This window comes from Orcinus orca, chromosome 15 (assembly GCF_937001465.1).
Source record: "Orcinus orca chromosome 15, mOrcOrc1.1, whole genome shotgun sequence".
NCBI classification, from domain to species: Eukaryota; Metazoa; Chordata; class Mammalia; order Artiodactyla; family Delphinidae; genus Orcinus; species Orcinus orca.
This window is the reverse complement of record NC_064573.1, coordinates 65,843,962-66,125,205: the sequence shown is the minus strand read 5'-3', so window position 1 is coordinate 66,125,205 and position 281,244 is coordinate 65,843,962. Positions and strand designations below refer to the sequence as shown.

The 281,244-nt window shown below is 49.9% G+C and overlaps 8 protein-coding genes and 1 long non-coding RNA gene across 41 annotated transcripts; 5 read left to right on the top strand and 4 right to left on the bottom strand.

The window, feature by feature from the left end:
* The first annotated feature begins 69,683 nt into the window (after positions 1-69,683).
* On the top strand, positions 69,684-91,772 carry SMTN (smoothelin). Of its 11 annotated transcripts, none has more exons than XR_004479064.2 (21): positions 69,684-69,821; positions 71,530-71,660; positions 76,294-76,442; positions 76,816-76,909; positions 76,996-77,074; positions 77,182-77,279; positions 78,190-78,510; positions 78,599-78,671; positions 79,283-79,354; positions 79,435-79,956; positions 80,142-80,314; positions 83,419-83,571; positions 83,658-83,733; positions 84,810-84,974; positions 85,074-85,407; positions 86,308-86,481; positions 86,677-86,794; positions 87,473-87,624; positions 88,584-88,747; positions 89,795-89,953; positions 91,467-91,772. XR_004479064.2 is itself a non-coding variant. In XM_033412911.2 (21 exons), exons 2-20 carry the CDS (start codon positions 71,610-71,612, stop codon positions 88,726-88,728), a joined length of 2,742 nt encoding a protein of 913 aa, XP_033268802.1. In that variant the 5' UTR covers positions 69,684-69,821; positions 71,530-71,609; the 3' UTR covers positions 88,729-88,747; positions 91,467-91,772. The 11 variants fall into 11 exon arrangements, 10 of the variants coding, with proteins under 10 accessions (XP_033268802.1, XP_004283758.1, XP_033268800.1 ...); XM_033412911.2 differs by lacking the exon at positions 89,795-89,953 and having other exon boundaries at positions 85,074-85,136; positions 85,341-85,407; positions 86,680-86,794; XM_004283710.3 differs by lacking the exon at positions 89,795-89,953 and having other exon boundaries at positions 85,074-85,136; positions 85,341-85,407.
* Positions 91,773-91,942: 170 nt separating this feature from the next.
* On the bottom strand, positions 91,943-94,658 carry SELENOM (selenoprotein M). The gene is made up of 5 exons (XM_012538230.3): positions 94,278-94,658; positions 93,050-93,085; positions 92,810-92,844; positions 92,370-92,448; positions 91,943-92,286 (listed from the first exon to the last, which is right to left on the bottom strand). Exons 1-5 carry the CDS (start codon positions 94,395-94,397, stop codon positions 92,128-92,130), a joined length of 429 nt encoding a protein of 142 aa, XP_012393684.1. The 5' UTR covers positions 94,398-94,658; the 3' UTR covers positions 91,943-92,127.
* Positions 94,659-101,042: 6,384 nt separating this feature from the next.
* Positions 101,043-111,135, top strand: INPP5J (inositol polyphosphate-5-phosphatase J). Of its 3 annotated transcripts, none has more exons than XM_033412753.2 (14): positions 101,043-101,240; positions 101,484-101,679; positions 103,341-104,410; positions 104,748-104,861; positions 104,983-105,091; positions 105,303-105,419; positions 105,753-105,928; positions 106,326-106,437; positions 106,578-106,687; positions 106,824-107,007; positions 109,573-109,710; positions 109,859-109,936; positions 110,063-110,167; positions 110,366-111,135. In XM_033412753.2, the coding sequence occupies exons 2-14, from the start codon at positions 101,575-101,577 to the stop codon at positions 110,870-110,872; spliced, it is 2,925 nt and encodes a 974-aa protein (XP_033268644.2). In that variant the 5' UTR covers positions 101,043-101,240; positions 101,484-101,574; the 3' UTR covers positions 110,873-111,135. The 3 variants fall into 3 exon arrangements, with proteins under 3 accessions (XP_033268644.2, XP_033268642.2, XP_049553862.1); XM_033412751.2 differs by having other exon boundaries at positions 101,044-101,240; positions 103,323-104,410; XM_049697905.1 differs by lacking the exons at positions 101,043-101,240; positions 101,484-101,679 and having other exon boundaries at positions 103,547-103,643.
* On the bottom strand, positions 107,500-117,032 carry PLA2G3 (phospholipase A2 group III). 2 transcript variants are annotated; one of them, XM_004283704.3, is made up of 7 exons: positions 116,375-117,031; positions 115,220-115,352; positions 114,831-114,965; positions 114,229-114,536; positions 113,475-113,604; positions 113,250-113,366; positions 107,500-112,617 (listed from the first exon to the last, which is right to left on the bottom strand). In XM_004283704.3, the coding sequence occupies exons 1-7, from the start codon at positions 116,886-116,888 to the stop codon at positions 112,404-112,406; spliced, it is 1,551 nt and encodes a 516-aa protein (XP_004283752.2). In that variant the 5' UTR covers positions 116,889-117,031; the 3' UTR covers positions 107,500-112,403. The 2 variants fall into 2 exon arrangements, with proteins under 2 accessions (XP_004283752.2, XP_033268645.2); XM_033412754.2 differs by lacking the exon at positions 114,831-114,965 and having other exon boundaries at positions 116,375-117,032.
* Positions 117,033-133,066: 16,034 nt separating this feature from the next.
* Positions 133,067-221,082, top strand: LOC101273335 (E3 ubiquitin-protein ligase RNF185). Of its 10 annotated transcripts, none has more exons than XM_033412884.2 (22): positions 133,068-133,225; positions 148,133-148,355; positions 151,133-151,151; positions 152,858-152,970; positions 154,401-154,455; positions 155,315-155,446; positions 156,978-157,095; positions 177,950-178,049; positions 205,305-205,440; positions 205,981-206,090; positions 206,653-206,841; positions 208,027-208,132; positions 208,437-208,633; positions 209,633-209,819; positions 210,650-210,736; positions 211,381-211,512; positions 211,757-211,813; positions 213,925-213,990; positions 214,926-215,100; positions 215,837-215,892; positions 216,958-217,115; positions 219,288-221,082. In XM_033412884.2, exons 2-22 carry the CDS (start codon positions 148,180-148,182, stop codon positions 219,430-219,432), a joined length of 2,514 nt encoding a protein of 837 aa, XP_033268775.1. In that variant the 5' UTR covers positions 133,068-133,225; positions 148,133-148,179; the 3' UTR covers positions 219,433-221,082. The 10 variants fall into 10 exon arrangements, with proteins under 10 accessions (XP_033268780.1, XP_012393669.1, XP_033268775.1 ...); XM_033412885.2 differs by having other exon boundaries at positions 133,208-133,221; XM_033412886.2 differs by lacking the exon at positions 155,315-155,446.
* Positions 221,083-222,234: 1,152 nt separating this feature from the next.
* On the bottom strand, positions 222,235-233,056 carry PIK3IP1 (phosphoinositide-3-kinase interacting protein 1). 4 transcript variants are annotated; one of them, XR_004479057.2, is made up of 7 exons: positions 232,843-233,056; positions 231,784-231,900; positions 231,574-231,693; positions 230,491-230,691; positions 230,312-230,390; positions 225,296-225,412; positions 223,748-223,888 (listed from the first exon to the last, which is right to left on the bottom strand). XR_004479057.2 is itself a non-coding variant. In XM_004283698.4 (6 exons), the coding sequence occupies exons 1-6, from the start codon at positions 232,913-232,915 to the stop codon at positions 223,684-223,686; spliced, it is 795 nt and encodes a 264-aa protein (XP_004283746.1). In that variant the 5' UTR covers positions 232,916-233,056; the 3' UTR covers positions 222,235-223,683. The 4 variants fall into 4 exon arrangements, 3 of the variants coding, with proteins under 3 accessions (XP_004283746.1, XP_033268785.1, XP_033268786.1); XM_004283698.4 differs by lacking the exon at positions 225,296-225,412 and having other exon boundaries at positions 222,235-223,888; XM_033412895.2 differs by having other exon boundaries at positions 223,745-225,412.
* Positions 233,057-233,104: 48 nt separating this feature from the next.
* LOC117198118 (uncharacterized) lies at positions 233,105-270,481 on the top strand. 5 transcript variants are annotated; one of them, XR_007471916.1, is made up of 5 exons: positions 233,105-233,306; positions 249,193-249,500; positions 253,277-253,492; positions 267,190-267,332; positions 270,366-270,481. It is a non-coding gene; the product is annotated as an uncharacterized LOC117198118 (long non-coding RNA). The 5 variants fall into 5 exon arrangements; XR_004479060.2 differs by lacking the exon at positions 270,366-270,481 and adding an exon at positions 267,625-268,489; XR_007471915.1 differs by lacking the exon at positions 270,366-270,481 and adding an exon at positions 255,067-255,189 and having other exon boundaries at positions 267,190-268,489.
* Positions 257,053-276,042, bottom strand: PATZ1 (POZ/BTB and AT hook containing zinc finger 1). 4 transcript variants are annotated; one of them, XM_004283693.4, is made up of 5 exons: positions 273,981-276,012; positions 272,536-272,599; positions 265,967-266,138; positions 259,971-260,108; positions 257,053-258,542 (listed from the first exon to the last, which is right to left on the bottom strand). In XM_004283693.4, the coding sequence occupies exons 1-5, from the start codon at positions 275,249-275,251 to the stop codon at positions 258,124-258,126; spliced, it is 2,064 nt and encodes a 687-aa protein (XP_004283741.1). In that variant the 5' UTR covers positions 275,252-276,012; the 3' UTR covers positions 257,053-258,123. The 4 variants fall into 4 exon arrangements, with proteins under 4 accessions (XP_004283741.1, XP_004283745.1, XP_004283742.1 ...); XM_004283697.4 differs by having other exon boundaries at positions 259,971-260,043; XM_004283694.4 differs by lacking the exon at positions 259,971-260,108.
* A 254-nt stretch (positions 276,043-276,296) lies between these two features.
* Positions 276,297-280,506, top strand: LOC117198117 (uncharacterized). Its single transcript, XM_033412892.2, has one exon. The coding sequence runs from the start codon at positions 276,517-276,519 to the stop codon at positions 277,423-277,425; it is 909 nt and encodes a 302-aa protein (XP_033268783.1). The 5' UTR covers positions 276,297-276,516; the 3' UTR covers positions 277,426-280,506.
* Positions 280,507-281,244: the final 738 nt, after the last annotated feature.

The following is a 281,244-nucleotide window of genomic DNA, read 5'->3' as shown; positions in this document are numbered from 1 at the left end:
GAGAAGGAGCTATGTGTGAATGGTGATAGAGCTACAAGTGAGAAGGAGCCTGGGTACGTGATAAACATGGAGCCACCATACCAGGCCTGACCTGTTTACCGCTGGGCTTGATTTACAGGATAAATAAACTTCTATCCTCTTTATATAATTGGAATTTAAGGTTTTCTGTTCCTTGCAATTGAACCTGTTTGCCCACAAATAGTTTGATGGAAGTATTTCTTAGAAACATGTAATTCCATTTGTTCTAATTTTATACTACTGAAGCAACCTGCCCCTAGCTGGACTTACTGACAAGAGGGCAGTTCCCTAGGTGGGTGTCCAGTTGGGTCATGAACCAGGCATATATTTCCCATCATAAATTAATAAGTTAGCCCCTTGCTTTATTAGCTAAGTGCCCCTTCTTTATGTTCCCAGAACCCCCCACTGCTGCTTTTGTCTCCCCAGTATCCATCCCCACTTTTTTGATAACTGCACATCAATTGCCCTCTGGGTTTTCAGCCCTCCTCCACTTCCTGTCCATATGCTAACTACCCGTGGCTCCAGGGTGAGCACATAACCCAGATTGACCTACCAGAGCCCTGTAGCCCCTTGGCCAAGGTATTTGGAAAGGAATGAGTATATGATCCAAGCCAAACCAATCTTATACAAACAGCTATTTTTGAGAGGTTGGTGGGCGAAGGGTGTTTAAACAACAGAGAAAGGCATTTCCTTCTGTTTTTAATCCTCTGAATTTAGATCTGTAAGGTTGCAAGCCTGGCACTGTTGGTAACCGTCTTGTCACCACAGGATTGCCCATCTGAGAATGGAACCTACACAGGGAACTAAGAAAGAGAATCTCAAAGACATTTTTGTCTGCTGGATCCAGCCGTGCCTGAAGCAAAACTAACCCTGAACATTTTTTGCAAGCCAATAAATCCACTTTCTGCCTCTTCAGTTTGAGTTGTCATCTCTTCACGAAGTGGACAGAGTCCTGACTAAACCATTCCAATTCAACTTATTACCACCACCTGACACATAGTAAGTGTTTAGGAAACATGAGATTATTTTGTAGGAGGCAGGCTAGAACCTGTTAACTCCAATAGACTGAGCTACAGAAGTTTCTGCATTGGCAAAGCTGAGGACTCTGGCAAGTTACTTAACCTCTCTGAGCCTGCTTCTTTATTCATAAAAAGAGGAGTAGCAACAGTCCCTAACTCAAAGATGGTGAGGATTAGGAGAGATGATGCACACATAGTGCCGAGCACGGTGCCTGGTACCTAGTAAGTTCTCAGTAAATGTTAATAATAATGTTATTAAGGCAACAATTCCCTGGAAGCCTTCTCGGCTCAGCCAGACAGCCATTCTCTTGCCATCCTTTTAATCTCAACTTGCCAGTGTCCATGAAACACACACACGCTATTATTCAGTCTCTTTTATAAGGAAAATCAATTCCTTATTTGTCCCATCACCCTTGGGAGTGCTGGTGGCAGCAAAACATGTCACATTCCATTCCTCTCGTGGACTGAGGTCCTTGGACACCACCTGTGCCAGTTGGCCTGTTAGCAAATGCGGTAGGAAGCCTGGATTAAAGAGGTCCAATTCCCGTTAATAGAAATATGTCCTTCATCTGTATCAGGGAAGACAGCCAGTCTGGAGCCTGAGCACGTTCCAGAGGGTTGATCAGATCAAGGCCCAGGACTCCCCACTGTTCCTTGTGTTAAAATATATATATATATATATATATATATATATATATATATAGGTTTAATATACAGAGTTAAGAACCCTGGTCATTCACATAAACAAAAATAAAAGATATTTTTCTGCTCAAGTCTAATTCTGAATATCCCAGAAGACCTTATGGCTTTATCCCAGGTTGCCATCCTGAACTGCCTTCAAGTCTTAGGGAAAGTAGCTGACCTCAGACCTAGTTGTTAGGTCTGAGAAATGGGCCAAAGCCAACTGCATCAAGTGGCAAGTGCTGAGGGCCTTGGGGAGCCCTGGGCTCATCCTTGTCATTTGCTGAGGCAACAGCAGCGGAACAGAAACACACCAGTCATGTGTGCTTGACTCAATGCCTGGCCTCTTTGGACAGGAGCTCTGACTTCTCAAGTTTGGAAAATGCCTGGGAGACTGTTTAGAGTTGGGGAGAAGACAGCCCAGAGAAAGTATTCAAGTCCAGATGCTGTTTTAGGTGGTCTAGGTCTTCAGAGACATACACAGATCAGGGCTTCAAAGGCTTCAGAGTTGAGGTGGGGATAGGATGGGGGGGAGGGAAGGAGGAACATGATGACCAGTGAGCCCAGACTTTGCTCCAATCACAAAGATTTGCTGACATGCTCAAAAGACGGTGACAACAGTCCTCAAAACCGCGTTCAACTTGCGTCCTGTCTTCAGGACACATCATTTGTAGTGCACTATGAATTAACATTTTAAGATAAACACTCTGCTTCTCTCATGACCAGCACAATTATACTGCAGTATATTCTGTGAATTTTACAATTTACGCTGCAAATGTACAGTGTGATCATTTGCGTTATACCACAAGTTTTGAAGAGTACATGACAAAGCAAGCATGAAATCAGAGTAGTCCAGGGCCACATACACACACACACCACTGCTGAGATGAGACAGCCCAGAGAGCCAGCCTCAGAGTGGGGGGCCTAGCTGGGGTCTCCAAGGAAGACAGGAGAGGATCAGACCTCCTCAAGGATCCTACAGAGGAACTGCGTAGTTACAGTTTCTTTCCATCACTTCCTGGCCCAAAACAAGCCCTTCAACCACTTTGGGTTGTTTCATTATCTCTAACGATGGGAAAACTTGCAATAATCAAAAGTGACTGTGGAAAAGTTTCAAGAAACCTCAAGTCTATAATAACAGGCATCCTTGGCTTTAGCCGAAAAGCAAATCGATACCAAGTTGTTCTTAGCACTTTGCCAAATAGAATGCACTTTCCTTGTTCCTGGGGCACCCAAAACAGGAACAAGGGCTCAGGCTATGTTTATGACTCTTTGCCTGGATACCTCTCCCAGTTCCCTCTTTTTAGGCAAAGAGCCCTGCTCTAATAGCATTCTGTCCCCCAGAGCCTGGCCTCGCCTGCGTGGACCTGTTTTATAACTAGATACCCTTGGCTTCGCTTTCTGTACTTGTCCTTGGGCCTAACAGCCTAAGAAGGAGAAGCAGAACTTGCTCATTCCCCTCCTTCCTTGCTTCTCCCCCAGTATCTTGCTTCTCTTATTCCATGCTGTCTTCTACTTAGAAAATTCGAGTCAAGCCTCCCTGTGCCTTACACATGGGCCTTACAGAAAAGCACATGCTATTACACAGCTGCAGGTGCCAGGTCTATACAAAGGGGATCCTCAACACTCTCCCCAGCTCTGGCGCCTTCCCCTTTTTCTAATCCTCAAGTGTCCACCTTCTCCTACCCCTGCCTTCTGAAATTTCGTATAGAGGAAGGCACTCAAGATACATCAAGACTCGTACAAGATAAAGAGCTATAAGAAATTTAGAAACTTCACATGCAGATGGCTCCTAAGAACTTAAGTCAAGATGTAGTATGATGGGACCAGCTACATAATTGTGAGGCCCAGTGCAAAATGAAAATGCAGGGGCCTTTTTCAAAAAGTATGAAGAATTTCAAAATGGTGACACCAGAGCATTAAACCAAATGCGAGGCCCTCCTGAGCATGGGGCTCTTCAAAGTATGGGGCCCTTGTGACTGCACAGGCCATATACCCAGGAATCTGGCCCTGGTAGTATATTTCGCTCAAATACCCTTTGGTGCACAGACTAAAACACGTCCCTGCCACCTAGTCTGCCAGCATTTGGTATCATCATTACAATAGAAGGTAATAACTAACATTTACTAGGGCTAGGAATGGAGCTAAGCCCTCTGCCTTTATTATATCAGTTAATATTCAGAGTACTCCAGTCACCACAGAGGAGGAAAGCCAGGGTCCCTCCGTTTGTAGAGAGCAAAGCCTCATCATCCAAACCACAGATCTCTCAGCCTAGAAAATAATAGGACCCATGATGGTGGATAAGTAAGAACAAAGGCATTATAGGCATTCAAACTAGGAGATTTTGACATAATAGAAAAATAACTTTTGGTTAGTAAACGCTTAGTATGTACCAGGCATGGGGCTCTGCAATTTACATGCATCCTCTCATTTGACACATTTCTGGTGTGAATTTTATTTCATAGACCTAGTGCAAGAAGTTTCCCATACTTTATTTCTAAAGGTCACTTAATACTGTCCTGAGTCAACTTGCCCACACACAGCCCTACTCCCTAGCCAAGCACTCTTTGTGATGCCAGAAAACCGCGGCCCCTGCATGGCAGTCACCACATAGAGGCTGCTCTACCTGCGCGTGCACAGCATGGCCGAAGACTGCTTTTCCTTCTGGTGTCCAGTAACACTGGCCCTTATCTGCATCCCCCAGCTGACCTCAGATCTACACCTGGAGCCTCACCTTCTTCAGGCCCCCATGGTATATTTCAGCATCCTCCAGAAGGAGCCATAAGGAGAAGCAAGACCCAGGTCACCTCCATGTTTGAACAGCCCCCAAACCCTGTACCCCTACTGATTTCAAACTTTTCCATGGCCTAGGGGAATGGGGAGAGGGACATGAGGCAATTCCAGGCCTCTTTTGCTGGGGCTGGACTGGAAAGAGGAGCTGCTAATACCAGAGGGTGTTTTTGTTTGTTGGTTTGGTTTCTGGTTTTGGGGTTTTGGGGTTTTGTTTTTGTTTTTAATTTATTTTTTATAAGCAGGTTCTTACTAGTTATCTATTTTATACATATTAGTGTATGTATGTCAATCCCACTCTCCCAATTCATCCCACCTTTGTTTTTGTTTTTGCTGTGCTATGCGGCTTACAGGATCTTAGTTCCCCAACCAGGCATCGAACCCAGGCCCACAGCAGTGAAAGTGCCGGATCCTAACCACTGGACCACAATGGAATTCCCCAGAAGGTGTTTTTTATTTTCTTTTAATAACTTGTCAGGTTTCAGCAGATGAAGAAACGTTAGCTGGAAGGAGAAGTGCCTGATCTAAGGTCCTATAGCTAGGAAGTGGCAGGGCTGGAATTTGAAGCTGTTGGACTCTACCCCTCAAACACAGAAGACCTGCTCCAACACTGGAATCACCTTGGGAGGACTATTGGAACTTCTCAGGCCCCACACTGGCCTACAGATTGATGATCTCGGGGGAAAATCTGCATTAAAAAAAAATATCCCACATGTTACCTGGAAGCTTCTGGAATTTCTGTGTGGAATTTCTGTTTGGAATTCCAGCCATCCTCACAATGTTAAGTGTGGCAGACAGACTCTAAGGTGCCCCCACCACGATCAGTGCCCCCCGCATTCACACTTGTCCAAGTCAGCTCAGGCTGCCATAACAGAATGCCACAGACTGGATGGCTCAAACAACAAAAATGTATTCTCTCAAAATTTTGGAGGCTAGGACTTCCCTGGTGGTGCAGTGGTTGAGAATCTGCCTGCCAATGCAGGGGACAAAGGTTCAATCCCCGGTCCAGGAAGATCCCACATGCCACAGAGCAGCTAAGCCCATGTGCCACAACTACTGAGCCTGTGCTCTAGAGCCTGCGAGCCACAACTACTGAGCCCGCGTGCCACAACTACTGAAGCCTGCGCGCCTAGAGCCCATGCTCCGCAACAAGAGAAGCCACCACAATGAGAAGCCTGCGCAACGCAACGAAGAGTAGCCCTCGCTCGCCGCAACTGGAGAAAGTCCGCGCACAGCAACGAAGACCCAATGCAGCCAAAAATAAATAAATAACTTAAAAAACAAAAAAGAAAAGTAATAGATGTTCATTGTAAAAATTTTGGAGGCACACCAAAAAGAAAATAAAAATTACCAGGAATAATCTCCTCACACCCCCTCAGATAACCACAGATAACACATTGGCACATTGGCAAACAGCCTTCCCCAACATGATTTTATGCAGAGAAGCTGAATAAAGTTACAAACAGAGAAAGCTCTGTACGCTCTGGACAGACTGTTTTGTAACTTGCCCTTTCCACAGTGTCAGACCATATTTGAAGCATCAGAGGGCTGAATTTGTTCCTGGCATTTTGGGATGTTGCCAGATACCAATTTTAATGACCTCAGGCTTTTCCCAGGCTGAGTTTTGGCAAAGGAGACTCATAAAGGAAACTGAGGCCAGGCAGGGAATGACACCCTCGAGGCCAGAGAGCCTGTTGTCACCCAGAAATTTCTGCCCCTCCAAACTCCTCATAACGTTGTAGTTGAGCTGCTGTATCCCCAAAGCTGTTACTTTTGGGATTATTGTCAGAGTTCAGTTCATGTAAGCCACAGCCTCACCCCTAATGAGAGGGGCTTAGAATAGGGTGAACCCAGTACCCCTCTGCCTGAGACCTGGCCAGCCCACAACCCATGGAGCCTGATTCTCCCCGGGCCCCCACAGCAGCTGAAACTCGATTCCTGGAGCACCATTCTAGAACTTTTAGGGTTTGACCTTCTTTTAAATGTGAGTGGGAAGGTAGTAAGTGAGGAGATGGGAAAAGGAAGGCAGGAATCATTCATTCATTCACTCATTCAGCAAACTTTATCAAGCCTCTAGAAGTCCAGGCCCCGTTGGAGGGTACTGGAGCTATGGAGATAAGTACAACAGGGTCTCAACCCTAAACAATACTTCTGTATTTGAATGTGATACAATGAACAGGTGTTACTTTTGCAATGAAAAAAATAATGTTCAGTGAAGATTTTTTTTAAAGAATGTCTGAGTTATTTTAACATTTATAAACCGTGTGCCTGTTCCATTCGTCAACAATAAATGTGGAGAAAAGGGAACCCTCCTACACTGTTGATTGGAATGTAAATCGGTACAGCCACTATGGAAAACAGTATGGAGGTTCCTTAAAAAACTAAAATTAGAGCTACCATATGATCCAGCAATCTCACTCCTGGGCTTATATCCCGAGAAAACCATAATTCGAAAAGATACATACACCCCAATGTTCATTGCAGGACTATTTACAATAGCCAAGACATGGAAGCAACCTAAATATCCATCCACAGAGGAATGGATAAAGAAGATGTGGTACATATATACAATGGAATATTACTCAGCCATAAAAAAGAATGGAACAATGCCATTTGCAGCAACATGGATGGACCTAGAGATTATAAGTCAAACAGAGAAAGACAAATATCATACAATATCACTTATATGTGGAATCTAAAAAAAATCCAATGCAAATGAACTTATTTCCAAAACAGAAACAGACTCACAGACATAGAAAACAAACTTACGGTTACCAAAAGGGAAAGGGTGGGTGGGAGGGATAAATTAGGAGTACAGCATTAACAGATACAAACTACTATACATTAAACAGATAAGCAACAAGGATTTTCTGTATAGCACAGGGAACTATTTTCAATATTTTGTAATAACCTATAGCGGAAAATAATCTGAATATATATATATATATATATATATATATATAAAAGAATCATTTTGCTCCATATTTAAAACTAACACAATATTGTAAATCATCTATATTTCAATTTTTAAAAAAAAGATGGAAGCCACAGCGCCTTTTATGACCTAGTTCAAAGTCATACACTATTACTTCTGCTTTATTCTATTCATTACAAGCAGGTCACTGAGTCCAGCCCACACTCAGGGGAAGGGGAATTAAACTCTATCTCTTGAAGAGAGGAGGATCAAAGAATTTGTGGACACATTTTTTTTCAAAAGCACCATCACAGCAACATATTCCAGTTCACATTGGGCATCAGACCCCCTTTCCAGTGCTCTGCTCTCTTGGAACCAGTACAAGCTCCCCATCTTGTCTCATAACGAGAAGTGTAGCTGATTTCCTTTTTCTCCTGGTCTGTCCCACACACTCTTATCCCTTTTTTCTACCTATGAGAGCTTATCATTATATTTTTCCCATCCCTCACAGTCCCCTTCCTTAAATGAATTCTAGTGTCAGTTGTTAAAATAATGAAATTTCTGTTTTTTACATGAAGCTTTTAAAAATTTATTTATTTATTTATTTATGGTTGTGTTGGGTCTTCGTTGCTGCACACGGGCTTTCTCTAGTTGTGGCAAGTGGGGTTGTTGTGGTATGAGGGCTTCTCATTGCAGTGACTTCTCTTGTTTCAGAGCACAGGCTCTAGGTGCGTGGGCTTCAGTAGTTGTGGCACGCGACCTCAGTAGTTGTGGTTCCCAGGCTCTAGAGCATAGGCTCAGTAGTTGTGGCTCACGGGCTTATTTGCCCTGTGGCATGTGGGATCTTCCCGGACCAGAGCTCGAACCTGTGTCGCCTGCATTGGCGGGTGGATTCTGAACCACTGCACCACTAGGGAAGTCCCTACATGAAGCTTTGTATGGAGAAAATTATTTCGAATGAAAAGTCCATATCCAGCTATATGAAGAAAAGCAGGGACTCAAACTTTCTCTTGTGCACCCTCTCTGCAAAAAATGACTTGAGGATGTACTCCAACAAACTGATAAGGGAGTCCAGGAAAAAGACTTGGGAAACAAGAAACAGTGGAGGGCTTCCCTGGTGGTGCAGTGGTGAAGAATCCGCCTACCAATGCAGGGGACACGGGTTCAAGCCCTGGTCCTGGAAGATCCCACGTGCCGCAGAGTGACTAGGCCGTGCACCACAACTACTGATCCTGCACTCTGGAGCCCACGGGCCACAACTACTGAGGCCCACACGCCCAGAGCCCGTGCTCCACAACAAGAGAAGCCATCGCAATGAGAAGCCCACGCACAGCAACGAAGAGTAGCCCCCGCTCGCCAGAACTAGAGAAAGCCCATGTGCAGCAATGAAGACCCAACTCAAGGAAGGGAGGAAGGGAGGAAGAGAGGGAGGGAGGAAGGGAGGAAGAGAGGGAGGGAGGAAGGGAGGAAAGAAAGAGTGGAAATAAAAGAGAGAGAAGTTTTGAAAGAATCCCAATCTGACAGCTATGAAGACGACCTAAAATACAATGTGTCAAAACTAGAATTGGAAGTTAGAGGTCTCTGGGACAAAAACTTCAAGAATAAAAATAGATGTCATTGTGCAAATTGAATATGTGAAAATCTAGACATTCTTAAAGATGAAGTGAAGACAAGGGACTCTGACTACCAAAAGGGAATTAGAAACTTGGTGGGGGGATGGGTATAAGCCTTGCTAGAAATTCACAATCAAACTAAAATGAACATGATTTGGGACAACTGATAGTGAGTTATCAGTAACCAGCGAAACAAAGACGACCAAATAACAGTCATAAACAAAGCTGAATTTATTGCCTTCCTGGCAAGAGAGTCATGTCACTCAAACGCAAGTTCCACAGGGCTCTCTGAGCAAAAATTAAAGTAAATTAATAAGGGGGGGCGGGGCAGGAGAGGAAGTGTACCAAATAAGGCAAGATTCTGAATATGGTCTCTAGATGGCTCACAGAGCAGACTGTAAAGTCATTTTTGCAAGTGCTCACCTCTAAGTTCTATATCACTGACACTAGGAACCCAGTTTGGAAAAAAAATTGAGGGAAGAGTACGATTAATATTCTGAATTCATGATTAATTTTGTTGGGCTTAGAATAGATAGCAGGTGTAACTGTTTTCCTAAGATGTCTTTTTTTCTTTTTCCTACAAGCAATTTGTCACTTTTATTGAATATTTTCTTGGCAATCAGACTTTCTCAATTACTGTCTTCTAGAGGGTTCAGGTTCTAAATTTTGTTCCTTTCAATAAAAATTTTTAATTGTATTGTGTGTTTATTATCTATTTAGCCATCATAGTTGTTTTCTGATTTTTATTCCGCAAGTGACAAAGTTTTATTACATGGAAATTTAAAGTTATACCTACCAAGATAAAGTTTAACCCAATACACAATGTTCCCATTCTCTTACTATTTCACAGTCTCTTGTTAAATATAGAGGAACTGGGGGCAGGGAGTGAAGGAAGACTTTGGTGTACTTCAATTCTTTTTATTTTATTTAATTCTAGTAAAATAAAATAAAATATTTTGAAAAACTGAGACTCAGTATCTCATGGTGATGAATTAAGGATGATTTTTAAATTTTCACCTTTATGCATATGCTTTTCTGTAAGTTTCTTTAAAAATTTAACCATGCATATGCATTTTTTAAATAAATAAATGTATTTATATATTTATCTTTGGCTGCATTAGGTCTTCCTTGCTGTGTGCAGGCTTTCTCTAGTTGCTACGAGTGGGGGCTACTGTTCATTGCAGTGCACAGGCTTCTCCTTGCGGTGGCTTCTCTTGTTGTGGAGCACAGGCTCTAGGCACATGGGCTTCAGTAGCTGTGGCACATAGGCTCAGTAGTTGTGGCTCGTGGGCTCAGTAGGTGTGGCTTATGGGCTCTAGAGCGCAGGCTCAGTAGTTGTGGCGCACGGGATTAGTTGCTCCGTGGCATGCAGGATCTTCCCGGACCAGAGCTCAAACCCGTGTCCCCTGCATTGACAGGCGGATTCTTAACCACTGCACCACCGGGGAAACCCCTGCATTATTTTTAAACCATAAAAAGTTATTTTATAAAAGAAAGCCAAATATATATGTAAAAGGATATTTATGACATTGTTCATTATAAGAAACAATGACAAACAACTAAAATGTCTGTCAACAAGGGAATGGAGTAAATGATACCCCCATAAACAATGATGTAGCTATTAAAAAGATTAAGGTAGAGTTATGTGAAGGGACTAGGAAAAATATTAAGGAAAGCAAGTGGCAGAAAAATATGTTCTCGGGGACTTCCCTGGTGGTCCAGTGGTAAAGAATACACCTTACAGTGCAGGGGGCGCAGGTTCGGTCCATGGTCAGGGAACTAAGATGCCACGTACCACAACTACGGAGCTCGTCCACCTCAACTAGAGCCCACGTGCGCTGGAGCGTGTGTGCCACAACTAGAGAGAGAAAACCCACACGCCGCAACTAGAGAGAAGCCCGCGTGCGGCAACAAAAGATCCCGCATGCCTCAGTGAAAGTCCTGCATGCCACAACTAAGACCCAACACAGCCAAAAATAAATAAATAATAAATCTTTAAAAAAGAAAAAGAGAAAAATATGGTCTCATTTTTGTGTGTGGGGGTGGGGGGGAAGAGTTTAAATTACCCAAATATAATTCGAAGGGTTTGGAGATAAAAAGAGAGAGAAAGAGTGACATAGAGATAGAGATACATGTGTATGTGTGTATACGAATATGTATATATTTCAACTTGACCCCTAAATGCAAACTGATTCTCAACTGAAAAACAGGGATCTGTTACCTGATGTGAGAAAACTAGGTGGACTTACTAAAGGAAGTACTGAATATGTGAAGACCACATATACTGATGATAATAAAATTGTACATTATGAGCTGACTTTAGAAACCATCACCTCACACCCCTTAAGACATTACTTCACTATTTGTGGACCAGAGATTCTAAGAGGATGAAAGTGTCACCAGCAAAGCCCAGGGGAAAATTCCCAGGGAAATAAAAACAGAATCTGGGTAATAAAATAAAGTCTAACCTTTTTTTCCTTTTTTTTTCCTTTGTGCTTAGTCTAGTTTCACTCGCTCCTAGAGGGCGCGTGCAGAGGACCCGCACCGGGTGCTTCAGAACAGAGCTCCCGGTGCGAAATGGCTGCGCCAACACCTCAGCTCAGCAGAAGCGCTGCAAACACCATACAATTCAAGATGGCGGCAGCGGGCCATGGGCAGAGATGCTGCCCCCGGCCCTGCGGTCTGGAGCCCCGAGCAGCACAGCTGTGCGCGACCCATAAGAACTCCGCCCTCCCCCCCCACACACACCCAGGAACCCTATAAAGCAGCCCCACCCACAGCCTGAGAAGGAAGGGGAGTGTGTACTCTAGAGCCCCAGCTCACAACTCTCCATTCTCTGATTAAAGAATAAAGCTTTTCTTTGCTTCCGAACAGAATTCCGTCTCATTCTATTGGATCCAACCACAAGGGCAGAAGGACCTTGCTGGGGACTGACTCAGGAGGGTCAGTAATAAAAGCCCATCAGTTAACAGATGGTGGGGGACAGACTATTACTTTTAATGCTTTCCCACATAGTTTTATATTGTTTGAATTTGTTAAGTTTATAAATAATTTATAATTTTTTTAATTATAAAGATTTATGTCTTTATATGATGCATATTATCTTTCTATATATATTCACATAACACTTTTTTTTATTTTTTATTTTTTTGTTTGTGCCACGCAGCTTGCAAGATCTTACTTCCCTGACCAGGGATTGAAACTGGGACCACTGCGGTGAAAGCACAGACGCCTAACCACTGGACTGCCAGGGAACTCCCACATAATAATATATATATATTTTTTTTCTACTTTTAAAATTGGTTTATTTAGTCCATATGCATTTAATGTAATTTTTAAAACATCTTTATTGGAGTATAATTGCTTTACAATGGTGTGTTAGTTTCTGCTATATAACAAATTGAATGAGCTATACATATACATACATCCCCATATCTCCTCACTTTTGTGTCTCCCTCCCACCCTCCCTATCCCACCCCTCTAGGTGGACACAAAGCACCGAGCTGATCTCCCTGTGCTATGTGGCTGCTTCCCACTAGCTATCTATTTTACATTTGGTAGTGTATATATATCCATGCCACTCTCTCACTTCATCTCAGCTTACCCTTCCCCCTCCCCATGTCAAGTCCATTCTCTATGTCTGCATCTTTATTCCTGTCCTGCTCCTAGGTTCTTTAGAACCATTTTTTGTTTAGATTCCATATATATGTGTTAGAATACGGTATTTGTTTTTCTCTTTCTAACTTACTTCACTCTGTATGACAGCCTCTAGGTCCATCCACCTCACTACAAATAACTCAATTTCGTTTCTTTTATGGCTGAGTAATATTCCATTGTATATATGTGCCACATCTTCTTTATCCATTCATCTGTTGATGGACACTTAGGTTGCTTCCATGTCCTGGCTATTGTAAATAGAGCTGCAATGAACATTGTGGTACATGACTCTTTCTGAATTATGGTTTTCTCAGGGTATATGCCCAGTAGTGGGATTGCTGGGTCATATGGGAGTTCTATTTTTAGTTTTTTAAGGAAACTCCATACTGTTCTCCATAGTGGCTGTATCAATTTACATTCCCACCAACAGAGCAAGAGGGTTCCTTTTTCTCCACACCCTCTCCAGCATTAATTGTTTGTAGATTTTTTTAAATAAATTTATTTATTTATTTTTGGCTGCATTGGGTCCTCGTTGCTGCGGGCGGACTTATCATTGCAGTGGCTTCTCTTGTTGCGGAGCACGGGCTCCAGGCACGTGGGCCTCAGCAGTTGTGGCATGCAGGCTCAGTAGTTGTGGCGCATGGGCTTAGTTGCTCCATGGCATGTGGGATCCTCCTGGAGCAGGGATCAAACCTATGTCCCCTGCATTGGCAGGTGGACCCCTAACCACTGCACCACCAGGGAAACCCTGTTTGTAGATTTTTTGATGATGGCCATTCTGGCCTGTGTGAGGTGATACTTCATTGTAGTTTTGATTTGCATTTCTCTAATGATTAGTGATGTTGAGCATTCTTTCATGTGTTTGTTGGCAATCGTGTATCTCCTCTGGAGAAATGCCTATTTAGGTCCTCTACCTATTTTTGGATTGGGTTTTTTGTTTTTTTGATATTGAGCTGCATGAGCTGCTTGTATATTTTGGAGGTTAATCCTCTGTCATTGCTTTGTTTGCAAATATTTTCTCCCATTCTGAGGGTTGTCTTTTCATCTTGTTTGTGGTTTCCTTTGCTGTGCAAAAGCTTTTAAGTTTCATTAGGTCCCATTTGTTTATTTTTGTTTTTATTTCCATTTCTCTAGGAGGTGGGTCAAAAAGGATCTTGCTGTGATTTATGTCATGGAGTGTTCTGCCTATGTTTTCCTCTAAGAGTTTGATAGTGTCTGGCCTTACATTTAGGGCTTTAATCTATTTTGAGTTTATTTTTGTGTATGGTATTAGGGAGTGTTCTAATTTCATTCTTTTACATGTAGCTGTCCAGTTTTCCCAGCACCACCTATTGAAGAGGCTGTCTTTTCTCCATTGTATATTCTTGCCTCCTTTATCAAAGATAAGGTGACCATATGTGTGTGGGTTTATCTTTGGGCTTTCTATCCTGTTCCACTGATCTATATTTCTATTTTTCTGCCAGTGTCATACTGTCTTGTTACTGTAGCTTTGTAGTATAGTCTGAAGTCAGGGAGTCTGAATCCTCCAACTCCGTTTTTCTTTCTCAAGATTTCTTTGGCTATTTGGGGTCTTTTGTGTTTCCATACAAATTGTGAAATTTTTTGTTCTAGTTCTGTGAAAAATGCCATTGATAGTTTGATAGGGATTGCATTGAATCTGTAGATTGCTTTGGGTAATATAGTCGTTTTCACAATGTTGATTCTTCCAATCCAAGAACATGGTATATCTCTCCATGTGTTTGAATCATCTTTAATTTCTTTCATCAGTGTGTTATAGTTTTCTGCATACAGGTCTTTTGTCTCCTTAGGTAGGTTTATTCCTGGTTTTTTATTCTTTTTGTTGCAATGGTAAATGGGAGTGTTTCCTTAATTTCTCTTTCAGATTTTTCATCATTAGTGTATAGGAATACAAGAGATTTCCGTGCATTAATTTTGTATCCTGCTGCTTTACCAAATTCATTGATTAGCTCTAGTAATTTTCTGGTAGCATCCTTAGGATTCTCTATGTATAGTATCATGTCACCTGCAAACAGTGACAGTTTTACTTCTTCTTTTCCAATTTGGATTCCTTTTATTTCTCTTTCTTCTCTGATTGCTGTTGCTAAAACTTCCAAAACTCTGTTGAATATCAGCAATTGATATGATTTCAATTTTCTTAAATTTACCAAGGCTTGATTTGTGACTCAAGATATGATCTATCCTGGAGAATATTCCATTAGCACTTGAGAAGAAAGTGTAATCTGCTGTTTTTGGATGGAATATCCTATAAATATCAGTTAAGTCCATCTTAATTGATGAACATATCATCAACATATGATGATGAACATATCATCAACATATGATGAACATATCATCATGTTCAACATGATTGTTGAACATATCATTTAAAGTTTGTGTTTCCTTACTTATTTTCATTTTGGATAATCGGTCCACTGGTGAAAGTAGGGGTGTTAAAGTCCCCTACTATTATTGTGTTATTGTCGATTTCCCCTTTTATGGCTGTTAGCATTTGCCTTATGTATTGAGGTGCTCCTGAGTTGGGTGCATAAATATTTACAATTGTTATATCTTCTTCTTGGATTGATCCCTTGATCATTATGTAGTGTCCTTCTTTGTCTCTTGTAATAGTCTTTATTTTAAAATCTATTTTGTTTGATATGAGAATTGCTACTCCAGGTTTCTTTTGATTTCCATTTGCATGGAATATCTTTTTCCATCCCCTCATGTACAGTCTGTATGTGCCCCTAGGTCTGAAGTGGGTCTCTTGTAGATAGCATATGTACAGGTCTTGTTTTTGTATCCATTCAGCCAGTCTATGTCTTTGGGTTGGAGCATTTAATCCATTTACATTTAAGGTAGCTATTGATATGTATGTTTCTATTACCATTTTCTTAATTGTTTTGGGTTTGTTATTGTGTTTCCTGCCTAGAGAAGTTCCTACAGCATTTGTTGTAGAGCTGGTTTGGTGGTGCTGAATTCTCTTAGCTTTTGCTTGTCTGTAAAGGTTTTAATTTCTCTGTCGAATCTGAATGAGATCCTTGCTGGGTAGAGTAATCTTGGTTGCAGGTTTTTCCCTTTCATCACCTTAAATACGTCTTGCTACTCCCTTCTGGCTTGCAGAGTTTCTGCTGAAAGATCAACTGTTAACCTTATGGGGATTCCCTTGTATGTTAACTGTGCTTCTCCCTTGCTTCTTTTAATATTTTTTCTTTGTATTTAATTTTTGATAGTTTGATTAATATGTGTCTTGGCATGTTTCTCCTTGGATTTATCCTGGATGGCACTCTCTGCGCTTCCTGAACTCGATTCACTATTTCCTTACCCATGGAAGTTTTCAACTATAATCTCTTCACATATTTTCTCAGTCCCTTTTTTTTTCCTCTTCTTCTTCTGGGGCCCCTATAATTCGAATGTTGGTGCGTTTAATGTTGTCCCAAATGTCTCTGAGATTGTCCTCAATTTCTTTCATTCTTTTTTCTTTATTCTGCTCTGCAGTAGTTATTTCCACTGTTTTATCTTCCAGGTCACTTATCCGTTCTTCTGCCTCAGGTATTCTGCTATTGATTCCTTCTAGAGAATTTTTAATTTCATTTATTGTGTTGTTCATCATTGTTTGTCTACTCTTTAGTTCTTCTAGGTCCTTGTTAAACGTTTCTTGTATTTTCTCCATTCTATTTCCAAGATTTTGGATCATCTTTACTATCATTACTCTGAATTCTTTTTCAGGTAGACTGCCTATTTCCTCTTCATTTGTTTGGTCTGGTGGGTTTTTACCTTGCTCCTTCATCTGCTGCGTATTTCTCTGTCTTCTCATTTTGCTTAACTTACTGTGTTTGGGGTCTCCCTTTCGCAGGCTGCATGTTCATAGTTCCCGTTGTTTTTGGTGTCTGATCCCAGTGAGTAAGGTTGGTTCAGTGGGTTGTTTAGGCTTCCTGGTGGAGGGGACTGGTGCCTGTGTTCTGGTGGGTGAGTCTGGATCTTGTCTTTCTGGCAGGCAGGACCACGTCCGGTGGTGTGTTTTGGGGTGTATGTGAACTTATTATGATTTTAGGCAGCCTCTCTGCTAATGGGTGGGATTGTGTTCCTGTCTTGCTAGTTGTTTGGCATAGGGTGTCCAGCACTGTAGCTTGCTGGTCGTTGAGTGGAGTTGGGTCTTAGCATTGAGATGGAGATCTCTGGGAGTGCTTTCGCCATTTGATACTACGTGGGGCCAGGAGGTCTCTGGTGGACCAATGTCCTGAACTCAGCTCTCCCACCTCAGAGGCTCAGGCCAGACACCTGGCCAGAGCACCAAGACCCTCCCTGTCAGCCACAAGACTCAGAAGAAAAGGGAGAAAGAAAAAGAAAGAAAGAAAAAAAACATAAATAAAATAAAATAAAGTTATTAAAATAGAAAAAAATATTAAAAATTAAAAAGTAATAAAAAAAGAAAGAGAAAGAAAGAAGAGAGCAACCAAACCAAAAAAAAAATCCACCAATGACAACAAGCGCTAAAAACTATACTAAAAAAAACCCAGGGCTTCCCTGGTGGCGCAGTGGTTGAGCGTCTGCCTACCAATGCAGGGGACACGGGTTCGTGCCCCAGTCCGGGAAGATCCCACGTGCCGTGGAGTGGGTGGGCCCATGAGCCATGGCCGCTGAGCCTGTGCGTCCGGAGCCTGTGCTCCGCAACGGGAGAGGCCACAGCAGTGAGAGACCAGCATACCGCAAAAAAAACAAAAAAACAAAAAAACCCCCAAAAAACGGACAGTCAGAACCCTAGGACAAATGGCAAAAATAAAGCTATACAGACAAAATCACACAAAGAAGCATACACATACACACTCACAAAAAGAGAAAAAGGAAAAAATATATATATTTTAAAAAAAGGAAGAGAGAAACCAAATCAATAAACAAGTCTACCAATGATAGTAAGCTCTAAATTCTGAACTAAGATGAACATAAAACCAGAAACAAATTAGATGCAGAAAGCAAACCCCAAGTCTAAAGTTGCTCCTAAAGTCCAGTGCCTCAATTTTGGGATGATTTGTTGTCTATTCAGGTATTCCACAGATGCAGGGTACATCAAGTTGATTGTGGAGATTTAATCCACTGCTCCTGAGTCTGCTGGGAGAGATTTCCTTTTCTCTTCTTTGTTCACACAGCTCCTGGGGTTCAGCTTTGGATTTGGCCCCGCCTCTGAGTGTAGGTCACCTGAGGGCATCTTTTGGGAAGTCTGAGGTCTTCTGCCAGCTTTCAGTAGGTGTTCTGTAGGAGTTGTTCCACATGTAGATGTAGTTTTGTTGTATTTGTGGGGAGGAAATTGATCTCCACGTCTTACTTCACCATCTTGAAGGCGCCCCATGTATTCAAACAAAACAGGCTGTACAGTGCTGCATGCAGAGATTCACAATAGATTGTATAAAATGGTGCCAGCTCAGGATGACTCAGCAGTGGGAAAGGGCTGCCAGACTCACAGGGGTAGGAGATAAGAAATAGTTAAGTGGCTGACTGCTGCATCTTCTCCTCTGCAGAAAGCCCTCATTTTTCAACACTTTAAAGGATTTGCCTCAACTAAAGAGACCTGCATTGCCCAAGGTACAGTCGCCCCTCCGTATCCACAGGGGATTGGTTGCAGGACTCCCACCCCAGCCCATACTAGAATCCACGGATACCAAGTCCAGGGACGTTCCATAACCCTTTTTTTTTTTTTTGCGGTACGCGGGCCTCTCACTGTTGTGGCCTCTCCCGTTGCGGAGCACAGGCTCCGGACGCGCAGGCTCAGCGGCCATGGCTCACGGGCCCAGCCGCTCCGCGGCATGTGGGATCTTCCCGGACCGGGGCACAAACCCATGTCCGCTGCATCGGCAGGCAGACTCTCAACCACTGCGCCACCAGGGAAGCCCCATAACACTATTTTTAATGGCTGCATAAAGTTGGACAATTAAGTCTTTTCTATTTTTTTATAATTATAAACATTCTTGTACATTAACCCTTGTTCATTTTTCCATTTGATTCTTCTATGAATTCATCCTAAGGGAAAGAAAGAGGGGAGAGAGGTATGCATTGTTTAATAATATATTTTTTAATTAATTAATTTACTTATTTATTTGGTTGCACTGTGTCTTTTTTTGTGGCAGGCAGTCTCCTTAGTTGTGGCATGCGAACTCTTAGTTTCGGCATGCATGTGGGATCTTGTTCCCAGACCAGGGATCAAACCCCAGCCCCCTGCACTGGGAGCACAGAGTCTTATCCACTGAGCCACCAGGGAAGTCCCTGTTTGATAATATTTTTGTGAGGATAAAGTAAAATAATATTCGAAAAGAACCTCACTTCTGTAATTCTTCTTTTTGCCACTGGGCTCACAGCCAGGTCTGAAGAACGCTGAGGGTTCAAAAGACATATCAGTTGCCGCAGCCTGGACTGGCTCCTGAATGGGGCATGAACCCTGACCCTAAGCCTGACCTCAGGGCACTCACAGTCTTGAGGGGAAAACAGACACAAATAATTACAAAAAAATACAACTCACAAGAGAAGCACAGTGTCAGAGGTGGTATGTAACACTTCTCAAACTTCAACTTGCACATGAATCACCTGTGCGTCTTTTAAAATGCAGATCTGGATTCAGAAGGTCTGAAATAGAACTCGATACTGCATTCCTACCAGTTCCCAGGTGATGTCCAAAGAGTGGTCCTTCACAGACCACATTTTTAGTAGCAAGAGCATAAAGAGAAGATAAGCAAAGCCTTCCAGATTTCTGAGCAGAGTTTTGAAAGATAATTATGAATTTCCCAGGCAGTTAATGAGAGGAAGGGTATACCTTGGCAGAGAGAACAGTTTATGTAAAGGTGCAGAGGCATGAAATAGCATGGTCTGTCTGAAGCACCAAGTTCAAAGTGTGGGGGGCAGATGAGGAAGATCCCCCCACTAAGGAGCAGCAATGGTGATGGAACCAAGGAGGAAGAGATTCCGCAGGGTGAATCCACAGGCTGGATAACTGACCAGAAAAGGGGGGAAGCAGAGGAGGGTATGCATGGCAAGGGGAAGGGTGCCCCCTCCAAAGGAGTGAATAAAGATCCTAGTGTAGGTTTGAGGGAGAAAGTAATGTGTTCAGTTTGAGGTTCAAGGAATTGGAGGTGGAGGAGTACGGAGTATTGGAACATTAGTGGAGCCCTCTGGGGAAAGATTAGAGCAGGAACGGGCAAGTGGTCAATGTGTTGGGCAGTCAAGACCATGGTCTGGGAATGGAGAAGGAGTCTCCAAGCCAGAAGCATAGTCTCTCTTCAAACCTCAGAACCACCACTATAAAGCTGCAAACCTGTGAATGATGTTTCTCATCTACATTTGAGAATGTTGATCATTAGAGGCAAAAACAGGATCCCAAGGCCCTCCTAAATTATCAATAACATCATACAAAAAAACCTATATGGAAATGTTTATAGCAGCTTTATTCATAATTACCCCAAACTGAAAGCAACCAAGATGTCCTTCAATAGATGAATGGGGCTTCTCTGGTGGCGCAGTGGTTGAGAGTCCGCCTGCCGATGCAGCGGACACGGGTTTGTGCCCCGGTCCGGGAAGATCCCACATGCCGCGGAGCGGCTGGGCCCGTGAGCCATGGCCGCAGAGCCTGTGCGTCCGGAGCCTGTGCTCTGCAACGGGAGAGGCCACAACAGTGAGAGGCCCGCGTACCGCAAAAAAAAAAAAAAAAAATAGATGAATGGTAAGCAAACCTCGATACACCCATCCAATCAACGGACTATTATACAGCAATATAAAGAAATGAACTATCAAGCTATGAAAAGACTTGAAAGAACTTTAAATGCATAATGCAAAGTGAAAGAAGCCTGTATGAAAAGCCTATGCATTATATGGTTCCAAATGGAAAAGACATAACTATAGAGACAGTAAAATAATCAGTGGATGCCAGGTGTGATATCATGATTTATAATAAGAATTTTATATTTGGTCTTCATCTCTGTTCTGGCACAAAGCTCCTAAAACCCTTGGAATTTCCTGTGATAAGAGCAATAAAGGTGTGTTTTGTTATGTTAATGAGGTGATTTCGAGGCCGCTGGATAACCTTAGGATGGGGGCTGGTTGCCAAGCGAATGAGCCAGCCATGTGATTAGAGGGTTGGAACTTTTAGTCCCTCCCACCCCCACCTCCTCTGGGAGGGAAGAGGAGCTGGAGATTTGTGTTCAAACGCCAATGGCCACTGATTTAATCTATCACACCTGTGTAATGAAGCCTCCATAAAACCCCAAAAGGACAGGAGAGCTTCCTTACTGATGAACACACAGAAATGTGGAGAGAGCGGCACACCCAGGGGGCATGGACGCTCTGGGCCTCTTCCCACATACTTTGCTCTATGAATCTCTCCCATCTGGCTGTTCCTGAGTTATATCCTTTTATAATAAACCAGTAGTCTAGTAAGTAAAACATTTCTCTGAGTTCTGTGAGCTGCTCTAGCAAATTAATTGAAATCAAGGATGGGGTCATGGGAACCTCTGATCTATAGCCAGTTCATCAGAAACACAGGAGAAAACCTAGATTTGAAATTGGTGTATAAGGGTATGGGGGGCAGTCTTGTAGGACTGAGCCCTTAACCTATGGGCTCTGACGCTATCTCCAGGTAGTTAGTGTCAGAATTGAGTTAATTGCTTGGCAGTGTTGGAAAAAGCACACACACATCAGACCAGGGGTTCAGGGAGAGGGATGAATAATGAAGCAGAGAGGATTTTAAGGCAATAAAATTCTGTATGATACTGTAATGCTAGACACACTTCATTATTGCATTTCTCAAAACTCATAGAACTGTACAGGGGAGGGTGGGAAAAAAATACTGTACAGCACAGAGGGAAACCTAACATATGCAAATGAGAAAAATAATAATTTAGGAGGTTGGGACATCCTAGGAAGGAATAAGGCTGTGATAAGAGAATTTAACTATATGAATGTATGAATATATGAAACAACTTCACTGAAGGGGATGGAGGTGCTAATCTAAGCAAATCTTTGGACTAAGTGGGGTCTATAAGATTAAAGGCAAAAGGAACTGCACACAAACACTGTACTCTAGTTGATAATGTTGTTTCCTACGTGGTTACAAGTTAACAACTCTGATACTGCTATATGTGGATTAACCAAAACTTCAGAAATGGAGGCCTGATTGAAATTAAAAGGTTTGTTAGGACTGCAGCCTGAGAGACACAGGTTGAAGAAGCACTTGAACTGTGTTGCACTGAACTACAAAATGTTATATAAAGGCAGAAACCTCAAGGTTACATTTAGTTGCACGAGTTGTTTATCAAGAATTATAATTGAAGCTGGCAAGAAGTAAAGGTGCTTCTTAAGTAAGGATTGGTTGGGGTCCAAACTGGTTGCACAGTTACAAGGGGAGACCTTGAGGCCATAAGGTTGCAGCTGGCAGGCGTTCTGAATAAGCCTGGTGGTATCCTTGGGTCTGGTACAATTCAAAGAAAGTTTTTCTCAGTGATACAGAGAAGTGTCTGAGACCAGATCCTTAGTGACTGCCTGACTCCATTTTTGTACACCTGAACTGTGATCACTCCATTATAATTTCAATTTGTCATCACATGTATACTGGAATGGAACAATTAAGTAAATGGATGTCAGCAGGAGTCAGTTTTCTCACTGTTGGAACAGAAGTTTACAGATAAGCAAGAGAAAGAAGCTAGAATGATCCACAAGGTAATGGATTAGAATTGGATACATCAGCATGAGTTCATGTTCAGCTTAATATAGATATAGATGGTTACATATACACAAATTTATATATATATACAAATTTTAATATGTATGTGTTATATAAAATATGTATGTGTATGTTTAATATATATATATATAGTTATATATATGGAAAACACATTTTTTTTTGCTCTGTCTGCTGAGAGAGCCTAAAAGAAATGACACCCCAGAAGCCATAAGAATGCCTAATGCCCAGATTTTGGTTTCTGACGCTATTCCCCAAGAAAAGGAACCAAAGCTCCCTAGAGAAATGGCTGGTTCTAGGACTGCAGCAGGAAATATACAAGATGAGCCTGGAGCATCTTGTAGGGCCAGAGAGTAAGGAAGTGCTCAAAAAATAATAACAACAACAATAATAATAAGACTGTCATAGGAACCAACTGAAATAGCTTCTAATAGCCAAAGCTGAAACAATTTAAGCAAAAAGTTAAAGTAGCATTGGATAATGACTCAAAGTAAAAAAATAAATATCCGTTAGTTCATAATAATAAAAATCATTGAATAAATTAATGAAGGGCAGAGAGGAGACAAATGTCTCATGCTGGATGGAGTGGACTGAAGAGCGTGCCCCCAAAACTCGGGTCCACCGGAAACTCTGAATGTGACTTTATTCAAAAATAGGGTCTTTGCGGGCTTCCCTGGTGGCGCAGTGGTTGAGAGTCTGCCTGCCGATGCTAGGGGACGTGGGTTCGTGCCCTGATCCGGGAACATCCCACATGCCACGGAGCGGCTGGACCCGTGAGCCATGGCCGCTGAGCCTGCGCGTCCGGAGCCTGTGCTCTGCAACGGGACAGGCCACAACAGTGAGAGGACCGCGTACCACAAAACAACAACAACAACAAAATAGGGTCTTTGCAAATGTAACTAGTTAAGGACCTCAAGATATCATACTGGGGTGGGGGTGGTGGGGGTGGGATGAATTGGGAGATTGGGATTGACATATATACACTAATATGTATAAAATAGATAACTAACAAGAACCTGCTGCATAAAATAAATAAATAAATAAAATTAAAAGAAAAAGAAGATATCATACTGGATTCAGACTGAGCCCTTAATCCAATGATTGGTGTCCTTATAAGAAGGACATACAGATACACAGAGAAGAAGGCCAGGTGAAGGTGGAGGCAGAGATTAGAGTCATCCTGCCCCAAGCCAAGTAATGCTTGTGGCCACAAGAAGCATGAAGAGGCAAGGAACACTTCTTCCCCAGACCCCTCAGAGGGAATATGGCCCTGCTGACACCTTGACTTCAGGCTTCTAGCCTCCAGAGCTCTGAGAGAATAAATGTCTGTTGTTTTAAGCCATCTAGTCCATGGTAATTTATTACGGCATCTTTAGGAATCTAATACACAAAAGAATTCCAAATAATTCATGTATAGATACTCTACCCTCAAGGAGGGGGAGCATAACTCTCTCCTTATTAGGCATAGGCTGTACATAGCGACTTCCTTCCAAAACGTACATTATGGAAAGGAGAACAAAGAGTAACTTGACAGGGGAAAAACCTAGAAAACACTACGTCAGCCGGGTGATCAAGGCCAACATCAACAGTCATCAATCACGTTGATAGCATGTCTGCTTGATATGATGTAATGGAAATGGAGAGCTCTGTGGTCTCCTTCCCCATAACCTGGCCTTATGAGAAAAACATTGGACAAATCCAATAGTGGAGCAGCCTACAAAGTATTTGACCACTTCTTCTCAAAATTATCAAGGTTGGGGATTCCCTGGCGGTCCAGTGGTTAGGACTCCGCGTTCTCACTGCCGACGGCCTGGGTTCAATCCCTGGTCAGGGAAGTAAGATCTCACAAGCTGCACAGAGCAACAAAAAAATAATAATAAAAAAGAGAGAGAGAGAAAGGGAGGGAGGGAGGAAGGAAGGAAGGAAGGAAGGAAGGAGAAAGAAAGGAAGGAAGAAAGAAAGAAATTCTTGCACCTAGCAACAGTATTTTAAAATAACAATAATGATAGCTTGCATCTACTAGTTCCTAGTTCTATTACAGTAACCAGGCTTAGCATTTGACATACTCTGTCCCATTTAATCCTTTAATAGCCCCATGAATTAAGAACTGATACCCATGAAGAAACCAAGGCTCTCAGAGAGTTTGAGTATCCAGCCCAAAGTTAAATACTGTTTAATTTGAGAGCTGAGTTTTGAATCCAGGTCTTTCTAATTCCAGGGTCCACTCTTTTGAGCAGTTGATAGAGACCTTTCAAAACAACTCATGGTTTATGGAGGAAGAGAGAGAGAACACATGCAAACTCTTTGCTTCAGTTTCCTCATGTGTAAAAAAAAAAACAATTCCTCGTAAACAATAGCTACCTCATGATGACTAAGTGAAATACAGCCTATAAAATGCCTTCATAGTGTTTGACATATACTAGGCACTTAAGAAACCCATATTCTCAGTGTTATTTGAGGATCAGATCCAAACAGCACACACACACACACACACACACACACACGTACACTGTTGCCATGTTCTTGCTTCAAAAAGTCACACAAGTATTTAAGATTTTTGAATTAGTTACAAAAATATCAAATTCATAAGATGGCACAGAAAAATGTGGATTCCCAGTTTCTTTTGACAAATCAGAAGCCCTGGCATCCCCGGGTGCATATTCCACAGTGCCACAATCACAGGAGCTTTAGACAGAGCGTGTGCCTTCTGTAGGCATGTGCCACAATCTCCACCACTCCCCAGTGTCCCCTAACCTGGAGGCCACTGAGTTGACCTGCAATATTTTTTTTAACATTTTATTATGAAAAATTTCAACCATACAGAAAAGTAGAAGTGATAATGTAATGAACCCTGTATTCATTTCTTAGGGCTACCATAACAAATTACCACAGATTGGATGGTTTAAAACAGAAATTTATTCTCTCAGTGTTTTCCCCAGCTTTACTGAGGTATTTGTACCATAAAATTCATCAATGATAAACATATAGTAATTCAATGATTCTTAGTAACTTTATAGAGTTATGCAACCATCACCACAATTATTTCAGAATATTGCCATTGGGACTTCCCTGGTGGCGCAGTAGTTAAGAATCCGCCTGCCAATGCAGGGGACTCAAGTCTGATGCCTGGTCAGGGAAGATCCCACATACCGCGGAGCAACTAAGCCCACGTGCCACAACTACTGAGCCCGCGCGCCACAACGAAGAGTAGCCCCCACTCGCCGCAACTAGAGAAAGCCCACACGCAGCAACTCAGACCCAACACAGCCAAAAGTAAATAAATAAATTTATTAAAAAAAAAAAAAAAGAATATTGCCATTACCCTACCAAGTTCACCTGTGATCATCCACAGTCATCTCAACTCCCAACCTCAGCTGTGGGCAAACATTGACCTGCTTTCTGTTTCTATAAATATACCTTTTCAGGGCATTCTGTATAAGTGGAATCATACAATATGTGACCATTTATGTCTGACTACTTTCACTTAGCATGGTGTTTTTGAGGTTTATCCATGTTGTATCAGTACTTCATTACTTTTTTTTTTGCGGTACACGGGCCTCTCACTGTTGTGGCCTCTCCCGTTGCAGAGCACAGGCTCTGGATGTGCAGGCTCAGTGGCCATGGCTCACGGGCCCAGCCGCTCCGCCGCATGTGGGATCCTCCCGGACCGGGGCATGAACCCGTGTCCCCTGCATCGGCAGGCGGACTCCCAACCACTGCGCCACCAGGGAAGCCCCTTCATTACTTTTTAAATTGCTGAATAATATTCTATTATTACCATAGTCTGTTTATGCATTCACCAATTGATGGACATTTGGATTGTTCACAGTTTGGGGCTATTAGGTATAATGCTGTTATGAACATTCATGTACAAGTTTTTATGTGGACATATGTTTTCATTTCTGTTGGGTAGATATCTAGAAGTGTAATTGCTGGGTATGTGGTAATTCTGTGTTTAGTGTCTACTGTTTTCCAAAGGGGCACATTCTTTTACATTCCCATCAGCAGTGTATAAGGGTTCTGATTTCTTCACATCCTCACCAACACTTGTTTTTATTTGACTTTTTTTTTTTTTTTTTGCCACGCCACACAACTTGAAGGATCTTAGTTCCCTGACCAGGGAATGAACCCAGGACTACGGCAGTGAAAGCGCTGAGTCTTAACCACTGGACCGCCAGGGAATTCCCATATAGTTGTAGTTCTTAAATTTATATCTGTGATCCATTTTCAGTTTATTTTTCTGTATTGTGTGAGGTAGGACATAAATTCATCCTTTTGTATATTGATATCCAATTGTCCCAGAACTATCTGTTGAAAAAGCTACCTTTTCCTTATCAAATTGCCTTGATACTTTGTTGAAAATCAATTGACCGTAAATGTAAGGGTCTATTTCTGGACTCTGGATTCTGTTCCATTGATCTATGTTCAGCCTTTTGCCAGTTAAGTTTGAACTTAGGAAGTACAAGTCCTCCAACTGTTCTTCATTTTACAAATTCTTTTGACTATTTTATGTCCTTGCATTTCCAAATGAACTTTAGGATCATGTTAAATGATCCTGTTAGCATGCTAAATCCTGTTAGTATTTTGTAGAGATTATATGGCATCTAGAGACCAATTTGGGAACAATTGTCATCTTTTTTTTTTTTTTTTTCCCGGTACGCAGGCCTCTCACTGTTGTGCCTCTCCCCTTGTGTAGCACAGGCTCTGGACACACAGGCTTAGCGGCCATGGCTCATGGGCCCAGCTGCTCCATGGCATGTGGGATCCTCCCGGACCGGGGCACGAACCCGTGTCCCCTGCATCGGCAGGCGGACTCTCAACCACTGTGCCACCAGGGAAGCCCAACTGTCATCTTAATATTGAGTCCATGAACATGAATCTCTCTCCATATATTTAGATATTCTTAAATTCCTCTCATCAATGTTTTATAGTTTTCTGTGTACAAGTCTTGCACTCCTTTTGATGGATTTACTCCTGAGTGTTTTTTTTTAATGCTACAGTGAATGGAGTTAGTTTCCTGGTTTCTTTTTGCTGTTGTTGTTTGTTGCTAGTGTGGAGAAGTACAATGGATTTTTTTCATTATATTGACCTTGTATCCTGTGACTTTACTGAACTTATTTATTAGTTCTAGCAGTTTTTGTTCATGGTAGGAGGGGAGGTCTTTAGGATTTTCTACATACATGATCATGTTATCTGTAAATAAAGACAGTTTTACCTCTTTTCTTCCCAAATAGGTGCCTTTATTTTCATTTTTATCTTGTTGTCTGTCCAGAACCTATAGTACAATGTTGAATACAAGTGGCAAAAGTGGACAGCTTTGGCTTGTTTTTGATCTTAGTTCCCCGACCAGGGATCGAACACGCCCCTCAGCAGTGAAAGCTCAGAGTCCTAACCGCTGGACCACCAGGGAATTCCCTAAATAGTATACAGTTGGATCATAATTTTTTAACCATTCTGCCAATCTTCTGTCTTTTATTTGGTATATTTACGCCATTTACATTTAAAGTAACTGTTGATATGTTAAGACTTAAGTCTGCCATTTGACTATGTATTTCTATCTTTTCCTTCTATTTCTCATCCTCTGTTGCTTTTTATTGCCTTCATGTGGATTACCTAAGCATTTAGGTAATATTTTTAGAATTCCAATTTGATTTATTTGTAATATTTTTGAGTATATTGCTTTGTATAGTAAATGTACGTGTAAATATATATATTTACATTTATATACACATGTATGTATAAATATATAGGGTTTTTTTCTAGTACTTTTTCTAGGTATTACTGTGTAATCATGTAATTCATCACAGCCCACTGATGTCGACATTTACCACATTGAGTGAAATGTAGAAACCATACTTTCCATTTAGAGCCCTTTACCCTCCCACTTTTTCAATCTAATTGTCTTAAGTGTTTCTTCTACATACATTGTCCACCTGTGTGGCAGAACCACACTGACTCCATTTTGTCAGCTCCATCTTAGACCCACATTTTGTCAGCTCACCTTTCCGTGTGACTGAGATTTAGCCTAACTCACCAAGGAATGTGCCCAAACCAGAAGAGTTCCCCATCAACTTTTACCCTTGCTTTCATCTGACATGAAACTTGGAAGAATGCCTTTCATTGACACAGATGGTTAATGGTCATGAGCCCCTCGAGGGTAGGAAAAACCCCTCGGTTCCCATTGGTGTGGAGGTGCTTCTCCCTAGTAGTCATATTCTATTTTTAGCTTTAGCCCCTTCAAATTCCCCTGTACCCCTTCAGTGGCATGCAATACAGCTTCAAATGCCTCTGGATCATCCACTTGCCCAATCCTTCCTGCCTCTATGCAAGTTACCCACAATAAACTTCATAACTGCACTTTATGCAGTTGTCCACTCTATTTTTTTTTTTTGTCCGCTCTATTTTTCGGTCTCAAAGTTCCTTCTCAGTTTGGAGGATATTATTCAATATCTCTGCCTCCCAATACCACCACATCAGATGGTATTATAAATTTTTTTCAATCATAAAATATGATTTAAAATCATGAGGTGAAGGATAGGTTACGTCTATTTTTACCCATTCCACTTTTCTTTCATTTCTAAAGGCTTCAGCCTTCTTCTGTGATTATTTTCTTTCTGATGAGAGAACATTCTTTAGCCATTCTTTAGTAGCAAGTCTACTAGCAAGAAATTCTCTTAGTTTCTATTCATCTGAGAATGTCTTTATTTTTCCCTTCACTCCTGAAAGATAGTTTCACCGGGTACCATTCATTTTCTTGCAGCACTAGAAAAATGTTGCGCCACTTCCTGCCTGCCTCCATGGTTTCAGATGAGACATCTGCTGTGATCCAAGGTAGTATTCCTTTATAAGTATGTGTCATTTCTCTCTGCTGCTTTTATTTACTTTTTTTACAAGTTTTCTTTTTTGAATTAATTTAATTTTGGCTGCATTGGGTCTTCGTTGCTGCGCACAGGCTTTCTCTAGTTGTGGTGAGCAGGGGCTACTCTTCGTTTTGGTGCATGGGCTTCTCATTGCGGTGGCTTCGCTTGTTGCAGAGCACGGGCTCTAGGGCGCATGGGCTCAGTAGTTGTGGGGCGCGGGCTCTAGAGCGCAGGCTTGGTAGTTGTGGCGCAGGGGTTTAGTTGCTCCGTGGCATGTGAGATCCTTCCGGACCAGGGCTCGAACCCATGTCCCTTGCATTGGCAGGCAGATTCTTAACCACTGTGCCAACAGTGAAATCCCTCTGCTGCCTTTAATATATTTTTTCTTTGTCTTTGGTTTTTACAAATTTAAATATGATGTATCTTGCTGTGGCTCTCTTCAAATTTATCCTATTTGGGATTAACTTGGCTTCTTGTATCCATATTTTTATGTCTTTCACCAAATTTGGGACATCTCCAAATTTTATTTCTTTGAACACTTTTTTAGTCCCACACTCTTCCTCCTCTACTTCTGGAACTCCAGTGATACGAAGGTGAGATCCTTTGTTATTGTCCCACAGATCTGTGAGGTTCTATTCATTTTTTTTCAGTCTTTTTTTTTTTTAAGAGCAGTTTTAGCTTCAAAGCCAAACCGAGATGAAGGAACAGAGATTTCCCATATACTCCATGCCCCTACACGTGCATAGCCTCCCCCATTATCAACATTCCCCACAGAATGGTACATTTGTTACAACAAATGAATCTACATTGACACATCACAATCACCCAAAGTACATAGTCACTCTTTGTTTTGTACATTCCATGGGTTTGGACAAGTGTATAATGACATATATCCAAACTATAGTAACATACGGAGTATTTTCACTGCTCTAAAAATCCTTTGTGCTCTGCCTATTCATCCCTCCCATCCTCTAACTCCTCATAACCACTGATATTTTTACTGTCTCCATAGTTTTGCCTTTTCCAGAATGTCATATAGTTGGAATCATACAGTATATAGCTTTTTCAGATTGGCCTCTTTCACTTAATGTTATGCATTTAAGTTCCCTCCATGTCTTTTCCTGGCTTGATAGCTCATTTCTTTTTAGCAGTGCATAATATTCCATTGTCTGGATGTACCATATTTATTTATCCATTCTCTATAAAAGGACATCTTGGTCATTTCCAAGTTTTGGCAATTATGTATAAATCGCTATAAAAATCTTTGTATAGGTTTTTGTGTGGACATAACTTATCTCCTTTAGGTAAATACCTAGTAGTGTGAATGCTGGATTGTATAGTAAGAGTATGTTTAGTTTTGTAAGAAACTGCCAAACTGTCTTCCAAAGGGGCTGCACCATTTTGCATTCCCACCAGCAATGAATGAGGGTTCCTGTTGCTTCACATCCAGCATTTGGTGTTGTCCATGTTCTGGATTTTGGACGTTCTAATAGGTGTGTAGTGGTATCTAACTGTTGTTTTAATATGCATTATATGTAGACATATGTTGTAGAGCATCATTTCATATGCTTATTTGCCATCTTTATATCTTCTTTGGTGAGGTGTCTGTTAAAATCTTTGGCCCATTTTTTTAACCAGGTTTTTTTTGGTTGTTGTTGTTTTTTTTTTTTTTTTTTTTTGGCTGCAGCATGTGTCATCTTAGTTCCCTGACCAGGGATCGAACCTGGGCCCCCTGCAGTGGAAGAGCAGAGTCCTAACTACTGGACCACCAGAGAATTCCCAATCAGATTGTTTTCTTATTTTTGAGCTTTAAGTGTTCTGTGTATGTATTGGATAAGAGTCATTTATCAGATATGTCTTTTGCATATATTTTCAGTCTTGTTTCTCTCTGTTGTGCAGATTGAGGAAATTCTATAGACACGTCTTTAATTCACTAATTCTATTCTCTGTCATCTCCACTCCACTGAGTCCATCGAGCAAGGTTTTTATTTTGATTACTGTATTTTTCAGTTCTATAAATGCTATTTGGTTCTTTTTATAATTTCTATTTCTCTGTTAAGATTTTCTATTTTTAAATTTGTCTCCAGAATATTTGTTATTATTGTTGAAGCATTTTTATGATGGCTGCTTCAAAGTCCTTGTCAAATAATTCCAGCATCTACTCCATCTTGATATTAGCATCTGTTGATTTTCTTTCCTTATTCAAATTGTAATTTTCCTAGTTCTTGGTATAATTGATAACTTTTTTATTACATCCTAGACATTTTGGTTATTATGTTAGGAGATTCTTGAGCCTATTCAAATCCTGTATTTTAGAAATTACCCTTTTTCACTGTAGGTTCTGGACTATTTCTGTAGTCCTGTGTTCCAATGACAGCTTAATTTTTCTGAGCCCTTGCAATGTTATTATTATCTGCTTCATTCTTCTTGTGATGCTGAGCCTCCTGCTCAATTCCTTTTGGTGCCATATGTGGGGGAAGAAGTGCTATTCTGGGTCACCTGCTGTCACTGAGGACCTTCTGGCAGAGGTGGGGGTGGGCAGAAGCTGCTGGGCCTAGGTATCCCTATGCCACAGGGATAGAGAGTAGGGAAACACAAAATTCTGCTTCTGTTGCTGCTGCTGCTGTCACTATGATGGATGGGACCACCCATTAGTGCCCTGGTTGTGGAATGAAAGCTATGGTAGCCTGGGGCTTTGCTGCTGCTACTGCTGCTGGCAAATCAGGCTGCCCATAGACCCCAGTTGTGGAGTGGATTTAACTCACTTTTTCAAAACTCAAACACATCTACTATCAATTTAAATTCATCCTAGGAACTCCCTGGCAGTCCAGTGGTTAGGACTCTGCACTTTCACTGCCAAGGGCTCGGGTTCAATCCCTGGTCAGGAGCTAAGATCCTGCAAGCCGCGTGGTGCGGCCAAAAAATAATAATAATAAACTCATCTTAAGAACCAATGGCCATGATGAAATCATGAGTTTCGAGGGCCAGTTTTAAATTTTCCTCTAGGACACATGTAATGATTGACAGGAAAAAAACGTTGTGCCACCTGAAATCATTTCATGGACACCTGAGGCCACTTTGGGGAATCATCCCTTCAGCACACTGACACACTTAGCCTCTGTTTGCCCTGCCTAAATGCGGTGAGTAGAATTACTCTCCCAAATAGCCTGAGGCTATTTTGTGCTCAGAATACCCTAGAATGGGTCTTCGATGTTGTCACCTCACCCTATCACAGGCCAAAACCATGATCAGGTTGAAATTCTGAAAACAGCCTTGGTACATGTCAGGGCAGTGTGTGGAAGCTGCACGCCTCACGTGGAGCGCAGGCAAATGCGGCTATGCTCACACGTGTACCCGCTTACGTGCTGAACGCCTGCATGATTGCCTGCTTGCATGCTTGCTTATTTACAGACTTTCTGCCCATACAATTACATGCTTACTCCCTGACCTAGTTACTCAATTACAGACTTATACACTTACCTGCTTACGTGTTTACCTCCTTACATGCTGCATGCGTACCTCCTTGCACACGTATATTTTACATGCTTACACTCTCAGGTGCTAACACAGTTACACGCTTACTTGCTCATCTGCTTACGCGCCCTTTTACCCGCTTAACCCCTTTACACAATTACACACTTACCATTTACACACTCTGACACAATTACATGCTTATGAACCACTTACACAGCTCCAGCTCCAGACCTGGTGGGGTCCCAGCTGCAAAGACACCCTGCTAACAAGGAAAGGGAGTTGGATTTCAGGGAAGGAAGGCTCTTAGTCATGCTCGCAGCAGTCAGGCCTGCTCTCGTCCCTGGCGCCTGCCTCATACCAGCCTGCTCTTGCAAAGCTCCTGTCCACACCTCCAACAGCTGCCAACATATTTCCTGCGGCCTGAACATTTTTGCGTGTGTCAAGTTGGAAGGAAAACAAGCAGCATTCAGGGCACTTGTGCGTTCCCAGCCTTACACGTAGTGCCTCGTGTATAATCTCCTCCTCAGCCTTTTGGCTCCTGGCCTGCTCGGCTTCATGCAGCTCCGTCTGGTGTGAGTCAGAGCTGATTTTCAAATCAGTAGACGCTAGCTTCACAGATGGCATGTAAGGTATCTCCTCCAGGGAAGAACAGCCTGAGTGTGGCTGGTGGAAGGGATAGAGCACTGGACTAGGAGGGCTGGATAGGCCTGAATTCAGCGTCCAGATGGGCCTCTTCTGAGCTGTGTGACCTTGGGGGAGTCACTTATCCGCTCTAAGTTTCTGTTTCCTCATACGAGAGAAGCGGGTAACTGGGGGCGTTAGAAAAGCAGAAACTGGATCCTTCTGCCTTTCTCTTCTCTTCCCTTGGTCCTAGTACACAATAGACCAGTGAATACTTTCCACCTGGAATAAGACTTCTCAAGACATTCATACTCCACTGAGCACTAGAAAAGTGGCACAAAAGCCACGGAGCACCGTTCTCAAAGTGGGGTTCCCCCCACCTGCATCAGAATCATTACAGTGCTGGTTGAATACAGATTCCTGGGCCCCAGCACCTCTGGGCATAGGACCCAGGAGTCAGCAATTTGACAACTTGCATAGAAAGAATCACTTGCATAAGGTGCAGAAAACAACTTCCGCCATTCCTTTTCTACACATAATAGGTTCTTATTAATCCTTCAAGTGAGCTCCGAAGTCACCTCCACCAAGAAGCCTTCCTAGACTCACCCCAGTTAAAATTAATTGCCTCATCCTCTGTGGGCGCACAAGTAAACTACCTTATTCACATTTGTGTCCCCAGCACCAGCCCAGGAGCACATAGCAGATGCTCATATTTAAAAATAAAATCTAACATCCCTCCCTGGCCTGAGAGGCTCTCAGTGCTCTGATCTTCCCCATTTCTACCTGCCTTCCGCATCCCACTCAGCTCACCTCTCCCTCCTCTGCCCCTCAACCTCGATGCTCCTGCCACACTGGCCTTCGTTCTGTTCCGTAAGCCAAGTTCCATCCATCCTCTCATCCTTTGCTCTTGCTGTTCCTCTGACCGAACCACTATTCCTTCAGATCTTTGCGTGACTGGCTCCTTCCCACTGGACGTCAGATTCCAGATCAAATATCACCTTCTCAGAGACACTGTCTCTGCTCACCCAACCTGAAGAAGTGCCCCAGTAACACCTGTCTCATCACCTCATTTTAGTTTTATCATACATTGATAATTCTATGATAGTTTTTTTTTTCTTTTCTTTTCTTTTTCTTGGCCGCACCACGCGGCTTGTGGAATTTTAGTTCCCCAACCAGGGATTGAACCCAGGCCACGACAGTGAAAGCACCAAGTCCTAACCACCGGACCGCCTGGGAATTCCCGATAATTTCTTTTTTAAAAAAATACGTTTGGGGACTTCCCCAGCGGTCCAGTGGTTAAGACTCCACGCTTCCAATGCAGGGGGCTTGGGTTCAATTCCTGGTCGGGGAACTAAGATCCCACATGCCAATGTCTGGAGACATCTTGGGCTGTCACAGCTGGGCAGGTAGGTGCTCCTGGCATCTAGTGAGTAGGTGCCAGGAATGCTGCTAAACATTCGACAATGCACAGGAAAAAACAAAGAATGATGCAGCCCCTAATGTCAGTAGATCCTTGGAGGAGAAGTCCTCTCTAACTCATCTCTGATGTCCCAGTGCCTGGACCAGTGCCTGGCAGATCTTACGCAGCTCAAACATTTTTGCAGTGTGAACGAATAAAATGTTGGATTTAATTTTAAAGCCTAAAATTTCCCTAGAGAGCCATTAAACCACAGGTTTTCACACTGCTTCTGGAAGCCTCAGGCTACGGGGCAGAGTTTCGGGAATTCTGTATGCAATGAAGAGTTTTCAGCTCAACCCTGAAGATGTAAATTTCCTGGTCTGTTTTATATATTGGGGTCCCAATTGTCTGACAAGTTCTACCACTTTAAAAAATGGGGAAACCACTGCTCCAAACCAGCCCCTTCATTTCACCCAGCTGCAAGCCAGGACCCAGAGAAGCTGGGGGCCCCTCAATATTATTCCACAGAAAGCCAGGTCTGAGTCTCCTGAGTTCCCCGGCTGGCCTTGGTCACAGAACTGGTCACAGTGCTGTGATTTGCGAAAGACACAATTTAGGAGCAAGACAATGTTATGTAACAGTTAGGAGCACCAGAGCTGTATCAGGTGGGTTTTCATCCTGCCTCAGCCTCCAGTCAGCTGTGTAGTCTTGGAAAAGCCACTTAACCTCTCTGAGCTTTCGTTTCCCCTGAGGATCTGTAAAAATGGAGACATTAATATTACCTACTTTATAGGGTTGTGATGCAGATTAAAAGAGTTAAAATGTGAAAAACGTTTAGAACAGTGTCTGGCACAGAGTAACTGCTGTTACTATGCTGTGGAGTAGGTGACCAACTCATCCCGGTTTGCCTGGGACAATCTTGGTTTTAGTACCGAAAGTCCTGTGTCTCAAGAAACCTCTCGAGACTTCCCTGGCGGTCCAGTGGTTAAGACTCCGCACTTCCACCACAACGGGGGCAGGTTCGATCCCTGGTCAGGGGAATAAGATCCCACATGCTGCGTGGCGCAGCCAAAAAAATAAAAAAGAAATTAAAAAAGAAACCCCTCAGTCTGAGCAAAGCAGAACACTTGGTTCTCCCAATTGTATGTGTATGTTTGATTTTTAAAAAACCATCTGCAGTACTGTTCAGTAACTGTATTAATGTTCAGTTTGACTTCATTACTAAGTACTTTTTTACTTAGCATGTTACATATACTGAGCATTAGGGAAGGGTTACTGATGAATTGATTACACAGATGGGATAGCACGGGACATCTTTAGTCTACTTTTTTTTTTCTAGCGTGTTCCTCTCACTGGATACAGTAGTACATTAGTGGCTTTTTTGGCATTGATTTATGGGAGTGATATTTCTTGAGTAGTATTTTTTTTTACATTTTAATATTATTCCCCTTTTCCCCCAAGTTTTATTGAGATATGTTGACATACAGCACTGTATAATTTTACAGCATAATGATTCGACTTTATCTGCTTTCTAATAATGAAGTAAATGAAGCTATTGTTCATTTTCTATCAATTCATGAAACGAGGCCCACAGCACCTCTACTTGGAAAACACTTTTGTAGCAGTTGGTTTGTTACTGGATCTCCTCAAACAAGAGAACTCTGTTTCTTTTTTCAAAAAGCCTATATTCCAACAGTTCACCACTTCAGACTAAATATTCCCCAGTCACACAGAATCTTTGAACTGGAAAGTTTGAAAGGAAATCTTTAGTACAACTGTGCCATTTCCCAGATGGGAAAACTGAATCCAGAGAAGCCCACTCCCTCCCATGAAATCACATGCTAGTAAAGGATGACCCTGGGGCTCGGGCCCAAGATTCTAACTCCTGGGTCAGGGCACTCCCAGAGGTTCTCAAACTGGGTTCCACACACAGAGGCAAGTTTCAGAGAGAAGTGGGAGGCTAGGGAGTAAGAGGGAAGCCATGTCACCGTGCAAACTCCACCCCTCCTTCTATCCCAGCAGATCTACTTTAACCATTTGGACATTGAACTTCAGTTTAAGTACCCTCTGCAAAAGAGTTCACACTGAAAAATTCTTTTTTGAAAGCCGCTCTGTTATATCATAAGATTGACATATTTCCTTCCCTGGAAAATTTGCTCCCATGGAGACAAGTTAACTATTTATTTGACATTTTTTCCCCTTTCTAATACATTTTCTGTGGTTGGAAAAACAGATGCATGGGTCCTTTAAAAGGCAGCAGTTAAAATGAAAGGCACATTCGCTCGCAGGAATGGGCTGGGTGAGTCAGGACACTGGTAACAACCAACCCAAATGTATAATCTCATGCCCATCACTTAGAAAAATGTCACTTAGGAAAATGCTGCCATTTGGGGCCACTTGACAGTGAGAGCTCAGGAGGGCCCCAAGGTGGACGGTCTCCAGGAAGCAAGAAGGAGGGGGCAAATGGCAGTGAGACCATCTAGAACCCAGGGCCAGGGTGTTGGACACAGGCAGAGGGAGATGCTGGCAAGTTATGCCTCTTCCTACCCCTTCAATATGATTTTAAGCTGAAACAGACAAACCTGGCTTTGGAGCCAGGAAAACATCCTGGATTGACCCCCAAACGGGAGAAAGACAAGAAATGGCAAAGCAAAGTGTGCGGCCTTTGTCCATGACGACCCTGGGCTCTCCCTTGAGTGGGTCAAGGCTAAAAGGAAGGTGAGGAGATTTAGGTGATTGCCCATAACAGAGAAGTGAAAGTTCAGGCTTGATACTCAACAGGCCTGGGTTTGAATCCCAGCTCAGACACTCACCAGCTGTGCAACCTCGGGAGAGTTGCGTCACCTCTCCGAGCATCCTTTCCTCGTTGGTAAAATGTAACGGTACCTACCTTACAAGGCCAGTAAAGGATGAGAAAAGAGGAGGGCTCTGCTCCTTACAAGGCTCTCGTGCCAGTACCAAGGAAGTAGTTGCAGCTACTGTTTATTAAGTACCTATTAAGTGCCCATCTGTGGGTACCAGAGCCCGAGCTCCTCACCACTGGACTATGTGGCCTCTGTCTACTGGGGATTCTCCCCAATGCTGGAGGAGTTCAGAGTAGGGTTGTCACCATTGTAATTTGGCGCCAAAATAGTCTTGAGTGAGAGAACATCCTGGGAGACTCAGAGTTCATCAGTCTTTGCCATGAATGATTGTGTTTGGCCAGCCCTCCCTATATAGTAGGGGGTCAAAAAATATTTGTTGAATGAGTGACTCATTGATGGAAGAAATTAATGAAATACCAAATGTTGATAAATGTCTCCTTCTGGATGGAGGGAGATAAAAAACAAAACAAAACTCAGGAGGTCATAACATAATGTTGAATGAAATAAGCCAGATACAAGAGAATGTTCTGTGTGATGACATGTGTATAAAGTTCTAGAACAGGCAAGATAAATCTATGGTGACAGGAGCTGGAATAATGGTTCCCTGGGGGCTGGAGGAAACAAAGCTGTTCCCTGTCTCCTCTATATCTGTTCCCCTCTCCCTTGCAGCTAGTGTAGCTACTTGATAAAGTTCTGGCCAATGAGACATAAGTGGAACTGTCAGGTGACAGCTGGGGAAACCTTTAAGGACTGGTTCATACTCTTTGCCCTCTTGCCCCCTCTTCCTCCATGCTCCTTTCTGAATACAGATGTAATGGCTGGATCTCTGGCTGTCCTGTTGTATTATGAGGATTACAGCCACATACTAAGATTGGAAGAGCTGAGAACTAGATCCCTAACTACTCCATGGAGCTGTCATACCAGTCCTAGACTGCTCACCTGCTAACCTCTAGACGTGAGAGAAATGATTCTTGGGTAAGCCACTCTTATTTTGGGGTTTTCTGTCACATGAAGTTTAACCTATTCTCCCTGCCCAACAGCCCTATGAGGTTAGTACTGTTACTGTTGTGCAGATGAGGACACTGAGTTACAGATCACATCCTTGCCCAAGGTCACATGGCTGGAAGAGGGACAGCCAACCTTTGAGGGCTGTTGAGGGCATTCCTTCTCTGGAGGCTACTGGGCACACATCACAGTCTTCCAATGCCCAGTTCGTGGGGTCCCAGGGAGAACAGCCCATGACCACAGGATCAAGAGAGTCATAATCATAAACCCAAAACTTGAGCCCCACCCACTTGATGTCTCTGACACCCCACTGACTATGGGACACGGAGTTACATCCCCATTTTACAGCTGAGAGAACTGAGGCTGTGGGCACTGAATTTACTCTCTCAGCATCATGGAGCTAGGAAATGGCAGAGCTGGAGTTTGAACCAAGGGTCCCTACCAGCAAAAGCCACATTCTTAACCCCTCAGCCACACTGATGTCTCAGAAGCCATACAGCCCAGTCCCCCATCAGATTTTGAGAGCTCCTTTATAGCCCCTGCCACATGGCTGGCCAGCCTCCATTTGCATACCTCCAGCAACTGAGAGCTCTTTACCTACAGCCCTGCAAAAGAGAAGCTTGGGAGGAAGGGTTCTAGTCCCTATATGAGCCTCTACTTCCTCCTGTCTGGACTTGGCCATCCTGTGACTGCCCTGTCCTGGGGACTTTTCTCCAGAAGCCACCTTTTTCCTCCTTGTCTAGTCCCTCAAGCTCAATGGGTGGGGTGCAGGTGGGCGTGATATCTTCACTGTGGATTCTCTCTCTCTTTCATCATTTCCTGTTCATTTGAAGAGAAGACAACAGTTCAACAAATGTAAACTGTACATACTCTGTGACCCAGCTCTCTCTCTCCCTGCACATGTGCCCAAAGATGGATGTGTGAAACAGCTCAGAGCAACGAGGTTTGTGAGAGTGAAACCTTGGAAACAACCTAAGTGTCCACGGATGGGGGACTGGTTATGACATCAGAGTGTTTCCAGCCAATGGAGGATGCCACAGCAGTTTAAAAGGTCCATCCAAGAGAGTCCATCCAAGAGAAATGAGAACACACGCCCACACAAAGACTTAGGTGCGAACATTTATAGCAATATTATTCCTAATAGCTCCAAACTGAAAACATTCCAAGTGTCCATCAACTGGTAAGCAATTAGCAAAATGTAGTATATCTATAAAATGGAAGAGTAGCAAAAAAAAAAAAAAAAAAAAAAGATGATACACTCTACAGCATGGATAAACCTCTAAATAGTTATGCTAATAAAAGTAGTCAGAGGCAAAAGACAATGTATTGTTTGATTCTATTTACATGAAATGTCCGGAAAAGGCAAACCTACAGAAAGATCAGTGGGCATCTGTGCCCAGGGGTGAGAGCAGGGGTTGACTCAAAATGAGCATAAGGGCACTTGTTGGGGGACTGGAAATGCTCTAAAACTGGATTGTGATGATGGATGCACAGCTCCATAAATTTACTAAAAATCTTTGAGCTCTACATTCACAACAGGTGAATTTTATAGTATGTAAGTCATACCTCATTCAAACTTTTTTAAGGAAGAGGCTGATATGGAAAAAGGGATAAGACATTAAGTGAAAAAAGAAAGATGTTGAACAAAAAATACAACTCCCATTTATGTAAAAAATAAATTGAATAAAACCCCTCCCATATGAACATGAATGCATGTATAAATAAATGCAGAGAATCATGTCTTGAAAGCTCCACTTCACACTTTTGGCAATCATTATTTCTGAGAAGGGGAGTAGGAATGGGGGCTGGGGAGGGCTACTTTTATTTTTCCATGAAAGTATATTCCTTGGGTAATTTTTTTAATTAAAAAAAGTCAAACAGAAAAAAGAAAGAAAAGAAGCAATGCAGGGAATTTTCTGGTGGTCCAGTCGTTAGGGCTCTGCACTTTCACTGCAGGGGGCATGGGTTCAATCCCTGGTCAGGAAACTAAGATCCTGCATGACACATGGCATGGCCAAAAAAAAAAAAAAAAAAAGAAAAAGAAAAGCAATGCAAAGGAGAGAGGCTAGAGGCTGCATGCAGTCCATCCTCTAGCACCTCCTTTTACGATTATTGGGGTCATGGGTATAGGGAATTGGCACTTGTAAGCAGTAAGTTGGATGTGTCTAGACTTAGTAAGGGTTTAAGGAATGATCTAGTCCAGTTCCTTTGCTCTGTAGGTAGAGAAACTGAGGCCCAGGGAGGGTCTGGGACCTATCCAACGCCAGAGCTCACTGGACCTGGGCCCGGGCTGAAGTCCAGGCCTCGGACGAAGTTCCCAGCTCTGCCCCCGCACTGCACTCTGCACAAATTGTTTCGTGTCTCCGGGAAGGGGGAGTTTATAAATTTGGCCACATTTTGGAACAACAGAGCCATAAATGGACATGCCCGCAGGAGGCTGGGAGGTACCTGACCTTTGAGGCTTGGAGCGGGGAGGGGAAGGGAGCACAGGGCGGGTAGACCAAGCCACGGCCCAGATTCTCCCATTCAGGGTAAAGTAAAACTGGAGAAAAGAGCTTGTCCAGAGGAGGCTGCAGATAAAGTGAGTAAATGTGGAGGGCCAAACGGACCTGGTTCAAAATGCCCCCTTTGCCACTGTCTGGCTGGGTGACCTTGGGCAAATGCCTTTACCTCTCTGAGCCTCACTAGTCACCAAACCCCGTGAATGATGAGAACATGTGAAAAGGTTGGGAAAATGTGAATGACCAGGCCCCAACTCTGACTTACAGAGAATCAGACACTTCCAGGATGGAGCCCTGGCAACTGTATTTTCTAGAAGCATCCTGTGGGGGAGGGGGGGTCTGCATTGCTAGAAAACTAGAGTTCAGGAGCCAAGGACATCCAGGCTCTCGAAACAGCCTTCTCAAAATGATTATTTTTATTAGACTCTGTTGCCTATGGCTGAAAAGCCAGACCACTCAACACGGCATTCAAGGCCTCCAGGGCCACAGAACAGCTTCGTCTCTCATGTCAGCCAGGCACATCCATCTCTTTATTGCTTAAACAAGGTGGAGTGTCCCCCCACCCTGCTGCCCCAGACAAAAATCAGGTCCCTGCCTTCCCTGAACATCCAAAGTGGGAATAAATTAAACTCCACACTTCACGGTTCTCTTCCTTTTCCAAACACATTCACTTTCAACTTCCAAACTTCTGCACTTCCTTTCAGTTGGACAACCTCCCCCACCCCACCTGGCTTCCCTTTTGATGGAAAGCCCACCTCAAATCCCCTCTTCTGTGAAGCTTTCTTAGGTCTCTGCACACCCCAGACTGAATCACTATTCACTCAGGGCTGTCCCCTCCAAATGAACGAATGAATGAATGAGCGGAATTCCTGATTGATTTGCCTCCCGCCCTGGCACACAATTTGTAGCCAATAATGTTGGTTGAAATACAATAAAATCTGGATTCTCTCAGCCAACTCTGATCTGAATGCAACAACAACTGAAAAACATTCAGTCTGTCAATAAACATTTGTTGAGTGCCTACTATGCGCCTGGCACATGTAAAGAAACCAGAGCATTCCAGATGGGGTTCAGTGCTATGAGAGATTACTGTTGAGAGGTGCTATTTCACAGTGTCCAGGAAGGCCCTTGGAGGAGGTGGCATTAGAGGTGACACCTGAAGAATGAGACAGGGCCAGCCTGCAGAGCGCCAGAATTGCTGAGCTGATTTGAGTTTGAGAAGAGCTCTCTGGATTCTAGGTGGTGAGTGGAGATGGGGTGGGGGACCTTGGCCAGAGCCACGTGACGTGATTAACAGCGGTGTGGAGAGGTGGGTCGCAGCCACATGAAGACAGATGCCACAGGGGTCCTGCTGCTTGGGTGGGATGGCTGACCTTCCAAGCCTTAGATTCTTTGATTCTGAGTCTTGTTTATGTTTTAAACACACACGCACACTCACATACAGAAATAAAGAAAACAAAACCCCTCAGAGCCTCAGAAGTTGGCTAAAGCCCATAGGATTGTTTGTTCGTTTTCTTAAAAATATATTTTCCCACTGAATCTTCAGTTTTGTGTTTCCAGCAGCTGGCATGTCCCCAAAGGGACAAGTTAGCTGGGACAAGCGGGCTTCCGTCCCTCTGTCATTGTCCTCTGGATCACAGCTTATGGCTGCTAAGAGGGTCATTTCCTGCGGCCTCAGCAGGGCCGGGAGGGCGAGGTGTGGGGGCCAGGCCTTCCCACGGATGCAGCTGGGTCGGCTGCATTTCCCGAGAGGACACTGCTCTAGGGGAGAGGGTGGGGCAGGCAAAAGGCAGCCCCTGAGGTCAAGCAAGCAGCTCTGGCCCCACAGTTCATTATTAAGTCAGTTACTCAAGGTTTAACAAGACAATGCGGTGAGGTTCCCAGGCTAGCCCATAAGAGCCTGAAGCATTGATATTGGAGTCATCTTGGAATGATGAGGAATCCAGCTCAGGTGAGGGCCTGGGCCACCTGATTTCAAGACTCACCATGGGACTTCCCTGGTGGTCCAGAGGTTAAGACTCCACAGGGGTCTTAATGCAGGGGGCCTGGATCCCGCATGCCACAACTAAGACCTGACGCAGCCAAATAAATAAATATTAAAAAAAAAAAAGACTCACCAAAGGCAGGCCATGTGACCCAGAAACGATTCTCTGAGGTGACAGAAAAGCCCTTCTACCACTGCAGACCCAGCAGGGGGCCCTGACTCTGGGACAGGGAACTCCAGACACGGGGCTCTCTGAACCCCATGACTATCCAAGCTACACATACACCCAGATTCTGAGGTTCTAGATTCAGCCCCTCCTGGACAACCTGTTTTTTTAAACTGATGCTCTACCCCCAGGGAGAGTGGGGAGGCTGCCAATGCTGTGTCCAGGCCATACCCACCAAATTCCTCCCACAAACCCGTGAATCTTGTATCAGGATCATGCACCTTCCTCTCATGCCACTCTCCCTTGCTCATTACCTCCAGTCACCCTAGTCACTTTGGGTTCCTTCTTCCTGCCTCAGGGCCTTTGCCCATGCTGTGTCCTCTGCCTGGATCAGGCAAAGTGCTCAAGGAACCTTAACTGTTTCCTTCTTAAAGCTAACTAACAATAGTGATTTGTGTAGTAATTTGTGAGATGTCATCTTCCTTCCAAGACCATTGAAGACAGCCCACCACCTCTGTCACGCGGTCTCCAAGGTCACCATGAAAAGGAAAGCGAAAAGAGAACCTAGGTTTCTGCGGCCTAAGCCTATAAGAGATGCACGTCCCTTCTACTCACATTTCATTGGCTGGAATCAGTCACATGACCCCTTCTAACTGCAAGGGAGGCTGGGAGATGTGGTCTAGCTGAGTGTCCAAGAGGAAGACATGGATGTTTGTGCAGGCCATATGACTGTATCACAGTGGGCAACATGGTTCCCCAACATGAGAAGACAGTGGTGATGGGGGCCTGGAGAGGCAAAAGCCCCCACTATTGCACTGTATAAACCCTCCACATCCTCACACAGGGAGGAGGAGGCAGGTCTCCTGGGCCTGTGACTGCCTTTTCCTGTAAATGTAAAACCAATTCGTGGTCAGCCCCTGGAGCAGACACTGCCCATATCCCCCTGACAACTGCCACGACTCCCCAAAGGCTGCTTACATTGTTCTGGCCTCAGGAGCACTCTTGGGTCTGCACGCAGGCAAGCCGGAAGTGCCGAGAGTTGGCGCCCGGCCCCCACCTCCACACCATCCCCTGCCCCAGCCCCTGCCCCACCCCAGCCCTCAACCAACAAAGGATGACTATCCCAGATCCCTTGCCCCTTGGTTGGGATGAGTGAGGCCTACTCTACCCTGTCTCTGAGAGTTCCTTAGCAGGGTTGAGCTCTGGTTTCCCACCACGGTAACTGCCTTGATAATGCTTCCTTTACTGGAGGCCTTCCCTTCCCTCCCCTACAGGAATGCCCTGGGATCACCTCCAAATTAGATTATTTGCACTTAAATACTTGTCTTAGAGTCTGCTTCTGGGAGGACTCAAACCAAGGTTGCTCCCAAGGGCAGGGACAATGACCCATGCTCTTCTCCCTACCATGTCCAGCCTTGTGCTTCACGGGTGCAGGGTCATCCTTTTTTTCTTTGATTACTTTTAGAAACATTCAAAACACATGTCAATGTGTTGGTCCTCTTGGCCAGGGCTGCTGCAGGCTCGCGAAAGTGTAGCCTTCACGCACTTGAAAATAAGCCTCGGAGGATTTATCTCCTCATCCTGTTTCTTTCCCACACACAGGAAATCCTGAGCGGGCAGAACTTCCTGACCCTGGGGGAGCTCGCGGCACTGGGTCAAGGCTCTGCTCCCCATGGGAGGAAATGTTTGAGTGGTTTGATGGAATCGGCGTTGCCTTCCTCACTGCCTGGAGAAAGGGAAAGTACAGAGTCCTGGGTTCTAGTCCTCACTCTGCCACTAGCTGGGTCACTCTGAGCTGTTCCTTCCCCTCCCCTGGGCCTTAGATTCTATGAAGTCTGGAGGTAGAATAATCATGCTTCAGGATATCTTAGAGCTGCTGCATTCTGCGTCTCCTCAGAACTCAGATCCAGGCCTGGCACATTATTTCACTTCTGAAAACTTTTAAGGGGTTCAGGAGGTCAAAGCAGACAAGTATTTTGGAAACCAGTATTAGCAACAATGAAGAAGAGTTAGAGTGACTTGTCCTGTAGATGGAATTTTCCATGGGAAATAATTTTAAATATATATTTTCTTAATAAATTGACACTCCACTAGACAATTTTCTCTTTTCCTTTTTCCAGGCTTGCTCCAATCCCTACATTGTAGCCCAAGTTACCTGGCCAGTTGGATCATGTTGCTCTTCCGCTTGAAACACATCTGTGCATACCTGGTGCCTAGCAGGGCCTCCCACGGTGCTTTGCATGTAGCAGATGACTGATTATGGAATTGAATTTGATTTCCAAGCTATGGCCTGGGAAGATGCCCAGAAAAGCTTGTTAGGAGGAATTCCCTGGTGGTCCAGTGGTTAAGACTCTGTGTTTTTCCACTGCAGGGGGTGCAGATTTGATCCCTGGTCAGGGAACTAAGATAACATCCCACATGCCGCGTGGTGCGGCCAAAAAAAAAAAAAGAAAAAAGAGAAGTTTGTTATAATTGTACGTAAAGTAAGAGTAAAAAGGCTATGAGTTAAGGCCAGGAAAGCTTACCTAAGAGTAAGGTGCTTGGTATGGATGTTGTGGTGCTGCTTTTGTCCTTTTAGCTCAGTTGTCCTTTTAGCTTCATTTCAGATTCTAGGTAAGTGAAGTCATTGCATAGAGTTACTCCAGTTAAGTGAGACACTATTGTGTATGCTGATTCTATCAGTTAGGGATGCATTAAGCTGCAAGTTGCATGGCACAGTGGCTCAAACCACAAAGATATTTATTGTTTGCTTGTCTACAAATCTGGATGCAGGAGACCACAGAGTTGTTCCACCAGCTTAATGATGTCATAAAAGACCCAGGTTCCTCCTATTTTTTCATTCCTTCATCCTTATATTTCAGCACCTCATGGTCCCAGGATGGCTTTCCCTTCTGTAACTTACATCATCCTTGTAACAATTCCCATGAGCTCTTCTCTCCTTTCTGATCCTTTTATCAGGAAAGCTTCATTAGCCAGAACTAGGTCACATGACCATCTCTATCAGTTATCCATTGCTGTAAAACAAATTACCCAAAACCTAGCTGCTGCAATAAACATCTACTATCTCTAGAATTTTCTGTGAGTCAAGTACCCAGGAATGGCTTAGTTAGGTGGTTCTAGATCAGGATCTCTCAGGATTGATCTGTGCCTGACTCAATTTATAAAGGTGACTGTGTGACAACATGGGGAAGTCAATGCCATTGAAAGAAAAGTTTAATGTTACTTACAGTTCCCCTAGAAACAGGAGGCATACTGTGCCATGCAGGGCCACAGGGGAAAGCACCAGTGTCAGTCAGGAGGCAGAAAGGAAAGACAGAAGTCCAAGAGCACAGCCTTTATTGGGGTTTCTGCAGAAGGGGCAAGGCAGGGCAGGGTAAACAGCTTATAGCTGGCTAGTTTGAATAATTCCAGTGAGCTTTGGGGCATAGAGCCTGTCCCTAGTTGTCCAGTGCCTGGCCCTGGGTTGATTTATGGCAGAGGAAATATTGGCTTGATGTGTGAGAGTTAGATAAGGAGGTGGTTCGGGGTATAGACACAGGGTTGGTTGGTTTGTACATGAAAGGCGGGCTCACTGACAAGTTGTTTACTGTCTCTAGGGACTAGCTAGCCCTGGGAGGGGCAGTGTCTTCCCAGACACCAAGGCTCCCAAAGACGTTGAAACATAAAATATAGAAAATAAAAAATATGATTTGGGGCTTCCCTGGTGGCGCGGTGGTTGAGAGTCCGCCTGCCGATGCAGGGGACACGGGTTCGTGCCCTAGTCCGGGAAGATCCCACATGCCGTGGAGTGGCTGGGCCCGTGAGCCATGGCCGCTGAGCCTGCATGTCCAGAGCCTGTGCTCCACAACGGGAGAGGCCACAGCAGTGAGAGGCCCACGTACCGCAAAAAAAAAAAAAAAAGATTAATACGAGTATGTCCCTGGCTCATGCTACAGTCAAAATGTTGGACCACACTGTAGTCATCCATAGGCTTGACTGGGAGTGGAGCCAAGGGGGCTCACCTACAAGCCTGGCATGTTGGTGTTGGCTGTTAGTTCCTCCCATGTGGGCCTCTCCACAGGGCTGTTGCATGTTCTCACAACATGGCAGCTAACTTCCCCCAGAGTGAGTAATCTAAGAGAGCAGGGCAGAAGCAACAATGTTTTTTATGACCTAGCCTTGGAAGTCACTCTTTGAAATGAATCAGTAAGTCCAGCCTATATTCAAGGGGAGGAGGTGAGTTTCTACTTTTTGAAAAAGGGGGTGTCAAAAAATTTGCAGCCACCAGATCATCCCTGACTGCAGGGGAGTTTGGGAAAGCAAAGGAGAACAGAGTTGTCAGGACTGGCTTATACTAATCATGATTCATTGCCTGGGATACAATGCCACCCCAGACAAAATCAGAGTTCAATTCTTGAGGAAGGAGAAGGAAGGCTGATGGGAAGACAGACGAGAGTGTCTGCCACAGTAACGATGACACACATGAAGGGGAATAGGGCTGCCAGATAACTCTATGTCTCAATATTGCATGGGACAGGGAATTCCGTGGCGGTCCAGTGGTTAGGACTCCACGCTTTCACTGCTGAGGGTATAGGTTCAATCCCTGGTCAGGAACTAAGATCCCACCAGCCATGCAGTGTGGCAAAAAAAAAAAAAAAAAAAATTGCATAGGACATATTTATATGAAGACACTATTTGTTTTTTATCTGAAATTCAGACTTAACTGGGTGCCTTCTATTTTCGTTTGCTAAAAATCTAGCACCCCTCGGTGGGAAGTAAGTCTTCAATAGTCATGGAAGGAGGCCAGTGAGGGGGTAGTATTTCTTGAGAAGAGGCAGCAAAAGGAGGCTGGGGTTGTCTGGGGGAGGAACAGATGTTTCAAAGCCTAGGGGAGGTTTTGTTGGGAAGGTAGGTGGGTGAGGTTGAGATCTCCTGTGGGCTCAATCACTCTTCTCTGTTCCCATCACCACCATCACCACCCCACCATCACCTCCACTCTGATCTCAAACACAGCCAGGAAGCTCTAGCCAGAAGCATCTCTCTTTTCAATACCCTGAGAAACTAACTCACAAAACCAAAGTGGGGGCTGAGGGCAGTGCTGTAAAATGCATGTTAAGGGGTGTGGGAACATGGAGCCTTGCTGTGTGACCTCAGGGAAGGCCCTGTCCTCTCTGGGCCTCCCTTTCCTTGGCTATATAATGAACGGTTAGTCTAAATGGTTTCCAAGTGCCCTTTCACTTGGCCTACATATCTCCCTCCCAAAGGAAAATCTAGAGGGAACAAAAAGACATGGGTTGTTTCTCTGGTCCCATCTTCAAGCCAAATTCAGATGAAAATGTCCAGTGTGACAGAGATTTAATATAAACAGTGGTGCATTAATACTCACAAATACCCCAAAAGGAGTCCCAGATGGGCTATTTTTATCCCTTAAAACACACACACACACACACTCCAACCCCCATCACCTCCACCCATGAGAGTTTCTCCAGTTGGTTTTTATAAGAAGACAAGAGTTCCAGTTAAGAGTGCTAATTAAACAGCTTTGACTGTGGGCAGGAGGAGGCTGGCAAAAACCTCCTCTCTGGGCATGATGTCACCACAACTGTGCATTTCTCATGACCCAAGAATGTGAGTGTGTTTGCACAGCACGTCAAAGCTGGTGATGCAAGCGCAGCCTGGTAAACAGGCCCCAGACAGACAGGCCCTGCAAGGAGACTCGGTGCAGAGGCCTGGCGGAGGCCCAGGTGGTGCTTAACTCCTTCCTGGCAGAACTGGCTGCTGGGCCGCTGAGGCTTGACCAAGGAGCCTTCTCTACTCAGCTTCTCTCACAGGCAGAGTTCCTGGTGGTGGCAAGCCCTAAATTAGAGTCACTGAGACCTTCATTCTCACCCACCATTTTTTTGCTCCAGGGACTTGGGTACGTGATTCCTCTAGCCGGAGTCTCAGTTTTCTCATCTGTATAACGGGGAGAGGAATCGGGTCCCTAATACCTACCTTCAACACCATAGTCCAGAACACCTAGACAACCAAGGGCTTTTCTCTATACTCAAAGAAAACTCTTTTGGAGGCAAAATCTGACCCAAATGGACTGAAGCTCTGCCGAACTTTTATTCATCCCACTTAGAGTCAACACACACTTCTCACTATAGCAATATCTATATGTTTGATTGGAGACGGGTGGGCTCAGACTCCACCCAATCACTTTTTAAGATCTCCCAAAATTCTGAATTCTGAAAACCATCCAGCCCCAAGAGTATTGATCTAGGGTTGTAAGCCTGGGCGACCGGCCTCTGGCTCTTTGGGAGACTTACTGAAAGACTGCTTTCTGCTGGAAAGTCAACCCCGGAGGACAGGGCTTAGCTCTGTCCCTGCTATGCCCTAAGCAGACAGTGCCTGGCACACAGCAGGCACCCAACCAATATTTGTTGAATCAATAGCTGAAGTTATTCATATCACATAAATGCCGTGGTGGTGATTATGGGGAAACTGAGGCCAAAGCCTCTGAGCTGGCCTGCCCTGGATCCTTTCCCACAGAGGGAGTTATGTCTTTCCCCAAAAAAGGTAGCTGCCCTTATTTCTCTGCTGGCCTGATCATAAACAGCTTGGTGACCCCCTCCAACATTCCAGGGCAGCCTTCTCCCTGGCTGGCTGGTTGTGGGCATCAACGAGTTTTCTTTGGCCAAAGGTTTCAGCTGATTTTTTTTAAAAGGGGGGGCCCATGCAGAAAGCTGGGGGTGGGGAAGGGGTGGTCATGGGGTGTCTGGGGAAGACAGGATCTGGGGTCAGCCTGAGACTGTGGACTAGATCCCCAGACCCTTCTGAAGACTGTGAATGTATCACTCTTAATCCTAGGGCTGGAGAATTATCCAGACCCGTGTGGAGCTGCCAGGATGCAAAAGTCCTCCCCAGTGTGGTCTGACCCATCCCCAACTGCTGTGAGGCCCCGAGTAACTCCTTTTCCCTCTCTGGGCCTTAGCATGATGGAGATGGAGAACCCAGCACAGTGGATCAGAGCTGAATTACAGACATAGACTTGAGTCCAAGCCCGGGCTCTTCCCCTTGCTGGGCAGGGAGTTAGGGCAAGTCATTTTCCCTCTCTGAGCCTCAGTTACCCCAGCTGTAAAATGGCACAGTTATAGAGACGTTGTTCTGATGAACGAGCCTGGTACACAGCAGTGATAAAGGAATGTTAGGGGCTATTACCCTTGGTCTGGATGAGCCTCCTGATCTGATGTTCTGTGTTAGGCACTTAGAACAATAATAACCTCATCGTCTGAGCACCCACTATGTTCCAGGCTAAGTGCTTCACAAGCATTAGTTCATTTCATCCTCCCAACATCACTCAGGTGGGTACTATCATGTCCCCATATTTCAGAGGAGGAGACTGAGGTTCAGAGAGGTGAAGTGACCCCCACAAGGCTGCACAGCTGGTGGGTAGCAGAGCTGGAATCTGTCAGACTCGTAAGTACCTCATACCATGGCTCTGTTCCTTGAAACAAGAGATTCCAGGCCCAGCTGGGCCGCACCCTGATGTGGCATATGACCAGTGCTGGGGCTGTAGGTCCTCCATCAGAACTATGAGGAAAAGCCTCCCTGCCCTGCCTCCCCTGCTGGGCTGAGGTGAGGAAGCTGGTGACCTTGAAAGGGACTTTGTGGGCTCTGAGACGGGACAGGCATTCTCAAAGTCTCAGTCGCGGGGAGGCAAGGGAAAAAATTAATGCTTTCCCAGCCACCCTGGCAAGTGTCAGACCAGCTCTGGTCACAGAGGTATGGAATAGGAAGGTAGGTGAGGTACAGCTGCCTCAGGCTGTGTTAAGGGGACTACTCAGGGAGCCAAGAACTGAAGGAGAAGTGGTGTCCCAGGACCTGACTCTCACCACCAACTCCCTCCATTAGGAGTTGGGCAGTACTGCCTAGTGGTTAGGAACTTGGCCTCCAGAGTCCAACAGACAGGGTTCAAGTCTCAGCTCCACTCATCTCTGCTGAGTCCCTTGGACTTCCCCTGTCTGAGTACAGTCTTCCCAACTGTGAAAAGGGGGTGATAATGATAAGAGCCTCGCCAGGACTGTAGTAAGGACAGGACTTGGCCCATGGATATTAGTTGAACAATTATCTTCTACACTTGGTCTGCAATCCTCAAGGAGCTTCTAGTCTGAAAGGAGAGACTATATGTAAAATGCCTGGCACAGGTAGGTGCCCACTGGGTGGAAGGATGGGTGGATGGACGGACCGACAGACAGACGGATAGGATGAGAGATTTACTCCAGGTCATACAGTCAGGAGGTAACCCTCCCTGATAGCTCACATTGGGCCCCAAAGAATGCCTAAGAGCGGGTTAGAGAGGGAGAGGAAGTCCAGGTGGAGGAGACTGCACGAGCAAAGGCTTGGAGTTGGGAATTACTGCAGAACGGAAGAGATACTGGTCTCACGTGTTCTCCTTCAAGTAACTTGCTCAACAAGATCCTATGAGGAGGGCCCTCTGGATGGAGGTTCTCCCAGAGTCCCCTGGGGCAGAGCCAGGAGGTTGCACAGGGAGTAGGGCCCCACAGTACAGAGGAGCAGGCAAGAGGAAGACCAGCCTTGGAGTCGGGCCTGCGAGGGCCTGGTCTGGCCATATTTGGTTTTCAAGGAACTGGGAGGCTTCTCACTGGCTCTGCTGCCCATGCACCGGAGCAAGGCCACCCACAGTTGCTGAGTCAGGATGGCAGCTGGGATCGAGAGCAGAGGCCCCAGAATGGGGTGACTGTAACACAATGGTTCAGAGCCCGGCCTCTAGAGTCAAGAAGATGTGGGTTCAAATCCTGCTCAACTACTGATGGCTGTGTGACTGGGCCGGCTGCATCACCTCTTGGAGGCTCTGTTTTCTTTATCTGTAAAATAAAACAAGAGCAGTGAGGACAAGCACCATTATTGAGTTTGCTATGTGCCAGTCTGTGCTAAGTGCTCTACCTGCATTTCTTGTTTAATTCTCATCATGATAGAGAAATATTATTATTGTCCCCATGAAACAAAACACGTGAGACCAGTGTTTCTCATCCATGCTGCAGTAGTTCCTAACTCCAAGCCTTTGCTCATGCACACCCCTCCACCTGGAGTGTCTCTCTCTCTCTCTCCCAGCTCTAGGTATACTTTGATGCCCAGTGTGAGGTATCAGGAAGAGTTACTTCCTGACTGTGGGACCTGGGTTTCCAGATAAAGAAACTGAGGCACAGAGCGGTGAGGTCACATGCAAGTAATAGACAGAGCCAGGACTAACTAGAAGCACCTTGCCACTCCCCTGCACTTTCTTACATTCCCATTTCTATTTCTTAATCATTTCCCCACCCAATGGCCCCCAACAGCTCATGTAAAACAATACCTGGCACCTGTTCCCTCCACGTCCAATTTCCAAACTGCTGCCAAAGCCTTATTCAGCCCCTCATAATAGTCCTGTGCAGAAGGTAGGCTAGATATCATCCCCATTTCACAGATGGGTACACCAAGGCTCAGAGAAATGAAGCAAGTTGCCTGAGACCTTGCAACCAGCCCAAGGGGAAGCCAGAGTTGGACTGCAGTGCTGTATGACCCCCATTCCAGTGCTCTCTCCCCACCACGGTGAGCTGACCACTTTCTGAGACAGGTGCCCTTCCTTTCCTCCCAGCCAAGCCATTCCTAGACAATTAGGATAAAAGGGAAAATTAATCTGAGGTCCGCTTGAAAGGGAAAGTCAGGCAGGACTAGTGGGGCATTATGCAAATATATAAAGAAATTAGGCTTCCTTTGAAAAATCATAAAAGAATGAATGAACAAGCTGCAATAGTTTTAAATCAGATCATCTCCTCATGACAGGCAGGAGACCAGAACCGCTCTCTAAACCCGTTACCTCATCTCACTCATTCTTGGAGGCATCTCCTGCCTTACCCCATGCCAGGAGCTGTACTGGGAGCCAGACAAGGACCCTGCCAGAGGAATCAATACCTGGACAGCGCTCCCCAGACTCTGCGATTTCACATTCCAGTAAAGTGTTCTCCCCAAATGAGGCACACAGTTGCCAACATTTTGCTATTTGTCAAAGAGCATTAAAGAAAAGGAAAAATAAAACATTACTTTCTGTCACCATAAAATTTAATAAGGACTAATCTCAGAATTTAGCAATTTTTGAAAATTATCTTTATAAGTAATGGTCCTAGTTTTGTCACTCATTGCAGGCCAGGGAGAACTGTATCTAAGATGGGCATTTGGCAATCTCCAGATGAATGGGAGAGAGAAAACATTTATGCATATAACTCAGAATAGCTATATTCATTGAGTATCTTTTGGTTGAAAGCCACAGAAAACTATTCTGGCTACCTTAATAAAGAAAGATTTATTGGAAGGGGATTTTATTGGAAGATTGGATTCTGGGGGTTACGTAGTAGACAGCAGGGCCAACCAACCAACCATTCCTGGCAAGGACAGAAAACTTCAAGAACAGATGGAATCAGAGTCCTCTCTCTGCTCTTCACCAAGTGAGGACAGTGAGAAAGTAGCTGTCTACAGCCCAGGAAGTGGGCCCTCACCAAAACTTGACAAGGCTGGCACCCTGATCTCAAATTTCCCAGTCTCCAAAATTGTGAGAAATAAATCTGTTGTTTACACACACACAAAAAAAAACCCAAAATAAAAACAAACAAAAGAACAAAACAGATGGAATCAGCTCTCTCTCTCCTTCTCTCCTTCTTGCTGCATTTGCTATCTTCTCTCTAGTTGCAGACAGGGTTCCTCCATGTGTCAGAGAACACAATGGCTAACAGCTTCCACATTCATATCTCATGGCTCCAGCAACCAGAGACAGACCAATTAACTTCTCAGTTTCAGTGGGGGGAACCTGGAAGGTGTCTGATTGGCCCAACAGAGTCAGATGTCTACCTCTGGACCAATCAACTGTGGCTTGGGGCGGGGGGGTCTGTAACAACATGGCAGCTCCTGTGAGAACATCATGGGTGGAGTCAGGAGCAGGAGGAAAAAGAGCTGGGCGGATAGGCTGGGTGGATGATACCATAGATGTCCACCATGGAGGTGATAAATGCCCTAACAGAGGTGCAAATAAGGTGTCGTGGGAGTTCAGGGGAGGAAGGCACAACTTCTAGCTGTAGGGATCAAGTAGAGCTTCTTGGAAGAGGTGTCATTTGAGCTAAGAATAATCTGGAATATACAGAGATTCAAAATGTTATCTCAAATTAGAAGAGAAAAGTGAGCACTGGTAGAGGTGTCATCCAAAGGAGCTATATATTAATGCCTTACTTTGTCAAGGTTTTTAGAGGTTATCTAATTTAAAAAAATTTTTTAAGTTATTTACAGTTATTACAAAACATTGGCTATATTCTCCCTGTTGTACAGTATATCCTTGAGCCTATCTTACACCCAATAGTTTGTACTTCCCACTCCCCCAACCTTATAATGTCCCCCACAACTGGTAACCACTAGTTTGTTCTCTATGTCAGTGAGTCTGCTTCTTTTTTGTAATATTCACTAGTTTGTTGTATTTTTTAGATTCCACATATAAGTGATGTCATACAGTATTTATCTTTCTCTGCCCGACTTATTTCACTTAGTGTATTGCCTTCCAAGTCCATCCATATTGCTGCAAATGGCAAAATTTTGTTCCTTTTTATGAATGAATAGTATTCCATTATGTGTATATATATATATATATATATATATATATATATATATATATACACCACATCTTTATCCATTCATCTGTTGATGGACACAGGTTCCTTCCATATTTTGGCAATTGTAAATAACGCTGCTATAAAAAAAATAATAATGCTGCTATGAACATTGGGGTGCATGTATAGTTTTATAAATTTAGAATTCATATATAAAATTTACCTTATAGTTTATTCTTTTTTATTTTGAAATAATTTGACTTACAGAAAAGTTGCAAAAAATAGTTCAGAGAGCTCTCCTAAACTCTTCACCTCCTATATCCCTCACCTAGCTTCCCCTAATATTAACATCTTACCTAATCTTGGTACAGTTATCAAAGCCAGGAAGTCAACACTAATACAGTGCTATTAACTAACCTACAGACTTATTTGAATTTTGCCAGTTTTCCTTGCAATCAAATCCAGCATCCCACTTTGTATTTAGTTGTTATGTCTTCTTAGCCTCCTCCAATCTGTGACAGTTCCTCAGTCTCTCTTATCTCTTATAACCTTGACACTGAAGAGTACTGGTCAGTCATTTTACAGTATATCCCTCAATTTGGATGTCTCGTGGTTTTCACTTGATCAGATCGAGATTATGCATTTTTGGCAAGAATAGCACAGAAGTAATTTTGTGCCCTTCTTAGTACAGCATACAAGGGCTTCATCTTGTCAGCGTGATTTATTACTAGTGAAGTTAACATTGATCACCTGGTTTAAGGAGGTGCCTGCCAAGTTTCTCTTGTAAAGGGTTCCTTTATAATTAGTAAGTATCTTGTGGGGAGATACTTAAGACTACGCAAAAATGTAAACTTCTCATCATTTACAGTTCTTTTTAAAGGTGCTATGCAATGCACACTTTCTACTTTTATTCAACAAACATCAACTATTCACCCACTATGAACCAAGCACTGGTCTAAGATGCATGGCTCAGTTTTGTGTAGCTTGATGACCTTGCAGGACCTTAGGATCCTCATCTATGAATTGGGTATAATTAAATTTTACCACTCAGGGCTTCTGAGGATAGAGGAGGACCATGTTTATGAAAGTGTTCTGTAAAGCTAACTGGGATTGTTCATTCTCTGTCCAAGGCACTCAGCTCTGTCCTCACCTCCACCTATTACCAGTCTCCATTTCTGTTCTGCCTGCATCCATACCCAAAGGCTTCTGTCTGTCCTCACTGGCCAGACTCCCTCATCCTATTTACCAAGCCTTACTTATGATGTCACTTAATAAGTTTTGGAGACACAAGGTGAGCCTTGTAGAGACTGACAGTTTCCTTCTGGAGCATCTGAACGCAATTTTGGGAGCTGCCTCGAGATGCCGTGTGATGCCTGGGACCTGTGGGTGGCAGGCGGGAGATCCTTTCTCCAATGGGACAAATAGTGGGAGAAGTAGGAATTGCCTTCTTCCAATAATGCTTTGGCCCTAAAAGGGAAACTCTTGAGCTCCAGGGAGTACTGAATAAGCCTGCATGGATACTTGTGTCTTGCTGAGAGATCTACATAGGCACACTTTATTTTTTTTATCATTATTTATTTATTTATTTGGCTGCCCTGGGTCTCAGTTGCCGCACACGGGATCTTTAGTTGCGACATGCGGGATCTAATTCCCTGACCAGGAATCAAACGCAGGCCCCCTGCATTGGGAGCACCGAGTCTTAACCACTGGACCACCAGGGAATCCCAGCATAGGCACACTTTAAATGAAAAACTTCATAATGTGAGAGGATGAGCTCACCCACGATCCAACCTCCTAACCCAACAGCACCTTAATTTGAGAACAGGATTTTAACAAACCAAGAGGGAGGTACAAGTTAAGTAGCAACACTCCTTGGGTTGCACTTAACCCTTTTTAAAGGCAGGAAACTTTTATGCTTGACTGGTGGTTTTTTTTTGTTTGTTTACATCCTTTGTACAAGATCATTAGGAAGATCAAATAGGATAAGAGGTGAAGGTGCTTTGGAACTTCTACTGCGGAGAGTCAATATGGCTGTTCCCATTCTGTGCCCTGAGGGCAGCTTTTTAGGAACTGCTTGCCAGGATCAGAGCAGGCAGATTGAAAGTCCCAGCTGCAACATCAGCCCAAGCCATCCTCTGCCTTCCTTCAGCCAAGAAGATGAGCCCTTCAAAATAGTGTCCCCTAAGTAGGAATCCAGCAGCATACAGGGCATTCCCTCCAGGGTCCCGAGTAGTTTCCTCCTTGGCAAATCACAGGCCTGGGTTCCCCAGGACCATCTCCCACCTGAGGAGCAGGCTGCTGTGGGCTGGACTCCCGCCCAGCTAGCACCCAAGCAAGAATCGTTAACAGCAGCTCAAGATTGCCGATTTTACTGCCCTCTCCCCAGTGGACCCTGGGGAACAACCATCCCCTGGAGACCACCAAGGCAGCAGCTCTCCTAGGAACCTTCAGGTTTAAGAGACACCGTCCCACCATTACCCAGTTGATTCCTGTGGCCATGCACCCAAACTATAATGTACACATGAATCCCCTGAGAATCTTGTTAAAATACAGATCCTGATGCAGTAGGTCTGGGGCAAGGCCTGAGACTCTGCATTTCCAACAAGCTCCTAGAAGATGCCAGAGCTGCTCCACAGACCACACTTTGAATGCAAAGCTCCAGACCACAGGATGATCAGAAGGGTCTGGAAACCAGAACACAATGTTGAGTAAACAGAAACAACATGAGTTGTTGGGTCCCCTCTTTCTACCTTGAAATTTTTATAATCTTGATACCCCTTCTGATGGCCTCCCAATAAAGTCCCCATTTAACTCAGGTTACTCTAGGAGGTTTCTGGTATTTGCAAACAAAAGAACCTTTCCTAATATCCAAAGGTAAATCCCCCAAGTAGGAAAGGGTGACTCTTCCTCATCCCATCACTTATTTTACAGGCCAGTTCTTCCAGACCCACCACCAGAGCCTGGCTAGACCCACCTGCTTCTTAAAGGGACCAAGTCCCCTTTTGGGGGGCTTCTGATCATTTAAATCTCCTTCAACAACACAGAAGAGGTTTTCCAAACATTACCCCGGGGATTCCTCATTGCCCTCTCTCAATATTTTCCCAGAGACCTGAGGCTCCTTTGTGGGCTTCAGTCCCTTGATTGCCTCCCAGCCCTTAAGCTGTCTTGTGCATTAATTAGCTGGTGACTAATTGCTACCTAATTGCCAACCGGCTCCCACCCACACCTGCATCAAGGAGTCATGGGTATCCGCCAGGGAAAGGTCTTTTGTGAGTCCAGTGGTTCACTTTTCCACAAATGTGGGCTGAACTTCTTCTGTGGTACCAGGTCACATTCGCAGCCCTGGGGACTCGGTGGTGAGCAAGACAGACTTGGTCCTTGCCTTCAGAGCTCACATCTAGTAGGAGTCAAATAGCAACACAGGGACTTCCCTGGTGGCGTAGTGGTTAAGAATCCGCCTGCCAATGCAGGGGACACGGGTTCGAGCCCTGGTCTAGGAAGATCCCACATGCTGCGGAGCAACTAAGCCCGTGTGCCACAACTATTGAGCCTGAGTTCTAGAGCCCATGAGCCACAACTACTGAGCCCATGTGCCACAAGTACTGAAGCCCGCGTGCCTAGAGCCCGAGCTCCGAAACAAGAGAAGCCACTGCAATGAGAAGCCCGTGCACTGCAACGAAGAGTAGCCCCCACTCGGGCTTCCCTGGTGGCGTAGTGGTTAAGAATCCTCCTGCCAATGCTGGGAACACAGGTTCGAGCCCTGGTCCAGGAAGATCCCACATGATGTGGAGCAACTAAGTCCGTGTGCCACAACTACTGAGCCTGCGCTCCAGAGCCCATGAGCCACAACTCCTCCTGAAGCCTGGGCACCTAGAGCCGTGCTCTGCAACAAGAGAAGCCACCGCAATGAGAAGCCCGCGCACCGCAACGAAGAGTAGCCCCCGCTCGCCGCCAACTAGAGAAAGCCCGTGCACAGCAACAAAGACCCAGCACGGCCAAAAATAAATAACTAGAATTTTTTTAAAAAAAGAGTAGCCCCCACTTACGGCAACTAGAGAAAGCCCAAGTGCAGCAACGAAGACCCAACAATGAAGGTCCGACGCATCCAAAAATAAATAAATAAATTTATTGTTAAAAATAAAAAAAAACAAACAGCAACACATAAATTTCAGATAATAACTGCTATGATTTAACAAATAATAAAAATACAAAAGATAATACAATACAGAGTAATGCCTGGAGCTTCAGATAGGTGCGCTGGGAAGGCCTTTCTAAGGAGGTGACATTTGAGTTGAGACCTGAATGGTACTCAGGAGCCAGCCGGAGTGATGATGAAGAGAAAGAGCTGTCCAAGCAGAAAGCACGGGGAAGATCAAAGGCTGGTTGGGAGGGACCAGCTTGGCCTGAGTAACACTCACTGCATCCTTTCAGCCCCCAGGGATTCGGGAGTCAACCAGCAGGTTGGAGCTGGTTGTAAGAATTGGAGCAAAACCTTTCCTCCTTTTTTGCAGAGGCTGGGGGTGAGGCTTACTCCACATGGCCCCACCTCCAATCATCTGATTGGTCAGATTTCAGGATCCTGATTGGCCTTTGGTAGTAACTAGGGCGCTCTTTCTTCAAGGTTCGAAACTCCACAGTCTTACTTCGGACTTAGGGCGGAGCCCCTCGGAGGGTCCAGTTAGGGAGCACGCAGCTTCCCCTGGGGAATCCAGGCCCAGGGCTCTGCAGAGAAACAACAATGCAGATTGCCATATGAAATTTCTTGATTTTTAAACGTTAGTGATAAGTTGGAAAAGCTTTTTAAAAGCTGTGCAGGCCAAACACGTGCCTATAGGCAGGACCTGGCCCCTGCACACCCACACCCACCCCCCGCCGCCCGGGGCGGTGCAGAGGGGCTTGGCGAATGCCTAGTGGTAGAGGTGATGGACAGAAGGAGTCAGGAAGGACACTAACTACATCCTGGATTCTGAAATACCCTGCCCTGGAGGAGGACCTCGCTGCCACAGACACATACTGAGCACCTATTGGTGCAAGTCTCTGTGCTAGGTTGGGGGGTACAAAGCACATTGTGAGGCTGCACCCTCCTCCAGGGCAGGGGGTTGCCTACCGCAGAAGACCTGGGTTCCGGTCCTGCCTTGGCCTCCTGTAATTACCGTGAGTCCTTGGGTTAGTTCATCAGCTCTGGGATTCGGCACATAGCCTTATGTTGATAGCAGGTTAACTAAATCAGGTGAGGGCAGATTATGAAAGGCCTTGAACGTCTAGGTAGGGAGTTTGGGCCGGATCTGTTAAGGGGGTGGGAGCCACTGCAGGTTCTTGATCAGGAGAGTGATATTCCAAGTAAAATATTTTAGGAAAATGAATCAGGCCACCTGTGCAGAGAGAAGAGGGTCACATACCATCCAGGTGTGGTATAGTGAGACAGCACCTGGGTTTATGCAAATAAGATCTTACCACCCCTAGCTCAAAAGCCTTTGGTGGCTCCCTGCAGCCCTCACAGCAAAGTCCTTCCTTCTTACAATGGTCCAAGTGCAGGACCATTGTCCTGGGTGTATGACCTGTGCAATTGCACAGGGCCCCATACTTAGTTTAATGATTTACTGTCACCATCTTGAAATTCTTAAAGGGGTCTCATGTTTTTGCTTTGCATCAGGCCCCACAAATTATGTAGCCAGTCCTGCCCACAGGGACTGGCCCCTGCTGCCCTCTCCCTTCTCATTTGCACCCCGCTTCTCCCTAACCCTTCAAACTCCAGTTGCTTTAGTCTTCCATCAGTTCCTGGAGGTTGTTCCTTCCTGCCTCAGGGCATTTGCACAACCTGTTCCTTACCTGGAACACCACCCCTCATCCCAAGACCAACTCTCTGTTCAGCAAATTTCTTCTTATCCTCCAGATCTGAGCATAATTACCTCCTGAGAGATAACTTCTCTGACCTCCCAGGATTATCTCTTCAAAAACAAAAGTTTAAAAATAATTTAAAGTAGGCCCCCAGTACAAGCTCCCATAGTGCCATGTGGTTCCCACTTCAAAGAAATGACCGTAATCTGTAATGAAAACTTTATATGGCGCTCTGTTCGTTGAGTCTGTCTCCACCTCCAGACTGTGAGCGCCACGATGCTCACGAACCTGTCTGCCTGGCTTCAAAGGGAGGCTCAGAGATGGGTTAAATGGGGTGAAAGGAGGGGAAGCCATATCTCACCCATCTTGGACCTTTCCTTCAGGTTGGGCAGAAATTTTCATAATGCCCAGACCACACACCCAGTAGGGTCTGCTCTGGCCCTGGCCCTGGCCTTTCCCCAGCTGGAGCCCATTAGCTACAGACCCTCTTGCCCCGATCCCAGTGATGGGACAATCCTAGGTGGGTTGGGAAGAGGATGCATTTTACAGAGCCAAGCTTTAGTCTAAAGGAAGCAATAATGAAATAGTTTCAGACCTCTGACAGCAGAACAGCCATGGGTGTTTGGGGGCTTTGTGCTTGTAAAGGCTTGAGTAACATATCCAATTGGGGGAAATTTTCCTTCTCTTAACCAAGTAAATAAAACCATTTATACCACAAGAGGTAGGAGGAAGGGACAGAATTTGCACAAAACATAAAAATTTGTTGACCCTGGCAAGATGAGAAAGAGCATCATGCCTGCCCAGGTAGCTCACATTTATTAAGTAGGTGCCATGTACCAGGATGTGAGCTAAGCTCTTGACACACATAAGCTCCTGAATGCTCACCCTAACCCTGTGAAGTTGGAACTATTCCCCTCCTCATTTTGTGGATGAGGACACTGAAACGCAGAGAAACTGGGTAACTAGCCTAATGTCACACAGCAAGGAAACGACAGAGTTGGGATTTGCACCCAGATCTGTCCAACTCCAGATCTGTTCTGAGCCCTTCACTACCACAAAACAGCTACTCATTTGGCTTGCAGTGTGGTTTTGGCAAATTTGTCAACCTCTCTGAGCCCCATAATCTGTTTTTTTCTTTTTCTTGAACCCATGCCCCCTGCAGTAGAGCACAGTCTTTTTTTTTAAAATAAATTTATTTATTATATTTACTTATTTTTGGCTGCGTTGGGTCTTCGTTGCTGCACACAGGCTTTCTCTAGTTGTGGCGAGGCAGGGGCTACTCTTCTTTGCGGTGCGTGGACTTCTCATTGCTGTGCCTTCTCTTGTTGCAGAGCACGGGCTCTAGGGCGCACGGGCTTCAGTAGTTGCAGCACGCAGGCTCAGTAGTTGTGGCTCGCAGACTCTAGAGCGCAGGCTCAGTAGTTGTGGCATATGAGCTTAGTTGCTCCGCAGCATGTGGGATCTTCCGGGACCAGGGCTCGAACCCGTGTCCCCTGCATTGGCAGGCAGATTCTTAACCACTGTGCCACCAGTGGTTAAGAAGCCCGAAGCACGGAGTCTTAACCCCTGGACCGCCAGGGAAGTCCCAAGCCTCAGATTCTTCACCTATAAATTGCCCCTTATTTAAGCCACTCTGTGCTAGGTACTGCCTGACTCCTCACGGTGCCTGGTGAGGGAGGGAATGTGGCAGAGCCAATGATTTGTGTTCTTCAACCTGTTTCCTCTTCCTGGGCCCTACAGTTAGCAGTCATGTGACTACACTCTCGCCAGTGAAAATTACATGTCATCCCCGGGCCAAGGCAATTAAGAATGGGTGAGTCTCTTTTGATTTTTAGTCTCCCATTCCACGTGCAGAGGATTCAGGAATGGATTCCAGGGAGGACCTTGGGGAGTCACTGCCTGGAAGAGAGCTGCCTTCCAAGGCAGATGGGTTAGGAGACCCCTGACCTATATCAGACTTTGCATGAGTGAGGAATAAACTATCATTGGGTTAAGCCACTGAGATTTTTGTTTTGTTACAGCAGTTACCATTAATTGCACTGAATGAAACTGTATCAGTTATTAATTTCCATAATAATGCTGCATAAAAAATCACCCCAAAACTTAGTGCCTTAAAACAGCAACCAGCGACTTCTGTAGTGGTCCAGTGGTTAGGACTCCATGCTTCCACTGCAGGGGGCACAGGTTCGATCCCTGGTTGGGGAACTAAGATCTCGCATGCTGCACAGCGCAGCCAAAGAAACAAAACAAAAAAACCCCACAAAAAACAGCAACCATTTAGTTTGCTCATGATTTCATGGATTGGCAATTTGGTCTGGGCTCAGCTAAAGGTTCTTCTAGTCTTAATTGGCTGATTAGCACAGCCTCAGCCAGGACAGCTCATTCCTGTTCCAGTGATCTCTCATCCCGGAGCAGGATAGCTCAGGCCTGTTCACATGACAGCTGGGAGGATTCCAAGAGAATGGGCAGAGGCTACAAGACTTCTTACAGTCCAGACTCAGAACAGGCAGTGTCACCTCTGCTGTATTCTATTGGCCAAAATAGGTCATATGGCTGAGCCCAGGTTCAAGGAATGAGGAAATAGGCTCTATCTCCTGATGGGAGGAGTTCCAAAGTCACACTGCAAAGGGGCTTGCATACAGGGAAGCAAAGCACTGAAGTTATTTTGCAACCAAACTACTACAGGAGGTATTAGTGCCCCCATTTGAAACTTCCTTCCCAGGTTCAGGAAGATGAAGTGGCTAGTGAATGGAAGAATCAGGATTTAAGCAAAACCCAAAGCTCTCTTCATGCCCCAAGCTTCCCGTATGACTCCAAAAACTGGTCCTCTTTGGCCAGAAGGAACCTCCCCACTTCTGCTAGCTGAACCAGGAATCCAGCACCCTGGGCTCACAGGGAAGGGGCCCCCAAATCTGGATCTCATTCTGGCCTTTGGAAGAACAGGGCATCTTTTCAGATATTTGAGTCTAGGAAACACCTTGAACTTCAAGCCTGGAGAAGCTGTGACTGAAGTGACCTGGGGCTGGCGGAAAGGCCTTCCCCTCCTGGCCTTTACACATCAGATGGCCCTAGAGACCTACTTCACTCTGTGACCCAGGCAGAGCCCACACCCTCTCGGTGCCTCAGTATAAGGATGCAAAGTGTAAAGAGAAAAGTGCTCAGCCTCTCGACTCAGCACTGGGCTCAAATCCTGACTCACTTGCTGTCATTTCCTGGGCAAGGCCCTTGCACTCTCTGAGCCTCACATTCTCTTCTATAAAACAGGTGTGAGAGAAGAGAAGTCCCCATCTTGGGGGCTGTTGTGCGAACTGAATGAGAGAATGCACAACATAAATGCATGATGTAAATGACCTACTACCCCCAAGGTGGACTTAATAGCTGGCAGGTGGTGTTAGCATCATGTCAACCAAACCCCCATTTTACAGAGGAGAAAACAGAAGCTCAGGCAGGTGATGTGACTTGCCAAGGCCACACAGCTAAAGAGCAGTGATGTCATCAGTGATGTACTCAGGTCTATCTGATTCCAGAAGCCAAGGTCTTACCCCCTCTAGAGTCCTAGGTTTGAGTTGCCTCTTGCAGCCATGTGACCTTGGGCAAGTCCCTTTTCTCTCTCGGTCTCATTTTTTTCATCATCTAAATAAATGATGATCTGCCTATGATGCCTTGTGCATTTTCCTCAAATGGGAAAATACATGGAAAGTGCTTAGCACAGTCCCTAGGACAGACTTGTGTGCTCAGCAATGAGAGGCTGCTATAACAGTCAGGGGTAAGTTGCTTAACTCTCTGTGTCTCGGTTTCTCTATCTGTCAAATAGAGCTAATGACGGACTTATCTCATTGGGTTGTTGTGAGGAATAAATGAGTTACTGTGGGCTAACCTCAGCACAATGCCTGGCACATGTATGCACGTCATAAGCACTTGCTATTATTTTAAAAGTTCAGAAACCTGTTCCAAGCCAGCATGAGATGATGGGGATCCCAGCCCCCCACTGGCTGAGGCTCCAGGCACTGCCTTTGCTACCATTCAGCTATTATTAGGCCCAGCGTCCTCATCTCAAATCCAGATGGGGAGCTAGAAGGGCGGGCAGGGCTGGGCCTGGCTGGCGGATGGCTGGGAACACTGCTGGGAGGCCGGTTTGGGTTTGGGCCCCACCCCGCCTGCCCTCCCTCGCCTGCAGTGGGTCCAGCCGCCACGTCTACACTTGGCTCTGAGGTCTGCACCAAACACTCCCTCCCACCGTGGCCGCCTCCTCTGGGAAGGTTCAGAGCATTTCGCGGCCTCAGCACTTTTCTGCCCACCCCGGGGAGGCCAGGCCTGCGTAGAAACTATGAATTGGACACTGCATGCCTCTGGAGTCTGCAAAGGGGTCAACCACCCTCCTGTCTAGAGGTCTTCATACCTACAGTGAGGCCTACTGGGTCCACCAAGGGGAAAGGGTCCACACAACTGGGTTCAAATCCCAGCCCTACCACCGATATGCAGTGTCAACATGGACAAGTGACGTCCCCCTGAGCCTCAGTTTCTTTATCTATAAAATGGGTATAATCTTAGCACCTACCTCACATGGCTGTGGTGATGTATAAATGAATGAATAGCACATAGTAAGGACTCAGTATGTGCTAGTTATTGTTATTTCATGCTTGAGTGTGCCAGGCCCTGAGGGGGAAACAAGGATTTGGGGAGGCTGGGGATCTGGGGTACCAAGTGGCTCCACCTCCAATTGCTGTGTGACCTGAAGCCTGTTCCTTGACCTCTCTGGAACTCAGATTACCACAAGGTGGGCATCTAGGACTCTATGATGCCACAATTCAGCTGCTGGGCTCACAAGTAGTTAAGAAATATGACAAGGCCCCATGTGGGCAGAGATCCCAAATGGCAGGGTACCATGGTTAGGAGCAAGGGTTCTGGGGAATTCCCTGGCAGTTCAGTGGTTAGGACTCCACGCTTTCACTGCTGGAGCCCAGGTTCAATCCCTGGTAGGGGAACTAAGATCCCGCAAGCCACGCCATGCAGCAAAAAAAAAAAAAAAAAAAAAAATCAAGGGTTCTGGGTTCTAATCCTGTGTGAGGTGCTGGTGTGGCTTGGCCTTGTTGAGCCTGTCTCCTCTTCTGTATAATGATGGTTCTACCTCACAACATTCAAGCTGTGAGGTTCATGATAATAACAAAACTGCCACTCATGTGTTTTTATGGTTCCAACCCACTAGGCAGCAATTATACAGGGCCGCTGCCATAAGCCTAGATTACGCCAGGCATCAGGGAACTCCCAGAAGTGATAAGTCCAGGCCGGCCCATCCAGAACCCTCTCCTTTTTCCATGAGGCTGGTCTCCTGGGGTTCATCACAACCCATTGGGCATCTCAGATCCCCTTCTCCTTCCCAGGGCTCACTTGCCTCCAAGTTTCCTACATTGAAGAGTCACTCCTTTCCCATCCTTCAGCACCTAGGGCCGGGCCCCCTTCTCCTCCAAGGCCGGAAGTTTATCTGACACTGTCGCTCAGAGAACACAGCAGCTGGATGACATCATGGAGGAGACAGCCTTGCCAAACTGGTTTGCCAAACAGATCCCCAGCCCCACTCCTGTGGCTGCTGACCTTGGGGGCCTCCAGTTCTGCCCACGAGGGAGAGGGTCACAGCCCTTGGATCCAGCCAACCCCAGCAAGAACCAGTTCTTCTCCCCCAGGGTCCCCATGCTCCAGCCTCACCTACCTGACTTTTCCCCAGCAAAGTCCTCAGAGTCCTACCTGATTTCCTTTGCTCTCATGCTGTGCCCTCTCCAGGTTGCCTTTCCCCACCCCTTCCACATGCCAAACAGCAAGTGAGGGCTTTTTCTCCACAACTTTTAGAGTCCAGATACCATCTCTCCCCCTACCCTCACCAGGCTGTGAGACCCCAACAGCAGGCCCAACTCCCATCCAGCTCTAACCCCTCTACCCCTTCCACTGCCCAGCAGGCTCTAGACCCCTCATAGGCCCAAGGTCTTGGCCTTGGCTGGCCTCACAGCCACTTGTGAGCACATCCCAAGGTGGGGTCTCCCTGAAAGTCTTGGAATTTTATGTTGTCTAGTTTGGTGGGGAGAGGGCTTAGAAAGCTCAGGCCACAACTCCCCCATCTTGCAGATGAGGAAACTGAGGCTCCAAGGGGAACAAAACTTTGCCTGGGCTGGAGCCAGGCCTAAGACCCAACACTCCTCTTGCCTCCTGACCCCAGGACTGCAGGGGTTTCTCTGCAGGACACCAGGGAGGGGGAGGGGAAGCCAGGGAGATTCAGGGATCTGGCACTGCCAGCTTGGTAAAAATATTTATTCTCAGACTGAGAGACTGGAGCAAAATATTACCCTTGGCCCCTGAGCTGCTCCAGCTACTCCCTACTCTGCCAGTCCAGGGCTGGACCTGGAGAAATCTGGACCCTTTCTGGGAGGGCCTGAAGTGAGCCAGTCCAAGCTCCTCATTTTATAAATGGACAGACTGAGGCCCAGGCCTCCCCAGTGCCCATAAGACATGTTCACCCTACTCACCTGTCACTCAGGGCCTTTCACAGATGGAAGGTCTTCCATCCCCATTTCCTGCTCCATCCACAGCCCATCTCTCCTCCTTTTCCCACTTACAAACCTCCTGGCCTTTATTCACACTGTTCCCCTGCCACTAATACTCTTTCATGTCTTTCCCCCTCTTCTCTGTGGGATGGATTTCTTTGCACCCTTCCTCAAGGATCAGTTTGCTCCTCTTCTAAGAAGTCTTCCAGGATTTCCTCCATCCTAGAAGCAGCAAGGTGGAGGAAAGGGGCTTTAGCATGGGGCAGAATTCCACTCAAGTTTGAATGCCATTACCAGCCAAGGTGCCTTCACCTCCCTGAGCTTCAGCTTCCACCTCTGTAGAATCCGGGTAATACTTATCTTGCACAGTGGTCAATTTGCATGCAACTGGTGCTCAGTAAACACCAGGACCCCCCTCATGGGACGTTTACTCCTTCCTGTGCTGTGGCTGCAAGCTTCTCCAGAACCACACCGGGCTGCCCTTTGATTTTTGTTTCACCACCATCTCGTCCCACCCCTTTCAGATAGGAAGGGAAAGCAAGTAGGTCTGGAGGAGGACCCCAGCCCTGAGGGCTTGATGGAGGGGCAGGACCCATGCTTATCTTCAGTACTACCAGGAACTAGTGAGCGCGTGTGAGACACAAAGTCCGCTCTCAGAAACTCACCTGTGCCATTCCTCCCTCCTGGGGGGTGGGGGCAGAGCTAGTACGAAGCAGGCCATTCACTGGAGCCAAGAGCCGCCACTCAGGTGGCTTACGTATGTCCCGCCCCAGGAGGCTGTTCCAATGGGCGCGCGAGGTTTGAATAGGACCGAGTTGGCTTTGCAGGGCGCTGAACCTTGTTCTGGAGAATAAGATGACATCTAAGTTGGGAATTCCCTGGCGGTCCAGTGGTTAGGACTCAGCTCTCACTGCCAAGTGCCCAGGTTTAATCCCTGGTCGGGGAACTAAGATCCCACAGCCACGTGGCCAAAAATAAATAAAAAAATAAAGTTTATTAAAAAAAAAAATGACATCTAGGTTAACCAGAGAGAGCCTACATGGGGCCTTCTCAGGAGAAGGGGACCTCGAACTAAAGCCCCAAATTGGGCTCTGTTTGCTCCTCCTCCCGTGTGACCTTAACAAGCCCCTTCCCTCTCAGAGCCGTGGTTTTCCCATGTGTAAAACGGGACCACCTCTCAGGAATGTGGGGATGCAGTAAGATGACACCTTTAAAAGAGTCTCAGAGTGGATACTGGCCCTCGCTCTAGATGGGGGCAAGGTGTGGTAGTGGGTGGTCACAGAGGATCTGGACAGTGGGGCTGAGGGGCTCTGCTGGAGCAACAGGCTGAAACCACTTCCCCACAACCCCATATCACAGTGGTTAAAAGCACAGATTCTATACTCAGAAGGTGCTGGTAGGAACCACAGTTCCACTACCTATCAGCTGTTGTCCTCAACTGTAAAATGGGACAGTAATCCTGGGCTCAAATGGTCGTTATAGGGACTATATGCCTGGTACATGGCAAGTACAAAAAAATGAGTCTATATTATTATTGTTATTATTTGACAGACAGGATTCCAGACCCCACCTCCCAGGCTCCAGCTCCCTTTGATGTCCATGGAGACCTGTGGGAAGCACCCTGACCTCTATCACAGGGGACAGAGTGGTTTTCTCCAGTGGGTCTGAGCTCTTGGGTCCCCTGGTTGATTCCTCATGTTGTCTTGGGCATGTTGGCTCTCTCTGGGTCTCAGTTTCCTCCATTTGTTGAATTCTGGACTTCGTGTTCCCTATTTAACTCCACAGCGCTGCAAGAGGCCGACGCTGAGGGGCTTGGAAGCGAGAAGCATGACAGATAAGGTCAATATCTGTGCAAAAGTGTGTTGGCTGGGGAAGGGGAGCTGTGTGATTGACCCTGCTCCATCTGAGGTGGTCCCTGAGGTACTTCAACGTAGGGTCAAGGTGCTGCCGGCCACTTAGTCCCTGCTCTGAGGTGACCCGGACCAGGTGTGCCGAAAGCAGCCTGGGGGCAGCGGCCAAGCCAGGGCACTGAAGCGAGGAGGGGGCGGAGTCGAGTGAGGGGACAGGGTCTCACGAACAAAGAGGAGGGCGGAGAGGGACAGTCCTGAAGGCTCCGCGAATAGTACGATCCCGGGCCACTTACCGCGGCTTTGGGCGCCCTCCCTGACTGTGGCGCAAAGCTGCATCCTCCTGGTGACGCCCACCCGACCAGCGAAGGCGGCTTGAACAGTGGCCCCAAGACTGCAAACCCCTACAACCTAGGCCCGTGAGGGGCGGGGCCTCTCCTGGGGGCGTGGCCGTCAAATTGAATTTCCCCAATGGGGCACGAGGGTGGGCGGGATCCTCCCCAGGATTGGTTGGCGCCATGGCGCGGGGCGGGACCCGCGGGGCTGCTGGCGCGGCTGGACGGGCGGCGCTTGCAGAATCCCGGGGACGGTTGCTGAGCGGGCTTGGCATCCCGGTCGCGGCGCCTTCCGCCTGACCGCTCCTAATCCATCTGTTGGATCCCGAACGACCTAAGCTGAGCCCGTGCCGGGCGGGCGGGCCGGACTAAGAGGTGGGTGTGCGGACCTCCGGGCGGCAGCAGGACCCCCGACGGGTCCGAGGGTGGAACCCGGATAGGTGGACTCCCAGGGTTATGGGACTCCTGAACCTGGGAGCCCCCACCCATCCACAGGGGCTCTAACCCATGCGATAAAGTTCTGAGGCCTGGGGAAAGGATGCTCACGGACCTCCAGGAGGCTCTACGACCCTCAGGGGTGCTAGTCTGTGGGGGCAGAAACCCTGAGGAAGCTCCTACGTTCCTCTGAGACCCCTCGCAATCTTCGGGGACCTCACACTGTGTGACAGGGAGCCATGGAACTGGAGTGGAGCAGCGGCAGGAACCCCTGAGGAGAAAGAGACTTCCCTGGGAGTCCTAGATTCTGCGTTAGGGACCCCTGCCCCTCAGAAGACATGGGGGAACTCAGAGTGTCCACAGAACCCAAGTCTGGTGATTGCTAAGTGAAGGACCCCAGCAGAGGGCGGCTGGGAGGTTGCTACCTGTCCGAGCCTACAAGGATGGGAAAAGCAAGCAGCGACTTGAACAGGCAGAGTCCGAAGAACCCCAACTGTGTGGACTAGGACCTTCCCCAGACCCATTCACTGGATGGGATGACTCGACAAGTGACTGGGGAGGGGGAAGGGATGACTGAGTGATGAATCAACAGGAGCGGGGGCAATCCAGGGGCCATTTCAGTCACCATACATTAACTAAGCACCTACGGTGTGTCACGCTGTGGGCCCTCAAATTCCAGAAAGATATTAGGGCTGCAGGGGGAAGGAAAGAGCTACACTGGGAGGCTGGGCCAGGATTTAGGGGGCCATTTTGATAGGCAGTGATAGAGCAAGAGGGAGTGTCCTGAGCCCCTGAGGGCACTTTGGAAGGGGACTTCAGAAGCTAGAGGTGGCCAAGATTAAATCCATTCCCTGCCCTCTGGGTCTTTGGGATCCTCCTTCCCCCATGACAATCCTCTGGTCCTCTCCAATCCTGTTTGCCTAAGTCCAGAAGCTGGACGGATCAGTTTCTGAAGGCTCTTCCAGCTGAATTGAATTCTAAGTGTGTGAACTGGCAGGAGGAGCGGGGTGCCTGGACACCTGGCTTCATGAGGTCAGGGCAGTTGGCATCAGGGGGAGGGCGGGAAAGGGAGGAGTGGAGAGGGGTGTGTACAGAGGGCTGTCCTCAAGAATTAGAAGACAGAATGTTACCTCCAATGGCTTAAGTTACCTGGGGGAATGAGAGTGGCAAAGGCAGCAAGGACTTGGATATGGGTTTAGCCCATAGCCAGAGGCTGAGCTTTTGGGGTGAGTGGGGGCTGGGCAGGCCCTGGGGATGGGTGGGTGGGGCAGGAAGCTGTGGAGTGTGGTGGGCACCCCCTGGTGGTGAGCACAGCTTGGGTGGGCCTTACTGGGCCCTGGCTTCACAATCCAGGTCCCTACCCTCCCTGTTTGATGCTTAGATATGGTAAGGGCCCAGCTTAGACCACTCAGCAAGCTAGCAGTCCAGCTGGCTGGACTGGAACCAGGGACTCCTACTCTTGGTTTGTTGAGTTTTCCAGCACACTACTCTAGGGCAGAGGGCACCTCCCAGCCAGGAGTCACATCACAGATAAGGATCAAACACCAATGGATAATCATGGCTTAGAGGGGGAAACTGAGGCACAAAGCCCAAGTGCCTGTCGTTTCTAGAGGCCCCAGAAGGCCTGATTCATGTCTGTCCCCTGCAGAATTCCCTGAGCTGGTGTCAGCTGCCAAAGGCACTGGGGAACTCACCAGGAGGGGACGGACGGAGCTGGGGGCCAGCAAGATGGCGGACGAAACATTAGCTGGGCTGGATGAGGGAGCCTTGCGGAAGCTGGTAAGTGGTTCCATTATCCCTACTATGAGGACAGACAAGACAGGCCAGAGAGGCAGGGCCTGTCCAGGATACCTCTCAGCTGACAAGAGGAGGTGATGGGGGAGGGCGCAGGAGAAGGGCTCCGGGGAACAGGGCTAGGCCTGTTCCGCGTGGCCGATGCAGAGGCCCTGGTGGCATGTGCTTGTCCATGCCAGGTGCTGAGGCCTTGTTCCTCCCAGCCCCCCACTGCCACCACCTGTTTAAATAGTAACTGGTAAGGACTCACCCATGTGCAGTCACAGGTGTGGGGAGGCTGGATTTGCCTCTCTCAAGCAACAGCCTGGGCAGTACCCACCCCTGGAGGCTGGCCCAATGATAACAGTAGCAGCAATGATTAATAAGCCAGGGCACAGCAGGGAGCAGTCTGGGCGCTAAGCACACCATCTCACAGAATGGTTACAGTAGCTCCAAGAGCCAGGAGGACACTGAGGCTCAGACAGGTGAAGTCACCTGCCCAACGGCACCCAGCTCGGAAAAGGGTGTGCCAGGATCCAAACAAACCCCAAAAGGGGTCATGGGGGACCAAGAGACCTGGATAAGTCAAGTCCAAAAGAGCCCATAGAGAGAGACAGGCCTTGGGGACCCTTATGAACACTGTGACTTCTAATCTGTCATTTTTCCCACTCTGAGCCTCAGTTTCTTTATCTGTAAAATGGGAGGTGGGGGGAATGTGTGTGAACATAATATCTAGGTTCTACAGTTGGCATGGGGATGGAATGAGGCATGGGCCCAGATCTTGGCATGGAAGAAGGATGGGCCCACTCTATCCCCTTTCCCCAGCTTCTTCTTGAAGCCCGCCCTCCCCCCCAACACACATATCATGCACAGAGAGGATGTGGGGCAATATAGCAGGGCAGGCATGTGCCCACCAGCAAGGGCAGGGTGCACTGGAACTGGAAGAGGGGCCAGAGCTCCGCCCCCCAGCCCCTGACCCTTGTCCAGCGGGTAAATTAAAGATTTACCTTCCCTGGGAGAAGGCAAATGACCCACCCCACCCCCATACCATTCCTCTGGAGGCAGGGGCTGGAGCCAGCTAGCTCAGCCCAGTCACTGGGCAGTGCCAAGCCACTGCCATCATCTACCCAAGGCACTCGGCCTCTGTGTCCTCGGACAGCACCTTAGACTTTGGGTGTCTGCCACCGCCACAGGCGCTGTGTGCAGCCTGAGGGAGATGGGTTTCCAAAGGGTCCCACCACGTCAGCTCGACCTCCCATCAGGAAGTCAGAATCCTAATGTGGGTAGTGGAGAGAAAGCCAGGCCTTTGCTCATCCCCTTCTCTAGGGGTCCACTCTGGGGCTCAGGGTTCTCCAGCCGCCACCCCCCACCCCATGCGGGTTTGGATGCTGGAAAAGGGTTTCAGAGAAGCCGGAGCATTGGCTGTAGTCCGCCCCCCCCCAACCCCGGCCCCCTCCCTGGGAAAGGACTAGCAAGACCCCGCCCCTCGTCTCGGGACCCCGGAGGTCTTTCCCATTTCGGGACCGGGGTCCTCCACCGCCGGGCGCCCGCCATTACTGCGCCCCAGCGCTGCCGAGGGTCCCGCCCCGGGCGCCGGCCTCCTGGCAGGAACTGAGGCGTCCGGAGCCGGGTTCCTCCCCGCGGGGCCGGGCCTTATAAGGGAAAGCTGACCCAAGCCCCAGCGTCCGGCCGATCTGGGGACCCGGGGACCCGCTCCCAACCTCGGCTCCTGCACATTCCTGCGAACAGGGAGGGAGGCTGTGCGGGATGGAGACACCTGGGGACACGAGCACCACGTGCTCCTCCGCCACATATAGGGATGCCCTCCGCCTTGGTCCCGGGTTCGAGATCGAGCTCTGACACTCACTAGCTGGGTGACCTGTGAACCTGGGTTTCCTCTCTGTAATCGGGGATGTTAAAGCAGGCGGAACCTGGGCGGCTTCCTGTCCTGCTGGCTCCTGGCTGGGCGCCTTGCACCGGGCTGCGTGGGAGAGGCGTGGGCGGTGCAGGCGGCTGCGGTCGCGGGGCCCGCGGGCCTTCAGCGCCCCCTGGCTAGGCCACGCTTCACTGCCGGCCGGTCCCCCATCGGTCAACTGGAGGAGCTGGGACTGAGCGAATGCCTGGAAAGTCTCCTCCGTAGTGCTGGTGGGGAGATTGAGGCCCAGGAAGACGCCGGGGCCTGTCAGACGCCCCCAGCAGCGAGGGTACAAAGTACCCGGAGGCCCGGCCCCCCGGGAAGAGGAAGCACCCTCTTTCCTCCCAGGAGAATTTCACTGGGCAGTTTCGGAAACCCCCCATCTCCTTCCCTTTCCCCCAGTGGACAATGGCGCTTTGTACTTCCTTCCCTCCCAAGAACAGCCCCCTCCACTCAGGATGGTGGGGCCTGAGAGGACGGGGAACGCAGGACACACATCAGGGACACTGTGGGCGGACCTTTGTCTCCAGGCCCAAAGGGAAGGGTCATGCGGGAGGGTGACCAGTGGGATGAGGTTGTCCATTCCACAGCCCTGCCCCACCCACTTGGGGGATCAGACAGAGGCTCCCATTTTCCAGAGGGGGACACTGAGGCTCCCAGGGGTTGCAGAAGTGACCAAGTTCCCACATCAGGCTTTTTTCAGGGAGGAGAACCCCATCTCTGGAGCCCAGGGGGTTGGGAAGGGACACACAGGAGACAAAGGGCTAGTCATTGCATCTCTGAGCCTCTTTACCCTCTGCACAGGAGGGTCTGGACCAGCTGTCCCCTCAAGCCCGGAATCTCCTAGTGTACCACGGAGGGCTCTGGGCCTGAGTCAAGGCCAGGACTGAGGGTGGGAAGGTGAGCCTTCTCCACCCCCCCACATGATAGTCCCCCTTAAGCCCCAGGGCCTCTCTAGTCCAGGCTGGAAGGGTCCCCAATATAGTACAAGGATCTTCAAGGTACCCACCATAGCAGACAGACCCCAGCCACAGAGATATCCTCAGCCCAGGGAAAGCCCTGGAGTCATGGAAACCTGGGTTCAAATCCTGGCTCAGGTCACTTGACCATAAGCAAATCACTTCCCCCTGAGCCTCAGTTTCCTCATCTGTCAAATGGGAGTAATAAATTGCCTAGGGTTTCTGTGAAGTTAGGACAAGTAAGGGGCTCAGCACAGGATCCAGCACATGGTTTCTCAGTAAATGTTACAGATGCCTCTGGGTATCTTGTCCTCACTTGCCCTCACTTCTCTCTCTCCCATCCTGACTGGTTGGAACCAACCATACATAGCTCCGCAAGGTGGGGGGGGACCCCAAGTCACTGCCCCCATCCTCACCCACTGCCCTAAAGGGAGGCCATTGTCCCATCTGACGAATGAGATATTAACCAAGACCAGGGATGTTAAGGATATGATCCTGACCACCCAGCCAGGACTGGATTGGGGCTGGAGCCAGCTGGGGGTCCTGGCTTGAGCCTTCCGGGAGCCCTCCCATATCTCCTCAGGAATGTGAAGACTGAAGGCTCCCTGGAGGGCTCTGTCACTTGTCTCTACCCTCTTCAGACTGGGACAAGTGAGCTCATGGCTAAGCTGGGCCAGCCCACACTCCCTGCTGAAACCTTTCCCCCTCCCACCAGGCTCCCCTGTAGATCAGGAAGGAATGATGGGAGAAGAGACTAAAAAGGAAGGGAGTAGAGGGTTCCTGGGCCTACCCCTGAATGATTTGGGGGTGGGGGCGGAGGAAATCACTTTGCCTATACTTGCTCCCACCTGGCGCACACCCACACTGGAGGCTTATCTCTGCCATTATCTTCCTGGAGGCCCTGGGCCTGTCCTCTCTCCCTTGAGCCACAGAGGCTCTGTAGGGGGTAGAGGAGTGAGGGGGGCAACAGGATTGGCTGACTGCCCAGAGAAGGTGCCCTTTCCTGGACCTGGTTAGACCAGCCACCCCCAATTTCCCAGGGAGTGACAGGCTAAGAAGCTGGTGGGAGCACCTGTCCCCCATGGACGCCCTCTCTAGGGCCCTGGGTGGACCCTAGTGCACCCAGGGGTGTTGGCCCTCCCACTCTGAGCCCCGGCCCCTTTGCCCCTTCAGTAATGGCTAGAGCAGGACCAGTGCAGAGAGAACAACAGCCCCCAGCCAGGCAGGGAGCTATGACTCCTGAGGGCCTGCCCCTGCCTCAGTTTCCCCATCTGTCCAGTGTGGACGAGGCTGCCACCCATCAGCAGGGCTGTGGTACTTTGGGAGTCTCTCGTGCTCACAGCTAGATTCCAGCAGCCCAATCACCCTTCCCTCCCCAGGGACACTGTTAGGGGCCCATAGGATGGCCTCCCTCCTCCTGCCACGACTCCCTGGTTCTTGGGGGTTTGATGAAGGGCTCTAAGAGGCAGGAGTCGAGTCACAGGAATGAGCGCCTGACTTGGCACCTGGCACAGGTGGGTGGTTGCTGGCTGCCCACTCTGTGAATCTTAGTCCACGGTGGGCTGTCCAGAAGCCCTTGCTGCATGATCTGAGTCTCCCCCTGAGACCAAGTTTGGGTGGGCAGGCAGGCACATGACGGGCTTGGGGCAGAGGGAATGGAGACAGAACACTCATTGTGCCCCAGGCCAAGCCGTGGGCGGCCAGTGCCCGCCCTCCGTCCCTGGCAGCCAAAATGACCTGCCCCTCACCACCCCTTGCCCTGCAGCTGGAGGTCACAGCAGATCTAGCAGAGCGGCGGCGCATCCGCTCAGCCATCCGGGAGCTGCAGCGGCAGGAGCTGGAACGTGAGGAGGAGGCCCTGGCATCCAAGCGCTTCCGTGCCGAGCGGCAGGACAACAAGGAGAACTGGCTGCAGTGAGTGGCGAGGGGTTGGACATGCAGGTGGGGCTGAATGTGCCAGGGCTCAGCTCGTGTTGTGCAGGCAGGCATGAGCCATGTGTCTGCTGCCCATCTGGGTGTGCAAATGGCAGCGCAGGCACGCATTTGGAGTACACAGGGATGTTGGTGGGCACGGACCACATGCTGGTCATGGTGTCCTGGCCACGCCCATGTGATATTAGCGCTCAGGTCCATGGGCGTGCATGTGCCAGCGTGTAGCCAGAGGGTGTGCACAGCTACCTGCCCCTCTGCCAAGGTTCCAGGTACCCTGTCCTGGCCTCTGCCCTCAGCCCACATCCTCTATGACCTGGCCCTGGCAATGGAGGTTATAGTCATGGTGTCCCTGCAGCTCTCAGCAGCAGAAGGCTGAGCAGCAGGCTGCTCTGGCACGGCTGGCAGGACGGCTGGAGTCCATGAGTGATGTGGAGGAGCTGACCACACTGGTGAGGCCTGGGCCAGGGCAGGGGATGGGGGCAGGGCAGGTGAAGACCTGGACTCCACATACCCGTGGCCCACCCCTCACCTACAGCTGCGAGGCGCTGCTGAGTACGAGGAACGCAAGCTGATCCGAGCCGCCATCCGCCGTGTACGGGCCCAGGAGATTGAGGGTACGTGCCCTGCCCTGGCCCCACCCCTGCCCTGCTGCATGCTGCCCCCAGCAACGCCTCACCCTGACCCCCTGCCACTCACCTGACACTTCTCCCTTTCCCTCCAGCCGCCACATTGGCTGGAAGGTTGTGCAGCGGGCGTCCCAGCAGTGGCTCAAGAGAGGACAGCAAGGGGCGGGCAGCACACAGGCTGGACCGGTGTGAGGTAAGGGATGTGGGCAAGGTCCTGTGCCCATGGACGCCAGCAGCACAGAGCGCCTATGTGTCTTTGCTAGATTGGTACTTAACTGAGGGGGCCCCCAGCTTGTGTTTGGGGGACAGTGGGACTCTGTCAGGCCTCTGCCCACTCTCCCAGGCAACTTCTAGTCACATGTCTCCACTCCAGAGTTTGTCTCTACCCAGGCCTCCCCCACAAAACCAGCTTGTCTACACTGCTCCCAGGTTCCTGACTGTCACTCATTACCACCCTGTTGACCTCCCTGCTGGCCTCCCTGCTTCCACACCTACCTTCCATCCCCACACTGGCCATCCAGCCTCCACTCAGCAGACAGAGGGATCTCCCTAAAATGAAAATCAGATCCTGGTACTTGCCCAGCTTAAACCATCTGAGGCTGCCCCTCCCCCTCCGTACAGCCCAGTTCCTTACCTTGGCTTATCAGGTCCTGCTGTCAGGGGCCAGTTTCGGCTCTGTTCTCCAGGGAGTGTGGGTGAGAGGTCGGGTCGTGCAGGTTCCCTAAGTGGCCAGAAGAGGCCGCTGGGTCCCTGGTCCTGGCAGGACTACCCACTAACCCCATAATTAACCAGGCAGAGGCCAGGGGTCAGGGGCCTCCACGCCAGAAATTGATTAAGTCTGGGAGTCCCCAGCAGGTCTCCTGCTGTCCCCAACCCCTGCCATTAGGATCTGGTCATCTCTGAACTGCCCTTGACTAGGCAGTGCCAAGAGGTTGGGAAGTGGGGATCAAAGACGGCCCATGGTGTGCCAGTGACCGTGCTTGTGCAGATGTGCCTGCAGGAAACCGTGTCCAGCCCCTCTGCTTTGCATGCCCTGCCCTGGGTGCCTGCCAGCCTGGAGAGCCTTGGCCACATCCTGTGGGTCTCCCACGGGTCTCCCGCAGGTGCCAAAGCCAGAGGAACAGGAGCAGCAGGCAGAGGTCCCAGAGCCAACTCCAACCCCCAATGGCACCAGCCATGACGTAACGACAGTGACACTACTGCTTCGGGCCCCACCTGGGGGCACACCCAGCTCACCTGCCTCAGCCGACAGTTCACCCCCCACTACCTCTCCTGAGCCTCCACTGGAGCCTGCCGAGGCCCCACGCCCTGCCACTGAGGCTCTGGGTGGCCCCAAGCCACCTCCCAGCCCGCCCAGGGCTGCCAGCCCTGAGCCCCAGGAGCCTCCAGCCACCCCCAGCACGGAGGGGCAGGTGGTCAACAAGGTGAGTCTAGATGAGGGACAGGGATGCTAGGCAGGTGAGCTCCCCAGTCTGGGAGTCAGGCCCTGCCCATGCCGTGTCTCCCCTGCAGCTCCTGCCTGGCCCCACAGAGCCCCCTGCTGCTGATGGCCCTACCAAAGGTCCCTCCGACACAAAGAGAGCAGGTAGGGTTCCAGCAGAGATAGCTAGGGGCATCTGCCTCCCTGGGCCTCCCCTTCCCTGCCTGGAAAATGGGTTCTTGTGCCTAGATGGCTCCAGTGCCCCTCAGGTCCAGGCAGGCTCTGACACTCCTCCCACTGCTCCTGAGGTGTCCCCACCCCTCCCCACCCCCCCACTCCCGCACCCATGGCCAGAGGCCTCCCTGCAGCCTTGAAAGGCAACAGGCCTCAGGCACATTCTTTTCCCCAATAAGGGAGTGCGCCCATCTCCCAGCTGGAGCCGTGGGCAGTGCTGGCCAGGGGGGTGTCCACCATCCCCATCAGCAGGGAGAATCTGGGCACCCTTCCTCCAGCCCAAGCCTAGCCCCAGCCCCCAGGAGTGTCCAAGTTATCCCGGGGTCAGGGAAGGAGGGGCCTGTAAGAGAGACGCAGCTGAGTGGGGAGGCTAGGAGCTGTGGGAGGTGCAGGATGGTCTGGGGAGGCTGGGGAGGTTGAGGTGCAGGAAGGGGTTGGGAGGCTGAGGAGGTGTGGAAGAGAGGACTATGAGAGGTGGACCCCACCATCCACTCTCCTCTCTCTGCGCCCACATGGCTGCCACCGCCTTCCCATGCTGCCAGACCTGGCTGGCCCTCGCCCCTGCCAACGCTCCCTGTCTGTGCTGAGCCCCCGCCAGCCAGTCCAGAACCGAGGTACTGCCAGTTCCCACAACCCCGGGCTCTGGGCAGTCCCTGTCCCATCCCACCACTGACAGCCCTCCTGTCCCTTCTAGAGCCCACCCCCCTTGCCAGCGGACCTTCCCTGTTCCAGCGGGCTGGCTCCGTACGGGACCGTGTGCGCAAGTTCACATCCGATTCTCCTATGGCTGCTGGGCTCCAGGAAGGCCCACTCCGGGCAGCCCTAGGTCCCTCGACCCCTGCAAGGCTCCCAGGCTCCTCCCACATCAGCACCACCCCTGCCTCCTCCTCCAGGGGCCCCTCCTCACGGGGCCCCAGTGACACCTCCTCCCAGTTCAACAAGGATCAGCGAGGAACAGCCCGGCCCCTGGCCCAACTTCAGAGCTGCCCCAGGGAGGAGGGCCCCAGGGGGCGGGGCTTGGCTGTCAGGCCCCTTGAAAACAGAGCAGGGGGGCCCATGGCCCGCTCAGAGGCGCCCAGTGCCCCGCTAGCCGTGGCCGTGGGCACTGCTGAGCCAGGGGCCAGTATGAAGACCACATTCACCATCGAGATCAAGGATGGCCGGGGCCAGGCCTCCACGGGCCGGGTGCTGCTGCCCACAGGCAACCAGAGGGCAGGTAGGCCTCCCCGCTGCCTCCCCACTGCTGGGGATGACTGCCTGCAGCCACCCAGCTCTGCACATAGGACAGATGCTGTGGTCAGGGCTCAGGGTGTCTCCAAAGGGTGCACTGGGCGCCATCAACCTGGACTGGAATTACCCTCACCCCCCCTGATCCTGACCATAGTCCTTCTCCCTATCCAGAACTGATGCTGGGGCTGCGGGCGCCCCCCACCCTCCTTAGCACCAGCAGTGGGGGCAAGAGCACCATCACGCATATCAGCAGCCCTGGGAACCTGGCTCGGCTGGGCAGTGTCACTCACGTCACCAGCTTCAGCCATGCCTCCCCTGGTAGCCGAGGAGGCTGCAGCATTAAGGTGAGCCCTTCCTCACCCCACCAGCCTCACCGTCAGCCTGCTCATGTAGACTGCTTCAGGGTGCAGGGCTCTCAGGGCTCCTCTGCTCTGCTCTTCCCCTACAGCACACACAGGAAACTGAGGCCCACAGAGAGAAGGTGACCACAGTCCACAGACAGTTGGTGGCAGAGCTAAGGCCAGACCCCCACCTATCAGCCACTAGACATGTCAGAAGCTCACTCTGTACTGGCCTTAAGCTTCCCACATGATGATCTCTGGTCCTTACTCCAGAATTGGTCGGTTCATTCCTCGTGAACAGATGGGACAACTGAGGCTCAGAGAAGGGTAATAAGGGCTTGCCCCCCTCTTCCTGTAGCAGCCCCAGTGGCCCTGCTCCCAGCCTATACTGAACCTCAGCCCCAAGGTGCAGAGCCGTTCATCTGCTCATTCAAGATCAGCCTGGCCCGTTAGGAGATTGGAGATTAGTGATTACCATCTGCGTCAACATCTCGGGGTGGGGGGGGGCCTGGGCAGAAGCACTGAGGGGGGACAGGCAAGGGGGTGCCAGTCAGGTGAGGCAGCAGCCTAGCAGGTGCCACGGGAACTGAATCTGCCGCACCCTTCCATTATTCATTCTGGAGCCCGGGATCAGCCGGCTGGGAGCTCAGCCTGGGAAGGGTTCCCCAGCGGGCTGCCCAGCTGCCCAGGTAATGGCCTCTGTGCTGTTCCAGGGGCTGAATGGGACTTTGAGGTGAAATGGCTAGAGCCAGCTTTGGGCTTTCTCAAGGGTGATAGGGAGAGGGTGGGGGCAGGAAAGCACCCTTCACCTCACAGAGCAGGACCTAACTGCTCTCTGCCAAGGGAGTGAGGAGAGGGTGGCTGAGGCCCTTGGGGTGGATGGGAGGTGCCACAGGGAGCGCCAGGTATGACCACCTACTTGCCTCAGTTTCCCCAGCCAGAACCAAGGGGAGGCAAATCGTGTGCCTGTAATGCACTTGCTCAGAGTCTGTGGTTGGATCTGAGCACCAGAGGCAGGCAGAGGACATTTATCTCAGGGATAAGGCACTTGCTACTACAGATTGCTTGAAGTCCCGCCTCTCTGTGCCTCCATTGCCCCCATCGGTTCAAAGCTTTCTAAAACAGCATGGCATGAGGGCAGAGGACACAGGCTCTGGAGTCTGGCAGACTGGGTCCTCACGGCTAATGCACGTGGTGGCCCAGACAGGCCCATGCCTTACTCCCTGCCTCAGTTTCCCCACCTATGGGGCATGGGGCCCCGGCCTCGGCAGTCCTTCAGAACCTGTGCAGACTTGCTGTACTGCCAGTCTGTGATCTCTGCAGGGCCAGGGCCAGGCCTGGCGGTCCGCCTGCTTGGGCAGGCCACCCCTCCCCCACTGCCCCCTCCAGAGGGAGCCCAGAATAGGTTTCTATTTGGGCTACAGCCCCAGCTGGCAGGTGGCGGGCTGGGAGGCCAGCAGGGGCGGGGCAGGCCCACTGCCCTTGCCTTCGCCCTCAGGCCAGCTGCAAAGACTGACTCTGCCAGACAGAAGCAGCAGTCCCTACCACTGCCCCCTTCGTCACCCCACCATAGAGCCCCCACCATCACCATGCCGGGGGTACCGGGGCCCAGGTCTGAGCTGGCCGCAGCCCTCGAGGAGAGATTGGGCCGGGCGTTGGAGGAGCTGCGGGCAGTGGCGGAGGCAGGCCGGGCGGCAGTGACCCAGGCAGCTGAGGCAGCTGCCTCGGCCGTGGAGCCGGTGGCCCGGGCAGCTGAAGAGCTGCGGGCGGAGACAGCAGCGCTGAGCCGGCGGCTGGATGCGCTGGGCAGGCAGGTGGAGGTGCTGAGCCTGCGGTTGGGGGTCCCACTTGTGCCTGACCTTGAGCCCGAGCTGGAGCCCAGTGAGCTGCTCCTGGCCGCTGCGGACCCTGAGGCCCTCTTCCAGGCGGCCGAGGATGCTGGGACCCCTGTGGCCCACCCGCCTGCCTTCAGCACCCGCCGCCGCTCCTCTGCAAGCCCTGCCCACAGCGGCAGTCTCGTAAGTCCTTACGGGCTGCAGGGAGGCGGGTGGTTTTGAGCCAGGCTCTGCCTCTGCTCAGTGACCCTAGGTGGCCTACCACCTTCTCTGAGCCTCAGTTTACCTATCTGTACAGGGGACTGGGGCACTAGCGCTCCAAGACTGAGGCGAGATGGTGCCAGGCTCCTGGCCCTGAGGCACACGTGGCGGCTGCCCTGGCAGCCCCTGGCCGGGGCCCAGCCTCCAGCCCCACCCCCACTCCCTGCCCCTGCCAGGCCGAGCCTCCCTGAAGCAGCTGCCACCTCGGCTCTCCTTACTCTTACAGCAAACAGAGAGGCCCTGCCAGGAGGGGAGGGGCTCTGATAGTTGGGCTGGGGGCTTGTCTGCAAGGGGCTGGGAAGATGCCCTGGGAGGGGTGGGGGGCTAGATTGGGGTTGGAGGCCCCTTAGGGGGTGATTCATGCTAGGGGGTGTGGGGAGCAGGGGCGAGCTTCAGAGAGGACTTGGCTCTGGGCAGCCCCGGTCAGACACCTGGTCAGGAGCCTATGGGCCCTGGTCCAGCTCCCTTGGTGTGTTGAGGGCGGGCATGTGCTTGCTGCCTGGGCACTGGCCCAGGAGGACCCAGGCTTTGGGAGCAGGCAGGACAGAGCACAGCCTGCCTGGGAGGGGGCTGGGAATGAAGCCGCAGAAGGAACTCAGATTCAGGAGTTAGGCTAGCTTCAGCTCAGATCCCAGTCTGCATCACACTTATAGAAGGACTGTGGGCAAGTCATGCAGCTACCCTGAGCTTCAGTTTTCCCTTCTGTTAAATAGGGACAGTAAAATACCTAGTGTTTATACAGTGCTCACCACTGAATGGAAATCACCATTATTGCCTCCCTTAATTTATTAAGACAGTTCTGGGTACATGGGAAGCCCTACAACAAGGCTCTCAGTACCTCTTCTGTGAGCCTGACATCAACATGGTCATCCTTGGGCAGGCAGTCCAGCTGGCTAGCGGTATTTCAAAGGCTGTGCCAGAAGTCCCAGGGCCTGGCCCCCTGTACTTTGGGGCATGGTTGGTTTCATTTACACCCCTGCTTAAAGTCCATGCCCTCTCCGCACCACACAGATGGAGCCAGAACCAGCAGAGCCCCCCTCTGCAGCAGTGGAGGTGGCCAATGGCGCCGAGCAGACCTGCGTGGACAAAGCACCAGAGAGGCGGAGCCCTCTGAGCACCGAGGAGCTGATGACCATTGAGGATGAGAGTGTCCTGGACAAGATGGTATGGCCAGATCTGGTGGACTGGGGGTTGGCAGGGGCCAGGGCCAGCAGGCACCAGATAGGCAATGACAGGGACTCTGTCTGCAGCTGGATCAAACTACGGACTTTGAGGAGCGGAAGCTCATCCGGGCTGCGCTACGTGAGCTCCGACAAAGGAAGAGAGGTAGAGAGCCCCATGCCTCCCCCTAGATCCAGCTGCTCCCCTCATTGGGGTACATTTGTGGACACTCCAGCTCAGTAACGCCCTCCCCACCTTCTTCTCTAGACTCAGCTTCTCCTTTTCTAGACCCAGCTCTTCCCTTGCCTCCTTTCCCCAGATCCAGCTGCTCCGTTCCCTAGCTGCTTCTCTCCCGCTTCCTAGACCGAGAACCAGCTTCTCTTCTCCTTCCTAGGCCCAGTTACTCTCTCCCCCAGCTACTCCTCCTTGCTTCTCCAAGTTCTGTCAAGTACTCCTTCCCTGAATCCAGATACTCCTTCTCCCAGCTGCTTCTCTCTCCTCAAGGTCCACCGATGACCACCTTAGCCTCTGCTTCCTCCCTGCTTCCCCTTCCCTGAACACAGCTACTTCCTCCCCAGACCCAGCTATTCCTTCTTCCAGATTCTAGATTCATTTGCTTCTCCAGATACTCTCAATTACTCCCTCTCTGGATCTAGCTGCTTCCTGCAGGGCCCACGGATGGCCACCCAGCCTCTATGCCCACCCACCTGCTTCTTCTTTAGGCCCAGTTACCCCCTTTGTCAGCTTCTCTCCCAACTACCCTTTCCCTGGATCGAATTGCTTCTCAGATACCTACAATCACTCCATCCGTGGATTTAGATATTTCTTCCTCTAGCTGCTCTTCTCCCTGCTAAGACCTATTTGAAGGCCTGCTCAGCTACTGCCCTCACTCAGCTTCTCCTTCCCTGGCCTCTGCTGCTTCCTCCCTAGATGGAGATACTCCCTCCGGACTCAGCTTCTCATTCCCACAGAAACTCCCTTCTTGGACCCAAATACTTTCCCTTTGAGTTCAACTATTCCATGTCCCCTTGTTTCTGAATGCACCACACCCCGCCATTCCCTCCCAAGTTATAGCTACCCCCTCACCCCCAGCTACTCCTAGAGAGGACCGTTGTCCCCTGTGTCTTCAGTATTGCTAACAAGTTGCCCTCCACCCCATCTGTGTGCCCCGTGTGCCTGTGCATATGTGCTTTGTGGGCGATGGCGGCCTTCTGGGCATGCGTGGGGCATTCCCCGCCCAGACCAGCGGGACAAGGAACGGGAACGGCGGCTGCAAGAGACACGGGCCCGCCCAGGGGAGGGCCGTGGCAACACGGCCACCAAGACCACCACGCGACACAGCCAACAGACAGCCGATGGCTCAGCTGTCAGCACTGTCACCAAGACCGAGCGGCTCGTCCACTCCAGTAAGGGGCTGAGCAGAGATCAGGGCTCAGGGTGGGAACATGTCTACCTTGCTGGACCCTGTGCCCCTCACACCCTTCCTCTCATCCCTGCCCCCGCAGATGATGGCAGACGGACGGCCCGCACCACCACGGTGGAGTCGAGTTTTGTGAGGCGCTCAGAGAGTAAGGCTGCCTGGCGTCTTCTCATGCCTGCCTGCCAGCCCACCTTCCTCAAACTCTCTCCGAACTTCCATCTGTGTGTCTCTCTGTCCAGCCGTCACTTTCTCTTCTCTGCCTGTGGCTACCTCCATCCCTCTACCAACCTCCCGCCCCATCTCCCACATCCAGCCCAGGACCTCACCCTGCTCCCCTTCCCCTTTCTTGCAGATGGTGGTGGCAGCACCATGATGCAAACTAAGACCTTTTCCTCTTCATCATCCAAGAAGATGGGCAGGTGAGCACAGGTACCCACTCCCAGACCATGGAGGAGTCAGTGTCTCAGGGGACCTCACTGCACACCCATTCTACAAGAGGGGACACAGCCGGGGGGGGCAGAGTGGGAGTCAAACCACTCCTGCTTGCCTTGCCATCTCACCTAATTCTCAACCGCACCATGGGGGAGGCCAGAGATTTGCTCGGGGTCTTAGAGAAGCCTCCCCACCACACTGAGCTGCTGGTGGCACTGCCACTTCCCAGTGTCTACAGACCATGTCCCATGTCACAGAGCATCTTTACATCTTAGCCCCATGAAGGTGGGATACACCCAATGTTATAGAGCATTTTGGGGCAGGTAGGATCAGAATTCAGGCTGGGAACCAGAGGGGTCCAGGAACTCTGAGTCAGAGACTTATATTCAAGTCCTTGCGCTGCCCCCCATGCTCTCTGAAATCTAAGGCCAAAGGCCTCTGTTTCCTCATCTTCAGTGGAAGTGGTAAGAGCCCCTCCATACTCATGTGAAGTTTAAAATGACACATAGAAAAGGCTCAATAGACACTAGCTATTATTATTATTACCATTACTGTTATCACATTGGTTGTCATTATTAGTTGATAGGGCCCAGAATCTAAGCTCACCTGTAACCTGACGATACAATGAGCCTTCGCAGAAAACTCCCCAGGGTCCAAGTCTGTTGAAAAGAGCTTGGCTCCCATTTTCTTGTCGTTTGAGCCTCAGTCTACTCTTCTGTAAAATGGATGTGATGAGAGCACCTCCCTTGCTGGCCGGCGTTGCCGGTGGTGAAGATACCGCAAGAGAGTAGGATCTGGAGTGTGACAAGGCCCCTCCCTTGACTCGTGGGGATCGAGGCTCAGGAGCGGCCCTCCCCGGCCCTAACAGTGGCATACCCACCCCTCAGTATCTTCGACCGAGAGGATGAAGCCAGCCCGCGGCCCGGCAGCCTAGCGGCGCTGGAGAAACTCCAGGCAGAGAAGAAGAAAGAGCTGATGAAGGCGCAGAGCCTGCCCAAGACCTCGGCCTCCCAGGCGCGTAAGGCCATGATTGAGAAGCTGGAGAAGGAAGGCACCGCTTGGTGAGCAGCAGTTGGCGGGGCGGGGCCGCACGGGGCGGGGTCTGGGCTGTGGTGGGCGGGGCCAGAGACGAGAAGGGAGCGGCTGGAGCTGTGGGGGGCGGGGCCTGAAGGTGAAGAAGGCGGGGCTGGGGCCTACTCGGTGGGCCGATGGAAGAGGCGCCCCTTGTAACCCCGCTCCCGACACCACCCCCACAGCAGCTCTGGCGGACCCCGCGCAGCTGTGCAGCGCTCCACCAGCTTCGGTGTCCCCAATGCCAACAGCATCAAGCAGATGTTGCTGGACTGGTGCCGAGCCAAGACACGTGGCTACGAGGTGAGCTCTGTGAGACCAGGTGGCCAGGCGAGGGCCTCCTCACCCTCACAAGGCCCCAACTGCAGCTGTACCCTTCACAGCCACCATGTCTGGCAGAGAAGATGGGAATTCCTCTTCTGGGATGAAACAGGCTCAAAGGACACATAACATGCCCTACATTCCAGGATAAGTGATTAAGGGGCAGGGCCTAATGAGGGCCCTTGGATGGTGGGCACAGTTCAGGGCCAGACCCCACCCTTAGAGTCCCCTCCTCATTGTTCTGTCAGAGGCACTGGGTAAATTTCTGTACATAAGGGAAGGAGTGATGAGGGCATGACCATGGCCTTAGCTGGGTGGTGCTGCACCTCTTGGTCACTCTGTCCCCCTAAGCAACAGACACGGGAGTTAACAAACTGAGTTGGAGGAGGCTACCTACTGTGCAACCTTGAGCAAGCTACAGGGCCTCTCTGAGCTCAGTTTCCCTAGATCTGGATTACCAAAACACTGGAGGATGAGGACTTCCCCAGTGGTCCAGTGGTTAAGACTCTGGTTAAGACTTCCACTGCAGGGGGCATGGGTTTGATCCCTGATTGGGGAAGTTCTGCATGCATGCCTCATGGTGTGGTTAAAAAACAAAACAAACAAAATACTGGAAGGTGGAGGACATAGAGAGCTGACCAGTCTTCCCACTACCCATAGCATGTGGACATCCAGAACTTCTCCTCGAGTTGGAGTGACGGGATGGCCTTCTGTGCCCTGGTGCACAACTTCTTCCCTGAAGCCTTCGATTATGGGCAGCTCAGCCCACAGAACCGGCGCCAGAACTTCGAGGTGGCCTTCTCATCCGCTGAGTAAGTGTGGGTCCCAGCCCTGCTGGTGTCAGCTGGGCGTCTGGGGCTGGGCATCTGGGCCGGGCCCAGCTGCCCTGAGGCCCCCTGGAGCTGGTCAGCTGCACTGTCATTCAGTGGCTGAGACCCCCTTCCCCAGAAAGCCCCCATCCTCTTCCACCCCACCCACCTGTTGCTGAATGTGCCAGGTGCCCACCGGAACGAAGGAGCCAGAGGCCCGCCTACCAGCCCAGGCCAAGGCCCATCAGGTGGCCCTGTCCATATCCCCTCCATTCTCCCTCTGCCCCCTTCTCCCTCTATCTCTCCCTTTCTCTGTCTTGCTCTCCTCCCACTATCACCAGAGCTTCCTGCTCCCACGGGATCCCGGCTGGAGATTCCAAAAGGAGGATCCTGGCCCGGGCACCGTGCCCGCCCAGCCTATATAGGTGTTGCCAGAGGCTTATATAGGACATCAGCAAGCCCTCCACTTTGGAATCGTTGCCCCATCTGCTCACCTCACCCTCATCACCCTCCTCCATCTGTCTTTCTCTATCTTTCTCTTTCTGATTTCCCCCCGGATTTCTTCCTCTTTCTCCTCCCTCCACCTCCTCTCACGCCTCCCTCACCCCCCCTCCCTGGGGCACGGCCCTCCTCTCCAACCTCAGCGCCAACGCCATCGCCCCCACCCCTTGTTCCCTCCCGCTTGCCCCGAGAGTTCTCTGCACCTGTGACTGATCTGGCCCCCCACCCCTGTCTGCATTGCACACCATTAGTGATGGGTAGTGAGCGGCACGTCCACAAAGGGGAGGGGGCATGCGGGGGGCTGGCAGACTGCAGCACTGAGAACGTAACTGAACTCATGTCTCTGTGTGTGTATGTGTGTGTCTCTCTGTTCTCCTCCCCTCTCTCTTTTCTGCCTCTTCCCCTGCTGCCCCGCTCGGGCCCCGCCCCCCTGCCCCTTCCCGGCCCCCTACCCTCCCCAGGACCCATGCGGACTGCCCGCAGCTCCTGGACACAGAGGACATGGTGCGGCTTCGAGAGCCTGACTGGAAGTGCGTGTACACGTACATCCAGGAGTTCTACCGCTGTCTGGTCCAGAAGGGGCTGGTAAAAACCAAAAAGTCCTAACCCCTGCTGGGGTCCCACGGTGAGGAATGCCGCCTTGCTCCCCTGTCCCATTACGCTGCCCCGCTGGAATCTGCTCAGTGGGGCACAAAGAAAAGCCAGGGAAATGGCAGGAGTGGGGGTGGGGAAGCAGGGGGACCCTGAGAAGAGCCAGAAGGAGCCAGGCACGGCCTTATCTTCTGTTCAGGACCTCACAGGCAAGGCTATTCTCCTCAATGGGAAGTGATGAGCCAGGTGGGCAGGACTGAGATGGAGGAAGCCCAGGAGGCCATGGGATCCCCGGGGAGACACCCGACCCAGCTGGCAGGTCCAGGACAGCTCTCAAAAAAGTGCAAACTAAGCTGGCATCTGAATGACAAGTTCAGGCTTAAGGAGAGGGAGTCCCAGGCAGAGGGATCAGCCAGTGCACAGGGGTGGGGTCGAGGGAGGTGGAGGGCATGGCACACCCAGGAAGGGAAGGAAGTTTATTTAGTCTGGATGTGAGGGGGAGGAAGGGGTCACAGTCAGGAGTCTGAACTTCCTTCTGAGGACAACAAGAGTTATAAAAGGTTTTCAAACAGAGAAGGGATATATGTGGTCTGGTAGCATTGAAGAACAATCCTTGAGTGAGGCCTGGATGAGGGATGGGGAGGGGAGGGGATGGACTAGACAGTTAGAGAAGCTTAAGCGGAGGGGTGGGGTTTTTGATGGACCCACTGGGGAGGGAGAATGAGGGTCAGGGAAGCCTCCCAGGCCTCCAGTTTGTGCACTGGGAAGTTGGGGGTGCCATGCTCCAAGTTGAGGAGCTCAGGCATGAGGCCAGTTTAACAGGAAGTTATTTCTGGTGGGAGTCCTGGATCCCCAAGCCAGCTGTGGCATTACCTGTCTGGTCATCTCACCTCAGGGCCACAGTAGAGAATTCAGATCCTGCACTAACTGCCCATTACAGACCAGGAGCTCAGAGGAGAGAGGTGGGCTCAGAGCGTGCCAGGGGTTGTTAGGTCAGAGCTAGGGCCAAAAACTGGAACTCCAGACTCCCCACCTTGTGGCTGTTTTCCTTGCCCCATCACTTTTCCCACCCATTTTGTAGGGAGAAGAAAAGACGAAGGCCCAGAGGGAGAAAGGGGATTGCCTAAAGTAATGTGAATCAGGGACAGAGCTAGCAGTGCACTCAGATGCCCCTTGGGGCCTGGAGCCATTGTGGGGGGCAGCCCACACGTGCACACATATACTCAGAGAAGCTGTGCAGGTGAGGGAAAGATGGGCTTGGTGCTGTCTCCAGGTCATATATGGACTTAGGAGCTGCTGCCCAGCAGGCCAGCCTGGAGGGAATGGGGCCCAGTCCGGCCCTGTTCCAGTTGGAAAGTGTGACTCAGCCGTGCTGTTGCTCGAATTGCCTGGTGTTTGGCCTGTCACTGGGGCAGCAGGAGCCCTGAGCCGTGAGCCCCGGTGTAAACAATGGCTTTATAAGGTCTCCAGGGAAGACACCAGAGATGGGAGGGAGCTCCACTTTGGGAGAGGCCAGGATCCCTGGGGAGATAGCCACAGCTGGAAGAAGCTGCAAAGAGAGGCCGCCTCTTCACCATAGTACAACTGAAACAAGCTGGGGCAGAGACAACCTCAAGGGCACATAGCACCTCAACAAGAGAGTCAGAAACCTCTCACTCATCCTAGGTGCTTCCAAGGACTCAAATGAAGCAAAGAATGACTATACTATTGCAGAAAAATGGGGAAACTGAGTCACGGGGCAGGGTTTTCTCTAGCTTCCACAGCTGGCCAGGAGTAGAGCCTTGACAGAAACAGGTCTCCTGCTTCCCAGGCTTCTTCGCCAAAGGAGTCCTGGTGAGCTGAGAGTAGGCCTCAGCCCTTACATTGTTTGACATTGAAGGTCTGACCTTGAAGGCACAAGATGGAAGGTAGTCCTGGGCCCTTGGGTGTCTTGGGAACAGGAGCAATTCCTGCCCTCATGCCTTCCTTGCCAAAGGAAACTCACTTAACAACATTGACAGTGCTAACTGTCATATATATGCCAGGCATGGCACATGGGAGGGAGCAAGTCCTGCCCCTGAATGTGATGTAGTTGGTCCAGTTCGTATTGATTGGGACACTCATCTGCTTCCCCTGCTCTACCCAAGTGGGTAATAAGAGTTAAAGAACTGTCTCTCAGACATACACACACACCTCCCTGGCCACCATCTCACACAGCAGGGATGTCCCTTGAGGCAGATGGGGGTTCTCAGGCTGCTCTGCAGGAGGTACCAAGCCAGGGAGCTGGCAGATAATCCTGGGCCCAGAGGGTCACTGGAGTGGGTCCTGGGTGCAGGGAAAGATTTGAGGCCCCTTGGGTACAACGGCCCAACTGAGAGGCTTGTGCCAGCTGGAGTGTGCCATTGAGGGTGAGAAGGAGGCGGCCCTCCAGAGAGAAGTGGGTGGGGTCTGGAGTGAGGACCTTCCCCCGGGCTAGGGGTTGAGACCCCAACCCTGCGCTGGGTCTGCTGCGCCTGGGCGCAGGGATGGGGCAAGGATCTCCTCCTTAATCTCCACATGCCTTGGCCTTGCTCTCCACAGAGGTGCCTCCAGGCTTGGGTGGCTGGGGCCTGGGGCTTCTGCCTTCCTAGAAGGCTTTTCCCCCATTCAGTCGATCAGGAGTCGAGTTTATGGAAGACCAGCGGGCTGCGGCGTTGTAAAGACCTCTGGGTAGAGGGTCGCCGCAAGAGTCGGGGCCGGCACTGACAACCACCCCCGTGCCCCCCTCCCCGCAGGATGCTGGTGGACTGCGTACCCCTCGTGGAGGTGGAGGACATGATGATCATGGGCAAGAAGCCCGACCCCAAGTGCGTTTTCACCTACGTGCAGTCGCTCTACAACCACCTGCGGCGCCACGAGCTGCGCCTGCGCGGCAAGAATGTCTAGCTTCCCCACCGCCCGCAAGGCCGCAGCGGCAAGCTGCCCCCACCATCCAGGCACCGTCCCCTCCCTGTGCGCCTGCCCACCGCTGCCCTGTCTGTCGGCGACACCTTTCCACGCATACACACACAGCGTTTTGATAAATTATTGGTTTTCAACGACCCTGATTCCTCTCTGCCTCCCTTGGGGGGCTGAATGGAGGGCAGCTGGGTAAGGTGTGCCCACGTCCCCACTCTGGCAGCCAGGCAGCTGGGGATGCGCGGTCTCCTATGGGTATTCGGGGAGCTCTTATTCCTCACCCGCCCGCATCAAAGAAGGAGTCGAGTCTCGCTGAAGGCGGAAGGGGATTTAGTGGAGCTGGGAAGGGAAGAAAGAGGGTTAGGAGGGACCCCCGCAACTCCATCCCTGCTGGCTCGGGGACTGGGCGTCGGCCCTCAGCGAGGGTGGTGCTCCCGGGCCGCTGAGCGCTTCATTCTGTCCCCAGGGCTCAGGCAGGGTGGTGCCGCGTCCCCAGACCTACAGGTCAGCGCGGTCAGGAGCGCCTTCGGCGGGCCTAGCGGGCGCCCGCAGGTACTCTGGGGGCACAGCCTCGTCGGGCGACGCCTTGCGGTAGAAGCCGAGCTCCTGCACCAGCGCGTTGATCTCCTCGCGAGTCATGTCGCTGAGTGGGATTCGCTGAAGCAGAAGAGGGGCGGGGTCAGCGCGCCGGGCCCCGCCTCTCGCCCCTCCTCCCCACTGTCCACCTCCCCAGGCCTCACCTCCAGTTCCTCAAAGCGTTGGCCCAGCAGCACGAGCTCCGGGTCGGCCCCCGGGAGGTGTTTCATTACCAGGTTGTGGCTGGAGATGGTGTTAAGGTGGGTAGTGGTGGGCGGAGGCAGGTGGGGTCTCCTGGGGACTTGCCGATGTGAACACTACCTCGTCTGCCCAAGCAGGGCAGGGATACCCATTTACACGTGAGGAAATTAGGGTTCGAAGAAGTAAGGGGGTCTCCTCTCTGTGCCGGTGTCTGTGGCAGTCATCACTAGTCAATTTCTCTTGCCAATCCAAGACCACCTCAGAATTCGCTGGGCAGCCACTATCAATCAATCCCACTTGTTAGTTGAAGACCATTTGTCATCCCTATCTGTGAAGTTAAGTGGAAGGAGATTCTTGCAGATACCCTCCCCTTTCTCCCTCCCCAAGAACAGAAGGAGGATACTAGAGTGGGATGTCCTGGGTGACGAAGGCCTTCACCTGGGGAGGAACCAGAACATCAGACCCCAACCATCTCCAGGTACCAACAGGAAACTGAAGCCCAGTGAGGTCACACAGCAAGCAAGGTGTAGGCTCCTGACTCCCAGCCCAGGGAACCTTCCCCACCTGGTCATTGGGACCATGTTGCCCACCCCCAAAGAGGCTCAGGGGGGACAGAACTGGGGATCCCTTCCTTCAAACTCACCTCCTTCAGGCGATTAAGCTGTCATCCCCCACATGTCTGGAGGGGAACAAAATGGCATAGGTCAGGAGTAACACATCTACCCTCACCCTCATTCCCCAGCTGGGCATTGGGTTGAGCTGTGAATTACTCCCTGGAACAGCAGTTCCTAAGATGTGGAAGTGGAGGCCCCTTGTGGGTAGAAGGAGGAACTCTGTACAGATGGGAAAGCCGAGGCCCACCCACACCAGAGGAAAAGAGGAGCAAGACCAGAAACCCAAAGGAAACTTACCAGCCTTGGGGCTCTTGCCTGCACAACTTACTGACTCTTGACCCATGCCCAATGCCCAAGAGAAATGATCACCCTACCCCCTCAGACCATAGAGACCTGGACCTGGTCTTTGGCCCCTAGAACCTCAGGGTGGAGGCAGACCAGAAGGAAACAGCTCAGAACTTCCCTGAGAGGCCCTATTAGAGACACCTACCATCTGGTCCCTACCTCATCCGGTGCAGAGCTGGCTCTCCCTGCCACCTGCAGCCTAGCCCTACAGACCATCTGGTTGCTTCCCCAACAAAGGAGGCTGGGAGGGCCCCTCCCTGTACTCCCTGAAGGGGAGTCCAGACCCCAGAATTACCATTCTAGTCCTCCCTCCTCCCCGCCCTCGCCACCCCCCTAGCTTTTTTCAGGCAGAAAACCAAGGCCCAGAGAGGGTCTGTGATGATCCAAGTTACACAGGGACTTTGGTGGGGCATTTCATGGCAGGGGAGGGTGGGGGGATTGCTGAGGAGTAAGAGTGGTAAGGCAGTTCCCAGCCAGGTGGCAGGGAGGCTCCCAGAAAGTCTCCTGTCTCCCAGGCAAAGGGAGTGAGACCAACCGGAACTGGGGTGGGGAGGAATTCCAGGAAAAAGAGAAGTGATGGGGGGATGGGAGGTTGGACTCCAGAGGACAGATTTGGGAAAGTCATAGGCCGGAAGAAGTTAGGGGACAGGGCCAATGTGTCTGGGGCCCAATGTCTGGCCGGATGGGGAACTGGGGAGGGTTTCAGATTTCCAGGCCTCAAGATCGGTGGTCTCGGGCTTCCACGGTGGGTGCTGGGGCGTTCTGGGGCTAGGGAGTGGGAGGGACAGTCCTGGTGCCGAGGGGGACATGGGAGTCGGGAGGGTCCTGGGTCAGAACGGGCGGTGATTCCAAAGCCAAGGGGCCACGGGGTTAGGGGTCGGTGGTGCCTAGCCTGGGGGCCGCCGCACTCACCTCTACCCGGCCTCGGGCCAGGCCGTGTAGACGGTTCCAGTCGGGCCGGAAGGCGGTGGTGGCGGCCGCGACTGCCGCGAGGAGCAGCAGCAGAGGCGGCGAAAGCAGCGGGAGGCGCATTGAAACCCGGCCGAAGATGATCCGCAAGCTAGAGGTGAACCGTCCGGCCACTGCGCCACGTCTGGGCCCGCGAGCTGGCCAGGTCCCTGCTTGAGGTCCCACCCCGCTAGGGACCACGCCCCCAGCTCTCGGTCTCCGCCCAGGGCCTGCGTGGGGGCCGCCCGCGCTCTCCCGGCGGGGTTTGGGCTCCTCTCTGGCCCTCAGCCCTTTACTTTCCCAGCCCCGAGAGTGTCCACCCTCCCTCTGCTGACAGAGAGCATGGACGCTCCGACAGGATGCGGCCAGGCAGTGCCCCCTCATGCCGGCAGGGGGCGCGGGCGGGATGCGGACGGACACGCGAGTTTCTGGGTCAGACACCCGATTTGAAGATGGGGAAACTGAGGCCTGGGGAATCCTTTTTTGTGTTTTTCATTTCTCTGGATGAAATTCCGATCTGGATTTCAATTTCCTGAGCACACGTGTGGCGATGGGAATATTACGTCAGTGCTGGGAGGATAAAAGGGTTAATACACATTAGAAAGCTCTTTAGAACAGTACCTGGCACAGTACCTCAGAATGGCCCCATGAACTCCGTTTTACAAGTTAGGTAACAGACTCAGAAAGGTAAAACAATTAAGTTGTGGATCTGGGATTTGAACCTAAAACATGCCTGTGTTCATCTCACCAAGACAAAGATAACTAGATCAGCATGCTACTTCCTCTCTTCAAGCCTAAGGCAGACACAGCACATTGATCACAATGCTCTTTCCCACCGAATCTAGCCTGGGACTCAGAATCCTCCTCAACATCAAACCAAGGCTGCATTATGACCAGTTTTGCCTTCCTGGGCCCCTTCCTTTATTAAAAAACATATATTAAAAATTGGATTTTACAACTGCTTTGATTTAATAAAATGAATGTAATCCAGGCTGGATTCATGATTACTTATTCATTTTTTTCTTCCGATTTTAAAGGAAGTTAAAATTAAAATATTTTTGTGGACCCCTAAAAGTATGATGGGCCCTAGACACTGAGCCTAATGGAAAAGTCAGTTCTGCCCTTTGTTCATACCCTGCTACCTCCCATTCACTGACTTGATTGTGAAGATATAATAATAATAGACTTAGGGCTGTTATTTAATATCCATTCTCTATAAATGCATGAGGACACAGTAAATATAATTGGTTCTATCCAGATTATTGAAATGACAGGCTATGTCTAACACTCTATTTACTGCAGTGGAAGTGGGAATTCATCCAAGCTTTCTGAAAGGCAATTTGACACAGTAAATCAAAACCCTAAAAATATTTCTTCTACCCAGTATTCCACTTCTCAGAATTTGACCCAAAGTAATCTTCAGAGAGGGAATCAATTGTTAGGTCAAGATGTTTATCAAGACACTGTTTATCATGGTGAAAAACTGGAGAGAAGACAGAAGCATGTCACAGCAGGGGATGAGTTAAATAAATGGTGATACCTCCTTAGGGTAGAGAACCAAGCAATTGTTTAAAATGATGCAGCATACTGTTGAATGACATGGAGAATGTTCATAGTTATGGTATTAAATTTTTTTAAAAAGCTATGAAACAGTAATATCAGCTGGGAGTTGCGATGCTCTGGGCTGCAAGTCAGAGAAACCTCAAGTTTAACTGGCTTAAACAATGAAAGGAATCTGTTAGCTCAAATAACAAAATAGTCCAGGCAGGGAGGGCTTCAGGTGAGGTTTGATCTGGTTGGTAAAGTCACCAAGACCTGATCTCTTTCCATTCTGCTTCTATAACATCAGCTTATCATTAGCCCAATTACCTTCATGGTGTCAGGATGGCTGCCGGTAGTAACCAGTACCACCACAGACTTCTTCATTCATATCTAACCAAGGGGAAATCTTTTTTTTTTTTTTTTTTTGGTAAACTTCTCAGGAGAGAAAACAAGCTTTCTTTCCCAAAACCCCCAGCAAAAGTCTCCTTATATCTCACTAGGTCCATCCATGATCTAATCAAGTGTCTGGGGAAATGCAAATGCTCCCTGGCTTAACCAGTTGGGACCCATTCCTGAAGATTGTCAAGGATATGAGCTGCAATGGATGTATGGCGGCAACAGAGTAGCCAATGGATTTTATAAAATATGTATATATAAATACATACGCCTTCACCAAAAACCATAATCTAAAGGAAACAACCCAAGAAGTCAAAATGGTCATCTCTTGGTAGATGAAATTATAGGTGAATTTTTTTTCTCCTTTACAATATTTTTCTGTGTTTTCTATAATAAACATGTGTTACCTAAACACAAACAGTAATATTTGTTAACAAAAAGAATGGGTCATATGCCATGGGTTCCCTCTACCCCACCCCACACCCCAGCAAGGGCCTCAGATTGGCTGAATCCAGAGGCCCCGTGGAGCCCATGGCTTTTCTGCTGACAGAGCCAAACCTCAGCACCCCATGGGCCCACACTGTTCACTGGACAGGTGCCACCAAACCACCCTCATTGCATTAACCTGGACTCTGTGTCCTGGAGGGGCCATAGCCTGGGCTGCTGAGTGTCGACTAGCCAGCTAGTGGAACTGATGGTAGTGACTGGCCACAACAGTACCAGGAACATTCCGGCATCAGCAGTCATGGGAGGCCCAGGATCTCCCAGAACAGATCTCTGCTCATAATCCATGCCTTTATGGGGCAGTTTGTCATCTAGGCCAGCAGCCCTGCTCAGGTGGGGCTGGGTTTGGGGTTTAGTCTGTGATAAAACCAGGCTCAGACAAGGTCAGGGTCAGTCCTTAGCCTATGCCCAGGTTCAGAACTGAGTCTGGGGCTGGAGTCAGGGCTCAGTCAGTGACTGGGATTTGGTCTCCGTCTGTGACTATGTTCAGGGCTCAGCCTTTGACCAGATTCAGTGCACAGTCTGAGGTCAGGGACTAGTATGTGACCAGAGTTGTGTGACCCAGGGTCAGAGCTCAGTTTGAGACCAGCGTTCAGTCAATGATTAGATTCAGGGCTTAGTCTGTGACCAAGATCAGGGCTCAGTCTGCCACCAGGTTCAGTTAATGACCAGACTTGGATCTCAGTCTAGACCTGGGGCTCAGTCTAAAATCAAGGGTTAGTCCAAACCAGGGTTAAAGTTCAGTCTGTGACTGTGGCTCAGTCTTAAGCTAGGATCAGCGCTCGATCTGGGTCCAGAATTGAGGTCTCCAGTTGGAATCAGGCTAGGTCAGGCTTGGATCAGGCTCAGTACTTGACCAGAACCAAGGCTCAATCTAGAGCTGGGGTAGAGGCTCAGTCTTAGTGTGGGATCGGGGCTCAGTTAACACCAAGATTAAGGCTCAAGCTGGATCTGGACTCAGGGCTAGGGTTTAGTCTGGCTCTGTGCTCTGTTCTGAGCTCCAATATAGAAGTTTCTGGAGACCTGGGCACCAAGGGCAGGTCAGCATGCAAGAAAGGAGAGCCCCCAGGCAAGCTTCTGTCCCTGCAGTAAACCTCTCTTTGCCTGCTGAAGCCAGTTGTCCTAGAGCCTTCTAACCTACATGGCTCTGCTGCCCGAGATCCCCTCAAACCAGAATAAAAATAGCCATTCACTTCAGAGCAGCTGACAGCGGGTGCCAGCCTGCCTGGGAGGAGGGGAAGCTGAGGAGAGGAAGGAAGGATGTTTGAGCTCAGGCCCCAGCTGTGTGACCTTGGGAAAGTCACTCCTCCTCCTTGAACCCATTCCTGAGGAGCAGAATGGGAGGTGAGGATGACACCTGCCCCAGAGGTGAGAACGAGGGGAGAGTGATATAACATGTGGCAGTTGGTACCAATAAGGAACTCTGGAGTGAAGCCTTGGGAGGAAAAATGCTCCTCCAGGTCCTGTATACTTTCTCCTCCAGGAAGCCCTCCTTGATGCTTACCTCTTCCACCTTCCCACACTACCCTGTAGCACCCTCTATGTCTCAAAACATTTCTCAACTAGTGGCCACAGTGTGACCTCCCTCACAGGTGACCAGCGAGCAAAACGAAGAGGACAGACCCTTCTGTACCATTACCATCCTCAGGTGCCCCTGGGAGGTGGATCGAGGAAGAGGAAGAGGAAAGAGGAAGAAGCACGTCTCTCTCTCCCTTCCCTACTTCTGGGGGATTTACTCTGAGCCAAAGGGCCATGAGGGCACGTGTCCAGAGTTTGCATCCTTTCACAGCCGGAACCTTTCATACTCCATACCTTTGCACCTGCTGCTCCCTCTGCTTCCCGGGGTGTTTCTTCTCTTTTCAGTTTGGCAATACAGATTCTCCTTCAAAGAATAGGTTCAACAGGAACCTCTGTGGGGGAGAATTATCCACCATCTCCCTGGGAACCCCATTCTCTGTCCCCTGCTGGCTGTGTAATCCCTAGGCCTCAGTTTCTTCCTCTGTCAAATGGGGATCTTATTACCAACATCACAGGGTTACTGTGGAGAGTAACTGAGATAATCCATCAACCACCTCCTTTCCTATCCCTGACCCGAACAGCCTGGAGGGTAGCACTAAGATTTCTAGGGTGGGGCAGGAAAAGATGTACTCTCTGCCTCAGTACACCACCCCCTACCCCCAGGAGCGAGGGAAGGGAGGGAGCCAGGAGGTGTCTCCGGAGACAGCCACCTCCAGGGGGGTGGTTCTCCCTGGCAGCTGCCCCCAGCCTGCCACCCTGAGCCCCAGAGCCTGTTATCAACCTCCTTAGTCATCACACCAGGAGCTCAAATATAGCTCTTACCCTGTTCTCTTCTCAGCCAAGGTCCGCCCCCTGCCCCCTTCCCCTAGCAAGGCCATGTCTGGGTCTCAGAGCCCCTTTTCCTTCCCCCCGACCCAGGAATGCAACTATGCTGGGCCTCAGTTTCAGCATCCTCCAAATGGGCAGGTTGGAATAGATGATGATGATGGGGATGATGATGATGATGATGATGATTGTGGTGGTGGTGGTGGTGGTGATGGTGGTAACTCCAGGGAAGCTGCCCTTACTGAGAGCTTGCTTGTGCCAGGCTCTGTGCTAAACTCTTCAGATGTATTATCTTGTTGAATTCTTACTGCAATCTTGGAGGTATGTACTGTTTTTATCTGCCTTACACAGACCAGGAATCTGAGTGACTCTCCAAGTAAATCAGTGGCAGAGACAGAAACAAAGTCCCCTGAAGGATCTGAGCTCAGGGAGGGGACATGGTGGAGATCCTGGCTGCCCCACTGGGGCAGAGGAGCCCTTTGAATACTTATTTGCATGACATTTGCCTGGTTTCTCAAGGACATTGATGCCCCTGTCTCAGCCCGGATGGTTGAGCCCTAGGACTGGTTCCAGGGACTTGGATCTGTCTCCCATCACTTCCAGGATTGCAACAGAAGCCAAGTACTCTTGGGGGCCTCAGTTTTCCCATCTGTAAAATAGGAGTCAGAGGGCTAGGCAGGGTAAGTTCAAAATTTCCTCCCACATCTGGTGGCCTGAGCACCACCACCCTGTTCACGCTCACTTCCTCCCTCACCACCACCCGCATCTTCACCTCCAACTCCACCACCACCTCTTCTTCCGTTAACATAACACCCCCACCACCTCGTCTGCCCCCATCCCTCCTCCACTGTTACTATAACCCCCATCTCTTCATTCTAGCACCTCCACCATCACCAACCTTTGTTATCATCTCTACTATTGCCATCACCATTACCTCCACTACCTCTTCTATCACATCCGTCCCACCACTATCACCTCCACTTTGCCAGCACTGTCACCTCACCACCACCACCAGCACTGTCAGTCCTCACTTCCATTATCATAATTACATACATTATCATCTCCACCCCTTCGATCACCACTGTCGTTACCTCCCCCATCACCAACGTCATCACTTCCACCATTATCACATTTCTACCCCAGGACCCTAATATGGCCTGGGTCTCTGCCCCTGCAAATTCCAGCCTCATAGAGGTGCTAGCCCAGAAACACAGACTAGACTCAGAGACTAGCAGAGGTGGGAAGTCCATCCAGGAGAGGGAATGAGGTATCTGTCCACGTGACTTTCATGCAGGTGACCACACCGGTCCATGAGGATACAGAGGTGACTGTTGATCAGCAGGGAGCTCTGGGCACAAAACTCTGATCATTTTCTGCCTAAACTGAGTGAGATCATTCCTCTGTAAGCAATCAAGCAGTTCTAGAGGAATCAGGGTTTCAGGGACTGATTAGCAGATAAGAGTGAGAGTGGGGAAGAGGCAGAAGCAGAGCCCACAGCTATCTCCGGCCGTATCTGAACCTGTCACTCATTCACTCTTCTCACTGATTGATTGATTCATTCAACAAACACTTCCCTAGGTCTGTTGGAGACCAGGCCCTATGCTGGGTCCTGGCCAAAGAAGTTCCCAGACCTGTTTTTGACCCTCCTGCCAGTCTGTTCCCCCACTGCTGGGCCTTTCTCCACCCCAGTTCCCTTCCCCCAGACATCCCAATTGACTCTTGTGGTTCCTGGGTCACTGAGGCTCAGGGGACCTCCCCAGCTCACCAGGTGACCTTGAGCAAGTCCCTCTCCCAAGCCACACCCAGTGAGTCTTGGAGGAGGAAAGCTGAGAGGAGCTGGGCTGGGCCTGGCTGTGAGGACATCCAAGGGCAGGCTCAAGGTGTCTGCAGAAGAGGAGGGGCCAGTGCTGAGGTTGAGATGGGAAAGACTCCAGTTGCTGGAGCCTGAGTGTCTGGCTCTGGGATGGGAAGGATAGAGCCAGGCGAGGGGCGGGCACCAAGGCCTGAAAATGGGGCAAGGGTGGGGGCCAAGGCAAGCCCTGAGCTGGCAGGGAGTCAAGAAGGTCACAGGATCAGAGCAGGGACTCAGGTGTCTCTGAAGCCCTGGAGAGGGGGCTGACCTCTGAGCTACCTTACCCTCAGGTGTGTCAATGCCCCTCCCTTGAGCAAGGGCTGGCCAGGCCTACTGGCTGGAGGGTGGGAACAGAAAGACAGCTTCCACTATGCTGCCAGCTGGGACCTGTGCCAGGCCAATGGACCCACTCCCCCTGATTCCTCCCCCACCATGACCATTCCAGGCTCAGCAGCCAGTCCCCAGGGGGTAGGCCACCTTGCCCTGGCTAGCTCTATGTTGGGAAGTTGGTGCCTGTGTCTTTAAATTCTCAGCAGGTTGAAACGGCTGATGACATCACTGGTTCCCGGGAGCTAGCAGAGGAGCTGGAGCCCAAGGGAACCCAGGCTGCTGGGGGCTGCAGACATGGAGGGCCAGGGCATCAGTGGCAGCGGGAGGCTGGGGACCCAGGCTGGCCTGGGCCCCCTGCCCATGCCCCATGGGATTTCCCAAACTGGGGCACCCTCCAAGGTAAGACCCCTAAATCCTAGTTCCCCCATTCCTGATCCTTAATCCCACACCCCCCCACATACTGCAGGCACCCTGGTGCCCCAGCTGAGGGGCTGGCACTCTCCTCTGCCCACCAAGCAGGGACTGGGCAAACAGGGTACCCTAGGGGCTGAGGGGGTAGTGATGGGACACTCAGAGAGAGATGGAGTTAGCTGTCTCCAGGACCTCCTGGGAAAGCCCTGGACCAGGTATCAGGGGACCCAGCTGTGCTCCAGCTTTGCTATGTGACCTTGGGCAAGTTGCTTGTCCTTTCTGAGCTAATGCAAAATGAGGAGGCTTGTCCCTGAAGACTGAAACTGTGACATCTGGGATGTCTAAGTTGTTAGTGCTGGAGGCGGTGTGTGTTTGGGGTGGGGGTTTGGAGTGGGACACTAGGAACCAAGGAGGATGCCCAAAATGCAAGCCTCAAAGATCTGAGTTTGGGGACAGAGGTGGAGGCAGAGTTTCAGATTCTCTGAACCAAGCAGGACACGGGATGCAGACAGAACTGCATCTCTGGAGGCAGGGATGGGGCCACCCCAGGGTGAGTGTAAACCTTCGTCTACCCTCCCTGGCAAGGGACACTTTATCCTGACTTCTGGAGACAGGGGCATCAGACAGGGACAGATGGGAAAGGAAGAGGAGGTCCTTGCAGGGCCCCACACCCCCCACTCCACCTGCTGGACATAAAGAGGATACCTGCTTGCCTGTCCTCACAGGTGGGGTGACAACGGTAAGAGGGTACAACTTGTGCACAGTGGTGCGGCGCCAGGATCAACAGAATCCTGGACTTGCTCTGGGTGTTAGAATCACACTTGGGAGGAATGACTATTCCATGGAGCTCAAATGGAAGCCTAGCAAATTTTGGCTCATACATGCAGAGGATATGAGACCTAGGCTTCCCAGGATCAGGTGTGGCCAGGGATCCTTCACCAGGGTCCTTCATTTTAAGACAGGGAAACTGAGGCCCTGGGCAGGGAAGTGCTTGCCTCAGGTCACACAGAGCTGGGCTGGGAATCGACATGGCCAGTCCCAACCCAGGCTCTTGCTCCTGCACGGAGCTCTAGGAATGGGTGACGAGGACAGAGAGGGCTGTGACCAAGGAATTGGGACGTGGCGGGGGGAACCTGAGGGTTCCTGTGTACTGTGGAGGAAAGGGGGTGGTGTTTAACAGGCTGGCCCCAGGGTGTCCTGAGTGGGAAGATCTGGGGGGTTCAGATCAGTAGCCCTTGGCTAGGGGAGCAGCAGGGACTGCAGGGGTGGGCGGTGCTCAGGGAAGCTGACTCCAGCCACCCAACACTCCAGGGTGGCCAGGGAGTGGGTGCCAGCCAGGAAGGCAAGGAGAGCCCTCAGGTCCAGGCTCACACTCTGCCTCCTTTGAGTTGGGGGTCTTAGTTTCCCCATCTATGAAAGAGGTGTCACAGGTGAGGGAGGGGATAGGTTTCCATGTCCTGTTTCCTCCAAAAGAGAAGCTGATTCACAGCAGAATGGATTGAGGTGAGAAATTAGGAAGAACTTCCTCAGAAAGATGTGCCTTTCTTAGCTAGACAGAGTCTGCTGGGGTCTATATGGAAGTGGAGGCCTGGTTAGGGTTGACTCTGAGTCTCTGACTTGTCCTATCCAAGATGGACTCACGTTTTCAGCTCTCAGCAAAGGAGAATGCAGCACCAGTATGCTCGGAACCAAGGTTGGCTCTGACACCTGTGGGGCCACCAGCAGCAATGCCATCTTCCTCAAAGGGGCCAAGCCTGGCTCTGGCGTCTCCCCGACCCATCCTGGCTCCAATGTCTACCCCTGGAGAGCAGAAGACAGCTCCTGCCCATCGCAGCTCCAGACTGGCTCCAACACCTGTGGGCCATTTGGTGGTGTCTGCCTCGGCTGGGCCGAAGCCTCCTCCAGCTACCCTGGGGCCCAGGCTGGCTCCACTGTCCAGGGACCAGAAGCAGGTGCCACCTGCCTCCATGGGACCCAAGCCAGCCCTGGCTGCTTCAGGCCTGAGCCTGGCCGTGGCATCTGAGAAACAGCCCCCACAGCCCCCCTCCAGCTCTTCCCCAGTGCCCAGTCCAGTTCTGTCACCCTCTCAGGAACAGGCCCTGACTCCAGCATCCATGACATCAGCCCTGGCCTCTGTGGGATGGACACCAGCTAAACAGAGGGATGCCCCAGCCCCTAGACCTCTCTCCCCTTCAGAAGGGCATCTCCAGCCCCCCACTCAGACATCTGGTCCTGTGGGCTCCCCATCCTTGATTCAAGCCCCCCCAGACCCTCGGATCTCCCCCTCCTTCAGAGCCCGGCCTGAGGCCCCCCGCAGCAGCCCTGAGGATCCTGTCCTGTCCCGGACACCACAGACTCTGCCCCTGGATGTGGGCCAGGGTCCTCCAGAGCCTGGCACTCGCTCCCCCGGACTTCTCTATCCCACCTTCCGGCCAGGGGCCCCCTTAGCCCAGACTTTGCCCCCACCTCTGCCCAAGCCACCCCGATCTCCCAGCCGCTCCCCCAGCCGCTCCCCAAACCGCTCCCCGTGTGTCCCCCCAGCTCCTGAGATGGCCCTCCCCAGGCCTGGCACCCAGGGTGCCGGGCCTGGTGGGCATCTGAGCCCCAACCTTCAGCCCAGAGAAACCCCAGCCCCTCTTACCACCTCCTCTTCTACATCCACCTCGTCATCCTCCTCTTGGTCAGCTCAGCCCACCTGCAAGAGCGACCCTGGCTTCTGGTGAGGGGCCCTCTCCCAAGACATTGCTGGGGCTTGAACTCTAAGACTAGCCATCCTTCTAGGGTGGCTTACCCTACTCCACCCCAGCTGACCTCCCTGAGGAAGATTCCCTGTGGGTGTTAGGCCCACTCTGGGGCCCTCGGAAGACAGCATCCTCTCCTAAGGGACTTGCCTACCCCGCCTCAGTTGATCTCCCTTGGAAGTCCTGGGCCCACTGTGGGTCCTTCTGAGGGCTTATACTCAAGCTTATTTCCCCAGAAAAAGCCCTGTGGGAGGGAGGTTGAGGGTAAGAGAGTGGTCCCCAGTAGTAACCCCTTCTGTACCCCCACCTCCCCAGGATCACTGTGGTCACATGGAACGTGGGCACCGCCATGCCCCCCGATGATGTCACATCCCTCCTTCACCTGGGCAGCAGCGATGACAGTGACAGGGCAGACATGATCGCCATAGGGTGAGGGGACAGGGCGAGTAGACTCCCTCCTGAGCCCCTCCTGCCTCCCAGACCCTCTCCCACGGGAGGGGTTTCTAGGGCGCCCCCCCCAATCCGAAGGCCGCCTCACAGTCCCCCACAGGTTGCAGGAAGTGAACTCTATGATCAACAAGCGGCTCAAGGACGCGCTCTTCACCGACCAGTGGAGCGAGCTCTTCATGGACGCACTGGGGCCCTTCAACTTCGTGCTGGTAACTCCTCCCTCAACCCCCGGGCAGGTGGAGACCCCTGGATTACTCGGCCCTAGCTCTGCCTTGATTCACCGTGGGGCCCGCTGGGCCTCGGTGGCCGGGTCCATGAAATGGGAAGATGGAAGAGCAGACCTTTAAGAACCGGAAAAGGCGAGGGCGGGGGCGGGGGAGTTGTGTCCTGCCTCTCAGCCTCCTCACGCCTCTGCTGCAGGTGAGTACTGTGCGGATGCAGGGCGTCATCCTGCTGCTGTTCGCCAAGTACTACCACCTGCCCTTCCTGAGGGATGTGCAGACTGATTGCACGCGCACTGGCCTGGGTGGCTATTGGGTGAGCGTGGAAGCGGCCTGGGAGGGTACAGGGCCCTAAGGGATCCGTAGATTAGTCCCCGGACCCCCGCGTACTGGCAATATCCCCTCCCCAAGCTACACCCCTTACTCTGAGGCCTGCCTCTCCCCACCCACCCCCACCCCTCGTTTTCTAGACCCCGCCCCTTTCTGTCCCCGCCCCTCCTATTGTTCCACTCCTTTCCCTAGAACCCACCCCTCTCCACACCTCCACGGGTCCTGGGCCTCACCCGCTGACCCCGCCCACCCTAAGCCCCGCGGGCCTCACCTCCTAGCCTAGGCCCCGCCCATAACCCACCCAACCTTGTTTCCCAAGGGCAACAAGGGTGGAGTGAGTGTGCGACTGGCCGCCTTCGGGCACATGCTGTGTTTCCTGAACTGCCACCTGCCGGCCCACATGGACAAAGCGGAGCAGCGCAAGGACAACTTCCAGACCATCCTCAGCCTCCAGCAGTTCCAGGGGCCTGGAGCTCAAGGCATCTTGGATCACGAGTATGGGCCGGGGCGGGACCTAATGGGGCTTGGGCGGGGCTAGTGAAGGAGGGGTGGGACTCAGGGGCGAGACCTGTGCGCCTAGTGGGGAGAGGCGGGGCCTATGGGGGTGGAGACCACCCACACTATAGCTAGGAACAAGAAAGCTGGTAAGTTTGATGGGGAGGTGGAGCCTGCAGGGTGGAGCTTTGCTGAGGGGCAAGGCCTTGCTAGGGGTCGGAACCTAACTTCTAGGTCTACACCCCCTGCGGCTCCGTGGTGGGCTGGCGGCCCTGCAGCAACCCACCCACCCTCTGCGTCATCACTAGGAGCAGCTGTCGGGTTGGATGGGGGCAGAGAAGGATCTGGGCTGGGCTCTTCACCCCCATGGACCCCGCTGACCCCCACCTCCGAACAGCCTCGTGTTCTGGTTCGGGGACCTGAACTTCCGCATCGAGAGCTACGACCTGCACTTCGTCAAATTTGCCATCGACAGCGAGCAGCTCCACCAGCTCTGGGAGAAAGACCAGGTGGGGAATCCCAGCCTGGACCCCAAAACCCCAAGCACACAGAACATGCCCTAGGACCACCTGTACCCTAGGCTATGGTCCTTGCCCTCACCTGCCCTGTCCAAGCTCTTGTCCAATTCTGTGCTTCTGGACCCTCACAGCTCAACATGGCCAAGAACACCTGGCCCATCCTGAGGGGCTTCCAGGAGGGGCCCCTCAACTTTGCGCCCACCTTCAAGTTTGACGTGGGTACTAACAAATATGATACCAGGTGAGCTCAGAACTGGGATGAGAGGTGGGGATGTGGGCTGAGGTCTTCTGGATAAGGGAGACAGGAAAGAGAGACAGGAGGCAGAGGTGCCTTGACCCCCAACCCCTGATACTCAGCCTACCCTTGCCCACCGCAGTGCCAAGAAGCGGAAGCCAGCCTGGACAGACCGTATCCTGTGGAAGGTCAAGGCTCCAGGTGGAGGTCCCAGCCCCTCAGGACGGGAGAGCCACCGGCTTCAGGTGACCCAGCACAGCTACCACAGCCACATGGAATACACTGTCAGCGACCACAAGCCCGTGGCTGCCCAGTTCGTCCTGCACGTGAGTCCTGGCCTCATCCTCCCCGCATGACATCCCCAGGCCCAGCTCAGCAACCCACTGCCCACCGGTAACCCCTTAGACCTGCCCTCAGCAGCATCCACTTGTCACAGCAGACTGGGAATGGGATTATGATCTCCATTATTTATGTGCGATGCCATGCGGTATGTGCGATCTTAGTTCCCGGACCAGGGATCGAACCCATGCCCCCTGCATTGGGAGCTCAGAGTCTTAACCACTGGACCACCGGGGAAGTCCTATGATCTCCATTTTCAGGTGAAAATTCTGAGGCCCAGAGACACAGCACCCCTTGCCCCGGGTCACATGGCTACTAAAGGGAAGGTTAGGATTTGCACCCTGGCTAGTCTGATTTCAAAGGGTATACCTTTTCCACTAATCTCTATTTCCCCTTTTCTGAGAAAGGCTAGGGCAACTTATGTTAAAATTCACATATATAATAAGACCAGCCACGAAAATATTTACTCAAATCCCATGTAGCATTCATTCACATTCATTTATTATTTTTTTACCATCTTACCATATGTGATGGGGAGGGGGAGTAGAGATACAAAAAAATACAAAGCTAAACCCTATATAGTTACTATAAAATTTAGCATTGTGTTTAGGATTTTTTTAATTATAAATTTTTATTGATTTATATATTTATTTTTGGTTGCGTTGGGTCTTCTTGCTGCGCGCAGGCTTTCTCTAGTTGCGGCGAGCGGGGGCTACTCTTCATTGTGGTGTGCGGATTTCTTATTGCAGTGGCTTCTCTTGTTGCGGAGCTCAGGCTCTAGGCATGCAGACTTCAGTAGTTGTGGCGCATGGACTTGGTTGCTCCATGGCATGTGGGATCTTCCCACACCAGGGCTCGAACCCGTGTCCCCTGCATTGGCAAGTGGATTCTTAACCACTGCACCACCAGGGAAGCCCCTGTGTTTAGGATTGGGGCTCCTAGCTGCCAAAGGAAAAAGGGGAAATCCGAGAATGTCAGAACTGGATCTTAGAGACCATGTAGTCCAACTTTCTGTTAGTGGAGTAGGCATGCGCCCCAAGTTGCACACAGGCTCAGCAGCAGAGTGGGGTGGAGCCCAATTTCCAGTCCTGAAACTCAACTCTGGGCTCTCCGATTCTCTTGATCTGATAAGAGGGAGCCCAGCAGACCAGAGAATGTTTTCCCTGCTAACTTTGTCATATGGTCAGTCAGAGGGACAGTGGCCAATGTCCTCAGCTGGGAATGGAAATCTGCCCGTGTCTGGCCTCCCATGACATTTGGTAAAAGCCTTGAGTGTGAGGTTTAACCCCCAATCAGGGACCTCACCTTGAGAACCACTCCTTTTGGGTGCCCTATCCTTCCCTCCTTATCTAGAACCCTGTCTCTTGTAAAACATTACCTGTTGAGCACCTACTATATGCCAGAGCCTGCGTAGCCTACTTCATGTATGTCATCCCTTTGAATACTGTGGTAGGCCCTGAGGATGTCTAAATTCTCCTCCCAGTTTTACTGATGAGAGAAACAGAGGCTCAGAGAACTTAAATCTCTTATCCAAAGCAACACAGCACAGGACTCAGAAGGAGTTTTGACCCCACAAGGCCCTAAAGGGTATTTCCAAGAGCGCAACCTGGCCAGACCTGTTGTTAGGAACCCACAGGCAGGGAGAGGATGTGCTGGTTTCTTCTGGAGCAGCTTGGCTTAGAAGCTGAGGAGGGAGAGAAAGTTGAAACCAGATAAACAGGGGAGCAGACAAAGCCTGAGGCTGGCACCACCGAGTCTTTCCCTGAGGGACAGAGGTGAAGCCAGTACCCTGGCCACCTGCCACCCCAGCAACCCCATCCACATGGTGAACCCCTGCTCAGCCTGGGGTGACCCTGAGAAGAGAAGATTCTTTTGTCTCCATGGACTGATGATAGACAAGGTTAATAGTGGTTCCTTAATACAGGTGGGGAAACTGAGTCTTACTTAGCCTGATGAGGGGCTTATCTGAGGTCATGAAGCAGGTTAGTAGCAGAGCCTGGACGGTCTCCAGCCATCTACCCAGAGCTCTTCTTGCCTGCTCATGGGTGTTCACTTTACTCCAGAATATCCAGTGCATCATGGGACTCCTTTGTTAGCTTATAGGCAAGTCATTCATTGAGCACCTACTGTATACTGAGAAGTTTATAGGATGCTTTATATGGTATCTCATTGAATCTGCAGAGCAACCCCAAGAGTTAAATAAGATCATCAGAGTTTAAGGACAGGAGCCCTTCTATTCAGAGAGGTCAAGAAACTCACCTTGGGTCACACTGCATAACAATGGCAGAGCCAGGGCCAAACCCACAGTCTACTAAGCTTCAAAGCTGTGTTCTCACTCACTCCCTAAGGAGGCTAAGGACAAAAAGAGCCCTGAGCTGGGAGGCAGGAAACCTGGCATTCATCCTAGACCTGTTCTTCCTCAGTTTCCCAGCCTGTGCATTGGCTTCAAAGGCCCTTCATCTCAGCCAATTTGTGCTGACGCAGGCCCAAGGACTCTAGGTGCATAGAATACTAGAGGGTCTCCCCTGATGTTGCCCCCTGCCCCTGGGCAGTTTGCCTTCAGAGACGAAGTGCCGCTTGTGCGGCTGGATGTGGCAGACGAGTGGGTGCGGCCGGAGCAGGCTGTGGTGAGGTACCGCATAGAGACGGTGTTCGCCCGCAGCTCCTGGGACTGGATCGGCTTGTACCGGGTGAGACGGGCAGGGGTGGTCGGTACATCGGGGAAGGAAGGGCCTGAAGGGGCAGCCAGGGACCCATGTGGGGTCCCTGGCTTCCCCAGAGTTTCAGGCTGCTGGGGTCAGACCTTAGGGGTCACGACCCTGATTGCTCTCGCCCCAGGTGGGTTTCCGCCACTGCAAGGACTACGTGGCTTATGTCTGGGCCAAACACGAGGATGTGGATGGGAACATCTACCAGGTACTTAAGGGGAGGGGGAGAGTGGGAGGAAGTCCCCATTGCCCTTGGGGGCTCAGGATTCAGCTTGAAGGGTCCTGAGGCTGCCTCCCTCATCCCAACCTGGGCCTAAACCCCCTGGCCCACCAGGTGACATTCAGTGAGGAGTCACTGCCCAAGGGTCACGGAGACTTCATCCTGGGCTATTATAGCCACACCCACAGCATCCTTATCGGGGTCACTGAGCCCTTCCAGGTAAGTAGGCCAGGCTGCAGGGTCAGGGGCGCCAAAGGAGTACTCAAAGTCCTCTACAGCTTCTACATTCTGTTCTGTGACCTCCTACAAGTATCCTGACCTTCCTGGGTCTGCCAAGGGGGAGGGCAGGAGTGGTTCCCAGAGGCCTCAGTGGCCGGTTGGGGAGAGGGGCACCCCAGTGACCAGCCTTCCCCCCAGATCTCACTGCCTACCTCGGAGCTGGCCAGCAGCAGCACAGACAGCTCGGGTGCCAGCTCGGAGGACGAGGATGACAGCACCCTGGAGCTGCTTGCATCCAAGTCCCGCAGCCCAAGCCCTGGCAAGTCCAAGCGGCACCGTAGCCGAAGCCCAGGTCTGGCCCGCTTCCCCAGCCTCGCCCTGCAGCCCTCGTCCTGTGAACGCCGTGGCACCAGCCGAAGCCCCTCGCCCCAGAGCCGCCGCCTGCCTCAGGTAGCCCCCAACGGGGGCAGTGATGGTGGCAGCCGGGGCAACAGTGAGGAGGGGCCCCCTGGGCTGCCTGGGTCCTGGGCCTTCCCACCATCTGTGCCTCAAAGCCTGGGGTTGCTGCCTGCCTTGCGCCTAGAGACCGTAGACCCCGGTGGTGGCAGCTCCTGGGGACCCAATCGGGAGGCCCCGGCCCCCGACAGCCTGTCTCCCAGCCCCCAGGGTCAGCAGGGCCTGGAGGAAGGGGGCCTGGGGCCCTGAGGGTGAGGTGGGCAGGCAGGCCCAGGTGGCCCCCTGGGGCTCTGCCCCAATCTTCTGCAAACCCACCTGCCTCCCTCCTGCTGCTGCTCCAGCTTTATGTGCACCTGCCACTCTGTTCTGGCCAGGGGTGGCCAACTGGGGTCCCCCAAACTTGGTCCTGGCACCTCAACTGTGACAATCAGCAAACCCCTATCCCAGCCCCCATCTGGGATGGGGGAGCAAACCTAGAGGTCATCAATTAGGAATTAAATTCTCCAGCCTCACTCCTGACTTCTTCCTAACTTGTTAGCAGTCTAGGGTTGGGGGCAGTCAGAGGAAGGGACTAAAGAGATGAGAGGATGACAGATCTGACAGTTACCAGGCACCAGCTGTATACATTACACATGCCATGTCCTTTAAGCTGCACCACAAGTTGTGGTGTTGAGTTCAGTGTAGTTCTTAGCTCCATTTCACAGGTGAGCAAACTGAGACCTCCAAGAGGTTATGTGAACCTTTAAAAATCAGATGCCTAGGGCTTCCCTGGTGGCTCAGTGGTTGAGAGTCCGCCTGCCGATGCAGAGGATATGGGTTCGTGCCCCGGTCCGGGAAGATCCCACATGCCGCGGAGCGGCTGGGCCCGTGAGCCATGGCCGCTGAGCCTGCGCGTCCGGAGCCTGTGCGCCACAACGGGAGAGGCCACAACAGTGAGAGGCCCGCGTACCGCAAAAAAAAAAAAAAAAAAAAAAATCAGACGCCTAAGCACAGTTTGGCTGTGTGCTGGAGGGAGGGAACATTTACTAGGTGCTGAGTGCTGTCCGTGAGTTGGTTCGCTTAATTCTCAACAACCCTGTGAGGTAGGTCCTGTTTACACTCCCCTTTTTCAGACGAGGAAACTAAGGCTCAGAATGAAGGCGGTCTTTTGCTTAAGGGCACGGGGGAGATCTGAATTTAGGTCTAGGGCAGAAAGAATGGGCCAGGGCTGGGCCAGGAAGAGCATAGGAGCTGTTAAGCGAAGGGGTCCCCTGGGGAGGTGAGTTGGGAAGCCCCTTTCTAGCTTCCGCCACCCTGGATTCAGACACAGGCACTTCTGTGACATCCCTCATTCCCCACCTGCTGCCCTAGACCTCAGCAGGCAGACGCTGGGGCTTCCCTGGGCAAGTTCTTGAGACATGCATTAATTTTGCAACATAGACATATATGTACCTCCTCCTGGTACCTCCTGGGGCTGCTGCAATGTTACCTTCTCCCCATTCCCATCTGGATGTTAATTTCTCTGGGAAGGCCCAAGCCTGGGGCAGCAGAATGAGCCTCCTGAATACCACATCCAAGCACAGAGGGGTTGTGTCACCAGCCCAAGATCACCCAGCACAGCAGGAGACGTGGTCCAGCATTTGGGTCTTGGCCCCCCCACCATACCCATGCAGCCCTCTGGCTATCCACAAGAGCCCGTCCATGCTTCAGTCTAACACGTGGAGGGGAAGCTGAGACCCCCAGGGCCTAGCAAAGCCAGGAACGAGGTCCAGTCTTGTGCCCAGGAGAGCTGGAACTGAGGTCACTGGTTCCAGGATTTCTGCTGTCCTTCAGGTCCTCCGGCTCCCTGGGTCAGCTGCAGACACCGGTCATAGAATGACATCGGGGCCTTTGGGTGCTCTGAAGTCCATGCCTGCCTGTTGTCTGTGCCTGTCCCCTGGAGCTGGAGTTGCCTCTGCTGAAGTTGCCGCAGGTGCCGAGCTGACACCTTGATGGCCCTGGGGTCTTTGGAACAGCTGTGAGGAGAGAAAAGTGGGGCAGGTGGTCATAACTGCCAAGAATCCCACCCTACTCTGCAGAGAGGGTGACCAAGGCCCAGAGAGGAGCAGGGCTGGGGCTGGGAGGGTGGGGGGCTGTTACACCTAGCAGGGGGCAGGATAAACCTGGGTTGGCACCCAGAGGCCCAGGTTCTGCCACTAGCTGGCTGCAGAAACCTGGGTCAGTCTGGGCCTCAGTTTCCCTACCTGTGAAATAGGAAAAGTAACAGAGTTAGCTTTGAGAATCAGAATTGAAATGAAATTGTGGATTATGGGGTAAGAGTTAAGCAGGTGTTTCACTATGTGTCCTGCAGGCCTTGGCCTATGTACGTCACACACGCCACTTCCTTGGCTTCTACCTCCATTTTATAGGTAAGGAAACAGGTGTTGGAGAGGTTATTCAGCTTGCAAGGTCACATAGGAAGTAAATGACAGAGTTGAGATGCAACCTACATGGGCCAACTGCAGAGCCGAACCCAGGGATGATGACAGTGGAGCTCAGAGGTCCCCTGACCCCCTCCATCACCCTCTCAGCCCAGGTGCACAAAGGGAGCAGAGGCAACCCACCCCTTGGGAAATCCCCCATCCCTCCTGGCCCTGATGTCACTTACCCTTTGCCCTCAGCACAGTCCAGTGGAGGGGCCAGTTTGAAGCAGGTCATGCCCAGCAGCTCCCAAAGTATGTTGGCGCCCACAGGTGGGCTGTGGAGCCTCAGGAAGCGTGCCAGACTGAGGACAGAGGCAGACTCAGGCTGGGGCAGGGCCTCATCAGCCAGGTGTCCCTTCCCAGTGCCTGGCAACAGGCAGCCCACCCCCAAGGGTCCAAGCAGGCCTCACCGGCGCGTGCAGTTGCAGTGGAAGAGGGGTTCACGGGCATCGTTGAACAGCTGGAACTTGGTCTTCTGGGGCCCGATCTGATGCTCACACTGGTCCAGGCGGCGGAAGCCGCGGCAGGCCTGGCGGGCACCTGGGGGCAGGTGTGGTGGTGAGAGGAGCCCTGTCCGATGCCCACTGCCATCTGGCACACATGCTCTGTCCCACACACACAGTGTCCCTCCATCTCATGCCCTTTGTGCCTTCAGAGTGCCTCACACATAGGAGACGCGTGCACGTGCACACACACACACAGAGCAGTGCTGCCATGGGGAAGCCCAGAGAGTCGAGAGTGGTCAGAAAAGGTTTCCTGGAGGCAGAGGCTCCTAAGCTGAGGCTGGAAGAGGGGAAGAGTCAGGGAGAATTCTCCAGGCAGCAAGAAGAGCATGTGCAAAGGCCCAGCAGTGGGAGAGAGCAAGTGGCTTTAGAAGAACCAAATGAAGTTTGTGGAACTGGAGTTTCGACTGGGGAGTAGGATCTGCAGGACCAGACTCGACAACCCCTGGGTGTTGGGACATCATGGTGGGGCCTCAGCGAGGAGTGCCATGGACAAGTTTGGAGCTTACAAAAATCCCTCTGGCTGTAGCACGAGAGAGGTTGGGAGACCCCAGAAGGAGCTCAGAGCAGGAAAGGAAGCAACACAGGGGCCCCCCACCCTGAACAGAGTCAGGGACACCTCCTTACAACAGGAGCCCCCAAGGTTAGGTTCTGAGCTCACCTTGAGGTTTTAGGCCACGCCATAGTCCCTGGAGGCCTGAATCAGTGACCTCCAGCTGGACTATGGAGGCCACATCAGGCCCAGGGGAGGCCACAGGGGCCTGGAGGGCTGTGGCATTGGCTTGGCTGGGGTACTCGGACTCTTTCTGCTGTGCTGGCCACTTCTGAGGGTGCTGAATCCACCGAGGCTTGCTGGGTGCTGGGTTCTGAGGACTGGGAGTCAGGGGAATGGCAAGGGAGCTCCAGGAGGCATTGTAGAAGGTCCTGGGCTGGAGACGGGCGAGGGATACAGAGCCATATGTTCTACACCTGGGAGGTAGCACATGGTGGCAATTGGTAACCCAGAATCCCCCCTCCCAGAAGTCCCCAGGTTCATCTCCATGGAGATCAGGGCTGTGCCAGTCCCACCCCTCATCCCACATCCCACTGGGTCCTGCAGGGCACCCAGGGAGCATCTGCATCCTGGGCCCAACCCTGAGGAGAAGACAGGGAGGACGAGGCATCATTCCCTGGAGGACAGACATACAGAAAGGCTTCCCTCCCAGGTTTGGAGCCCGAGCTCCCCACTGGCTGGGAAGGGGCTCGAAAGGGGCAGCCACATACCCGCCCCACCAGTACCACTCCACACAGGCCTCCTGGTCCTCCAGGACGAAACAGGGGATCGCCAGCACGTTGAAGAAGGCCACGCCCACGATGTCAGAGATGGAGTCCCGCTGGTTATGCAGGCACTGCTGGAACCTGTCCCAGAGCCAGCACTCAGGTTCCTGGACCACAGAGAGCTACTGGCTCCTCTCCCAGACCACCTGGTCGCTACCAGCCAGGTGATTTGGGGTCCAAGTGTCCCCTCTCCTGTTAGGCCTCAGCTTTCCCACTGCACAGTGGACTCCGGCTGGCTGATCCTTTAGGATTCTCTGGAATCCCAGACTCTGCACCAGGTAATCCCGGTGGATAATCCCACCCCAAGTTCCCAGCCCTCCCTGCCCACCACCAACCTGGCATCACAGTTGCAGTGGGAGATGGTGTGGAGTCGGTAGTTTCGGATGCCATAGTTGTACTGGAAGGGTGAGACAGTCTGTGGGCAGCGGTCGTGTTCCTGGCAGCAGAGATCGGGGCCCTGGAAGACCCCTGCAGGGAGCGGAGGGGGCACCAGCTCAGCAGGGTCGTGAGCACCACATGCCGGCTATGCCCGCGTGGTGTTGGGAGCAGAGACCTCGTTCTCATCCCAGCCCTGATACAGATGACCTGGGTTGCCTCAGGCCTCTCCCTGTGGGACTCACAGTTCCAAAGCTTGAAGAGAACACCCAGGTACAGCCTCTGTTGGGCAATTCCAAGTGCCAGGCAGCCCACCGAGGAACCCTTGCCCATGGAAATATCTTCCTCAGGTGAACTGGTGTCTGCCTCCAGAGTTCTCGGGCTCACACCACAAGTGAAACTCCAAAGTTATGAATGTGTGTGGAATGGAATGGTAAACAGCAGGGTGCAATCTCGCTGGCACAATGAGGCATTGTCAGGATGCCAGCCTGCTCCAACTCAAGTGCCAAGTCCTCCTCCCAGCCCTCCACGTGTATGCACTGACAGCTGTACCGAGAGTGCAAAAAAGCCATGCATGTTTTTCACCACCTGAGCAATGATGCCCTTTACTGAGCATCTCCCAAATGCCTGGCACTTCCCACACCCAAGCACACAGCAGCCCTGGGAAGGAGGTGTCACGTTTATTGTACAGGTGAGGAAACAGATTCAGAGAGGGGAGGTGACTCGTTCAGCTCGGAAGGGCTGAGCTGGGATTTGAACCCAGGCCTCCCCTCCCACTCGGCGTCCCCTCCACTGGGCACCCTGTGCCCATAAAACCTCCTCTTGGGTAATGTTTTTTTGGCTCAGCCGACCCTGGATCCACCCCAGCCAGCCTCCTTCCTCAGATGGTAATTAATGAAGCCTCCCAGGTGTGAGTAGGACCTTTCCCATCTATAACCACATTCAAGCATCCCATGATGAGATTTATGGTCACCCCATTTTACAGATAAGGAAATTGAGGGTCAGAGTGGTTAAGTCACTTCCTCAGGACACACAGCCTGGGAGAGTGGGTACCAGGGCTAAAGGCTGCATTTCCCCCCCACACCAGCCCCCCTGTCCACACACCGATGGCTCACCCAGCTCCGAGGTGTTCCCGGCAGAATCCCCAACTCCACACCACAGTGTGCCAGGCATGGTCCAGCCTCTCTTCACTCGCTGGTTCCCCATGCCAGGCGCTCCACTCTGCCCTGCTGCTCTCTTCTCCCTGGTCTCTGCTGGACTCTCAGCAGGCCCTCTGCAGGCCTCCCGCTGACGCTTAAGGGTGGCCAGGGCTCTCTGCAGCTCAGGTCCAGGGGTGTGGATGAAGGAGTCCCGGGTGATCTCACCAGCACAGAGGGTACTGAAGGCTGTAGTGAGCTCTGGCTCATCCTGCCGGCTGCACACCTGCAGCCTCCCGTGCCCATCCCAGCGGGCATGGAACAGGGCTAGTCCCTGGGCATCCTTGCCCAAGAAGCTAAGGAACCCCAAAGGGCTGCCAGAGATGGGTCTGGCCAAGTGGCAGGAGGTGCTGTGCAAGTGGAGGGCAGGGGAGTCCCCCAGAGCTGCCCCCAGGAAGTTCAGCACCCCCAAGAGCACCACCAGAACCCCCATTCCGCCCTGGCCCAGCCCAGTCAGACAAAGCCCCCGGGAATCCTACCCTGGTGGGCCCACGAGGCAGCAGCTCTGTAGCTGAGCGGAAGCGAGCCCAGCCGACCCGGTGCTGCGGGGCCAATGAATGGAGCTTTGGGAGGAGTAGGAAGGAGGCTGGAGTATGGGGTGATCTGGGGCTTGTAACTGAATCCACCGGCTGGGCAGGCCGCTGATTGGCTGAGGAGTACACTGGCCGGGGCCCACGCCCCCACTTGGCCTGCCTTTCTCCACGCCTTCCAGTCACCTGCCACCAGCCTCGCCTGGATGGGGACGGTAGGAGCCAAAGCCCTGGGCCCTGGGGGCAGGGGCCAGAAGGGGGATCTGTATCTCCCTGGGGAGGGAAGAGGGTCTGGGGGCTCAGAGGAGGCTCCTAGAACTGGTCATCCCCCCATCCCAGGGATGGCCGCCAAGCCCACCTCCATGAAGCTGGCAGAGAGCCACGGGCTTCTGCCAAAGCTGGGTAAAGGAGGTAAGGGCAGGGCTGGGGCTCTGTGGCCACACCCCTCCCCCGGGAGGCTCTGAGGCTTCTGGGAAAGGGAGCATCCATCCCCCCCACTCCCCCCACACCCACCCCCCACCCCACCCCCACCCCACCCCCACCCCCACCCCCACCCACCCCCACCCACCCCACCCCCCACCCCCCACCCACACCCCCACACCCCCACACCCACACCCCCACACCCCCACCCCCACCCCCCACCCCCCCACCCCCCCGCCCACCACCTGGATGCTCTCCCTGCCCAGTCCTGGTTCTAAGAAAGGCACTCAGCATATTCAGGGGACAGTGCCCCAGGGCTCCCCACTTCCTGGGACTCCAAGCACAGGCATGGCCCAGCAGCAGCCCTCCTGGTCTGATAGATGGTGTAGACACAGCCAGAGCAGACTTTGAAAGCAACACTGGGGCTTCCCTGGTGGTGCAGTGGTTAAGAATCTGCCTGCCAATGCAGAGGACACGGGTTTGATCCCTGGTCCAGGAAAATCCCACATGCCGTGGAGCAACTAAGCCCGTGCACCTCAGCTACTGAGCCTGCGCTCTAGAGCCCACGTGCTGCAACTACTGAGCCTGCGTGCTGCAGGTACTGAAGCCTGTGCACCTAGAGCCTGTGCTCCGCAACAAAAGAAGCCACTGCAATGAGAAGCCTGCTCACTGCAACGAAGAGTAGCCCCCGCTCGCCGCAACTAGAGAAAGCCCGCGCACAGCAACGAAGACCCAACACAGCAAAAAATAAAAATAATTAATTAATTTTTAAAAAAGAAAGCAACACTGGGCAGGGCTGATGCTCTGGGCATGAAGGGACTGTGGTCCCCAGAGGAGCAGAGGTGGCCTAGGGGGCTGTGTCTGCAGCCACCTCCATCCTTGGACTGCAGTCACCTGGGGGACACAGCAGGCATCATGTGTACCTCAAGAGACAGGGGTGGTCTGTCCAACAGGGAGGGGTTACACCCAGACACTTGTTCCTGTGTCTCAGAGCTGATGTATTACTCACCTTCCAACCATCTGGGGAAGCTGGGTACTTACAACTCAACTTCCCACCTCTGCCCTCCTTTTCCATATTACAGGGCCCTTTCCTGCTGGTGAACAACCCAGGGAGGCTGGGAGGTGCCACAGCAGGAACCCAACTTTCAAGGTCGGATGGACCTAGCTTGGGTCCTGGCACAGTGTGACTTCAGGCCTAGAAGTCTCAACTTCTCTGAGCCTCAGTCTCTTCATCTGTATAATGGGCATACTCACAGCAGCCACTTCACAGGACTCTCAGCACAGTGCCTGGCATTCGAAACACTGTTACGGCTCAGGACACCCCTGGGCAGGAAGCAATTTACGCAGAAGAAAGCAAGTCTCAAAGGTTTTGGGGCCATAGCATCTGTGACAGCGAGTCCTGGTTAGGCCACTGCCTGGCTGTGTGACTGCAGGTTTGTCCCTGCCTTTCTCGGAGCACGGTTTCCTCCTCTGTACAGTGAGGGGTACAGTGAAGCTGACCTTTGAGGTCTCTTTCTGCCTGGGCCCCAAAGGGAGGCAGGCTGGGGCCTGCCCGGGCCTCAGGGGAGGGTGTCACTGGGTTTTCCCTTCAGATTAACCAGTGGCCACGTCAGTGAGCCTACAGGACAGGCTCCAGAGCCCTGCCTCCCAGTGGGGTGCCCCTCAGCGGCCTCAGAACGGAGGATGTCGGGATCCAAACCAGCAGGACAGGACAGGGCCAGCTGAGCCCTACAGACAGATGGGCCGAGGCTTTTCTCTGGGTCCCCACCCGTCTGGGGTGGGGCAGGGTGCACAGTGGGTGACAGTGGGGAGTGCAGGGTCAGGGTCCATGGGAGAAGGCGTTCCCTTCTCACTCCTTCCCTGTCAGATTGTTTCTCCCTGTCTGTCTCCATCCGGCCCCATAACCCTTTGTCTCCTGTCTCCTCACCCATCCCTCTCTGGCTGTTAGTCGCTTTCCCTCTCTGACACTGATTCTCATTTCTTTCTGTCTCCTCCATCCCCCTCTTCCATCTTTCTCTCTGTCTCTAACTCCCCATCTTATTTTCTCTCTCCATTTCTTTCTCTATCTTTCTCTCCTCTGTCTCTCTTTACAGTTTTTCACTGAAGCCCCCCTTTTATCGTCTCTCTCTCTCTCACTCGTTCCCTCTTTCTCTGTCTCTCGCATTTTTCTGTTCTTTGTTCCTGTGTGTGTGTGTGTGTGTGTGCGCGCGCGCGCGTGCACGTGTGTCTCCCTCTCTCCTAATCTTTTCTCTTCCTCCCTTCTCTGTCCCTCTCCCCCTCCACACCCTGACCCCAGGCCTAGGACCCAGCGAACCCCACTCTTTCCTGTTCACATTTTCCCAGCCATGATCTCATCTGATGCTCACAACCCCTGCCCCTCCCTGGGGAGACAGGCAAGGCAGGGCTTCTCATCCCATTGTCGAGATGGATGGAGTGAAGCCCCAGAAGAGAGGTGACTTGCCCATAGTCACTTAGTGGATTGGGGAGAAGCCAGGTCAGATGTCCTCTGGCCTGTGGGGAGGGCCTCCCCTGGCTCTGGGAGATTCCCAGCTCCACAAGAGCCTCTCCAACACACGGCCTTCCTCGCCACTGCCTGGAGGGCACCCTCCCTCTGCCCAGTGGAGCTGGCCTCCTGGCCCCACCTGGAGGGCTCTCTGAAGCTCTCTGTGCCAGGAGAATGGTGCAGGCAGTGCCTAGCTCCAGAGCATTCTGTATTCGTTCAAAAACAAATAGTAACTGAGAGTCTACTATGTGCCAGACACAGGGCAAGGCCCTGGACAGAGAGAGGAGGGGAGGGGGCACAGAGGATGCTAGTGTCGCAGGATGGAGATGGAAGGCATCCCTGGGGGTAAGGGGTCTGGCAGTTCAAAGGAGCCAGGGCCTGGGTGTCGGTTGTGTCCTCTAGGAAGCTGCCACCATGACGGAGTTAGAAGTGCAAGGGATTTATGTCCATGGACATTTAGGTTGCTTCCATGTCTTGGCTATTGTAAATATTGCTGCTATGAACATTGGGGTACATGTATCTTTTTGAGTTAGAGTTCCCTCCAGATATAAGCCCAGGAGTGGAATTGCTGGATCATATGGCAACTCTATTTTTAGTTTTTTAATCAACAACTTAGTAAAATATGAATAAAAGAGAGAGGGGAGAGATGGGGACTCAGAGACACTATGGAAGCCATTCTACCTAACCAAGCAACATTAGAAACTGTGGTGGTTTGAAGATGTGCACAGTTTCTTTGATACTCTTCCCTTCACGTGGTGGAGCCTACCACCCCACCCCTCCGGTGTGAGCTGTACCTAGTCACTTGCCTCTAACAAAATGTGGCAGAAGTGACATTACTTCCTAGACTAAGTCACAAAAGTCATTATGGCTCCCTCCTTGCTCTCTCCTGGACCACTCTCTCTGGGGAGGTGGGTGACATGTCATGAGGACATTAATGAAGAGGCCTACATGGTGAGGAACTGAGGCCTCCTGTCAATAGCCATATGAGCGAATCACTTGGAAGCAGATCCTTAGGCCCTACTTAAGCCTTAGGATGAGTACACCGCCACCTGACCTTTTTCTTTTTTTGGTAACAGTTTACTGAGATATAATTCACATGCCATATAATCCACCCGTTTAAAGCATACAATTTAATGGCTTTAAGTACATTCATAGTTGTACAACCATCACCACTACCTAATTCCAAACATTTTGATCATTCCAAAAAGATCCTATAACCAGTAACAGTCATTCCATCTTCCTCCCTCCCCCAGCCCCAAGTAGCCACTCATCTACTCTATGTCTCTATAGAGTCGTCTATTCTGTACATGTCATATAAAAGGGATCATGCAATATATGGCTGTTTGTGACTAGCTTCTTTCTCTTAGCATAATGTTTTCAAGGTTCATCTGTGTTGTAGCATGTATCAGTACTTCATTCCTTTTTATGACTGGATAATATTCCATTGTATGGATAGACCACATTTTGTTTATCCATTGTTCAAGCTGATGGACATTTGTACTGTTTCCACTTTTTAGCTATGATGAATAATGCTTCTATAAACATTCATGTAAAAGTTTTTCTGTGGACATATGTTTTCATTTCTCTTGGGCACATACCTAAGAGTGGAATTGCTGGGTCATGTGATGACTCTAACCATTTGAGGAACTGCCAGACTGTTTCCAAAGTGGCTGCACCATTTCACATTCTCACCAGCAGTGTATGAGAATTCTGATTTCTCCACGTCCTTGCCATCCTAGTGGGTGTGAAGTGGTACCACATTGCAGTTTTTGTTTTTATTTCCCTGATGGCTAATGATGTTGAACATCTTTTCATGTGCTTATTGGCCATTTGCATATTTTCTTTGAAGAAATTGGGAGACATTTTTGCTGTAACCTGGTGAGACCCTGAGCCAGAACCACTCAATTAATAAGCTACTCTTGAATTTCTAACCTTCAGAAATTATGTGAGATAATAAATGTTTGTTGTTTTGAGACACTAAGTTTGGGGATATTTATTACACAGCAATACATAACTAACACAGAAGCACTCAGGAACATGTCATGAGTGCCTACTATTAATGGTACTGAAAGTCCCAGCCAATGCAATAACACAAGAAAAAGAAATACAAATTGTCAAGTTTGGAAAGGAAGAAACAAAACTGTCATTGTTTGTAGATTGATTTTTCTACCTAGAATTTCCAGGTGTATCCAATACCTGGGGAAAGCAGTGTAGTGGAATATAATAAGCCCAAGCCAGACCCAGATTGGAGTCCTAGCTTTTCCCTTACTTTCTCTGTCATCTTGGGTAAGTCTTTTTGCCTCTTTTGGCCTCATTGGTAAAATGGAGATAAGAATAGTACTTATGCCATGAGGATTAATGTGAGTGTATATAAAGTGTTTAGGGACTGACATATAATAGCCTTTGACAAGTGAGATCTCCAGTTAGGAGGGGATTTGAAGGCAGGAGCCAGGCAGAATTGCAATGTGATTGATTTGATGCCCAGTTCTTAAGCTGCAGAATGTGGGCTCTTTCCATTCCCCCAACTGACTCCAGCCGGCTAGTAGGGTCCTAAGAGCCTCAGCAGATCCTTATCCACACCCTGGGTTCAACCCCTGGTTCCACTTCCCCTCACTGGGCAGCTTTGGGCAAATCACTTACCTTGGCTGAATACCCATGACATCATCTACTGATTGGAATGCTCACGCGTCCCTACTTACTCACCTTTCTTACTTCTCAGGGGGTGTGGTGAGGATCAGAGAATGGAAAAGGAGCTCACTGAGGGGAAAACCTCACAATAGGCTGCAAATAGCCCAAATGAGTCCTTCATGCAGCATGAGACCCCATCTCCAGACCTGTAGGGAAACCCGACAGCAACAAGGGGGTAGAATGGGCCCTGAAAGCCCTGTCTAGCTAGACATGGGGGCCACAACAGGCCTTGGGGTTTGAGAGAATGATGCTGAGTGCAAGATTCACACCCTTCCCGTTCAGAATGTGCTTGACATTTATATTCTCACCAAGCCCAAGTGGTAGAATTGCCTAATAAATTGTAGATGCCCAGTTAAATATGAATTTTAGAAATCAGGGAATCATTTTTAGTGTAAGTATGTGCCCCAAACACTGCAGTTATTTTTTTTGGTTATCTGACATTCTAATTTAACTGGGTGTCTTGTGTTTTTACCTACTATACCTGGTAACCCTACCCAGCAGTGGGGTGAGGAGAAGCAGGGCAGCAACTCTTCACCCCACTTCACACTGGAGACACAGGGAGGCTCTGCTGATTACCCACCCTTCCATCCCACCCAGGGCTCTTTGGCTGAGGTTGAAACCTGGGTTGTTTGTTGGCTGTAACTCAGAGAACTTAGCTCACATCACCTCCTTCCGTTTTGGGACTGGCCTGGCCCTTGGGGCCTGGGGAGGCCCTGGGAGTCTAACTCACTCAACAGGATGAAGAGGGCAGGTCAAGAGGCCCAGAGGGAGGTCTGACAGAAGAATTTGGCCCCTGGTAGACTAAGTAATAAATCTCCATTTTTCCAGCCAAGAACCCAAGTTTTCAAGCACTGTTTTATTTATTTATTTATTTATCTAAAAATTTTGGCTGTGTTGGGTCTCTGTTGCTGTGTGCTGGCTTTATCTAGCTGCAGTGAGCGGGGGCTGCTCTTTGTTGAGGTGTGCGGGCTTCTCATTGTGGTGGCTTCTCTTGTTGCAGAGCACAGGCTCTAGGCGAACGGGCTTCGGCAGTTATGGCACGCGGGCTCAGTAGTTGTGGCTCGCGGGCTCTAGAGTGCAGGCTCAGTAGTTATGGCGCATGGGCTTAGTTGCTTTGCAGCATGTGGGATCCTCCTGGACCAGGGCTCAAACCTGTGTGCCCTGCATTGGCAGGCGGGTTCCTAACCACTGCACCACCAGGGAAGCCCTCAAGCACTGTTTTATATGTGAATTTGCCCAAGGACAGCAGCAGAGGGGAGTTAGAGCTAGGACCAGACCTTGAGCTTCTTGACACCCAGGCTCTCCTTGTTGGTCTGGGATGTGGACGAGAGGGCCCAGGGAGGAGCCCTCTCACGCCCAGACCAGAGAGATGGAAGCAGAAAGGCCTGTGGGACAGCAGAGAGGGCCCTCCCAGAAGCCCCCGATTTTGGTCCCTCCACTGCTGTCACCTAGTGGGCATCTAAAGCCAGCGCCTCCTAGGGAAACTCCTCAACAAGGAAGGCTGTCTTTGTGCCTTTCCCGTCCCTTCTGGTACCTGCCTGGTCACACTCACTGTGTGATGCTGAAAAGCCCTTTGCCTCTCTGGCTTTCATTTTCTCTCTTAGAATAAGGATTCTCCAAATGGCAACAGGCCTAATCTTTCTAAAACACAAGACTGGAATTCCCCAGGCGGGGGGTTGCGGGGTCTCCATTAGTTAGGACTTGGCACTTTCACTGCCCAGGCCAGGGTTCAATCCCTAGTTGGGGAACTAAGATCCCGAAAGGGCACGACCAAAAAAAAAACCGCACACAACCACACACAAGCCTGGCCAGGTCAGTCCCCTGACCCTCTCTGGCCTTCAAGTTGAAGCTTTTCATGACCTGCAGAATCTGGGCCTGGCTGACCTCACCAGATCCCCACTTCTCTGCTCCAGCCACACAGAACTACTTTCATTTCTTCAATCACCAGGCCCTCTTAGGGCCTTTGCACATGCTGTTCCCTTTACCTAAAATACTTCCCTCTTCTTCACCTGGGCTTGTTCCTACTCATCTTTCAAGTGTTGGTTTAATCACCTCCTCCAGGAAGCCCCTCCCTGACTCCCGCAACCCAGGATGGGCTCACAGCAGGGAGGGGGTATGCTGCTGGAGTCTGGGGCACCCAAACACTGCTCAACACCCCACAGCAGCACCCCCATTCAGGACAGGGGACTGGAGGGCAGGCACTGTGGAAACTACGGGCTCAGGGTTCAAATTGACCCCATTTCCCATCCCATTCTGCCATGGTTAGGCAGTGTAAACATCAGCCAATGATTCCACCTCTCCAAATCCCAATTTTATTTTGTTTTATCTTATTTATTTATTGGCCGAGCCGCACCGCACACCACTGGACAGCCAGGTAAGTCTTGAAGAGTTGTATTTTCTTTTTTGGCCATGCCATGCAGCTTGCGGAATCTTAGTTCCCCGAACAGGGATTGAACCCCGGGCTCCCTGCAGTGGAAGCATGGATTCCTAACCACTAGATCATCAGGAAATTCCCTGAGTCCCAATTTTACAGGTGAATAAGTCAGATCTGTCTACGCCAGTGCTGAACAATAAAACTCTAATGCAAGCGATGAATGTAATTTAAAATTTTCTAGCCACAGTTTAAAAAAATAAAAGAAACAGGTGAGCTTAATTTTAATGATACATTTTATGTAATCCATGTGCAAAATATTATTTCAGCATGTAATCAATACTTTTAAATTATTAACGAACTATTTTACATTCTTTGTTCATATTAAGTCTTTGAAATCAGTGTGTATTTTATATTTACAGCGCATCTAAATTTGGATTCCACATTTCAAGCGCTCAGTAGCCACATGAGGCTAGAGGGCTCTGAATTGGACAGCACGGCTCTGTCTTGATCTGTGTGGTGGTTACGCAAGTGTGTTCATATGTAAACATTCTTGCAGGGAAACACTTAAGACTTTTAACCTTTTTTGTATTCAAATTATATCTAGTCTTGAGAAAAAAAAATAATTCCCGGGTTTCTGGCCTGATCGTGGATGGACAAAGGGTGGAGCGATTTTCTGGGGTGTGGGAGCCAAGGTGACAGATGGGGTGCAGGGTGGGGGAAAATGAGAGTCTGAGGATCTTGATCCCTTTAGGTCTTTGTTACTCCCGGGCCCTGGGAAAGTTTCCAGTCACCCAAGCAGGAGCTGTGCAAACTTCGGCTGCCCCCTGGTGGCCAGGCAGCAGGTGGCAGGCAATTGTTGACCTTGGTGCCTGGGCCTCCTCCCCACACCTGAGAGGGGGTCATGGTGTCACTCAAACTTCTCTCCTAGACCTCACAGTCCTGGCCATGGGCATCCCTTGTATCTAGGATTTCTTGATTAGCAAAAAATAAAAGTCACCATGTTAAATTTGTATTTCAGATAAATGACAAATAATTTTTTGTATAAATATGTACCATTCATTGTTTATGTAAAATTCATATTTAACTGAGCATCCTGCATTTTATTTGGTCACCCAACTTCTAGCTCATCCTCCAGGACTCGGAAGCACAAAATACAGTTCTACTTTGCTGTGTGACATTCGTCATATTCCTTCAGTTTCCTCCTCTGTAAAATGGCCGATAATTATTTCCTCAATGAACTATTAAGAGGACTCACTGAGATGGGAATTTCCTGGCTGTCCAGTGGTTAGGACTCGGCGCTTTCACTGCTGGGGAGCTGGGGTTCGATCCCAGGTCAGGGAACTAAGATCCCACAAGCCATGTGGCACAGCCAAAAAAACCCAAAACAAACAAACAAAAAAACAGGACTCACTGATAAAAATGTAAGAAAAAAAGTCTCCTCATAATGCCTGGCACATAGTACACCCTGAGTGAATATTCCTCCCTTCCTTCCTGGGCTCCCAGAGGTGCAGGTCAGAGATGGGCTGCCAGATGAGTACCCCACCTCCCTCCCCACACTGCCCAGGGTTTGGACCATGATTTCTTGGTGCCTTCTTGATTTTCCTCTCCTTCACTAGGAAACCTTCCTTGGTTTCCTAGACTTTTGTCCAAGCCTCATCTGTGTTGGGAATATTACAGAATCCTCTGGGAAGAGCCTAACTCCCAGGAATAGGGTCCTCCTTGCCCAGTTCTCAGAAGATTCCAGAATATAGTCCTGATACCATCTAGTGGCCATGTCCCTAAACAAATAATACCATCCAGACTTGAACCTGAGAAGTCAGGCTGGTTCACTCTGCCCTCGACCCAAGTGAGACGCTGTCCTCGGCCAGCAGGGCTGCCATGTTGCAGAGCCCTAGGCCAGGCCTTGGCAGAAGGCAGAAGAAACAGACCGTGAGCTGTCCTGGGGCAGAAGGATTGATGGCAGGGGTGCAGTGGACTTCAGCCCAACCTTAGAACCCATGCACAGAGAATGAGAGGAGCCTGAGGCTCAAGGTTAGGTGACATGCCTGAAGGTACACAGCAAGGATTTGCACATTTGCTCTGGGTTGGGTAAACAATGAGGCCATGCTTCTAACAGGCCCACCTCCTCCGAGGAACGGTTGGAGTTGAGGAGGACTGGGGGTGCTTCCTCTGGCTTATTCTCCATTCTGTTTGCATACATGGTCTTTCTCTCTGAGTCTCCTGGACCCATGGCGGGAGACTAACCCGAGCCTGGGGTTTGGATGGGGATGGGCCAGGCTCAGGGAACCTTCTTTCCCATGTCAGGTGAGGAGACCAAAGGAAAAAGTGATGCTATCTCCTCACCACCTACCCAAGCTGGACTGGTTCCTGGGATCCTGGAATCTTCTCTCCCTGCATTGAACAGAGGAAACACTGAGGCCCAGAGAAGGGCAGGGATCTGTGAGCCTTAACAGATCACATAGGGCAGAAGGTCCCCTAGAATCCTTGCCTCTCCTCACCTGGCAGTTATACACCTGTGAGGCCTCAGGTCCTTAATCACACTTTTCTCCTTCACAATAACTTGCCTTTTCCCACTATTCAACCTTCCTGGCCCCCCAAAACCCTTGACACAAGTCCCCACTACCTCTGAGGCTCTGCAATGGCCTCCTACTTGACTTGTGCTCCTAATCTCCACCCCTTCCCTCTGCACTCTGGAGAAGATCTGATTGCCTCTGCATGGACCCCCACTCCCCCTTGCCCCTGCCCTTTCTTTCTTTCCAGGCCCATCCCTCCCTCTGTCGCTTCATAGACCCTACTCGCTGGCCCAGGGTGGCAAGGCAGCATTTTAACAGGAGGAGGTTTGTTGTCAGATTCCAAATGAACCTGATTCTTACCAGCTGTGTGGCCTTGGATATGCTGCTTAACTTCTCTGGGCCTCTAGCTCCTCTTGTGTAATAATACTTGTTTCGAAATTTGGGGGTAAGGATTAAACTGCATAAAGCCCTTAGCACTGTGTGTGACACGTTAATAAACATTCAGTAAATATTAGCTGCCATTATTCGTATGCGTGTTATTATTAGTCGGAGGAATAACTGGAGAGGAGGTGAGGGGGCGGGGGAAGGTTAGGGCTATTAACATGAGAACCCTTGGGATGCTCAGAGCAAGCAGAGGAAGACATCAGAACATTTCTATTTATTTTATTCTTCCCAACAGGAATAAATATTTTTTATTTAGCACAGTTTGCTGTAGGCATCAAATACTATTAAATCCATGCTGGGTCCTAGCAGCATAAATGCAAACATCACCAACAGGGCTTCTAGGGTCTGTAAGTACCTTAATGTGATAAGCAGAGAAGATATTACTTGATATATTTTTGAAGCTGAAGTGCTTCCAAGTTTGGTAGTTCCAATTCTGTTATGTCTTGGGAACATTTTTAATAGCAAGAACATGAAGAAATAAACAGTGCTGGTTCCCTTACGTTAAAGTTTCAGGAACGTTTCCAGAAAAGACCATGAGAATGACCTCATTTCTGACAAAGGAAAAGTTGAACTCTCGCCTTTAGTCTGCCTCCTGAACCCAAGAAAAGAACAAAGGGGAATACAATCAGCACGTTGTCTTAATTGGAGCTGTTGGCTTCAATATCTTTTCATAATGATGGTGCTCTGTGACTTTTCAAAGGAGGTAGCAGCTCAAGCAGGAATTTTATTTTATTTTTATTGTAGTATAGTTGATTTACAATGTTGAGTTAATTTCTGCTGTACAGCAAAGTGATTCATTTATACATATATATTATTTTTCATATTCTTTTCCGTTATACTTTAGAACAGGGTATTGAATACAGTTCCCTGTGCTATATAGTAGGACCTTGTTGTTTATCTGTCCTATATATAATAGTTTGCATCTCAAGCAGGAATTTTTCAAAGTACACTGAGAGCTCTCAGTGCTAAGCCTGTTCCATATCCTCACAACAACCTTCTGAGGTAGGAATAAATCTTTGCATTTCAACAGGTGAGGAAATGGGGGCTTCTGTAGGTGAAACTGATGTCTGAATTCACATAGCTAGTGAGCAAGGGATCTTTGAATGCTCTCCAATCAGAGACCACCAGAAGCACACCCGTGGTTGAACAAGTTGAGTTTATTATTTGTTACAGCAAAGTGGGGGATGTGAACTATGAGGAATGATAGGGCATCTCAGTAACAGAGTCTTAGGAAGGACATTTAGGATTTGGGCTTGTGTGTGATAATTTGGGGGTGGGCTTAAGGAAGCAGTGTTTCCAATTAAGAAATGGGCAGAAGACCTAAATAGACATTTCTCCAAAGAAGACATACAGATGGCCAAGTAGCACATGAAAAGATGCTCCACATCGCTAATTATTAGAGAAATGCCAATCAAAACTACAATGAGGTATCACCTCACATCAGTTAGAATGGCCATCATTAAACAGTCTACAAATAATACATGCTGGGGAGGGTGTGCAGAAAAGGGAACCCTCCTACACTGTTGGTGGGAATGTAAGTTGGTGCAGCCACTATGGAAGACAGTTTGGAGGTTCCTCAAAAACTTAAAAATAGAGTTACCATATAATCCAGAAATCCCACTCCTGGGCATATATCTGGAAAAGACAAAAACTCTAATTGAAAAGATATATGCACCTCAGTGTTCATGGCAGCACTATTCACAATAGCCAAGACATGGAAGCAACCTAAATGTCCATCAACAGATGAATGGATAAAGATGTGATATATATATATATATACACAATAGAATATTACTCAGACATTAAAAAGAATGAAATATTGCCATTTGCAGAAACATGGATGGACCTAGAGATTATTATATTAAGTGAAGTAAGTCAGGCAGAGAAAGACAAATATTATATGCTATCACTTATACGTGGAATCCAAACAAATAATACAGATCAACTTAATGAAACTGAAAGACTTACAGACAAAGAAAATAAACTTATGGTTACCAAAGGGGAAAGGGGAGGGCGAGGGATAAATTAGGAGTATGGGATTAATAGATACACACGACTATATATAAAATAGATAGGGAATTCCCTGGCAGTCCAGTGGTTAGGACTCCGTGCTTTCACTGCCGAGGGCCCGGGTTTGATTCCTGGTTGAGGAACTAAGATCCCACAAGCCTCGCAGTGCAGCCAAAAAAATAAATAAATTCTAAAGATTTTTAAAATAAAATAAAATAAACAAAAAGGATTTACTGTATAGCACATGGAACTATATTCAATACCTTGTAATAACCTATAATGGAAAAGAATCTAAAAATAATTAATTTTAAAAAAAAGAATCTGAAACTGTACATTTGAAACTAACACAATATGGTAAATCAACTATAGTTAAATAAATAAGGAAGCTGGGTTTTATCTGGATCAGATGCTGTCTATGACGGGTACCTTGGTAAATCTTATCTAGAACGAGGGAAGACTAGACTGAGACTAAAGCCGTAATTGGTGAAGAAGCAGCAATCTCTATATGAGCTAGGTTAGGGAAATACTTGGTCATTTTTGTGCTTTGGACAATGCTCTTGCTTTGTCTGGTTCATACATGATTATGGCGAGGTCTTTATATTGTCCTGATCCATCAGAGTCACAGAGCAGCCTTGTCTGATGTTGATGTTCTGTGTTTTGTTTTTATGCTCAACAGGAGAACACCAAGGCCTTCCTGTAAGTGCCAGGCTAGCTCCTGGGTATCAGGGGCTGCTTTTCTGTTTCTCAGAGCCTGGACTCAAATCCAGGTTCATGTGACTAGAAACATCCCTGTGTCCACAGGAATTTGAAGAGAAGTCTGGCAGATGAGGAATTTCATCTATGAGTTTATTTCATCTACTACCTTCACCCCCTACTCAGACCCAACCCCTAAGACAGTCCCTGGGATAATTGCAGGTACTTAATAAATGCTTGTTGAATTCATGAAACAACGAAGATGGGTGTTAAGCACTCCAGAGAACAGGACTTCCCTGGTGGCACAGTGGTTAAGAATCTGCCTGCCAGTGCAGGGGACACGGGTTCGATCCCTGGTTGGGGAAGATCTCACATGCTGCGGAGCAATCAAGCCCGTGCACCACAACTACCGAACCTGCACTCTAGAGCCCACGAGCCACAACTACTGAAGCCTGTGCACCTGGATCCCGTGCTCCGCAGCAAAAGAAGCCATTGCATTAAGAAGCCCGTGCACCACAATGAAGGGTAGCCCCCGCTCATCCCAACTAGGGAAAGCCCACGTGCAGCGACAAAGACACAGCCAAAAATAAATTAAAAAAAAAGAAGAAGAACTCCAGAGAACAATGTCTGGGTGCAAATTGCAGCTCTTTCACCTATCAGTATGTCATCTGAAAACTGTTAATTAAAGGATAAAATTGCATAAACTTTTAAAAGTTTTCCTTTACCCATTTGTAAAGCAGAGGTAATGATCAAAACCATTTGCAGGGCTGCTGTGAGGATCAAATTAACCATTGTTTGGTGTGTGCTTAGGTACGCTCGGTAAATGTTAGCTATTAATATTTTCAAGCCAAGTAGCCCATTAGTTTTGTGATTGTATGTTTGATATTTCTCCTGCTAGGCATGAAAGCAAAGATCTTGTCTCGTTTCCTACTGCATCACCAGTGCTCAGCACATAAATTAATGTTTGATAGGTAAATAAGTAAATTGGCTAGAACCAAGGCACTCCCCTCATTCTGGGGGTAAATTTTAATTTTTATATCATTGTCCACTGAAATAAAAATGCACAATGTGAGAGCTGTTTCAGTTTTATTTGGGGACTTACTGATGACTATAGCCCAGGGGGAAACAGCCTCTTAGATAGCTTTGAGGAACTGCTCCAAAGAGGTGGGTGAGGTTGGTTTATATGTGATTTTGGAGAATGGGTATGAGCAATCAAGCACACATCTCAGTAGAAGGTTGCTGTGAGTCACGAGGAACACATATCTCAGTTAATGACATTAGTGTCTTTCTAGGTATGAAAATATGCAAGAAATTGGGCTCCTAAAATTTTCTCCTGAAAATATCTAACCATCTGAAGACCTGTTCTGCCAGTTTTCCCAGAACAGAGAGTGCCTCATTCCTGATCTTCGCCCCTGAACTCCTTTCATTGTGTGTTGAAGGTCAGAGACTACCGTGGCTAATGACTCAATCCTTGTAGAACCGGGTGTCAAGAGACCTTCTTTAGTTGGCATCTGAAACTTAAAGAAAAGTTGCAAAAATTATGTAAGGAACTTCCATATACCTTTCACCTAGATTCACCACTTGCTTACATTTTGCCTCATTTCCTTAAATCATGCTCTCAATTTTTATACACCTGAATTTTTTTCTGAATCATTTGAAATTAAGTTGGAGACATTGTGCCCTTTTACCCCTAAATACTTCAGTGAATATTTCCTAAGAACAAGGGTGTTCTCTTAACATAACCACAATAGAAATTTTAACATTGATACCCAACCCCTAAACCACGATCCATATCCAAATTTCATCCCTTCCAGGAGGCACATAATCTTTACTTGACCTATAACTGGTGATGTTAACTCTGATCATTTTGATTCACTTGTTCTGCGAGGTTACACCTCTGTGAAATTCCTATTTTCCCTTTGCAATCAATAAGTAATTTATGGGAGACCCTTTACTGTGTAACCATCCTGTTCCTCTAGCTTTATCGTCCATTACTGATTTTCTAACTCCGTCATATCTGCTAGTTGTCATTCTACTAAAAGGAAGAATTTCCCCTTCTCCCCCATTTATTAATCACTTCTTTATTTATATCAGTAAAGAGTCATTGGGTTATAATTTTATTCAGTTATATTCTGTTACTATCATTATGTATTTTGCTCAAATTGCCCAGATTTGGCCAGTGGGATCTCCTTCAAGTTAGCTCCTGTGTCCTATGACATATTCCCATCATTCTGATTCCCATCATCCTTACACTCTGTTCCAACAAAAATGTTCCAAGCACGTCTGGGGCTTTCCATGCCCGGACTTAGGCTTTTTGAAAAGCTGCTAAACGATCCCTGTGTTTTTCCGCTTCCTGCCAGCAGGCGGAACCTTAGAGCCCAGTATCTGGGGCTGAAGCACAGCGGCGGGGACCAACCTTTTCCGGTTGTGGCCGGAAGTCGCCGGAGAGCGGCGGCTCTGAGTCAGCTGACCAGCGTACGCGTAGGAGGAATCTGAAGTCCGGCCGGCCGGACTGACCCAGCTAAGGGGCTGGCTGGACGGCCGACGGACGGACAGGCTGGGGCGCCCTCGGCGGCATTAGCTGAGCAGAGGCAGGTACATGAGGGGTTGGGGCGGCAGGTGGGGGCCGTCCAGGTTGAGGGACGCGGGCGGGGACCGGGTTCCGCCTTCAGCAGGCCCACGGGCTGCGACATCTGAGCCCAGCAGCACAGAGACAACAAGTCCAGCCCTGGCCCGGGCCATTCGCCCCAGAAGGGAGGTCAGGCTTGTATTGTGGTCTTTCGTCCAGTGATTACAGTTTGGGGAAACTGAGGCCCCAAGTAGGGAAAAGGCCCCCACAAGCTCTCCTTTCCAGGCAGAGACTCACTCTAACTCTGACTTCCAGTCGAGGCCGCCTCTCTCATGCGGAGGTGCTTTTAATGAGTTTGCCCCGAGTGGAGAGGCCGAGGCCCGGAAGCGCGCTGAATAGAGTTGGGCTTGGGAGTAAGAGGCCCGACTCTGAGACTTCGTCGCCGACAGCCAGTTGTGCTTCATGGGCCAAATCCTTTCCCTGTGTCGGGCCTCAGTTTCCTCATTTGTGAAACAAGGCAGTGTATCTCTAAATATGGTTCTCACAGCCTCTGCTTTGAAATACCCTACGGTGCATACTTCACAGTGCAGGACTCAAATAAGACTCATTTAGAATCTGGGTCGGAACCAGGGAAACTATATTTTGAACATGCTCCTCGGGGGTCCTCTGCATACCGATGTTTGAAGCCCACTGATCTTAAGTGTTTTCTTGCTGTGAATTCTAGATATGCATTCTTTGCTTTGAGGCAGCTGGAACTCTTTGGGGGGTGAGGGGGGTGGCTGGCGAGAATGTTTAGCCCAGAAAAGAGAGCAATGGAAGGGAAAACAAAACAATCTCATCAAAAACAGAAAAGATTGTTATGGTGAAGAGGGCTTCCACTTCATCTTTGCGGTTGAAAGAGGCAGAAACTAGGATCAATAGGTGGATTCTACAGGAAGACAAAATTTTGATTTAATAGAAGAACTTAATGCTGGCCACAGGTGACCAGCAATGGAATGGATTGCCTCCAGAGTTAGTGAACTCCCTGTCAAAGGAGTTATTAGATGGAGGTCCTTTTCAACTTGAAAGTGTCTAATTCTGAGTAGTTACTTTGAGTCTTTCTGGTGCTGTCTTCTTTTTCTGCCCTCTTTTCTTGACATCTCCATCCCCCCAGCCTACATCTCTAGAAGTGAGGCCAGTGGGTTTGAACTTTTGTCATCTCTTCCTTGTCCTGTGTACCATCCTTCTTTTCAAGGACTTTGGAATGGCCCATCTGATAAGGGCTCCTTAAATGTTTGTTGAATGAATAACTAAGCAGGGTCCCCACCCCATCAGTTTGTAGCTTACTTTCTTAGAATAACTTGGAAATGAATCTGAAGACTTTGATGAGGAGAAGCCAGTGAACTCTTTGGACTCACAGAGCTGAAGAGTATGGGTTGGAAGGAGGCTGTTCAAGCCAGCCTCCCCCAGCTCCAGGACATGAATCCCTCGTTAATCCTCTCTCCCGCAGTTTGTTGTTATAGATGTTGTGTCTACTGAGAGAGTTTTTGCAATCTGTTGGCTAATTTCATCAACATTTAAAACCAATCCTGTGATGGACTTGACTTGCCAGTTCATCCTCACATGTAATCTGCAGATAATGCTTCTAGCATATCTTTAGTTTTCTAATTAAACATCAGAGCTCCTTATTTTGTGATTTACAAAACTCCAAGCAGATCACTGTTTAGAAACCTGTTAGAATGCTTACATTGCCCTATAGAACAGAGGTTCCATATTGACCCAATCCTGCTGGAATGCCAAAAAAAAGGTTGGGTTTGAGCCAAGGCTTCCTGCCTGTGTTTATCTTCCTCCCTTTTTTGTTTGTGTTTCCTAGGTTGTAAAAAAAGTTGTGAAATGCTTATTCAGATATTATCCAGGCGTTGAGTAAAATGATTGTAATTTAATGGTGTCTTTAAAACTTCTCAATCTGAAATTTTCCTCTTAAAAAAGTACCTAAATCAGCATTTTAGGAAAATCGAACCAAGTAAATAAGGTTTTATTGGAACACAGCCACACCCTTTAATTTACGTACTGTTTTTGGCAACAGAGTTGCCCCAAAGACCATACGGTCTGCAAAGTCTAAGGTATTTAATGTACAGTGCTTTTCAGAAAAAAAATTGCCAACCCCCTGACCTGCTCCATGTACTTTCTTTTTTACTTTTTATTTTGAAATAATTTTAGACTTCCAGAAATAATACACAAACTTCCTGTATACTCTTTACCCAGCTTTCCCTAATGTTAACATTTACATAACCATAATAACATTGTCTAATAAATTTAACGTAAATACAGTACTACTAACTAAGCTATAGGCTTTATTTAAGTTTTGCCATTTGTCCCACTAATGTCCTTTTTCTGTTCCAGGATCCAATCCAGTTTCCCGCATTGCATTTAGTATCAAGTCTCCTTAGTCTCTTAAATCTGAGACAGTTCCTCAGCCTTTTTTGTCTTTCATGACTAAACTTTTGAAGAGAACTGGCCAATTATTTTGTAGACTGTTGCTCAAATTTATTTTTTTGAGGTAGAATTCACATATCATAAAATTCACCATTTTAAAGTGTGAATGTTCACAAAGTTATGCAACCATCACCACTGTCTTAATTCCAGAACATTTTCATCTTCCGAAGAAGCCCTGTACATGTTAGCAGTTTCTCCCTAGTCTCCCCTCTTCCCATCCCCTGGCAACCACTAATCTGGAATCACATGTATGTGGCCTTTTATGTCTGGCTTCTTTCATTAAGTGTAATGTTTTTGGGGTTCATCCATGTCATAGCATGTGTCAGTACTTCAGTCCTTTTTATGGCTGAGTAATATTCCACTGTAGGGATATACTGTGTTTTGTTTATCCATTTGTCAGTTGATTGACATTTAAGTTGTTTCTGTCTTTTAGTTGTTATGACGTGCTGCTCTGAACATTCATGTACAAATTTTTGTTTGAACATATTTTCAGTTCTCTTAAATGTGTTTACGTAGGAGTGAACTTGCTGGGTCAATGGCAACTCTATTTTTAACTTTTTGCCTGCCGAACTGTTTTCCACAGCAGCTCACCATTTTACATTTTCTTTTAAAAAAAATTTATTTATTTTTGGCTGTGTTGGGTCTTTGTTGCAGAGCACTGGTTCTAGGTACGCGGGCTTCAGTAGTTGTGGCACACAGGCTTAATTGCTCCACGGCATGTGGGATCTTCCTGGACCAGGGATTGAACCCATGTCCCCTGCATTGGCAGGCGGATTCTTAACCACTGTGCCACCAGGGAAGTCCACCATTTTACATTTTCATTAGCAATAAATGAGGATTCCATTTTCTCCACACCCTCTTCAACATTTGTTATTGTCCTTTATTATTATTATTATTTTCCACTGTAGTGGGTGTGAAGTGGCATCTCATTGTAGTTTTATTTGCATTTCCCTAAGGCTAGATGGTGTTGAACAGCTTTTCACGTGCACGTTGGTCATTTCTTCTTTGGAGAAAATGTCTATTCAAATCCTTTGCCCTTTTGTAATTGAGTTACTTGTCATCATGTATAATTTTACATGTAAATATTCAGAGTTTGCAGATCCCCTGAAGCCCCTTGAAGTAATTCATTGAGAGCTGAACTGCAAAATCTGAGGCAGTGCCAGTAACTCCGTGACCTGATGGCAGTTGGATTTGGACATGTTGAAGTGCAGAGTGAGTTGTACGTCTGACCACTCAGAGGTTGGTTCAGCCCCAACCACTGCTGACCATGCAGAGCTGGGGCGGCCATGTCAAGTGAAAGGGGTAGTACAGCATCATCCCGGATGTGATAAGACCACTAGGAGATCCTGTAATTTGGGAGCTACTCTTGTGTTTGTCTGGTCACAGGCAGGGAGTCAAGGAGTCAGTGGTAGTTGGAAATGCTCAGGACTGGTGATGGCCTTGGGCAGCTGCCTGAGGTGGCAAAGCTACCAGTGCACCCACGCTTCTCTTGACCCCAGAGCATTTGGCTCTAACTAGACTATCTTGAAGACACACATAGTCAGACACACACACCCCAGTAATTCTAATTGTGAAAGTTATATGTGCTCATATTAGACATTTTGGAAAATACAGGAACTGCCCTAGAATTTTCTGCAGCAGCTGAATCATTTTACATTCCCACCAAAAGTGCACAAGGGTTCTGATTTTTCCACCTCCTCACCAACACTTGTTTTCTGTTTGTTTGTTTTTTAAATAGTAGCCATCCTAATGGGTATGAGATGGTATCTCATAGTTTTGATTTGCATTTCCCTAATAATTAGTGATGTTGAGCATCTTTTCATGTTGTTGGCCATTCGTATATGTTCTTTGGGGAAATGTCTATTCAAGTCCTTTGCCCGTTTTTGAATTGGATTGTTCATTTTTTTGTTGTTGAGTTTTAGGAGTTCTCTATGTATTCAGGATATTGATCCCTCTGATATATGATTGGCAGATATTTTCTCCCATTCTGTGAGTTGCCTTCTTACTCTGTTCATAGTGTCTTTTTTTTTTGGCTGCGAGGCTTGCAGGATCTCAGTTCCCCAATCAGGGATTGAACCCGGGTCACAGCAGTGAAAGTGCCAAATCCTAACCGCTAGACCACCAGGGAACTCCGCTGGTCTATCTTATAAATGCTCTCTTGATGGTCCTCCTTGGGACCTCTTATTGAAAGGAGAAGTGAGATCACATTGTTTTTGTCAAGTATATGGTGATGTTATTGAAACTCTTAGAAAGTTTTCTCCTTAGTTGGTTAAACCTTGTCGACCTTATTCATTTTCTTGATACTCTGCCTTTAGAGTATTTCAGAGGTCTTCAGCTCAGCCGCAAATAAAATTTGAATTAATAAGATTTTATAGAATCTGAATTTAATAAGAATTTACTGACTGTGTGAAAACAAAAGCAAAACTCTCACTTTGAAAATTTCTCTGATGACAAAGGAAGGACAGACACAATTACCCCTTTTGCAGGTGAGGACCCTGGCTTAGTTGAGTTGGCAGAGCTGAGCATCAGACTAGGTCCTCTGGCTCCAGTTTTGTCCTCTCACTGTATTATACTCGAAATTTACAGCCCTTAACTAGGATCTGTCCAGTCTGAAGAGCTTCCTTTAATACAGTATTTTATCCAGTTATATTGGTTTGAATTGAAATTGGCAAATTCCCATCATTTATTGACATACATTTATTGAACATGTACTCTGTGTCAGGCACTGTGCATGTGACTCCAGGAGGTGTCTAACTAGAGTGAGCAAGACAGTTCAGTGAATAATTAATCCTCTGTGTGAGTAGCATAATCTCTAATACAGGTCGGTACTAATTTGGGGAAACCTGAACTTTTTCTGGTTGCATATCCCCGATCTTTTTTTTTCATTTGTTTAAGAGTTTTGGACAATACTTAAGAAAAAATTACTCTGAAACAGTTATGTAACATTTCCAGTTCTGAAAAACATCACTGAAGAATGTCTTGTTCTTTTAGGACACTGATTTTCTACAACTTTAGTTGGCTACATTGACTCATCTTGAGTTGTACGCTTCTAAGCACTCCTGGGCATCAGAGCCATCAGCCCATGCACATTTATGAGGTGTTCTTGAGGTGTCTAGCCCTGTGCTGAGCAAGGCACCTGGAAGCTGGGTCTGGGCTTGAGAAGATAGACACACAGACAGATCACTGAGGTACTTAAGCACATTGGCTTAGGAATTGAAAACTTTGCCTCTGACTGGCTCTGTGACCATGGGCAAGTGACCTAACTACTCTGCGCCTTAATCTAACATCCCAGGGGATGCTGAAGATGGTAAGCAGTGTTTACCTCAAAGGCAGGTTGTAACGATTAAATGAGATGATTCATGTAAAGGGCTGAGCAGAGTGTTAGCTGATGTTATTTATAGTGATAATAGATACAACAAGTGCCTCCTGATTTTGACACTTTTGGGGAAAATCTGATTTTGCCCAGATCAAACTGTGTCCTGTTCTGGATTTCCTCATACACAGTTCTGATGTCTCACCTACAATGCCTTCAAGGAGCGATGCTCATTCAGAAAGGGAGGTTGTGACTCATTCATTCAGCAAGTTAACCAAATACCTGCTGATTGCATAGCTCCCTGGGGAGTATAAAGAAGCAGTTACACCTTCATTGTACTCTGTGAGACCTCACAGTGGAGGAGCAATTAACATTTCTTGAACACTTAACTATGTGCCAGGCACTGTGCTAGTCCCTTACTGTTTTACTCTTTAATCCCTACAACTATCTTGTGAGGAAGGTAATTGCCCCATTTTAACAGATGAGTAAAAAAAGTCTTGGAGAGAAAATAATGACTGAAGTCACAGAGTAAGCAGTGGAGCTGAGATTTGAACCCAGAGCCATTATATTCGTCTGTGCCATGATAATTTTTTTTAATTTAGTTAATTAATTAATTTATTTTTGGCTGCATTGGATCTTCATTGCTGCACGCGGCTCTCTCTAGTTGCGGCGAGCAGGGGCTACTCTTCATTGCGGTGCGCGTGCTCATTGCAGTGACTTCTGTTGTTGCCGAGCATGGGCTCTAGGCATGCAGGCTTCAGTAGTTGTGGCACGAGGGCTCAGTAGTTGTGGCTTGCGGGCTCTAGAGCGCAGCCTCAGTAGTTGTGGCACACAGGCTTAGTTGCTCCGCAGCACGTGGGATCTTCCCGGGCCAGGGATCAAACCTGTGTCCCCTCCATTGACCGGCGAATTCTTAACCACTGTGCCACCAGGGAAGTCCCTGTGCCATGATAATTTTTTTTTTTAATATTTATTTGTTTGCTTATTTTGGTTGCGCCAGGTCTTAGTTGCGGCAGGCGGGCTCCTTAGTTGCGGCTCCAAGATTCCTCATTTGTGGCTCCCCGGCTCCTTATTTGCGGCACATGGGCTCCTTAGTTGTGGCATGCAAACTCTTAGTTGCGGCACGCATGTAGGATCTAGTTCCCTGACCAGGGATCGAACGCAGGGCCCCTGCATTGGAAGCACAGTCTTATCCACTGTGCCACCAGGGAAGTCCCTGTGCCATGATAATTTTTAAGGACAAAAGTCCATAAAAGGTTAAGGAACATTTTAAGACAGTGATACAAGGAATGACAGAAGGCAGCCTCTTGGATGACCCTTGAAAGTTTGTGCTGGGGTAATCCGAATCCTACTTCACCCTTACTTATGAAACCTGGTAAACTTTAAGAAAAATCATTGAAGCTTAAAACAAAAGAAACAAAAACACTTTTGATTTAGAAATAATGGAAAATGGGACTTCCCTGGTGGTCCAGTTGTTGAGATTCCGCACTTCCACTGCAAGGGGCTCGGGTTCCATCCCTGGTGAGGAAGTAAGATCCTGTGTGCTGCGTGCTCACGCGCACACACGCACACGCACACACACACACACACACACACACACACACACACACACAAGAAAAAAGAAATAATGGAAGACAATGCGAAGAAGTAGGAACAGCTGAGCCTAGAATTCCCACTCAGATATGTGTTACGTTTGGAAATTGTTATCTCTAGGGCCTAGCATAGTGCATGGAACATAATGGATTTTAATAACTAATTAGCGAGTGAATTAGTGAATTTAAAATATCGTCCCAAACTGCCAAAATTACCCTATGTTTCTCATGCTACTTATGTGTTCTCTTTTGAAAACATACATATAATTGGCAAAGATGGGGGTAATAAGCACTCTTATGTATTTTTCATGGGACTAAAAATTGGCACATCCTTTTTGGAGGGTGTTTGATACAGAATTACAAATACAGATACCCTCTGACCCAGTAGTTCTACTTCTGGAATGTGTCCTAAAGATATAGTCTAGTACCATTGGTCTCCAAGGCAGGCAGCAGGATGACTAGGTTCCAGGGATGGGAGAGAGAGACTTCTCAGTCTATATCCTTTTGTACCTTTTGAATTGAGCCATGTGAATGTGTTACTTATTAAAAATATGACTCAATAAAATTTAAAAATGTGAAAATTTCTGAGAGAATTATTATACTAAGGTTCATCACACCTTAGTGTAGATTTCTTTAATCAGATTGCTTTCCTTTTTGTCCCCTACTGAGATCTGACGATCTGGGACCTTTAACATCGTCCCATATTTTTTCTGAATCTTAATAACATAGTACTTACTATGGAAAAAGTGGAAAGTACAGTTAAGTGTGAAAAAAAGCTTTAAAAATCTGCCCATGATTCCGTTATCCAAAGACCACTACAGTTAATATTTGGGCCCCTTCCAATTTTTTTCTGTATCTTTTAACCTGTTAATATCATACAGTATGTTCAATTTGGTATACAATTTTCTATCCTGCTATTTTCATTTAACATTATTTTATATAATTAAAATTCCCATATAGGCAAAATCCTTACAGAAGCATAATTTTTAGTGGCCTTGTAATCTGTCATGTGAATTTACTAGTTTACTTAGCAGGGGATGGGAACTGGATGGGGAGAGAAAGAGACATTGGAATCATGGAACCATTTGGACGGTTAGGCGGGTCTGGGTTAGGTGGTGCAGCAGGCAATGTGAGCCTGACAGGCAGGGGTTGAAGGCATGAGGATTTCCAGGCCTTTCTTCCTGCCTCAATTGCAGCCCTTGCTGCCCTACCACCCCCACATGTTCTCTGGGCTCCAGCCACACTGAACTTGGCAAATTGAGTTATCCACTTGTCCTGTGTGCTGTGTCTCTGTCCTCCCCAGCAAGCCCTGCCCTCAGGCACTCTGTACACACTACTGTCAGCACGCAGCACACTGGGCTGCCTTGTCGGTTTACTTACCTCTATCCCCCTTAGGCTGAAACCCTTTATATTTGTGTCTTGAATGCCTGGCAAATAGGGTCATTAATAAATCTTCGAAGGTAGGTGTGGGGTTAGTTGTACAGATAGAGAGATTAGAGGATACCAGAGAAAAAGACCAGTGCAGCCCTAAGGAAAAGAGGCCATTTGCTCAGCCTCTTCTGTCCTTCTGGACCTGAAAGGCTGTTCAGGTCCTTGGTCCTATACTTGAGGGCCAGGCCTCTGTGAGATATAGCCTAGGGATGGAAACTCCATTTAGACTCCAAAATTTTAGAGCCTGGGTTCTGTGTGTTCCAAGTTCCAATCAACTTACTCAGATTTCCTCCCACTCTAACCTTCTGTGAGTGTGATGTAGACATTCTCAGAATGCAAGTCCCATCTCTGCCTACTGTGATCAGTGAGCAGTGAAGACAGGCTGGGGCTCGCCACCGTTCCGGCAGAAAGCTTCTGTATGAACACGCATGTGCCCACAGGAACAAGACTTCTGCTGGGTCACCTCTCACATCATGCCAGTTATTTATCATCCAAATTTGTAATCTTCATAATTAGAATCACCATTTCCAGATGCCTCTATACACCCCGGTCCAGGAATTCTTAGAGCTGAAGGGGCAGAGAAGGCAGATTATGCATACCTGCGGTTCTCTAGAACCTGAGAACTGAACACAAGAATACTACAAAGAGATGTCCTCGTGAGATCACGTTCCCTGGTGATTCCTTGAGGAATATGCAAGTCTCATTTTCTCTCCCTTGCTCAGTTCCTGTGAGGTGGGCCAGGCTAGCTCTGGGAAGGTAATAGGAGTGTGGATGCTGGGTCAAGCAACTTCAGCTGCCAGGTTCTGTGTTCCTAAGGGATCATTAACTATCACAAATCTGCCAATCTGCCTTCGTTCCAGCACCAAATGTGCTGCCTTGGACATCTCAACTTTTTTTTTTTTTTTGCGGTACGCGGGCCTCTCACTGTTGTGGTCTCTCCCGTTGCGGAGCACAGGCTCCGGACGCGCAGGCTCAGTGGCCATGGCTTACGGGCCCAGCCACTCCGCGGCATGTGGGATCTTCCCAGACCGGGGCACGAACCCGTGTCCCCTGCATCGGCAGGTGGACTCTCAACCACTGCACCACCAGGGAAGCCCTGAACATCTCAACTTTAGGGATGTTTTCCAAAACAAGCTGTGAACTTGTTTTATAAATGATCAGCTTTGTCCCAGATGGACCAGGTGCTGGGTGGTCTGAGATCTCAGCAGACTTGTCCCCCACCCCCCAAGTTTATCTGACCTCTTCATAGTCCCTGTGGGCTATAGTTGGGGGTTGGGTATTCTGAAGGACAAGACCTATGGTTACTGTCCCTCCCAAACTCTGTGCTGTGCTGTATTGCTTTGTGCTTGGTAGAGTCTCCCCTTAACAGCTGATTTTCCAAAACTCTTCATCAGAGAATCTTCTGGAGTGGAAGGTGGGACACTTATTTAAAAATATAGATTCTTAGGCTGTAGCCAGTTACAGGTCCTATTTAAAACACCGAGGTGGTCTAGGAACCAGATCTCTGGGAGGGTGCCTTGTTTAGGAAAAACAGGCAAGTTTGATGGAGCTCCTTGTTAAGGATTCTTATAATTAGCTCCTATTCTAGACTCCAGGGGTTCAATGTGGTCTTGCTCTTTTTTACCCACTTCACCCCAGTTGGTAGCACCAGGCGTCAATTGTAGTTGGTACTAGAGATCCTTTGGTTTCACGCATAAATGGATGAGTGGTGAGTTTGCTTTGCACTCACTTCAAAGAACACAGAAGTTAAGAGCATTGCACTGTGAATTTGAGGGAAAACAAAGACCAGGTATTTAATTTTGTAAAGCTGCATGTTAAAGGGGTAACAGGTAAGAGTGAAAAGAGTGTTGATGTGTTGGAAAGTCTGAATTGGGCACAGAATTACATGTATGATGGCCTGGCCTTGGGTAAGTCCTCTAACATCCCTGGCCTGATGTCCTCTGTAAAATGGAGTGAGGGTCAGAAGTGGTAGTAGGTGTGAATGTGCTTTGAAAACTAGAAAGTGAATTCAGCTCAGGAGTGAAGAATGGTCAGGGTAGGGACAGGGGCACAGAACCAGCCACAAGAAGGCTACTGTGTGGTCAGGTCCAAATCTATAGGCCCTACGGGGAGCAGGAGAGCTTTTAACAGGATGGCAGCTCACATAGGCTCAGGGCCAGCTTCCTTTCTACTCTGTCCAGTTTCTGAGCCGACTAGGGCCCTCTGTTCTCTAGGGCAGTGTCCCAGTCCTACTGGGCCCATGAGGCTGTGTCCACATTTTGTTGTTCTGTAGGTGCTCAGTGGACAGTCCCCAGGGAAGGCTGCTCATTTCTGCCTTGCTGCCCTGGCGTGGTGAGGTTCCTGTGTGTGAGGGAAGGTAGGAGGTGAGGAGAGGAGGCTCCAGTGACAGGGCCCAGGATATGTAAAAGAGAGGTTATATGAGCAGCCGGCCTGGGAGTTGACCAAAACCAGTCACACATGCCTGCACCCACTCACTCAGAAAATATTTGCGTGCCTACTAGGATGAAGCTCTAGAGCTCGGGTAGGGACCATGTGGTCAGTCTGCTAAGAATTAGAATGAGAGTGATATGGTCTGCCTAGAGTTGGGACCTGCAGGCCTGTCCCAGTGCCTGGCCTGATGCATGACTGCTATTCCCTGCAAACTCTGAGTTGACCTATTACTGTCCCCTGGCCATTCCTACCCTGACACCTACCATGACCCTGATTGTCCCCTTAGGCCTGTGTGTAGGAAAATGCACTGTGCAGAGCCTTGTTGGGCCAGTGAGTGGAGAGGGCAGTGAACCAGGGTAAGTGCATGTATGTGCATCTCCCCTGCAGCAGTGGCCCCCTCCTACCTTGGTGGGTCCTCCAGGTCACTGTGTTATCGCATATGGCCACCTTAGCAGCCCTGTAGGAGGTATGACATTCTCATTTTTCAGGTGAGAAAAGATACTCAGGCCATTAAGGGATTTCCCAGAGCTACATGGCTAGTCAGTGGTGGAGCCAGGATTTCAATACAGAACCCTTCAGGATTGGGGAGAACTAGAACATCAGGGAAAAAAAGTTTTTAAATGTACTGTTATTCTTTTGTCTGATTTTAGAATTAATACAGGTAAAAATGTCAGCTTTATAAACAAGGAGGACCTCTGAGCCCCCAGAGATAGTACAGAGATAATCACTATTAATAGTTTGGTATGTTCTTCCACATTTTTTTTTTTTTTTTTTTTTTTTTTTTTTTTGTGGTACGCGGGCCTCTCACTGTTGTGGCCTCTCCCATTGCGGAGCACAGGCTCCGGACGTGCAGGCTCAGTGGCCATGGCTCACGGGCCCAGCCGCTCCACGGCATGTGGGATCTTCCTGGACCGGGGCACGAACCCGTGTCCCCTGCATTGGCAGGCGGACTCTCAACCACTGCGCCACCAGGGAAGCCCTTCCACATTTTTAAAGACATTTTCTAATATTTATATTCATTATTGTTGTAACAAATGTAATATTGTACATACATTTTACAGTTTACTTTTTCAAAAATGTTATTGTAAAAGTAATATCTATCTGCTTGTCATAAAACACTGAAACAGGATAGGAATATAAAATTCAAAGTTCCCCAGCCCTCCCAATCCCAAAAATAACTGTTGATAGTTTAGTGTGTGCCTTGTAGACATTTTCTTTGCAAAATATATACTCATTTGTGTACTTTATTCTCACCTAAATAAATTCATACACATACTGTTCTGCAACCTGACCTTTTTAAAAAGTATCTTTTATAATGGAAAATTTTCAAGCACACAAAAATAAACTGATGGAATGAACCTCCATTCATCATCCAGCTCCAACAACTATCAACTTCCTTGTTCTTGTTTCTTTTCTCTCTACTTTCACTTTTCCCCCTGGGGTATTTTAAAGCAGATCCCAAACATCTTATCATTCCTTCATAAATACTTAAGCATACATATATAACAGATGAAAAAATTTTAAATATGCCACTATCATACCCAGTAAATCTAACAGTAATTCTTTAATATAAACTAATACCCAGGCTAAATCAGTTTTTGTCATTCATCTCACAAATGTCTTTTCCAGTTGGATTGTGTGAATCTGGTTCCAGTGAGATCCACATACTGCCAGTGGTTGGTATGTCTCAAGTCTCAATTTGTAACTCCACACCCCACCCATGCTGTTTATTTTTTGGAGAATTTTGATTATTTGTCCCATAGAAAGTCCCACATTCTGGATTTGCTGATTGCGTCTTCCTGGAGTTGTTTAACACATGGATCTATGCCCATATTTTCTGTAACTGGATAATTTGTTTTAGAGACTTGATTAGAGCTATGTTTTAGGGTGAGGATGCTTTGTTGTTGTTGCTGTATGCTTCCAAATCATCATATCCGGGGACTGTCATTAAGATCCATCAGTGAACCTGACTTATGGTTGTCTTTCCACATCTATACACATAGTCCTTAATTTAAAAAAAAAATTATTATTTTTTAAAAGAAACGTGTCGGGTGCTTGAGCTGGAATGACAAAGAAAGGCCATAATGTGGCCCTCACAAGCAGGCTCCACCCTACGAAGACAAGACCAGATGTATATGGAGAGGATGAAGCACTGGATCATGGGGAAGGTCTTGGAACTGAGGCCAGCAAGGCACAGTGCTGCTGGCAGCCAGCTGCTCTTCTGGGACACTATGTAAAATGATGTAACTGAGTGAAAAAGTGGTGGTGAGCTGGCCTCCTCTCCCTGCTTATGTCACTGAGCTGCTGTCGTGGTGGGGGATGCTCATGAATCTAGAGTTCTGAGTCTGTTGTGTAGAGAGGCTTCTGGGTCTAAAAGGACTGTGGCTTTTTGGTCCTTATCTCCTGGTACTTTGGAAGCTGAAATCAGGGTGGTCTTCTGGTGCTCCATTGGTGAGTCCCAGACTTGTGGTGGGGCTGCCTGCTTAGGAGAGAGCGGGTGAGATGACCTGGTGCAGCCGCAGAGCTGGAAGGGGGCACCTGGAGACCATGGAGTCCAGTGCCTCAGTTTACAGATGAGAAAACTGTGGCCAGAGAGGAGAGAGGAGGTTTCCAAGACCAGCTAGCAAGCTGGAGGCTCAACTGTGACCAGCATCCAAGCCTCCGATTCTCTGACTGGTAGCCACCTAGCATTTCCCATTTGGAATCTCTGAGGTGGTGAGGGTGGCCAGATCAGGCTCTTGATAGATTCTTACTCTGCACCCAGAATTTCTGAGTATCTTTTGGTGGTGTTCTCGTGCTCGTTCTTGTTCAACTCCTGGTGGGTTCTTTGACCTGGAGGTGGTAGTGAACAGTGGTCTGTTTCAGTATTTGGTGACCAGCTTGGTCTGTGGTGGTACAATGGTGGTTTAACTACAAACTGTGTCACGAGTCCCAGCCTCAGCTCCACATTCATCAGTCAGCCGAGAGGTCTCGGGCTGCAGTTTCCTAAGGGATAAAAGCTCTTCCTTCATTATGTTTGTATTTATCTTTCACTTATGGTAGGTACTACTGGTTTTCTGTTTTCAGCAGTGATACAAGCCTCCTCTTAAATGTTGATAGATTTAGACAAAATCAGGTATGTAGTATTCTAACCTGGCAGAAGGGGAAATGCAAAAGATTGCAGTGTGGAAGACGTTGGACCAGATGACCTTTCTGGTCCTTCCTAGTTTCCTGGGAAGCTTTCATGGTTACAGGGTTTTCTTTGTATTCTGGCGTGCACTGGTCACGACTTTCTGGCCTGAGCAGACTCGATCGCCAACATAGAGGCCGTCCAAAGTTAGAAGACAGCCTGTGAACTTTCATTCTGATTGAGCATGTATTTATTTATCACCTGGGCAGTTATCCTGGGAGAATGGAAAGACAGTGAGACAGGGTCCTAGTTCCTGTGGAGAGCTGTTCCGTGGAGGCTGCTCTCTATTTGTGCGGTTCGTTATTTGTGTGGTCTATTCTGGGCCATGTTCATGGGAAGTTTCTGAGTCGTTTCTCTCTGGGCAGTGTCCCATGACTGTCATCCTCTGCAGCCTCTGGGAAGTCTACTCAGGGGTTCAGTCATAGTCTGAACTTCCAGACCTGAGAGAATATGGGGGTATTGGCATGGAGACTGGGGGGAGTGGCCTGCAGAAATGGGCAGTCATGGGCTCTCTGCCTTTCAGGATTTCCCTGGGGAGAATCTTCACTCAGAGCTTGCTGACAGCCAAGGATGGCAAGCAAAGGGCCCTCGGCCTCTGCATCTCCTGAGAACTCTAGTGCAGGGGGGCCCAGCGGCAGCAGCAATGGCGCTGGTGAGAGCGGAGGGCAGGACAGCACCTTCGAGTGCAACATCTGCCTGGACACAGCCAAGGACGCCGTCATCAGCCTGTGTGGCCACCTCTTCTGGTCAGTACCCCTTCCACTGCCCCAGAGGACACATGCCATGTTTAGAAAGCTTGTGGCCCTGGACAGCTTTGGAGCAGGTTTTCCACCCATTTGGGGTCCTGATACACTCAGGTACAAAGGCAGGAGACCTGGGTTCTCATCCCAGCTCTGCTGCTGATAAGCTGAGTGAACTTGGGCAGATCCTGTCCCCACCTTGGGCTCCCTATCCCCATTTCTAAAGTGACAATACTCACCATTTAGTGAGCACTACTCCATGCCACTTGCTGCGCTGAGCCAAGAGGCAGTTACAGCACGATGGTTCTGAGCAAGGACTTGGCTCCAGACTGCCTTGCTCTGAATCCTGACTCTGCTACTTCCCCCCTGGATAACCTTGGGCAAGGTGCTTCCACACATAGTGCTTCATTTTTTAGGGTTGTTTGGGAGCATTAAATGACTCAGGATATGTAAGAGACTTAGAAGAGCACGTAGCACATAGTAAATGTTACATGAGCTATGATCCTAATATTTGTTACCATATTTTATATATATCAAAATGAAGGGGCTGAGTCAGTGTCCATTCCACCTTTGATGGTTACAGAAGCCCCTTCTGGCTCTGAAAACCTGGGTGAATGTTGAGATTTTTTTTTTTTCCCTCTTGATTTTGAGTTGGACCTTGAAGGGCAAATTGGGGTAACTAGAGGGATGAGAATGCCAGCTAGGTGAGGTGAAGAGTGTGTGCCACCCCAAGGTAGGCAATTTCTAGGGACAGGCAAATGTGCTGCTGGGTTCATCTGAGACCTGAAGCTGCTGTATCCCTCTAACAGCACTCTGGATGGGTATTATGGGCTGGGGAGTATTAGGAAACAAGATTGTTAAAGGAGGATTGGGCCAGATTATCAAACCCAGATTTAACTGAGTAGAACATGGAGCTATTGAATATTTTTGAGCAGGGAAGTGGTGTGAAGAAAGGGTCATTTAAATAATATCTCAGGGAGTTTAAATTGGCAACAGTGAAAAAGATAAATTTATTGGTGAATGAGTAGAATGGGGCAGAGGTGTTTTTTTTTTTTCTGGAGGCTCTTGCCCTAATTTTGAAGTTTTGTGCAAAAACTGTTGTCATCAGGACTTTCCTGGTGGTCCAGTGGTTAAGACTCTGTGCTTCCATTGTAGGGGGCACGGGTTTGATCCCTGATCGGCGAAGTTCCACGTGCCGCGAGGTGCAGCCAAAAATAAACAAAAACTGTTGTCATCAGCCCTCTCCTAGAAATTGGAAATACTCTAGTTTTGTGATTGAGGTATCATAAAACCAGGATTTGAAAGAATGAAGAATTCAGTCAGGGTACCATTGGAAAGAACACAGGTTCTAAAATGAAAGAGGTGCTTCCAATCTGAGTGGTTTGTCCCTAAGCAAATCTACTTTCCTCTCTGAACCCCAGTTTCCTTATCTGTGAAACAGAGATAATTGCAGTTGCTCAAAGGTTAGTGTGATGACCATTATGTGACATTGACAAATGAAAAGCTATTTAGCCACAGCTCAGCACAGCACACAGTCATTGTTTAATGAGTGGGAGTAACTGTCATCATTGTTATAACCCGGAACTTTTCCCAGAGGAAAAGCACCCCCACTTCTCCCCCATAGCTTTTGAGGGAAGTTGCCACTGGAGAGCTGCCATTATTTGGAGTGACCTCTGCTCAGTTTAGAATGGAATTGCAAGGTTAATGTTGGCGGCAGGTGTCTGTTATGTCCAAGGAGATTGTGTGTCTGGATTGTGAGGCTAAACTGTGGTTCAGTAATTGGGAAAGGAATTAGCCTCTGAGTCCAAATTTTACTCAGGTTGAGAAGATACATTATGTGAGCGTCAGAAGCCATGTCTACATTTTCCACTGTCCCGGCATTTGGTAGGCGTGCAGTAGATATTTGTCAGTTGAATGGATGAATGTAGAGAGAAAGAAAAAATTTAAATCTGGAGTTAGAGTAACTTTTCCTTCAATTCTGTAGATGTCATTTTTTGCACCCAGTGCTGGGTGATAGAGGGACAGTAAAATGGAAGTCAGAAGACTTCTGTTTTAGTCCTGGTGCTGCAGGCAAGTCGTTTGATGTTTCTGAGTTTTGTTTCCTCATTTGTAAAATGCGAAACTGAGCAGCAATCTCTGTAGTGTAAGTCACTAAGCTGGAGGTAGCCCTTTCTGCCAAGCAGCTTTCCCATCTTTCTATTACCTAAAGATGTTTTTACGGTAGACTTGAACTTTTAAGCTGCTTCCTGCCAGCAGAGCTCTCAGGGCTGAGGACAGCCTGAAGATTTTGTAAAACTGGATCTAGATCCACACCTTCCCTGTGAGCCTGCGGAGGCTGTGAACCCACTGAAGTTGAGTCTAAAATAGTGCGTGTGTGCATGTGCATGAGTATGCCCCTGTGAATTTATCTGCACAGAGGATCCTTAACTTTTATTGGATTCCTTCAGAGGCCATAACCCCTCAAAGGTCAAGTTGTAGAGAAGCTGGGTCTGGGATGGTCTGGGACCTGGGGGTCTTCACAAGTAGTGGGATCCTGGAGGTGGAGACTGGTGTCTTGTCTCCATTGCTTCATTTTTCCTGTGATTTTAGCTCAGTCTTTTCTAATTTCTGATAACAGTGATCCCCACAGACCCTCAGTGGGGTTGCAGTGCTCCACAGTTCAATCCTGTTTTCCCATTTTTCTCCTCCTACCTTACCCAGTGTTTCTGTTAATGAAATAATTTTTCTTCCTTTTCCCCTTTCTCTTTCTCCTTGATGACTGGTTGCCTTGGGGACTCTGGCAGTTGGCCATGTTTACATCAGGTAAGATGCATTTCATTTTACTTTGTCTTTCATCAGCTGTGGTTGCACAGGACACCCCTAGTCTCAGGAGACTACTGTCAGAAGCTGCAATCTTCCCTGCTTGTGGACTCATTTGCTTGCTTTCCCCCCAACCCTCTTTATACACCTGCCCACTGATAGGCAGTTGATGAAACAAGAGGTCAGTGTTGTACCCAGGAGGGATGCTCCTGACTCTGCTGTTGATGGCCTTTGTGGCCTTGGCAAGCTACACCTCTCTGGGTCTCACTTCCTCATTTGTAAATTGGGTTGGATGTGATCGTATGTTAGGTTTTTATTGTTGAGACTGTGCCTCTATAAAAAGCACCTCCCATTATATCAACAATCCCCCCTACCCTTATAGGTCTTGAAAATGTTAGGAAGGGGGAAACTTTTTTGGTCTCAACAGAGAGCTTTTATGAGAGGGAAAAAGTCTGTTTTTCCAGCTTCTTATTATTATGAAAACTAGTTAGTAAGTTTTCTCCAAGACCTAGGCGCCTGCTTGGTGGGACAGAGCTGAGTCTGGCAGTGACAATTGGCTGTTAATAATCGCTGCCAGCTGTCTCCATGGTTGTTGTCATTGGAGCCCCACACTTGTAGGTGGCTTGGAAATGTGGAGGGGAGGAGAAAAGTTCCAGGCTGCTAAAGCCTCAGAATCTTGATGGGAGAAAGAAGCAGAGAAAGTGAGAGGGGTTTCCACTACATTTCAGGGCGGTGCATTCTGACCCCAGTGGAACCTCTAGAACATGTCTGTTCTAAATCTGTAAAGAGCACATAATACTTAAGTTTTCAAGCTTTTGACAGTAAGATAAAGGAAATAGGATATAAAAATCATTAAATGCTGCCTTCTCCTTGGCCCTGAAGTCCTAGATTCACATATGATAAACTACATATCACTGGGTCTAAAGATATAATTTATGCTCTCAGATAAATGTTGAATGTGTGTGTGTATAAAATATTTATTTAATGTCTACAAGGACACTAAGGTAATATGTTTGTATCATTTTAATTTTGTTTTTAAGAAAGTTAAAATGATTTTAATACAACCAGTGAAAGGGCCTGAAAAACCCAAAGCAGGACTGTTGTTTTTAATTTTGAAAGAAATAGTTGAATGCAAAAATCATTGAAAGTACATAAAAAACACTAAACAAATTTAGATAATAAGAAAAATCTATCCTTTAGCACATAGTAAATCACCAGAAAATGGTCAGCTTATTTCCAGATGGCTGATGTCTAAGACACGTAGTTGTTGAGGAAATACTGTAAAAATGAGAAACACAGAAAGAAAAATCTGACTGCCAGGGTCATACAATTGATCCGTCAGGGAAGATGGAGATTTAAAGTTTGTTCTACCTGCAGCCTGACCTGTGACTGGATCTGTCAGACCTCTTGACACAGCTGCAGGCCTGCAGTTCTTTCCTGCGTATTGCTGGCAAGCCCCTGAGAGAACGAAGCATTAAGAAGCCTGTTTAATTTAATGACGGCATCTAAAGGCAATTTTGATTTCACCACTAGTAAATATTTATTGAGTGCCAGGAGCAAGAATCAGAGAGTTGGGTTCCTTGAGGTGTTCACTGCTGGTGCTGGTGTTTGCAGTTTGAGGGCGCTGGTCCCTGTAGTTCTCCTACTGGCTCTGACTGACCACCCTGATAGGCTTGTGCCATTCACGTGGTTTTCTCTCCTGCTTGCAGTGGTTGGAGACGAGACCTAACAGACAGGTGTGTCCAGTTTGCAAAGCTGGCATCAGCCGCGACAAGGTGATTCCCCTCTATGGCAGGGGCAGCACTGGGCAGCAGGACCCCAGGTGAGGCCATGGGGCCCCTCTCACACACACTCCTCCCCTTGGACACGAATTCACTTCTGTTTATCACCTCCTCACCCCACCCTTTAGTTAGTGTTTACAGACCCTCCGTTTCAAGGCACTTGGCATCCAGATGGGAGTCAGCCAGGAGGGGAGGGCAACCAGGTTGCCATTTGCGGGACTGTGATACAGATGTGCTGTGAGCATCTGCCAATGGGCAGGCACTATGCTAGGCAGCGCACAAGACACCACCATTGCAAGTATGCAGAGTGCTGTGAAGGAGCCTGGGAAGCAGGGTGTCCAGCAGGAGAGTCTGCAGGGTGGGAGGTGGGAGGTGGGTGCTGTAGCAGTGATGTCTAAAGTCTGGGGGGAGGAAATGGGGGTCCGGGAGGCTTTGTGGAGTTTGAGATTTCTGGAAATGGAGGCATTCTGTTGAGAACCTTCATGGTGTGGTGCTCGAGTGTGCACATAACACACCCACGCACACTTTTCCCAAACTCCCAACAGTGTCTCTTACCTTCTTCCACCCCACTCCAGCATACCCTGTACCCAGACATATTGGACTTCTCTTAAAGGGACTTATTTATGCTTTCACCTTCATGAGCCTTTGTATTTGTTGTCCATTTGCCTCTTCTGCCCTCTCCAGTCCTGCTCAACCCCCTTCTCCTCCTCTAACTTCTGCCGTCTTTTATGAGCAACCCTAAAGTTACCTCCTCCTTAAAGTGGCCTTTCTTCCCCACATTAGTTGCTTTCACCCATGCCCCCACTCCATTTAGTTGACACCTCTTTTAAAGAAGTCCCTTCCACGCTGTAGTGTGATTGGTTGTAGCCCCCTTTAAACCACGAGCACCTCAAGAGTAGGATCTATCTTCAGTCTTGGTAGCATCCTGCCTAGCGCCTGATGGATAACAAGCCCTCAGTCCAGTATTTGTGGGATGAGTGATGGAAGGGGCTAGGACCCAGAGGTCCTAGAGAGAAAGAATAGTGTAAAGTATTTGCTCAAGAGTAGTGGGAGGTAAAGCTGAAGGTAATGGGGCAGAGCAGAGAGACCCTGAATCTCAGCCCTCTCTGCTGACAGGCTATCTTCTGTTTGAATTTGGATTTGGGGTTTTTGACATCCGTGACCCAGGTCCAGGAAGGTGCCTGGCTGACAGTTGTAACCAATCTGGGTATGGCTCTCTGTGAGAAGAATAAGCTGAGTGCAGTCTGATGAGCATCTTGTAACAAATGGATTTTCTCCCTAGTTTTCTACACACTAGGGAAAAGCAATTGCATGTAGAACAGAGTTAGTATTTGGTTTAATTTGGCATAAGTTCATGTGCCAGGCATGAAAGGGGGCCATGGCCCTGACCCTGTTGGTGAAGAGCTCCCCCACTCAGGGAACAGGTCAAAGCATTTTGTAATAGACTTATTTTACACCGTTTCTGTTTCAGAGAGAAGACTCCTCCCCGTCCTCAAGGACAGAGGCCAGAACCGGAGAACAGAGGGGTGAGGAAAATTCTAGGAGAAGGCTTCTAGAACTGAGCCCATGGCTTTAGAAGTTTCCCTCTCGGCCCTACATTTTTTCTCCTTGATTATAAAAGTAAAGGAAAATTTGCAAAATACAGAAAGGAAAAGAGGGGAGAAAATAACTTATAATCACACCATCCAGAGATAACCAATGGAAACACATTGGTCTATTTTCTTTTCTATTTTTCTATGATTATCTATACACACACAAATTTTATAGATCTATTTGTGTGTGTGTGTTTTATAGATAGATGTTTGTGTATACATATATTTTTATTTTTACAATATTTGGCTCCTGTTTTGTAACTCTCTTTTAAGATATTATTCTTTCTATATTTAGTGCCCTCTGTGTGCTGGGCCTCATTCTAAGCACTGGTAATATATCAGTGAACATAGTTAAAGATCCCTGCCCTTATGGAGTTCACAGGCAGACCTTGGAGATGCTTCAGGTTTAGTTCCAGACCGCCACAATAAAGCGAATATCACAGTAAAGCAAGTCACACAATTTTTTTGGTTTCTGAGTGCATATAAAAGTTATGTTTACGCTATAGTCTTATTAAATTAGCAATAAATAGCATTATGTCTTAAAAAAAGTGCATACTTTAATTAAAAAATACTTTATTGAGGACTTCCCTAGTGGTCCAATGGACAAGACTATGTACTTCCCAGGCTCTGGTTCCCAGTGGAGCATTAGCTCCTAACCCAGGAATCCGAGGCCCCAGGAAGCCAGAGGCCCTGACTGTGAAGACTGCACATCAGATGTACACGCCAGTGCACATCTCTGGCGTTTACAAGCACCCACAGCCACCAGTGATGTTTTTTGCCTACTCTGCCCCAGGAACATAAACCTACCAAATGTGAGGACTTGTGGGATTGTACAGGTGTTGCTGGAAGGGAGGCCGGAGGGCCAGTCCTCGGATTTGCACTGAATGAAGTGGTGGTTCCTGATGAAACAGTTGCACCTTCCTGGGTAAGGCAGCCTTGATCTCAGGAGCCCTCAGACTCAACCAGGCTAGCTCTTAGTTGGAGGCTTTTCTGCACTGAGGAGATGGAAACCAGTTTTCCTTCCCTGTAGGTCTGCCCTCTTAATAGCTGTTAGGCTTTATAGGTAGTGCTGCCCGTCAAGAAGTTTGGAGCTGGGTGCCAGGCTATGCTCAGTAGGGATAGGGAGCAGCCACTTGCATGATTTGCAAGAGACTCACAAATGAAGGCCTATCAGCTCTTCGTGGAGAGCAGTTAGCCCAATAATTTTTCTTTTCTTTAATTATTTTTTAATCAGTTGTTCTAAGGATCTACCCAGGGATGCAGAGGAGAAGAGGAATTTTTTTAAGATGTTCACAGTAATTAAGAGCATGGGTTTTCGGACCATACTGATCTAGTTCCAGATCTAAACTCTACCCCTTACCAGCTGTGTGACCTTGGTCAAGTTATTTCACCTCTCTGAGCCTTGGTTTGGTCATCTGTAAATGTGGGTGATCCTAATGTAAGAATTAAATGCGATTTGAGTGTACTAGTGCTTAGCACAGTGCCCAGCACAGAGTTGGCACTTAGAAAATAGGAGTTAACCTATTTACAATATTATGATTCCTTCCGAATCTTTTCATGTGAAAGATGATGCAGTGTAGAACATATTGGGCTGGCCAAAAAGTTCGTTTCCACCATCTTATGGGAAAATCTGAATGAACTTTTTGGCCAACCCAACATTATAGGGAAAAAAAGGCTGAGGATGATACCAAACTGCTGACAGTGGTCATTGGAGGGAGGGGTTATGAGGTGGAGGGTGAACAAGGAGACCTCTGATTTTCTGTGTTATTTATTCCTGTAATGTGTTAATTTCTCATAGCAAGCATATATTACTTTTGTAATCAGGAAAGAAAGTGTTTTGAATTTTTAAAATTCTCTGTAACAATATTAAAAGAAAAATCTTAGGGAAAATACTTATCCATGTCTTTTCCACCTACATACATATTGTCACATACTTGTGACCATGGTGTTCAAACAATTTTGTCTGAAAGCTTGGTCATAAGAGTTTTTCTGTGTTGCTGCATAGTCAGCGTAATGTATCGAAATTTTGATCATGACCTCCATTGTTGGCCAATTAGAGTTCCACTTTTTTTGCTCTTATAGATAATGTGTAGCTTGTTCTGTGTTTCCTTGTAATTGGGTATAAGAGTTGTTGACACTTTGGCTGTTATAAAGCATGTAGAAAGTTTTATTGGCTAGTGTGGGACTCTGGGAAGGAACCTGGAGCTCTGAGAACACTTACTTGCATCAGCAGAGAGTTTTACTTTGGGTCAGAGCCAGTCCTTTCTGGCATTCATAGCTCCTTAGCTGGGACCCCTGGATGACCAGGAGGGCGGAGGAGCCGCCAGGGTTCCTCTGCCTTGAGATCTAGATGGGAGGAAAAGCGGGTGGGGAAGAAATGCGGGTGCCACACCTAAGGTGACGTGTGACAGGTGAGGAGAAACCTGCCTGTTCTGAATTGCATTTCTTCTACACAGGGATTTCAAGGGTTTGGATTTGGAGATGGTGGCTTCCAGATGTCTTTTGGAATTGGGGCATTTCCCTTTGGCATATTTGCCACAGCATTTAACATAAACGATGGGCGGCCTCCTCCAGGTAAGACCCTATTCTCTTGGTGATTTTGCTTGAAGACTCCTAGGAATTCAGCAATATGTAGGATAATCAGCCTTTTCAAAATGTGCTAAACTCTTTTCCGATTACTGGTAGTCATGGTAATGATATTGCACACTTACCAAGTATTAGGCACAAGCAGGTTCAGAGTGCTTTCCATTATAAACCTGAGATCCCCACGATGAGTCTGTGGGATAGATGTGCAGTTAACTCCATTTTACAATTCAGAAAATGCTTAGTAATGTTTTCCAAGATATAACCCATGCCCATAAAATGAAAAAGTATATACTCTACCCAGCTGAGTAAAAGCCTAGTCCTGGGCATATACCCCTGACTTTGACCATTGGGGGTGGGGAGGGGCCAGGTGACTGAAAGGAGTCTGGGCCTCCCTATTTTCTGGCATCTCTGGCCAGCTTCCCTCAGGACACACGTAGAGCTGGTCCTAAGCCCCAGCCCTTTGGGAACCATGCCTAGGTCTGCCACCTGCTTCTACCTTTCTCCCTCCAGCCAGCTTGAGAGTGCTGGCTGCAGTTGGTGTAGGGCAGGGCAGTGAGGTAGGTGGCCTGGGCTCTATCGCAATCTGACGCCCAGGCCCAGATCCTGACCATGGAGCTGCAGAGCTGCTGAAGGCGGTTGAGCTCTGCTTGCACTCAATGGGGCCTCGTGTGCTGGGCACAGTGTGAGGTACAGAAGGGACCAGTGTGTGGCTTCTGGCCAGGAGCTTAGGCTCTAGGGACAGTAACCTCTCCTGAGCCATCCATTTGTCCCCTGCCCCCGGACCCAGGTGCTTGGCACATAGCAGACAATCGGTAAGTCTTTGTTGACTGCCGGCCTGCTTGATTCCATCAGCGCGCCTAACTGGGGCGTAACATAGCACCAAGCGATCTTGGGACTGCCCTTCCTTACCTCATCTGCCTCAAAAGTTTCTCCTCTGTTCGCATGCTGTTTTATCAGAGGAAAGAGACCCCAAAGGGCCAGGCGTGCTCTGCTCTGAAGGAGGGACAGGGCCCCGTGGAAGGAGCACGCACCTGCCTGCTAGTTTATTTCCATCCATCCTGGTCCAGGGCTCACCTGGGTTCCCCAGGTAAAGAGAGTTCACAGCCAGGCTGTGAACTCTCTTTATCCCCTTGGCACACTCAGACTCTTTATCCCCTTGGCACACTCAGACAGTTTTCCCTTGTTGTGTGTGTTTGGTACAGTTTGCCCATCTGGGATGTAGTTTCTCTTAACTCTCCTTGCCCCACAGTCAGGACAAGGAGCTCTATGGAGTAGCTTTTCTCAAAGCAGAGAGGAGTGGAGACCCAGGTTCTCAGCCCACTTCTGCCCCTAGTTTGCTATGGATTGAGGGAGACAGGTCGTTTTTGCCTCTCTGGGCTCTAGTTCTCGTGTCTGGAAAAGGAAGGCACCTCACGCGGGGCTCCCTGAGACCCCTCTTGACTCATCAGTGCCAGAATCTAGAAACTCCATGACTCGAGAGGCAGTGTGTGGAGAGGCTGAGAGCACAACTGTGGGCTCTCCGCCAGCTCATGAACCTTGAGATCTTAGGCAGGTCACCTCATACCTGTGCTTCAGTTTCTTTTTACACAGAATGGGATAATAATGCCCAACAGGCAATGATGTGTATACACAACAGCACACACAAGATGCTTAACAAATAGTAGCTTTTATTTTTCCCTCCAAGACTTTCCTGGTTTATTTGCACCTGGAGACAAAACCCTCTTAGGACGAATTGGAGACTTTGTCCTCATTGTTAAATTTTTATAATTTGAATTTTGTTTTGCCTAATATTATTTGGGGTTTGGAAATATTTTTAGTGTGCAGGATTCTGTTGTAAAGAGATGAAGGTTGATGCTCTCGACTTCTGACTCCAGTGGGCAGGGTGTGCAGCTGCAGCATTCTCACAGCCTCCCTCCTCCCTCCTGTCCCTCCAGCTGTCCCCGGAACGCCCCAGTACGTGGACGAGCAGTTCCTGTCACGCCTGTTCCTGTTTGTGGCCCTGGTGATCATGTTCTGGCTATTGATTGCCTAATGCTGGGCTCCCGGCCTACATCCATGCAGGGCCTCTGGACTGGTGACATGCCACCCCCACTCTTGATGTTTGGCTTCCTGGCTAATCCTGACCTCTGGAATCAGTGGGGTCAGTGACACATCAAGGAGTTTTGCTTCTCCATCAGAGCTTTGGGACTCAAGACCAGTTGTTGAGGACCCTGGAGTGAGGCCACTGCTGTAAACACCTCAGGCCTTGGCATTGAGTCATCTCTTATGGGTTACACCGTGAAATCCTGTCCCAGCCAGCTCAGCAGGTCCTGACTCTGCACAGGAAAGAGGCAGGAGAAGAGGAATTGTCAGTACAATTTCACCTGAATTTAATATTAAAAAAACAAAGGGACGAACCAAATATGGAAACTTTTTTACATCTCTTTAAATACCCCTTGGTAAGTGGCCTCTGAAGTCAGTGGGACTCCTCGTATAGAGAGGTTCCCCTTCCAGATCACAGTGCTATTCTGTCCTATTTCCTCTTCAGCAGAGATGCAAGAAATTGCTGTCCTATTAAGATCATAATTGCTGCAGCTGGAGCTGGAGTCAATTCATGAATTCACCAGGGACCCAAAGATCTGTTGCCTCTGGGCTGTGCTCAATGTCTTTGGCTCCAGAGTGGCTTGAATGACCTCCTGGTTTCCTGGCATAGATTATCCCCAGAGACATGTGGTTTCCCATCAGTTTTCCCCCAAAACTATGCACATCTGCCTCTCTGCCAGAGGGTACCCATTCTAGATTACTGTTGAAGCCAGGACGGACTACATGTTAGGAAAGACCTGCAGTTGGGACTCAGGTGGGATTCGGAGCTCAGATGCAGGAACGACTGAACAAGCAGCCTTGTCCCTAAGGCCGCAGAAGCTCCAGGTGCATCCTTTCCCAGACCCCACAAAGGAAACTGGGAGCCTTGTTGAGTCACCCCAGCTGCATGTTGAAGACCAGACCTCAGAAGCCAAATTGTCCTTAAAGAAGAGGCAGGGAAAGGGGAGACCCAGCATGTGACTCTGATTTTGGTATGGTTTGAAGACCTCTTGTGTGTGTGCTAAAACCAGAGAAGCACGCTACTCCAGAGCAGGCAACCCCTGGTGGTTTGTAAAGCCGGGCGCAGAGCCCAGGGAGCCTCAGCACAAAGATAGGATGTGGTCTGCCTGTGGAAGTCTTCCCCTGGAAACTTTCAGGGAAGTCATTCTTCCCAAGCCCTTGATTTGTTTTTCAACTTCACAAGCTGCTTCTTCCGAATTTGACTGAGGGAGTGTGTTGCCAGCAGGAGAACAGTTCACCTGGTGGAATGGTTCTCGCTCTGCCAGTCTGGCATCTTCCTAGAAATCCAGGCTCTTCCAGGAGACCCTTAGGGTAGGGGGAGATGGACTTACTCTGAGGGCCTCTCTGTCACTTCACCAGTCCACACTGCTCCTGAGTTTACCCGCAGCAATAGCCAACAAGTGGTTGAAAGCTCCACCTAGTGTTTGTTCCAGATATGGTTCTGCATAGCGTGTGGAAACCAAGACCTTGAGGAAGATGAGGGAAGCCCTTCTCCTCTCTCCATTGCACCCCCCGCTTCCCCTCTTACCTTTCAGTGCCAGAGTTCAGTGTTTAAACAGACAAAATACAAGTATTGAATAGGTGGTTCATTTGCCGAATCCATTTGGTAGGAATAAGCCACCTGCTTTACGGTGTGCCTGATGGATTTTAAAGATTCTCTGGGCACCCACTCAAAAGTGCTCATTTTATCACCTGGAAATCCCAGGTCTGACGGGCCTTGGTTTCTCAGTGCAATGGCCCCACCTAGTGATGGGAGAGAGGACTTCAGTCAGATGGATCGAACAGAAATGGGTTTCCAGAAGAAAGGTTAAAAAAAGAAGGGTTGTAGGTAGGAAGACAAATAACTTTGACCCTTTAACGAAGAGGAGTGAGCCCAGGAGAGCTCCACCAGCAAAGGCATCCCAGGAACCTGTTAGCAAAGCCAGGTTGGCCATGTGCCCTTTGATTTTGAACCTTGCAGGTCCCCACTCATGCTCTGCCAGGAGCTGGGGCAGGAGAGCCGACTTGGGACTGCTGGCCCAGCCCCGACAGGGAGGCCCCTTCCCAATGCCCCCTCAGGCTCACCACCTCACCCCTCTGCTGAGGCATTTTTCCTTTCTTTGTGTGTGTTTTCTATGTTCTTGGCCCGCAACCCCTCCTGCCACCTTTGTGGATTAGGACCAGGTCCCAACCACAGTCAGAAAATAATACTGTGTACACCTTGACCAGTCACTAATTTTCACAGTTGTAAAAGTGATTTGATTTAGAATTAAACAAATGGTTTTACATAACTGTGAGCTGTGGACTTACTGTGTCAGGGGAGTGGGGGGGAATGGGTTGAGGACTGGTCTGGCCTCCGCGAAGATTGAGGATGAAAGTCTTCAAACACCCATGGATAATTAGAAATGAGAAGCATAGGCTGGAGGCCTGGCTTCATACACAGCCCCACCCAAGGTGTGACCTGTCTGACAGGCAGACCCAGTCCTTATAAGTGTATGGAATTCTGAAGGTTGTGGGCTGCCACCCTGGAGCTTAGCTTGTGGCCAAAAAGAGCCTTGAGGAGAAGCAGGTTGTTCCGTGTCAGCATCTCTCCCCACGTTCTTTGACAAGGCAAGCTGGCCTCCAGCCAAGCCCTCTACCTGTAATGGGGCGTGCTGCTCCATAAGGTTCCGTGAGGTTCTCAGCAGAATGTGAGATGGAAGATGGTGATATTACAAACCTGGCCCAGCCTTGGGCTCCCCAGCACATCAGAGCTACAGGTCATCCGTCTGAAAGGAGTTCTTTTCTCCCTCTTAAACTTTGACCTAACAGTTATCAAATTGAATAGTGCCAAGACATAGTAGGAAATGCAAAGGTAAGGGAACTCCAGGAATTCATAAGCCCAGTAAGAAAGGAAACAAGACACAGAAGTAGAACAGGACAATAAGGCCTCCATGTACCAGTTGTTCAACCCCAATAGCCATCAACTCAGGTCCAGTCTTGTTTCATCCCCACCCTGACACTGTTCCTTTCCCGTACCTGCACTGTTTTGAAGCAAATTCTAGTCATATCTCACCTATGAAGTATTTCAATATGCATCTCAAGGATTTTTAAAAATATAACCAAGATACTCTTTTATGTACCTTTAAAAATTGATGGTAATTTCTTAATATCATGTATCCAATCATTGTTCAAATTTTCCTAGTTGTCTCATAACTCTTGTACAGTTTGAGTTGAGATCCAGATTAGATCCATACGTTGCTATTGGATGTCTCTTAAGTCTGTTACATCTGTAGGATCCTCTTCTGTCTCTTTTCTTTCCCTTGCAGTTAGTTTGTCCTGTTCAGTTTCCTACAACTTCACTTTTGCTATTTGCATCACTGTGGTATTAACAAACTCTTCTCACTCTTATATTTCCTGTAAATTGGTTGTTAAATCTAGAGGCTTGGCCAGATTCAGGCTTGATTTTTTTTTTTTTTTTTTTTGGTAAGACTATGTCATGAGTGGTAGTGTATACTTCTTGTTGCATCATATCAGGAGACACAATGTCTGGTAGTCCCTCTTTGTGATGTTAGCAGCCCTTACTGATCATTGTTGAGAACAGCACTGTCCAATAGAATTTTCTGCAGTCGTGGAGATGTTCTCTGTCTGCACTGTGCAACACAGTAACCACTAGCCACATGGGGCTATCAGGCACCTGAAATGTGGCTAGAGTACTGAAGAACTGAATTTTTTGTTTTATCTCATTTTAATTTAAATAACCACATATGGCTAGTGGCTACCATATTGGTCTGTGCAGATTTAGGTTAGTTCACAGGGGTTGCAAAATGATATAATTGAAAATAACAATGTGTTAAGGGTTTAGAAACAAGACTGCACTTCTGGCAGAATGGGACAACAAAATTACAGAGAACATGGGGAGCAGTGGGGTTGTGGGGGACAGCTGGTGGTTGTAGGAATGGCAGAATGTTACAAGGGCAGAAGGTATTCAGGAAAAAGCAGAGTCCTGGAGCGAAGGGAGTAGGGAGAGAAGGCTGTAGGGTGAGATGTGGTTAGTTCTTGAGGGCCAGGTTTGGCTGTTATTTTGTAGGCAATAGGGAGCTATTCGTTTTTGAGCACAGAGGTGACAAACATAATTTGGGAAGATTAATCAGTCCATTTTAGGTAGGATGATTCAGGGAGAGGAGAAATTAGAGGTCCAAGACTGGCTTGGTCTGAGGCACATGGAAGTGACACTGGGAGTATCTGGCCGTGGACCAGTAGACCAGTTCCCTCAGGATGGCAGAGCCAGACCTTAAGGTATTTGTCAGGGCCCAGGTCCTCATTTCTGTAGGCCCAGAGAGTTGATTGTGAGTCAGTCAGCAGGATCTGGCCTCAAGGACTGACCGAGCCATGGTCAGGTAATCAAACTGCAGACAGGTGACCTGGTACTAGAAACCCAGGAGGCTTTCTCCCTGCGCAGGCCTTTTCTGCCCTCCAGAACTCCCTTTGAGTTCACAAGCGATTTTGGAATGTTCTTTGTATCCATGTTGAAAAGGTATCTCTGGGTTTTCTCATTTCTATAGACTGCTGTTCTCTTCCTTTACATTTCAACTTTTCATTTCTCAAAGTTACCTGAACTTCCCTGGGAGCAACTTGGGGGGAGTTGTTTATCCTCCCACTCCCTGCTGGTGAAGACCATGAGGCTGGAGGTGGGAAAGAAGTGTAGTGAGAGTGAGGAGGGAGAAGAGACAGACCTGGGTGCCTTGCTGTGGGGCAGAGGGAGAGGGAAGACTCCCAGGGGCCTTGGTTCCAAGGCTGCCAGTGTCTGGGAAAATACAGTGTAACCTCTTTCCATGTGCAGGGCAAATAAAAGCCTCACCCCTTTTTGCTAGCCACTCTCCTTGTCAGGAGAGTCCCCTGGATCACCATCACTTTAATTCAATACACAGTTTTGTCTTTACTATAATCAGAGCAGAGATAGCCTCAGAAAGTAAAGCCGACTGCTGAAGAGGGTTCCCAGGAATGAACAGAAGTGAGGCACATCGCCCACACTGCCCCTCACCACTTTCTTCACACTCAGGACTTCAGGGGCCACCTGCCACACCCAGAGGAGAAAAATCTGACCTGCATCTGGTTTGGAGTACACGGTCAGAGCAGGAAGGAAGAGGATTGTGCTCACCTTTGTGTACTTGAGTGCTGGGTTGAACTTCGTCCTTGGTGGGAGTGTTGTGATCCATTTCCTTGGGCCCCATCCCTGTCCCTTCCTGGTCATTTGTACACTTTTCTCATGACCTATATCTGATCTAAGGAAATAACAGTTGCCAAAGACCCAGCACAAGAGAATCAGATGGGAAGGACCTCAGGGACCGGCTGATGTGGCCGAACCTTAGTCACACAGAGGACCCAAAGCCCCTCCCAAACCAAGTGAGGGGAAGTGGTTCTCTCAAGGCCCCTCAGCCACCTAGCGGCTGCGAGAAACCAGTCTGCTGTCCTAAATCCTGGTCCAGGGCTCTTCTCTACAAAGAAGAGTCCGAAGGGCAAATCCAGACCACTGGTACATTTCCTTTGACCTACATGGCATTTTTAGAATTTGAATGTTACCAACATTTTTAAAAGAGGGAAATTTCACCTAAATACCTGGATTTTTGGCTTATCTTGAAAAATTGGAAGATCTGGTGTTCGGGGTTCATTTATATACCTACTTGGCCTGCTAAGGATCTGCCACTGAGTGTCAGCTTGCTTATAGTGGCACAGACAAGTGGCTTCTCTGAGCTGGAAGCTTCTAAGAAAAGCCCACCCTCAACCCCCCCGCCCAAAGCTATTTGTGGGTAAACCTGGTTTCTCCATATTCATATTCTTGATTCCAGACACTACTGGAAAGAGCTTTCGACTGGGGATTAAGAGCCAGCGTTCCCATCCCAGCTCATCTCCTAATAAGCTGAGCCATTTTGAGGTTCGAACTTGTCCCCTCTGGTCCTCAGCTGTCCCCATCGGTAAAATGGGCAGAGGGTCCCCTGTGTTGAGATCTCCAGCCTGCGCAGAATCACCCTCACCAGTTCGGGCACCCACAGAGGGCGCAGAGTCTAGCGGGCACCAGGGCCGCCGCAGAGCCCGAACCAGGGGGCGGGGCTAGGCCCAGGGGCGGGGCCTGGCGTCGGCTGGGCGGGGCGTAGGCGGGCGGGCCCCCGTGCCAGGTGCGGTTTGGTCCTCCCCGGGCGCCGTAGGCGGCGCATCTCGCTCGCGCCCTGGGCAGAGGTCCTCGCGCGTCTGAGGCGGCGGCAGGAGCTGAGCGGAGACGGCGCTGTAGCGGCCTCCTCTTCCCCATTTCCGCGCTTCTGGGACCATGGCCGAGCAGGCGGGTAAGGAAGGGCTGCGCCGTCCTGTCCCGGCCCCGGGGCGCCTGAGGGGAGCTGGCGGCCTCTCGGGGGTTTCGGGCTGAGTGGACTCTCGTGGGTACCGGCTCCTTAGAGAGAGAATTTGGGGAGTGAGCACAGCGCTCCCCGAAGACTCGGAGGTTGTGGGGAGCGGGGATAGAGGGCTCGCGGGGAGGTGGGGCAGGCGGGGTTGGCGGCTTCCCGCGAGTCGAGGTCCTTGGGAGGAAGGGATGTTGGGGGGGCACCTTTTTTTGTGGACCTGGAGACTGCAGGTCCTCAAATTAAAACTCTAAGGAAGCTGAGGGGACCGGTTTCCGTTGGAGTCACAGTTTGGGGGAATATGGGGAGTACGGCATCCTCAGAGTTTGGGTAGGTTCTGAGGGTATGGAGAGTTACCCCGTGTTCTGGATTTTCTGTGGAAAATTGAGGAGAGTATGAGTTTCCCACGGGATCCAAGCCTTCTGGAGGGTATCTTGGTGCCTGCGGTCTCCTGGGTCTTGGGGTTCTTTGCAGGAAGTAGGGCATTGTGGGCTCCCTTGGGGTTTAGGACACGACTGGGGGTAGGGAGAGATTGGAGCTTCTTCCTGAGGCAGGTAGGGCCCCTGGGGCTCTGGGCCCTCCCATGGCCCCTCTGAGACCAGAAAGGAATGTGGCCAAACACCTCCTGGAAGGAAGAGTGTCTAAGGGTGAAGGGTAGCTTCAGGGTTAGGTTGGCTGGGCCTGCGGTCCCCTCCCTCCCAGTCATTTCACACCACCCTGCAGCTTCCTGCCCTCCTTGCCTGTCCCCCAGTACCAGGAACTTTCTGTTTCCCAGAAAGTTGTGGGAAACACCCACCTGTGTGGGTGGCCCAGCCTCTGGGTCGACCAGGGTCAGCGTCCAGAAGCTTTCTAGAGCTGGCAGGAGGGAATAGTGGAGGAGGGAGGCTGTCCTGGATATCTGCCCCCGCTTCCTGGCTTTCAGCCTGTGGACAGTCACTTCCTCCATCCTGAATAAAAGGACCAGGCCACCAGTGGGTCACTTCCTCACCATGGGAGCATGGGATTTTCTCCTCATTCTTAATAATAGGCTTTTAGAGAAAAAGGGCTAGGGGTAGACATTCTCCGTCCCTTCCTATTTTATTTTTTTTTAGTTTCCAGAATTCTTTGTCTCAAATGATTTCTAATGATTTTTTCTAACCTTTGAGTAACATAGGTTCCCTATCTTGAACCTTGATTCTCAGAAACTTGCGAAAGATCTTAGAGTGCAATAGTGTTTATTAGATCTTTCTCTGAGTGAACCAAAAAGCTGTCTAGAGGCATCAGTGCCTCTAGATGCATTCGTTTGTACATTCTTCCATAAGAATATTTGTTGGATACTTCTGGGCCACACGCTAAGCCAAGCGCTGAGGAGTATAATGATGAGCAAAACGACACAGTTCTTGGCCTTTGTGGTGCTTACAGCCCTAGCGATGTACAGTAAATAATTGAGGTGACAATTGAGATAAATGCCATAATAACTGAGATAAGCAGTTGAGATATGTGCCATAAGATTGCACCAGGGGCAAGGGAAGTGGATAGGGAACACATTCCTTTATGAAGCAAGTTTATGCTGAGCCCTGAGGATAAGTAGAAGCTAGTCCAGCTAAGAAAGGGTGAAGAACTTTTCAGGCAGAGGGAACATAAAAAAGCCCTGAGGCAGAAAGGCATGTGGTGCCTTTGAAGACTGAGAGAAGGCCAGTACAGCTTTTTTATGGATGAGGAGACTAAGGTTCAGAAATTACTTGTTCAAGGTTCCATAGCCAAAAAAATAGCAGTGGTCAGAGTTCATATTTTCTAGCTTCAAATTTGGTGCATCATCCTCTCTGAATCACAAACACTAGAATGAGGTTGCCCGTGGAGTCAGAGAAGGAAGCGGGACTTAAACTTTTACTTGTTCTTGAACACAGTCAGAGCTGTGTTCCGAGACAACTCAGATTCCTGTGTAACAGAAGAATCAACAGAGAAATCAAATATTTGCTGAGTACCGGTGATGTCTAAGGCACTGGGCTGGACCAAGTGTTACCTGTTATAAATTTTAACAGATGCTAGAGATAATGTAACTCTCCTCGTTTTACATGTTAAGAAACTGAGGACTAGGGAGGAAAATGGATTTGTCTAGGGTTACTCAACTAGCGGTAGAGCCAGGTCTAACCTAGAACTTGTTCAGTGCTCTTTCCAATATTTCAGAGTCCTTGAGGCATACAGGGTCTGGCACACAGTATTTGTGGAAATGAATAATATGTGGTTTGTGCCTTTGAGAAATTCACTATTTAGAGTAATTGAGGAAAAAATGAACAAATCAAGGCAAGCTATTATAAGGCCTATAGGTGATAACATAAGGGAATTTCAAAGATGAGGGAGAACTTTATTCATACATTTATCCCACAAGTATATATTGAGTTCCTGCTGTGTGCCAAGCACTTCTAGGCCCTGGGGGATACAACAGGGAGCAAAATAGATCAAATCCCTTCCCTCGTGGAGTGTATGTTCTGGTGGCGAGAGACAGACAATAAGTAAATACATGAATATCATATGTCAGGGATAAATGCTCTGAAGAGAGATGAAGCATGATAAGGGCATAGGTGCAGTGGGAGGTCAGGGGAACCTCTCTTCGATGACATCTGAGCAGAGAAATGAAGCAAGGGAGTGAGCCATTTGCATATCTGGGGGTAGAACATTCTGGACAAGGAATAAAAGAGAATGAGCAAAGACCCTGAGCCAGGAATGTGCTTGGCATGTTTGAAGAACAGCAGGGTGTCCAGGGTGGCTACCAGATTTGGTCAGGGAATGCTTGACGGAGGTAAGATTTGAGAGATCTCAGGTAGGTTAAAAAAAAGGGCAGGGGGGTTTAAGGGGTAAGGAATAAAACTGTGGGAGTAGGATTGCAAAGGCAGGTGAGTTTCAGGATCTTCACAAGGGGTGGTGAATTAATATGTGTGGTGGAGGCAAAGATTGGGAGGTGTGGGAAGTGGAAGATACGGCTGAGAGGGTGAGTGAAGCCAGACTGCAGAGGGTTTAATGCCAGGCTTGTAGACTTTTCTGATCTGCAGCAGAGACCATACGTTTAGAGGCAGAGAGAGTCATGATGTGGGCATTTTGTGTTTATGCTATCAATCTGGCTTTGGTGGGCAGGATGAATTGGACAAGGGTAAGGAAGAGCACCAGTCTGGAGGTGGGTACATACAATGGACCCTGAGCTGAGGTTGTTACTGATAGGAATGGAGAAGGAGGCACTGACCAGAGGAAAATGCCTCATGTCATGGGCAGGGTTGGGTGACTTGAATGGCTCTGGATATGGGATGGAGGGAGCAAGGTAGGGTCCAAGAAGACCACAAGGTTTTAGAGCTGAATAGAAACCCATCATGTTCAAGAGGCAGTATTAGGCTTTCCACATTCCTGGTGGGTTGTCTGCCTCTTCTGGAGACTATGCTGATTTCCAGCCCAGGACTGGCCTCTGATCAGTGCAACCTGGGGTTGGGGGCTTGGGCTCAGGCATACTAGGGAGGGGTGGAGCCCACCCCCAGGTATCATTTCGGCATTTCAGTGAGAGGGTGTGGAGCTGTAGCAGTCTCTTACAAGTCTATATTCTTTCCCACTCTTGACGTTTCCTTATACAGTAGCAAGAATTAGATTCTTACCTATTAATTCACATCCAACAGTAGCTAAAACACTAAACCATTGCTTGGTTCTATTAAAGTACACCTTGAGCGTCCATCCTGGGGTTCTATTTTGTCAGATCTCTCTACTTGTAATTTATTTTTCCAGTAAAGAAAGTCTAAAATGTAGTTGAAGACAGACTTTGGAGTAAGCAGACCTGTGGTCTAATCCCAGCTCTAACACTTGTTAGTTGAGCAGTTCAGTTTCCTTTTCATTAAAATGGGAACAATAATAGTCCTTTGATACTAGTCCTTATTTCATGGAATCTTTATATTCAATTAGTTCATGCTTGCCTAGTGCTTAGGACACTGCCTGGCATATAATAAGGACTCAAAGAATTGGGTTGAGAACTGCCATCTGAGAATGTATGAATTGGTTAACCAGTTCTCTGATAAAGAGATTCTTTGTAGGCCTTCCCCTAGATAAGAAAATGCCTACTCATTCACAGCTAAGTAAACTTATGGTTGGAAGTGAGAACCTGAGTGCCTGAAAGCCGAAAGTGGCAAGAACCATCTGTCTTGTTTGTTTCTCTACCAAGTGTCTTATTACTCCACCAAGCTTGCCTTGCCCCCGGTACCTGGTTTGTCCCTCTCTGACATGTGTTATTTTTTTACATATCCTTGCCCCTCATACCCATGAGCACTCGCCAAGGACCCCATAAGTTTGTGGCCTAGTCTCTGTCTTGCACATGGACACATAGAAGACATTTGCTGAATTTGTTTTGAAAACATTCCCATCAGATTTTAGAGGCTAATGTATTTAATAGCTCAGCTTTTTCCCCAGCCAGTCCCCTAGATATACATGAAAGAAAGAAGAAAAGGTACTCACAATTCAGTTGCCAACTAAGTGCCAGGCACTGTGGGAGGTATTTTCAGGTAATATTATGTTATTTCTCTTAATCCTCTTGGTAATGCTGTAAGGTGAGTGATATTCTCTTTTTAAAGATTAAGAGACAAGGGGGTGAAATAGGTAAAGGGGATTAAGAGGTACAAACCTCCAGTTATAAATAAGCCACAGGGATATAATATACAGCATAAGGAATAAGGTCAATAATATTGTAATAACTTTGTATGGGGACAGGTGGTTACTAGACTTTTTGTGGTGATCATTTTATAATGTATGCAAACATCAAATCACTATGCAGTACACCTGAAACTAACATAATGTATGTCAACTATATTTCAGTTATTAAAAATTACTGATAGGAGCTGGGGGAGAAAGTTATTTGTTTACTTTCTTAAAAAAAATAAAGATTAATAGTCAGGCTCAGGGCTTCCCTGGTGGCGCAGTGGTTGACAGTCTGCCTGCTGATGCAAAAAAAAAAAAAAAAAAAGTCAGGCTCAGAGAGGTTAAATAATTTGCACAAGGACACAGAGCCAGGTTTCAAACCCAGATCTAACTCCGGTTCTTCTGCTTGACCCTTACAAATTTTTCCTAATAAACTAAGGAGAGGCAGAAGAGAACAACAGCAAGAATAAAACCTCTGAGATGCCTGTGTCTGTGCCTTGACCTGAAAAATGAGAGGCCCCTGTTTTAGTGTCACAGACTCTCAGAGTTAGGAGTAATTTGATCCCTCCTTTTTTCTTTTTTTTTTTTTTTTGCTGTACGTAGGCCTCTCACTGTTGTGGCTTCTCCCATTGCGGAGCACAGGCTCCAGACGCGCAGGCTCAGCGGCCATGGCTCACGGGCCCAGGCGCTCTGCGGCATGTGGGATCTTCCCAGACCGGGGAATGAACCGAACCGTGTCCCCTGCATCAGCAGGCGGACTCTCAACCACTGTGCCACCAGGGAAGCCCATGATCCCTCCTTTTATGAAGGAAGAATCTAAGGTCCAGAGAAGTCCAGGAGCGCCTTTAAAAATCATCTAATCTTTCTTCCTTAGACAGTCCTTTGGTAATATTTGATAAGCTAGTGAGGAGGAAAACTCTTTGGGATACAGGGGAGAATATCTAGAGGAATGTTAATCATTACTGTTAATCTTGTTAGTAGTCACTTCATTCAAATGTGATCTCTTCTCTCTTGGTTGTTCCATACCAGTTGCTGCCCTGCCCCTCTGCTTCCTGCTTTATCCTGGAACAAGTTGGATTTATATACCTGACCTGCCAGCTCCCAGGGGGCACAACAGTTACCATACTTGTTTTGTGCTGCACTGAATTGGCTGGGTTTTGTTCCAGGTTCTCATAGTCTAGTGGAACATGAGAAGCACCAACGATTTTTTTTCTCAAGTGAAAGGATAGGATCTGTGCATGTTGGTTCAGGCCAGGCTTTATGGTCTCACAAGCTCTCAGTGCTTGGGGATTTCTCACCACTTTGAAGTTGAAAAGGACTAGTTTGCAGAAACCAAGTTCTTAGACCAAGATTAAGGTGAATGTTAGTGTCTTGTGGGAAACTCACTGGCCCTGAGCTGGGGTACCAGGCTGAGCCCTTCCATGGAATAACTGAGCCCTTCCAAGTCTCAACTTGTCTGAGGCTGCTTAGGATCATAAAAATGCAACAGGTCTGGTAGTCTCAGAACTTGGGTTTGAGCCCCTTCTGGACCAGCTTTCTGATGGTTAGACAACTCAATTCTTCTCCAAGCCCATTTTTCTTTCAGAAAAATGAAAGGCTTAGGTTTGAGTAGATGATTTTTAAAGGCCCTTCCATCCTGCTACCCTAGTGCCTACCCCAGTAGTCACAGATTGTTTGAGGCTCATGTCACCAATTATTAAGTTGGGAGAGAGAAGGGTATAGAAGCTGAATATATTTTATACCAGCATTCAAAAGATCCTGAAGGTGAGAAATGTTGTAATGGCCATTTGTTACAATTCTCACCTTGTTTGCATCGCACACTTAGCACTTCCTAAAAGCAACAAATCCCAGTAATAACCATGAAGGCATGGTTTTCTGATTATTAAACACCTGACAAGGGCTCCGTATTGTTTGAAGCTGCTGGGGACATTTACTTAGTCAAGCTCCCTTTCTGGACTCTGACAATCAGTAGCCACTGTTGATAAGTCTGCAAATAGGAGAGGTAAACACAGTTGAGGGAGAGGTGAACAGCCTGGTACAATGAGGTATTTTCCTAGAGGAAGACATTCCCAGCCGGACTGGACCCTAGATTGGTCTTCCACTAGGCCTCACAGAATCTCCAAGACTTTGTATTATTACATTTCTCTTACATTTCCTAGAATGAAGGTTGTAAGAGAGTTAGGATCATTGACTTTTAGGGCTGTGTAAGGGAGCTGAAGAGGCCAAGAGTATTTTTGAAGAAAATCTGGGTTTGGGAGGCTGAAGGCTCTGCGTGAATAGCGTCCCTCGGGTACAGTGTGACAGACTGAGGCATGTGCGTCTACATGTGACTTTTCCTGGAGGTAGTCACGGGGGAGCCAGGACACATTCCAGGTGAATCATTGCTGCTGACCATTGGAGCTTATCTTTGGAAATTACCTTTATAGCTGAGAGTTGGGTCCAGTTTTTCAGTTGGATTTGCCACACAAAGGAGTGTCAGTTCTGCACCAGACTTCATGCTAGGCCCTGGAGATTTGAAGATGATCAAGATGCAGTCTTTGCCCCTTAGAGCTGGGGGCAGTGGTGCAGAGAGGAAGGGACTAAAGGAGACAGAAACATAATGAACTGTAGTTATAGAACAAATGATATAAAACAGGTAATACACCAAGTGAAACAAACACTTCCTGCCTTTGGGGGACCATCAAGGAAGGATGGAAGTCTGATTAAGGGAGGAAAAGGTGGGTAAATAAAGTATCCTAAACACACAGAGTAGCTATAGGTGTGAATGTTAGGATACAAGACCATGCATTTGTGTGGCAGGAATAAAAGATAAATCAAGATGTGACTAGAGCATTCGTTTGTACAAGAGGTTGAAAGATAAAGGTTCTTTGGGGCCACCTTGTGGAGGGCCATCCCTTCTTTCTTTTTTTTTTTTTTTTTTTTTTTTTGCGGTATGCGGGCCTCTCACTGCTGTGGCCTCTCCCGTTGTGGAGCGCAGGCTCCGGACGCGCAGGCTCAGCGGCCGTGGCTCACAGGCCCAGCCGCTCCGCGGCATGTGGGATCTTCCCGGACCTCACAGGCCCAGCTGCTCCGCGGCATGTGGGATCTTCCCGGACCGGGGAACGAACCCATGTCCCCTGCATCGGCAGGCGGACTCTCAACCACTGCGCCACCAGGGAAGCCCCTATCCCTTCTTTCAATAAATGTTTCTTGAGGGACTGTAGTAGGCCAGGGACTGGTCTTAGTTCCCTAGTCCTTAGGAGCTAACAAGAGCCAGCTTTAGTGATGAGTGAGGAGTTTGTGTTCCTGCCTCAGGACCTTTACACAGATCTCCCCGCGATCCCAGTCTCCAGTGTTACCCTTTCCTCCTCCTTTTGCCTGGTTAATTTCTATTCATCCTTTAGAGCTCAGCTTGGAAATTACTTCCTTAAGGAATATGTTCTTGTTTGCCCTACCCAGCCCCATTTGCTTAGTTATGAACTTGATATCTTCTTCCTACCACTTGCCCCAATTATAATGAAAATAATTATGTTATTGTTTAATATCTGCTGTATGTCTAATCTCTCTCTTGTTTGCTGCTCTTTCCCGAGCATGGTGTTAGAGACATAGTTGGCATGCAGTAAATACTTGCTAAAAGAATGACTGAAGCGTGTTCATTGAATTTAGCAATCAGCGGTCACTGTTGACCTTGGTGAGACAGTTTCAGAGAAATGGTGGGGGTGGAAGTCAAACTGCAGTGGATTGGGCAGTAAATAGGAAGTGAAGAAATGAAGGCAGTGATGTGTAGACAACTTTTTTTTTTTTAATTGAAGTATAGTTGATACACAATGTATCAGTTTCTGGTATACAACAAAGTGATTCAGTTATATATATATATATTCTTCATATTCTTTTCCATTGTGTTTTATTACAGGATATTGAATATAGTTCCCCATGCTGTACAGTAGCTCCTGTTGTTTATCTGTTTTATATATAGTAGTGTGTATCTGTTAATCCCAAACTCCTAATTTATCCCTCCCTGCCTTTTCTCCTTTGGTAGCCATAAGTTTGTTTTTTATTAGACAACTTTTTTTTTTTTTTTTTTTTTTGCTGCGCCGCATGTCTTGCAGGGTCTTAGTCCCCTGACCAGGGATTGAACCTGCGCCCTTGCAGTAAAAGTGCGGAGTCCTTACCACTGGACTGCCAGGGAATTCCCTGTTAGACAACTTTTTAATATGTGTGGCTGTGACATGGGGAAGCAAGGGTGGTAGCTAGAGGAGAAAGTGGGGTCCAGGTTTTTTTTTTTTTTAATGGGAAAAGACTTGAATTTATTTAAATGACAGTTGGAAGGAGCCAGTGGAGAAGAGAGTGGTGGTGGAGACTGTCTTCTGAGAGGTGGGATGGGGTGGAGTCAACAGTTGAGTTCTGTAGACATTGGGGAGTCTGGGTGAGCCAGCTAAGACTGTGCAGCACACCAGGAAAAGAAGCCAAACACCTGAACTCGGGCAGTGCTGAAGGACAGAGAAGGATTGGAGGGACATTTCAAAGGTGGAACCAGGTGGCTATGAGAGGAGGGAGTAGAGGGTCTTGATTTTTGTGCCCCTAGTGCCTAGCACAGAGCACGTGTTACGTAAGTGTTGAATGGTGTTGAGTTTCTCAAGACCGGAGGGGGACTTCTCTGGTGGCGCAGTGGTTAAGAATCCACCTGCCAATGCAGGGGACATGGGTTTGAGCCCTGGTCTGGGAAGATCCCACATGCTGCGGAGCAGCTAAGCCCGTGTGCCACAACTACTGAGCCTGTGCTCTAGGGCCCGCAGGCCACAACTACTGAGCCCACGTGCCACAGCTACTGGTGCACGGGCACCCAGAGCCTGCGCTCTGCAACAAGAGAAGCCACTCCAATGAGAAGCCCACACACCGCAACGAAGAGTAGCCCCCCACTCGCCGCAACTAGCGAAAGCCTTTGTGCATCAACAGAGCCCCAATGCAGCCAAAAATAAATAAATAAAATAAATAAATTTATATTAAAAAAAAAAGACTGGAGGGCAGGGCAGGCTCTGGAGGGTGTGGCCATAACAAGTTATCTCGAATATCTTCACAGTGGAAAGTCCTGATTCTTTTTGAATTTTGGAAACAACCAGAGGTCACTCAGAGCCAAGATGTTGAATTGTTGAGTAAGTGGGTGGTCGGGTCAGAGACTATTCCTTGCTGGTTAAAAAGTAAAAGCAAGAAACAAGGTGCGGCTTAAAATAATGAGATTTGCTGGTGGCAGCCTGAAAGCCCTTTCATGTAAGAGTTCCCAAACTCTGGTACTTCCAGAATTTGGAAGATTCATTTGGATATCTGTGTTCATTAAAAACCCTCTCACTAAAGGGAACCCTCTTGCACTGTTGGTGGGAATGTAAATTGATACAGCCACTATGGAAAACAGTATGGAGGTTCCTTTAAAAAACTAAAAACAGAACTACCATATGACCCAGCAATCCTACTACTGGGCATATACCCTGAGAAAACCATGATTCAAAAAGAGACACGTACCACCACAGTGTTCACTGCAGTACTATTTACAACAGCCAGGACATGAAAGCAACCTAAGTGTCCATCGACAGGTGAATGGATAAAGAAGATGTGGCACATATATACAGTGGAATATTAGCCATAAAAAGAAACGAAATTGAGTTATTTGTAGTGAGGGAGATGGACCTAGAGTCTGTCATACATAGTGAAGTAAGTCAGAAAGAGAAAAACAAATACCGCACGCTAACACACATATATGGAATCTAAAAAAATGGTTCTGATGAACCTAGGGGCAGGACAGGAATAAAGATGCAGACATAGAGAATGGACTTGAGGACACGGGGAGGGTAAGCTGGGATGAAGTGAGAGAGTAACATTCACATATATACACTACCAAATGTAAAATAGATAGCTAGTGAGAAGTAGCTGCATAGCACAGGGAGATCAGCTCGGTGCTTTGTGACCACCTAGAGGGGTGGGATAGGGAGGGTGGGAGGGAGGCGCAAGAGGGAGGGGATATGGGGATATATGTATATGTGTAGCTGATTCACTTTGTTATACAGCAGAAACTAACACAACATTGTAAAGCAATTATACTCCAATAAAGATGTAAAAATAATAATAATATTTAAAAAAAAACCTCACTAATTCACTGTCTCACCCATAAACCAGTTTGAATGAGTGTCTCAGACTTTTCTGCCTTGGAGTTTGTGAGGTTGATGGTGCACTGTCCAACCACTACCACCCAAAACGACAAAGGCCGCTCCCTCTTGAGAGTCTAGGAAGTTTAGATCCAGGAGGTGATACATGTATGGGAGAGGAGCAGGTGGGTCGGGCTTTAAAGCCTTCTGCCAGCTCATTTAACTCTCCTCTGGGCTATGAGGACAGCTGTCTGTGCCCTGGCTGCCCCAGAATGCCGCCAAGCAATCCTGAAGTGCCCGAAGCCGTGCATTGTCTATTCATGGCCCCTGTGCCTGTAAAACAGGGTCCGGTGACTGTCACTGTGCCTGTGGCAGTCTGGAGTTACCCAGAGAGAACAAAGCCACACACACGGGGCGCACAAGGGAGTCTTGTAACAACCTTGTCCCACTTTCTAGGGCTGAGTCAGGTACCACAACTTGATCTCAGCTGCCCTTTTATTTCAACAAGTTAACATCTGAGCCACACCAGGAGTATTGTGCTCTGTCCCTTTTGGAGGGATGTGGACTGACTCTGTGCTACTGCCCATGCTAATCTCTCAGCCTACACAGCTCTTCCCCATACTTTTTCAGCCTGTAGTAAATCTTGCCCATCTTTCAAGGCTCAGCTTCCCCTGCAAAGACTATCCTGGCTCCCCTGAGTGGAATGGGCAGGAACTAGAAAGAGCACAGGCTTTAGAATGGGGCAGACCTGAGTTGGGATGCTAACTCTGCTGCTTGGCCTTTCACCCCCGGCCCCAAGCTTCAGTTCTCTTATCCGTTAAATGAATATAATAATACCTGTCTCACAGGATTGTTTTGAGAATTAAATGAGATTGGGTCTGTGAAAGCATCTAGCACAGTTCTTGGCATATAGGAGGGATTAAATGTTTGTTCTTTCCCTTCTACCCTTGTAATTTCTTTCTCTGCACTAAGATAGCACTTTGCTTCTACCCCTGAAATAACATCTTAATGAAAGAGTACCATATGGAAGAATGTTTCTTTTCCAGTGGATTTCCTCTTTGAGGAGCAGGGGTAATTTATCCAACAGTCTCCAATGTAGAGCTTGGACCCATGGGTCCAACAAGAGGACCCATGATGTTGGTTGAATGAATGATGGAACCATTGGGGTGATGGAAAATCTGCACAACCAAGGCTTTTGAAGAGTAGGGAAAGGCAGCAACACGTGTAACCTAGAGAGGAGAAATTTCTGGGTGCTTGCTGGGGACCATTGTAGGAAAGGCTGACCCGAAAATAAAGAGACTTTGTTCATTTCATCTACTCAGAACTATAAGCATGGGCTGAAGGAAAGGAGAAGGCAGGTTTTGTTTCAGTAGAAAAAGGAACAACCAGAACCGTTTTTTTAAAAGTCTCATTTTAAAAAATGAGGCTACTTTTGAGGCCAGGAATTCCCTGTGGTGGGGAGATGAACAACTGGATGAGCGCTCCCCAGGGATCTTGTGGAGGAGGGAACTGTGCATCCAGCAGAGCATCGCCCAGCCCTTTCAGGACTCATGAGAGTCCGTTAACTTGGTCGTCTTCTACATGGTAGGAATCCCATCCCTGCACCCCTGCTTCTTTGGCCTCTGAGCCCCTTGGTTTTGTGTGCAGGTGAAGATGCCTGGAGGTGTCGGGGCTGTGGAGACCATGTCGCTCTGAACCAGAGGCTGTACAGGACTGTCAGCGAAGCCTGGCACAGCTCCTGCTTCCGGTAAGTGGGTCCACACCCCTGTCTTTGCCAGTGCGCTGCAGGCCAGGCACTATTTCATCTTCTGGAAAATACAAAACAAGCTTCCTACTAGAGAGTTGCCATTTTGGGGGAGCTCAGGGAGCAAAGGGATATGCCCAGGAAGGGCATGTGAGCAAACACCAGGTGAAAGTGGAAGAGCCACACATGGGCCGGGTGCAGCTAGAGGTGGGGGGTTTGGGATGGGAGGAGACCTTTCCGGGGTGTCCCAGCACCCTCACTTTATAGGTGAGGAGACCAAGGCCGAGAAAGAGCGACTTTCCCACGCCTGCTCTGCTGATTACACGGTTGCCTCAAGGGTTGTTTGTAGTGCAGCTGGCAGAGCCAGCTCTTCTTCACCACGGGATGCCTCCCTAGTTTCCTGCTTTTTGTTATTAACTTTATTATAGCTCTTAGATTATTGTTTGGAGGCAGCTCGGTTTCTTGAAAATAACAGACTTTAATGTCAGATTTGTTCCTCTTCTCTGAGACTCTGTTTCCTCATCAGGAAAATAAAGGTGTTAATCATCTCTGTCACAGACTTGTTGAAATTGAATGAAGTCATATATGCCAAGGGTCCAGCTCATGGTAGGCACCCACTGAATGGTTGGAATCCTTGAGAGTGGGAGCTTGTCTTTGTATTCTCCAGAGCATAACACAGCGCCTGACCTGCGGTCATTCCTCGTTGGAGGCTGGGTGGGCATTTGTGGTCCCCCGTGGTCTGAAGTGGCAGGGCTGTGCTGAGATCTGAGAATGAGACAGACCATAGCCGGGCACCATGTGCTGTAAACTCCAGCTCCCGCACACAGCTCATGTTGCAAAGCATCCCCTGTGCTGATATCAAGAAATTTAATTGACCTTTAAGCACTTGTCTCCACCCAGGGAATTACGTGGGGGGTTGGCCTGGAGAGCTCTGGCCTCTGGAAGAGTTGGAACATTTTTCTGCCCTTTCAGCTCTAACTCAGAGCTCTCCAGTCTTCTCTGTGGATCTGATTGCTTTGGTTACTCCTCCTTGGTTACCCTCAGGGAATTTGATTCCACTTTTACTTTGCCTTTTAGTAAGATAGGAGCAGAGTATCATAGCTCCAGGGGCCTCTGGCTAGTCTTTTCATTTTACAACTGAGGCAAACGAGCATCATCAGAACCCAAAGAGTTCCCAGACTGAGGCTCTCCTTGGCCTCCAACCCATACGGTCTTATTTGTTCCTGCCGTTTTCCTATTTGTATGAATATCTTCTAACCAAAATAAGCAGGAATGGGTAGAACAAGCTAATCTTTGGGATTTCTGGATTCTCCTATAACTAGAAGAACCACCTACTATATGATATAACTCCTTCATATTACAGATGCAAGGCCTGAAACCAAAAAGTCAAAAAGTTAGGCCATGGATGAAAAGAGCTGGCCCTAGAACTGAAGATGCTAGCTTGTTAGAGTGCACTGTGTGTGTGTGTGTGTGTGTGTATAAAAGAGACAGACACACAAATACATGCTCATAAAGAAGTAAGACACGTTATCCTGGTGGGAAAGAGTTCAGGCTATGGAAGAGACTGGTTTCAAATCCTGGCTTTGCAGTTTATTAACTGACCTTAGGTGACTTCCCTGAACTTCAGGTACCTCATCTGTAAAATCGGGATAAGAATAGTACTCATCCCACAAGGTTGTTCAGGAGGATTAAATGTGATAACCTATGTAAAGTCCCTAGCATAGCATCTGACACATAGAAAACCTTTAATAATCAGCAGTTGTCACTTTGTTATATTGTGAATGTGTGTCTATACATACCTGCATGCATATGTGTATTTCTCTTAACACACTCATTGGTCATCTGATGTGGAGCCTTGGGGATTAAGGTTAACTTTGAACCACCCTGGCACAGTTAAGTCAAAGATCATGCCTGTGGGGGAAGCAGAGCATCTCGGTTCAGTCTCTTATTTGCAGCTTTGCCTCAAGGATGGAGTCTTTCTGATCCAGCTCTACTGAAAGGATGCATCTCCTGACTCCTGAGCTTTCCCACGAAAACTGGATGGCATGGAGCCCTCAGATGGAGCCTGGTGATTTGCCCTGGGGAGGTTGGCTGCTTTGGAGCCAATTTGATTTTTTCCCAAATTGGAGGAATATCTTCAGGGCTGGGAAGTATTGTACTTGTCTGGCCACAGAAGCGACCTGGGTTATGAGGAGCCTGAGGCATTAGCCTGAATAGTCTTTTAAGGTCTCTTCTACCTCAGCTTATCTGTGATTCTCTGATGAATTCACAGTGTCTGGGTGCAGGCCTGCTAGAAGCAGGACCCTCCTTCCGTGCTACCCAAAGTAATTCATTCTTCCTGACTCCATTCCAGCCTCACTCTTACCCAGCTGGGCTCCAGTTACAATAAAGGAAATGACTTTTCTTCTACCCTTCCCCCATACCTTTGTTTTCCTAGTCACAGGGTGGGGCTGGATATTGAATGGAGAAATTGCTGGGGTTTGGTTCAAACTCCTCCCCTCGGGGCTTCCCTGGTGGCGCGGTGGTTGCGAGTCCGCCTGCTGATGCAGGGGACATGGGTTCGTGCCCCGGTCTGGGAAGATCCCACATGCCGCGGAGTGACTGGGCCCGTGAGCCATGGCCGCTGAGCCTGCGCGTCCGGAGCCTGTGCTCCACAATGGGAGAGGCCACAACAGTGAGAGGCCCGCGTACCACAAAAAAACAAAACAAAACAAAAAAAACTCCTCCCCTTGCCTTCTCCTTACACTAGCCCATCCCCTGTCTGCAGCCACATACATAATCTTGCCTCTTGCCTCCGCCAGATTCTCAGGTGCCCAGACAATAGGAAACCACTTACGGCTGGGACCTGGGGCTGTACTTTGGAGGCCAGTTAACGTACTTCCTGGAAGTCCGTAATTGTGCTGCTGCAGTTGGGGCGCCCAGCCAGGATCTCTCTGATCTCTGGATGCTTGGCTGACCAGCCCTCCCGTTTCCTCTCCTCAGCCTTCGCAGCGGGCCTGTTTGGACTCCGTACCTCTGACCTTCCTTCTTGAGCAGTGCCATTGGTTCTAGAGCTGGGGACATTCTCTCTGAAGCTCTCAGGAACTGGCTCCCTCTCTCTGGGGGAGGCCAGGAAAGCAGCCGGACTGCACATTGTTTGTAGTTGAGGTTAAAATGAGAAGCTATGAATGGTGACCTGGTCTCTTGGCATGTTGGCAAACCAGGGAAACTTGAGTTTTCTGACGATTGTCCTTGATTGTCCTTTCCCCCTAGTCAGAGGTGTTTGGCCAAGGAGGAGAGATTGTGGGAGGAGGGAAAAACTGCCTCTTTATGGCCCCTACCTGGAACTCTGTTGTTTGACCCGATTCCTGACAGCATTATCACAGGGGAAACTCCACCATTCTTAAGGCTCCTGGGAACTTTCAGGGTCTCCTTTCTCAGGATCGCGAACAGCTTTCTCTTTGGAGAAGTGTTGCCTAATGGCGATGCTCTGGAAAAGGGATGATGCAGATAGAAAGCTGTTGTCACTTCATCAAGCTACAGACCATTTCCTCTAAATTTGTGACTCCAGGAAAGGCCGGTGAAGAAATCACACACGTAGCGACCGAGACTGTGGTATAATGGGCTGGCTGACGACAGTGTTTTCTGCAGTGCTGAAAGCTGTGCTCATTTTCTCACCCACACCCCCATCCAAACAAGCGCAGTAGAATGATAGTTACAGTAACAGGTACCATTTATTGAGTGCTTACTCTGCACCAGACACTGTCCTAAGTGTATGTCACGTACATTATCTCATTTAATTCCTACAACAACCTAATGTGGTACTGGTCTTACTTATTTTACAAATATAGGGAAATGGAGGTTACTTGCTACAGTCACAGAGCTAGTAACTGGCATAGTTGGGATTTGAACCCAGGCATCCTGACTCCTTGCTTACCAGAGTCTTTGCATTCCTGACTAGGGCAGTCATTTACCCTCCCTGAGGCTCAGTTTCCTCTTCTGTGCCTTCAGGGTGAAAAGAAATCACCCTCCACACACTGGTGGTGTCAGATAGCACTGAAGGACATTGGTTCAAAGGCTTCATGAACTCTAGTGTCAGTAAAAGTGCTGTTAAATTTCTCCTGGGTCTCTGGCTCCTGGCGTGGGAGTCAGTGGGGCAACCCTGCCCTCTGCTGTTGTACTGTTGGTGTTGCTGTCCTGTTTATTGACCCAAAAGCCTTTGATTCTAGTTTGTCTAGTTTATCTCTAAGGAAACAGCCAGCCAGCAGGTCATTAAGGCTGGCTGCTGGATAGATGCCTGGGGCCTGGGGCTTGCCCCGCAGGGAAGGGGAAGGACAAACACCTGGGCCTTCTTCTGCCCCAACAAGGGACTCCAGCATGAACAGAGTGGGACTTCTAATATGTAGCAGCAGCTTGTGACCTTCAATGTGCCTTAATCCTGCTCTGTTCTTTGGAAAAACAAAAATAAGACCCCGTGGAAGCCCCACATTGGCTGTCCAGGGCAGAGACGGAGGGGGTGGGGGTGGGGCCAGGGATGGACGACTGATAATTTACTAAGCATTGTATTGGGAGTTTCACTTAGATTATCTGATTCAACCCTCATGGTAACCCTACAACTCCATTTTATACAAGAAGGCCCAGAAAGGTAGAGTAACTTGCCCAGGGTCACACAGAGCTGACACTCGAAGTTAGGTCTCTCTGGCTCCAAAGAAGGGTCTTCTTTCCACTGTGACTCCCACGAAAGAACATTAGACCTGGAGTCAGAAGACCTGGATTTGAGCCTTAGCTGAGCCAGGCCAGCTGTGTAACTGTGGGCAAGTTCCTTAGCTGTGATGAGTCTCAGTTTCCTATCTCTAAGATGTGGTGAAAGTAACCCACCTCATGAAGTCGTTGTGAGGATCACGGAGGTAACACATCAGAGAGCACCCGGAAAACATTAGGATGGGGTGATGTAAAGGGTCAGCAGCAGCACGTAGCAACACTGTGCTCCTGAGCCGTTCTCATTTCATTTTGAGCATCATCTACTGTATTAAAGCACCCAGTTAGCTGCTGTCAGGGACACAGATTGGACCTACTGGTCATATCTCCCAGTTGGTTCCCTCAGACAGCTGAAAAACAGGCCAAAACTTGGAGCGTTCCTAATAATGGGCTGTAGTCTGGCTTCCATTCTGTCTCTCCCTTGGAACATTCCCTTGGGGGTGTCCCAGAGGATAGACTCAGCGGTCCGTCCACTGGCCACTCTTCAGTCCTCATCTTGTATGGCCTCCCGAGCTGCCCTGGAGGTGGTCAGGTGAATCAGAGTTTGCAGTCACGCTGCTTGAGTTTCCATCCCAGCTCCTCATGAGTCACCGCCTTAACCTTTCTTTGCCACAGTTTCCTCATCTATAAAAGAGTGAAATGGTTCCCACCTCAAAAGGTTGTTGTGCAGACTAAATTTGAACATGTATTCAAAGCCCTCAGCAGAGTGCCTGGCTGTAATTAAGACTTAATATATGTTAGCGTTTATTATTAGTGTCTCGGTCACTCTTGAAACGTTTCCTTCCCTTGGCTTCCCTGACATTCCATGCCCCCTTTGTTTCCTTCCACTTCTCTGGTCATTCCAGTTTGCTTACCCCCCTCTATCCAGCTCTGAAACATTGCCGTTCCTCCAGGTGGGCTCACTGTTCCCTCCCTGGGCAGTCTTACCCACCCCCATGGCTCCTGTCCTCCACATGCTGATGACCACATACTCCACATACTGATGGAATCGGTGTGCAGTCCAGACCTCTCCACTGAGTTCTAGACTAGTATCCTGCTGTTAACTTCACATGTCCATTCGGAGGTCTTGCAGGCATCTCAGACCCAGCTGGGCCTTCAGTCTTCCCCCCAGAACTGGCTCCTTTTCCATCGTAACCTGTCCTGTTGAATGGCACCACCATCCACCCACTGCCCAAGCCAGAACCCAGGTGTCCTTCATGATACCTCTTCTTTCTCATCCTTATATCCAAGCCTGTCAGTTTTATCTCCAGATTATACTTTGAATGCGTTCACGTCTTTCCATTTCTCCTATCACCACCGTGTTCCAGTTTACCATCATCCCTCACCTGATGACCACAGTAGCCTTCTAACTGTCCATGGTCACTCTGGACCCCCAATACATTCTCCACAGAGCGACCAGAGTGAGTGGTCTTTAAAAAGAAAAAAAATCTGGGCTTCCCTGGTGGCGCAGTGGTTGAGAGTCCGCCTGCCGATGCAGGGGACACGGGTTCGTGCCCCGGTCCGGGAAGATCCCACATGCCACGGAGCGGCTGGGCCCGTGAGCCATGGCCACTGAACCTGCGCGTCCGGAGCCTGTGCTCTGCAATGGGAGAGGCCACAACAGTGAGAGGCCCACGTGCCGCAAAAAAAAAGAAAAAGAAAAAACTCTGACCACGTCACACTCTGTCATCTCTCTGTCCTCATACACTTCAACGACTCTCCAGCATTCTTGGATAAAGGCCAAAGTCCTTTCTGTGGCCTGTAGAGTTCCCCATGGTCTGGCCTCACCCCATAGCCTCCCGTTTCCTCTACTTCAGCCTTGCTGCTCTTCACAGGTCCAAAACTCGCCCTTCTTCCTTTTGACAAGGCCTTTGATCCTGCTGCCTCTGCCTGGAATGCTCTCTCACCCTCTTTTCGCCTAGTTAACACCTGCTCATCCTTCAGGTCTTTACCTGGATGAGGAATGGATGTCTCAGGGAAACAGTTACAGAATAGGTTGTGGCCCCTGTTTTATGCTTTCATAGACCTTCCCTTGAAGCTTTTTTTGTGGGTTTAATCTCACATTTATTCATTTGCTCATCTCCTTAGTGACATCCTGAGGTCTCTAATATGCTAGCATAACTTGGTCAGGGACCACAGGGTTTTTTGCCCTTTATGTGTCACCACTGAGCACATGTTGGCATGTTAGGGATATTTGTTGAATGAACTGCCTGGGGTGGCCAAGTGATGTGATGAAAGTGAGGCCTTTCCCTGCCCTTCCCCTTCCCCACATACTTCCCTTAGCAGCCACCGTGGCTGCAGTTACTGTAAATGGCAGGGAGGAACTGGTTCCAGACATTGGGTTATTTGGGACAATTGCCTACAAGTGTCGAGTGAAAAGTGAATGATTTGTCTTCTGCCCCCAAAGGAGCCAAAGAGGCTGACCCAGGAGTCCTCCTGTCCAGCAGCAGGTCTTGAGCTGTACTCTGTAGGTACAGTCCAGACAAGAGCAAGCCCTGGAGAGAGAAAGAGAAATGTTCAACTATGGCCCAAACTAGTTATGAACTGTCCTGAAATCTGACAAATCCCAATTCTAATCGCAAGTTTTTTAATGTATTTGTTTTTCAAATTTTTAGAAATCTTTGAAGGATGGCATTAGCTAAAGATGCCCATTGAGTATAAAGTGGGGAAAAAAAGTATCTTTTACTTGTGGGTGATTTATGGCAGGGAGGGGGTGGATGGTTTGGCGATTCCCCAAGAACTTGGAAATGAAGTTTGTCCTCTGGGAGTTAAACTAGTTGGATCTGTGTGTAACAAGAGCAGTATTGTGTGGTAGTTAAGAAAGACTCTAGAACCAGATTGCTTGGGTTAGAATCCTGGTCCTGCCATTTATTAGCTGTGCACCTTTGGCAAGTTACTTACCCTTTCTGTGCTTTGCTTCCTCATCTATGAAATGGAGAAAGTAGCCTAGTGCCTGCCTCGTCATGTTATTGTGAGGGGTGAGTGAGTGAAGCCATGCGTGGCCCTGGTGGGACCAGGGCTTGCAGAGTGAGTGCCCATGACTGGTAGCCATTTGTTAGTAGCTCCCAGGGAGCCCAGTGTCTGCCAGGGCTGAATAGTACGTGAATTGGTGATTGTTACATATCTAAAGAAGTAATGATTTTTTTTCAATTAAAAATTAGTTTAAAAACCAGTAGAATAATGAGTGGCCAACAGTGAAACAGTAAGTGAAAAGTCCGGCAAAACTAGAAGTATGCAAAACTAGAAGTATGTCCACATAGAGATACTGAATCTGGGTTTAGTCACCAGAAGGGTGTTCTTTGTTGTAGGCGGGGCTGGTTTGGCTAGCTCATGGCTGCCAGAACGAAATTTCTCTCCATGGCTCCTCATTTCCCTGTATTTTAAGTCCATGCTCACAGTGCAGCCTTCTGATGCCTAACTCGGCTTCCTGGGATTCTTGATGACAGGAAGGATCAGGGAGCAGCACCTGTACAGGGGATGTGGTGTTCTGATTTCAAGGGCCAATTCATAAATGGACAGAGGTCAATAAATGGTTAGGATAGACACATCCTAGAATGTCTGCACCTCTCTGGATACTATGAAGTCCTGTTCCTGGACCTAAAAGGTCAAAAATGAGGCCTGAATTAGGGTCCTGGATTCACCAAGGTGACCCTAGCCTTGAAGAGGTCTCTGGGTGTTCAGCCAGTCAGCGTTTCTCCGACCACAGCCCTTCAGCATTGACCTACTGGTGTAGAATGTTTTGCTCACCTAACTCCTTCCTCTTACAGAGGAAGAATGGAAGCCCAGAGATGTTTAATGGCTTGCCTTAGATCACACAGCAAGTTTGTTGTCAGCCAGGTTAGATTTTCAGGTCTTCTCTGCCAGACATTTCCCGGAGATTTGTCAAGGTATCCAAAGCACTCTTTCCCTGTGCAGTCAGGGGAAGAATGTGTAAACACAGCATTTGACACTGAATGTTAAACATTCAGTTTTCTAATATTAGTGTTACAGAGCAACAGTGGATAATTATCTACAAAGGGGTTGTGACCCTGTTCTTTTACAGCTCATGCAGGCAAATCTCAGGTGTTAAAAGAACCACCTCAGTGGAGACGTGGCCTGAGGATGAAGCCGTGGTCTGCTGTTAGAGAACACTGGTTGGCCAGCAGGCTTCAGTGGATGTACACACAGCCAGCTGTGGACTTGAGACAAATGCCTGTTCAGGGAGAGGAACTGGCAGCTAAGGACCAGCGCTCTCTCTGGTGTTTCAGGCTTTGTGTTTTCTTCATTGGGAGCCTCTGCTTGCTTAAATACCTCTGATAACTCCTCACCACCTGTGGGTGACCTGACTCTTGGTGGTCTGCTGTGCCCTCTTCCCCCATCCCAGCCTCCCCTCTGCTCGCTCTTCACATGCGCCCTGTGCTGCGGCGGATGGACCTTCCCCTATTCCGCCTCAGTGCTTTTGCACATGTTGTTCCTTCAGGTGGAATGCTTCTTGTCTGCCTGGCGATCAGCCTGTTAGACTCAGCCGATGCAGCCAGTCCTCTGTGGAGGAGCCTCCCCGAATGCACCCACACTCCTCCCCACCAATCAGAGGAGCCTTTTTCTCTGTCTTTGTTACTCTCCTTGTATAACCTCAGTCGTGGCCCTGTCAGTATCTGTTTACACGTCTAACATCAGTCTCGGAGTATGAAATTCTCTGAGTCCGGAGCCACATCCAGTTCATCTTTGTTTCCCAGAGCTCGGCAGAGTGCCAAGAACGCAGCGGGCACTCAGTGCTTGTTGGGCGAATCATGTTTTTATCGAACAACCATCTTTCTCTTTTGACACTTGGATAAAGCCCTTCCAGTGCACGTCATCCCCATATCTTTGTTCTGCAGTATTCTCCCAGGCAAGAGCTCTTCTTCTGAAATGGGGGCATAGAATAAGATCTCTGTCTATAAATGTCATTCTGGAGCTAAAACCAGCAATGCTGCAGCCTTGAAGGATGGCATGCCTTCTGCACTGCCCAGCCCACTGTGCTAATTTGCCTTGTAGTTTTCCCGCAAGGGCTAGAATCCCTCCTCACTTGGGCAGTGCTGGAAGGGTGCTAACAAGCTCTCTGTCTCCACACTCCTCCCTATTACCAGGAAAAACCTCCCAGTACCTCAAGCCAGGTTTCAGGTTTGAATTAGGGTGGTTTTCTCTTACGTGTCAGTCACCTTCTGGTCCTGCCTCGCTGAGGCGGCCCGGTGGTGATCCTGGTTAGAACAGGGGGTGCCCCACTCCACTCCCATCAGTAGCACTGACTCTTGCAGCAGCACCGGCTGTTTTTGTTTTTGTCAGCCCTTGCGTTTTGTTTTGTTAACTTGTTTCAGTTCCAAAGGCTGCCTTTTCATGAGAAGACCCTATATTCTGGAGTCACCTTTTCCCACTGTACCTTGAGCAACACTGCGGTGTCAGTGAGGAAAAGACAGAGGCATGGGCTTCCCTGGTGGCGCAGTGGTTGAGAGTCTGCCTGCTGATGCAAGGGGACACAGGTTCGTGCCCCGGTCCGGGAAGATCCCACATGCCGCGGAGCGGCTAGGCCCGTGAGCCATGGCCACTGAGCCTGCATGTCCGGAGCCTGTGCTCTGCAACGGGAGAGGCCACAGCAGTGAGAGGCCCGCGTACTGCAAAAAAAAAAAAAAAAAAGACAGAGGCAGCTACTGTGTGTTACACATGAGTAAGAACAGCGCCAGGAGGGTGGAAGTCCCCAGCAAGCCAAGGCTGTACAGAATGTCAACCACCAAACATTTCTGTACTTAAGCTGCATCCAGAACAAGAAGATGAACAAGCTGCCTTGCAGTCATTTCCTCATTTGTAACAAGGGGTTGCTAGTGATTTGTGCTGCCTGCTTCTCAGGGTTCGTGTGAGAGTAGAGTGGAATCAAGTGGAAGAGCACACAGGAAAGAGGAAAGCGGTGGTTTCAGCTTTCAGTCTGCATCAGAAACACCGGGGCTTCTATAAAATGCAATACTTGGGCTCGCTCTCAGCAATTATTATTATATCAGCCTGGGGTAGGTCCAGGAATCATCACTTTCAACAAGCTGCCCAGGGGTGTCCGATGCTGCAGTTCTTTCGACCAAACTTAAAAACACCACTGTAAATCAAATAGCAAGTATAAAATAGTTATTTGAGGCAACTTTAGTGTCTTGGACCTGGAATCCAAAGTCTTGGGTTAAATCCCAACTCTGCCAATTCCTAGACCTGTAACCTTGAATGACCTTCTATTAGGACTTCAGTTCTTCATACATAACAAGGAGATGACATCCCAACCTCACAGGGTTATGAGAGTTAAATGAAAGTGTATGAGAACAAGCCCACCCCAGTGTGGGGCTCATGGAGCTCGGTCAGTGTTTTACAGAAAGGGAGCCAAGTGTCCACGACTTCTGGAACGTGGTGTCGTGTTAACAAACACAGGGCAAAAGACAGTCCTTGGCATCCAGCTTAATCAGGTATCCTGGAAATCTGGAGAGAACCTTAGAGATATAGTCCAGTCCCTTGAAACTCGGAAGGGAGTATAGAAAGCCCAAGGTGTATGAGGGTACCCAGCCACATGAAATGTGTTTAGATTTTCAGACCGGAAAAATTATTTCCTAATATTTTGAAGGAAGAAGAAGCGGGGATACCTTATTGGCACAGCAACAGTTAGTTACTTTTGAAAAACCGTGGAGATGGGGTAATACCCCAAGTATAGTTTGTTCCATACCTGCCGTGTACCAGGCATTGGGGATCTAATAGTGAAATAAGAATGGAGGTCGCTAACTGGCCCAGTTTTCAAAAAGGAGGAAAAAAGGAGATCCTGGAAAAAGTGAACTTAGAATTCTTCTGACTTGACTCCTTCACAGAATTCTGAATGGGATTTTGTGGACAAATTCTGGTGGAATTCTGTGGAATTTTGCAGATGATGGAATAGGTAGACAGTGAGCATTTAGGAAGGGGGCTGATCACGAGGATTCAGCAGTGGTGGATCAGTCATGACTTGTTAGACCTGACTTCATGTTTTCACTGGGTTGTTGGTCACGAGACCCTCTTGATTCCCACAAGGCAGTTGCTTTCATGATATCCTGACAATAAGAATGTGGGCAGAAAATCTAGAGAAGTCAGATGGAGGAGTTCAGCATACCCAGCACTTCGGGGCCCTGGGTAGGTGTTGGAGAGGCTGGATTCCTGAATGCCTCATTAGGGTTCCTGTTGAGGAAGGGGCATGGGATTGGAGGTCAGCAAACCAGGCTTTTAATCTCAGTCCTGCACTTCCCCGCAGTAACCTTGGATGGATTACCTAACATCCCTCGGCTTCCCTTGCCCTGTCTGTGCTGTATGTACTCCTTTTGAGGTTATTGCAGGGACTAACCTGGATGATGAGCATAAAAGCCCTTTGTAAATTGAAAACGCATTGTAAACCTTAGTTATCACCACTCTAGAAGTTGCTCGTAATGGGGGTCCTGAATCATTTACTAGGCATCTGCAAATGTCAGGGGTGGGCCTCATGTATTCGATCTGGAGGTAAACAGGTACGGGCTCCGAGCCCCTCCTGTGTGTGATGTGCTTGGGGATGTGTCAAGGAAACCCTTTCCAGAGGACACTGAGTGCTCTTTTGGAGGTGGGCCTGGAAAAAGGAGGAGACAGAGACTTCCCTGGTGGCGCAGTGGTTAAGAATCGCCTGCCAATACAGGGACACGAGTTTGAGCCCTGGTCGGGGAAGATCCCACATGCCGCGGGGCAACTAAGCCTATGTGCCACAACTACTGAGCCTGTGCTCTAGAGCCCGCGAGCCACAACTGCTGAGCCCATGCTCTGCAACAAGAGAAGCTACCGCAATGAGAAGCCCGCACACCACAACAAAGAGTAGCCCCCACTCACCGCAACTAGAGAAAGCCTGCGTTCAGCAACGAAGACCCAACGCAGCCAAAAATAAATTAATTAATTTTTAAAAAAAGGAGGAGACAGTCACCAGCTGGAGGTGGAGGAGGCTACAGGAGCTAAGGGAGCAAAGGCTTGGGACTGCCCAGGGAGAGCCTACGTGGCCAGGTCAGGAAGTAGAGTGGGGCAGGAGGTGGCCAGAGTGGTGACCCCAGGAGGGATGCTGGAGAGACAGCCCTGGGGGTCCTGAGTGCAGGGCACCCAAGCAGCCTTTGCCTCTGGACAGGAGCACTAGGAAAAACACGTGAGAAGGTGTTTACTCTAAACCATGGGACTTTTGTGTTTTTTGGCTGCGCTGGGTCTTTGTTGTGGCACGTGGGTTTCTTTTCATTGCGGTGAGCTGGCTTCTCTAGTTGCGGTTCACGGGCTTCTGTAGGTGTGGCGCACGGGCTCCAGAGTTCACGGGCTCAGTAGTTGCGGTGCACAGGCTTAGTTGCCCCACAGCATGTGGGATCTTAGTTCCCTGACCAGGGATCGAACCCGTATCCCCTGCATTGGAAGGTGGATTCTTTTTGTTTGCTTTTTTTTTTTTCCCTCTTCGTTGCTGTGCGCGGGCTTTCTCTAGTTGCGGTGAGCAGGGACTACTCTTCGTTGCGATGCACTGGCTTCTTATTGTTGTGGCTTCTCTTGTTGCGGAGCACAGGCTCTAGGCACGCAGCCTTCGTAGTTATGGCAAGTGGGCTCAGTAGTTGTGGCTTGCGGGCTCTAGAGCTCAGGCTCAGTAGTTGTGGCGCATGGGCTTAGTTGCTCCGCGGCATGTAGAATCTTCCTGGGCCAGGGCTCGAACGTGTGTCCCTTGCATTGGCAGGCAGGTTCTTAACCACTGCACCAGAGAAGCCCGGAAGGTGGATTCTTAATCACTGGACCACCAGGGAGGTCCCAGGACTTCTGTTTGTTTTTGTCCTTTATCGTTTTAAAAAGCAGCACTTAAGTGTAAGAAAAAATGTAAGCAGTATTAAAAGGTAGAAAATGAATGCTGTTTCCTCCATGCTGCTTGTCTCACTACCCTGAAGAGAAACCAACAGCCACATGGTAGAGTCCGCCAGGTGGTCTCTAAGGATTACGCGCATAGACTTTTGAAATGGTGGGATCATACTGCACACTCTCTCTGATGCCTGGATTTTTCACGTAACCCTTTACCCAGGACAGTTTCTGTTTCAGGACCCTAGGATCTACCTCATTATTATTATTTTTTTAAATATTAATTTATTTATTTTTTGGCTGCATTGGGTCTTTGTTGCTGAATGAGGGCTTTCTCTAGTTGTGGCGAGCGGGGGCTACTCGTTGTTGCGGTGTGCGGGCTTCTCATTGCAGTGACTTCTGTTGTTGCGGAGCACAGGCTCTAGGCGTGGGCTTCAGTAGTTGTGGCACATGGGCTCGGTAGTTGTGGCTCATGAGCTCTAGAGCGCAGGCTCAGTAGTTGTGACACATGGGCTTAGTTGCTCCACAGCCTGTGGGGTCTTCCCAGACCAAGGCTTGAACCCGTATCCCCTGCATTGGCAGGCGGATTCTTAACCACTGCACCACGAGGGAGGCCCCTACCTCATTATTCTTAACATCTGCGTAGTATTCTGTCATGTGGAAGTGAGATTGCATGTAGCCCATCCCTGCTGATGGGCACATGGATTATTCCTCATCTTTCAGCATGAAACCATGCTGGACACAGGTCTTGGCACGTTTGTAGGAATATTTCTCTGGGCAAAATTTCTAGCAGTAGACTTGCTGGGACCCTCATCTGACTGCTGCTTTAGTATGGAAAGTGAACTGGAATTGAGGGGGAGCAGAGGCAAGAAAAACAGCAGATGAGGATGACGCCGCTCCCCTTCCAAGGTCTCCGAGCTCCCATCCCTGGATGGAGTCCTCCCGGCCAGTAGAGGGCCCCACACGGACACAGTTCCTTGGGCTTCAGGTTATCTGACCAGAGCTGCCTTCTGAGAAGAGGTTGGGGTGATTCATTCATTCACCACTGCTCCCCAGAGCACTCACTTGCGGCCACTGGCCCTGAAGGCTGTCCTTGCCAGCTTCGCAGCCGCCTTGAAGCCCAGTGTCTCAGCTGGTTCCGAGGAGTCAGTTTGCTGGGCTCTCCTCCAGGTTTCCAACTTGTGAAATGTGCAGGAGATTAGTACCTCCCCTGCCATCTTATCCCGTCCGTCACTGCCAGTCCAAGGATCCCTGCAGTTGCCTCTGGCAGCCGCAGCCTCTGAATCCTGTGCCAGCTGCTCTGGTACCTAGAAGAGCAGCTTTCCACCCAGAACCAGTATCCAGGGGCAGGGGGTGGAAGTACAGCCTCCATTGTGACCTCCCGCCTCCCAGTTCTGGGGGGGTTGGAGGCCTTTGAAGTTGGCCCTGAGGAGCCACACGCTTGAGTCTCATCAGCCAGCGGCTTCTCACGTCTGGTGGTTTCGCGTCCTTCATGGTTCCTCCTGCAGTCTGGATTTATAGGGGTCAAGTGGACTCCACCTTGGAGGGGCCTCTGCTTCAGGTCAGCACTGGGGGGAGGCAGCCACACCTCTTCCAGGGGGAGGCAGTTTTATGGCATTGAGAGGTCCTTACACTAGTTCCCCACACACCCACCCACCCACTGAGTCCTTTGTGAGGGGAGTAGGGGGGATGGAGAGCGCCTGCAGCCTCCTGCTCGCATTCCTAGACACCGACTCACTGCACCCGCCGCCGCTGGAACAGCAGAGCTGTGTGAAATGTCAAGAGGAGTTATGCTCATGGGCTCCCTGGCCCCGTCTCTTTGTGGCTTGCATTTTCTTCCATCCGCACTCTGTTCATCAGATGGAAATCAGAGGGTGCAATTAGAAGATAATTTGCTAGTTCCAGACTTAATTTGGGGCCCCCTTCTTGCCTGATCGAATTACAGGGGAACATAATAGATTTTTGGTGAGAAATAGTTGGCTCTGTCACTGGAAGAAAGAGAGCTCCCAGCTCTCATCTGGGCCGGCCTTTCGGTATACTGTGTGTTGTTCCCCCCACCCTTCCACTCTGCCCCACCTCCTCTGTGGCTCTTGTGTGGCCCCCAGGCAAGGATCCTGATCCCCTCAGGGCCAGCTCAAGAGGTTTAAACTCAACTTGAGACCCAAGGAAAACAAGGAGCCCTCTGCAACCTCATAGGGCTGAAAAACATTGAAGCTGGCAGCTATTTAGAGACCTCACCAAGGCTGAGACAGGGGCAGCAACTTGCTGAAGGCCACATAGCTAGCCCATAGTGGTAGTAACAATAGTCTTAATGATATTAGCAGCTAACATTTATCAACCCTTAATGTGTTCCAAACTCTGTGCCAAGGGCTTATGTGCAGTGCCTTGTCGTACTCAAACCCAGACAGTCTGGCTGCGGGCCCAGGCTGGGCTCCAACATAGCAATGGTAGAGCTCAAGTTCGACAGCCTGGGTTCAAATCCTGGCTTCACCTCTCACGTGTACAACTGGGTGACCTCAGGCAAGGGATTTAAACTCTCTGTACCTCTGTTCCTTCCTCTGTAAAAAGGGGGCGATCACAGGACTGCCTGCTGGTGTGGGTTAAAATTCACTTATGCTTGTAAGTGCTGCACATAGGGCTTGGGACAGGGTGAGTGAGGGTGAGCCCTCGTCCAGTGCTCACTGCCTGCTGGCTGCCTCTGGGGCTGGAGTGTGGGGTCTGTGTGGCAGGAGATAGACGTGGCTGAGTTCTGCAATAATGCCAAAGGCTGGTCTTCATGATTAGAGGCCGGAAACGGTGTGGTTGAGTGTGCTGCCTGTGGAGCAGTGGTCAGCAGACTAGCCCACCGCCTGTTTTTGTATGCCCTGTGATTTTTACATTTTTAAGTGGTTGAGGGGGGAAAGCAAAAGAATACTTTGTGGCACATGAAAGTAACATGAAATTCAAATTTCAGTGTCCATAAATAAAGTTTTATTGAAACAGAGCCACATCCGTTTGTTTACATTTTATATATGGCCACTTTCGTGCTGCAGTGACAGAGTCTGTATTCGTGTAGGCCTGCAAAGCCTAAAATGTTTGCTGTCTGGCCCTTTACAGAAAAAGTGTCCCAACCCCGGCTCTTACTGGATTTGAAACCCAGCTCCCCCACTTACCAGCTGTTTGTCTTCAGGCTAGTGACACAACCATTCAAAACCTCAGTTCCATCATCTGTTAAGTGGGGGTGATAACATCTACCCTGTAGATTGGCCATTTAAGTATGATAGATAACAGATGCAGAGCACTTAACACAGGGCCTGGAACGTCCTAAGTGCTCGATAAATGCCAGCTTATAACAGGGTGCAAACACCCTTTCTTATCACACTCGTTATCCCTGTGCCCAGTCAGTAGAGGAATGGGAAAAGGCTCCCTTGACACACAGCCACCACCTTTGCCACAGGCTTTCCTGTCATAGTGACAGGGTGACTTCAGTGGAGAGGAGTGTGTGCCTGGTGGGAAAGAGCTGGTGTCGCTCCCTCAAGTCCAGCAATGAGTTCTGGACGTGCCTACGTCTTCTGGGGGCTCTCCCAGTGGTGGGCCCTCGTTTGGTCAGTCCTGCAGCTGGGGCTCTTCAGGCAGGCCCCACTCCAGATACCTGGCCAATCATCCCCACAGACACCATGGGCCTTGTCCTCCATCGTGCCCTGTTTTTCAGTTTGAGAAGCCTGGTTACCATGGTCACCGTGGAAGAAGCACCACTGCCTGCTGAGGCCGATGGCTGGCATTCTAGGAATGAATGAATGAAAGAAAGAAAGAAAGAAAGAGAGAGGGGACAGGTGACCTGGGATACAGGCTCTGTGCTCCTCCTACTTGCAGGAGGGCTTTGAAAGAGATCTTTCCCCTTGAAGAGGCAGAATGAAGCTCAGGGCTGAGACCTTCAGCCCTAGAGTCACATGAGTCTGCATTTAAATCCCAGCCCTGCCACTGACTAGTTTTTTGGCCTCGGGTAAGTTACCTAATCTCTCTGTACCTCACTTTCTTTGTGTATACCATGGACATAACTCCCATGTCAGAGAAATAAGACAGTGTCATACAGGTGCTTGCCACACGGAGAAACAGCAGGCGTCAGTTAACACCCTGGGCCTTGTTTCCTCATCCACAGTGCAGCTCTGCCCAGAAGTGGAGTGGCAGTCTCCAGGCCAGGCAGAGGGAAGGAATGAATGGGGACCCTAGTGCCAGCACCAAGTAGATGCCAGCCCAGAGCAGACAGCCCAGAGGGCAGCTCTCTGGACCTGGGTCTCTGGACCAACCTCTCCTGCCAGAGGGCCCCCCACTTTAGGGGGTGGGTGTGGCTTGGCCTGGAGCTGGTCTTCTGTGTTTTTCTTCACCTCCGAGCAGAGTTACCGTCCTTTGGGCGGCTCTTCAGGCTGGGGACACTTGGGGCAGATGTGCTCACCCCCTCTCCTGCCCTTCCCTTCCCCGAGCTCAGGGACGGACACCCAGCCATTCCTGGTTATTGTCTGCGGCGCCAGCCTGCAGCCTCCCTCCCGCTCAGCTCCACCCCTTGCCTGTAAGGTCTGTTTCCTAATAGCTGCTCCAACCACACACCTCGTTCCGCGCGGAGCCCCTCCCCTTCCTCCCTCCTTCCCCCGGCAGGGGTGGGGCTGGAGAAGAAGGCTAACTTGACAGCAGCGCCTCTTTCCTGGCTAGTCACCGGCCCCTGCCCAAGAATCCTTGTGTGCGTGTAGCCTCCGCAGAGAGGTGCTTCTCCCGAGTCCTGAGGGGCCATCCAGCCTCCAAGAACTGGGGGGCAGCATCCCAGCCATGAGCCCCTGCGGGTCTCTGCTGGGGGGCAAGGGGCCCAGAGCACTCACACCTCTCCGGCCCCTCCAGAGGGAGAGGTGAGCCGGGCAGCCAGCCCACAGCCAGCAGTGCCGGAGCCCCGGGCCTGTCATGGTGGCCGTCTGCCGGCTAGAGGCCCTCCCAGACGGGTTTGCAGCTGAGCTTGTGTATCTGATGTGGGAAGAAGATGGGGAGTTACTTGTCCGTCCAGGCTTACTTCACCTCCAGAGACCCCTTCCGGTGAGTTGGGCTCCGAGTCCTCTTCCCATCTCCTCTTTGGGCCCCTTGTCCTGAGGGGAGGGCAGATGCCTCCCTGAATCTGCTTCTCAGATTTCACTTGTCCTTTGACCGTGTGTCAGGCAGAAGCCAGTGGAAGCTGCTTCCAAGCAGAACCAGGCTGGCGAAGGCTTCCCCCATGTGCTGGGAATGGGAGGTGAGGGGTGGGCCCAGAAGGCAGCTCCTGGGGAGCTCGGCCTCTCCTTCCTTCCCAGACACACCTGGAAGAGCCTCTGAAAGGTGCCGCCGACCCGGCCTGCTCTTGGTGTTACTGCTTCCAGGGGAAGAGCACAGCTAGGGTGCTGTTCTTCCAGCTCTCACACGTCTCACCTGCCTGCAGGCTGTGCCGCCTGCCCAGGAATTTGTCCCAACAAGCAGGATGGGCAGGTTTTGCCAAACAGCATGGAAGCTGGCGAGGCCTGGGTGTGGGCAGCCCGGTCCACGGTAGGCACTCTCATTATACACGTTTGTTCTCTTAATGGCAGGCACCTTTGCTTCTGGCCTTAAGGGCTCCTGTGCTCCCTATGAGTACAGTTGCTGGGGAAAGGCCTGGGCAAGTGAGACTGGGGCAGCTGGCTTTGGAGTATCCTGAGCTGTGGGGCTGGCCCTCGTGCCTGCCAGGTCCCCAGGCCTGAGCTTCTGTGGAACTTTTCAAAGGGAGATGTGGAAACTTCCTCTCTACCTCTGACCTGCCTTTCTCTGCTCTCTGCCCCACCCCCCCTCCAACAGAAACTCCCCAGGGGGGTTCTGGCCCTCTGGGTCCCTCCTGAATGGAGCCATTCCTGGCTGGGGTGGGGCTTGTTTTCATTCTTTGGGAGCAGCCTCTTGTTCCAAGGTCTGCCTCCCCCTCACCCATGGTCCTGGTCGTCTGGCTTCCCCAACCCAGCCCCTTGCCCCTAACTCGCTGCTGGGATACAGTCAGGTGGCTGTGCCCTGGGCAGAAAAGCAGAACACCATGTGGTTTCTGGGAATTACTAGACCCTGGTAGAGTGGTGGGAAACCCCTGGATTTGAGGGAGGGGGGAGGGAACTGGTCCTCAGGGCTAACTCTTCCAGGCATCCTGCTATGTACTTTATCCTTTGATCTCTCAACAGCCTCAAGACGTTTTGTATCCCCATTTTACAGATGTGGCAACTGGTTTCAACATAGTTAACTTGTGGGGTCTCTCTGGCCCGCCTCATCTGTCTTCCTGAGTTTCTTCTCTCATCCTCAGGAGGCTGCACCTCCCCCTGCATGTATCCCCCACAGGATCGTTCTCAGGTTTGCTTTCCTATTGAAGCAGAGAGATTCGAGCAGAAAAAGGGTCCCCATAGTGTGCCTGGCATATGAAGGGATGGCAGAGATTCTCCTCTGCAGAGCCAGTGGGAATTGATCTTGAGCTCTACCATGTGGAATCAAGATGCCAAGTGTTTGAAGTAGCCACTGGGTTAAGCCAGGGCCTCATTAATCCCTCTTACTCTTAATCCTGGATAGGCAGCTTGGGGGAGGGGTCGTTCCCTTAGAAGCAGGAACATGTGCCCCTTTTAATCTCCAGGGACAAGACACAACTTCTGAGGAGCTAGAGCAGATAATGAACTCTCATCCTGGACCTCTGAGGGCCAGGCCACTGAAACCACCCAGGTCTGCCTGTCCTTTATCTTTTTCTGCCCCAGCTCCTCTGGGCAACCTGACAGCCCTCCCCCCAACTCTGTTTGGCCAGCTGGAGGGGGGCGGGAACGACTGACTGACTGGCCATAGACCCTCTCCGCTGCCCCCTCCCCCAAATGGGAGGCCACATTCCTGAAGCCACTTCTGAAGAGCTAGCCACACATGGGGCTGTGTGCCCCACAGGAGGGACCACCCAGACCCTCCACTCTCCCAGGTAGCAGTCTCATCAGTCACCACTGTCCCTGCCTGGTCAGAAAGATGCTTCTGCCATCAGCCCTCTCCTTTACTACAGGATGTCCTCATGGCAGCCCTCTGACGCCTCCCTGGGCCTCAGTTTCCTCCTCTGCAGAGCATAGGGACTGGACTTCCTGGGCTCCTGAACACGACCCTTACGAGATTCATGGAACAAATTAAGTCCTTGACCCTAGGCCTTGAACACACAGGAGTTCTGGGGCTCTGGTTGCAAGGAGAGTGACGCAACCAAATTCCACGGGGACATCATCTGGCGTGACAGTGCGCAGGGGAAGGAAGAGGGAGCCGGGGATGAAAGATGTGATTTCTGTACCCCCGGCACCCATGCCTGGCAGGTCGCACTCAGCAGAGAGCACTGTCTTCCGCTGCCGGTGCCACCAGCTTGGGGGGTGAGATGCAGTTACAAGTGTCCTCCCAAGTAAGAAAACACCTCGAATTGGAATTTACAAAAGAGGTAAATTAGGGAGTGACTTTTGTCTGACATCTTTAAAGGATTTTTCTTTTTATAGCTTTTCTGTTTAATGCCCAACATTGATTTAATGGGTTTGGTTTACACATTGTCTCTTAAAGAAAACAAGTTCATTTTTGTATTCTAAAGCAACCCATGTTTAAAGGGAGAAACTGTTCTTAACCCAGCCCAGCTTAGCAGTAACATTTGGCAGCCACCTTGGGACTCTTTTTCTCCTCATCTGAAAAATGAAGGACTTGATGAGGTGAATGGTTCCCAACTCCGCAACCTATGTACCTCCTCAGAGACACACAAGCTCTTTTCCATTTTTTCCAAATACCGGAGGCTCTACCCTTAACTGCAGCACGACGGCACAAATTGCTTGAAACTATTACAGCCTTCCTGGCTTTTGGTTGGAACTGAATCAATGCACTCTGGCAGCACTTATTTCTTGCTGATCAGAGGCTCATTATGTGTTTGGTTAATTTTTTCAAACAGGATATCAACATATCCATAATAATTACAGCTTAATTGACAGCCTGTTTCAGTCTACAGGGTCTGCAGGAAGGAGGAGTAATAAAGGGGTCTGTGGTGGTAGAACACTGGGTTCTGATGGACCGGAGTCTATAGGCCCCTGTTCTCTCTGCAGCCCCTGGGCCTGGGGGAGGCGTAGCATCCCCAGTTGTGACTCTCAGGCAGGGGCAGAGAGAGTGCCCGCTCTCCCGTCCACCCCGGTCACAGCTCAGAGGTAGGGGCTGGAAGAAGCTTCTTCCCAACAGTTTTCTGCTCATTCAGAGGCTAAGGATGAGCATCCAACCAGGCCCTCAACCAGGACATGGGAGGGCTTGTTCTTTAACCTATGTAAATCCACTGTAATTGTGGCTGTGTTCTGCTTTTACCACATAAGGTTGAAATTTTACCTGTAAACATTTGGTCTGGAGAATTTGCATGTGACTGAGGGCCAGGCCTCTGTCTTATCGCACTTGGCTTCTCCCAGCATCTTGCCTATTTGGTCTTGCACACCCTAGATGCACAGTAACTATTTCCTAATTGGTAGGAATTGATTATAATCAATTGATTTCTAATGGGCTAGATGAATAATTCATTTGGGAACCGTCTCTATTTCCAGAAATCTATTTGGTTCTGGGCCAAGAAACAGGTCCGTCTTGCTTGGGCATGGCAGGGCAAGGGGTCTGTCTCCTTTTGCCCTTGGTGTTCTCAAATTAAAGACGGAGGTGGGGAAGTGAACGCTTCATGGGCACCAGCTGTGGGCCAGGCTCGTGCTAGGCATTTGTACGTGATTTAATTCTCATCATCACCGGTGTGCAAATGAGGACACTGAGGCTCAAGAGTCATGAAGTAACTGGCTTTATGTGACACAGATAGTAAATGGCAAAGAAGGAATATGGACCCAGATCTTGAAAAAAGTTATTTGTGAGACTCTAAGTATTATTATTTTTAACTGGTGTGTTCCCTGCTGACTCAAAAGGCCTCAGCTTGGATCTGAGCTGCCCACTGAACTGACCATCAGGGTTTGGTCCACTTTGTACCCACCCAGGCTCTCCGTAGTGCTCGGGAAAAGTTCTGGAGGTCAAGGCGTGTGGGCTGGAGGGTTTCAGCTCCGCTCACTGACCGGGAGAGTGTGGTGGCTGATGCCTCCACCCCAGGTCTGGACTCCACCATCAACCCCACCACCTCTGAGATGGGTGCCCTCTGGCCTGCAGCCAGGACAGATGTTAACTTTCACTTGAAACTTTAAAAAATTGAAAGCTGGGAAAAAGCCTTGGCTTTGGGGAGAGCATATTGTGGCCATAGCCCCTGAGAACCTGAAGTGGGATTCTTTTGAGTAGGACCTTACTTTCCCAGAGTGTGTTTTGGATTCTTTTCTTAAAAGGCAGAGTCTCCTGGGGACCAGCCTGCTGTGGACTCAGCGGAGGAGGAGAGTCGCTGTGCCATTTAACTGTTGGGTCCTTGGGCTTAAGGAGGAGTGTCAGCAAGTGTTAACACTAGAAGGAACGCGAGCTCTCAGGGCTCCAGCCTCTGTGTTTTCAAAGATGCAAACCCCGACGCCCAGCTTAGTAGACGTGCTGCATCGTCAGGTGCAAGTGCACATTGGTTCAGATCCCAGCTCCGTCATGTGTGTACCGGGCAACTTCGCAGAAGTGACTTGATCCTGCTTTTCAGTCTCCTAGTCTGTGAAACAGGGATAATCCTATCACCTTGCAGGGTGTGGTCAGGGTTAGAGATCATGTAAGGCACCTCATAATAGCACCCAGAGTATGGTTAGCATTCCTGTAACAGGTCACCATAGCTGCTGTTAATGTCTAAGCTAGGACTCTAAGTCTACCCTGGCAACTTCCCCGGTGGCCTGGAACCACTTGTGTTGTGTGACAAAGCAGCTTGGGGACCCACAACCAGTCCTCCTATCAGCTGTTCACCTTCCTGTTCTTCAGAGACACCTGTGGTGACTGACTTTGGCCATGCAGCTGGCTGTGCCCGTCAAAGGCATTCCTTGACACAGATGTATGCATCGGTGGTGTTGCTCTCTGGCCAGGTGTTCTTCCCAGGAGGCTGGCGTGGCTGTCTCCTGCGTGCCTGCACTCGCTTCTCTCCCTGCCTCCTCTCCTGGGCCTGGCCAGGGCTACTTGCAGCAAACAAAAGCAGGATATTGGCAATGGAGAGAAGGACGTGTCTGGTGCTCCTGTGCCCCGCGGCACACATACCATTGTGAGGGTGTGACAGGGCCCAGGCCTGCAGTTGGGTGCAAATTCGTCTGCACCAGCTTTTCTCTCCTGCAGACAGGAGAGGGGTAGGGCCTGGTGACCGTGAGCCCTGGAACTCTTGTGCTCCCACCTGGACTGCTGGTTCTTGCCACTCCCACCGTTTTCACTTTGGAAACATTTGCTAAGGGCTTACTCTGCCAGCCCTTTGCAAGGTGCTGAGTCTACCAGGAGTAAGTGGGACACTGTTCCTATCCAGTGAAGGAGGAAAGCAGGTACCCAGAAACTTTACATCAGCAGGTGGCAGCAGGAAGGAAGCCCCTGCTTCTGGTGCTGGCCCTGTGCTAGGCACCTCACAGCCGTCCAGAACCTAGTTTAATCCTCACTGTTACCCCGAAAGTAGGTGGTGATGTTGCCATTTCACAAATGAGTTAAAGCAGCTGGCCCTAGGCCACTTAGGGGGAAAGTGGTGCTGAGACTTGAACCTTCAATCATCTAGGGAAAAGTCTAATCCCCTCATTTTACAGGTGGGGAAACTGAGCCCAGAGAGGGAAAGGGGCTTTTCCAAGGGCATGTAGTCTCTCCTCCCAATTCAGAGCTCATCCAATGTGCCCTTTTTTTTTTTTTTGGCTGTGTTGGGTCTCCGTTGCTGCGCGTCGGCTTTCTCTAGTTGTGGCGAGCGGGGGGCTACTTGTCGATGCAGTGCGCAGGCTTCAGTAGTTGCGGCATGCAGGCTCTAGAGCGCAGGCTCAGTAGTTGTGGCGCACGGGCTTAGTTGCTCCGTGGCATGTGGGATCTTTCCAAGCCAGGGATCAAACCCATGTCCCCGGCATTGGCAGGCGGATTCTTAACCACTCCGCCACCAGGGAAGTCCCCCAGCATGCCTTTTACATTGAGAGGAGTTGGAGCTGCAAGCCCAGAACAGGGTCTTCTCCTCTACCTCCTGTAATTTGTGGTCCTCACTGAGCCATTCTGGGCACTTCATATCCTTACTGTTCACACCAGACCCAGCTCTCAGGACCCTGAAGTTCAGCATCCAAAGGACAAGTAGGAAATGCTGAAGGTGGGAATGGCTGGTGGCAGAAGCCCCCATCGTGGCCTCTCACCCTGCACTGTTAATCAAGTTTTGATTAGAATTTCTCTTCCCCAACTCATTATAAAGCTCTTGGAAAGCGGAGTTGGAAACCTTGTATATCTATCTTTTCTATCTACAGTGCTTGCCAATTTACTCCCAAGTTACTGTAATACACTTGCCTTGCCCTTCATAGTTTGCAAAAGGCTTTCCTCTTGCGTTAACTTATTTAGTCTTCATAGTGGGTCTTTGTAATAGTTGCTGTGAGTCACATTTTGTCAATGAGGAAAAGCTACTGAGAGAAGTTGTCCAAAAGCCACCCAGCTGATGGCAGTAAGGGGCTGATAACGTGAGCTTCCATTATCATCATCATCTTTAACAGCAGTGAACACTTACTGAGTTCCTACTGCACTAGACCTTTTATAGAAACTGTGTATACTTTATTTTTTTTTATTTTTTTATTTTATTTTTGGCCCTACCACGCAGATTGCGGGATCCTAGTTCCCCACCGGGGATTGAACCCGTGCCCCCTGCAGTGGAAGCACGGAACCCCAACCACTGAACTGCCAGGGAAGTCCCAAACTGTCTACACTTTAATACAGATTATTTTATTTTCGCAGCAGTCTATTTTACAGATAAGGAAGCTGGGTCAGAGAAGTGAAGTCACTTGCCCAAGATGACATAACTAGTAAGCAGCAGGGTTAGGATTCAAACCAAGAGGCAGTTCCACCCTGCCTCTCAGAAAGCAAGGATGTGGCCAGTGTGGGTGGTGTGAGGCCTCCATGACAAGAACAGAGAGTCTGTTAACTAGGGAGAAAGAGGTGGGGTGGGCTTGTCAGGCCAAGGGGCTCTTAGCACTGGGCGCCAGGATCAGACGTGAGGACGAGCATGTCTGTACAGACATGGCCCGAGAACACCCCCCCGGCCTGACCAAAGGTGGAACGTCACGGTGACTGGAGCAGAAAGGAGGCCTGGGGCTAACATGCATGTATTACACAGCGCCGATGGGGTTTTGGTTTTATCCCCCCAATATTTTATTTTGAAAATTTTCAAATATATAGAAAAGTTGAAAGAATAGTTCAAAGAACACTCATGTGTCCATCACCTAGACTCATCATTTGCTAACTTTTTTTTTTTTTTTTTTTTTTTGCGGTACGCGGGCCTCTCACTGTTGTGGCCTCTCCCGTTGTGGAGCATAGGCTCCGGACGCGCAGGCTCAGCGGCCATGGCTCACGGGCCCAGCTGCTCCGCGGCATGTGGGATCCTCCCGGACCGGGGCACGAACCCGTGTGCCCTGCATCGGCAGGCGGACTCTCAACCGCTGCGCCACCAGGGAAGCCCCATCATTTGCTAACTTTAAGCCACTTTGTCTGTACACACACACAATGTTTTATTTATTTTTTTTTACTTAACTATTTAAAAGTCAGTTGAAGTTTCCCCTTAATTATTACTTTACTATTTTTTCTTCTACAAATTTTTCTATATAGCCAAAGTATCATCACATCTAAGAAAATTGACAGTAATTTTACAATATAATCTAATGTATAGTCCAAATTCAGATTTCCTCAGTTGTTCCAAAAATGTCACTCTCGTCTGTTTTCTTTTTCAGTCCAGATTCAAATACAAGGTTTAGGTATTGCATTTGGTTTCTGTGTCTCTAGGCTTTTTTAATCCCTGGGCCTTAACTTTTTGGAAGAGTAAAGAGCAGTTGTCTTATAGAATGACCTCCCCTTTCTGGATTTCCCTGACTGTTTCTTTATGCTTAACATAATTTTCTCAAGCATGCTACACCATAAAGTGTTATATATAGGATGGATAAACAACAGGTTCCTACTGCATAGCACAGGGAACTATATTCAATATCCTGTGACAAACCATCATGGAAAAGAATATTTTTTTTAAAAATGTCTATATGTGTATAACTGAGTCACTTTGCTATACTGCAGAGATTGGCACAACATTGTAAATCAATTATACGTCAATTTTAAAAAAATTTTTAATTAAAAAAAGAATGCTACATCAGTGATGCTCTTGGTAATGGGTGGGTTTTTGAGCTTCTTTGATTTGTCGAGATAGCTGTCTAGACCAGAGGTTCTTAACAGGGTCCGTGAGTAGGCTTCAACCCTTGATACACATGTACCCCATACCTAAATTCTATGCACATTTTCCTCCTATGCGCATTTTGCCAGGAGAGGCTTCTTGACTCTATCAGATTCTCCAAGGGCTTCAAGACCCAGAAAGGTTGAGGTCCCCCAGCGGAGGCAGGTCATACAGAGCTGGTTTCTGGGGTCCTGTTCACTCAGACTGGCTTCCGTTGGGAAGATAGCAGCAAACTGTAACATTCCCTTGTCCTGGCTCTGGATCAAAGAGGTCCCTCCATTTTGTTCTTACACCTGGGAGCCAGGGGCGGCCCGTGTAGCCTAGTTCCAAGGATCCGGGAGAGTTTCTGTTCTCATCTTGCCTTTCAGATGTTCTGAATGCCAGGATTCCCTCACCAACTGGTACTACGAGAAGGATGGGAAGCTATACTGCCACAAGGACTACTGGGGGAAGTTTGGGGAGTTCTGCCATGGATGCTCTCTGCTGATGACGGGACCTGTCATGGTGCGTGAATCCCTCCATCTCTGCCCCTCTTGGTCATCAGAGTCCATTGTCAGTACCTCCAGTTCCCCGTGGCCATTCATCTTCTGGTCTTCCCATCAGCCAAGGCCTCTCCCTTTATTTATTCAGTCATTTAACAGATTTTTTTTTAGTACCCATTAAGTGCCAGGTAAGGTCCTTCCCTCAAAGACTTAACAGTCCAGTGTTGGGGTGGGTGGGTAGGCAGGCAGGGAGGAGACACAGTACGATGGGATGAGGGCCTTAAAGGAGAGTATGAGCCTTTCTAGTGGGGATGATTACTTCTGGGATCCTGTTCTCATGGCTGAGACCGAAAGAGTTTTTTGCAGTCTCCGAAATGACAGGGAGGCACCCATCTGACCCTTTCTCTGGAAGCGCGAGGGAGGGGAGTGCCAAGGTAGATTATGACTGGGGTCTGTAGATCCTTGATGGGAGGTCCCTCGCCCATCCCTACCTTCACTCCAGCAGCAGTGACAACTCACTTCCTCCCCATGTCTGTCTACCCTTTTCCCCACCTGCTAACAGGTGGCCGGGGAGTTCAAGTACCACCCAGAGTGCTTTGCCTGTATGAGCTGCAAGGTGATCATTGAGGATGGGGATGCGTACGCCCTGGTGCAGCACGCCACCCTCTACTGGTAAGATGATGGCCCCGTGTCCATCCTTCCCTACAAGAGTGGCCAAGAGAGAGGGACAAGTGGCACTGTGAGTTAGGCAGAAAGATTACAGGGGTATCAGCATGCTGGATTCCTATCACAGCAATGCTCTTAACCAGGTCTGAAAGCTGTGAGCAAGATGATTAACGTCTCTGCCCTCTGTCCTTACCTACTGGGAGAATAACCACACTGCCCTGCAAGCCTCCCAGAGGAAGAGAGTGCCTGGGAGGGCGCTCTCGGAGAAGGATCCCAGAACATTAAAGGCAAAGACCCCTTAGAACTCACTCAGTCCAACTGCCTCTGTTGATAAAAGAAGTCAGGCTGAGGCCCAGTGCTTAATTTGAGTCAGAGGCAGAGTGAAGAGAACCCAGGCCGTCTCTCCCCCAGTCCCAGCCCACCCCAGAGAACCCAGGCTGCTTATTCTTGTCAGCTGGAATCGGGCAAGGGCAGTGAACATGGGGCTATGGATATTGTTACTTGAAGCCACGTGGGGGCTTCCAGGTGGGGCTGCGGGTTCTCAGCCCCCTTTCTGCTCCTCCCGCAGTGGGAAGTGCCACAACGAGGTGGTGCTGGCACCCATGTTTGAGAGGCTCTCCACAGAATCTGTCCAGGACCAGCTGCCCTATTCCGTCACACACATCTCCATGCCGGCCACCACCGAGGGCAGGCGGGGCTTCTCCGTGTCCGTGGAGAGTGCCTGCTCCAGCTACGCCACCACCGTGCAAGTAAAAGAGTGAGTGTCTGGGGCAGGGGTTCTTGAGCAGAGCCCACAGATGGGCCTTGAGGGGATTGGAACCCCAGAGTCATAGCAGAGCTCCCCACATCTTCATCTCGTCTCTTCCTCCTGGGCTCACTGTACTGTCACCGTGCCTGGGCCTTGGCACTTACTGTTCTCCCTGCCTAGGCTCCTCCCCACCAGATACTTAACGCCAGAATTGCTCACCTTTCACGTGTCAAGTTTCAGATCATGTTTGCTCTTTGAAATTATCTGCCTTGGTTATGTTTGTTTATCATGTGTCCTCCTCACGAGTTCCTTCTGGAACTTAGTCTTGTTCAACGCTGCATGTCCAGGGCCTGGAACAGTGCCTGGCACATAGTGGGTGTGCATGGATTATTGTTTCGTTGGTTGAGTGAGTGAATGGAGGAAGGAGGAGAAAGAGGTTAAGACTCCATCCTAGGTCCAGGCCAGCGACCAGATGGGGGAAGAGTCTGTCTGCCTAATAACAGTAATGAGGCACTGTGTCTGCCAACCCTGCAGACGGTGACTGTGCACTTACTGTGTGCTGGGCACTGGGTGCTCACAGCAGAGGGGGGAGGTCCTGGGGTTGGGGGAGTGAGGTGAAGTCTGCTCTAAGCCTAGAACTGTGTTCAGGGCTGAGGTGGGAGTCTGTGGCTGTGTCTGGTGTAGATTGAGTGGTTGGGACTAGCCAGAGGGGGTCTGTTAAGTCATGGAGGGCCTGGATTATGGAGACTCAGCAGGTCTATTGAGGGATTTAAGCAACTAGGTGACACAACCAGGTGAGCATTTTAGAAGGATGGCTGCCGTGGAAGTGGGATGGGAGAGGAGCAGGCCTAGAGGTGCAGAGACCAGTTAGGAGGCTGATGCAAGATCCAGGCAGGGGATGTTGGTCACTATGGTGATGGAGGATTCTTCAGGATGGTGAGGGTTGGGGGGCAGTGAGGGAACCCCACATGGGGAGGGTGCTGTCCAAGTTTCTGGCTTAGGCCTCTGGGTGAGTGGGGGTGCTCTTTACTGAGACGGGGCACCCTGTGAAAGGTGTGGCCTTTCGCTGTGAGTGGCCTGGGCCTTGGGGGCCAGTAGGGGCCTGGGGCCTGGTGAGCCATCCCTGCACAAGAGAAATTGGTCAGACACTTTTTAAAGATGCCTTCACCCCATCTCAACTCTTGTCTGGCCCAGGGTCAACCGGATGCACATCAGTCCCAACAACCGCAATGCCATCCACCCTGGGGACCGCATCCTGGAGATCAATGGGACCCCCGTCCGCACACTCCGAGTGGAAGAGGTACAGTGTGTCCTGTGGGAGTGGGACACGGAACAGACCCTCCGGGAGACCAGGCCATGGCCTTTACCTTTTCCTACCCCCAGTCTATCTCTTTGTCTTGCCAGTGAGCCTGTGACCACTAGTGACCTCCTGTGTCAGCCTGGCACGTTACCAGGGCAGCAGGGATGGCCTGCCAGACTGTCAGAGGGCACTGTGTGGCTAGTGGCAGCTGGAGGCCACACTGGCTTGGGTCATCTGGGCTGACAGTGGGTGACCTGCAGTGGGACAGCCTGTGGAGCCAGCCTTACACTGCTCTTGGCCACAGGTAGAAGATGCAATTAGCCAGACGAGCCAGACGCTTCAGCTCTTGATTGAACATGACCCCGTCTCCCAGCGCCTGGACCAGCTGCGGCTGGATGCACGGCTCTCTCCCCACATGCAGAATGCCAGACACTCGGACACCCTCATCCCCCTGGACACCAAGGAGAATCTGGAAGGGACACTGAGGAGACGCTCCCTGAGGTGCCACTTCCCACCCCGGCTCTGCGCTGTCCCATGCCGGCCCTCAGACGAGGTGGAGCCGGCTCTCAGAGGCCAGCAGAGTTAGGAAGGGAACCAGCTGGCCAGGGACGGGCTATGAGGATTGTGCTGACCCAGTTCCCCCGCCTCAGGGATCACAGTTCATAGCCGGGACCCAGCTGACTGCCAGGTTTCCCTAGAAACCAGAGGGTCAGGCTCTGTCCACTGAACTGAGCTGGACAGGAGGCAGCAGTGCTGGACCCCAAAGGATAGCATGGCCTGTGGGGGAAGCGTGGGGCTCAGAGGCTGGAGAAGGGGCACAGATAGGGTTAATAAGTGTAAAGACGTTGAAAACTAGAAAGCAAGAGGTGAATTAAAGTTGTTTTAGGTTTTCAAGAAGGGACAGGGAACCCTGGCGGTCCAGTGGTTAGGACTCCGAGCTTTCACTGCTGAGGGCCCGGGTTCAATCCCTGGTTGGTGAACTAAGATCCCATAAGCTGCGAGGCGTGGCCAAAAAAAAAAAAATGTCATAAACATAGTGGCTTTATTGCTCTAAAAATCATACACACTTATTATTTTAAAATTCGGGAAATGCAGACGGGTACTACAAAGATGTGCAAAATATCCGAAATCCCGTTTGCTTGTTTGGGGTGGTACTAGGCTGTCGCTCTAAGCCGGTCAGGGCTTAAATCAGGCAGGCATGGAAGGCGGTGGACTTCCATCAACAGTGCTGTCAGCTAGTAGAGTCTAATCCATCATTCCAGGTGAGAGGTACTTAGGATTCCCACTTTGAATGTGATTTTACCATGCTTAAATGGGCTGCAGATGTCTGCAGCCCCTAGACGACACATCTGTCTGATGTTAGAGTCCCCTCCCGCATCACAGCACCCTAACTACAGACATTGGAACGGACAGGGCGGACCTGAGGTTCCTGCCTCTAGGCTTTCCTGGCGGGTCTCTGAGGACTGCCCTGTCCCTACCCTCATCCTTCCTCATCCTCAGGCGCAGTAACAGCATCTCCAAGTCCCCTGGCCCCAGCTCCCCAAAGGAGCCCCTCCTGCTCAGCCGTGACATCAGCCGCTCAGAATCCCTCCGCTGTTCCAGCAGCTACTCGCAGCAGATCTTCCGGCCATGTGACCTGATCCACGGGGAGGTCCTGGGAAAGGGCTTCTTTGGGCAGGCCATCAAGGTGAGCACTGGTGGCAGCTGTGCCACCTCTCTGCCCCCCAGCCCTCTCACCTTCTTTTGGGGATTTCTTATCACATGGCCTCCCCGATGCTCTGCAGGATACCAGACCTCACTCCTGGCTGGAGGTGATGGTGTGAGGGCCGCACCCCTTCCCTCCCAGGCCACCGAAGGGCAGCATTGCTGCTGAAGTGAGCTTGGTGGACCTGGAGCCCCGGGTGGGGACGAGCTCTCCCGTGGCCCTCCTGCCTCCAGTCAGTGGGTGTCTTTAGGTGCCTAGAGGCCTCGGTGCTGGGAGTGGCTCCTGCCTCCCTGCTGAACAGTCTTGGGGACTAACCTCTCTTTCTCTCCTCCTCCTCTGCTGAGAGCTGGGAGGGGGGGTCAGGTAAGCCATGTGTCTCAGCCTTCGGGGCATTGGGGCTGGAGAGCTCACTCCCAACCCACCCAGCTCCCTGATGCATGTCTGTGGCACTGACCCTCCTGCCCCTAGACTCCTTTTCCCCCAGGGGACATGCTTCTGTGTCAGGTGACCAGAGACCCTGCTTGGCTTGGCAGCAGCCCCACCCCCCCCCGCCCCGCCGCCTCCTCCCACATGTCCCTTTTCTAGATTCTTGCTTCTCCTTTGTGCATGCCCAGCTCTCCAGGGAGGAGGGTGTGCTCCCCTCTTAGTCCCCCGGGGCCCATGCTGTGTGTTCTACACATGAGCTCTGTCAGTTTTATCCGGTTACTTCAGTGTGTCCTCCAGGGGATGGGATGGCCAGTTACATCGATTTTCACACAGTTCCCCAGAACCACCTCTGGTCTCTGCACCAGTAACAGTCACCCTCCTTTTAGGTGACACACAAAGCCACTGGCAAAGTGATGGTCATGAAGGAGTTGATTCGGTGTGACGAGGAGACACAGAAGACTTTTCTGACTGAGGTAAGAAGGGGAGTGTAGGGGTTAGGAGTTTGATGTCAGTGTTGGAAGACAGAAGTTGTTACTAAATAATGATTTCAATCCCGGCTTTTGGCACCAAAAAAAAAAAAAAAAAGATTTCAAGAGGAAACTTAGTTTGGAGTCACTTTCTTAAGGCAGAAAAAATCATTTAGAGGAACGTCCCTGCCCCCTCTAAATTACAGCATAATTATTTGTGCAACAAACACTAAAGACAGCATGAGCTGGGTACCGCGAGATGTGGTTCAGAGGAGCTCGTGGAGTGTGGGGTGATGGACATGAACACAGACCAGTTCACTGCAGCTCGATGCTGTGACCCCACCTGAACGCCGTGCCCGGGGAGCCTGGCACCTTGAATGTTGACACGGCTCTCCCACCTCTCTCCATTGCTCCACTGGGTGCTGCCCTCCAGGCCTTGGGTCCTCCTACTCCAGTTCCCCCGATGCAGCTCCTAGAAAGGCAGGCTCCCAGGGGTGAGGCCTGGGAGGCCATCCCCGTCCACCTGGGGCCTTCTTCCACAGCACATGAGATAGGAGGTGGGAGATGCAGGTCACATTTGTCAATCTGACTCCCTGGAGGGAAGGGGTGAGAAAGAAACCACCCACCCTCCTTGGCCTCCCCTCCTTCAGGTGAAGGTGATGCGCAGCCTGGACCACCCCAACGTGCTCAAGTTCATCGGCGTGCTGTACAAGGACAAGAAGCTGAACCTGCTGACGGAGTACATCGAGGGGGGCACGCTGAAGGACTTTCTGCGCAGCGTGGTGAGCGTGCCACCCCCAAAGTTCCCAAGAGCCTTGGTGGGTTGTCTGTGGGACACCTCTGTCACCACTACTCTGGAACCATGATGGCCAGAGAGGCCCACTGCTTTGCCTACAAAGGGCCGTGCTGGGCGGGACTGGGCACAGGCAGGGAGGGTTTGCTGGCAGATCATGTTGACCCACGGGGCCCGGACCACAAGTGGGACAGGGCCCAGAAGCCTCTGATGGGCATTCCTCCATCCTGTAGGACCCGTTCCCCTGGCAGCAGAAGGTCAGCTTTGCCAAAGGCATCGCCTCTGGAATGGTGAGTCCTGCCAACAGCCCTGCCAGCGGAGCAGGGGTATTGGGAGTGGGGGGTCAGGAGAGGTGCAGGGATGGCGGGCAGGCACTGAAAGGCAGAGACCCTGTCCTGGGCAGCCTGCATGGGCTGGGTCCTTCAGCACCTGTTTATCAAGCTTCTCTCTGTGCCAGTGAAAATTGCCCACAGCTGGCTGTTCTCAACTTACAACTCTACTCTCAAAGAATTCCCAATCTTCAAGAGCAAACAGGGTATGGGCAAGGCGAACTGGAGAAGCAAACTAGCACGAGGCAGCCTGGCCCTGCTGTCACAGGGGCATCCAGGTGCTGAGGGCCCTTAGAGAGAGCAGAGAACCTCACTGCCTAGGAAATCAGAGAATTGGGAATTGTGTTCTAGTTGAGCCCTGAAGGATGGGTCAGAATTGCATGAAAGTTCCTCTTGGCAGAGAGGCCCCAAGGTTGGGGTGATGAGAGCAGCAAAGAGCTGGGAGGAGAAAGGAGGAAATAGTCTGTTTCACTGGGAAAGAATGGTGCCAGTCACAGCGATGGGGACAGTGACAACTGCCGAGTGCTTTCTCCAAGCCGGGCACAGAGCTGAGGGACTAGCACCTCTCATGACAGCCCTGGTTCCAGATGAGAAGCTGAGCTACACAAGGACGGAGCTAGGAGCTTGGGTCAGTTGGTCTGACCCCCAAGCCCGAGATTTTAATGCCTGCTGTTCTATGTGGGGTCCATGAAGACAGTATTAGACAGGGGGGACATTAAAATCCCTGCGTTTAAGCTAAGGAGTCCAGACTTTATTTAGGAAGCCAAAAAGACACACATATAAGATTTTTAAGCAAGAACATTTTGTGACCAGAGCTGTGCTGTTTTGAAGGTGACTCTGGTGTGGTCAGTAGGTTGGCGGGGAGTTGGGAGAACTCAGGGCAGGGAGACCTGGGTTGGGAGTCATGAAACCTTTCAGGTTTCTGAATTACAGTGGGGCTGTGGGACCAGGAGACTGGGAGGCAGGGTGGAGTCAGAATGGAGACTGGTTGGTAGTGAGAGAGCAGGGGTGGGGGGAGGTGGGCCCGGGGTGCCTTGAGGAGCCTAGAAGAACAGTGGTGTCGTCTACCAGACTGCCGGGGGAGGGGGGGGGAGTGATGGTCGGGAAACGGGTTTGGGAAGAGCTAGGATAGGATAGGCATCTGCTGAGGCTGATGTGCTGGTGGTTCGTGGGGGTCAGCAGTGAAGAGAAGGTGGCTTTGAGAGGCGCTGACATTGAGGAGGCCGGAAGGAAAAAGCAGGCGTCTCGAGGGCAGGTGTCTCGGGAGAGGCATGGGTAGCCTCAGAGGAGGGGTGGCAGGCAGGTCAGGAAGAGCTCCCTGGGCGTGTGAGCAGCTCCAGGAGCCCAGGGGCCGGAAGCAGTGCTGTGGGGGCTGCAGGGGGCTGGGGTGGCTCCTTCCCCTCTTGCTGGGGAAGGGAAGGGAAAGGAAGTGGCTCCAGGATGACAAGAGCCAGAGGCGGAGGCCTGGAGGGGGGAAATAGCAAGTAGAGACCAGTTTGGAAACATTTGGGTAGGAAGAGGGAGAGGTCAAAGTGAGAGCACCGAATCCTCACCACTAGACCACAGGGAGTGGGGAGGGTGCTGAGTCTCAGGGGAGGGGGATGTTGGGAGCACAGAGCCAGTTGGACCAGGAGGAGGCCACTTGCCCTTTCACAGCAGGAAGGATCCAGAGTGGCTGAAGCCAGAGACTGGGGTGAGGGTGAGGGTGTGAAGGGGCAGGAGCAATGCACCCAGGTGGGGCATCTCAGTAAAGTGGGTAGAGGGGATGGAGGCTTGCAAGGGCCAGGGCCCAGTGGAGTCGGAGACTTGAGGAGAGAGCATCCACTGGGTTGGGTCAGTGAACAGAGGATGGGCAGGAAATGGCGTCAGGGAGAGGGGAAGCCCCGGCGGCCTTTGGCTTTCTGTTGTCGGTGGGACAAGGGAGTGACAGCAGGAGGGCTCTGGAGTCCGGGTTGGTTCCGAAGCTGGGTGGGGATGACCTGGGAGAAGAGCAGGTTCTGTGGCCCCCAGTTTCAGAGTCACCATCTGGTTGATTAACTGCCCATTGGCCTCAGCTCATACTTCTGTTCCAGGCCTATTTGCATTCGATGTGTATCATCCACCGGGATCTGAACTCGCACAACTGCCTCATCAAGCTGGTATGTCCCACCACTCTGGGCCTCCCCAGGGCGGTCCTCCTGGCCTCCTTGTCACCAGGGAGACTGTCCCCTATTGCTTTAGACCAGAGGTATCACCTAAGGCTCCTGTCTTGCCCCTCCTGCTGCCTCCAATGCCCTCCTCTGTCTTCCAGGGGCTTCCTAACACATGCCGACGAATCCCACCTCCTCCCAGTAGCAGCTTTGAAATCCTTTGGTTAAGAGGGACTTGAGAAGTTCCTTAACTGTACATAGAACCCTGTCGCTTTTCCTGGTTTTGCCCTGTGATGGTGAAAGCAACTCACTGAGGACCCAGTTTTACAGCCTTGGCACCTGAAGCCTCAGCCCGAGGCCACAGAGCTAGTAAATTCACAGTGACTGGTTTGGGGCCAGCCTCCGTCCTCGTTGCTGGTCAGCTTTGGCTGTTACAATGTTACTACTCCTGTTGACTTCCAGTGTGGCTTCCTGGGTGTCCACTTACTGGCCCTGGCTGTGCCCTCTGGACTTACACCAAACAGTCTTAATCCCTTTTCCACATGACTGCCTTGTAGCTGTTTGAAGAGCTTATCTCCCCTACGTCCCCCCACTGAATGCCTCCACCTTGTCTTTTTCTGTCTTATCCTGGTTCTAGCCACGGCCTTAAATCTTTCTGGGAACAAGGCAGGATGAGAAAAACACAAAACAAAAGAAATCCTCTGTCCTGCCTCTGAGTTCCAGTCTCCGGGTCCCAGAGCCTTACCCCTCCAGGCTCCAGCGCCTCTGCTGAGAACACCCCCAGGCCTGGGGAACCTGCTCTGTGCAGAGAGCAGACAGTGAAAAAACAAACGCCGAGCCCCATTCGCTAAGACAGCCCTTTGCTACACTCCTTTTCTCCCCCTCCCAGTGGCTGCTTTTGGGAATGTCCCCACCAGGTGCTAACCTGGCCCTTGTCCTCCCAGGACAAGACCGTGGTGGTGGCAGACTTTGGGCTGTCACGGCTCATAGTCGAGGAGAGGAAGAAGCCCCCAGTGGAGAAGGCCACCACCAAGAAGCGTACCTTGCGCAAGAGTGACCGCAAGAAACGCTACACGGTGGTGGGAAACCCCTACTGGATGGCCCCTGAGATGCTGAATGGTGAGTCCTGACGCCCCAGAGGGGAGGTGGGGCCGCATCTCTCAGCAGAGCCCTGGGGGCTTCAGGGGAGGCCTGTGAAGTGTAAGGCCAGGTACCCAGAGCTGAGGGCTAGATGGTTTTTATCCCCTGCCAGGCTGGACCTCATAAACCCCTCCCTCCCTGAGCTCAGTCCTGCGAGCTGGCCAGTGCCCCATTCTGGGCCCACGCTGCGGTCTGACTGTGGCTTTTGAGCACCAAGGGTAGCTGAGAGCTCAGGCTGTTTATTGCCTTTTCTTCTCTCTCCGTGCTGAGAACTGAAGTGTGGCGCCCCCTTGTGGATAATGCTCTAACCAGCCAAAGATGCTCATTGGATTCTTGAACCACACAGGGCTGTGAGGCCTCAGAAATGGTCCGATACACCCTTTCTGGAGTCTGCAGCCCAGAGAGGTTTAGGAATCTTCCCAGGAACACACAGCAGGCAGTGTCAGGGTCCATGTGAACCCTGGTCCAATTCTCTTTCACTATCCCATGCAGTTTCATCCTGGGCAGTGTTGTTTCACAAGATTTCTCCAAGGCAGCCCACACAGGACTGAGGAAAGGTGATTTTCAGATGGTGTCTATCCAGGGCAGCCTTTGGGGCATCCCCACAGAAGCTATTCTAACCCTGTTTCTTGGCTGTGGCCTGACCTGGCTCTAGACTCAGTGCAGAGCAGAGAAGGGACTAAACCTAATAACCTGCTCTCCTGTGTTCCCCAAGGAAAGAGCTACGATGAGACCGTGGATGTCTTCTCTTTTGGGATTGTCCTCTGTGAGGTGAGCTCCTGCATGGAGGCCGGGACTGAGGCAGCAGGCCCAGCAGCTCGGCCCCCTAGTCAGAACTGGGGCTCCTCCTCCTCCTAAGATGAGTAGCTTGCCATAAAATCAACACCAGTGGAGGGTTGTGTAGTTTATCACAGATCTGTTGACACCTTCGAGTCTCATTGGTGCCATGAGAAGGATTGGGCCGGGCTTATTCAGGTGAGGAAGCTGAGGCTCAGAAAGGGGCAGTGGCTTGCTCTTGGTCACATGGCCAGTAAGGGGGTGGGCGGGACACGAAACTTCACCAGGAAGGGCAGGAGGTTGTCCTTCTAGCTCTTGGGCCAGATGTAGCCTTTCCCTCTGTGCCACCTTCCCCAGGCACTCGTGCTGCCCCCACCCTCAGCCCAACAAGGAGCAGCAGACACTCCAGGAAGCGCTGGCCCATGTGGCACAGCGCTAGGCTCTGTGGGGTGCAGAGTGAGTCACGGAAAGAGTCCTGCCCTCAGGAGCTTAGCTCAGTCTGTCTTGAAGCACTGAGTCGAGTACATACATTCAAAGGCTTCTGTGCTTCCCACGGAGTGAGATGTGGTAGAGGAGACAAGAGGGACGGTTGGAATAATGAAGGAAGGTTTTTAAAAATATTGTTCTCTAACAGAGATCACTTGAGCACCTACTGCGTACAAAGCACTGGTCTGGCGCCAAAGGGTTTCAGACTTGAATCAGACCCAGCGCCAACCTTCTCAGGGCCTAAACTCTGTCAGGGGACACAGACAGAAGGGTACAGAGCAGGGCAGGGTCGGGTGGGTGGAAGCTGCTCCTCCAGAGGCCAGTTGGGAATATTGTGCTTCTGCTGCAGTGAGGCCTCTTCCAAACCCTCCTCAGTAACCACACTCTCAGTCGAGAGACAAGTCTGGATTAGCAAGATTTGGAGAAACGGGGGAGGTGGAGCCCTCCAAGGACAGTTTTTACCTCCCTCTTCTGACCATCCTTCCTGTCCTGTCCACACACCAGCATGGCCCACCCCTGCCATGCGGCTGTACATCAGCAGCCCATTCCTGACCACTGTCTTCCCACCTGCAGATCATTGGGCAGGTGTATGCAGATCCTGATTGCCTGCCCCGAACACTGGACTTCGGCCTCAACGTGAAGCTCTTCTGGGAGAAGTTTGTCCCCACGGACTGCCCCCCAGCCTTCTTCCCCCTGGCCGCCATCTGCTGTAGACTGGAGCCCGAGAGCAGGTTGGTATCCGCTCCTGTCTGCCAACCCGCATGGTCCTGGGATGCTCGCCCCTGCCTTCAGCCATCCCCAAGCCCTTCCCAGGAACTGGGGTGGCAAAAGCCTTGAGTTCGAGGATGGCTGTCAACTACCGAAGCCACCTGACAACCCTGACATGCCAGTCGAGGGGACGGGAGACGAGGGTATCGTAGCAAGTGACCTGGATGTAACCCAGAGACAGCTGTTAAAAGAAACTTTAACAGCAGGAAATTCACCCAAAGCTACACCATGCTAACAGCATAAGTGTCTCCATGTTTCCATATTCCCACGTCCATGTCCAAATACATATGTTTTGTACATTTATAATGTCAAATAGAGAAAAGCTTTACATTTTGCTCTGCATTTTGTCACTACCCAGTATTCCAGATTATCATTTTTGTTGACTATGGAATTCACTAGGAGACTGTATGAACACATAATATACATAATGTAGATGTTCAGGTTTTTCCAGTTTCTCCTTACAATAGGTGTTACTACTGTGAGCATCTTTATGCGTTTAGCCATTTTCTTCCTTTAAAGAAATCTTTTAAAATTACCTTTATTCTTCTCAGGTTATAGCTTTCATTATTACCAAAGTTATTCTGAGTCTTTTTAAGTTTGTGCATTAGAAAACTAGAACCTTTGTGCTTCTGCTATCAAAAATTATGTTTCTTTTAAAAAACAAATTCAAACATTACCAAAATATATAGGACAGGAAGTATACGTTTTCTATAATCTCCTGAGCAGTGTGCCCCTCAGCACTCCCCACTCCCCAGCTCCATCCCCCCCAAGATAACCAGTTGGCACATAACCTTTATTTTTATTTTTTTATTTTTTTAAATAGTTACATTGATTTTGTTTTTTTATTTTTATTTTTTTTTTTTAATGTTGAGCCTTCTTTTAATTTATTTATTTTTATTTTTGACTGTGTTGGGTCTTCGTTTCTGTGCAAGGGCTTTCTCTAGTTGTGGCAAGCGGGGGCCACTCTTCATCGCAGTGCACGGGCCTCTCACTGTCGTGGCCTCTCTTGTTGTGGAGCACAGGCTCCAGACGCGCAGGCTCAGTAGTTGTGGCTTACAGGCCCAGTTGCTCTGTGGCATGTGGGATCTTCCCAGATCAGGGCTCGAACCCATGTCCCCTGCATTGGCAGGCGGACTCTCAACTGCTGTGCCACCAGGGAGGCCCCCAACCTTTATTTTTAAATGATTTCCGAAGATCCACTTTAGACTTGGGATTTGCTGGTGGGAGGCTCTGAATCTTGTTCCTTCATGGACCAAAGGACCAAAATCCTTCAGTCACACCAGAACAAGAGCATGAGGAGAAAATGTTAAGCCACACAATATTCGTTTGCTAATATCCCTTCTCAGTCATTGTAAATGTCTGTTTAATTCAGACAATATTACTGAGTACCAGACGCTGCGTTCGTAAGCTCTGGGATGCTGCAGTGAACAAAACCAAGGGGCCTGCCCTCCGGGGACTCACATTCTAACAAGGGGAAGTGATAAACAATAGATATGACAAACTGTGTTGCATATGAGGAAGTGACAGATGCTATGGAAAAAGGGGTCAAGCCGAGGAAAGGATTGTTTAGGGTGCAAGTTATACAGAGTAGGCCTTGCCAAGAAGGTGACAAGATATCTAAGCAGAATCAAGGAGGAGGCGGGAGAGTAAGCCTGAGGTGTCGGGTTCCAGGGCAGCTGAGCTGTCTCCAGGGCACTAGGAGCCAGGCGTTTGCTTTACTCCTTGGGAAGGGCTACCAGAGTCTATGAAATGCCCCTCCCGGGGCAGATCCATTGATGTGGAAACAGTCTGAGAACTGGAAAGGATCTTTAAAAGGGTACTTAGTCCAGTCCCACCTGTGATGGTTGCATTTTCTCCAAGACGTGGGATGGGCTTTTTTTCTCCTGGACTTGCTTTTTTTGAGCTGCCAGACCAGCCTTCTCCCAGTGTTATTATCTCTCATCTTTACAGCAACATCCTACGCAGTTACATGACCCCTGTTTCCCACAGAGGTACACCAAGGTTAAGGGGCTTGCCCAAGGTCAGACACCCAGGAAGCAGTGGAGCCGCAGGCCTGGGTGCCTTCTGTGCCACCCTTTCTCTCCCCCCGCCACCACCCCCGTATCTCACCTGTCTCCAACTCCTTTTCTTTCTAGACCAGCATTCTCCAAATTGGAGGACTCCTTTGAGGCCCTCTCCCTGTACCTTGGGGACCTGGGCATCCCACTGCCTGCAGAGCTGGAGGAACTGGACCACACAGTGACAGTGCAATATGGCCTGACCCGGGACTCGCCCCCCTAGCCCCGGCCCAGCCCCCTGCGGGGGGGCGTTCCACAGCCAGCACTGCCCCCTCTGCGCCCCATCCCTGCTGTGGGCAGGGCCTTCCACGCTTCCTGTGGATTGGCAGCTTGTTTAGAAGCAGAACCAGCCATCCCTACTACCTCCCCAGGAGGCGAGCGGGTGCAGCACCAGGGAAGCCACCTCCACAGGTTCTGGGGCCTGGTTACTGTCTGTAAATCCAACACTCGCCTGAAAGCTGTGAAGAAGAAAACAAACTAACAAACAAAAAAAAAGCCTGGTCCCCGTGCCAGGAGGAATCTGTTACTCATGACCACTCGGGAACTCCCTGGCAGTGGATTCCGGGAGGCTCTTGCTTACACTAATCATTGTGACCTGGACCTGCTGGGCAGGATCCCAGGTGCACCTGCCTGTGGGCTCTGAAGCCTCTGATCCAGCTGGTGCAGAAGGACTTCTCATGAGAGCGTGGCGGAGTGAGCGGCCATCCAAGGATGTGAAGTGACAGTGGTGCTACCCCCTTCCACGCCACATCCTGCCCTCCCCTGGGCAGGGTCAAGGGAGTAGGTTTTGAAGGGTCCCTTAGTCGGTTTGTAGTGTGTCCGGCCAGGAGTCAGGGGAAGGGCTGGTTTCTGTTCACCTCCCGGGCCCAGGGGCCACATCAGCTCGAGGGGGAGCTTCCCCCCGTGTTCTCAAACTGAGCGGCTGGAGACTGGCTGGGAACTTCCTTTCTGCCTCCCACAAGCAGTCAGCCACAAGTGCAGGAAGAGGCTGGGGCTGGAAGGAAAGAGGCCCTGCCTGCTAGAAAGCTCTAGTATCCTGGCTGCTGTCACTCACACCCTGGTAGGCACCTCAGGAGCCTGGGATTTTGCTAGGTGGGTTCTGGAGGACAGTGTGGCTGGTCGCAGGCCCAGTGTATGGGGCGGGGTGCTGGGAATCTCAGCAGTCTCCCAGCCTTGTCCTCGTGGCAGCCGATGCTCACCCCTCACTGTGCCTGATCCAGGCAGCAGCTTGGGTGGCAAGATGTGGTGGCAGAGTCCCAGAGCGGAGGTGCTGCGGGGGACATCTCCCCGAGCCGGGCTTTCTGGCTTCTACCTCTCATGTTGGCTGGCCCAGCTCATGAGCTCCTGGCCCCAGTCTCCTGAGCCACAGCTCACAGCTGTGGGTGCTGAAAAGCCCAGGGGACACCCTCTACCCTGGCTTCCAGAGCTGGGGTGGGGGTCTTGAATACAAGTAGATTTGCCTCCCCATAAGTGGGACCTTGCACCATATTTAACAGATTAGGAGTGGGTTTGGGATCTTACTGCAATGGTGGTTATATTGGGGGGGGAGGAGGTGGGTGGGAGTGATGCAGGAGAACGGTTGCTGTTCAGACTATCTTGTTATATCTGTGGGGTGTTATGTGAAACGCTGTACATAGACCTGATGAGTTGTGGGACTAGATGTCACCTCTGGCCAGAGTTTCCTTGCTGTCTAGACCATACTTAAGTGTGGAGTGTGCAGGTTTGCTGTAGGGTCGAGCCCTGGGCTCCCGGCAGCGGGAAGGCCAGCATTGTGTGGCTGGTGGTGCCTCAGTGGTCCCCACAAGTGTGGGGGAGTGGGCCCAAGCGGGGCCATTGAGCAGACCAAATAAATTAAGCAGTTAACATAACCGACCATGCTGAGAGTGAGAGAGTGACTTGCGGCCTGGTTCAGGGAGATGCACGTGGAGGGTGTGCTGGCCACTTTGACCCCTCGGCAGGGACTTCTCGTGCCCCCCACCTCTGATTCCCCTCCTTACACAGACACCAGCCTGCTCCAGAGAACATGCACGACCCACCTAAGGCAGCCCCGGCCTTGTAGCAGGTCTGACTCCCACCTCCTGCCTGAGTCATCCCTTCAGGGCCATACGCTGCCGCCCTCTGACATGCGTGCGCTCCCATAGCCAGGCTATCCTGGAGTCCTCTGCAGGGCTGGGTGCCACCTTCATTAAAGGAAGAAATGCATGCAAGTCACCCCCACCCCTGGTGTTTCCCTGCAAGTACTCAGTGGGAGACCTGTTTCTTGCTTCTGCACATGGGGTCTGTCGTGGAGGGTGACGGCTGGGCAAGATGTTGCGATCTGGCTTTGTAGGATCCCGGGCACACTAGGCATCCACATACCCAAAGGTGATTTCTCCAAAAGCTGGAGTCCAACTGAAGGGCAGGATCTGCTTCCTGGAAAAACTGATGCTCTAGGGTGCCCCTTGCTTCTAGAAGTATAGAGCAGTGTCTGAGTATGGGTAGAGGTCACCCTAAGTGTTCCTAGAGGCTGAGAACCTACTGCTAAGTCCCTGCTAAAAAACCCAACGAACTCCCATTGGTAGCTTCTTCTGGAGCCCTAGGAGCCACCCCCGCAGGGACCTTCCACAGCCCAGAGCTGCTCCTGGGAGCCTGGAGACTCTTCCCCCATCTGCACACCTATCCCTCCTTCGGCTGCTACAGCACCACCACCCCGTCTCCAGCCCCTGCCAGGGGCTGCCTGGATGTTCGTTTTAACTATCTCCACCTCGGAAAGAATGCTGACGGGAAGAGGATTTGCAGTGACCAGCCTCCTTTGGGATGCCACATACCATCTTTCCTGCAACTTCGACCTGAAAAGCTCCTGATTGCGACGCCCAAACACGGAGGCTGCAGTTCCCAACCATCCAGCTGCTGCTGCCTCCTAGGTGCAGGGCCCGAGTGAAGGACAGAGAGCCAGAGCTTGCCATGCAGGTGTTGACAAGGTAACCAAAAACTTTCCAACTTTTGGGAGGAGGGTCCTGATACCCCACAAAAACTTGGCAATATGGAGTCGTCCTTTTTTTTTAATTTATATAAGTCGAATGCAGAGCAATTTCCTGCACTTTATAGGCAGGTGTCAGAATGAGGTATATAAAACATGTACACAGAGAAATGCTTTTATAGAAAAGTAGAAACCAGTAATGTTCTCTTCTGCATCTCTACCAACAAGGGACCCCCTGAGGCCTAGGTCCCCTCAGCAAATCACTTCCAGGAACATCCTGCCGGAGAGACTGGGCCCCACTAACCCCTCTCCATGTGAGGCAGTGGCAGGGCTTTGGGAAGGAAGCTCTGTGGACGGAAAGCAGTGCTAAGGCCTCCGAGCGTGATATCAGGGCCTCAGGGCTGGCCGTGCTGGTAGCTTCTTCTGTGACCGTGAATGTCAGTTTCCACTTCTGGCCCCTCTGTCCAAAAGGCTTCGGGCACCCTAAGGTCCCTCAATGGTTCTATGATTATTTTACAAGTTAGGGGTCGTGGCCCTCGCCCTATTGACCCCACAGGAAGGCGCTGGCCTGGAGGCTACAGAGCCACCTGCAGATTTGGGCCGAGGCAGGTGCCAAGTCCTGAAGCCCCCTCCATCACCCTGCCTCCGAGTGGGTTTCCAGGTTAACCTCTCAGAAGCAGTTCACAAGGCCTCACCCACAGTGTCATTCCCGTAGGTTAGCTGGCTGCTGTCTCACCCCTGAAGAATGAAAGGTCACTATCCACCCCAAAGAGAGACCGTCTGGGACACCCCAGGTCCACTCGGGTCCTGTGGCCTGAGGCAGCTGCAGATACTTCTTTACCCTCTTCCTAAGTGGAATGTTCAGTGCGCTTCTTCCCTTCCTTTACTTTCAAAACAGGAAGAGTCCCTGGGCCCAGCCCACGGTTGTCAAGGCACATCACTGCCAGCAGCCCCCCCGCCTAGATCCCGTTCTCAACCCACAGTTCTGACTTTCGTACAGACTTATTTCCATTTCTCAGAGGTCTGCAGGGAATTGCATCCCAAATATTTAAAAAACTAAATATCTTTTTTAAATACTGCCTCTCAACCTACATGACCTGAACTGTGAATAACAGCGTGCACCACTCAAGCCCAAGGAGAACACATGGGGAGGCAGAGGCTGAGGCCATCTTGGACAATAAAGCACAGAGGAGCTGGGGGAGCTCCTTGTCCATCCCTGGTTCAGTTCCGGGGCACTGGAAGGCCCTGTTGGCAGCACTGCTGTGGGGACTGCCGCTGCCTCCATCCACGGGCAAAATCCTGCTCCATGGGATGGAGAAACAGCATTGGTAGGACCCCACCCAGCCTCACCCTCAGCCCACAGTACCACCTGCTTGTCTTAGGATTCACCAAAAACAAACCAAAAAAATAAGTGGGGGTTTTTAGCCACAACAAAAAGTGTAGATCCTCCCAGCTGTAGGTGGGTAGGCGGTCCTGCACCACTGTCTGCATGGGCTCCTGCCCATCATGGGGGGCTCAGGCGCCTGGAGTGCCCGCCTGGCCCATGAGGGGGGCACTGCCCTCCTGAAGGTCAACTGGAGTCTGGCTGGCGTGGACCACAATGGTCTTCTCATCCACGATCTCACAGTTGGGGTTGGTGAAGGCAGACAAGGGCAGGGTGATTCGTTGCATCTCCCTCTCACACACCTTCCGCTCATGCTGCTCTTTCAGGTCCTTGCCCCTGGCAGGAGAAGAGGGAAGCGTTCAGGCTCTGCCTCCTGCATGGCTCTGCTCCTAAGGTGGCATCTTGAGGCCCAGCAGGGGCAGGGGCTGGCCATGGTCACAGCCAGTCAGTGGCTCATGGCCTAGATTTCTGTTCTGCCAGACTGCCTTAACTCAGCAAGGAGCCCCTAAACCTCATCTGCATGAACCTCACACAGCTGCAGTGGGGCTCAATGAAGATACTGTGTAGGAAAGAGACTCTTACAGCAAGGTGGAGTTTTGCTTTTTCAGCCCAAGGTGCCACAAGACCCAGAGAATTTTCAGCCCTCACCTATAAAATTGTCCAGAAAACTGACCTGACCATCCTGTTCTGAGACATCTTATCCAAAATTTCCAGAAGCTGTGAGCCCTGGCTAGAAACAGGGACCATGCAGGGGCCAAAAAGGACTCTGAGGGCTGCTCAGGTCAATGGGAGACAATGACCATGGGACCCTGAGTTTTCACACGCCTTCCAATTCTCATGGTGCTCAGTGACCCAATCAGGCCCTGATATTGCCCCATTTCACACACATGAAGTGCTCGCTTCATGCTAAGAGCTTTACGAGCGTTATCTCACTTCATTCGGAACCCTAACAATTGGGTCTTATCATTCATTTTATAGATGAGGAAATAAGTCCAGAGAAACTGAACTCTCTGAATGACATGGTGGGCTCAAACCCAAGTCTGTCAGACTCAGGCTGATGCTCAACAGAAGTTCTGACCCGATCAGGGTCACCCCCAAAGAAATAGTGAGGCAGAGACTCACACCCAGTCTTCCAGCTGCACATGTTCTGCCCACCCCACGGGACCAGGCCACCCCCACTGCAAGCCAAAGGGCTTGGTGTGTGCCTAGCGCACTGCACACCAGAACCAGCCCCCAGCACGCAGGTCAGCATCGTCTGACACAGCAACTAGATACGTGGGCTCAGCTGTCAGAGGAAATCTTTCCGGAAGGAGCCCACCCCAAAGAGGCCTTGAAACAAGTAGCCAATGGATGGCTTGGTGCAGCAACACAGGCCTGCTTCAGACTCCCTGGGGAGACGGCCAAGATCAGATGGATTACACAGCCATCACCATGTGAGGTGCGATGACAAAAGTGTCCAGAGACGAGAGTAACACTGAGAAAACAGCAGGGGCTGGACAGGGAAAAGCTGGCACAGGTACCTCACAACTGTCTTTAAATAAACCAGTTGTCTGTACTTGGAGCAGCCCAGCCTTGGCTGTGTGACACTTGGCCTCGGGGAGCCTTGGTTTCTTCATCTGTGAAATGGGGATAATATCTGCCTCCAAATAAGATAATGGATGGGAAAGCATTTCAAAAACAGTGGAACTGCTGTAAAACTCATAGGAGGCTGTTATGATTTGCCCTGAAAACGACTTGACTCACCAAGCAACGTTATCTTAATCTGGGTTCCCAAGGGAACTCTCCTACTGACCAGCCAAGGTGAGTATTATTTGTGTGACCTCAGCCACTCCCCTTCTCTTGGGGCCTTCATTTCATCATCTGTAAAACAGGGAGTTGGACTTGTTAACCTACACGGACCCTAACATTCTGTGAGATCCCACACATGACATGTGCCCTGACTCCCTATTTCTCACTGTAGGGTCACAGAAGGCAAACCTGTAAGCTCATCTCCCTGACTCACCCTGGGTGGCCAAGTTTCTGAATGTGTAAGCCTGCAGCTCCTACCCATCCTCATCAGGCTCTGTACTGGACACCACCAACCCCCGCAGCAGAGGACCTCCCAGAGCACCCAGAGGGGCCATGGAGGGCCATGAGGACAGGGCTGTCTGGACCAAGTGCATTCCCACTCACAGCCTGAGATTCACTTTGCCCCTGGGCACTGCCCATTGGTTACAGCTGCCGCCGCATCGAAGAAAACACCTACCTCTATAATAAAAAAAATGCTAGATTCTTCAAGTCTGCCCATGTAGGGAGAAACTTGGAAGGTCTCGGTTTAATTTTATTAAGGGAGCCCCCAAGCCAGCAGAAGACCAAAAGGCCATTTACAAAAGAAGGAGAGTATCTGCCAAGAGTCTTGGGCCAGGCCTGAATTTCAAAATCTAAGGGGCTGGAGGAAGAGGGAAAGCAGGAACTCATGCTTCCTGAGGACCCACTAAGGTGCCAGGAAATGGCCTTCCCATCATCCAGCATGAGAAGAGCTACCTATGCACCTACTGGATGCCACACACTTTATACATGTACCATCTTGGTTCACTTTCCACCCAACTTTGCAAGACTGCAAATATCACCCACATTTTATAGAAGAAAGTGAGGCTTTGGAGTCTGACTCCAAAGCCCTGCTTTCCTCAGCCACCTCCTTTATCAAGCATCCAGCTGTGGTCAGCCGAGCCGTTGATAATGGTCAGGCTGCATCATACACAAGTCTTTAGGGCAGGGGTGGGGTCCCCAACCCCCAGGCCGTGGACTGGTATCGGTCTGTGGCCTGTTAGGAACTGGGCCACACAGCAGGAGGTGAGCGGCGGGCAAATGAGCCGAAGCTTCATCTGCCGCTCCCCATCGCTCGCATTACCGCCTGAACCATGGCCCCCCCCTCCACCCCCGTCCGTGGAAAAACTGTCTTCCATGAAACCGGTCCCTGGTGCCAAAAAGGTTGGGTACTGCTGCTTTAGGGGGGAAAAATCAATTTGGATTAATGGGGCAGAGCCGGGCTGGAAGAGCAGCCAAGGGTAATGAAGGAAGCAGGTGCTGGGACTCATCTGGATGACAGTCTCTTCCATTTAGAAGCCTCAAAACACACCCAACCCCACGTGCCTCCTGTTAATGGTGCCTGTGAGTCCTGGAGGTGCGGTGGCTGCCCCCAGCCCCTTCTGAGGTCTGAGAGAGGCCAGCAGGCCTGCTGCACTGACCACCAGGCGGCTCAGCCCCTTCTCACCACCTTTTAGGGGTAGGGGGGGCAGCCAGGCTGTTGTCTGGCAGCCAAGAAAGAACAAAAGACTTATTCACTGACTCAGCTCCTCTCTTAAGCAGGCAGAGTGGTGTTGACTTACAGTTTTTCCCTTGCCTTTGTATCAGAAAATAAATACTCCCTCCAGAGCCAGAGCACAGACGCTGCAGGGGCAGTGGCAGGGGCAGGGAGCTGCAGACTGGCCACCTGAACCTCGTGGCCCAGACAACCAGGACAAAGACCCGCCAGGCTGAGCCCTCACGGCCCCCACTTGCTGCCCTGCCTCCCTTGAGAGGAAGCCTGGTACTGCCTGCTCCTCCCGGCCAGGGGAAAGCTCTCTCCCTGGCCTTTGTGGGGAGGGGGATAGGGGGGCTTATGGCTTGCAGTAATTCTATCCTGACTGCTCTGGGGCCAGGACCGGGAGCTGGGCTGGCCTGAGAGAGCAGGTGTGGACGGAGCTGCTGCCTGTGTCTGACATCCTCTTTGGGGGGTTGATTGGAGGCACCCGAGACCTCCTTCAGGTAACACGGGTTCCTTCAAATTATTATGTAACTCTGAGCCACTGCTCCCTTCTCAGTCAGAAGCAGTGCTGTGCCACACTGCTGCTCAGGACAAGTTTCTCAAGGCAGCTAAGGTTAGGAACACCAACTGTCTGCCCAAACTACACTAATTTCATCCTCACAACAAACCTATGTGGCATCTATTAGGATCTCTGTTTCAGAGATGGGAAGGCAGATGCACAGAGGTTTAATCATTTATTCAAGCAAATGGTGGATTTGGGATTTGAACTCAGTACTGCCTGCAGCCACCACCAGGTAATATCGTCTTTTTTTAGGCAACGTTAGAGCTGGGAGTATCATCACTAATCTCCTGCCCCTATTTTACATATGAGGAGATCAGAGAAGGTAAATGACTTGTCCACTGTCACACCCAGAACTGGGTGTTCCAGAACTAGATCCTGGTTCTTTTAACTTTTAAACCCAGCTATTTTATTTTGAAAGTTCCAATTTTTCCTACTGTCCTATGCAATCCAATGCAAATTGGCATGAAGTTCCTGGGCCTCGCTGGACTTTTGGGAGATACTGGCAATCCTTAGACACACCTTATTGGCTGTGTAGCTTGGACACAGCACTTAACTTCCCTGGCTCTCAGCTTCTCACTGTAAAACGGTGTAAAAGTGGTCCTTCTAGTGTGGTCCTGAGGCTTGGGCGTGATCATCAGGGAAGGGCATTCAGTGGGGCCTCGCTTATTAAGAAAGCATGCAATAAATGCTGGCAGCTAGTGGTTATTTAACCTGATTGGTGTTCTACTGTTTACACGTAATACTTAATGGTAATCTGGGGTGGGTATGTGTGTGTGGAGTGGGGATACAGCCCCACTGAACAGACAAGAAACAAGAAACGGAGGTGCAGGGAAGCAGCAGGACCTGCGCTCAACAGCGCTTTCCAGAACACTGTTTTCTGACTCTGGGGAGAGAGAGGGGCTGAGAGCTTGCCTCCAGCCCACATGCGGTTTCCTGTTGTACAGTCTGTGCTCAGAGCACTTTTGACGAGGGAAGGGGTGGTCCGATGGTTAGTGACGGGGAGTCTGGTGACTTGGTGCCTCGCCCTGAGTTTACAGGAAAATAAACACAAGGCCTTGGGGCAATCCTGTGACAGCCTGAAGGAACAAATCTAGAAGAAAAAGGCTTGGCTTCCTCATTGGGCCTAAGAACTGAGCTTGCAATTAAGGACGTTTAGCAGTCAGTTCACGCACCTGGAGGCCTGGACACTGTCACAGGATTGGAGGAGAGCAAACTGCTATCCAGTGGCTGAAGAAGAAGGAAATATTTCAACAGCTAGACTCAGCCAACACAGTTTGGGTCTGACTACGAACTATAACCAGGGTCTCCCCATCATTTCCTCTGACTCTGTGAAATGACAAGCAGGTGCCTCTGGACCTGCCACGTCAACCATCCCACTGAGGGCAGCAACCTTGCACTAGGAGTCAGGAGACACTCTCAGGTCAATACTTCCCCTCTCTGAACTGTGCTTCCTGAATCACAGACGATCAGAGAAGCATTGGGGCCCAGAGAGTGCTAGTGCAGTACCCACATTTTACAGAAAAGAAAAATAGCTATGGTTTACTGACCACTTACTATGTGCCAGGCAGTCGCATCCTCAGCTACAGCAGTGCCCTGGAGTAGCAAACAGAAGCAACTTGCCCAAAGTCACACAGATCGCTAGTTAGTGGCAGGGCTAAGACTTAACTCCACCAAATGCTAGGTGTGTGACCTCAAGCAAGGTACATATCCTCTCTTGTCTCAGTTTCCTAATCTGTAAACTGGGGATAATAACAGCATTTACCTCATAAGGGGTGATTGCGAAGATTGAGTTAAAGTGTGCGTATCATTTGAAGCAGTGCCTGGCCTCTGGTAAATGTTCGCTACTGCTGCTATTGTTGTTATTATTCTTACCCAACACTTCCCCTTTTCCATCTGTAAAATGAGGAGGCTGACTACATTGCCCTAAGGACACCTCAGTTTATTTAATGCTGGGTGACCCACTGGGGCTGTGGGCTCAGACATGGTCTTCACCACTGGAAAATGCAGGCCACCACATCACTTCCCTTATAGGAAGCCTTCCCAGACCATAGAAAAGAAACATCACACATACTCTGGACTAGAAGTCAAATCCCCTGATTTTGCCCAAGATTTTGCAAATAATTTTCCCAGAGTTAGCTAGTGCTGTAAAAACGGGCATAACTCTGGCTTATCATCATGCATCTGTCACTGGCTTTGAGACCCTTTTCCACATGGCATCTCAGGGGACCTCTCAAAATAAGCATTCCTCCTTCTGCCATCCCAGCCACAGGTCATGTCCCTGAGTTTCCCAGGTAGCCTCTCTGGCTTTCTCATATGTGGTGTAGAGTAGCTAACAGACTCCCTATCCTCTTACTCACTTCCTTCCTCCTGTCCTAAAGGAGATCCCACTGCTTATGGCTCAGGACATTCAAGCCCCAACTGCAAAAGCAGTGGCTGGGAACTTTTTCTAGTACCAGAATTTTATAACTCACAGAAAGAATTCAATCTCAGGGTCCCTGCAATGAGAGCCCAGCCTGATTTCTGCAGGGCCACTCACTTCCACACGAGGCATGCTGGATTAGACAGCAGGGAATGTGGTGTCAAAAGAGCTGGGTTTGAATCCAGCCACTCCCAGGCAGTATAACCTTGAGCAAGCTTACTTCACCTTTCTGATGAAGGCTTCCTCACTTGTAAAATGGGGAACAAGAACCCCTACCTCAGGAGGCTTTGGGGTGAGGAGTAAAGGCACCAAAGGAAAGGGTTTGTCCAAGGTCACCTGGTAAAGACTAGAACCAAGTCTCTACATCTTGAGCTGGTTTTCCTCTTCCAACACCTCACTTCCTTTATGGGTAAGAATGCCACAAAGGAGTCTGCTTTGACTTTGTGGACCTTCCTCTCCTCTCTCAGAGAGCCCAGAAGAGAAGCTACTGACCTCTTGTAGGTGTAACCGAGGACGATGCCAGCTCCAATGCCAATGATGATCACCATCATGGTAACGCCCAGCACGTAGCCTGCCAAGGACAGGACACAAGGTATACCATTATCTCCACCCCAGATAATCAGCAAACATTTCTCAATAAATCCCACAAGGACAGGGGTGCGCAGTCATACCCAGGGTTCCCAGGTCCTTTTTCTCCTTGGAGTTCACCCGCACCCGCTGGCTGATCCCAATCACTGGCTGCACGGCAGCGGCCTCGCTCTGGGCAGGCAGGGTGTTGGCAGGAGCAAACACCTGCACCTCATCTCCTCCTGGCACTTCAGACACCTCCTCGGTTTCTGTTGTAGAGGTTGGCAGGCCCTGGAAAGTGGTCTCTGGAGGTGAAGTGGGAAACAGCTCTCATCAGAAAGTGCCTTGAGTCTGGGGGGAGACGAGGGGGCCCACCTTAGAACGCACTTATTTCAAGACCTAGGGGCAAGACCAGGCCTAAGGGCTGCACCATAGCTGGGACGAGGCCAAGGTGAGGGGAAGCCTATGAGAAAGGGCCTCTCCTGCCTCCCACGTCTTCATATGCTCAAATCCTTGCCATCTTCCAAGGTCCAGCTCAGCTGCCACCTCCTCCAGGGGTCCCCCCTCTATGCCAGGAAACAATCCATGACTCCTCTGAGCAGCTCAGGTTTGTTGAGCCCAAGCTTTATGTCAATCCCTATGTTATATGTTTACATATCCCATTTAATCCTAGAGAATCGTCTTGCTGCGCCGGGAGCCACAAGTATGCACTATGGAGTCTAAGAAACTTGGATTCAAACCTGGACCCTGTCACTGCCTTTGGTAAATCGCTGAACTTCTCTTTGAGGCTCAGATCCCCCAAACTGGTTCTTGGGGATGGCGGGGGTGCTGTGAGCTGAGTGCCTAGCACACAGCAGACGCTCCACAAGAGGTCCGTAAACGCCCAAGGTCTCACTAAGGGCGTGGACCCGGGACGCGCGACTCTGCGGCTCCCCAGGCGAAGCATGGGGCAGGGAGCTCGGCCGAGGGGCCGGGCGTCGCGCCCCACGGTTGTTTACTAGGCGCTCGCGGAGGATGAGCTCATTCCAGGCGGCGGCGCTGGCCAATGGGCTTCGGGCCCCGCGGCCTGGAGACAGCCCTGGCCAATCGGACGGCGCGGGGCGGGGCGGGGCCGGCCGGCGTCGCGCGACCGCACGTGCGCTGCCGGCTCTCTGGCCCCCCCTGGGCGCGGGGTCCCGAGCGGGTACCTGGGCAGCGCAGGTCCTTGCAAGGCCGCTTCTCGGGAGACCCGGCCTCACCGCTGACGTAGCACCAGGGCCCACGTGGGTCCTGGTCCGGGTTCCGGCAGTAGCTATGGTTGCCGGCGCCTGGGAGGGGAAAGAAGGCGCCATGGGCCGGGGCCGGGACGCAGCCGCCGCCCGCCCGCCCGAGGCCCGCCTCGCGGGACAGGCACTCACCCGACTCGGGGGCAGATACCGGGCCGCTCTGCGCGTCCAGCCAGTTGAGACAGAGGAGGCCCGGTGCGGGAGACGGCTGGTCAGCCCGGTACAGGTGGCCGTTGTCCCAGAAGCAGCCTGTGAGGAAGAGGAGTCCCCCGGACAGGACACTGAGTGGCGGGCAGGGGAGCCCGGGCCCACCCCAGCTGGGAGACGCTGCCCTCACGTGGAAAACCCCGTCTGCCTCGCAGGGTTGTGAGGCCGGAAAGAGAAGGGAGGGAGAGCGCGTGAAGAGCCCCCAGCCGGTGCCCGGTGCCCGGCCCCCAACGCTCAGTATTAGCTTTTTTTCTTTTCTTTCTCTTTCGTAAGCCGCAAAGCACCGCACAACCCAAGGGGTTGTCGCTCTGGAACTTGTGGCCAGTTTGCAGGAGGGTGCTGGGGAGCCCTGGGTTCAGGTCTCTCTCTGGAGACGATGGGAGTTTTCGGTCGGTGGGCAGCCGGACCCGAAATCCATCCCTGTGTTGTCATTCCATGTTACATAAACTCTTGTGTTCCCTTCTCTGCGGATGTGGCCACACTTCCACAGGCAACACTCCCTCCCAAGAGAATTCTACAAAAGCCTTGATTCAGTCACGGAAAAGAGAGCCTCAGACAGAGGGAACCAGCCTCATCGCTGCCTGGATGTGACTCCAAACTCCCACTCGCCTCAGCAGGAGAGCCGCAGGAAGGGGCTGAGGGAGGAGGGCCTGCGCTCTGGTGACACCGTGCAAAGCCCCTGAAAAGAACAGTACTTAGGAGTAGGGGAGATGAACCCCCAAGTTCCATCCACTCATGAGCCACAGGCAAGGAAAAGGAAAGAGAAAGTGGCTACTTGCCTTTGTTCTTAATGGCAAAGATGGAGCTGCAAGCTCCTGGCAGGGAAAGGAGAAAGGGGAAAAAAAAAAAAAAAGGCTTTCATGGGACAACAGGAACCTGCTAAAAGCTTCGTTTCCTGTCATCTTCCTTCCTGCTTGGGAAATAGGGAGCTCTACCCTTTCTGCTTCATTAAGTTACTGCAGAAAGGAAAGACAGTAATCTCACCTCCAGATCCATAGGCTTTTGCCAGGAGCATGTTGCTGACGACGAGGATTGTTTGCAGCCAGGCCAACAGCATCCTCACCTCCTTCGTCCTGCAGGTGACTGACCAACCAGGGTCCAACCGGGGTCCCCTTGGCGGCGGCTCTACCTCCCGTTCCCAGCCTTGCAGTCAGACCTGCCCTTGTTATGCTCTTCTGGTAAACAGCCTCTCTTTAGAACTGGGAGCTTCCCAGCCAGCTTGCTGCAGCGAGGTGGTTTTTGTTTTTTTTTTTTTTTCTCTCGGCTGAAAGGCGCCCCCTGGGTCCTAAGCCTCCTATGCCAGGCTCATCACTCTACCCTGAGTCAGGAGAGGAACTCAGCCAAGCGAAGAGAGGCAGAAAAGTTCAGGTTGTGCTTAGCAGTGGTTCAGCTTGAGACCTGCACTGTCTGCATCCCCGGGGCCTTTCATCTCTTCTGTTTCCATTTGTGTGAGTACAGAAAGAATAATTTTGTCAAGAGGCATCACTGGGGGTGGGGGTGGGGGCAGGGAGTTTAGAATCACAGTGACTAAGGCAGAACCACTTAGGGAGAACATGCTAGCTACACAACCAGGAGGAACTTGAGACCGTGGATGGGGCACAAATCAGAGCATCCAGGTGGAAGCAGCTCTTTATACCCATTCTTGAAAAAGGGCCTTTGTAGTTTATACGTGTTTATAAACACTGACTCTTTTTTTTTTAAACAGTGTAACTTTGCCAGGGTCAGATCAGTCACATACCTTTGCTTATATTTGGGGTTTGGGGTGTCATATATAGTAGGAATAAGTAGGAATACAGAAGGGGTCTCTTCAGTTGGAAACACATGTCTTGCAGACACATTGAGATATCTGCTCAGCTATATTTAATAGTCTGGCCTTTCTACCAGCCCTGAGTTCCTATAGAGGAAGTAAAATGTTTGCCTTCCCCCCGCCACCACCCCCACCCTGTGGGAATTCCATCTGCAGCCGTTTATATCCATCATTAAACCTCACCACATCCATAGGACTGAGACCTTCTGGAGTTAGGCAACACAGCTCTCTTCCTGTTTGGCTGACAGCTCCAGTTCCCAGGCAGCCTCAGTAAACTAAGAGATAGAGCAGAGTGATTTGCCAAGATTACCTTGTGACTCAGGCAAATCTCAAAATAGAAATGGGATACTGTTTGGATCTGACGGCTTGCATCTTGCAGGCAGTAATTTAGGGAGGAGGGAAAAGAAGAAAACTTTACTACATAAATGTCAAAAGTTTTCTCAAGGAAGAAAGCTAATGTCAAACCAACTAATCTGAAGTGAATTTGGATTCACTACACTCAGATTTCAGACATGGAAAGGACAGAAAGATACATTTAGTTTACTCTTTGGAGACGTTTGCTGACAATGTTTGATTCCTTCCATCCATTAAATAAGACATGTTGCTTTGTTTTTGCAATCACTCTCCTAACTCCCCACACAAGCTTGTGATCCTCTGACTCCTGACTTGGTGTCCACTGGGAATCACACCATATGGAGTCTGTAAATTTACTCTCACACCCACACATATATACACAGATACGCCAAAATTTTATAACTTAATAATTCTAACATAATATTCAGGTGTCTTTTTAATGCTTTTATTAATTTTACAAAAATTTTAAGAACCTCCTACAACTACATGCTAGATATAGTTCTTTTTTTTTTCTTTTAATTTATTTTATTTATTTATTTTTGGCTGCATTGGGTCTTCGTTGCTGTGTGTGGGCTTTCTCTAGTTGTGCGAGTGGGGGCTACTCTGTTGTGGTACGCGGCCTTCTCATTGTGGTGGCTTCTCGTTGCGGAGCACGGGCTCTAGGCGCACGGGCTTCAGTAGTTGTAGCATTCAGTCTTAGTAGTTGTGGCTCGCAGGCTCTAGAGCGCAGGCTCAGTAGTTGTGGCGCATGGGCTTAGTTGCTCCGCAGCATGTGGGATCTTCCCGGACCAGGACTCGAACCCATGTCCCCTGCACTGGCAAGCGGATTCTTAACCACTGCACCACCAGGGAAGCCCTAGATATAGTTCTGGATACTGAGATACTGAGAATATATCTGCGAACAAAATATTTTGAAATCTCTGCCTTCATGAAGCTTACATTCTAGTTGAGAAAGACAGATGACAAATCTATAAAATGTCAAGCGGTCTTAAGTGTTATGAAAAAAAGTGAAACAGGGTAAGAGGGAGAGAGTAACAGGGTGGTATTTCACTTGCTAAAGAAAGCTTACACTATTTTCAGGGAACCAGTAGGATATTTCTACAAGGAAAAGACTGAAGGGGAAGGTTCTTTGCACAGTTTTCCTTGCAGGTCCTGAATACTCTTACACCACTGCAAGAGATCTATGATGCCTATTTTGTTTCATTACATAAAATACATTGGCTTGAGAAAATGAGAATACAGTTCTAATTTCAGAGAAGCAGGGGGTTCTTTGGATCCCTCAGCACCTAATCTGTTGCCTTTGTATGCAGTGAGTGCTCAATTATTGTCTGATGAAATGCTCCTCTTTAGACTTTGAACGGCTACTTCTGCTGGATTGTAATACTCTTCCTTCTGATTACAGTAGAGACAGGCTGTACTCAGACCAGCACTTGTACCGTTTTCAGTTTATCTACTGTGCCTATGTAGGGGTGCCAGGACTTCCTCCTCAGAAGCCCAAAGCTTCTTTACCTGTTGCTGTTATCATCTAATTTTTCTGTTTAAAAAACTGCTATCTTCCCTAACTTACACACTTTGATATAACAGCAAAACCAAATTTTGTGCCGTGTGTCTTTTGAGGAACAGCACTGCCTGGAAGAGATATAAGACAGGCCAGAGGAGATTTTTATCAGCCTAGTCATCTCTGCTTTTTCTCCCTTATAACTAAGACATTTATCAGGATGATTTGATTTTTTTCGAGAATGACGGACTTGTTGCTCAATCCTTCAAAGGCATATTCTGTTATAACCGGTTCAGTACCTTCCTTCCTCAAGGAAATCAGATCAAGTTCAGAGATGTGCCTGTCATCATCATTGGTGATGTTTTGGTCTTTTCCTTAGAATACAAATTTGAACTTTGCTTCATGTGTTAGTGCAATATGTCCATATTTTATGGCCTATAGTTATTCTAAACTTCAGATTTCTTCTGAAAATATTACTACAATAATAATGTGATACAGCACTACCCAAATAGTCACTTTGGATTGTTTATATCCTGAAGACAACATTGTGAAATATAATCATATTTTACTATTTCAGAGAGGTTTAACTGTTGGTTTCATATTAAATCAGTGCTTAATCCAGAGAGACAAAGCTGTACAGTTAATTCAGGAAAGAGCCTCCAGAGCATTTCCCAAGAAAGCTGGACAGTTCATTTTGAACGTAGAAGAGCTCTAAGGAAGCCATAACGCTGTCAAAAGGCTTAAGAATCCTTTTGTCAGCAAAAGGGCCAAGGTGTTGGTAAAAAATTCTTCGTGGTAAGGTCTAATGAGTTGACTCCCGATATTCTCTCCATATTATGTGCTGTGGAAGTGGCCACTGAGATTTTGCTGAGAGATATTTGGGTGTACAATTGCAAACTGAGCAGGAGATGGTTTTATGAAGTTTGTTAAGGAAATCATAGTCCAGTCAAAAGAACTAAACTTCAAGGCCGTTTCTAAAGTATGGCCTCCAGTGAGTTAGATTATGTCCATATTAGTACATAGTTAAGTGTTAATAAATGTTTGCAATAAAGGGAAAAAGCAGAGTATGTGAGGAAAAGAGTCTAAGCTGACAGAGAATAGTAATTTTTTAAGGGTAAACAATAAAACAGCCAAGAAGGCTTGTGGATCACAGGCTACTTTCAGAAACAAGACATTCCATGTTGGGGAGATGAGGGGCCACGAGAGCAGGGAACTTGGGAACATCAATCACATCACTGGTTTTGGGAAATAAAGGGAAGAGTAAATTCCTGAATGAGAGCTGATTTTGAGTTAGAGGCCAGTCTTAGAAAACAAGGCTTTCATATTGAGGAAAACAGCCTTCAGCGTTGAAGGGAGAGAAGTAGAGACCATAAACTTAATTGGCTGGTAAGACTAGGCTGGCGATGTTTAAGGTAAATTAACTCGGTAAGCTACAATTATGCTTCTTTTGGAAGGGAATTTAATATTCTCCAATCTCAGTAAACTGGATCTGCAGCTTTCAAAATTTATCAACACCCAGTATGAGCTTTAGCACGATTATTTAAGCAAAAGAAGCAGTGTAATTAAGAGTGCAGGCTTTGGGAAGACCTGGGTCCCAGTCCCAGCACTACAGTATGACCTTGGGTAAATTACTTAACATCGGTAATTCCAAGTTTCCTCAGCCTCTGATTATAGGGGTTGAGAATACAGGCACAAATGTCAGGATTCAAATCCCAGCTCTGTCGCTTACTAGCTGTGTCATCTTAGGGAAGCTGCTAAACTCCCTGACTCAGTTTCCTCATATGGAGGGTGAGAGAGAGAGAAAAATAGTACCTACATCTTTGGATTGTTGACATTCATTGAGCCCTGAATAATTGTTAGTTTTTAATAATGTGTCAGTTTTTGTGTCAGTAACCTCTGACTTAGAAGTACTGAGCACATTTGCTATCTTCCAGAAACTTGCAATCTGGTTATAAAGATCAGGCTAACACATATGAAAATAAAAGCAATATAGGGCATTTATAAGTAGGTATTAAAGAGTATGACACAAACAATAAAGGTTTATTGATTCACTGATTATTTATTAAATGCTGTACACAGGCAGGCACTAAGCCGAGTACTGAGGATACAACAGTGACCCTAACCAGGTCCTTGTTCTTGAGAAGTTCACAGTCTTGTGATAGAGCAGGTACCAGTGGACAGGAAAAACAACGCAGAGAAATCAATGCTACAGTAGGGATTACCATTGGGGGCTACAGGGGCTCGCAGGAGGGGCATATGGCCTAGTTTCAGGAGGTCAGAAAAGGATTATCAGAAAAAGTAAAATCTGAAGGGCAAAGAGTTAAGTGTCCTTTTTTTTTTTTTTTTTGGCTGCGTTGGGTCTTCGTTGCTGCACTCAGGCTTTTTCTAGTTGTGGCGAGCAGGGGCTACTCTTTGTTGCGGTGTGCGGGCTTCTCATTGCAGTGGCTTTTATTGTTGCAGAGCACGGGCTCTAGGTACACGGGCTTCAGTAGTTGCAGCACGTGGGCTTTAGAGCACTGGCTCAGTAGTTGTGGCGCACGGGCTTAGTTGCTCCGCATCATGTGGGATCTTCCCGGACCAGGGATCAAACCCGTGTTCCCTGCCTTGGCAGGTGGATTCTTAACCACTGCACCGCCAGGGAAGTCCGGAGTTAGTGTTCTTGGCAGATCAGACGATGTGCAGAAGCTTGGCAGTGGAGGCTGTCACCGTGGCTAGTGGAGCTTTCAGGGTGGTGATTAAAGTGAGGCCAAGAAACAAACGCATGAAGCCAAAGAGGGAAACACTTGCTGACCAGGTTACGGAGGTCCCTGAATGTGGACTTATTCTGAAGGCCATGCAGATCTAGTAAAGAGTCAGACTGTTGTCTTAGTGAGTTGAGTCAGGCCACAGTGTGGAGGATTAGAGGAAGCCAAGTCAGAGCCAGAAGACCGCAAGGAGACAGCTGCAGTGATCTAGGTGAGAAAACAGTGGGCCTGGATCCAGAATTAGGTCAGGTCACCTGGGTTTGAATCCTGCTCTGCCACTTAGTAGCTGTGTGACCTCATGCAAGTTACTTAACCACCCTGTGTCTCTGTTTCCTAATCTGAAATTGGAGATGATAATAAAATTTACCTTAGAGCCTTGTTGTGAGGATTAAAACACTTAGAACACACCTGTCCAGCTCATAGTCTGTGCTCCGTAAATGTAGGCAGTGAGGCTGAGGAGAGGCAACGCATTGATGAAGAAGAATGAGCAGGACTCTGTGACCGAGGGGGTGTCAGGAACAAGCAGGAAGACCTAAGGAGGCTGGCTTTGGTGTGGGAGCTCGTCAGGTGGTGGTGCCACTCGCTGAGATCAGGAGCCGGAAGAAAAGCAGGGTGGGGGAAGGCTGAGAAAATGTGGCCAAAGGTGCGTAACTGGCAACCAGGAGAGTGTGGGTTCGTGAAGCTGTTTCAGGAAGGAGGGAGGGGCCCACATCGCTAAACGCTGCCAGAAGGGTCAAGTAAGAGAAGAGCTAAAAAGAATACATTGGGGACTTCCCTGGTGGTCCTGTGTCATGGGCCTGGCCTCTGTGGTTTTGAATTTGACATGGGGGCAAGGGGTGCGTGTGGAAGTGCCCAGCAAGCAGTTTGATATGGGACCCGTGTTGGCCAACTAGACAGGAAAACCTGAGTAGGACCCAGGTGAGGGGGGATGAGCTAGGAAGCTACTAGAACAAAGGCAGGCTGGCAAGAAGGCACAAAGGAGCTTTGGGTGCAGCCTTAGAATTCATGAGCATGGTGAGGGTTTGTGAACTCCATGAGGCCAGGTGCTGGAGGTAAGGAAAGTCCTTAAATCCAGACTTCAGAGCTTATCAAGAGCATTCGCCGTAAACAGGGGAGGTCAGAGGTGGAGCCCAGAAGCTGTAAGCTGTCAGGGAGAGGGAGCAGGAAAGGAAAGGCCTGGGTTTGGAGCTGGAGCCATTGACCTTGGCCAGTTGCTAGGCATAGTCTAGGCAGTCATATGGAGTGATGGGCTCTGTGGGCTGACTTTAGGGAGGCAGCGCTTTTGCCGTAATCTTTGCTGTGTCTTCAAAATGTAATAACATTCATCTGTGTATTTCAGGTGTGCCAAGCCCTGATCGTGGTGTTTGCCATGAATTACTTTTAATTTATATGTGATTGTAGTTAGCATTACAATATGTAAATCAGGTGTTTATCTGTTAAGTCTATCCTGGATGTGGGAATAACAAGGTAGCTGGGAAAATATCAAAATTCAAAAGGTGGGGCACTTCCCTGGTGGTCCAGTGGCTAAGACTCCACGCTCCCGATGCAGAGGGCCCAGGTTTGCTTTCTGGTCAGGGAACTGGATCCCGCATGCTGCAACTAAAGATCACGCATGCCGCAGTTAAGCCCCGGTGCAGCCAAATAAATAAATTTTTTTTTTTACATCTTTATTGGAGTATAATTGCCTTACAATGGTGTGCTAGTTTCTGCTTTATAACAAAGTGAATCAGTTATACATATACATATGTTCCCATATCTCTTCCCTCTTGTGCCTCCCTCCCTCCCACCTTCCCTATCCCACCCCTCTAGGTGGTCACAAAGCACCAAGCTGATCTCCCTGTGCTATGCGACTGCTTCCCACCAGCTATCTATTTTACGTTTGGTAGTGTATATATGTCCATGCCACTCTCTCTCTTTGTCACAGCTTACCCTTCCCCCTCCCCATATCCTCAAGTCCATTCTCTAGTAGGTCTGTATCTTTATTCCTGTCTTATCCCTAGGTTCTTCATGACATTTTTTTTTTCTTAAATTCCATATATATGTGTTAGCATACGGTATTTGTCTTTCTCTTTCTGACTTACTTCACTCTGTATGACAGACTCTAGGTCCATCCACCTCATTACAAATAGCTCAATTTCGTTTCTTTTTATGGCTGAGTAATATTCCATTGTATATATGTGCCACATCTTCTTTATCCATTCATCCGATGATGGGCACTTAGGTTGTCTCCATCTCCTGGCTATTGTAAATAGAGCTGCAATGAACACTTTGGTACATGACTCTTTCTGAATTATGGTTTTCTCAGGGTATATGCCCAGTAGTGGGATTGCTGGGTCATATGGTAGTTCTATTTGTAGTTTTTTAAGGAACCTCCATACTGTTCTCCATAGTGGCTGTACCAATTTACATTCCCACCAGCAGTGCAAGAGTGTTCCCTTTTCTCCACACCCTCTCCAGCATTTATTGTTTCTAGATTTTTTGATGATGGCCATTCTGACTGGTGTGAGATGATATCTCATTGTAGTTTTGATTTGCATTTCTCTAATGATTAATGATGTTGAGCATTCTTTCATGTGTTTGTTGGCAATCTGTGTATCTTCTATGGAGAAATGTCTGTTTAGATCTTCTGCCCATTTTTGGATTGGGTTGTTTGTTCTTGTGTTATCGAGCTGCATGAGCTGGTTGTAAATTTTGGAGATTAATCCTTTGTCAGTTGCTTCATTTGCAAATATTTTCTCCCATTCTGATGGTTGTCTTTTGGTCTTGTTTATGGTTTCCTTTGCTGTGCGGAAGCTTTGAAGTTTCATTAGGTCCCATTTGTTTATTTTTGTTTTTATCTCCATTTCTCTAGAAGGTGGGTCAAAAAGGATCTTGCTGTGATTTATGTCATAGAGTGTTCTGCTTATGTTTTCCTCTAAGAGTTTGATAGTTTCTGGCCTTACATTTAGATCTTTAATCCATTTTGAGCTTATTTTTGTGTATGGTGTTAGGGAGTGATCTAATAAGCCCCAGTGCAGCCAAATAAATAAATAAATATTTTTTTAAAAAAACAAAATGAAGATACTACATTTAAAAAAAACTTCAGGGCTTCCCTGGTGGCGCAGTGGTTGAGAGTCCGCCTGCCGATGCAGGGGACACGGGTTCGTGCCCCGGTCCGGGAAGATCCCACATGCCACAGAGTGGCTGGGCCCGTGAGCCATGGCCGCTGAGCCTGTGTGTCCAGAGCCTGTGCTCCGCAACCAGAGGCCACAGCGGTGAGAGGCCCGCGTACCGCAAAAAAAAAAAAAAAAAATTCAAGAGGTGGAACAATTTGAATCCTGGTATTTCACTCCACTGTTGCTGTTCATTCTCTCAGTCAGCAAACAGTTGTTGAGCAGCTTCTGTGTCAGGGGCCGCTCTTCCTTTTACCCTCAGTTCCCTCCTTTCCCTCTCCCATTCTACACCATCATACGCACTGTTCTCTTCACCCACCTTTTCCCACAGGTAACTCTATCCCATCTCCTCTTAAGAAATATCCTTTAAAGAATTTTTATGTCCGGAAATATTAAAAAAAAAAAGTTGTGATATATAATCTTCAGACTCTTACAGTAAAATGAACCAAGAAGAAGAAAAAATCCCAAACACGATCATAGAGTGTCTGTGGCTGGAAGGAAACACAAGGATGAGGGGAATGAACATCTTACTACTGTGAAGCCCGGATAACAGAAACGTGCGTGTTAGGGGGGAGTCATAAGTGGACTCGGTTTGGCCCCATCATGGCAAGACCCTGACTTCAACGATAGGAGGTTAAGTACCAGCTTCAAACACTCAATGTGTTCTGTGAGTTTCCAGTGATATTTCTACCTGGCACTTTCTTCTACATTTACCTTAATGGCTCAGCTGGAACTCAGCCATCACCGCTTAATGTTCTTGAGTTTTATGCAGTATTGGCAGCAGCTTCCTTATTGTCCTGATATTAGAAGTAGAAATTCCACCCAGTTGCAGCCAGGCTGTTGCTGCCCAGGCAGTGGAGGGGCATTTCCACTTTTTAGGAGCTTGTCCCTTTCAACACTGAGAGGCCTTTTGTCACCTTCACAGGTCATCAGATTTATGAGAAATCTTCCCATTCCCAGAGTGGTTCTGCCATCAGCCATTTTACTCTGCTTTTTACTCTGACTTTCTTCTCTCTTGGCTATAGTAGGAAAATCTGCTCCAATAAACATGACGTTGTTAATATATGTAAAGCATTTAGAAGAATGCTTCATATGTATTAAGAGCTATTATCATTAATATTATTGTTGTTACTGCCACCATCTTGGATTAGAAGCTGAAGCCCAGCCGAGCCTCTGATTTTTCTCTGGTTATGCTGGGTGGCTTAAGAAATTCCAAATTATCTAGGAATGGGGTAGAAAATACTTGGTTTCCTCTCCATTTTTTGGCCATGGTCAACCCAAAGAGCCTTAAAAAGATCAAAGTATTATCACTGTAGTATATTTACTTGTTGGAGCTTTAACATCCCCTCTCTGGATTCCTGACTTGGCAGTGGGACGGATAACCCAGAAATCTCTACATAGAATGATGCACAGCCATCCAGTGTTTACCAAACAGTAGGTCGATGTGGGACAGTAATAAACATCATAACTCACATTATTGAGCACTTTAGTATGTGCCAAATAGTGTTCTAAGTGCTTTTATATATACTATTTCATCTTTTCTTCATAAAAATCCTGTGTGTAGGACTATTATCCTCGTTTTATAAATGAAGAAACAATCATAAAGAGGTTAGGTAACTTGCCTAAAGCCACAAAGATAAGTGGAAGAGCCAGGCTATGTACCCAGGCAGTCTGATCCCATAGCCTTTGCTAATAACCACCTCACTGTGCTGATAGGGAGAACCCTGGATCTGAGACGGCCCAGTTCTGATCTCAGCTCCTCAACTCCATCCTTTAACAAGTCTAATGATCTTGGGGAAATTACTCAACCTTTCTGAACCTGTCTACTCATCTGTAAGATAGGGATGGTACACTACACTGGTGCTCAAGATGGAAGAGGAAATTTGTGCCTCCTTGGGGTCCTAGTCTGGGGTGGAGAAGAGGACTAACATGGGACCAAACCATTACAATATAATATAAGAAATGCCACTGTAGAGGAATGTACAGAGAAAGGAACATCTTCCGAGCTGGGGCAGGGCGAAGTCAGAGGAGCTTCAAGGTGCCAGTAATGTTTGTGTTTGGTATTGAAAGACAAGATGGGAGAGTTCCCTGGCAGTCCAGTGGTTAGGACTTGGCGCTGTCACCGCCAGGGGCTCGGGTTCTATCCCTGGTCAGGGAACTAGGATCCCGCAAGCTGCTCAGTGCGGCCAAAAAAAAAAATTTTTTTTTTCTTTTGAAAAAAAAAGAAAGACAAGATGGGATTGAATGAGGTGGACGGAGGGAACAAGTTTCCAGGCAGAAGGAATAGCATGAGTACAGGTGCTGGAGCCTGGAAGAGCTTGGCAGTCTGTGTTCAGGTAACGGCTAGAGGATCGGTTTGCAGCTGGAGATTGAGGATGAGGTAGGAACTGATGGTGGCGAATACATTGCAGAGCGGGGTACACAAGCCTTCAGATGTCAGTATGTCCTGCGCCATCAAGACAGACACTTTTTTTTTTTTTTTTTTTTTTTTTTTTGCGGTATGTGGGCATCTCACTGTTGTGGCCTCTCCCATTGTAGAGCACAGGCTCCGGACGCGCAGGCTCAGCGGCCATGGCTCACGGGCGCAGCCGCTCCGCAGCATGTGGGATCTTCCGGGACCGGGGCACAAACTCGTGTCCCCTGCATCGGCAGGCGGACTCTCAACCACTGCACCACCTGGGAAGCCCCAAGACAGACACATTTAAAAACAAAACTTAATAATGAAATTAAGTAAATTTAACAAAAAAAATGCTCTACTTTTTTAATTGAACTATAATTCAGGTACCATAAAATTCACCATTTTACAGTGTACAATTCGGCAGTTTTTAGTGTGTTCACAAGGTTGTACACCTCTCTCTAATTCCAGAACATCTTCATCACTCCAAAAAGAAGCCTACTACCTGCTAGCAGTCACCCACCCCACCCCCCATCCTCCCTGGTCCTCATCCTCCGGCAACCCCTGCTCTACTTTCTATCTCTGTGGATTTGCCTATTCTGGGCATTTCATATCAATCACACTAAGTTTGACCTTTTGTTTCCGGCTTCTTTTACTAGGCATAATGTTTTCGAGATTCATCTATGTTGTAGAGTGTACCAGTATTTCATTGCTTTTTACGGCTGAATAACCTCATTTTGCATGGTTATACCACATTCTGTTTATCCATTCGTCAGTTGGTGGACATTTGGGTCGTTTCCACCTTTTGGCTGTTATGGATAATGCTGCTATGAACATTCATGTGCAGGTTTTTGTTTGATACCTGTTTTAAGTTCTTTGGGAGTGTATACCTGGGAGTGGAATTGTGGTTAACTCTGAGTTTAACCATTTGAGGAACCTATCAGACTGTTTCCACAGTGGCTGCACCTCTGCATCCCACCAGCAACACGAGTTCCAACTTCTCCACATCCTTGCTAACACTTGTTATCCCCCCTCCCCTTTTTAAAATTATTGCCATTCTAGTGGGGGAAAGTGATATCTCATTGTGGTTTTGATTTGCATTTTCCTAATGACTAATGAAAAGATGTTGAACATCTTTTCATGTGCTTTTTGGCTATTTGTTTACCTTCTTTGGAGAAACGTTTATTGCAGTCCTTTGCCCATTTTTTAATTGGTTTGTTTGTATTGTAATAGTTCTTTATATATTCTGGATAATAGACTTTTATCAGGTATATGAGATATTTTCTTCCCATCTGTGAGTTGTGTTTTCACATTCCTGATAGTCCTTTGATGCACGAAAGTTTTTGATTTTGATGAAGTCTAGTTAATCTGTTTTTTCTTTGGTTGCTTGTGCTTTTGGTGTTATATTTTGTGGGGGTTTTTTTTTTTTTGGTGTTATATTTTGCATGTGTATATCTAGCTGTCCCAGCACCATTTGTTGAAAGAGTATCCTTTCCCCACTGAATGGTCTTGGTACCCCTGTCAAAAATCAAATGACCATAGATGTATGAATTTATTTCTGGACTCTTAATTCTGTTCCAGTGATATATATGTTTATCATTATGCCAGCACCATATTATTTTTATTAATATAACTTTGTGAATGCTCTACTTTTATTACCCTAGATGTGCTTCTGATATGTAGTACATTTGTGTATTGTGATTAGTATTTTGTATTTTCCTTTTTTTTTTTTTGGAGCATGTACTTTTGTGTGGATCATTTATATAATTAGTACCCTTGTCATTTAAAATAATTATGAAGTGTTTGTTTTATTGCCTTACTGTGCTGTGCTTGCTTTTGTCAAACTCTTATGTCACGCTGTTTTCTGAGTTGGTTTTTACTCTTTTAGATAGCCTTGTTTGCACTGTTTTTTCTGGACCCAGGCTCATTAGCTATCAAGCCTCACCCGCTGGATGTCAGGGAATGCTGGCTGAGTTTTTTAATTCATGCTCCCAGAAACTTGGAGGACCACTCCCACCTGCCTCAGCCCAGACCCAGTACTTCCTGCCAGTTGTGAATTGAATTTCTGACCTCTTTCTTGAACCAGAGCTCTCCAGAGGTCAGGAGTGGCACCAGCCTTAGGATCTGCTGTATACTTTTTTGTAAATTACTATCCCTGAGTTGTCATACTGCTGAGGAGACACATGGGAAAAAACTATCTTTTGAACTTCTCTCGTGCTGCCAAAACAAGCACCTACAAGTGCTGTTTCCATATGCAATATGTCCCTGTCTTTAGAAAGGAGGAGCTCCCAGAGAGAATGGGACTTGTTCAGGTTGCCCAGTGACCACACAGTGCTACTAGGAACAGAATTCATCCCTCACTCCCATGGATTCTCGTCTTGTCATCCTAACCAAACACTCCTTTCCTATTGGGCAACAGAAGATAGAATTTACATTTCAGTAGTTTCCCCAGGGGAGGTCTTGAGTTTCTTCTTCCCTGCTCTTGTGAATAACCAGGTAAGGAGACCCAGTGAAATGACTTGCACGCATTGTGCTGCTCCTTAACAGATCAAGATCATTGGCTCTGGCAGCAGACCTGTGAGAGGAGGGGCAGGAGAGAAAGTTCACAGCTTCAGGGTGTCCTGAGCTCTTTAGGGATTTTGGATGAGCAGAGATGCCCAGTTTTCTCCCATAACAAACAGGGTATCTTCTGTGAAACTTGGCTCTAGTGGTTATTGACCAACTTGTTGGTATATATAAACTTTTCCTATGGGAATTTTCAAACAGATGCAAAAGTCGAGAGGATAATGTAATGAATTACCAGGTACCTGTCACCCAGCTTGTGGAATTATCAATATATGGCCAATCGTGTTTCATCTCTACCCCCTTTCGCTCCCTCTCCCCACTGGATTATTTTGAACCAAAATTAGTATATTGATCAAGTTTTCAGTTTCTACTTACTCTTGAAGTGGTTTCCCTCAGATGTTAGGATGTGAGCTCTCATTTAGATTGGTTTTAGCAGCTTCATTGGGCCGGTCGTTCTCTCTCTGGCAGTGTTGTTGTACTGGCAGAATCACAGGAATTTTTTGGCCTCAAACTCTGTTCTTTTGTGCCTCCCACTCCCGGTGTCCTGGGAACCTGTCATGCCTCTTCCCTGTGTTCCCAGTGCCTGGACCTCCTCTCATCAGCTCTCCCAGGTCATCAACCCTTACGTTGGAGGCTAAGAATTTCTCTATATGAGGGTCTAGGCTGGCAGGTAGAAGGTGCTTAATAACGAGTTGTTGATGACTGACTGGATGTATTCTGTTTGGCTTTCCACTCACCTGAACCTCACACTCAGCTGTTTTAACAGTGCACTTGGTTCTGTGTATCTTAAATGAGGAGGAACTTACCTGAGCCTCGCCACTGCTTCTGTCCAGCTGCAGAGTCTGGATTGGATTTTCCTGGCTCCCCCTGCTGGCCACTCCTGGGCAGCTGCATACAGGTGCCTCTGGTGGCGTAAGATTGGAGCCAGAGCCAAGTTCTGCCAAGGGAAAGTAGAACATTGTTGTGAAGTGCCCGGGCTAGTCCAGGCAGGTCTCAGTAGGAGAAGAGCAGCTTGAGAACCGTTCTGGGAAGGGCAGCTTTCTGGGTAAGGGACAGGGAAGGTGGGCCACTGCCCACAAAGTCAGGAGGGCAGGGTTGAGGCCTCAACACTGGAAGACCACATGGGCCCGTAAATGAGCTGGTCATTGTGTGGGGATTGGGGCCTATACTGACAATAGAGATGGGCTCCTTCTCCCCTTAAGACAAAGCAGCCTGGGGTCAGACATGGTCACCAGGCAAGCAGAGGGGCTACAGAGTTTTATCTCAGCCTCCATGAAAATTGAGGCCAGGAGGGTGGTGAACGTAGATGGGAGCATCCCCAGAGTTCATGGTCCCACGTGGGATACATGACCCCACCTCCTAGCTCTAAAGACAAGTAATGACTCTGTGGAACTCTGGGTGCATGTTTCTGTGGGGGCTCCTCCCTCCACTGTCTGTAAATATAATAAATTCCCCACATCTGTCAACCCCTTCCATCACATTTCTTGGTTATTTACATGTATTTGTCTTTTCCACGGCACAACTTCCCAGAAAGTGGGCTGTGGCAGAATGCATCTCGCCTGACTCCAGCCAGCTGCAGGTGTCTGGAAGAGGGTTGAAGATGGTCAGATGCTAAGGGCAGAGCCCCTCTTCTTCTCTCCACCCCCAAGCCGCAAGTGCCAGGGTAATTGCACGCTGAGCTGAACATGGAAAATAGGCTTTTGTTCCCTTTCAGGGTATAGCGTTTCCCCAATACACAAGGAAGGGAACCCAATCCAGAAGAACCCCAGGGCATGAAAATTGCCATTGGACTTGGGCAGGTATAACTATGAAGCAGTCCTTATAATGAACTGTTTGGAAGGAATTAATTTCTGTGCAGGGTGGTGGGGATGGAGCGGTGGACAGTGTACTGCATTCTAATGGGGGAAGGCAGACCATACACTTATATAAGTATACAGTATGTCAGGGGTGCTAGGTACTAAGAAGGAAAAAGAATCAGGGGAAAGGGATAAGGTAGGAGTACGTCGTTTTAAATTTGGTGGTCAAGGAGAACAGCCCTGCTGAAGTGAGGCAGCAAGCCCTGTGAGGCAGGGGACAGCAAGTGCAGAGGCCCCGAGGCAGGCACGTGCTTGCTTGTGAGAGGAACAGTGAGGAGACCATTGTGTCTGGAGCCGGGCGAGGGAGGGAGGGTGAGAGAGAGAACCAGGGGCCAGGTCATGAGGGGCCTTGTACACTTCGGTGAGGGATTTGGATTCGCTCTGAGTTAGATGGAAAACCGTCAGAGAGAAAGCCGTCAGATGGAGCCCAGAGTAACATGAACCAACTGATGTCTAAAAAGACTCACTCTGGCTGCTGAGACTGATCACGGGGAGGCAAAGGTGGGGAAGGGGGACCAACTGGAGGACAGAGAGAGGTGAGGTGGCCTGGATGGGGTAGTAGCAGAAGTGAAGGAGCGCTTGACTTGCAGATACGGTTGAATGGACAGCCAGCAGGGCCTGCAGGTGGAGTGAATGTTGGGTGTGAGAGGAGGAGAGAGCCCGGGCTGCCTGCAGAGGCCTGGCCTGCATCCCCAGGAGTACGTGCTACCCTTTACTGAGGTGAGGGGGCTGGAGAACAGTAGGTCTGAGAGAAAATTCATCAGTTCTGTTTTTACGTTCTGCGAGTAAAGGTATCCACTTCAAATAACAGTAGATGTTTCAAAGAATAGGCTCCTCAGAGGAATAATAATAGCTAATGACATTTACATTGTGCTTTACAGTTGACAGTGTTCCCAGTCATGTTATCTTACTCTGTTTTCACGTCACCCACATAAGGGAGTGCATTTTCTTTCCATTTTGCAGGTAAGAAAGCTGAGATTCAGAAGGGTTCTGCACAAGAGAGCCAATTTTTGGATGCTGCCACACAGAGAGAGACGACAGCCAGTCAGTCTTGAAGAGCAGCAGCCAACCAACAGAGAGATGGCCACTTCCCCATGGCCTCCCGGCCCCTGTCCACAGCCCCGCCGCAGACAGGAGCAGGGGGGATGTGACAAGGGACAGACCGCCTTCCGCCACCCTCCACTCAGGCCACCAGGGCCATGGCCACATCTAGCTTCCCTGGGAGTGGAGGCCGAGAGCTTTGAAGGAGAGCTTGACCTGGACATTTTTAAGTGAGTATTTTTATTTGTATAAACATTTTAAATGAATCTGAAAAACCAGGAGACTATTCTAATTTCTGAAAGTAGTTGAGAATCTATGGTGTCCGTCATTAAGCTACCCAGTGAGAAAAAGGGCTTAGACATGGTGTTACTAAGGGCAGCTATTGAAAGATATAAAAAAGGATTCACATTTATACAGGATGAGATACCCCAATAAACCAGTTGCAAGTGCATTTTCTTCCACTCTTTTTCCATGCATCTTTTTAACATTTTTCAGATGTTACCACCTAGGCAATTTTATTTTCTCATAACCTGCTGTTTTCTCATAACCACTTTTAATATAAACATTTCCCTCTATGATATTGAACATTGTTGTAATCATTTTTAAGTGGCTGTATATTAACCAGCTATTTAGGCTGCTTTCACATTTTATGTACATCTTTGTGTCGTAAGCTCTTTAGTATCACTTTGTTAGATAGCTTCTTACAAGTAGAATTACTGGTTTAAAGGATATGAACATTTTTAGACTCTTGATAAATTCTAACAAATTATTTTCCAAAAAAGTTCTTCTATCAGTACAGGAAAGTAAGAGTGAGCCCTGGAGCCAAGATCTGCTGACTCTAAATCTCAGGCTTTTTATTCTGGGCTAGATATATGAACCTCGATTTTCTTATCTGTGAAATGAGGACGACTGCCCAGTCACAGTCACGAGAATCAGAAAAACCGTGTGCTGAATAAATGGGGGGGAGTTACTATTTTAATGAGAGAAGATTTGTTATTTAAAGCTGGCTGCAGGAACTTCCCTGGTGGCGCGGTGGTTAAGAATCCACCTGCCAATGCAGGGGGACATGGGTTCAAGTCCTGGTCCAGGAAGATCCCACATGCCACGGAGCAACTAAGCCCATGCACCACAACTACTGAGCCTGTGCTCTAGAGCCCGCAAGCCACAGCTACTGAAGCCCATGTGCCTAGAGCCCATGCACCGCAATGAAGAGTAGCCCCTGCTCGCCACAACTAGAGAAAGCCCGCACGCAGCTACGAAGACCCAGCGCAGCCAAAAATAAAATTAATTAATTAATTAAAAAAAAAAAAGCTGGCTGCATAGTCCTCTTAGGAAAATGTCTTTGTTCAGATATTGGAGCATGGTCTGCCCCAACCAGCTCTTCTTCACTGTCTGATTGCTGGCTGACTTTTTCTAGCAGCTCCTACACAGTCTGAAATGGCCCTTTTCTCCCTTGATGACATGAAGGCATTTGTCACTTTGTCAGCTGGTATTTGGACTTCAAGAGCAAGCTTGCCCACCTCTTCCCTTCTCTGAGCACCCCCCCCCAGTTTCCCCCACACCCATCCCTACATCTCCGAGTCCTAAGCATGCTCCAGGGTCCTGCTCTAATGCCACCACCTTCTCAGACCTTCTCCAAACCATCATAGCATTTACTTTCCCTCCCCTCTCATATCTCGTTCTCTCTTGTGGTTCAGACATTTGTTTATGTGTATGTCCCATGTCCTGTCCTGCTTTGTGTGTTTAAGCTCCTTGAGAGCAGGAATTCAGTCCTTCCTGGCACAGTCGCCCACTCAGAACATCTGTCAAATCAGCAGCTGCTAAGTGCCAAGCATTATTCTAGGTTTTCGGAATACAGAGACGAATTATCTTTGCACGAACCCCATTTGCCGCAAAACCTGGCCTCATATGGGGAGATAGATCCATAAAGCGTGATGTAAAAGTAATATGTGCAGAACAGGGAGCTGGCACAGAGGAGATGGCACACAGTGATGGGGCCCTGGGACCCACAGTCAGACAGTTCAGGATTCGGGTCTTAATTCTGCCACTGCACAGCTGTGTGACATGGGCAATTACTTGGCCTCTCTAGGCCTCAGTGAGATTAAACAGTACCTACTCCACAGAGTTCTTGATGTACGTGAGGCCCCGGCACAGTTTGTGGTACAAAGCAATGATGTGAGGATGAAAGTTGCCTCCTCCTGGAGGGAGCGGGGAAAACTTTGTAGACAAGGGGCCACTTGAGCTGAATAAGATGAATAAGAGTTCTTCAGGGAGACAGGAGTTAAGGACTTTACAGGTGGAGGAAAGGACATGAAAAAGCAAATAGTTTATCATCATCCAGAGAAAAGCGTAAAAAAAAATAAACACAGGCCCTGCCACGTGTGGAGTTTGTGTTTCTCAATGTGGACACCAGGACATCCAGCAGGCTCAGGGCACAGATTCTGATTCGGAAGAGGAGAGAATCAGAAGAGAACGAATGCCCTTTAAGAAGGGAGAGGTGAGGACAGTCTTGCAGGTCCGTCCTCAGAGCCACAGGCCTCGGCCTCTGCCCAGTGTGGACTGGCCCCGGGTGGGGCACCAGGCTGAGTGCAGGCCACAGGCTTTCCCTGAAGCAAAAGTCAGTGATTTTCCTGTTGTGGCATCCACAGCGATACAAAGAGCTTTATTCAGAGGTGCCTACCTCCGCACTGCCTTGTCTTCAAAAGAGTCTTGTTTTCTTAGGACAGATTCATCTCTTAGATGAATGTTTGGCGTTTCCTTTCACACGGTTTAGCGAGAGATGCAGGTCCAGATAGACATTCTGCCCACCTCGCTCTCCCCAGTGAGCCTCAGGGTCCAACAGGCACCTCGGGGGATCCCAGAAGGGTCAGGCCGGTGGCCACAAAGAGAAGGGCAGAGGTGGGGTGTGTAAAGACTGGAGTCCTGGAGGCCTGCTGCCAGGTGCTGGGCAGCTGGCATGGTTACGGGAACTGGTGGGAACTGGTGGGGCTCTGAGGATAACTTTAGGGCGAGTCTGGCCTCACCACTCAACATAAGAGAGGGCACGCCTGTGGAATTTCCTCCTGCAAGGCCCTCAAGAGAACTGAAATTCTGAGCTCACTGCCAAAACTGGCAGCTCTCACTTCACCCCTGGTGCCTCTGAGCACAAACCTTCGGGGAAAGCCGGGAAGAACGAGAGCAGACAAGAACAGGACTCAGTCACTGACCTCATTCCCCACTTCTCCCACTCCCACATCTGCCAGCTCGCCACCTACCCTCTTCCCTCTGTCCTGCCTCCTCTGCCCCTGAACCCAAGACACATGAATGAAAACAAAATGACTAGAAAACTGGGCAGGCAGTTCTTGTTCTGGGCGCACTAGGCTCTCCTTTGTGTGGGCTCTGTAGTTCCTTAGAACGACCTTGTTTGGGGGACCTGGCATTGCACTCCGCAGGGATCAATGGATTGATCGGCAGACCAAGAAATCACAAGCTCTGGGTGTCGGATCCATTTTACTCACATAAACCGTGAGCTTATGTCCCATAGGCTGGGACCCGAATCTGGGGGAAATCTGAGCTCTGAAGCCAGGAGAGAGAGGCCCGCCCGGAGGAGCAGAAAGAGAAGCTGGTCTTGAGTGGTGGTTGGCAGACTCGGGCTGTACAGGAGCCAGCCTGCACCTGGTTTTGTACAGCCGATGAGCTTTATATTTTTAAATGGTTGGGAAAAAACTCGAAGAATATTTTGTAACACGTAAAAAGTATATGACATTCAAATTTCAGTGTCCATCAATGAAGGTTTGTTGGAACCGAGCTGTGTCTGTGCCTGGCTACTCCTGTACAGCAGAGTGGAACAGCTGTGACAGTGGCCACACGGCTCACAAAGCTGATGATGTTCACCCTCTAACTCTTTACAGAAGTTTGCCTGTCCCTGCTATTGTGCATTTTTGTGCGGGTGTAGTCTGGTGGAGGAGATAATAATGCGGGCAAACTAAAAGGGAGCTTTCTGAGTGTTTCCTAATTTGCTTTACAGGTACCAGCCCGTGTAATCCTCACAGCAGCTGCGAGAATAAGAGTTGCACCTGCCAGAGCACACCCGGTTAGAAAGAGGTGGTGCTGGGATCTGCACCCGCTGGCCATCTCTGGAGACCACCATGAGACAGGGCCCCTGGTGACCGCCCGGGGAAGGGGCAGGTGCAGCGCCGTGGAAGGTCGGAGGAGGGCAGAGGCAAACAAGGCCATGGAAACGGTAAGACTCAGATGCACAGGGCTGTGAAGGAAGAGCCTTCCAGGTGGAGGGTGTTCCAGGGTAAAGGCTCGGGGCTGGGGGCCAGTGGGACTTGCTGAGAAGGGGAGGGTCTGAGTGTGGAGTCGAGAGGCAAGGACATGCCCCAGTGCAGGGTCGCAATGAAGATGCAGCTCTGGGCCTGGGTTCAGATCCTTACCGTACCACTCAAAGCCATGTGTTTGGGGCAAGTTGCTTAATTGTAATAACAGCACGTACCTCTTTGGGAGATTGGAGGGTAAACAGATTTATAAGTGTAAAGTGTTTAGAAGGGTGCCTGGCGCTTAGTACCATTGTTATTTTGCTTATTATTGTTAAGCACAGGATGTGACTGCAGGTTGGCCCAAATAAAGGCCTGATATTTGAAAAACAAGAGCACAAGTGGGGGCTTGTGCTTGGGGCATCCCTAGTAGAAAGTGTGGGATTGGAGCAGGGAAATCCAGAGGAGGCAAGCTGCTGTGGAGAGTTTGTTTTGGGGACCCCCACAAGGCTCTGGAGAGAGAAAGGCAGAGACTAGAAACAGGGGGCCAGGGAAGGGGCCGGGGTTCTCTCACGTCCAGAGGATGCACCAGATGTGTGTGATTCAGCCTTGTTACAACCTTGCAAGTCTGTGTGGTCGTCCCTACTTCACAGAGGGGAGGCCAAGGCTTGGAGAGTTGCCACAGCTGTAAAAGTATCTCAGAAGCACCTCTTGAGACTGGCCACAGGCTCACAGGCCCCACCCACTCCCGGCTGTCAGTGGTCATGTTTCTTTGTAACCATATGTGCCGGGGTCCCTTGGTGCCACGGGGCCTCCCTGTGGGTAATCACTGCCCTGGGGAGGTGAGGCCAGTGCTCCTGCCTTGGCCCAGGCCATGGGGCAGTGGCTGGACAGGCTTCCTGGTGTGACAGGTCTGCCCAGAGCAAGTCGACCAGGCTGCTGGTGGTGCCAGGAACACCTTCATTCAGTGGGGGCCTAGGGTGGCTCTGGAGCCCAGAGGGTCAGTCTCAGGATGAAGAGTGTGTTCACTCACTCAGCTCTCTGGGCACTCCCTCTGGCACTGACCCTGACTTCCTCTGTGGCTTTTTTCTGCTGCCCTGTGCTGGCCCCTGTCCTGGGGGACTAGGAGAGTAGAGAGCCTGCTCTGTGCCAGCCACAGTAGTGGGCATTTTCTTGTGTATAGAGACACTGTTACTGGAGCTTGGGAACAGAGGTTCTGGAGTCAGAGGACAGACCTGAGTTTGAATCCTGGCTCTACCCGTTACTATGTGATGGGGGTGGGAGCCGGGTGGGGTAGGGCTGGGGTAGGGTGAGGGTGGGGGCAGGGCGGGGATGCTTCCACCTCTCAGCCTGTTTGCTCATCTGCAGGAGGGGGAGTAATGGAACCCACCTCACAGGCTGTGCTGAGAATTAGGCACAGAGCTTAGCTCAGGCCTCCTTAGTCTTCACAGCCTGTTTTCCTGGTGAGGAAACCAAGGCTCAGAAATTTGCCCGGGGTTGGGGGTGGGCAGATGGTGGGGCTAGACAGCCAGAACTTAGGGCCTTCACCTTTGACCAGGACAAGAGGAGCCGCCCCGCCATTATGCACCACGTTCTGCACAGCTTTTCTCGCCACAGCCCGAGGAGCCCGAGGAGACGCCAGGCAAGGGGCCAGAGGCCTCTGCTTGCTGCCCAGGCCTCAGTGAGTAGTGCTTGCTCTGTCGTCCCACTCCTGCCAGGTGACAGATACTGTGGATAGGCGCCTGCCTGTCCACAGACGTGACCGGTGCTTTTGTGCGGGCAGGACCGAGAAGTCTCCAATGAAGACCTTGGTTCAAGGCCTGGTTCTCTGCTTTAATGCCCGCTGGGTGTCCCCAGCTGGCAGATTCTGTGGTGGTCACAAGGCTGCCCGTCCACGGGGCCTCAGCATTCTGGGCCTGCCCTTTCCTCTGACACTCACCCCAAAGGGCCCAAAGCCTCCATCCCGCACACTCCACAGAGCCCAGCAACTTACTCAAGATTTCATGTAGATGCTTAGGGTTTAAAAGAAAAAAAAATCCAGCTGGGGGAAGTGTGGAAGGCGGGGGCAAAATAGCTGAAGGGGATTAAGAGGTAGAAACCTCCAGTTATAAAACAAGCCACAGGGATGTAATATACAGCTCAAGAAATATGGTCAGTAATGTGATAACTTTTTATGGGGACAGGTGGTTATTAGACTTATGCTAGTGATAGTTTTTTATTTTAAGATTTTTTAAAATTTTATTTATTTATTTATTTTTGGCTGTGTTGGGTCTTCATTGCTACATGCGGATTTCTCTAGTTGCAGTGAGTGGGGGCTGCTCTTCGTTGCGGTGCACGGGCTTCTTATTGTGGTGGCTTCTCTTGTTGCGGAGCACGGGGCTGTAGGCGCATGGGCTTCAGTAGTTGCGGTGCGTGGGCTCAGCAGTTGTGGCTTGCGGGTTCTAGAGCGCAGGCTCAGTAGTTGTGGTGTATGGGCTTAGTTGCTCCGCGGCATATGGGATCTTCCTGGACCAGGGCTTGAACCCACATCCCCTGCATTGGCAGGCGGATTCTTAACCACTGTACCACCAGGGAAGCCCTGGTGATGGTTTCTTAATGTAGGCAAAGCTCAAATTATGCAGTACACCTGAAACTGACATAATGTATGTCAACTATATTTCAATTAAAAAAAAGACATCCAGCTCAGTCTTTGCCTTTAAGCCAGAACAATGTTATTACTAGTATTAATGTGGGTCTAAATCATTTTGTGCTTTGTTTGCTCCTCCCGGTCTGTTTATTTTTCTCCCCTTTGTCACTCTTTTCTTTTCTACCTGTTTGGAGCTTAAATGCTATCTGTTAGTTTGGGATTTCCCTCGACACCCAGGCTGCCAACAGTCTGCCTGTGCCCTCATGCTCTGACTCTTGCTCCCATTAGTTCTCCATTGTGCTCACTTCTTGTCTGTTTGCTGTTCTCTTTCCCCTTCTCCTCATACATTCACACTAAGGGTACAGCAGCCTTTTACTTAACCTCTGGGTAGCACAGGGTTAGGGGGGACTCAAGTTGCTGAGCTTCTTAGAGCCGCCCTGAGAGTTTTCTCCCTGCCCACATCCCCCCTTAGGTCCTAGCTTCTTTGGTCCTCTCTGGCTCCAGGTCTCCCTCCAGAGTCCCACCCCCACCTCTCACCAGCCTGGACCACCTACCTGCTCTCCCGCCATCACCATCCCTCCCTTGCCCGTTTCTCTCCTTGGATGTCTCCCTATCTGAACTCTGTGGTTAAATCTGCTTACTGGTTCCCTCTCTCCCTTTAAGCTCCACAAGGGTGTCCCATGCACCACTGTACCCCAGGGTCTGGGGCACAGAGCAGTGAAGACCAGGAGAGAGCGGGTGGGTGGATGGTGGCAGCTGAGTCTGCAGGGGAAGCACCCACCTGTCAATCCCAGTGGGACTGGTGCAGTGAAGAGGAAGAGAGGTCTCCTGGGATCCCACCCCACCCAGGTGCAGGGGCACAGACTGCCCACCCTCTGGGTCCCAGAGAAAAAACCAGACTCAGGGGAGCAAGCAGAGTAACGTACTAACATTTTTAATACAGTCTGATCAGATCAACTCACATCACAGGGTCAACCTTGGCTTGCTCACGTGTGATACAACTGAGGTGTATGATGTCCCCACCTGCCAGCTCTCCTGCCTTCCAACAGCACTGAAACCCCCTCCCTCCCTGACCAGACTGGCATTTTTAAAATTTTGCATAAAACTATTTCTTCCATAGACTCCAAACAATCAACTAGCCAAGTTAATTATGGTACATCTAAACAAAGTTTAATCCTAAACCCTAACGTGTGACTGCGGTTTACAAAGAGCTCTGTATCACCTGGGATAGCTTTCAGTAGCAATTCACTACAACTGGTCCTAAAAAATAATAACAATAATAATAATAATTAGAGAATTAAAACCCAACAGCAAGTTGAATGGTTAAAATCACCTAAGAACTGAAATTTGGGGTAGGAGTGTCCTCGATTGCTAAGCTTGTCCTAGTGGCAAAATGCTAGCCTTCAAGCAGGGCTCAGAAAGGTCTGGGGCCCTCCGGGTCAAAGGTCAAGCTCAGGGGGCTCTCAGAGGACACTCACCCCATGGTCCACGGGATGCTGTAGGCTTCCAGCTTCCTTAAAAACAGTTGGGCATCAGCATTGTGTAAGTGGGCGGAGACCCTACTGTGGTATCTTTTGAGGGAGATGAGAAGGGGGAATGAGGGATTAGAGAAGGGGCAGGGGACCAAAATCACCGAGGTCCCAGAATGCTGTCAGGTGCAGGTGTGGAATTGGGGTCACTAAGCCTGAGCACCAGGAGCTCCAGCTTCCGCCTGTTAGAGAAACCAGCCCTGGTGTTGCCTTGGAGGCCTGTGTAGTGTTTTCTGCCCTCATCCCATACCGGGTCTCACAGATATTTCTGCCGAGTATCAGATGAGAATCTATTTCTAAAGACCATTGCGGGTTAGGGGTGGGTGACAGGGCTGGAGGGGGAGTTAAAAACGAATAAAAATCTCTCAGCTACAGAACCCAAAGACACCACTTCCCTCCGCATTCACAGCATTTCTCAGCGGTCCCCGGTGGCCGTTTCTGCGGGGACGCAGCATCTGCCTCACTTGCCCTCAGGACCAATGGGCTGCTGGTCGACCTCAGGATCTACCAGAGATGATGCAAACGCCGACTGAACAATCTGAAACCCAAAGGACTCAAGGAGAGACATGTTCTGCTGGGGAGAGAAAGGCGAGCCAAGGGCAGGGCCCAGGTCCCCCAGAGGGCCCCCGAGGGCCCGGACATGCACCTTCTGGATGTGTTTGTTCAAGTAGGACTTGGAGCGGAAGAAGCTCCCGCACTCGGGGCAGGGGTACTTCTTCTCCCCGTCAGACTCCATTTTGTTTTTGGGGACCGCCATGTCACAGGAGAAGGATCCATTGGTGCTCTGTTTCTCGGGCGTCTTCAGGTCGCTGGCATCCGAGAGGTCACCGTAAGAGTCGGAGCTCTCAATCGGATCCTGATGTGAGCATTTCTGGCCTTCTAGGAGGAAACAGAACACAGAGGAGCGGTGAGGCCAGGCTATGGGGATGCCCCCTCGGAGGGGTCACCAGGGGCCAGCTCACAGGCTCGTGGAGGGCAGCCGATGGCCAGCCACCGCCCAGCAGAACCCACAGAGGTTCAGCTGGTCAGTCAGGGAGCCTGGCGTGCCTACAGGGGTGAGACAGCAGGGCCTGGGGCTGCCAGCCTCCCTCGCCGTGGACTCTTCATGCAGGCGCACGTGTACTGCTCACCACCATCTCGGCCTGCTTCAAGGAAGGGTATGGAGAGGGGACCGCCTCTGTCTCCACCCAGGACAACCCAAGACCCCCAGCTCCTAGGTGCTCTCTTGGGTGCCTCTGAGGGTAAAACAGCTGTTGTGATGATGCTGAGCAGGTACGCCAGTGGCCTCACCTCTGCACCAGACTGGCTGCACCCTAGCAAGCCAGAACCAGAGCCGCGGGCTCCTCAACCCAGGCAGACCCTATCGACGGCTGAGTCAGAGCCAGTCCTTTTCCCAACGCTGCAAACACAAGCCCTGCCCTCACTGCCTCTGCCTGCCAGAAGCCTTCCAGGCCAAGTTGCCAAAGCACACAGCTTAGAAGGAACTAAACAACTCAATCGGCCAGCTGTCCCTACGCAGGGCCCAGAACAAGGTGGTCCTCGAGACAGCCCTCACTGATCTGCCTTGCCCGGCCCACACGTGAAGCCTCCACAATGAGCTCCTTCCTGCCTGGGTTCAGAGCGCCATGCCGGGAAGGGAAGTCTGTGATGGGAGCGTGGAGCATGCCATCTTTGCCATCTGCCAAGCCCCTGGCGTCATCCCCAAGGCAACAACGACTTGAAAAACCACAGAACAACCCGAATCAACAAGTGGAGGTGGGGCCTAGGGAGCTCTACGCAAACCAACTCGGAGTCGGCACCATGCATCTCACAAACGCGGCCAGAGGCTCTCCGGAAAGGGCTGGTCACAGCAACCAACCACCCCTACCGAGGGGGAAGCCAGACCTTGGCTCCCTCTGCCCACAGGGTCAAAGGAGAAGAAAGCATTCAGCCACAGCTCCACGCCATCCTTAAAGGGCCACAGGCAATGGACAGGCCCAGAGGCTCATCATGCAGGGCTCCTCTTCCTGCCCTGGGCCCGGGGCGTCCCTGCAGGGCTCTGGACGTGGGGGCTGGCCAGGAGCGAGGAGGGTGCTGGGGAAGAGGAGGCGGGGGCTGGATCTCGGCAGGGCCCTAAAGCCTCACTCACCGCCCTGGAGTGAGATTCCCCACTGTGACTTTTGTCCTGGAGGCCACTGCCACTCAGATCTCAAGCCTCCTTGAGGCGGCCAGCAAGCCGGCAGCCTTCACGCCTCCCCACGCCCGGCCCAGCGCCCCCACAACACAGCCTGCGCAGAGAAGCAAAGTGCAGAGCAAGGGGTCGCTTGCCTTTGTTGCCATAGGTCCTGGCGCAGTGGAACGCTGCTCCCCCATTCGGGATGGGCTCCTGGTGCCTGGAGACCTGGGGAAGGGGAACACCGTGGTGGGTTTTAACATGGACCTTTAAGTAGGAGGCAGAGGAGAAACCTAAACAAGACAAAAGGAGATGAGATCCCGCAGCCGGCACACAGACACCTCTCTGCTTCCCCCACGCCTCTCCTCTGGCCGCACTGGCTAGCACTCCTAGAAGGGGCCCCTCCTTGGCTCAAAGGCGCTGCAACCACAGGAGCCACCTGGCTCAGGAGGGAGGGTGGCACTGTCCTTGAGTCGGCTTCTCTGCAGAGCCTGCTCTGCAAGGCTGTGGAGGCTGCCTGGAGGGATGGCCTGAGATCCCACTCTGGCCAGGGCCAGAGGCCAACTACCTCGGCTCGCTTGGCACCTCAGTAACAAGTGGTCTGAACGGATGGTCCACAGTCCCAGACCAGCTACAGGGACCACGGCTAGAAATGCTGTCGGGAAAGTACATGGGGCTCCAGGGCAGCCACGGGACTCCAGCCGGCAGAACACGGCTGAACACGTGTGAAGGCAAACCATCTGCGCAAGAAGCCAGACGGAGGCAAGACGAAATCCCAAAGAAATGCCTCCAGGGGTCCCCCTTCTTCTACCTGTTAAGACATGCTCTATTTTGCAAACTTTCTCACCTTCAGAATAACTGGGTTTAGTAACTGTTTAGACCTTTTGAAGAACAATGAAAATAGGAAGTTATGTTAAAGGGGGTGTGCAGTCATCTCTTATTCACAGTGGTCTTCTTGGTTCGGTTTTGGAGGATCCAACAGGTTCACTTAAGGAAGAAGAAATAGGCACAATCCTTGTCTTTATTTGGGGGGAGGGGCAATCCAACCTTCTGGGATCTGCTCCAGACCCACCCAGATGCTCCAGTCAGTTTGAGCCTCGAGATGCCTCGGGCTGGGAAGAGTGATCTCGGGCCAATTTCCACAGCAGCCACGAGTCTGAGGAGATGGAACCAGGTGGGCCAGTCAAAGGATTTCCACTTGGGTTTCCGCAGGAAGGAGCTGGGACATCAAATCCTCCCACAGTCAAGGATCCAAAAGTGCCTTCGGCAGGAACCAAAACTTTTCGGCAAAAGGCCCACTTGGGGCGCTATGCCTAGATGGTGTCCCTTTAGTCCACTCCAGATGCAGCTGACACATCCTCGGGTCCTTTCTTTTTTTTTTTTTTTTTTTTTCCCTCGGGTCCTTTCATTCCCTCGTTAAATTACAGTCACGGGGTAGCAGTGGGATCCACTACTAATGGGCCAGAGGCTGGAGAGTACTGTGTAATGTCTGCACAAGACTTGTTCGAAAAAAGTCTGAATTGGCCTGGGCTTTCAAATGCTACTGGAACTACAATAAAGGTCACCTTCAGGGAGTGACAGAGGTGTGCAGGCCCAGCGCACCACATGCATCGCTCTGTGCTTTGCAGCCATATGTACAGCTGCTAAATGGCAGAGCCTGGACTCTAACCCCAGGACCACGTGCCACCACGTGGTCCTTCACCACTGGGCAGACTCTCTAATAGTCTCTGTGTCTTGGTCCCGGCCCTAGAAACATCCCTTCAACTTTTGCAGTAGGCTCCATTATCACCATTTACATTCCTGTATTTCTCTGCCATGTTGGTGGATTAGAATGAAAGCTGCGGGTAGACAGGCTGCCATGTGGGAATCTTATTCAACAAACATCCCCCCGATGGTAGCAGCTGGTGGTTCTGGAGGGAAATGGGGGGCTGGGTGAATCTTCCTTCCTTTCCTGACAAAGAAGACCCTCCTGGACCAGATGCTGCTGTCCTGCCCTGCCTAGTAGAGCACGATGTCCTGCGCTGTGACCAAGTGGTCTGCCTGGGGCCAAGCAGGGGACAGACTGACTTACGAGGGTCCCATATAAACACTCCTCGGAGGGAGGCTGTGGTCAGGAAGGAGCAGATGAGACTCACAGGACAGAGGATCTCAGCCCTGCCCCATGGATGGCGCTGCAGCCCTGGCAACCAACAGAAATATCAGGACTTTCCAACTGATGCGATGATACCACTTTAGAAGGGAATTTTTTTCTTTGTTTTTTAATCCCTTGCGGGGCCCTCTGAACTGGTTTGAAGCTCTCTCCACAGGGCAGGGCCACTGCAATCAAGAGGGACGGTAAAGGAGGGAAGGAGCACCAGGAACTATTATGTTTACTCCTTGTGGGAAGAGCTGTGCTGGGGAACACAGCAGATGCTCAATGAAAACTCACTGTTTTCTCCCGAAAAATGGTCTGGGGACCACGTGGCAGGGTCCCCTTGACGCTGCCCCAGCTGCAGACTACTTACTATCTATAGCAAAACCACATGGCGGGTGGTAGGCGTGGATCCACAGTTGCCACCTAAAGCCCAGAATTTAAACACAGAGCAGCTCAGCAGCCAAGTTTTGGGGTAAAACAGAAGCCGAGTTTCTGTGAACGTATCTCTGAAGCCAGACACATTTGGCCAGAATTCTAAACTCACCTGCCTGTTCACCACTGATTAACCAAGAACCAAAGAGGAAGCTTGCTACAAGCATCAGAGTGATGGGGACACTGAGCACACACGTGACTCCACCACCACCGACGGGCCACCCTCTCTCACGCTCCAGATACGGAGAATATGCTACCACGAGGCTACTGCTTCTCCACTGCATTTTCTTGCCTGGTGTGCTGTAATTCGCACTCTGGAAGCAAACCCTCCTTGGCAGCTTCCACATCTGTGCAGGGGTCAGGGACGGCCTTCTTCTTGTCCACACCTTGGTGGGGCTGTGCCCAACTGAGCCGTGCTGGAGGGGGGGCACCAAGTAGGCTTGGGTCAGCTCAGTCCAGGGGACGGCAGGCTGTCTGCGTCTACCACTGGCGCTTGCCTCTGGCTGGAGAGAAGGCTTTCTCTACCCTTTAAGCAGATATTTGAGTGCAAGTGTTGTCTCGGTCAAAGACCGATTTCCAATACGCTTTCCCGCTTCCTCCCTCACACCAGTACATACACATCTACATAAAGACCCTGCTACAGAAACTTAAAAAGAAGGGAAATCGTGGCAATCTACCAAGTCCTTCCCACTGTTCAACTCAACTGATTTCCTCAACTTGAACGTCGGAAACAGGCTTTTGTAACCATCATACTCCTCCCACTGCAAGTTATCTTCTCTGCAGATGGGATGGTCTACGTCCTGATATGTCTCCAGGACAAAGACAAGGTCATCTGTCTCCAGTGTGGGGCTGGACCACCGGCTGCATCTCCTCTCTCCCGTTCTTCACAGGCAAGAGTTGTTTGTGTGGCTGAAAGTAGGCAGATGGATGGGTGGTTAAGCTGATTGCTTAAGAACTGCGGGGACTGGAGGATCTCAGGGCACCTGGAAATTCATCTGATCCTGCCTCACCCGCTAACCGGCTGGCTGAACGTTAGCCTTTGCTTGAACCCTTGTAGAGAGAACATCCATTTATTCCTGCAGCTCCTCCTGTAGTCACAGCCTTGAAAGGACGGCCCAGAGCGTCCTGCATTCTGATTCCAGTGTCTCAGTGTCTTTGGCGGCCTATCCTCTTCCTGGAAAAACTGCCTTCCCCTTCCTCTTCTTTTTTGGAGGGGAAGGGAGGCGTCTTTTCCCATTTCTGCCGAAGAAATGAGTCCAGAGGTAGAATCCTGCTCCTTCTCTTCTGATGAAGAGCAAAATTGTTTTCTCTTCCTTCTGAGGATCCAGGGTGGTTTAGACTAGAGCCCTCTTCTGTCTTCTTGGAGGAATGGGACTTTCTGCTCCGACTCTGGGACCCAAAGCTGGGTTTTTCTGTTTTAGCTTTTGGGTTTTTTTTTTTTTTTTTTTTTGGCCATGCCACGCGGCTTGTGGGATCCTATTTCCCTGAGCAGGGACTGAACCCAGGCCCTAGGCAGCAAGAGCGCAGAGTCCTAACCACTGGGCTGACAGGGAATTCCCCCAAAGCTCTTTTGCTTACGACCCAGATCTAGCGTTGGCTTTTCTGAGGAAAGGTGGGCTCTGGTTCTACTCTCCAGGCACCCCCACCCTGGCCACATGGCCTGTGGCTGCTGCCCAAGTCCTCTTTACCAGCCCAGGGAAAACAAATCCTGATGTACAATAGTTGTGGGCTTTGCCACATCAGCTGTCTCCTAACTGGGTCGACGTTCCCTGCTATTCCCGGCTGCTCGCAGCTTTTCTTTCCTCCTGAGTGGGGCCCACAGGGGCTGTGGCCCTGGGTCCCCCACTCAGCTCCCTGCCACTTTGTAATCAGGCTTTATCTCTGTTTCCTCATTGGCGTCCTCCTCCGCCCTAACTGGTTTACCGCCTCTGGTCTCTGACCCCAACTCTCAGGCTGAGAACTTCAACCCTGAAACCCCGACAGTACGCCCGCTGACAGCACCGTCGCAGCAGGTCTCGAGTTAGTTGGGGGCGCGGTCAGGAAGCCACGGGATGAAGCAAGACAAGGAACCATCTCTTCCTAGAGCTGGGCAGCCACAGCCTGATAGCTCTTTCCACACACAGCCCCACTGCTAGCTCCCCGGAAGAAGCTCCTGCCAGAAAGGGCTCTATTGACATATCAGAAAATAGGACAGATGCTTAAGCAGCTTTTCTGACCACCTCCCTGCTTCCACAGCAGGTTTCCTGGTGGTACAAACGTTGACATCGAATGGCCTTCAAGGCAAACCCCAGGTGTGCAGTCCCCGGGAGGAACCCAGCTCAGGGCACCAAGAGAACACCCAGCCACTCAGCAGGCTCCCTCCACCAGCAACCTCAGGGCATGTGGAGATAGCACAGGACGCAAAGTTTCCAGCCAAGGACTGCAGGAGGGCTGCACCTGGTCCAAATCAGAGTGTCAGCGAGCTGTGTCTTTCCTGACAGTTACAAAGTGTAAGGAGGGCCTCCCAAGTGTGCTGCTGCTTGCAGGGTTCGGAGAACTTTCACCTACCTTGTCTCCTGGGATCCTCACAGCAGCCCTGTGAGGTGGGCAAGGGGGATGTTCTCAACCCCGTTTAGAGGTGAAGAGACTGAGCCTTCGAGAAGGGAAGGGAGAGTTCAAGGTCACACAGGAGGGTGAAGTGGGAGGGGCCAGCTAAACCCTGGGTCCCCTGCCTCCTGGCTTAGTGCTCAATCCACTAAGCCACACTCAAGACTTCCAGAAGTGTTGCGACAAGAGTGTCCCAGGAGATAGGACTCTCCAGCCACGTCCCCACCTGGCCAAAGCAAGCGCACCATGCAGAAGCATCCTCACGCTCACCAGACAGCTGCCCCAACTCCTTCAGCAGATAAGGCGCAGCCTCCTCCACTGACGCTGCTTGCAAAACACGAACCTCAGCCCTTCTAGCAGCCAACGAGCCCTGGCAGAAGCTCAGGGACAGGACAGACTTCATCCAACACAACACCAGGGCCACAGATGCCACCTAGGCCAACCTCAGCCGCAAGCACGCTGCCCTGCTCAGAGCACCTGCCACTTTCCGCTCTCGTCAAGGCCACAATCTACCTGGGCCTGGGCTCTTCCGACCATTTGTGCTAGAAAGTTTCGGCCCTTGTCCATCTCCAGACTCGACGTCCTTACCTGGCTGCTGACTTTCACATGCCAGTGGATCAGCCAGCAAAGCTCTTGAGCAGGACCCCTCATTCTCCCACCTCTTGGGGCCTAATGACTCCCACCAACCTCAGTAGCTCAGCGCATCCATCCTGCCCCCTGGGCAGCAGGTGTGTCATGGGCCCAAGCCTGGGAACAACAGTCTCTGCTGTTCTCACTTGCTGAGCTCCTGGCAACTCCTGTTCCAAGCACCCCAGGTTTCTTGGAAAGGAAAGGGTGACAAACAGCTGGCTGGGGGATAAGGTGTTTATCGCTCAGTGGGAAGGGAGGGAGGGCTGGCCGTGCAGAGTGGAGCCTGAAGCAGGGTGGTCAGACACCCCCCAGCCTCCCACATGGGCTCAGGCCCATCCCCTGGACATGAGGGAGTAGCAGGGAGATTACCTCGGTTACAGATACTGCAGAAGTTGCTGGGCCCCTCGCTGTGCTTCTTCAGGTGGTCTGCCATGTACGCTGCCCTCAAGTACTTCCCGCATACCTGGCAGGGCACCTTGTCTTCGTGACAGGCCAGGTGGGAGCGCAGACGGTCTCGGGTGGCAAAAGAAGCATTGCAGGTCTGAGGGCAGAAAGGAAAACGGGGTGAGGTAAAAGCTGGCGTCCACACCTGACTCCCTACCGAGCACACTGTGGCACAAAGCCATTTCCGGCCAACACAGGGACTCGCTGTATAAAGAGAACTTCAGAATGCGGCCAGGCTTCCTCCCCAGATGCCAAGTAAGCCGCTCCTACTCCCCATGGTCTTCCCCACAGGACCCCTGAGCTGGGATGACTGGTTCCCACTGGCCCCCAACATGCACATTACATGGCAGGCTGAGTTCTGCAAAACAAAAGAGCTAGGGGCTTTTCATTCTTAAACATTTAAGAACTGATGTTTGTTGCATTGGCTGTAAGTGAATTTATAGAAGAGCTATTGGCATATAAACGGAACAGTCTTCACCTTCTCCACCCTGGGTTTCCCCTGGTTGCTTTATACAAAGAATCCAATTTACTCACTTTATTCAAAAGCGACATTAATCGTGGCCACAGGGAAATGGAAAGGAAAGGCAGGACAGAACACAGAGATTACTCTTCATAATATCTGTGTGCGTTTGTATTGAGAAAGCAGCCCATAAAGTGACAGTGTCAATTTTGCGAATGTGAAAATTAGCAGAGAGTGAGGGCCGGAGGCTCCGGGGGCATCTGTGGAACCCCAGTGCTGGTGCCAACAAGGATGGCACCACCCTGCACTGACCAGTGCCCCCCACTGTGCCAGGCAGGCCCCAGACTTCACCTTCAGAGCCCTTCGTCGCATGCAGTGCATCCTCACGGTGGCCCTCGAGGCAGGCCGTGCTCTCACCCCACCGGCCAGGAGCTGCAGTCAGTACCACACCCTGGGAAGGCAGCCCCGGGTCCCCTGACTTGGTCTCAGCCCTGGGTCTACCCCCAACATCTCTCCCCCAGCCCGGGCCTGCATGGCTGCCCAGCCTTGGAGGTCACGGAATGTCGGGAAAGCCCTCAGGAGAGTTGAATCTGGTGACCTTCACTATTTTGGATCCACGGACATGTCTCAGGAGTTCTAGTCAAGGTTGACTCATTGCTTTTCTCTGTACCTGTGTTTACCCTTTTAGAGCCACAAGAGAAAGCAACATTCACCTTTAATTGCATCACAGACCAAACGTTAACCCACTGAAGACCCGCCACCCCGTTAACTGGCTAGAATGGGGGTGTTCCTGCGGCTCCACTGAACAGAAACAGATCCTGAGACCTTAAGGTAAGCGTCTGAACACTGTCACCATGTACAACGTCTATCTATTGCTTTACTGTACAATCAGAGCGAGAAACAAATGCATTCGATGCTGTGGAGGTAGAAGACACCGTGGTTGCTACCCCAACCCCAAATGTCTGCATCAGGACCAGCTGAGCTCTTCTTAGTCGTTATCTTTTGAATAAATGTTACGCATTTGAATAGAACAATTTATGCTAACAAAATACAGTTGACCCTTGAACAGTTTTCCAGGGTTTGAACTGAATGAGTCCACTTATATGCGAATCTTTTTCAACAGTAAATACTATGGTAGGTGGTACACCATCTGCAGTTTGCTGAACCCGCAGATGTGGAACCGCGGACGTGGAAGAATCACATACACAGAGGGCCGACACTAAGTTGTATGTGTATTTTTGACTGCCCGGAGGGTCGACGCCCCTAACCTCCGTGTTGTTCAAGGGTCAAGTGTACTGCTTTCATGTTTTATATATTGAGTTTATTCATCTGACAAATGAGGGAGCTAAGTTTAGAGAGTAATTTGCACAAAGCACAGGGCTCAGCTACTAGAGAAAGCAACACCCTGCCACTGCCGGGCCAGTGCCCTCCCGATCCTCCTGACCACCCTGGGGTATTCCTCTCCTCCCCGATTTACAGCCGGGCAGACAGAGGTCCTGAGAGGACTCGGGGCAGCTGGACTGAGAACCAGCCCCTGAGCATGTGTTCTTACCACCTCCAGCCTCAGCAGAGGTAGCTTCTGGTAAAAGGTGTGGATAGTTTTTATCAGTGTACTTGGTAGCCAGGGCTGTCCTGATAGAGGTGACAGGTTCTGTGCAGGGAAACTTGAGCACTTAGGTGACTCAGAAAGCACCATGGGTGCGGTCTCATGGCCACAGGTGGGCCCCCCCCCGGCAGGACCTTGTGACCCAATCATAGGCCACAGTGGGTGGAAAACTGAATCTTTCCCCAGCCCCACCAGACTGTAAACCAGAGTAAGGGGTGCCGTGAACACCTGCGGGAGATAGGGGTGCACCTGTCGATTTATCTGGGGACGGGAGGCGGCTTGGCCAGACAGCGACTTGAGGACCACCGCCACAATGGTGAGAGGCAGTGTGGTCTACACCGCAGAACTCAAAGGAGCCAACCATGGACCAGGTGTTACAAAAATGCAGCTGAAAGCACACATTCAGGATCCCACCTTCTGTGGCCCCTGGGAGAGGGTGCCACTAGAGGGATGTGAAAGAGATGCCTTGTTTCTCTTGCCAACTTTCTTTTGGGATGTGTCCCTTAAAGCACTGCCTGTCATACTTTGCTAACGAAAGATAATGGACAGCCAGACTTCAATTATCCACAAGTGGATTATCCATTTGGGGGATTAGCTAAGCAAAATTAAAGCTGCAGACCAGGCTGAGTTCTCCCACCCTGTCCTCCATTGATTATCTCTCAAGGAATGAAAGCAAACTTTAGCCTGAGCAAACATAATTAGGAATGTAAATCTGCTGCTGGGAAAACAAAACAAAACGAAACACAAACGCAACAAAAACTATCACTGTGTTACAAAGCCAAGCTGAAATGGTGGTTGGCTTCTCTGTGCCAGGATTGACCCTTTGTGGCTGGAGTACCCAAGGCTTTCTGAACTGTGAGAGTGCCCAAGTCCGAGTCTAGGCCTGCCAGAAGTTCAGACAACACCAAACATAAAAGGCCTGGTCACTTAACCCAGGAGAGAAAGGAGAGAAAGGCTGAGGAGAGAGATGGATCTCAAAGAAGGGGGTGCCCGGAACCTCCATGCTGGGGCCACTCAAGAGAAAAACACTTCCTGTCCTGGAGGCAGGGAGAAGGCAGAGGGACCCTGACAGGATCAGCACCCCAATCGATCGCCGGTGGTGCTGGGAATGGCCGCCTCGCCCCCAGCCCTGCGCACAGGCAGCCTGCTATTGCTGGAGGCGCACCTGCCAGGTCCTGGCCCAGCCCCCAGAGAGGTTCATCACCACTCAACACTGAGCCCCAGCCAGGCTCCCTTCCCTCCCTGCCAGTTTCTCCCCGTCCCAGACTTCCGAATGCTTTTCTTCCCAAGGGTTGAACAGCTCAGGAATGGGGCCTCAGTGGTACCAGGGGCACCGGTGCACACCTACTCTTGGTGGCCTTTGAGCCTGGCAGCCTCAGGGGGTATCTTAAGTAGTCTTTTCCATAGCCTTGGAAAAGTCTGAGGGCAATGCATGTGGGCTTAGCACCATGGGCCTTGCTGTCATACCCTTGCTGTCACACCCTTCTTCTCAAGGGTGTCAGCTCCCTTATTCCCATTTCAATTCCTAATGAGTTATCCCTCCAGCCCAAACCCCCCAACCAGCCCCCAAGAAGTGGGGCCACTGGGAGCAATGGGAGAGGTCTGAGCTGTTCTAGCCTCTCGGCTTCAGGCTGAACTCCATCTGGGGTCAATGTCCCAGCCCACAGCACTCACAGATCAAGCAGCATTGGGACATCTGGGCCATTTAAGCACACTGAGGCCAAACCCCAAGGAGACTTGCGTGTCACTGCCAAGCCTGAGCCCCCATGCGCCCACGTTCGGAGGGCCTTTCCCCTCAAGCTGTGGCACCCGTCTCTGTAACTGGCCCCTACTGTCTCCTCTGTGGCATCAGGAGGGACCGAGAGGTATGGCCCATGCCCAGCTCTGCCAGGGGCTAAAGGAACCAACTCCCAGAGAGCTGTCTCTTCACCTCTGATACTTTCAGCAGACACACCATGCAAAACAGATGGCCCGGCTGTTTAACAAAGCCCAGGCACACCTGGCCAGCCAGCTCAGAGCCTGAGAGGCAGCACGTCTTCACCTGCACCTGCCAGGTCACTGTTAGGGGAGTTCTGGCTGTGGGGCTGGAGGCAGGGCCAGCAGGCTTGTGAGAGTGTGTGTCGGAGGGGCAGGGCAGGAGCAGGCTCATACACCAAGGGACAGTGATGTCAGTGTTATGACACAGACCAAGGACAAAACACACAAAGCCTCAAACGTTAGAATGAAAACTTTTATCATCACTCCTATTATCCCCGCAGAGCCCGCGGGGACTGAAGGGCACACCACTGGGATCCGACGGAGGTCTACATCTGCTTTATCAGCACCCAAAGCCATATATTGGGATGACCCAATGTAAAGCTACTGGTTAATCTAGTTCCTGAGCAGACCTGCTAATAAACCTCAAAACCACAAAAGTCTAATTCACAAGCCAGAAACGAAAGCGGACCTGTGTGAGTGGGAAGGGACGAGGGCAGCACGGTTGGCCCAGTTGGAGTTGCGCCGGAGTCTCCTCTCCTCTGGAGGAGGATTCACTCCCAGGGTGGGGGGAGGGGTGGCCAGGCCCCATTCTAGAAACCCCTTAGGGGAGGTGATGCCAGGGGAGGGGAAGCATGTAAGCCAGTGGCTTAGTTCCTAGGAAAGCATCAACCTCCAGGCAAGGTCAGACACCCAGGGGTACCATCTGCTAAAGAGGGAAAACAAGGCAAGAGAGCCCAGAAAGAAACGTGGAGACCATGGGGAGGACCCAGGAAGGAGCCCTTTGCTACCCCTATTTGGGGTCCTTGAGCTGGGAAAGAGTCCAAGTCACCCAGGGAGGAGCTGGGCATGGTGGGCAGGGACCACTCTGCTGGCCTCTCCCAAAAGCAGGGGGCTCAGACCACTGCCACTGCCGTTCCCCTCCACAGAAAACCCTCTCGGGAGGCCCCGGCTAGCCCACAGGCCACTGGGTAAAGGCCCGGCTGCCCTCTGGGGCAGTCCAACCCTGCCTCAGATAGCCCGGCGGGGCTGGGCAGAAGAGAGCGTTGCTGGAGGGTGCCGGGCCCAGGTTTTCGAGGGCTGGGAAGGATTTTTTTAGAGAAAGGGAAAAGGCGGTGTCAGGAACCGAATGGGACGACCTCCACAAAGCAGGCTGGGCAAAGTCCCATGATGGCAGGTCGCTAGGAAGAGATTCCAGGGGCGGCAGGCCGCTGCTGCTCCCAACCCACACCTGGAAAAAGGGCAGAGAGTGCAGGTTACCCCCCCAGGCCACCGGGCATGCCCCCACTGCCCTCTGGGCTCCTCCTACTCTGCTGGGCTGCTCAGCACACTACCTGGGAGAGTCAGAATGTGCTCCGTGATGAGAGACAGAGGGAGAGGAGGCAGCGAGGCACAGGCGCATCCCAGCAGGCCCACCCCCGGTCTCCTGGCCGTCTGGGAACACCACCGCACCTGGCCCCTGGGGGCTCTCTGCCCCACCTACAGCACGTCCGTCCATCCCTCCCTATTATCGGTCTCCCCAGACCCTCCTCCTTGCCACCAACAGGATAAAGAGAAGCAGGTCACCCCATCAGACGTTGCAGTAAACACCCCACAACTCTGTTTCCCACTCAAATGGTAGGAACTTGGCCCAGGAAAGGGGGTACGACCAAGGAGAAGATAGAAGTGTGTTTTCCACCCACACAGGAATGCTTAGTGGCCAGGAGAGGAAGCTCAATTTTCTGGGCATCACAGAGCCCCCAGATATTGTTCAAGCAGACAAACCAAGGGTGAGAATCTTGCCCAGCCTCCCCTACCTACTGCTACACAAAGAGCTCTCAAGGACAGGAAACCACCTCGCTTTCCAGTTCTCAGAAGCCCTTGGCTGTGTGCACACGTGGCTCAGGATGGGTTAAGCAGGTGCCAGTGATCGCACCACTCCCTGCCTCCTTCACCCCCACCCCTGCGGCCTGGTGCTCTGAGCTGAGGGGACCCAGAAGCAGCTCCAACTCAGGTCAGGCTGCTGGGCATACAAGGGGAAGAGTTGTTGGCTGGACCACCAGGAGCCCTTAAGAAGCCATTCCCACCCCACGGTGGCCCCTGCAAACTGCTGGGAACCAGAAGCCGGACCCAGTGGGGTGCCAGTGCCCCCAGGACGACACTTGTCCAATGTGGCCCACCATCCAAGGAGCTGGCAAACGACAGGAGAGGAAAGCCAAGCAACAGAGCAAAGACAGAGACGGGTTGGGAACCAGGACCCAGCGACCAGGAAGGAGGGGACATCAGCGGTGGGAGGGAGGGGGCTGGGGGAGAACAAAGGAGAAGAGCAGACAGACGGTGGGGGGACAGAGGGGGAGGTGTGCACAGCGGTGGTCAGTCAGCCAGCCCAGCACGCACAGCAGCTGGCTCATGGCCGTAGCTGTGAGGACAGCAGCATTCTCTTTCAGCCCATCTCTGCCCCGGCCCAGCCCCTACCTGACACTTGTGAGGCCGCTCAGAAGTGTGCACCTGCTTGATATGTCCGTTCAAGTGATCAGGCCTAGAAAAGAGAACCAAAAGAGACTTTAAAACAAGACCTTAAGAAAGGGGGCTACAAGCTTGGCCAGACCCCTGCCCCGACAAGGTTGGAGAAGACTCCCTCACCCCACCCCAGCATGACAAAGAAAAGTCACCACCCAGCTCTGGCTCCTGAGGCCCAGGCCTCTCTGCCCTGGATTTCTCTAGAGGGGGAAGGGGAGTGAGCATTTGTCTCTGACCTTGCCTACCCGCCTCCCCCCACCAGAAACTCAATGATTTCTAGGACCAAAGGAGGGGACTTTAGAATGAGACTGGGCTGCCTTGCTGCAGCCTTTCCGGGAGGGGGTATGTGTGATTCATTGTCCAGACTAAAGCCCCGTAGAAACTCAGCATTCCCCTCCCCCAGCCTCTCCCACCACAGCAGCCAATGAATGCCACCCGGATGGAATTCAGTCCCCAGAGGCCAAGGGATGAAGCCTTAAGCCCCCAGCTGGGCTGGTAAACCAGATGCCCGACAGAGCAGGTGGGCAGGGGCTGCCTGACCGGTAAGACTGGTTCCTGCTTGGGGCCCCTCTGAGGGAGTTTTCCATCCCTACGTTCATACACACAAGGCCCTCAGTACCCAGGCAAGTTAAAACGAGCCTTTTATTCTGAATATTCTCTTAAGAGGAAAAACAACCCTCTGCTTGCAGACAAGTCTTCAGTTCCTTATCAGGCTCACTAAAAAGTCAATCTAAAATGACATCCTGCCCTCCTTCCTCTCTGTCCAGTGAACATAAAGGGGATCTGTGGGTTCAGGTGGGCTCTGGAGCCACCAGGTCAGAGCAGATCAAAGGCTTTGCTGTTCAGAAGAGACTCTGGGTGCCCAGCTCTGTGCCCCGTGATCCCGGGGCTGTGAGAGGCAAGGCCGGAGTCTACTGACCCAGGATTGCCAGTGCTGTGCGGGGGGACATGGAGGCATGGGAGCGTAAGGAGTCCCAGATGCACTTGTTTCGGTCCCTCCCCCGGCGGCCATTCAAGCGGGGAAAGTCGCTGGAGGAGCCTGGCCTCCCGCCCCCAGAGGGGGCCCCTCGTCTGGTGCCGGAAACACAAAGGGAGCCCAGGGAGAAGAATGGTGAGGCCCGGTGGCTGCGGCCTGAGGAATCCGGCCCCTTCCCACAGGCCCCAAGGAAGAGAGATGGTAGGGCACGCCTAGTGCCAGAGAACTTCCCTGAGGGAAGAGAAAGCAGTTCTTGGCCACATCATCTCAAAATCAGGGCCGTTAAAACACTCTCCCCAAACCTGACATGGCCCTGCAAGGTCAAGTGAGCCCCCTGCAAGTCTCACACCCCCAGCTCTTGGAGAGGAGCTAGTCCATGAGTTAGGAATAGGACAAGTCATGGGGGATGGGCACCATTCCTCACCTGGAGAAGCCTTTCCCACAGCTCTGGCAGATGTAGGGCTTGCCCACGGACCCATCGTGGGACCGCACGTGGTAGGACATGCGATCTTTCCTCTTGAACCGCAGCCCACACACGGGGCAGGAATAGGGCTTCTCCCCCGAGTGGGACAGCTTGTGCCGATTGAGATGGTACACATCACGAAAGATCTTGCCGCAGATCTCGCAGGCCACCTGCTTCCTGGTCCGGCTCCTCTTTCGGGGGCCGTCGGGGTCCTCAGAGATGGGTAGCCCATTCTCACCCAGCCTCGGAGGAGGAAGGTCGATGTAGCCCAGCTGGAGGCTGGTGACACCATGCTGGGCCTCGTGCTGCCGGAGCCGGTTGGCATCAGTGAACACCTTCCCACACAGGCCACATGGAAGGATGCCTGCCTCCCTCAGGCCCCCTGGGGACCCGAACATTGAGTCCAGCAGGTTGGCCTTCCTTGGGCGGCCCCGGCCTCGCTTGCCAGTCAGGGGAGGGGCACTGGATGCCACATTGGGGAATGGGGAAGTCAGCAGTTGGGGGGACAGGGGTCCGGCCACCATGGGCAAGCGGTCCACCCCAGGTAACACAGGCAGGGAGGCTTGGCTCGCAATGGCTGCACCAGCCGCCCGAGCTGCCTCCTCCTCAGGCTGCATGCTGCCTGCGATGCCATTGCTGTTGGCTGCCAAGGCTGCCCCATTGGTCATATCCAAAGGGAAACCCAAGTCCGAGGTCCCAGGGGGACGAAACAGCATGATGTCAGCCCGGGCAGGGGGCACCAGGATCTGCACATTGGACTGTTTGATGACTTCCTGGCAGATCTCAATGACCGACCTCATCAGCAGAAACTTGGCGGCCGTCATAAGCTCGGGGAAGCTCTCCAGGCGAACCACAATGCGGGAAGTGTAGGCGAAGTCCAGGATGTCCCCGAACACCTTGGAGCTGATGGTGTGCATCTCCAGCTCCCGGCTGCCCCCAGCCCCGCCGCCCGGGGCCGCCGCTGCGCCCCCCACGTCAGCGGGACCCCCGTCCGCAGCTCCGCCGTCGCCCAACTGGGCGCTGAACACCGACTCAAAGTACTCGCTGCAGGCAGCCAGGACCGCGCGGTGCGCTGGGAAGCTCTCGTCGCCCACCCGCAGGAGCACGTCGCAGAAGCGCCCGCCGTTTTTGCGCTGCTGGTTCAGGTTGTGCAGCATCTCCGTGCTATGTCTGCTCACCTGGTAGGTGTAGCAGCCCGACGGGCCGCAGGAAGCGTCGTTCACTCGCTCCATGGCCGCCGCCCCCTCCCCACAAACCGGGCCGCGTCACTTGCCAGCCCCACTCCCTTCCCCTAGGCAGCAAGAAGCGGGGTGCAACGAACGTGTCTACACTCCCCACACGTGCCGGCCCGGGGCTCTGTAGTCTCGCAGGTGCGCGGAGCGCACACACCCCCTGCCCGGATCGGACTGTCTAGACGGCAGGGCACACCACCTCCCACATAGCTGCCCCCACCCCTGCTGGATCGTGCACTCCTCTCTCCTCTCCGCCCGCCCGCCTCCCCTTCTCGGTCTACCTCTGGGGGGTACGCGAGCACAGAGGTGCGCCCCTCCCGCAAACGCGCCTGCCACCTCCCCTCCCGCCCGCCAGGCGGCGCCGGCGCGCAGCCAAGGGGGAGCGCGCGCGCGCGCGCGCAGGGAGGAGGAGGAGGGGTTTGTCGCGCAGGCGCGCGCGCCGCGGTTTTACCCGGGCCCGCTGGGGGCGCGCGCTGCGTCCCCTGCAAAGCGCGAGCCGGGGCGGGGGCGCCGGAGCGGAGGAAACAAAAGGCTAAGGCTAAGGCGGCGGCGGGGCGCGCACCGGGGCGGCAGCGCGGGCCGGGTCCCAGAGCTTGGCGGGCGGAGTCGGTAGCGAAGGCTGGAGCGGGCGGGCGGCGGCAGCGGTAGGGCGGGCCCTTTCCCGGGCCGAGCGAAGGCGGCGGCGGAGCGGCGGCGCTGCGGCCCTGGGCTCCGTGTGTTCGGAGCGGAGGAAAGATGGCAGCGGCTGCACTTCCTCTTGCACTTTCACCCCTGGGGGGAGGAGAAGGAGGGGGCGATACCAACAACACCCCCCCTCCGCTTGCAGAAAAAAAAAAGAAACGGCGAGCTCGGCTTGGGGGGCCCCCGGCGCCCCCGGCCCTGCACGTGCGCACCCGAATCCCTGGCCCGGACCGCCCAGCGCTGCAAACTTTCCACTTTCTTTGTCCCGAGCCCCCCCCTCACCCAGCCGAGGATGCACGTCCCCCCTTCCCTATTTATACACCCCCCCCCGCAGCTCCGCTCCCCCCCGCTTCCTGCCCCCCCTCCCCAGTCCCCTGCTCCGCCAATGCTAGCGCAGACTGAGCCCCCGTCCGGCCCCCGCCTCGCCACCCCGCCCGCGGGGCCGGGGGCTGCAGTCTCAGCCCCCCCGGACCAATGCAAACGAAGCGCCTAGCCAGCAAACCAGCTCCCACTGCCCCTCCCTCCCCGCCAAGAGTGGCGGAGAGCGGACGGGGCGGGGGGTGGGGGGAGACCGAGGGGCGCAGATGTGGGCCCCCCAGCCAGCGATGTGCACCCGTAAGTCGAGCGGGCGTTGGTTACCCTTCGGAGCCCCCCTTCGATGCCCGAAATCCCCAGAAGTCGTCTGCAAGCGCCTCCCCGCTACCAACCCCAGAGAGGGCTCGGGGTCCTGGCTGGGGGCAGGCCGAACCTTCGGAGCTGCTTCTGGACCCCGCTCACTGACTGAACCGAAGGGGCTGCGCGCCCGGGAGAGCTGGGGATACGAGGCCATCGTCCACCCTCTCCCCCAAACCGCCACACGCCAAGCTTTGTGCCCCAGGGAGCGGAAAGTAACCAGCTCGGGGAGGCGACAACATAGAGGCAAGGGCGATGGGAAGGGGCAGGGGTCCCCGCGCACCCCAGGGAAATGGGGGTACTGGACCCTCCAGGGAGCACCCTTTGGCCTCCTGAGGTCGGGAGCATCCCCGGCGCCCGCAGCCCAGCGAGTCGCCGAGCGCTCGGGCCATGAGCCCCGCCGGCGGGCCTGGGCGCTTTGTCCCGGCCGTCCGGGAGATGCTGCCGCGCGCGGGTTGGACACAGAGGTTCATCTGCCTGGGAAGAGCTGGCGGCCGCTGCCAGGCAGCCCAACTTGGAGCCCTGGGCTGCAGGCACCGCGTGTGCGGGCGGGAAGTTCCCACAGTTGCAAAGAGGGAGCGAAGTATGTGTTCCAAACTTTCCACGGTTCCAAACTGAGCGCTTCCATTAAGAAAAGCGGTGTGCGGGGGAAAAGCATTCTGGGTATTAGCATGCAAATGAACGGGCCAGGCTTCCAGCTCCGCTCGGGATTCCCACCGCCGCGCTCCCTGCTTGCGCAGAGCCACGCGTGCCCACGGGTTCCGGGGGTGGCGCCGCGGGAGGACCAGAGTTCGAATTCGACATCTGTGCTCTCTGGTTGAGTGTTTTGGTGACGGTCACTTGGCCTCTCTGAGCCTTAGTTAAACACAGTTTCCTAATATGTAAACCGGGGACAGCAACACCTGTCTCTTGAAGTGGTGAGGTCTGCACAGCACATAATTCTGGGCTGGGTGTCTCTCCTTACACAACTCCGCCCTTCCTAGGTCGTAGTAGTTGCCAAATGCCTGTTGGAGAAAATAAATGATGAAGCTTAGAGGGCTGAGGGAAGGTCCCCGGACCCGGAGCCAGGCGATCTGTGTTCTAAGCCCAAACTAGCTGTGCCACCTCAGGCCAGTGCCCTAACCTCTCTGACCCACAGCTCAGATTCTTTGGAGGATTCGGGGAACCGACAATTTTTGTGTTTGAGAGCAGCCACAAAGAAAGAGGGATCTGGGGCTTCCCTGGTGGCGCAGTGGTTGAGAGTCCGCCACGAACACGGGTTCGTGCCCCGGTCCGGGAAGATCCCACATGCCGCGGAGCGGCTGGGCCCGTGAGCCATGGCCGCTGAGCCTGCGTGTCCAGAGCCTGTGCTCCGCAACGGGAGTGGCCACAGCAGTGAGAGGCCCGCGTACCGCAAAAAAAAAGAAAGAAAGAGGGATCTGATTATTGAGGGCCTACAGTATACACACAGACTCTCTCCAAGGTAAATATATTCCCATTCTACCAATGAAGAAACAGGAAAATGAATGACTTGCCCAAGGCCACACAGATAGTGGTGGAGCCAGAAATCCAACCGGTTAACCCGGATGTGCCCCTTCCTTGCCAGTGGCTTCTGAACCCCCTCAGTGTCTCCACATGAACAAGGAATTGGTTCTCAGTCTGCCGTGCTTAGAAAACAGGGTGCTGAGATGTTCCTCCCAGAGGGGTCATGCTGTGAACGTGGGTTCACAGAGTGCTCTCAGATCACTGATCCACAGTGCTCTGAGGAAAACAGGGAAGATGCACCAGCCCCATTTTGCAGAGAGGAAGCCTGAGGCTCAGGGAGCTTGAGTGATTGGCCTAGGATCCCACCATGAGGAAGTGGCCAGACACAGATCCAGATCCCAGTCCTGACCGCAACTGGGAGCTTTTTCCTGCATGTCACCTTGGCGGTGTAATTGTGCAGGAGGCCTGTGATGATCTCCCAATTTCATCTATAACTGAACCTTCAGTCTTGCCTATATCTTAGGCTCTTTCTCTTTCTTTTTTTTTGAATTGAGGTGAAATTCACATAACATAAAATTAACCATTTTAAAGTGTGTAATTCAGCAGCACTTACTACATTCCCAATATTGTGCAAACAAGACCTCTGTCAAGTTCCAAGACATTTACGTTTCTAAAAGAAAATTCTGTCCCCAATCCCCACTTCCTCCAGCCCCTGGCAACCACCAATCTGCATTCTGTTTCTGTGGATTTACCTGTTCTAGATATTTAATATAAATGGAATCATACGATATTTGATCTTTTGAGTCTGGCTCTTTTCACTTAGCATAATGTTTTCGAGGTTCATCCACGTTGCAGCACTGTTATTCCTTGTTATGGCTGAATTCCACCATATGGATATACTACCTTTCCTTTATCTATTCATCCGTTGATGGTCTTATGGTTATTGTGAATAGTACCACTATGAACATTTGAGTGCAAGTATTTGTTTAAGTATCTGTTTTCAGTTCTCTTGGGTATATACCTACCAGTGGAATTGGTATCATATGATAATCTATGATAATTCTGTGTTTAACTGTTTTCCACAGTGGCTGCACCATTTTATATTACTACCACACACGTCTTTTTATGAGCAATTGTAGAGCTGATCAAACCTATTTTATGAATAAACATGCTGAAGCCCAGAGAGATTAAGTAACTTGTCCAAGGTCACACAGCAAGATTCAGACTAGAACCAAACTTTCCAGAGTCCCTAGCCTTCCACCCACTAAGAGCCTCCCAACCTCCTTCAAAGACCTGAACTACTTACCTGAGCATTCACTGATTTGACAAACCTGTCCAGTGAACAACTAAGTTAACTGTATTATGAAGCTCCTTCTCTTCCTTCAACATCTGTTGAAAGAGCCCACCGCCATGTTCCCAATTTCCAGGTCGCACCTTGACAAGATGCAGAGCTCACAATCCCTGCGTCTGCCTCCTGCTGCTGGCCTGGCAGGCCCTCTTCTGTTGCCATGGAAACCACGCACCTCCGTTTTGGCAGTGCACCAGCTGGACAGCGAACTGAGAGCATCCTTGTCTCCCAAGCTAAGTGGAGCTTCAAGGTTACTTGCTCACTAGATCCGTATTTATTGAGCACCTACTAAGCACCAGTTCTTCGAATTTTTTTAAATTTGTTTTAGATGCTAGGGATACAGCAGTGAACAAATTAGACCATGGACCGTGCCCTCAAGGAGCCCACAGCCTAGGGGAGGAGACAGACAAAAAAAACAAGGACATGAAAAAGGCTTCTCCTGGCTCTCCTCCCCCATTCTTCAAATTCTCCCATCCTTCCAAGCCCTGCTCAAACCCCACTTCCTCTGGAGTATCCTCTCCACAAGCCCAGATCCAAGTGATAGCTCCTCTCATCTCTCACAATGCTTATTTTTTTTCCCCCGATTGCAAAAGTGATACGCGCATTGCAGGAAAATGTAGACAATGCATGAAAACACAAAGAAAAAAAAAGATTCCTTATAATTTCATCACCAAGAGTTAAGTGCTGCCAACATATCCTTCTGGTCTTTTTCCCCTTCTACATATGTATAATTTTTTTTTGTTTTAAATAATTGGGTCCTGTTTTATATACCGCTTTATAATGTTGCTTCATAACAATATATTTTCTTCCCAACATGTTTCGGTGTTCCTGTTTTGGAACAGGGGGTTAACAATAACAGCGAACATTTATTGAACACTAACTGTCAGGTGTGGTACTGAGAGCATTACTTGGTTTACCCTCTGTGATTCTTGAAATTCCCCTGTGAGGTACCTACTCTGGGGTTCTCATCTTACTGATAAGGGCACTGGGGAACTGCCAGATGAGGAAGGGACAGGGATGGCCGAGTGTGCATAAGACAAAGTGGCACCTAGACCCCGGCCGCTCCTGGGGCCTTCCCCATGAACCCAGACTGCCATGAGCCAGGGACCCAACAGGAGGGGGTGATGGAGGGGCACCCTCGTTTCTGCCGGACAAGAAGAAAGCACCCTTCTCACCTTTATCAGGCTTGCTTAGAAGGCCTGTGACGCCAGTGCGCTTCCTTGGCTGACTCTTCAGTGCTGGGCTGTGTTTGGCTTCCTAATAACAGTAGGAAGGTCATTCATTGAGCCATCATGGCACCTCGTGCAGGAGCGGAGCTCAGGGTTTGGAGCCAGACAGACAGTGTAGCTTTGGGTGAACTGTGCCAGAAGTTTAGTGTCCCCAGCCCTCCTCTGAGGATAGGCTTACTGCCCTCTTTTTATAGGTAAGGTAACTGGGAAGTTAGGTGGTTTGTCCAAGCCTGCACTGGTGGAGGGTGGGGTCCAAGTCGAGTACAGCCCTCCCTGAGTCTAACAGCCAGTCTCTTAACACCGAACCCTGGGCCTCTTTTCTTTCTTGACTATTGGGTTTCCTTTGTGACTGGGAAGTGTGCAAATCATCTGCCTGTTCTGGAGGCCTAGCTTTTTGAGCTTCATTGAGGAGCCTGAAAAGAGGCCCAGGAATTCCTGCCTCCCCACCCCCACCCGGCTTATCTCGACCCCTCTGTGCTGTGGTCTCCAGGGCCTGACAGGGACCCTATGGGCCGTGGTTTATCATCAGGCATATTTCCTGCCTCTTTGTCACCAGCAGGACTTTCTTTCACTTAATCGGGAACAAAAAAAAGCAAAAC

Bases quoted from the DNA above. Each gene is read 5' to 3' on its own strand.
- SMTN (XM_033412908.2), top strand. From the start codon at position 71,610: ATGGCGGACGAAACATTAGCTGGGCTGGATGAGGGAGCCTTGCGGAAG. The intron at 71,661-76,293 runs GTAAGTGGTTCC...CTTGCCCTGCAG, and splicing joins AGGGAGCCTTGCGGAAGCTG to CTGGAGGTCACAGCAGATCT. The intron at 76,910-76,995 runs GTGAGGCCTGGG...CCTCACCTACAG, and splicing joins TGGAGGAGCTGACCACACTG to CTGCGAGGCGCTGCTGAGTA.
- INPP5J (XM_033412751.2), top strand. From the start codon at position 101,575: ATGGAGGGCCAGGGCATCAGTGGCAGCGGGAGGCTGGGGACCCAGGCT. The intron at 105,420-105,752 runs GTGAGCGTGGAA...TTGTTTCCCAAG, and splicing joins CTGGCCTGGGTGGCTATTGG to GGCAACAAGGGTGGAGTGAG. The intron at 109,711-109,858 runs GTGAGACGGGCA...CTCTCGCCCCAG, and splicing joins ACTGGATCGGCTTGTACCGG to GTGGGTTTCCGCCACTGCAA.
- PLA2G3 (XM_004283704.3), bottom strand. From the start codon at position 116,888: ATGGGGGTTCTGGTGGTGCTCTTGGGGGTGCTGAACTTCCTGGGGGCA. The intron at 114,966-115,219 runs GTTGGTGGTGGG...GCTCTGGGACAG, and splicing joins CACTGCAACTGTGATGCCAG to GTTCCAGCAGTGCCTGCATA. The intron at 112,618-113,249 runs GTAAGTGACATC...CTCTCCTCACAG, and splicing joins GACTGTGCTGAGGGCAAAGG to CTGTTCCAAAGACCCCAGGG.
- LOC101273335 (XM_033412884.2), top strand. From the start codon at position 148,180: ATGGCAAGCAAAGGGCCCTCGGCCTCTGCATCTCCTGAGAACTCTAGT. The intron at 155,447-156,977 runs GTAAGGCAGCCT...TCTTCTACACAG, and splicing joins AAACAGTTGCACCTTCCTGG to GGATTTCAAGGGTTTGGATT. The intron at 208,634-209,632 runs GTGCCACTTCCC...CCTCATCCTCAG, and splicing joins CTGAGGAGACGCTCCCTGAG to GCGCAGTAACAGCATCTCCA.
- PIK3IP1 (XM_004283698.4), bottom strand. From the start codon at position 232,915: ATGCTGTTGGCCTGGCTGCAAACAATCCTCGTCGTCAGCAACATGCTC. The intron at 231,901-232,842 runs GTGAGATTACTG...TCTTCCTCACAG, and splicing joins AAAAGCCTATGGATCTGGAG to GCTGCTTCTGGGACAACGGC. The intron at 231,694-231,783 runs GTGAGTGCCTGT...TTCCCCTCCCAG, and splicing joins GGTATCTGCCCCCGAGTCGG to GCGCCGGCAACCATAGCTAC.
- PATZ1 (XM_004283693.4), bottom strand. From the start codon at position 275,251: ATGGAGCGAGTGAACGACGCTTCCTGCGGCCCGTCGGGCTGCTACACC. The intron at 272,600-273,980 runs GTGAGGAATGGT...TCTCTTTTCTAG, and splicing joins TGTGGGAAAGGCTTCTCCAG to GCCTGATCACTTGAACGGAC. The intron at 260,109-265,966 runs GTAATCTCCCTG...TGTCTTGTTTAG, and splicing joins CTGCAGTATCTGTAACCGAG to GTTTCTCCTCTGCCTCCTAC.
- LOC117198117 (XM_033412892.2), top strand. From the start codon at position 276,517: ATGTGGGCCCCCCAGCCAGCGATGTGCACCCGTAAGTCGAGCGGGCGT.